Source organism: Neovison vison, chromosome 11, assembly GCF_020171115.1.
Source record: "Neovison vison isolate M4711 chromosome 11, ASM_NN_V1, whole genome shotgun sequence".
Taxonomy (NCBI): domain Eukaryota; kingdom Metazoa; phylum Chordata; class Mammalia; order Carnivora; family Mustelidae; genus Neogale; species Neogale vison.
In genome coordinates, this window is record NC_058101.1 from 177160001 (window position 1) to 177421653 (window position 261653).

At 43.6% G+C, this 261653-nt stretch overlaps 1 protein-coding gene and 1 pseudogene across 10 annotated transcripts; both read right to left on the reverse strand.

Moving 5' to 3' along the window:
* Positions 1–30109: 30109 nt before the first annotated feature.
* Positions 30110–145616, reverse strand: TACC1 (transforming acidic coiled-coil containing protein 1). Of its 10 annotated transcripts, XM_044225342.1 has the most exons (15): positions 145520–145598; positions 90167–90353; positions 89096–89211; positions 62257–63355; positions 59961–59996; positions 58616–58676; positions 55499–55706; positions 52940–52992; positions 44793–44918; positions 43153–43229; positions 41710–41753; positions 39702–39862; positions 38636–38742; positions 35967–36087; positions 30110–34902 (listed from the first exon to the last, which is right to left on the reverse strand). In XM_044225342.1, exons 2-15 carry the CDS (start codon positions 90325–90327, stop codon positions 34834–34836), a joined length of 2439 nt encoding a protein of 812 aa, XP_044081277.1. In that variant the 5' UTR covers positions 90328–90353; positions 145520–145598; the 3' UTR covers positions 30110–34833. The 10 variants fall into 10 exon arrangements, with proteins under 10 accessions (XP_044081277.1, XP_044081281.1, XP_044081276.1 ...); XM_044225346.1 differs by lacking the exon at positions 90167–90353 and having other exon boundaries at positions 145520–145616; XM_044225341.1 differs by lacking the exon at positions 145520–145598 and having other exon boundaries at positions 90167–90629.
* Positions 145617–243547: 97931 nt separating this feature from the next.
* Positions 243548–244073, reverse strand: LOC122919264 (annotated as a pseudogene).
* Between the last annotated feature and the right edge of the window lie 17580 nt (positions 244074–261653).

Here is a 261653-nt window from a genome sequence, read left to right on the forward strand (position 1 = left end):
GCTTCTGATACTTGGAGGAAGTCCAGAACTTCACTGGTATTCAAGAGAGTCACTCTCTGATGACAGGGTGCACAGAAGGGTTGGTGAGATCATTTTAATTTGTTACCATAAAATGCTGCTGTGGCTCCCCCATATTCAGAAGGTGAGAAGCAAGCATTACAGCAAAAGTCTGTTGAACGCAGCTTCTAATTACATGTCACTGAGTACGCCGGGAGTCAAATCATGGCCACTGAAATGGAACTGCGTATTCTCGAAATAGTTCAACCATGAGGTTTAGGGGCTGACTTATTTCTGGTTTCTCCAACTTAAGCCCTTGTTCATGACCCTGTAACTACCACCCAGTTGAGAGGAGATGGGCAGCATGGTGAGGGGCACAGAATTTGGACTAGGGCACCTCAGTAGGTAGAACATAGATAAAATGATGCCTATAATTTTTATTGTGCAAAGTTGTAAAGGACCTAGAAATCTAAGTACTATATTTTGAACAGAAATGCTAGTAAGAGAATGATATAAAGCAGAGATCTGCAAACTTCTCTACACTTACACCCCTAAAAAATGCTGAAGACCGTGCATCCCTTCACACATTTTAAGACGTCTGTAACTCTTCATCACAGGTTGGAGTGCTCACGGAGGATGTAGTCTGCAGATTGTTTTCATCAGATGTTTTAAAATAAAACTGTTATATCACCCTTTTTAATGCATCCAATAGGATCTAAGTACCATAATAAATTGACACCACTGTTCCTTTTTCAAGATGAACATGAAGTTCTTTAACAGAAATGCTCAATCATTCCCTTTCCTCCATGACTATATTTTCCTTCCACTTCCCTTAAAGATTTGTCTCCAAATGTCATATATCTTTATGACATCTTTTATTATTTGAAAATCTATCATTTGGGGATCTTTTACTGATTAATTTATCATATATTTTGAAACAAACATGCATGTGTAAATTGATTTTATAATTTCAAAGACTATCCTGTGACCGGAAGGTATTAAACCATTTCCTGAGACTAGGACATTATTATGATTATTGGTAACACAATGAATATGTATTTTATTGATCATTAAACAGAAAATAGAAAAGTGTTGGAAATTACCCTCCTAATGAGAATTATCTCTCCTAATAGAGGAGGATGGATTTTTACAGATATGTATTTGTATATATTTCCATTTACATGTAACTAGTTCAAATATCCATCCATTAATATTACTTACTGCAAGAATGAATAGGTTTGGGGCACCTGGGTGGCTCAGTGGGTTAAGCCTCTGCTTTCGGCTCAGGTCATGATCTCAGGGTCCAGGGATAGAGCCCTGTGACAGGCTCTCTGCTCAGCAGGGAGCCTGCTTCCCTCTATCTCCCTCTTCCTACTTGTGATCACTGTCTGTCAAATAAATAAATAAATTTTTTTTAATTAAAAAAAAGAATGAACAGGTTTAGCACCAATATTATCTTTATTTCTCATTTTTATGAATGTAAGCACTGAGATAACTTGTTTTGCATTACTAGGTAGATGGGGGCAAAAGGAGTTTTGTTATGACAATGTCCATCCAGGGCTGACGAGAAGGAAAGAAACTAGGGACATATTTCTGGGTTTATGGCTTCAGAGGTGCACCTGGAATGACTCAATCACTTACAAATACAAACCCTATATACAGATTTGTAGCTGGTCCACCTTTGCCGGAGAACTTGAGATTTGTTTTTCAGCAGTGCCAAACTGGCGATGTTATTCAATTCTTTGGACTCCTTCACATTAGAGGTCAGATACCATTTAGAGACCTTCCTTCAGAAATTACAGTGGAGGTTGTGCCTGCGTGAGGCAGAGAGCATGTGGGATCTGTCTGTACTTTCTGCTTCATTTTGCTGTGAACCTAAAACTTGCTCTAAAAAATAAAGTCTATTTTTTAAAATTATTTTAATGATCTATCCATGGTTGACTCCATTGGGTTTTCCTCCAAGTTTTATGGAAAACAAGACATTGGAAACCATCTAATTTGTATCTCACAAATTGGTATCTCAGTCGTAAAAGCTTTTGCTTTCTCAACACAAACACAAATATTTCTAATTGTTCCTTGTCTTGGCCCTAGAGGTTTTTACAATCTAGGACAACGGCCTTCTTTCCTTTTTTGAGAAGGGAGGAAGGGCTGGTGTGCCAGGAGGGTGGGAGCAGAGAAGACCCAGCGTGACACCCCACTCTCATTTTACCTCAGGTGGATCCAGACGCTGAATCGCTTGAAACCATCTACCCTGTGGGCACCCACCATTTACACACCACAGGAGTAAGGGGACTTAAGAACTACTTCTACTGCACCATAAAGTCAGCTTTGGGGGTATTGTTTTGCTTTTTATCTGAAATTCAGATTTAACTGGGTATCCTGTATCTATCCCTTTGGTAACCCTATCCAACCCAAATCATTCTCTTCAGGAAATGGCAAACATGAAGACCCGGCAAGTCTCCACAAAGCCCTCAACTGGGGAGCAAGTTTCTTTCATTTTTCCCTCTATCTACTTCTCAAACAGAGTTATTGTTTTCTCATCTCTCATCTTGGCGCCCATCTTTCTCTCCCCCGTCCCAGCCCCCGACCTTATTTCCATCCTTTGAACCCAAAGCAAAAATGTCAGCAGAAACAACAGCAATGACAACAATCATGAAAGCAGGAAAGCTTTTGGAGGAAACCAGGCCAGTGAAATGCATTTGAAAGGAGCAGACAGTGTGTGGGTACAGTGTGGGCAAAACATCTCTGTCCTGTCCTCTCAAAAGCAGAGGCTAAAAACAGGAGGGAGGGAGCAGTCTCTTCTTTCAGGACAGGAAACCACATATATAAAATTTGTGACGATTCTCCTTTCCAGTCTTGCCCATGGACTCATAATAAAAAATATTATTCGAGTCCAGTTGCATTTCCTATACTCTTTGGTGCTCTCCTGAGCTGTTTCTTAGGAAAAATACCAGCAAGCCTTCCCGTTTTTTCTTCCCCCTTCTGTTCCTATTTACTACCACTGCCTTCTCACCCTCCCCTCTCATCTCCCAAGCACCAAAAATAATTTGAATTTCAAACTTTTTTTTTTTCTTGGCCTTCCTGTGGGTGTGGGAGGACCTCCTTTGGGAATTGTTCTGGTTCTAGTCGGCTCCATCTGTAATTTGGCAAAATCTCTGTCTGTACCCCGCCCCCACTTCCTTTTCTTGATACATGGGAGTCCGGGTGTCCCCCACCCCACAAAGAACCTCCTCAATCTAATCCTTAGGGAACCAAATGACAGGAGCCCCCCAGGGAGGCCCAGTGGGTCTGCAGCCTTCACTTACCCGGCCTCTGGTTTTGGAAGGGCAAGATCTCTCTGCACAAAGGAGCCAGCTTCTCACCAGCCAGAGGAAGCCACCTCCTGCAGGCCGAGGGCTCCAAAAGACAAGGTGACTTCCAGGAGGAAGGCAAGATCTGTGCTTTTCGGTTCAGGAGACCCAAGGCAAGTTCCTGTTTCAAAGACAGAGTTTAAAAAACTGATTAAGTTCAGAGAGTTGTGTGTGTGTGCATGTGTGTGTGTCTCCCCAATTCACCCACGTGATCCCCTTGATTTTCCTCTGGGGGACAGCTGAACTGCCTTTTCAAAAAATCTCTCTGGACCTCCCCCCACCCCCGCCACCTTCCCCATCAGCTGTCATCATGGCCATTCCTGAGCTAGTGTCTCAATACTCTGGTGAATGTTTGTTACTGACAAAAAAAGAAAAGGGAAAAAAATGAGAGAAAGAAAAAGGACTTCACATCTAAGAATTTCCTGTGGTTTGGACAGTTTTAGTTCAAGGCTTTCATGATTTTTTTTCCCCTCACTTTTTCCATGCTGAAGACAGGGCTCAGAAATACAGCTGATGACCTGTAGAACTTGTTTTCTTTCTTAGGTCCTATAGGAGACACTCTCCTTGGAAGAGTTGGAAGTTGAAAGGGAGTTGGAAGGGAGCAGTAAAATAGTTAATGCCCGAGGCTGAAGACCCAATTAGGTGCAGGCAGATCTTTGGTGCTCCCCAGAGCCGCTGGGAGGGTGTACCCCTGGTTGCCTGGCCAAGAGGCACCAAAGACAGGTTTCACATCTCTGTCTTCATAGTTACTCGTATATTCCTCTATTTTGGCAATTTCCTTAGTGTAAAATAGGTATAATAATGCCTAACACAAAATGATAGTGTGAGGAATTAATAAAATGAGGGTGTCTAGTACAGTACCTGACATACGGTAGGTAGACTGAGAATTAATGTTTGTTGAGCATGAAGTGCACTTATCACATTCTATTCTGTTCATTCACTTATTTGTCTTATCACCAGACTCTGAATGTTTTACTCATTCTTACATCCCCTCTACCTATGAGAGTGCCTGTAATATAGTAGACACTCAATACATATTTTCTAATTAATTCATCAAGTAATTAATACCTGTTCCAACCCTCACCCTGGCCCCATTTTTTCTTGCTGGTCAAGCGTATACTCTTTGCCCTCTCCTATGTTTCCTGGACAAGGTTCTGGAACTCAAGATATGAACAAAAAATTGTCACACTTGAAATGGATGAAATGATAACAGTCCATTTCCTAGAAATACCAAAGGGAATTTTCTCAGCAACCACACTGAAGGGAAGAGATTAAGAAGCACAGATTCTGTGGGATATTATTATTTCGAAATCCACTGCAGAAAAATGATGTGTTCAAATTAAAGCCTGAGTCCAGGCTGCTATTTATATTCAAAGTATTTCAAAGAGCAGAAAACAGCAGACTCCCCAAGGCCCTTGAAAGAGGGAAGAACAGCATTCTGAAAGAAATAGAGGAAAGAAGGAAGGGAGAGAGGGAGGGAGGGAAGGAGGGAGAAGAAAGAAGGGAGGGAAGGAGGAAGGAAAAGTAGAAAGGGAGAGCGAGGAGGGAAGGAAAGAAGAAAGAGAAAATGGGACAGGGAGAAAAGGAGGAAAGCTAGAAGAGTGGATTTCACAGCAGACACATGGAAATCACAGTTAAGCATGGTCCACTGAACACAGAATTTTATTAAACCCTCACCAAAATGACAATAAATGGAGGAAAGGAACATAAAGGTTCAAGAACAAAGAGAATGGGAAAGCATCAACAAGCAAATATAAATTTTAAAACCTAAAGAAACACAAAAGCTGTGAGAAGTAGAAACTAGGCTACCATACCCGAAAAACCTAGACTTGCAGGAGTTGGAAGCCAACAAAAAATCAGCTCTTTGGCCATCTCCAAGCCCTCGACAGGCTGAGGACTTAGAGGATCAGGAACCTCTGAAAAGGGTGGCAGGGCAGGTGTTGGTTTGGGTGGGGCAGAAAACAGGAAGATTGGTTGAAAGTTTGTGTGAGGAGGAAGAAGACTGAGAAGTTAAACAAGACAGACTCAAGGCTTAGGCGCTAGGATCCACTGAGGACAGAAATAAATTTACTAACGAGGGGCAGATTCATTGAAACTTGTATTTTGAAGGGTAATTGCCACCACTTGTGCCCCAACTCCCTGATCCAACGTGGCTGGAAGAATGCTGGAAAAGGCTTACACCTCCCCAATTCCCACCCTCCCACCACAAGGCAGGAGTGTGGAGGAGTAATCTCATTGGGAAACTGTCAATCTCAAGAGAAAAACTCTACAGAATCTGTTATTTTTCTCACAGTGCAATGGCTTTGGTACAGCCCACCTGTCCTCAAACCTCCCACATATGCTCAACACTTTCAGATAGATTTTTAATGCCTCACTTGTAACTGTAAACCAACCATCAAGGACCATCAAATGTTTGAGGGAATCCTCCAACATCAAAGATAGACCTAGGATAGACCAAAACAACAAATGAGGAAAAACGGGGGGAAACTTGGAAGAAACAGAGATAATGCAGGGAGAGAGGAAAAAAAAATACTTTCATATTGAAGTAAAAAGAGATACTATGTTCTCTGATGCTTTTTAAAGAAAGAGAGAGAGAGCCCATCCAGAGAACAGAAAGACTCATGGACTTAACAAATATGAAAGGAAAAAATTCAATAGGAGAGTTGAAAAATAAATTGAGGAAATCTACCAGAAAGCAAAACAGAAAGACAAAAAAAAAAATTAGGAAGTATGAAAGATGAAAACAATTAGATACAAATACAAGAGGTTAATAGCTTCTTAATAAGAGTTGCAAAAGAGGGGCACCTGAGTGGCTCAGTGGGCTAAAGCTTCTGCCTTTGGCTCAGGTCATGATCTCAGGGTCCTGGGATCAAGCCCCGCATTGGGCTCTCTGCTTGGCAAGGAGCCTGCTTCCTCCTCTCTCTCTGCCTGCCTCTCTGCCTACTTCTGATCTCTGTCTGTCAAATAAATAAATAAAATCATTTTTTAAAAAAAGAGTTGCAAAAGAAAAAAAAAACAGAGAAATTAATTCATAATAGAATCCCAGAACTGAAGTACATTTGTTTCCAAATTATAAGGGCCAATGGGTACTCAACAGAGTGAATGAAAACATCACAGTGAAATTCCAGAACTTCAGGGATAAAGAGAAAATCCTAAAAGCTTTCAGAAAGAAAGAAACAGGTCATACTCAGAAAAGTCAAGGAACCAGAATGGCACCAGACTTCTGAACAGGAGTACTGGACAGTAATGGACGAAGACATCAAGACCTTTAAAAGGCCTTGAAAAACAAAAATGATTTACAACTGTGACTCTTATATTCAACCAAAGTAAAACTAAACATGAAGATAGAATAAAGGTATTTTTCAGGCATACGTTGTCTAAACAATTCACTTCCCATTCACCCATTCTCTAGAAAATACAAACCAGATTCCTGAAAAATAGAGGCCTAACCTATGAGGGAGGTAGAGGGGATTCTCAGGATGAAGATGAAGGGAAGTTTCAGGATAGTTGCTGTGCATCAATCCCAAGGAAAAAGCAGTCTCTGTCAGAGCTGGCAGACGGAGAAATACAGGATTGCTGGATCTGGAGACATCCAAATTAAAAAAAGAAAGAAACTAGGAGATCACCTGTTGTGTTTGAATGTCTTAGAAAGAATTTTATAATTCTATGAGAAAGTGGGAAGAAGAATTTATGACAGATACATAGAAAACCAATTAAACAACAATAAATTTGGTCATTATTAATGCCAGGAAAAACTAAAAGTTACACAGGAAAGAAAAAGTAATCACTATGTACTACACGACTCTTCTCTGAACAAAGTTTACATAAATACTAATGTGAACATTAATATTGATTTGATTAAAAACTGTTATGTAACTAGAAAGGGGAGGAGTAAGAGAGCTAAAATCTGATATTCCATAGTAAGATGTCCACAGAAAGAAAAATCAAGAACTCGCTACATAAGAATGATCTATGAAACGAAGATGGTAAAGAGCATAGAAACTTCTAGGCTAAAAGTCTAAGTGATTGCCTCTCAGGTAAGGGCAGCAAGTAAAGCAAGGCACTATTTTTTATGATAAGGCTTGTAGTACTATTTGATTTTTTAAATGGTGGCAACTTTTATTTCCATAATGATAACCTGAAAATTGAGGAAACAGACATTCTGAGTTCTGGTACTAGTTCCCTCCCATGCTATGGGATCTCTGTTTCCTGTATGTCAAACGAGGGGCTGATGACCTCTGTCTTTCCCTCTCCCATAATGGGGGGCAGAAATCAGAGCCCGTCAGTAGAGTCTCCCCAAACACTCTTATCCTCTGAACGCCTGACACTTGATGCCCCTCTCTTTTCCACAATAATTATATTTACTTACCCAGTAAACTGGAGATTCTGGGGCATCTTTATGCAGCTTGGAGAAGTTTCTACTACATTTTCTTTCATATCAGATGATCATCAGATGCAAAGAATAAGGGCAGTATTGGGAAATCTGGTCTCTCTTGTTTGATGACATCATGTCCAGCTCTCCGACACAGTCCTTGTATCCTAAATCTGATCAAGCATTTTTGGCCTTTCTCCCCAAACCAGTTGAAAACTTTCAGATGGTAAGGACCATAATTAATGGCTTTTCTGTTTGTTTGGTTGGGGTTTGTTTTCTCTTTTTTGTTTTCGCATTCCACATTGAGCATGATACTGGTTTGATAACTATCTGCTGAGCAAGCAGAGGGGGGTCTGCCCTGTCTTGGCGAGAGGTCCTGCAGTGCACGTGACTGGAAAGGGGACATATTTATTTTAAAAGAATATAAAAACAGCAGGATGACGGTGGGGGATTCTGGTCTAAGAGCCCGAGACGCTGCTTGAGTGGCTTTCTGTACCAACTCTGTTTCTATTTTCTGCGGGATGTTTTGTCCAGTTCTTGGATGCATCACTGGGTTAGGAACTAGAAAACACCAAGACTTTAGCTATACTTTGCCACTAATACACTGGGTGACCTTGAGAAAGTCGGATGTGGTCATTTGGCCTCATTTCTGCCCGCGTAGGATGAAAGGACTGGACCAGATGCTGCAGGCCCTTCTGGTGCTCACGCTGTAGGGACCAAGACTGTTTACAGTAGGCAGACACAGGGTTGGGACTGCTGGGGGCCCCCGTGCTGCCCTGAGGGAGGAGGACGGCCTGAATGGCAATGCCATTGTGGAATACGGCAGCACCAGGTGGCAGAGGGCTGAGCCAGGCGGCAGATGGGAAAAGGGAAGTGAAATAATGTGCGAGCGAACTGCAGGTGGGATTATTCATGAAGAAAAGAGCACCTCCACCCACTTCACCTCAGGTGACCCCAGGAAGAAGGTGCCATTGGCCTGCACGGTCCGTGCCCACGGTGACGCTCAGTAATTCCAGAAAATTGTGAGGATACTATTTCCATCAAAGGCGCTGATTTTGGGGGCGCCTGGGTGGCTCAGTGGGTTAAGCTGCTGCCTTCGGCTCAGGTCATGATCTCGGGGTCCTGGGATCGAGTCCCGCATCGGGCTCTCTGCTCAGCGGGGAGCTTGCTTCCCCCTCTCTCTCTCTCTGCCTGCCTCTCCGTCTACTTGTGATTTCTCTCTGTCAAATAAATAAATAAAATCTTTAAAAAAAAAAAAAGTCGCTGATTTTGAAGAGGCTTCGTGGTAACCACGTGGGGAAGAAAGCCAGTGAGGGTTTGGGGTGAGGGGGGGCAGGGAAATCTGGGGAGCAGTCGAGCAAACACACGTTATGGAGGACGGGCGACAGTGCTGTGTCTGCCCCCTGCACTCGCACACGACTGACTCACGGTTGAGAAGACCCCTCCCCACGCCACGGCTCTTCTCCGAAATGCTCCTTCTCCCTCCACCCCAACACCGGTTTCAGAGGCGGAGTCTCCATGTTCTTCGGCAGCTCTGCCTTCCCGGTGTAGTCATTGGGTCGCCGATGGATACTTCCTCTCACTTGAACGCATCACGGTGTCTCTCCCTCACCTGGCTCAGTTGATAAATCTGGGACGCACGTCGGGCCCATCAGTCAACTGAATGGGGATATTTCAGATCACAGCTGTGTGAGAAAAATCCAGATCCTTTTGTGTGTGTCAAAGCTTGGTGTGAGCCAGAGTATGGCTGGTGGAGAGAGTTGTTCTGAGAGAATGAAGCTCTTGGGAAGGAAAAAACAAAATAGTAAGAGTTCTAGGAGCTACGGAGCAAGTGGTTCCCTACAGCCCTAGGGGTAACTGACATCTGAAAAAGTAAAAGCCCCATTTGAGGTAAAAAACCCTCCTCTCACGGAGTTACCCCTTTCCCTTAAGGTACACTGAGTTGTTTCTGTTGCTTGGAACCAAGAGTCCCACCTAACACTCCAAATGTAGTTGAATATTTAAAAATCCAGACTTTCTCCTGTACTGGACTACTGCAGTTTTTAATTTTAAATATGTTCCTAGAATTAGTAAGAACTCATGATCTGAAATATAATTTCTACCAAATTTTGGAGTCAGTCAAATAACTTTGCTCAAAAAGAAATTAATGGGGGCACCTGGGTGGCTCAGTGGGTTAAAGCCTCTGCCTTCGGCTCAGGTCATGATCCCGGGGTCCTGGGATCGAGCCCCACATCGGGCTCTCTGCTCAGCAGGGAGCCTGCTTCCCTTCCTCTCTCTCTGTCTGTCTCTCTGCCTACTTGTGATCTCTGTCAAATAAATAAATAAAATCTTTTTAATTAATTAATTAATTAATGTTGGGGCACCTGTATGGCTCAGTCAATTAAGCGTCTGCCTTCAGCTCAGGTCATGGTCCCAGGGTCTGGGATCAAGCCCAGAGTCAGGCTCCCTGTTCAGTGGGGAGTCTGCTTCTCCCTCTTGCTCTTCCCGTTGGTGTTTATATTCTCTCTCGCTTTCTCTCTCTCCCTCACTAGAATAAATAAATAAAACCTTTTTAAAATTACTAATTAATGTTTGACTTTTCCGAACATTTGATCTGGACTCTTCAACAGTGAACCTTCCAGCAGTAGACTAATGCAGTCTGGCAAAAGTATGACGTGTTAAACAAGGCCATTGTCTTGCTGTCTATTTGACATAGTCCTGTTTTTCAAGTTCATTCTTCAAAATGAACATTTGACCTTAAATGCTTTTGATATGGCTGCTGTTTCTTTAGCTAAGCCTACCAGATACACCTGGGTTGTGGCCCATGGTGGGCACGGCGAAGAGACCACAGGGCTCTCATCACCTACACTGGAATCTCCAAGGTGTCTCAGCACAGAGTTCCAAGCGTCTCCGTGAGCTGACCGGAGGTGGTGAAAGAAGGAAAACTCCCTGCCCTTCCTGAGCTAGAAAGTATAAATACCAGCTTGCATTAAGGTCCTCGATAGAATCCATTCATGCACTTACGATTTCACTCAGAAAATATTCACTAAGTGCCTTTCCTAGGTGCTCAGGACACAGTGGTGAAGAAAACGGGGACTGGTTTTGTAGCGCTTAGACGAACAAGGAACGAGTGTCCTAAGTGTGGCGAGCACTAGGAGTAAAGTGGAACGAAGGAGCAGAGAGTAAGGAAGATCGAGGAACACTCAAAATAGAGGCGGTGACCTTGGAGCTGAGATCTGAGTGAGGTTGAGGAGTGAGCCATGAGAGATGTGGGGGAGGAGGGTTCCCAGTAAAGGGAACACAAGTCAGAGGCCCTGTGCAGCTCCGAGTTCTGCTTGTTCAAGGACGAGCAGGAAGGCCATTGCTGCTGGAGCAGAGTGTATGGGGGAACGTGGAGGAGACAAGGTTGGGAAGATCATATGAGGACATGGTAACCTATTATGACCAGTAGCATGGCACATCTGAAACAGTGAGCAGTTCATACTTAAGACAATGAGTTGACACGAAGAGTTTGTTTCTTCTGCTTATTTTGTCTTTTTTCAGTCATTTTCAGAAGTATAATTGGGCCCCATGGTAACTAGTCCCTTCTCCCACCTCTGTCCCTAGCCCCCTTGCTTCCCCTCCCCACAAGACTCTTATTTCTCCCTGTGCCTCCTTATCCCCTTCGCTTTGGCCATGCAGTGTGACTTCTGGATCCCCTGAGAGGGTTTGCTATTTTACCACCGTGTCTTTACTCATGATTCATCTCTCCTGAGCACAGTGCTTCTTACCGCATCATCTACTCATCTCTCAAGACAAACATCAAACGTCACCTCAACTGTGCAATCTTTCCTGATCGCCGCCTCCAAACAGAATGGACCATTCCCTCCTGTGGGTCCTCAGAGTGCCCTGGGCAAACTTCTAGCATACGCCGTTTATCACTTAATGGCACTTCTTAGTTTGTCTGCTTCTTTCCCTGTTTACATGTGAGCCTCTTTTACTCATATTTATTTCCTACCGCTTAGCATAGATCTTGGAATACTTTATTGTATAAAGAGAATGAGTTTCCCTCTGTTGTGCATATTTAAATTACACACGATAGTTCTGCCAAAGTAGTAGGAGCCCAGATGCTTACAGTCACACACATACAGTAAGAATGTTAATGAAAATGTCAGATGAGACTTAGAGCAGATCTACCTGACTTTGAGCTCTTCGTGCCTCTGCCATCAGCTGCATCCCAAGGTTGATTCTCATAGGGAAGGATGGAGCTGGGAAAGAGTTTGAGCAGGCACAAGTATCTAGGGAGTGCAGGCTGTTTTGAAACCTGTTTCTGTGTCAGGCACCTCTCGGCAGTGGCCACATCATCTGACAGGTCTGTAGCTCTCACTAAGTAACAGTTGGCACAAGGGACCCATTAGCTGGTGGGCACGGGACTGTTGGAGACTGAGCTCCTCGTTCCATAGCTCCCTGCGACATGATCAGCACCGTAGAGTGAACGCTGGGGAAAATAAAAAGCAAATAACTTGGTCCCTATGTTTGGGGGAAGGGAGAGCATGATTCTATCTATAGAAGGCATTAACTGATATTTGTCAATTGATGTGTTAATATGTGAGACGTAGCTAGCACGTTACAGAGGACAGTATCATCAAGAGCTGGATGGCATGTTCCAGACGGTCCTTGTTATGGATCTTTTCCAGGGTCTCTTGACCTTGAGGTTGAAGGCCAATATGTGGCTTCTATCAGCTTGTCTGCCTCTCATGCCCTGGGCCATATGCAGTGGAACGTAAAGAGAATCCAGAAATGCCTTTGCCAGGTGCTCCAAGTAGTTTCTCTGCTGCTTATTCCAAGTGCCTGCCGTGTCCTAAGAACACATTTGGAACGTGTGCCTGCCCTCCCTCTGCATCTCAGAGGAAGGTGACTCGAAACTGACCTGGAAGAGTGAAGGGGTGGCAGGTTTGCCGAGCCCTGGGAAATACATATGAGACGATGGTGGTCTGAGCCTGCCGCCGTCCAGGGTTGGAAGAACTGTTGTCACCAGCTACTTTTTTATGAGTTCTCATTTTAAAAAGTCACAACTGGACACCAAAGGCAAGTGTGCTCCTGGTGAAGAAGACCAATGGCAGTAAATTCTGCTGCTCCCCAGACACCTCCCGCTGCAGCAGCTGACCCAGCCGCTTGGCCAAGAAGACGTCATTGCCTGAGACAGGATCCCAAATAGCCTTCCTTAGAAGAGAGCAGCTGGTGGGAGCTCGGATGAGATGTAACCATTACCAGTTCCTGAAGCAAGATGTGAAACCCTGAACTACAAATGCTGACAGTTTATCCTTCCATAAATCCTAACTGTGCTGACTTCATTTGGCCTCAAGCAGCCAGCTACATGCAGCTCCTAGGGGAAGCAGGAGAGTTAGTATATGTTCTCACCTAACGGTACAAAGTTTCAGTTGACTTTTAATTTTTTTTTAAGCCTTTGCTGCCTTAACTTCCTGAGTCAGGGGTTGAATTTGATACATACAGTATGGCGTCTTTGGAGCAAGGGCCCAGGGCAGTTCATTGCACCTAAGAAACTGATACTAAATATCTATTGCTTAACGGACATACTGCGTTTTAGCTTTTTAGATCCCAGCAAGACATTTTGTATTGATTAAATATCACCTAACATTGAGTCCATATTCACAGAGCTCCATTGCACAGAAAAAGTCCTTCGTAGCTATTGTTAGCTAGCTTTTAACCTCTGAACCTCTGAGGACAGAGTTTTTTTGTATTCCCATTTGCTGGGAAGCTTCTTTAATTGAAATTTAATTGCTGGGAATCTTCTTTAATATTTACCAATATTAATATTAACATTAAATTTATATGCTTAAATTATATATAATAATATAATATATAATAGGATTAATATGGTAATATTTAATATTAATCTTTCGTTAATATTATTAACATTTATTTTCTGCCGAGGTAGAACCTGTGCCCTTGGAGTGAGAACTGAGGTCTCTACCTCTCCTCTGTGGATAGGAACTGGCACAATGTGTCAGACCTCTTGTGTGCCCAATGCGACACTCCGTCTCCAAGCAGGTTCCAAGGGAAGTGTGGGCAAGGGCACGTGGTGTTCCAAATCTGTCCTCTGAGCATCAGCTGTAAACACTCACTCTGGAACAAAGAACCTAAAGCTCGGTTTTAAAAAGTAAAGCAAAAACGTCAATAGCATTTGATGTCAATAAAATGTGTGGCCCCATCCTAATGAGCTCACTCGTTTTTTGACGAGCTGTTCATATTAACCACACTGCCCTGTGTAGCTTGGGTCTCTGCCTTCTGTCATAAGTTCAGCCGCAGTCTGTCTTTAGGTAAGTCACTCAAAAGGTTCCCTTAAAAGGAACCCAAAGATTCATTCACCGAAGACAGAATTAGACACACCTGGTGTAAAAATCACGTACCCCCCCCAATTCAGCTTTTGATAGTTAGCAGCTCACCACCCCCTCGTCCATATGTACCAGTTTTAGCGTGCCTGGTCGCCTGATGATTCATCCAAGCTGCTCTGGAAGTCAGCTCTGCTGGTGACAATAAGGCTGATCTGCTCTCTGTCCTCCCCTCTAGCTGGTGAACACGCCCCATATCATCTGGGCCACTGCTACCAGCACACTGGGGCCTTCTTAATTTAGGTGCAGGCGGCTGAGGCAACTGGCTCCCACACGGAGCTTTCCATCTCTCCATCACTAACCCCCACCCGATCGTTTCCATCTGCCACCAGAAGTGCACGAGCCCTCAAAGAGGGTAAGGACCTAAGGATCCCTCCCAGTCCTCAGGACCCTCAGCACCTCGACAAATGATCTTGCTCAATGGCTGCTTCGCCCAGGAGCCTCGACGCTAACCCATTTCCCAGCTCTGTCAGCGGAGTCTTGCTCTCACTTTCTGCTTCTCAGAGATTCTCCACGGCGAAGGTGCCAAAAACTCATCTTCTTTGAACTTTCAGTAATTCTGATGCTGATTATATTAACAGAGACTCCAAAACTTCTGGTAGTTCCAGATCTTGGGGTTCTTTTTCTGATTTGGGGGACAGATCTGTGTTCAGAGGCTCAGGCTATGCACCCTGAAGCCAAGAGTCCTTTGTGGGAATTGCCCTTCTCCTCTCCCTGCTCCACTCTCTATAGATTCTCACATTCTGGAGCAAAGCCAGGCTTTTTGCTTTTTTTTTTAACTGTAGATTTTCAAGCTAGCCCTAGCAGGTTTCCAGCTCTCTCTCCCTCCTCCCTCTTCTTTCGTTCCCCTCCTGGCCCCCATTCAATGACTAAAGCTCTCCAGGAGTATTTCTGGACCAGGATATCTACTGTGACCTTGTGACTGCACTAATCCTCTGGCTTGAGGCTGCTCTGCTCCAAGAATCACAAGGATGATTGTGGGTGGGAGTGGGGAGGAGGACAGTGCACTCTCCAGGAGTGCTGTTTATTTATAGAACAGGCCTTTCCCTTTCCCACCTTGAGTTCTCTGCTAATCCAGCAATCCCCATCTCCTCAAAAACTCCCTCCGGAAGGTAGGGGATGGGGGACCTGTGCTGCCAAGGTCAAGACCAGACTTCTTATAAGTCGGCACCAAAGGTCTGCCCCCACCCCCACTGCCACCTCCATGGGACAAACCCGAGGAGGCCCCAGTTCCTAGGAATGGTTGACCACCGAGCATTGTAACTTCCGCACAGCCCAGAGGGGCAGCCGGCTTCTCCTGCCTGGGCCACCTGACTCAGCAGCCCTGGGGAGCATGAGTCAAAATTCCCGGGAAAGTCTGGCCTCATTCTGGTGCTGTTTGAGGGCTGGTAGGCCTGGCGATCCCTTTGGGGTCTTTGAGGAGCAGCCTGGGAAGTTGCTGTTGGAGTAAGAGCGACGAAGGACAAAAGGGCTTGGTTTGTCTTGTGGGATGGGATCACTCCCATCTGGATTAAGGGGAAAGAAGAAAACCAGGACTCTGGGGAAAGAGTGAGAATGAAGGCCACCTGAGTAAACGGACAAGACCAACCTCGCCTCACCCCCATTTAACACATGACTTTAGGCTACTGTGGGTGACCGATGCTTCAAGTTCCAACTGAAGTGGACAGTAAATCACCCTGGGGGCAAGAACCGGAAGGCACAGAGCTGAGTGCAAAACTCGTGCTCAGTAAACCTCAGGGGATCTTATACAGATTCCTATTATGTGACTGTTACCAGTACTAGGAAAAGTTTTTGGAAGATGAGGAGGAAGAGGGGGAGGATGGCAAAATTCTACAGCGGGCAGGAAAACTGCGCCTTTTCTATTCACTCTTCCCTCTGCCCGGAGAGTACAGGGCACATAGTAATTTGCAAAACCATTTGCTACTTTTTTATTAAATAAATCATGATTATCATAGTTCCATATTTGTCACCTAGAACATGTAACCTGTTTGGCAGTGATCTGACCTGGGCCTTGAGCTTTTCTCTCTCTCTTAAAAAACCAAGAAGAGGATTTGCTGAGCTTGGTGGTCTGGTCTCCCGTGCAGCCCCGTGAAGTGTGTGCTACCGTGGGGTAGTGGTTTTCCCGAGTTGGCCTTGCCTCAGAGCCATCTGGAGAGCTCGTGATGACCTGGAAGCTGAGCCCTGGGGTCTTTGAGTCAGTAGCTAGGGGATGGGGCTCAAGAAGGCAGGTTCTGCTGCTCTCCTGAGATGGTGCTGCCACAGAGGGACCCCACTTTGAGAACCACTGCCATTAGGATGTGTTCAAAGCGTCTCAGGTTTCCTCACCTAGCACTTGAGGATTCAAGAACAGCCCTGGGAGTCTGTGGCGAGAACAGTGGAGAGGCCCTCTATAGGCTTCTCAGAGGGATCGCTGCGCCCTCTCTGCCCAGGATCCACCTTCTCTAGAATGTGGAAATTGCCAAAGTGGGACAAAGGTTGACGAGAAACCGTTTGGGGATTCCAATCTAATTTGCCTCCAGGCTCACCTCTACACCAAACTATTCTCGTCCAGCCCAGGTAACTTTTCTAAATCAGAAATCTGATCATCTCAGTCTCTCCTGACTTGAAAGACTTCCATGGTTCCCTAATTCCTCCAGCACGAGGTCCACACTCCAGGGTGCCTTAGCCTGGTTGGCAAACCTGTCATGGTTTGAGCCCTGCCTATCTCTTCCACTTGGTGTGCAGCCTCTCCCCAACTACCATGGTTCCTAGAGATGAGCTCTCTCACCCCGTACCTCTGCACAAGATTTTCCCGGTGCCCTCTCTGCTGGTTCCCCCCCGAAGGGCTCTCCCTTACTCCGCCTCCAAGCGAAGCATGCCCCCCCACCCCTCCTCCCTGTTCTTCCCTCCTGAGTAGGCACCCCTCCTTCAGAGCCCTCATTGCCAGAGCAGTTGTCCTAGAGCTTTGCTCTCTGACTTGTCCGGCCCGGTTATGGAGGGCCTAAGACTGGCCTCTCGAATCCCCAACATGGAGCGTTCTACTCTGGGTGGCAGAAGGAGCTCGGAGAAGTTTTGTTGAATGAATGCAACTGGCTAAGGACTCAGCACTAACAGACCATACACGGGAGCAGTAGTTACTTTAACCTTGGGCACTTTTTGATACAATGTGGGGGGGCACGTATTGCAGGTAAAGATAAGGGGAGGGAATGAAGATGGGGGCGGGGGACATAATTAGCAGCGTTGCCCTTAAATTATCCACAGTAAAATACACTCCACCAGCCTTTTTTTTTTTTTTTTTTCCCAATGCGCGGTGACAAAGGTGTGTTCAGAGGCAAGCAAACCAAGCTTTAGAGGTAGCATTGCAGGCAGAGGGGGAGGAAGTTGGAGGTTTTGTGGAAGGGGAAGTAAGAGCCTCCTGAAAGTATAGCGTCTGTAAGAGGGGCCTACCCGCCCTGGCCCTTACCTGCCCCCACCCCAGCAGCTGCCCTTGCTCTCAGGACCGGGGGCAGCCTCTTTCTCCTTCCCTTTAGATTTGATGGCCGTAGATGGTAAGGAGTGCCCAGAGCCTGAGGACATCTGGCTTCTCTCCGTGCACTTAGTGTATCAATCAACTTCATTTCTGAAGCTATTTTTATACTTATGAGGTTGACTTCAATAGCACAGGATCAAGTTTATAATAAAAGAAGTAGACTGGGAATCAGGAAACCTGGTTCCTCTTTCTCCTCCAGTGACCGGCTAGCTGCCTGCAGTTGGACTGTTGTATTTCCGCTTCCTTCCCTGCCGGGGGGTGCTTGCTGGGAGTGCCCACTCGGGTTTATTTATGACCCTCTCAAGCTGACCACAGAGCTGTTTTCCATTCCTGAGATTGTGCCTTCGAAAACTTGGACCCATTTTCTAAGTTCTTCCAGTGATATTACTCTTTGTGAACTCCAAGAGCCAAGAAAGTATGATAAACAAAAGCAACCCCAGAGGGAGTTTCTCAAGTTCCAAATGTTTGATCTCCAAATCTGGCTGAATTTATCAGCTGAAACCACCATTGACAGAATATTTCTGGCTGACCTTTCTGCCCTCTGCACCAGCCACCCCCATTCTGAATGATGAGCTTCTCAGCCCTTCTATTAGCCTCCGCACAGATACCTCCCCTGGGATAAGAGCCTGTGTTCTTCCTGGAACCAATTTAAACCCAACCGAGACATTAAAAAATACATTTAATAGTTGGAGAGGCTCCCTCTCCTTTTAGCTTCTGAGCTCATTCCCTCTGGGAACCAAGTGACATTTAGATTCCGGTGTGTAAGTTGTTTTTTCTTTAGATTCGTTATTGTGTAAACATTCCTCTGCAAATTATTTTCACATTGTAAGGCGACTTCTTTCAAGTGTCCAGTCAGACCGAGTCCTACTCTGTTCCCCTCACGACCCTCAGCTTGACTATCTCTCACTCACCAACTTCCCCATTTCTCAGCAACTCAAATTCAAACTAATTCTGCTGCTCGTTAAAATATTTCCCCAACTTTCTGGAATTTCCATTTCTCAAGGTTATCTCCCCTGGGCTGCAGCCAAAGCGAGGCCCACTAAGATGAGTGAAGGCAGCGGGTCAGGAAGGGCGAGCCATCGTTGTTCCATCCAGGCGGGGTCAGTGGGAGGGCCACAGCTGTCCTGAGAAGGTGACTCAGGACCAACAAGACAGGCTTAGGGTGAAGGCAGAGCATTAGCGCCAAGACCAAGAAACAGGGGGCTGGGGGGGCGCCTGGGTGGCTCAGTGGGTTAAGCCGCTGCCTTCGGCTCAGGTCATGATCTCGGGGTCCTGGGATCGAGTCCCGCATCGGGCTCTCTGCTCAGCAGGGAGCCTGCTTCCTCCTCTCTCTCTGTCTGCCTCTCTGCCTACTTGTGATCTCTGTCTGTCAAATAAATAAAAAAAAAAAAAAAAAAAAGAAACAGGGGGCTGGGGGGAGAGAGGGGTAGCTGTCTAAATGTGACCCTTACAGCAGGCTGGCAGTCACAGACAGAAAAGCAGGCAAATTACACCTCCTTCTACTAAGAACCCAACTCTCGTAACAGGCCCACAAGAGTAACTTCTCCACACGTCTTTCCTTCTAACGCCGCCGTCGAAAGCTTTGTCTGATTTCCTTGTACCCACTCTTCATCTCTCAGTTTTAAAATGTGTCCCCTTATCAGGGCTGTTATGCACAGCCACATGGGCTGGTCACGACTCTGGAGACTGCCATTCACAGAAACTACAATATAATCTTCAAAAGCACAAGCCATTTAACTTAGAGACAGCTTTTATTTTTCTTCTATTCGGTAAGAAAGGGAAAGTGGTTTCGTGGAAGGATACCTCAGTAGTCCTACCTCTGCCACAAGGTTACTGTGTGGCCTTGGACAGGTCACCGTGCCCTCCATGTCTCTTGACTCTAAAATAAGGGAGGGGGATGAGATCATCTCTGGGGTCTTGCCCTCAGGCAATACTCTTTTCTTATCAGCAGAAAGTGACATCATTTTGATCAGTAAGTTACACGATGGGGAGCTTTTGCTTAATCATTTTCCTTGATTTTTTTTTAAAGATTTTATTTATTTATTTGACAGACAGAGATCACAAGCAGGCAGACAGGCAGGCAGAGAGAGGGAGAAGAGGAAGCAGGTTCCCTGCAGAACACAGAGCCCGATGCGGGACTCGATCCCAGGACCCTGAGATCATGACCTGAGCCGAAGGCAGCGGCTTAACCCACTGAGCCACCCAGGTGCCCCTAATCATTTTCCTTTATTGCCACTGGCTTTTTAACATGCTCATCTGACCATAGGCATCTCCTCGAGACGCTGAGGATGTTGAAACCCGGTGAAGGTGGGCTCCCTGAGCCAATTCTCTTCCTCTACTTTTTGAGCTCGGATCTTTTCTGCACCATTAAAATCAGAGGCCCTCATTTGAGAAATTAACTGAGGTGGTCACTTGGGGTCATACAGCAGCTGTGGCCCTTCAGGGTCTCACTTTTGCAAAGAAATCAAAACAAAGTGAGGCAAGAAGGTTGACCAGATAACTTCTTAAGTTCAGGAAACAAAGCATTCCATTCTAAGTTTCTCCCCGTGGGGGCTGAATCACGGCGCCTCCTGGAGTTTGTTTCCTATCGAATCACAGCGTGGCCAACGTTTGCTGGCAAAGGTCATAAACCAGGACTGTGGAGAACACTGGAGAAACACTCGTTCGACCAGTCCTAGGGTAATTCCGTAATACCAAGTCCCAGAAAGGAGGTTCGGGAGAGAAGGTTTTCTTTAGTCGGCTGCATCCAACAAGGCTTTGTCCAGAGCTCTGACGTGGGGAGACAAGAGCGAAGACACTACTCCTGAACCTTGAAATCAATTTGTAATCAAACACTTGTGAAAAATTAGAAAATTCGAGCAGCACTTCTCAGTCCCTCAGTCTACGTTGCATGTAAATTCACTATTAATATTGAGGCCACTACCGTTTGGAAGTGATAGTTTTGAAAAATATAAATTAGAGTTGATTCAAGGTTGTCTTTTAATACTGAACTTCAAAAAAACAAGTCCACTGCAGGACTGCTCATTCTTTCTGAAGGAGAGAATTATTTTTGTTCAGGAAAATATCTTGTAGGGACCTTTAGATTGTAAAGGAGGGGACGGACGAAGAACCGAGCCTGAAGAGACAGAGCCAGTAGAGGAATTACTGAACTGTTCTGCTTTATAAAGAGGATGGAATCTAATCCCTCCTCCTTGCTGCACGTTGTTCTTGAAAATAGGGAAAATAGGCAAACCAAGAGGCTGAATGGTAGCATGGTCCTGGCCCCATGACTGAAAATGGGGGCTCTAGAGTTAGATCTTTTGGGCTCACATCTACAAAACCCACCATGATGCACCTTGCAATAAAGCAAATTTAGACAGAAGAGAATTGGCTTCCATCCTCTGCCCACCTCCCATTCTCTACCGGGGTTGGGCTAAGGTTCTTATCTCAATTGTGGTAAAATACATGTAACATAGAATTTCTTTTTTTTTTTTTAAAGATTTTATTTATTTATTTGACAGAGAGAGATCACAAGCAGGCAGAGAGGCAGGCAGAGAGAGAGAGGAGGAAGCAGGCTCCCCGCTGAGCAGAGAGCCCGACGCGGGACTCGATCCCAAGACCCCGAGATCACGACCCGAGCCGAAGGCAGCAGCTCAACCCACTGAGCCACCCAGGCGCTTTTAACATAGAATTTCTTATTCTTTTAAGATTTTATTTATTTATCTGAGAGGGAGAGAGAGTGCGGGTGACATGAGCACGTTGAAGGGGCAGAGAAAGAGAGAGAGAGAGAGGGAAGGGGAGAAGCAGGCTCCCTGCTGAGCAGCACTCCATCCCAGGACTCTGGGATCATGATTCATGACCTGAGCCCAAGGCAGATGCTTAACCGACTGAGCCACCCAGGCACCCTAGAATTGACTATTTTACTCATTTTTAAGGGCACAGTTCAGTAGCATTAAGGACATTTGCAGTGTTGTGCTGGCCTAAGGTTCTTATTTTCTCTGGGGGAGGGGAGAGTGTGAGGGAAGGGAGACACAGCCTCAAGAGACAGAAGGAATGTTTGGCATCCGTGGTGTTCTCACAGCCCATCTCCTTGGCACCATCTAACCAAGAGATTCCTGAAATTGCTACCACTATCCTGGGAAGTCCAGCTAACCATGGGGCCAGAGACTGACCCCACTGACTATTTAATCCAGAGCGGTCAGTCCCCAGTAGGTGGTTAGTGCCAGACTATAGGATGGAATCAGATAACGCAGCTGGACCGCTGGAATGCCAGGCCGGCAACTAGCAAAGCTCACCGCAGTCCTATCATTAAGCTCACAATAATGCAATCCTGCCTTTTAGGAACCGAAAAATAGGGGCCCCAAATATTCCTTATGGAGGGGTTTACTGCAGTAATAATAAGCATAATTAGCACTCAATCCATACAAGATATTACTGGGCATGTCTCATATTCAGATTTAAGCTGTTGCGTTCCTATTCCGCAGTAGATCTACATCCACAAGATTTTTTTTTTTAAGATTTTATTTATTTATTTGAGAGAGTGAGTGAGAGCACGAGGAAGGGGATGGGAGAATGCTAGAGGGAGAGGGAGAAGCAGACTCCCCACTGAGCAGGGAGCAGATACGGGGCTCCATCCTGGGACTCCAGGATCACGACCTGAGCCAAAGGCAGACGCCTCACTGACTGAGCCACCCAGGTGCCCCATCCCCTAAGAGGGGACTCCACTTCTCTCCTAGGACAGGACCTTTGTGACTCTGGCATGGAGAACAGTAGAACGAAGCTCCAAGAAAGAACACAGTGGATAGTCGCTAGATTGGTTGAATAGAACATAGGTTGGCAATTTTTTTTTAATTTTATTTTTTTGGAAACGACCAGATGGTTAATACCATAGGCTTTGCAGGTCAAACAGTCTCTGTCACACCTACTCTGCCCTGCTGTTGCGGTGTGAAAGTGTCACAGATGTTACATAAGAAAATGTGTGTGGGGGCACCTGGGTGGCTCAGTTGGTTGGGCAACTGCCTTCACCTCAGGTCATGATCCTGGAGTCCCCCAGTCAAGTCCCACATCAGGCTCCCTGCTCGGTGGGGAGTCTGCTTCTCCTTCTGACCCCTCCCCTCTCATTCTCTCTCTCTCTCTCTCTCTCAAATAAATAAAATCTTTAAAAAAAGAAAGTGTTCAAAAAAAAAAGAAAGAAAGAAAGAAAAAGAAAATGTGTGTGGCCCCTGCTGCAATAAAACTTGATCAACAGACACTGGAATTTGAATTTAATTTTCACTTGACATGAAGTATTCTTCTTTTGATTTTTTCGAACACGTAAAAATACAAAAACCATTCTTAGCTTGGAGAGTCATATGAAAACAGATAGTAGACTCAATCTCAGGAAACAAACTGAGGGTTGCTGGAGGAGAGGGGGGATGGGAGGGTTGGGGCGACTGGGTGATGGACATTGGGGAGGGTATGGGCTATGGTGAGTGCTGTGAGTTGTGTAAGACTGATGAATCACAGACCTGTACCCCTGAAACAAATAATGCATTATATGTTAATAAAAAATAAAAAAGAAAGAAAACAGGAAGTAGGGCAGATTGGGCCCCGGCCATCATTTGCTGACTCCTGAATTAGATAACAGGTACATTAAAGGTCAGAATTATGCCTTCTTCATATGACCTTTAACCTAGTCCTTCTCATGCAGTAGATGTTTGAGGGATATTGAATGAAGCAGCAACCAGTGAAAGGCAAAAGGGAGGCATTTTAGAAGAGCAACTTGCTAAATCATTTCAGAAAGATTCAATCTGTGTGATGACAGGCTGATGGCTGGCATGGCCAAGCCTGTCATGTGGGTGGGGCGGCAGGGACTGGTCCCAACTGCACCAACCAAGTCCTTTATCATAATCAGTCTTAACTGAAATCCTCAGCGAAGCCAATGGTTTTACACCCTGCCTGCAAACTGCCTTAAATCCTTTTTTAGAACAAAATGGAAACATAAATAAGTCTAAATAATATCTACTGATCAAAAAAATGTGACCAGAATCACATTATAGGATGCCTTCTCCAAGAAGCCAGAAAAACGGTCAGGTCATCTTATATTGGCATTGGTCAAGGTCAGAGACCAGCATTAGGAATTTTCCAGAATTAGGAAAATGGCAGATCGGTGTCCAAAAGCACAGATAGACCCAGAATCTGAGCCACCTACGGAAATAAAGTGGACCCAGTTGGAATCTCCAGCTGCTGCCTGCTTTGCCTCCTGTTGCACACGCCTCCCTCCCCCTCACTAATCTTGTCTCCCAGACAGAACAAAAGCATTTGCCTCCAGCCGAGTGAACCCTGTCCTCCCTGAAGTTCAGGGATCCGTGGACACTGAGGTACTAAATTTGGATGCACACAGGTACAGCTGTGTTTTTGTTCGTGACTTGATTTCATCTAGGGATCTGGCAAGTGTTCATGTGGATGGGGGACTCTCAAGCAAGAATGCCATAAAAAGCATTTTCAGTGCAGAACTAAGACCAAAAGAATTAGAACAGCTGTCAGGAGAACATATCTGGAATATGAAGGAAACCTGAACAGAGATTGGAAAAGAGCTCAAGTTCGAATGACACATTGAAAATGTTCGTATACCTGCACACATTCGTAGTTTTAAAAAGAACATAGATAGAGTCACAGAGCAAGCTCCAAGTCCAGAAGGAGTTCTGCGGTATTACAGCGGCTGCCCGGGGTCCCAGTGTGGAGGCCAGGCCCGGCACCCAGCTCTCTTCTCAACCCAACACACATGCTTTGAATGATGATGCAGGGAGAAGGAAAGAGGCCTTCCTCTCATCTATGGTGAATTATCATACCCAACTTTAAAAAAATTTATCAGGGTGCCTGGGTGGCTCAGTCTGTTAAGCGTCAGCCTCTTGGTTTTGGCTCAGGTGATGATTTCAGGGTCCTGAGATGGAGCCCTGCATCGGGGCTCTGTGCTCAGCAGGGAGTCTGCCGGAGATTCTCTTCACTCCCCCCTGCTCTCTCTCTCTCTCAAATAAATGTCTTTAAAAATGTATTAAGGTAACATATCTTATTGGAAAAGAGATTGCCCAGGAAACCACCCTCAGCTATAACCACAGTAGCGCTTAATTCTAAGATGGGGGTGAGCCAACAGCTCACAGTCCTTTCTTGTCCCCTTGTGGCACATACCACAAAAGTTCAATAAGGCTTGAAAAAGGAGGGGAAAACACTGGGGAAGAAAAGGGACAAGGAAATAGATAAAGCTTTCGAAACCCCATCAGCACTTCCCCAGGACTTGGCACATAGTAAATGCTCAGTAAATACTCAAATCTTGGAACACTGTTCACAGTGAGATAAGAAACAGGGAAGGGCAGATGCACAGAGCTAACCACAAACGAAGGAAGCAAAGTCTAGAGAATCCTAGCAACTGGCCTGTAAATCTAAAATTATTCTAAAATGTGTTTAAAATATTTAGAGAAGCTGCTGGTTATTTCAACAGATACTCCAGTAGACCAATTATTTCACCAGACCCCTGGAGTTCTCTGATTTCCACCTGTGTAACATTGCGGTGAAACCTTTTTTGCCTTTAGGTTTACTTCATTGGCTCAAACTCTTGGATTCAGCTTCACATTTTATCACACTTCTAAAAATGCATGGTAACTACATGATTTCGTCACTTTCTTCATTTAACACAAGTATCCTAACTGCTCGAGGTTACCCACTTGACGAATGGCGTTCGTGGTAACAATCACCAGCATCTAGGGAAGATTTTGGTAATTTACTGCGTATATACACATTTATCATTTAGAACTGAACTGCGCAAAGGGAGTTTAGGAAAAGAATCTGTCATCAAGGAGTAGTCTTGCTTCTTATAGATGAGGTTTCGTTTTTTCTAATGGGAGTGAGGTTAGCTTTTAGCGGTGGCGGTGGCAGCAAAGCTGAAATGGGGCTTTGAACCTAAGTAGCCCGCCCTCTGCTGCCACCGGGAGGAGGGAGCTTTCAGTTCGGTGGGGACCCGAGAAGAAAAGAATTTTGCTTTTTCTCTTGTAAAACACAAGTTTATCTTTTAGAGCACTTTTGGGCTCACAGGCTCTTATTCTTCATATGCTCTCCCCTAACTTCCTCTTTTGTCTTTCCCTCTCAACTGACCATTAGGAAGGAATTTTTATTATGTCCTGTTTTCTGAATGCAGCTTCATGTTCCTGTTCTAAAGTGTTGATTTCTTCAAGTTACTGTGAACTGTGGCTGTTGGTTACTAAGTGTCCTAACTCCGCAGTTTAAGAGATGGACGTTGCAACCGAAAGTTCTTTTTCTTCCCTGTAAAACACTGTGACTGATTCCACAACCATAACCTGCAGTCAGTGGCTTTCAAGCTTTTTATTTTTTAAGATTTTATTTATATATTTGACACAGAGAAAGAGAGCGAGAAAGGGAATACAAGCAGGGGGAGTGGGAAAGGAAGAAGCTTCCCACAGAGCAGGGAAAGTGTCACTGGCCTCGATCCTGTGAGCCAAGGGCAGACGCTTAACCACTGAGCCATCCAGGAGCCCCGCAAACCTCAGCTTTTTTTTTTTTTTTAACTTTTTAAAAACTAAGACATTTAAAATTGTGACCCAGTGCACACATGTACATGTGAGATAACAGTACCACAACCTGGTGATTCCCTTGACGGGTCGTTCTGACCACCAGCCCGTCTGCTCTCTTCCGTACCAGAGACTTCCAGATGGGTGCTGACCTGGTTTGAGTGGCGCCCCCCAGTGACCACTCACACACATTTCACAGTGATAGTCATACATTTGCTGCAGGAAACACTCGAATTAGACCTCTCATTTCGGCCGAAAACGGATGATGTTACAAAGACCAACTGAAAGGGAGAAAGAAAAAAAAAATGCGTCTGGAAAAATAAGGACTTCATAAAAGGCGAATTACACTAAGTGCCACCCTTTCGGGGGAATCTGAGGTATGAGCTTTATTGCACAGCACCTCCGGGTCTGAACAGGTCTGGCCGGACTCTTCCAAGATTTTAATAAAATATGGTGCTTATGCCTGAACACACCAGGTTAGCTTACTGTTTTGTCATTTTTGATGTCTAGAACAAAAAAAGGCAGAAGTCTACAAATGTCTTATGGTTGAATATTTGTGATTATGTAAGTTTGCACATCTTAAGAACTCAACATGTTTTGTCAAAGTAATTTATTCTCAGAAAGGCAGACAAGACAGGCTGGCCATCTCCGCAGGGTGTGCAACCAAAGGCCTGAGTCTGTGAGCATAAGGCCTTGGGACTGTTGGGCACATGTCAGCTTGAGTCATGGGAGTGTTGGGGACAGTGGCTGTCATGACACAATCGAGAGAGGCTTAGAGGATAAAGCCTGACCTCGTCCTCCAGACAAAACTGAGGCCTAGACTGGAGCAGTGAAAATGAGCACAAACCTGGATGCTGGCTTGGGGCCGGGCCCAGGCCTTTTCCCTTCCTATGTGACAATGGGCCGCCATTTGCCTCTCTGAATGCTGCAGCCACAGTGGACGCTGCAAAAGGCCACGGACCCACCGTCTTTTGGCAAGTCCACTCCTGTCAAGACATCCCAAGATAGGCCTTTCCAGAATTATTTTGAAAGGGAAACCGGGGGACCTTTTGCCTTACAGTCAGCACTTTGGACAGACCTGTAAAATCACAAATCCAAGGAAGGGATCTGCTGGCATTCTCAGTCCAAATGAAGGGGTTGGAGCCTGACCAAATGGAGTTGACTAGAACCCATGGCTCAGCCTTCCATGCCAAGCTCTCTGCAAAGCGAGAATGCCCGAGAGGTAGAATGGAGTTTTATTTTCCCTTTACGGTGCCTTTCCAACACAGTCACCAATTATGTAGCTCTGAGGTTTCATGCTCTCACGCTCTGGAACTGTGGAGATATCACGCAATGGCCTCTCTGCTCTCCACTGAAATATTCCCATGTGAGGTAAGAAAAGAGAAAGACAATTCATTTATTGAATAAAAAGTTGTCCTCCACACGCTCGAAGGACATGTTCCAAAGTGCCCCAAGATGGAGTGGCCTTAAGGGGAAGGGGTTTGAGATCAGACACCTGGGTTCACACGCCAGCTCCACCCTCCAGGCAACCAATTCGCGTTCGGTGTTTTTTAACCTCATTTTCCTCCATCAGTTAAAAAAAAAAAATTCCACTCACATGGAATTGCTCACATGACCAAAGGCACCTGGCACAGAGAGGACTCAAATGTCATTTACCATTTCTTTTAAAAAAACTAATTTAGTTGGTTCTGTTAGTTCTGTTCTAGTTAGTTCTGTTAACTGAATTATATCTTGTCTGTTCCTGCACATATGTTCCCTTGGAGACCTATACATTTTGGCAAAGGAAAACTCGAAATCAAAGACACCAAGGATCTCATGGCTGGTACAGGTCTGGGGGTCTTGGAATGGTCTGTGGCACAGAAACAGGGACGTTCAACCCATTTAACTGCTCGATCACCCTAACTTTGAGATCTGTCTTCAGCTAATCTTCCACACTTCTACTTCCTATTGATCTCAAATAAAAGAACAAAGTTAGGTTCACTCTTAAGTTTCCAAAGCTTTGTAATTTTGAGATGTCTCATCTCAGAACTAACAGCAAAATCACTGGACTCTAAGAGGGAGTCTCCATTTGAAACTCTGATGAACTCCAAGTTTTAAGTGATGATAATCACTGTCCCATTAAGGAGCTAAGGGCCAGGCGCCCCACACGCATTTCCATGGAGCCCTCCCAACCCCCTCCTGAGGTGGGAACTATTATCCCTCGTTAGGAACACTGAAGCAGATGAAACAACAGAAAGGCTGGATCTGAAGCCAGTAGTGCTGGGCTACACGGCCTGGCGCTCGGCAGGCTTTGTGTGTCCTCCCTCATCGCACTGTCCCTCCTCCTGGACCCCACCAGCACTCACTGCTTGCTACAGCACTGACAGCTCGATGCTATCTTGTCCTGCATGGGGGTTCGATTTATCTCGTGTTGAAACTGTAAGCACCACTGGGTCCCCATCCTCAAGCACACAACTTAATAACCTGTAAGTCACAACTGAGCAAAGACTTATAGATTGGGAATGGCTTTTTACTGGGAAAGAACTTTAATTAGCATACCATTGATATTTCAGCAACGTTTCCATCAAAGTTGAAAACAATTTCTTTCACGAAGCCTCAGAAACTCTGCACGTCTCACTTTAGATTCTGCAGATGCAGAAATATTTGTTAAGTGAATAAATGCATGTGGGAGAAAGTTACTCAGTTTTGACTGGTCCTTAAATGCCTACAAACTTGGAAAATGCCTATGGTATTATCCAAAGTTGAGACAACCTGGATATAAAGAGCTTGAAAAGGAAGGAGGATAAAGTAACAATTTTGCTGCCCCTTTTTGAGGGAGGGCAACAATGTTCACTAATATGCAAGCTATGCCTGCCATCTTGGCCACACTTGTCTCCCCGCCTCACTTTCTATAGCTGGAAAAGGACTTAAACAGATAGACTGTTTTTTTTTTTCAGTAACTGGCCGTAGCGAGAAATTAATTTCTCGTCCTGGCCTAGTACATACACACTTCTATCTGCAACAGATTTCGTGAATCACTGCTCATCGTTAACTTGTGCAACACTTTACCCCGTCAAGGTTTTTCTTAGGAAAATACTGCCTGCCACTCACTAAAATTATCACATAGTCCCCTATTTGCTAAGGTGTGAAAATCACCTTTGGTCTCATACTAAGAATAATACTTTAAGAGTAGGAAGGTACTTTCCATCATCTTCTTCCCAATAGTGCTTAGAAAGTGATGCGATTTCTCCCACCATGTGTACATAGCAATGATCAGTGCCACCTCCTCTGTCGTTTTCCAGGACTCCTGCTGGTTCAGGAGCACACTAGTGAGAAACACTGTTTTTAGGAACTTTGCAGGCTGCAGCGTCTTACGATGCGGCCAACGGTGCTCTGACTCTCCTTAGTGGGTCTCCCACCAAGCTGTGAAGTGGAGCCATAGCTACTCTTTTAACTGATCTTTTCCTGCAATAAAACTCATGAAGTCTCCTGCCCAGGCCCCTCTCCCCTTAAGCACAGAGGTGGCCAGGCCAGTACTGAAAAAGTTTTTCCTGGTGTTAACCTAGAAGAAACACAAAACGTGAACTCTTTTCTGTGGGCTCTTCTGCAATGTTTGCACAGTCTGGGCTTATCCTGTGTCTGTCACCAAGTCCGAGAGCTTGAACGGACTTAGATTCCCAGGACTTGAAAAATGCCAGGGCAGACATGCAGTCTCTAAGCAAAACCAAGAAGTACGCAATTAAAAACTTTGTTTGCACAGATGCGAAGGCATGGAAATTTATACGGCAAGGTCTGAATTCCGAAGTTTGTTTGTTTTAATTACACACCCAACCAAATGCATAAAATTTCACAAAATGAGTGTCATGAAAATGTCATCTGTTCTATTTTTAGCCTGAAATATGGAGCTCTGAAAAGCAGGGCTGTCATAAATTTTCACACTTGGGGATAAGATGACTTCTAACCAGGGGGAAAAACACTCCCACACCCAGATCTAACAGTGGTAAACAGTTTTTATTCAGGCAATGAAACATGGAAAAAATATATTAGTAATCATTATAATAATTTCATTTGTGTGAGTATAACTTTTACAAATATTTACCTGACATATAAAAGGGAAAGTACTGTGCATATAAAATTTATGTAGATGATTATTCCACACAACACAATCCTGATAGCAGTAGTCGGTGCAGCGTTCGCTCCTTGGGACGACAGGCTCCTCGCACGCAGCTCGGCGCCTGCGGGGACACGGCAGAAGCACGTGTGCGGCTGACATGGACTTGTTGGCACGTGAGTACAAATGGGCATCTACTGGCAAACACGCTTGCTAACAGCAACACTGAAAGGTTTACTGCTGCCTCTGAGGTTTAAAGGAATGCCTGGATCCCGCCCCCTGGGTGACCAGGACAGCGTGGAAGCCGCGCGCGTGGCCGGTGACCCGCAGGTGGCCCTGCATCTGGACTGGGTGCGGTCCCGGAGTTCACATCCGTCCACGTCCATGTGGAAATTACTGACAGAGCATCTGCTAACAATGGGACCGGGACGCACTCTGTGTATGTTTCAGATACCACTGAAAGGCAGAGGGGGACAAAGTGACACCTTCACGGCCCTACAGAGAAGAGTGGATACAGGGGAAGTTCGAGCCACACCTCAGCTCTGTGCCTGGCCTCCTCCACACGAGTTGGAACCATTACTTGGACTGCCACAGGCCAGCGTCACACGCGACACCTCCACTTTAGAACTATAACCAGAATATATATATATACGTAATAGCTGTAACCATATTATAGTTAATAAAGTCATTCCTTAGGAATCTTGTTTGTCCAAATCTAACTGCATGCTAAGAGGCACAGAAATGGGATCGCATTTGGACGAAGAACTACGGAAAGTGCAATCTTTAGTCTCCGGAATGCCGGCTCGGCCCGAGGGCGTGGGTCTTCCCTGGAAATGCTGCCATTGACATCATCTTCCAGGGAGACCCTTAGAGAGAAGTGTGTAGTGTATCAGTTCCTCTACCTGTACTAGGCGGGAGACTCAAGGTTTGAGAGATACATTGCTCTTTCAAAGCCACTGGAATGTGGAGGCCAGTCAAACCTTTTTGGAAGAAGTCTCCTCAAAATGCTACTTCTTTAAAATCTTTGAAGAAGATGACTTCTTAGACCTTTGGCTTGGCATTCTGGGATTTCCAGACTATATTTTATTCTTTAATAAGCAAATAATAATCTGTTATCTTTTAAATTCTTTAGACTATATACATCTTTACTTTAAAATCCTTTGCCTAAATCATTTACTCTTTCAACACTTAAGTTTCTCTCTTCCCAACAAGAGGATAAAATAAGAAACCCACATCGTCCGAGAGCAAGCTCGCACAGTCACAGACTACAGAGGAACGACAGTCGTGTATGACTTGGGAAACAGCTACCAGTTGTAGTGGAGAACCAGAGGAAATAAACAGGGAGCATTAGAGCTTCTGCCCCAGCAAAAAAGGGCGTGCTGAATCATCTCCGTCCACAGCACACCAGACTTACCAGTGCCAGCTCTTTAAAACTCTATTCTGAGCTGCAAAGCCACCACTGGGTCCTCTGTTACCTGCCTTGACTGAAAATGTGCTTCAATCTGGCTGCTTAGTCAGCCCAGGAATGTTCTGGGCACTTGATGCTCCCTGTGTATAAACAGTGCTAATGCAGGACTGCCTAAAAAACGTCCAAGTATTTGTGTGAGCGTTGCACAAAGTGTGGGACAGGAAGGAAGGGTAACTGGCTGGAAAGAAAATTCAGCCTGAGCTAGCCTCCAAAATGAAACGTAAATCTCCCCTTAGATTCCATATCATTCTGGAAGGCTGCCAGAGCCTCAGAGTTTTTCACCATCATGTGTTTCTGTACTTCCTAATTTGGGCTGGGTCTGAAGAAGCTAGATACCACGTGAGAAAAATGGGCTTCTCAATATTTCCAGAACAGTTTTACAGAACAAAAGGTTTGGACAGGTCACTGGGTTCCAGGAGCTTCTCCAAATAAAGTAAATCTCAGGAGGGCTGACCAACCAAGTGACAAACTGCTCGGTCTGTCTTGTACTAAATCTTCCCATTAAAATACTTTTAGATAAAGACTATCTATCTACACTTTGGCGAAGTCAAAAACTTGAGAAATAGCTCTGGGTTCAGAGTCTCAACAAGACTGATCACCTAATACCCCCAGACCTATCTGGGACAGCAGCTTCCTTTCACCTTCCCTTCCCACTCTTGTTAATGGGGTTTATTACCGCCCACCTAACAACTCAAGAGCCCTCACATGCTTTGAAGCAAAATTCTAGGCTATGTTCTTACTCTTTAGAATTTTGTAAGTTTTTTTTTCTCTTGCTTATTTTTAAAGAAAAACAAACATACTTCTTTCTGTGCAGGATATTCTCTTGATGTACCAGTGAAACAAGCTATATTTTTCTTCTTGTTGGAGAATATCCACCTATTAAGTGAGAAGGAAGAACATTCCCTTGTAATGGCCATTGGCTGAGAAGCCAGTGGCAAACTTGGCTTAACCAGGGCCCTTTCGTGGTCCTTGGACAGCAACCTCACTTACAGGGGTCTTTTTAGGGGGCATCTTCCACCAGCGTGCTAGGGAAGGATTGTCGTCACCTTGGTTTTAACACACAGCTACTTTTTTTTATATATATAAGAAGCCTAAATGGAGGACGATGGATTTAGAATGGAGACCACTATAAAAGCCTTTCATGCTTAAAACAGATCAATATAAAACAAATAAACATGGATATCTCAGCAAAACACAGCAGCAAAAAGGTTTGGCAACACTTCTTTCTGCAAAATGCAAAGTGAATTTCCCTAGTAGTGGAGGACTGAGAGACATCAGTTCCACCAACTGGAGACACTCGTACATCGTGGATACTGTGACTACAGTATCACACTCACACTGAAGCACAGTGACTGCTTTCAACGCCCAAATGATTGTCAAGTCATTTCTCCAACCACAGATCATTTCAGTTGTTCTTTTTTTGTACAAAATATTAAGACACTAGGCTTTAAAATACAGCCTAAGCACCAATTACGATAAATGCATATTGGCAAGACGTGACTTCTAGCTTTAAAAGACATTATGGACCTCCCTGGGGCTAACGATTACACCCATGTGAATAGTACACTGCTAAAGAAAAATGCATTTTTCAAGATCTATAGAGGTTCTCCACTAGGCACAATTCATTGCTGAAGTTGGATCATGCAAGAGTTTTTACAAGAAAGGTACGAAAACTTACATGTACTCAATATAGTGCATATCACCATGAAGACTTTCAGGGTGTAAGATTAAGACAAAAGAGTGCTTTCAAACACTGCACGGATTTGGTTCTGCCTACCAAATGGAAGGGAGTTCACTGGTGTTACATGGAAAATGTCCGTCTTAGGGCTAATAGTCCCATCACCCTGACCCATGTCCAGGAAGAACTTGAGGAATTTGGTCTTGTGGGTATGGTTTTGCTCCCTGCGCTCCTCTCCTCCAGGATCCAAATGCTCTTTGTTTAACAATATTCAAAATGTGCTGATTTTTGGAGTGGCTCACAGGATTTTTACAGCCCATTTTATTAAACACTCTATTAAGTTTGAAAGGATTTTTTGCCTTAAAAAAAAAAAAACAACAAACTGAAGAACAATGCATCGCACTTATAAAAACTCAATTGTTTCCTCACCTAACAATCACTAGTAGGGTTACAATTACCTTCGAACTCAATGAGATCGCCTAAGCCTTTTACAAGTAGATTCTCTTTGCATATTTCAAACAGAAAGATGATGAAGAGTAGATGCTGATTTTGTAGCAACAAACAGAAGCAGAGGAGATGGAACGGCTCTGGGACAGACTTGCCAAACCTTGGCTTGGAGGGAGTCCCACCAGCGCTACCCTTTGTGCAGTCTGGGGACCGACCCCAAAGGGGCCACACATGTCAGGGCTGAGGACTGTCCAAATACCAGGGCAACGAAACACTGTGGCAAAAAGTCTTCCCCAAATGTAAAACCCGAGTCTGGGGTCTTCGCACCTTCAATTCCCCAAATTCTGAGGTTGGCATTCTGGGCCACGACTCTTTCAAAACAGGGTTTTACATCTATGGAAATATACTCTTGTGTGGAGAAGCTCTTATTTGACTCTGCTTCAGAGGAAAAAACAGCAGCATATATATAAGGATATATGTGTGTGTGTACGTGTGTGTAGAAACAGGTACTAGTCCCTTCTTGTTTATAAACTAGAAGTAACAATAGGCCAAATTATTTCCTCCCTCAAATAAAACTACCAATGGTGAATGCTAAATTTAAAAGATGAAATAAATAGGTCACAAAAAAATTCAGACAGCTGGTGGACAGAAGGTGATCCCAAACAGGAGCCACAAAATCCCAAATTTAACGTGCTTGGAAAAGAAAAGACGACTTTTAAAAATGGACTAAAGATGGAGAAATCACGACCCCAAACTTAGTAGCCTGACCAAACCTGTCAGCAGACAATGCTCAGAAGCTATTCCTCCCGGGACCGTGCGATGCTCTAGGGCTCCTTCCAGGGCTGTTGTGTTGGCAGCAAAGCGGGACAGGCAGCAGTAGGCATGTGCTTTTTAAAGTTTTTTTTTTTTTTTTTTTTTCTCTGCAAAGGGACAATTATTCCTGGATAAGGCAAGATAACTGTGGTTAATAGAAAAGCAGCCAAATGCAGATCTGCTGAGCTAACGGGGGAACTCAGTCTGTCTTCCCCAGCTTTGCAATCAGCTCATCGCAGATTTTCGTTAGTTCCTCGATTTCTTGGTTCTGAAAGACAAACGACATGGTTATGTGGGCCACTCCACATCCTGAGATCAAGGCAATGACAACTAGTCCCAAGACTGGCTACGTTCTGCCTAGACATCCTAGCTTGGTGGTTCGTAACTTTTCTACATCAGAGACCCTTTAAAGAAAGGGACCCTTCTCCCCTGAAAAATGTTCATGAGTTCACAACGTCATGCTTCAGTTGAGCAGGAGATGAGGGTAACCACTGGCCCTCTGCAGCTTGCCCGGGAACCTTTTAGTTCTCAAATTTTCTTGTTATCACAGGAATCATCTGTAATATTTGTTATAAACACAGGTACCTGGGACCTCACTCAGCCCATCAGTACCTCCAGGGACCTGGGATTCTGGAGTCTGACTATGCCAAGGAACAATGTCTAGGGGTTAGCAGACCCCATGATAGAAACCCTTGCTTTAGCTAAAGGGATGCCATAGGCATGAGCACATAATTGAAGACACAGTAAGAAAAACACCAGAGGCACACAAAAAAATGAAGTCTAAGAATCAATGAATAGTGAGAAATAGGGACCTGATTTTTATCTTCCTGCAGCAGAATTTCTCAACCACGGCACCGCTGACATTTTGGGTTGGGTCAGTGTTTGTAGTAGGGACTGTCCTGTGCATTGTTACATGTTGAGGGGCGCCTGCTCTGACAACTTAACATGCCTCCAGACACTACCCGTGTCCCCGGGAGGGTAAAACTGCAGTGAAGGGGCAAGATGCCTTCGTGTATTATGCAAAAAAAAAAAAAAAAAGAAAGAAAGAAAAGAAAAGATAGCCCCAGAGCCTAAGAAGTGTCTGGTCCCCTAAACTTTAGTTAATGCAATTTCCTCTCTGCATCCTGCCTGGGGATGTTTCCGACTCATATGCTTGGGAATTAACGGTCTCCTTGTTTGTGTCCACCTGAATCAGTTCCCAGGGGAGCTGGATCAAAGTGTCTGGGCAAAAAGACAAGGCTTCTCTTTCATCCAAATCCACTACAAGCTAGCCTCTGCCAAGGAGGAAAACCAAGTGTCTCTCTGGTTGTCAGACCACACCCCTCTGCGTACCTTCTGCTGAAGGGCTCTTTCCAGGGACTCCACCTTCATCTGCTCCTTCCGGAGTCCGGCATGGAGAGCTGCGCTCTCAGCCTTTGCTTTTGTTCGAACCTGAGCAATCTCTTCATTGGCTCTGTTTGTGGTGTTTTGTTTGCAGAATAAAGGGACAAGAAGCACCTGGTTAGTCATCGCCATAGCTAAGGAGTCAAGATGCTAACCGCTGACATTTGTGAGACACAGACTAAAAGAAATGACAACACAAGGGAAACATCGGTGACTTAAACCATTCAATTTAAATTTATAAATATTCAATTGACACACAACTGCTAAGGACATTTCCAAGGTGCAAACCAGTGGTGGAATTAATCTGATAGGCCATAGTGAGTTCAAAATTTATGTCATTAGAAAATGGAATCATGTGACAGTTTCTACAGCAATCTTAGATTTTTTTTTTAACTTAGGACAATAGCAGGCAGGGTCATCTGTGGGACTGTCACAGCTAAGAGAGTCAGGACACTAACCACTGACATCTATGACACTAGAACTTAAAGTGACTTCATTAATGAGATACAAAAGAAATTTAAAAAACTATATGTCAATTGATAAATAGCCAATTAATTGACGACAGGATGCTAAGAATGCATTCGTCAGAAGCATGAAAATTTAAATGATAAACTTTTAAATTTATCAGCTTGGCAAATATTAACCAGGATGATCTTATTCTGTGATGGCCAAGGTGCCAGAAAACAGACTCACCAGCTGCTGGGGGAAATGAAAGCTGGTGCTGTCTTTGTGGAGGGGGATATGGTTGCAACTATTATAATGTAAAATGCATACATCTTCTGACCTGGCAATTCCCTTGAAGTAACATATCCACAGCAATACTCCCACTTTGCACAATTGTGTACACAAGGATGTTCACATTCCATTGTTTGCAATGGAAAAAGGTGTGAAACTATCTAAACGCCCATCGGTAAAGGAATGGGATAATCCTACAACCTAATAAAAATAACTAGATGGAACTGCATGTTTTGAGATAGAAAATGGTCATGACATACTATTAAGTGAAAAAGGAAATTTGTATTTTATGACTCCGATATTATGAAAAAAAAGTCTAAAGCCATTTTGGGTAGTATTTGAAAAGGCACAAAGAAAAAACTGGAAGGATACATTATAAACCTTTGGTAGCAGCACCTCTGGGAGCAAGAAGGAAAGAAGGGAACTTGAAATGATTTACAAACATGAAGAGAGAGAGGAAAATGTACAAGTAGGTATTACTTTTTAGCTAAAAAATAAAGTTGGAAGCATTCTTGAGACTATTCCTCAGGACAAATTCCAAATGTGCTGGACTTAAGGGTTAAAAAAAAATAAATGAAGTCATAAAAGTGTTAGAAGGAAAACATGGGAGAATATTTCATATTCAGCCCAGAGAAGATCTTTGTTACCACAACAGAAAATCCTGAGTAGAAGAAATGACTGACAAATTTCACTACAGAAAAATAAATTCCTGCACATCAAAAAACACTAGAAGGCAAGAGACAAATTAGAAAAATCATTTACAACTCATATCACAAAGGGCTGGCCTCCTTAGTGCATAAATGTAAATATATATATATATATATATAGACTGACAATAGAAAACTGGGCAAAGAATAGAATCATTCACGGTAAGGCTAGTATAGGTATAGACAGTTGCTAAAATATGTTCAATTTTACTCATAAGATAAACACAATCAAAACTACATTGAATAAAATAAATGCTCTATTTGCTTATCAAAAAAAGAAACCCCCAACTAAACTGAAGTACCACCTTTATCAATTGGATTTGCAGAAAACAAAAAATCTGGTCTGCTGGCTAAGCCATAGGGGGAAGAGAAGCTTTCGTACTTCACATAGGGATAAACTGATAAATGTCGAATGAGGGCAATTTGACAACACTTATCATAATTACAAATTTGTATATTCTTTGGCCCAGTAATTCCTTTTCCAGCATACAGAAAGCTCACCAAATGCATGCCAAGTGATAATAATCCAAGGTTCCTTATAGCAGCCCTGTTTGTAGTGGATGGGAAATAACCTGAGTGTCCCATAGGAGAGGGGTTTGGTTAAATGACACATTTCAACACTGGCACACCATATGGCTGTTAAGAAAAATATGGAAGCTCTTCATGGATTGCTATGGAAGGATTTCCAAAATGTACTGTTAAATGAAAAAAGCAAAGTATGCTGTCATTTGTATAGCAAAGGGAGAGTCTTACCACAGTAAAAAAAAAAAAAAAAAAAAAAAAGGTGATCACATGGTGTGTTGGAGGTGTTAGTTAAGGCTACTGTTGTGCGATATATAGAGCAAATCAACAGGTTGTACACCTTAAACTTGCACAACCATTTATGTTCATTATACCTCCATAATAAAGCTGGAGGAGGGGGAGGCCAGAGGAAAAGGGATGGGGTGAGAGAGAGATAATGTGTACCTTTTTATTCTTTTTAATGTTTGAACCATGTGAAGATTCTACCTATTCAAAAAATTAAATAATAAAACGCATGCACACACACACACACACACACACACACACACACCAATGCAACCTGGAGTTGCCAAACAAGGTTGAGGGCTTTTTTGGCCTTTTTCAGTCTTCCCACCACACCATGAACTGTGAAACAGATTTACTGCAAGCTCTCACTTGTCTAGTTTTTCTTCTGCGTGGATCTTCAGAGCCTGGTATCGCTGTTCCTCTTGTTTAACTCTGGCTAAGTAATCCTGAGCACATTTTTTCAAGGCTTCTTCATTCTGTTCCAAAGTGACAATTTAAAATAAAAGGAAATGGTCATTTTATTTTTCTCCTACTAGTGACAAATCATGTACCAGAGTTTCTTTTAAAAACGGAAAAGCTAATTAATTCAGATGCCTTTAGGTTATATTCCATGATGATTCAAAACAGGCACAACTAATTCTTACTGAAGAAATTTTAGATAATTTCTTCATGTATAAATTTTCAAAACATAGTAAGTTTCAGTTATACCAATACACCCAGTTTAGGGAGGCTGTCATTCAAAAGTGAATGGCAGGGGTGTCTGGCTGGCTTAGTCAGTAGACCACGTGACTCTTGACCTTGGGGTTGTGAATTCACAGCCCCATGTTAGCTATAGAGATTACTTAAAAAATAAATCTTATAAAAAGAAAGAGCTCAAAAGTGAATGTCAATCTCAGTCCCCTTTTAGGTAAGTTGGCCATTTTCATTTTTATTTTACTATGAAGAAAAAAAAGAATGTCACTGCTATAAATGTGTCTTATTGATGGCATGCAAGTAAGGTGAATCAATATGCCCACTTACATGTAAATTTAAAACATTACACTTATTTTCCTCTAGAATATGTAGCCTGAATTTCTCAGTGCAAATATTCCCTTTTCTTATTTAAATTATATTGGTAAATTATCAAAACAATTTCTAGAATTCTCCTAAGGTCTGAGGGTTCCACTTCTACTACACTCCATGCCACACTCTGGCTGTGGCCTGACCCAGGAGGGGAATGACCAAGACAGGCCACTTGGTGGGCCAGATGCCTGAACCACCACAGAAAGAGAAAAGGGGACAGAAAAACCAGCCTTCCCTGGAACAGAAGATACAAGGCCAATGAAATACAGACCCCAATCACCTATAGGCTAGCCACACGTTTGGCATATATGTTTAAAGTTCCATTACTGAGAAAATACACTACTAAGGAGGCAAGAGGAAAAGGACATGCTACCTTCTTGAACCCTTCCAGAACACCTTTCAGGTTCTCGTATCTCCTGAAGAGATCAGAAAGGGACCTTTCCACAGAGTTAAGGTCAGCCAGGGCCTGCTCCTTCTCCATGGTCAGTTGCTGGAAGCTTTTCTGAGAGGTCATAGTTGTCCTCTGCTCATCTTCTGTGAACCACAATCAAAGGTAAAGGCAGATTCACACAACAGATGGTTATCAGCTGCTCTCTGTGAGCTAAGCCATATTCTTGGTGGGGGGACTCAGCAGTGGACATAACAAAGTTCCTCTCAAGGACTTACGTTAGTGGCAGATTCAGATCGTGACAAGTGATGGGGGAAAACCAAAGCAGAAAAAGAGAGGTGGGATTTCTTTTTTCAAATAGAGTGGCTCTCTCAGAGGAAGGATTTGAACAGGGACGCAAAGAAGCTGAGGGTGGGAGCCATGCAGCTACCCAGGAGGAGAATATCCCAGCAGGGGAACAGGGGTGGCAAAGGCCATATGCTGGGGAGGCAGGACGTGATATGGACTGTAGAAAGTATGATTTCAGTGCTTAAGTAGAGAAAGATTCAGGTAGTCAGTCAGTCCTGACAATACTGGCTGCAGAGTTATCTCTAAATTCAATGCAGGAGCACCGACCATCATCATTTTGTAAAAGGTATCAGTGCGTTAGATACAGGGAAAAAGTACAACTTGCAGCAGAGTAAGGACTGCACCCAAAAGAAGACCCTATCCAGGAGTACTGTGATCTGGGTTGGCCACCAACCTTCTTGGGGCCAGGTCGGGGGGTTTTCACAAAATTCAGGCATTCGCTAGTCTCTACAATGAACCTAACCACGGCTGACGCTCATTACTTGTGGACTGTGTTTTTGTGAATTCATCTACTTGCTATAATTTATATGTAAACCCAAAACCAGTCCTTCTGCTACATTTCTGGTCATGGGCAAAGGGGCAGAAAATGTCAAGTCACTCGACGTGCACATTCTCGTCTAAGGCTAAACCAGCTGACATGCTGCCTCCTTGTTTCATACTGTAACAAGTGTCCTTTTCAGGCTATTTAGTATCATGATTTTGTATTTTTGTGCTTCCTGTGGGTGATTTTGTTGCCTAAAATGGTCCCTGAGTCTCCATGGTGCTGAGGTGCTGTCAAGGGCTTTGAAGAGCTAGAAGGCTGTGATGGAGAAAATACCTTCATGGGATCATCTTCATTCAGGCATGATCTATAGCACTGCGGGCCATGAGTTCAATGTTAATAAATCAGCATTAAATCAAATGTCTTTAAACAGAAATACACATGAGACAAAATTATGTACTGACAACGATGTTGTGACCTGAGGCCCACAGGAACCTCACCTGTACTTCCCCTAAAGCAACAGCTCAGTATTTGCTAATTCAGTGTTTGTGGCAACTTTGTATGACAGAACCACTGCAAACAGTGAGAATCAACTGAATCTAAAGGACAGACAAGTGGAAGCTTGTGTTCTGATTTGAAGATCATCTATGCAGGGACGCCTGGGTGGCTCAGTTGGTTAAGCCACCACCTTTGGCTCAGGTCATGATCCCAGCATCCTGAGATGGGGTCCCCTATTGGGCTTCTCCTGCTCTGCAGGGAGCCTGCTTCTCCCTCTCCCTCAGCCTCTCCCCCTGCTTGTGCTCTCCCTCTCTCTCTCTCTCTCGGTCAAAGAAATAAAGAAAATCTTAAAAAAAAAAAAAAAAAAGAAAAGAAAAAGAAAAAAGAAAGAAAAAAAATCATCTACAGAACCTATGGCTCACACCACAAAAAAAAAATGTCTGGGGTGCCTGGGTGGCTCAGTCAGCTAAGTGTCCGCCTCCTGGCTTTGGCTTAGGTCATGATCTCAGGGTCATGAGATTGAGCCCCAAGTCTGGCTTCCCAATCAGTGGGAGTCTGCTTGAAATTCTCTCTCTCCCTCTCCCTCTGTTCCCCCCCATCACGCGTATGCACATACTCGCTCTCAAATAATTAAATAAAATCTTTAAATAAAAAAAATGTTCTTACCAATCATTTGAGCAATGGTCTTTTCATATTCAGCCACAATTTTCCTTAAAAAAAAATTATCAGAAGAGAATTTGCAATGGAAATTTGAGAAATGCTGCTCTAAACAATTAAACACATTAACAAACACGTGAACATCATATAGGATGTTCAATGAATATCTGAGTGATGTTCAAATGAACAAATTTTATATAACCCAGTTATCTGCTTTGGGGCTTTTAATGTTAATGTAAGATTTGCTCATTATTGTTCAAAAAAAATCTTTCTGAAGATTTTATGTTAACAAGCCTTTCATTCTATTTATTTTATTCTATCTATAGAAAATGCCCTCAATTTCTTTTTGCACCTCATGTAAATGATCTCAAGGCAATACATTAATTCTGCCTAGACAAATGAATCTTTCACTAAATAAGGGGGTTCCCATTCTTGGGGTTTTTCCTAAAAGTCTGATCTGAGTTCAGGCTTTCCCGGTCCCCATCCACTCTTTTGGACAGTCAGTCACAAGTTCTATTTTACTGTCCTAGTTCCAAAAGTATTTCAACTATTCAAAGACTTTAAAGATCACCCTATCACATTAGCCTTTCTTTTTGGTGAAGTGCAATGAAGTTTCCCTGGCCCTATCCAGTGAGATAAGGGCTTTTCCTTTTGACTCCTCATTGAAAAATGATGGCTCCCCTGCCCGTCCCTGGTGGTGTCCATCACGTTGGTCCAAGTTTCTTCCAACGGCTGCTGTAAGCTAAGGGCAGAGGCTGTCCCTTCCTCTCCACTACACACAGAACGGGACCTCACACCCAGTAAATGCTCACAAAGCAAGTAATACAAGAGCTACAAATTCGACTGGGCATAATTAAAATGTTTCTTCATCATTCAAGTGCTGACTGTACGAGTATATAAATTATGCTTTTTTTTCTTTTTCCATACTATCTTTAGTTATTTCATGGCTTCTAACTCTCTTTTCTAGGGAATGAACAGCAAAAAATAAAAAAGATTTCAATTTAAGATCAACCAATTTTGTTTCCCCTTAACATGCTTTTTATAATCTATTCGGTAGTTATGAAATTTGAAGCCATCATGCATAACTGATTTTAAAAAAGCGTAACAAATTATATTGCCTCCATAACTGAATATGTCAATAAATTTTATTATTCTGTAGTTTAAGTGGATTTTTCACACAAATTGATGTCTCTTCAAAAGCTAAGAATCATGTGGGTTCTGCTTACTTGCAATGTTCTCGACAACCCACAAGAGGCTACAGTATTTGAATAACTGGTAAGCAACACTCTTGAAATGACATTGCCAATCACAAATTAAGGTGCAAATATCAATGCTGTCTAGTTCTCAACAGTTGGTTCTGTGATAAGCAAATACTGTCATTACTACACTTATATTAAATCTAACAAAGCATAATAAAGAGATCCAACCCCTCCCCCAAACCTCTAGTCTAACCTCATCTCCAAGACTTCTTGTCGGGTTTCTTCGTATTTTTTCTTCCATTCATTTGCTTCAATTTCCTTAGTGATTATCTAAATTATAATAGAGATAAAGCTTGGTTAACCTACTGAATCTACTACAGTTTGAATTTAAGATTGGAAACTGAAAACACACAACCAGATCCATCCTGAGACATTCAAGCTACACTGGGAATATCGACCCTCAACATCTGTGTATATTGCGCACAAGCATTTGGAAAAATGTCCTCTCTGCCCTATAGGATGGTGGAAATGTAGCCACCAAAGTAAAGGTGAACAGAACATCTCCCAGGAAAGTTCCAAGTGATAATCACCATCTCTAGGAATTTTACCCAGGTCCAGGGTCCAGGGTCTGCCTCCCAGCTCTGCAGAATCTTGATTCGGAGAGGACACCAAAAGAAGAGCCATCAGCCTGGCAGAGACTCACCTTAATCAAATACTAATTTTACTTAGGATAAGAAGCAGAACTATGACAGCATCAGAGCATGACCAGAACATTCTCCTTTACATAGATTTCTGAGCATTGGCAATAATGGAGTCGTAACTAGGAGCTCAGAAGTTCAAAGCCTCTAGCCAGATGCATCTGTACCTTACTGTAGGCAGGTTCTTGCTCCTCAGACCAGCACCCAAATCCCTGTTTGGGACGCCCTTACTAAATCATTACCTCAAACTCCATGAGCGTGGACAGAGCCTTGAGGGGCATCACTGTTCTTTTATTATACTTCTCCATGCTTCTTTCTTCCTAATTGATACATTCTTTATTTTGGTGCCTTTAATCAGAATCTCAATCACCTAGCAGCCTACCCATCTGCTTCAGGTGTCAAGGCACATTCTTGCTCTGCTCCATTAAGCAGGCATCATCCCATTGTTTCACTCTTGGGAGGAAGATGAGGTCATTTTTCTCATTGACAAGATTTTGGTAGGACCTCCTCACCACGGCTCCCAAGTTTTGACAATAGGATCAGCTGATATCCCTCCTTATCAACCTAATGCTATTTTGTGAGGTTCTTTCTTAACTAGTCTTATTGTATTATAAAAATAACATCGCTGCACTAAGGGAATTTAAAAAAAGGGGGGGTGAAATCATCAAGAGACACATAAGGCAAACACATAAAATACAGCACAGAAATATAATGCGAGAGGGTAGTAACTGACTAAGAGCACATGATTGTGTCTTATTTTTTTCTGATCACCCAGGAAAGGCCTCGCAGTAATCTATTTTGAACAGAGGCTGTTCAAGAGACATAGGAAAGGAGGAATTTAAGAGTGATCTGTTTAATTAAAGAATGGATCAAAGTGGGAAGCAATTTTATATTATTGCAAGTCTGTTAAACGAAGGCACTGATTTAGTTACATATGTGGGAAGAGTTGGCAGAATTCGACATTTAAAAAACTTCAAAAGGCTGAAAGATAAAGAAGCGTGGTTAGCTTTCTCCCTAGGACTACTGCACCAATGAGAGTTTTAAAGGGAGCCCTTTCTGTGAGCTACACAAGCTGAGGAAATAAGAACTTCCAGCTGGGGATAACACAAGCCAAACAGAGATGGGATCTCCCTGTGGGCGCATGGGTTTCACAAAGACAGGGAGTGATAAGTGGACAGAACACGAGGACTTTTACCTCTTCTCTGATGAGGGTGAGCACAGCTGTCTTATCTGATTCACTGAGGCAGATGCCATCCAGGGGGCTCTCTCCTCCACAGGCCACAGACACGGGGGCCTTCTCCAAAGAGGATTCCAACAGTCCCTGAGGGGGCAAGAAGTTACACTTAATACCTCCAGCTTCAGGTTCCCAGCCCCAAGCATCCTTCAATAACTTCCTCATTACTCAATTGATTACAATGTTTAAAAACATGTTTGAAGACAAAAACACAGCAGAGGAAGCTTTCAAGAAAAAAATAAAATAAAATAAAACCTAGTTACAGTACTACCTAAAGGAAAAAGTACTCAAATGAATATGGGTATGAGGGGAGCAAGTTAACTTCCATTTAACAGAGGGCCCAGTGAAGTTTTCTTCTTATCCAAAAAGGAGAAAGTGCAATTATCAGTGACCAGTCACCAAAGAATCACATGCATGAAAAGGAAAAATGTCTCATTTTTCAGGGGGCTTCTGGGGATGATGCATTCCATGTAACTTTCCCCCAAAAAAGTATCAACTTTCAAACACTGAAATAGTAACTTTTAAACATACTGATACTTTCCAGTACCTCTTTAGTCACTTTGGATGGAAATGTTTCTAAAATGGACTAGTAACTTTCAGGCCTCAGGAAGTAGAAATGGTGCACACATCTGAAGGCTGACTCCCCTGTCCCTAGCCCCGGAACGATTCAGGGCCACCAGAAACTTCAGTTGCTCTGCAGTGACGTCTGGTCCTGACCCAGCAATGCTGTCAGGCGGACAGCGTGAGTGGTCCCTGTACAAAGTGGCCACAGGTAAAGCCCAGATCTATGCCTGCACTTTCACTTTTTTGGATTCTTCCTGGCTGTTAAGTTTTCGATGTCCTCCTGATGCAGCAGCTTGCTTTTATGGTAAATTCAGGTTCCAGAAAGCCACAGTGGTGACTATTTTTTCACATGAACATGGACTTCATTCTCTGCTCTTTCATACAAGGCATTTTGGGGGCTACTTCCTCCCATCTGTGTAAGTAAACTTTTTTGCATAAATAGGAAAAAAGCTGTTCTAGTAACATCAAAAATGCCAACCCAAGTGACCTGTCAATAATCTTAACACTCTTAAGAGTCTGTACCACCAATCAGTTAGTGATTGATTATAATTAATCAGTTCTCTGGTGTCTTGTTTCAACCAAGACAGAACAGAAAGTCCAAAGCCAACTTAGACCAGCAGTTTAATTTTAAACTTTTCATGGTCACTACAACTCACTGTTTCCCTAGAAAATGCTTAAAAAATTCACACAGAATTTTTGCATTTAGCTTCATGTAGAGGGGCCCAATACAGAAGACCTTGGCTCAGGCCACAGAAACAGGAATGCGAAAGTCACAAGATGGCAGCCCCCGTTTCAAGCAGCATCTGCAGGAAAGCAGTCCACCCTGCTGACGGGAGTTCATGGTCCCCCCCCAAAACACTATCTTAGGGTAGATTCATCATTCATCGTTCAAAAGCCACTTGTGCGCTTTTTTTTTTTTTAAAGACTTTATTTATTTATTTGAGAGAGATTTCTTGAGAGAGATCACAAGCAGGCAGAGAGGCTGGCAGAGAGAGAGGAGGAAGCAGGCTCCCTGCTGAGCAGAGAGCCCGATGCGGGGCTTGATCCCAGGACTCCGAGTTCATGACCTGGGCCGAAGGCAGCGGCTTAACCCGCTGAGCCACCCAGGTGCCCACTTGTGCGCTTTTGAATCAAACAGGGCGCCTGATGATACCCACCATCCTGGTACTCATCCTCTCATGTCATCTCGTCGCCTTGAGTCTAGGCTGGACCTGGGGACTCACTTCTAAAGGGACTACGGTAAAAGCCATGGGATGTCACTTTTGAGATTAGTTTACGAAAAGACTCCAGCTTCCACATCATGAAGGACTCTCTGTGGAGAGGCCCATGTGGCAAGGAATTGATGTCTCTGAGACATGCTGACAGCATACTGAGTGAGCTTGGAAGTGGCTTCACCCCAAACTGAGCCTGGAGGTGACCACTGCTCTGGCCAATACTTTGACTGCAGCCTGCATAAGGTCAGAGGCACCCAGCAGAACCACCCCAGGATTCCAGAGCCAGAAAGGAGGGTATCAGAAATAGTCTTGTGGATAATGAATAAACCTCTAGACATCTGAATCAGCCCATTAACGTCCTGTGCCATGCTTCTCCTCAAGAAACGTTCTCATACTCTTGCTTCCCATGAGCAAGAGCCTATAGGGAGGTAATGCTCTAGGTCAAGCTGACACATTTGGTTCACTTTGTTGTTAAATTTCTGATTCTAAGTTAACACATTTTAAAATCACTCTTTTGTGTTTTTATTAGTTGAAACCAGAATCCACAAGTCAAATCAATTCTAGGAAACAGCCCTCCTGTGACCCTCAAGTTAGCAAGATTTTTATTTTGGGAAATAAGCAAAAAGAGTTTTCTTAGTAAGGAAAATATCAGTCTGTTCTAGAGGTTGGTAGCTCATTCATTTGTTGAGGGGATAAATGAGTTGTTTGCCCACTTGCTCAACAATTTAATGTCTGGAAGAGGCAGCATTCTGAGTGGAGGCAGGTGCTCAGACCTTAGATGAGGTCTAAGGTCCAGATGAGGTCTATCTGCAGCTTGTGGCCCTCCCTTGGTCACTCCCTTCCACCTGGCCATGTACTGCTCCCCTCATGGCTCAAAATGCAACAGTTCTTACAAGAAATTTATGGCCATAGCCTATTTTAGCCACCTTTTTCAAGAACCCTAGGATTTACCTTTTTACCTTCTTTAGTCCTTTATATTGCTTATCAAACAGCAGAGAAAGCCTACAGAATCTACCATCACAAAGAACTGACCAGACCATCTCATCCTGGGCCAGGCAATCTATTATGTTTAATAAAGATGCTAACCCAATCAATGAGTCCCAGTCTTCCAAGTGGTCTTGCTTCATGTCCCCTAATCCTGTTACCTGTTCCCAAAGCATTCACAATTGTGGGCCAAGAAAGACCTGTCTCCAGGGAGCCTGCTTCTGCTGCTGCCCCTGCTTGTGTGCTCTTGCTCTCTCTCTGTCAAATAAATAAATAAAAATCCTAAAAAAAAAAGAAAGAAAGAAAGACCTGTCTCTAGACAGTGGAACTTAATGCAGTCCTGGTTGCAGACAGACAGTGAGCACAGATACCACCAAGGAAACCTCTTTGCTCGTATCCTTGCAGTGGAAAAAAGAGCACCATTAGTCTCTCACAGCAAGCGGAGCTCATCCCATCTTTTGTCCTTGAACCCACTTGAGTAGCACCATGCCAGCCACAGCACTCTAACAGAGACATCCTTGGAAAAACCAAAAGAACTCAACTTTTAAGAAGTTTAAGCCTTCCTAAAAAAAAAAAAAAAAGGAAATTGATGGGCACCTAGGTGCCTCAGTTTAAGGCTCTGCCTTTGGCTCAAGTCATGATCTCAGGGTCCTGGGATGGAGCCCACATTGGGCTCTCTGCTCTAAGCTCCGCATCAGGAGCCTGCTTCTCCCTCTCTCTCTGCCTACTTGTGATCTCTTTCTCTCTCTGTTAAATAAATAAATGAAATCTTTTAAAAAAATAAACATAAAAATAAATTGACCCCAACGGAAAAATGCTGCAGACCAATAGCTGATACACAGGATGAGACTGTCCACGCACCACTGATTACTCTGGCCTTGATCCCTTTGCTGTGGCCGCCACCGACTGCTGGCAACAAGACTGCATCAGGAATGCACTTCCAAGAAACAGAGAGGCTTCAACAAGTGAATGCTAGATTAACCAGATTTCTTTTTCAACATTTTGAACACTGCCATTTCCTTATATGATGCTTATTCCACATTCTAGGAAGTAGAAATTCGTTGATTTTGGGAATTCCATTGGAATTACTTTTAAAAGATATGTTCTTCAGCAGCTGGCTCCAAAGACAAGTATTCCCCATTTTTCTTTCTTGTTCAGTCTCCCCTCCCCCCTTCCTGGCAGCATCACCCCACCTGACAGTGGCCTAGCACTTTGAGCTCCCGTTTGTGACATCAGCACTGCCTTTCACCCCATGAACACTGGGCCAATAGGTGCTCTCCTTTATGGATGAAGCAGCTGGGCAGCTGGAAGCTGAACCAGGCTGTTCACAATACTGGGGAAGCCACCTAGACCTGCAGCTGCACAGACTAAGGCTTGGTGCACTCGGCACAACCCGCTCCCATCATGCTTTTGCTATTTTTACAAATTGAAAATACAAGAAACCACTCCCTTAGTACTTACAAAACTTCTAAAGACACTGGTTTCCCCAAGCACATAAGCAGGCTCTCTTGGCAGCGGTGTGTGTAATGTCAGCCACTGGTGGGTGGGGACAGCAGGCATCCTTCCCACCCACAGATGAGGGAAGACAGGCAGAAGCCCATGAGCAGCTATGCTGGGATTAGACGACCTGGCTCCCAAAAGAGTGATTTTGTCCAGAAACAAACATCACTAATGTGTGAGGCCCTTGTAGGGGGACAATGCTCCCGAGACCCTATGTGCTTTATGTATATCTTCCTTCTGCCCATGTTTCCACAGCCGCCCCCTTCACCCATCTACCTTCACATTTGCTCTTCATGTCGTCTAGGGAATCACTATGGGTCTTGGCCTAACAGCAAGTCCTGAAAACAATTTACTAAGACATGCAATCTGCGTTAAAAAATGAAATAGAGTTTAAAAAATGAAATAGAGGGGGCGCATCTGTGTCTCAGTCAGTAAAAGTGTCTGTTTTTGGTTCAGGTCATGATCCCATGATCCTGGGATCGAGCCCTGAGTCAGGCTCCTGGCTCAGTGGGGAGTCTGCTTCTCCCTCTGCCCCTACCTCTTCCCCTGCTCATGCTATCTCAAATAAATAAATAAAATCTTTTTTAAAAAATGAAATAGAAAAGAAAAATATCAGAATGAATCACATAAAGAAAGGTAGAAGAGTGTTTTGTGCAATTTGTTTTATATATATATGCACATATGTTGTGATGTGTCATTCATATATACATATTAGTCAAGATGCAAAATATATTTTTACTGTGAATTAAGATAAAGGATGCTTCATTCAGAGCTTCAACTAATCGTACAGCTTCAACTATCCTGTGTCCTAAAGGCCCTCAAATTATTAAAGATTAAAATTATTAAAGGTTAAAATTATTAAAGATTCTATTTATTTGAGAGAGAGGGAAGGGCAGAGGCAAAGGGAGAGTGTCTAAAGCAGACTCCACTTTGAGCTTGGAGTCTAATGCAGAGCTTGATTTCACAACCCTGAGATCACAACCTGAACTGAAACCAAAAAATGAGAGGCTTAACCCACTGTAATACCCAGGAGCCCCCTGGGTTGGTTTTAATAGATTTGAAGGCTGGGGCACCTGGGTGGCTTAGTTAGTTAAGCCTTCGACTCTTGGTTTCAGCTCAGGTGGTGACTTTGGGCCCAGGGATTGTGGCTCATTTGGTTAAGCGTCTGACTTTGGATCAGGGCATGATCTCAAGGCCCTGGATTGAATCCCACCTGGGGCTCCCTGCTCAGCGGGGAGTCTGCTTGTCCCTCTGCCCCTCCCTCTGCTTATGCTCTCTCTCTCTCTCAAATAAAAAAATAAAATCTTTTAAAACAATGAATATCAATCAATCAATCTTTTAAAAAAATAATAAATAAAGCCAACCCAGGCATTTATTGAACTCATGCTATGTACTTAGAATAGCCTCCTAGAAATATGGACTTAGAAACTGGTCCAACCAGAAACTGGTCTCAAATCCACAGATCTAAAAATTAAGTTCTACAGTTCTGCTCCTCTTTCTGTATTCTTACTTTACTGATTCCTTGCTCAGCAGAATTTATTGTGGTAGGTGCTAAGGTAGCAGCAAACTGACAGTCATGGTCCCTATCTTCACCAAGCTTATAGTGTTGGGAGGAAGGAGGGGAGAACAAGAAGTGACTCCAAGCGGTAGGTTCACAGAACTGAAAGGAATTGTATATGGTAAGGCAAGAGTCAGATGTGTGAGGAAGAGAGGAGACAGTAGAGGCTGGGGAGAAAGGCAGAGTCCCAGTGCAGAAAGCCACATCAGCCACTAGAAGAATCTGAACTTATTCTAAAGACAAGGGAAGCCAACCAAGAGATTTAAGCAAAGAGTAACAAGATCAGTTTGGTATTTAAAACATTACCTTGGGTTATGTAAAAGGATGAGAGAACAGCCTGGAAACAGGGAGACTGGTTAGAAAACTACCACCATATTTAAAAAGACTGGGGGGGCCACAGGCTGGAGAAACGTCAGTGGGTTTATAATATATGGTTTTTGGACATCAAAACCACAGATTTTGCTTGTGGGAATAAGAGGTAGAGAGGAGCTCCTGGGCACCCCAGGTTTAAGGGGTGGCTTATCAGTAGCACTGACCACTCGGATATTCAAGAAAGGAACCTTGGGTGGCTTTCACCAACTCTCTCCCACCACCACTCCACCCCTGCTACCCCGCACACCTCCCAAGTCACCAAAGAGTGATGGTTCTACCTGATAAATCTCTCTCGGCCTCCACCCCATCCTTTGAACTCTTACCCATCGTGATGTTCCTTACTTAAAACCCCACAATAGTTTCTTACTGCTTCTTCCATGAATTCCAAACCTCCTGGCACCATATCAATGCCCCCTGATTATGTGGCCCTCAGCTACTCTATGTAGACTACCCGGCAATCACATGAGATGACTAACACTTGTACCTCCTTATAGAGCCCATGCTTCTCACTCCCTGCCTTTCTGCAGGCCAACTCTGCTGCCCAGAACACCCCTCACTGCTTTATCTTACAAACCCCACTCTCTCTTTACAATTAAGTTCAAATGGGGAACCTAAGACAACACTACCTTAACCAAGTGATCAGTTAATTCCACTAATTATGGAATAAGGGGGGATCCATAAAGTCACTTTTGATGGCTTTGTGCCCAAAATGCATAAACTGAATTTAATTATGAGAAACACTGGATGAACTCAAAATGAAGGATATTCTACAAAACACTAACCTGTATTCTTCAAAGGTGTCAAGTTCAGGAAAGACAAAGGAAGACTGAAGAACTATCACAGATTACAGGTGACTGAGAACCTGAGAACTAAACGCAACGTGGGGTCCTGGGCTGGATACTGCACCAGAAGAGGACATTACTGGGACAACCAACATAATTCAAATATGGCTTATAGCTTAGATAATACTGTACCCCAGTATTCACTGATTTTGAAAACTGTACTGTGATTATATAAAATGTTAACATTCAAAGAAGATGGGTGAAAGATTTACAGGAATTCTTTGTACTATTTCTGTAAGTCTAAAAGGCATAACATAATTTTGCTTTTAATGAGCTCAAATCCAGCTTCCCAGACACCTGCTACGCAGGTGGTCAGCCCTGGCTCCCGCAGCCTCCGCAACACATTAGATTATAACAGTCATACAGTATCGTTAGTTTTCATTTTGTATCCACTACCCATGCTATTCAAAAGAAATACAATGCAAGCCACTGGTAATTTTAAATGTTTCCGTAGCCATTTAAAAAGTAAAAAGAGGGGCGCCTGCATGGCTCAGTGGGTTAAAGTCTCTGCCTTCGGCTCAGGTCATGATCCCAGGATCCTGGGATCGAGCCTCGTATCGGGCTCTCTGCTCAGCAGGGAGCCGGCTTCCTCCTCTCTCTCTGCCTACCTGTGCGCTCTGTCTGTCAAATAAATAAATAAAATCTAAAAAAAAAAAGTAAAAAGATACACGAGTGAAATTGATTTAATAATACAGTTCAGTTAACCTAATATATGTAACATATGATCATCACAACATGTAATGAATATAAAACGTTCAGAACATTTTATTTTCCTTTTTTTTGGTCCTAAGTCTTTAAAGACTAGTCATACTTTACATTTACAAGACATCTCAATTCAGACTAGTTACTGGTCAGGTACTCAGTGGCCCCATGAGGCTGGTGGCTACTGGATAGATCTCGGGATAGACTATGAGCTCCTTGAGTGAAGAAACTTTTATTCGTATCTCAGTCCATCACCAAACAATGACTAGAAGTTATTTAAAGACTTAATGTGAGTTTTTAAATAAATACTAAAAGGAACAAAAAACAAACCTGAGCCCCACATTTCCCCAGCCCCCAACAGGAGTAACTTACGGTCATGGCAGATCCATCTTTTTCCATCTTCTGGCAGGTCTCCTTCTCTATGCCTACAACACAGAGAGTCATTTTTATAGTTATCCCAAGAAGTCAGTTCCTGTGTTTCCTGGTGAAAAGATTCTGGAGATCCCACTGCAGGCCCAGAGGGACATCTATGAACCCATGAACAGCATTTCCAGATTTTCAAAGGAGCACTGGCACTTTGTTGACGGATGTGTTGTCTGTATTAAAAGTCCGAAAAACTCAGAAGGGGTGTGTGCCGTTTGCCAGCCATACACAGGATCACCATCTTTAGGTGGAAAGAATAGCAAGGCTGCCCCCTTGTGTCCGTGAAAAGTTTTGTAAGTAAGTTGTTAATAACCACTGGACTATGTCAGAAAGAAGAAACCACAAAGTGAATGCTATTTTTATAAGCAGGTCTGAGTGAATTTAAATTCCAACACAGAAGGGTATCCTCAGACTAATTAATGTAGAAGATAAAACAATAAGCTCTAAATTCCAGTGCCTGAAAAACTAAATTCCTTCTCCTCCCCTTACACTTTCAAACTTGTCTCCAGTCTACCTTCCACTCTACAACCACCAAAGGCAACATTTAAGAAAAACAAAACAAAACAAAAAAACATGCTTTTTCTAATTAAAGGAATATGCACTCATTGAAGAAAAATTTAACATATGAAAAAGCACAGGATTTTAAAGCTACAATCCATGTAGCAACAATGAATTACTACTTTAGTGTACTATCAACAGTGAATTATTTACAACACAAATGTGACCATCACCCCTCTGCTTACAAACCTTCAGTGGCTCCCCTTTATCTACAGGATCAAGTCCAGATTCCTTAGTATGACCTCGTTTTCCCACTTGTCCTAAATTCAGACAACTGCTGAGCATTTACCAACATGGCAGGTTCCTTCCCACCCCTGGGAGAGAGTCTCCGTCCCTGGGGCACATCTATGTATGTATCTCGCAAGACCCGGCACAAAGGGGATTCTCCCCAGGAAGCAGACTCTGATTCCCGTTACAGGGCCAGAGCTCCCTTACCACCTCCGCAATGCCTACCACCCCTGCATGACCACAGTTTCTGCTTGCTCCCAAGACACAGCTCATCAGTCACTTAGGCTGAAGCACTAGCTGTTCACTAACTCCGAGGACAGCACTGTGGCTAATGAACCCCAGCTCTGGAAATTTCCATTGGAGGAATTTCCTCCTAGTGATGAAGAATATAATCCATCAAATATCTACGTGCTCCTATACCAGAGGAAATTCAAAGATGAATCACTCATAGTCCTTAACCTCAAGAAGTTCATCAAAGACACCAGCTATACTAAATACATGGAGCATGAGTGGTAAGAAGAAATGCGGTGGTAACATAAAGTATGTAGAAGCCAAGTCACAGTTTTGAAAGAATGGATGGAATTTTTATAGAAGATGGCAAAGAGAGGCATTTCAAATGTAGGAAATAATATAGGTACAAACGTGCTCAGGATGATCCCTGGGAATGGTGGCAGAACAGAAAGCAGCCTGGGAAGAAACATGGAACAGTGCCTGGCACGTTTACTCTACAGATGGGAGATGAGATGTGGGCAGTGAGGAGAGGCTGAGGGAAGAACTCTCGCAAAGTCTAGACTTCCACCTGCTTCCCTGGTGTAATGACATGTTGTGATTTTTAAAATTCTAAGTACAAAAGTCCTCAGGTCAAATTACATTGCTGAAAATCTGAGTTTTTAATAATGTTTACAGTAGTCAGGAACATGGTTCTAAACATCTCACAAGTCAAGTTTAAGGCCACAGATATAACTTGGGACCTGGACAAGGGCCTCAGCTCTAGAATGTTCTTACAAGTTCAACAGTAAGAAACTTCCGCATAGGTTAATCAAGTTAGTTCTTATTAGAACATTAAGGATTTTTCAGTATATTGATCAATTTCGTTCTACTGCATTGGTGAACAGGAAAATGTATAATACTCTAGTCATGAAAGGAATCTCTTTCCAAGTTAAGCACTGTGGTTGTAAGACTGTGAACCAGATTGTTGAGATTCAAATCCTTGTTCTACAATTTGCTAGTCAAGTGACTTTAGGTGGCTGACTTAACTTCTATGTCTCACCTTCCTTCTCTGGAAAATGGGGGGAAAAATAGTGACCAAGGAGTAACTAGTTAATAAATGTAAAGCACTTAGAACTTAGTGCCTCTACATGGGAAGGCACTATACGTGTTACTGTTATTTCTCTACGCTGAACCACCACCACCACAACATGGCTACAGGCCACTATATTTTGAGATGCGGTCCCAAACAATAAATTACTCAAAATGTAAATAGTCTCAAACATCAGTGTCTCCCGTGCATTCTGCCACACTCATCCCTAGGTCTCTGGCACTTCGACCAGACACTCTCCTGCGCCTCTTTTCTAAGTACAGAAGAAAAGCATAGATCAGCAACCTCCATCTATCCTCCAAGAGACCCAATTCTCTATAGTCTCTTTAAAGCGCCTCCTGCATTAGGCTTTCAGGCATTTCTAGGCTTAGGTACATTAGAAAGGTGAACATACACTTCCATACCTGCTTCTGAGGATGAAAACGCATGATTTATGGTAGACACAGGAACATTGGAACATTCAAAGTACTCCAGGTCTTCCTCTGGCTCACCTTTCACCTCGGCCCCAGCCGATTTCTGACCAGATGAAGTGGACGCCAGTTTCTCCTCATCAGTAGCATGGCCATCCCTATTAGAAATGTCTGAAATCTGGGAAATCACTGCTCCTTCATCCTAGGAAATGCAACAGATCAGGTGCTACCATTTAGGAGGATCAACAGTGGGAAAGGTGACATCTCAGCCACCATTCCACACCTGTGCCTGATTTAGACTTAACCACAGATTTTGCTACCAATCAAGGAGGAAGCTGGGGTCTCTCAATCATAGAATACTATGCTTTCGGGGCGCCTGGGTGGCTCAGTCGTTAAGCGTCTACCTTCAGCTCAGCATAGGTTAGTCTAATTAGTTCTTATTAGATCCCAGAGTCCTGGGATCGAGCCCCACATCGGACTCCCTGCTCAGCAGGAAGCCTGCTTCTCCCTCTCCCATTCCTCCTGCTTTTGTTCCCTCTCCTGCTGTTTCTCTCTCTGTCAAATAAATAAATAAAATCTTAAAAAAGAAAAAAAGAATACTATGCTTTTTCTAGAACCTAGCTTCTGTTATTCACACATGAGGTCTGAAAAATCAACCTTTTCCAGCCTAGATTTATAAGCAAGAGTTTTAAGTAGTCCATAGTGGTTTTCAAATATTTTGCTCATATACCCCCTGAATTGTTTTGGAATATCAATGTATCCCACTGTGTTTTCAGATGACAGACAAAAACTTTTCAGCATAAATATAAAAAATTGCAAAAGATGTAACACTTGCTATACTTTAAAAACTGGCCTTGCTTAATTCAATCTAGTTACTCGCGATTTGATGATGCTTTATCATCTATTTAAAATCAAACATGTACACACACTCTTTAATAGTTTTAGTAGTCAGAAATTTGCATCATTGCTTTTCTCTGAATTTTCATTTCCCTTCTACTTCCACCAAAAAATTATCCTTAAAAAAAGCATTCGTATGTTTGAAAGTCTTTTAAAGTTCTCCCTATAATTTTTCTCAGTTAAAAATTAAAAAAGGGACGCCTGGGTGGCTCAGTTGGTTAAGCAGCTGCCTTCGGCTCAGGTCATGATCCCAGTGTCCTGGGATCGAGTCCCACATCGGGCTCCTGGCTCAGCAGGGAGCCTGCTTCTCCCTCTGCCTCTGCCTGCCATTCTGTCTGCCTGTGCTTGCTCTCTTCCCCCCCTCTCTCTGATAAATAAATAAAATTTTAAAAAAATTAAAAAAAAACTTTTATGACCGTAAGTCTCTAAGTATTAACATTTCTTCTTCTGCAGAGTTTATCACTGTAATCAACTAAGGCATAATTTATCCTAAAATTATTACAACTTTTCATAAGTGCTATCAAATACAAAAATTTTTGCTAAAAACAAGTAACGATTACATTTTGTTGTACCAATTATTTAAAAACTTTGCAGTGTAGGGGTGCCTGGGTGGCTCAGTTGTTTAGGCTTCAGCTCAAGTCATGATCGTCAGAGCCCCACATCAGGCTCCCAGCTCAGTGGGAAGCCTGCTTCTCCCTCTCCCACTCCCCTTGCTTGTCTCTCTCTCTCTCTCTCTGTCAAATAAGTAAATATATAAAATCATAAATTTTTAAAAATTAAAAACTAAAAAAAACTTTTGCTGTGTGATACATGTTATTTTTCTGAATTAAACCAAAGGTAAAATTTTCACAGTTCTTATTGCCTGCTTTAGCTGCATTTGAAAGTGGATACTTTACATATTTGTAATGGGTGAAAAAATAAATGAGAAGGCAAATCATTTTTTCTTAATCTTTAGCCATGTACCAAGTTGCTGGTACAAACTATGTAAAATAAGTCAAATTTAAAATGCATTTTATTAACCAATTAATGTATTTCTATAATCACAGTTATGCTGAAATAACATTTTTAAAAGGGTCTCATCACAATCAAATGGATCTGGGTTTTTGTTTATTTTTTGTTTCCCAATTCATAGAGTCATGGACAAATATTTATTGTTAGAAAAAAAAAACAAGGATCCCTGTGAATTTTAATTGTTTTTCATTTTTGTAACTATAAATCAGTAAGAAGTCTTAGTTAAGCCTATTTATACAAATAAATGAGACATTAAAAAGTTTTGTAATAGAAATGTCTCTCAATTCTTGGAACCCCTTTCCAAATTATGTACCAAGAAATTCTATCCTCAAAAATTATTTTGAGGGGGGCTCCTGGGTGGCTCAGCTCCTTCAGCATCTGACTTTGCCTCAGGTCAAGGTCTCATGGTCCTGGCATAGAGCCCTGCTCCTGGGATCCTTGCTCAGTGGGGAGTCTGTTTGTCCCTCTGTCCCTACCCTGATTTGTACTCTCTCAAATAAAATCTTTAAGAAAAAAAAAATAATTGTTTTACTGAGATATAATTGACATATAAATTGTGTCAAAGATCATTTTTAATGATCTATCAGATCACAACTCAGATTTTCCTACTTTGCTGAAAGCAATGAATTGGGAAACTGTCTAACTTAAAAAAAATTATTATCCAGGGCGCCTGGGTGGCTCAGTCGGTTAAGCCTCTGCCTTCAGCTCAGGTCATGATTCAGGGTTCTGGGATCGAGTCCCACATCGGGCTCTCTGCTCGGCAGGGAACCTGCTTCCTCCTCTCTCTCTCAGCCTGCTTGTGATCTCTCTCTGTCAAATAAATAAAATCTTTAAAAAAAAATTATTAGCCAGTTATTAGAGTCAATCATTTTCTTAAAAGATGTACCAATATTTGAAATCTGCCCTTTGTTTTGTGTCCCAGATGTTTCATACCCAGTGAAAATGCACCTTAGTAAGATTTAGAATGAGAGGAAACTATCCAGAAGAAGTAGAAAAGGGGTTAATGTGAGGCGGCTCCCCTGTTCTCAGGAGCCTTCTCAGGTCACTTGAGCAAGTTAAGGATCTGGAAATTGGTTTCCTCAAAGTCAGATACTCAGACACCCACTGGAAACTCTTCATTAATCCCTCCAGCTCCCCCCAGGACACAATTCCAGTTTGTGGGACCCATGGTCTAAGAGACATTGGTGATGGTCAAAGACTCACCTGAGAACACCCATCCAAAGCAAGAGACTGTGTTTCATATTTCTTCACCTTACAGCCACTCCTGGAAAGGAAAAAAACAAAAAACAAAAAACAAAAACAGGCCATTTTGGAATCCCATTGACAACTTCCAAGCTATGAGATGGAGCAGATAAAGCAATGTGTGCAGAGAAGCCAAAGCATACAGCACCACACACGTTCTACATCTACACATTAGAGAGGGGAACACCTTTCACGTCTCTGAATCTTCTCCTGGGAGGCAGGGCAAGCAAGGAACTATAGCTCAGCTCATTCTTGGAAAAGACCTCCTCATGTGCTTCTGTGGGACATTTAATACCAGTACTCTGACCCCTACAGTTTCTGCTTACACACCACCAAGCCTTTCAGAGGTACCCTTAGCACCTAGAGACATTCCGTTCATCTGATCCTTACTCACTTCGCTTTGACATTCATTGGAAAAATTACCACACTGAACCAGATTCTTTAAAAAAGTTCTTTATTGCACTAAAAACCACAGATGTCTGATAAGACAGTTCCAGACCTGTGTGCTAACAGAGAAGAACTATGGTCAATGAAAAGTACAAAAATAAAAATATCTGTGTAAATGGTTACCATTCCTATTAAGCAGTAAGATGGAAAATGAATGTCAGGTATTTGTGCAAAGATTGGACGTGGGGAAAACGCCAACCACCTGTTATTTTTTAACTGGCACACAATTTATGACCTGAAGACTGGTTCCCATTCTGTTCTGTTTCAATGAACTTAAAATTTCTAACAAAAAAAGTCACTCTGAGAAAATAAATGAATAAATTTACAACTTTCTTTTTCTTCTTCTGGGGGGAGGGAAAGGGAGGAACACATAAAGCTTTCAGAATGTGCACGATCACCTAGTTTCTGGATTTTTTTTTTTTTAACTAATGATCTTACTAAATGCCACCCCTGCCACCAAACCACCAAACTGGAATTGCCTCTAAAATGTATCCCCTGCTCCAAGCCAGCAACCTTATCCTATCAAAAAAGTCAATTACTTCGAACAACAGCAGAGCAGTCCCTCAGACCACTGTCAGGATGATGGCCAAGCCAGCGCTCATTATCAAAGTGCCACATGAGGTGTGCCAAGCCAGGGAGCAAAGCTCTTGCACCTAAGGTGGAAGGCTGAGCTCCACTCCTTTAGGTACAAATTGCAAGGCTAAGCTGACTCATGAAGTGGCAAATGAAATGCAAAAAATCATCAGAAGGTCAAACTCAGAGACAAGCCAACATGCTATGGAGAGATGGTCTAGGGATGGTCTGGGGAGAGGAACTGCCACCAGTCCCAGGGACAAACAGAAACAGCAGGAGTACTTACAACAGAAAACAGAGAAATTTCACTTGTTCAGTAGTCCTGATGCACCAACAAAATTAGAGACAGAAAAGAGACAGACAGATGGAGAAAAAAATCATGTAAAGCCTGAAATATTTATTTGTAGTCAGGCAGATGTAAAGGCTGCAAAATTCTTTCTATGCGGTGGGATACAAATAAAAATGTCCTACTCAATGGATGTTATCATTGGTGAGCAAATGATTATCAGGAACCTCTGACAGATAAGAGGAGTAGAAACACTCAGAAATGCCTCATATTCGAAGTTATAGATGAAAAGTGAACTTCCAAATATTTATCAATATTTAAAACCCACATTTCACTACTGAGAACATTTACTCTTAAACATCTTGCCATCCAGATTAAAGGCAAGGGTGCATACAATAGTTGACAATGGATCAGATTATAACTACTGTAGATGTGTATCCCTAAGAAGCTTATGGTGACTTTACATAATTCATCTTATTTGAGTCATAAAATACCAGTTGTAGATGGTACAATGTCTCCACTTTACAGAAGATTCTGAGATGCTAATTGCATGCATCTTTTAAAAAGCCCCACAAGTAACCTGCTAGCAGAACTTCTAACTTTCCACTCGATCCTACTTCCACTGGCACACTCCAGCCTTTCCTACCGATGAAGGGATTTTCTAAAATAACCCCAGTTACACAAGAGGTAGAACATCTTCTCTTACAGAAAGAAAGAGTTCTGACTGTGTAAGAGTTAAAAAAAAAAAAAATCTATAAGGTATGGTAAATCAACAACCTCACTCACCAAGAACAGAACAGGAGGAAATGCTTCTGGGTGAAGGGGGCAGGACTTAAAAGGATACTTCTCGCTACTGTAAATCAGGTGTAGGATAAACTCCTCCCTTTTGTTTCAGATTTAATGTGATCTGACACGAATGCACTGGCTACGCAGCTTTGACATGCAACTGGAAGGGAGGTCCCCCGATGACTCCTTATCAACCTTGCTAGCCAGAAACCCCTCATATTTCATACATCCCACATTACGAAGCACCAAGGCAATGATGGGGCCAACAAATACCCAAAGCACTGAGTAGACAGCGGTAACTAACCTCAGTCACAGAGGAGACCCTGAGGTTGCCCAATCAATATTTCCCAGCAACCATTTAACTGCTCATATATCATCAAAGAACAGTTTAAGAACTACTACTGACAGTTCATTCACTTTAGACATTCTGGGGATGCCGAGGAACTGATTCTCATGGCTCAAGCTTCTTGGTCCTGATGCTTTCTGCTCTTTAAACTTTTCTAATACAATTCATCATGCCATCTAGCATGTTCCATCAGGCCACACTAATGCTTACCATTACTTCCCTGACTCATCTATGGTGACCGCTGGAAATAATGGTTCTTCTCATCCTCTCTTTTCACATTTCATCCTCCATGTCACTGGTCCTTCTCTATATCTCATTTTTAGTAAAGCGTCACAGGGTCACAAAGGCATATATTGTCATCAACTCAAGTTCTGAGAACAGATAACCTTGTAGCAAATTTAAACTGAAACTTTACACGGAATACATCTTGATCACTCCGAGAACTCCAAGGACCTTGCTAAAGTGGTTACAGAATGGTCCCAGAAAGCGGGGGAAGGGGAGGGAGACAACACACAACAAAAGACTAATTCAGTCAGATTGACATGAATGTTTAAAATGTTCTTGATTCTCATTGAACATTTACTGCCTTACTGATGGAGCCAGAAGCTAAACTTGGAGACATATGAATTCTTACCAACTTTTAGCGGTAGGTTTGTTTCCAACAAAAATCACAGCTTCCTGTTTAAAGTGAAAGACTTCTAGAAGACCTTTTGGGACCATTCTGCACATGTTACTGATAATAGACAGGTAATCTGGAGGCTTGGAATTTTTGTTTTATCCACAGAGAATCTGAAGGTGGTGGCTAGCACTGACCGTTGAATTCTGTAAAGTAATTCCTGACAGCCCAGATAGGATTTCTAAAAACCATCAATTCTCTACCTATCGTACGCTATTTTTTTTTTTTAAATAGGAGATAAGTACCCAAGGTGTGGAGCTGAATAAGCTGAGGGTTCAAAAACAAGGCAGACACCTGAAAAGGAAACCGCTGATATTTCTGACCATACACTGGACTTAAGCAAAATAGTGTGGACTGCTGCACAACGCTATGAGCTGTGTGTCTGCCCTGAGGCACCTCAAAGGTAACTTCCGTTGGCCAACCACAGCAGCGGGCTGCCAAACTCAGAGAGTACACAGAACACAACACCCACACCCGTTGTCACTCACGTTATTAAACGCGACTTTGCCTTCTTGGGTGATTCTAAGATTTCATTAGTAAGATTACCGGCGGGAGAACAAAAGTCACTGCTTGCTAATGTTGTAGTTGGTTTAAAGGGATCCATGGATTCATCAAAGTGGTAGGAGCCCTTAGAGGAGAGAGGGGGAGAGCTCTGCAGAGTAGAGTGGCCCCCAAAGGGAATGATGTTGTGGTGGTCCCACTGGCTGGGATCCAGCTTAGCTGATGCCTGGGAAGGAGGAGCACTGTGTACAGTGGGCTCTGCAAGTGGGTCCGCACCTTTGGCACCCACCGGCTTACTAACGCTATCTTTCTGTACCTTGGGAGGCAGTTTACTACCCAGTTTCCTGCCAAGCTTCCTTGGAAGGCCTTTCCTGGTCTCTACATTTTCCACGTCTTCTGTGAAATCAAACTCTAGTTTCAGAGGTGAGTTCCTTGACTCCTCTAACAACTCAACTCCTGAATCGTTGGTGTCACTGCAGGGAGCGCTTGCTGTTTCCTTAATATCAGGGGGAGATCTCTGGATCCTGGCACCTCCTAGCAAAGGATTTGTGTTCCCATCCATCTCATTGGGACAGAACTGATAGGATGCCTGGGGGAGAGACGTGCCTTCCAGGGCAGTATCAGTCTCTAAGAATTCGCCAATTGTCTTCTTCCTCAGAGAGACGGGTTTGGGTTTTCTCAGCCTGCTTCTGTTGGTAACAGGCTCTGGACAGGAGCTGCCAGCCTTTAGGTCAACCTCTGTGGAAGCCTCCAGTGCAACCCCCATGGTGCCTTCTGTCATTGCCTTTTCCAGGATGGCTTCTGGTACGCTGGAGGGCAAAGCCTCACCCAAGACCACAGTTACACAGCCATAAGTGGCCTTTGTTCCTAGAGCTGCTGGGATATCCGTGACATTCTTGTTTTCTATTGAAAATGGCCTCACTACTGAAATTTTGCTACTCTCATGTTCAGGTTCTTCTTTGAAATCCTTGGCATAAGAATCACCAGCCTGCTGTACTACCTCATTTTCAGAGGTTCTAGAGCAAGTCTCAGATGAACATTTTTCAACCACTTCTGCTACCAGCTGTTCATCAGCTTCTTGTGATTCTAAAACAAAACAAAAAAGCCATCTATTAAAGACTTATATTTTTGACATGGGTAAATAATCTCTACCAGCTGAATCCACAGAGACAAGCAATAAGTTCCTCTCTCTTTGCATTTATTTATTTATTTATTTTAAGATTTTATTTATTTGATAGGGAGAAACACAGAGAGAGAGGGAACACAAGCAGGGAGAGTGGGAGAGGGAGAACCAGCTTCCTGGGGGAGCAGGGAGCCCAATGCGTGGCTTGATCCCCGGACCCTGGAATCATGATGAGTCGAAGGCAGACGTTTAATGACTGAGCCACCCAGGCGCCCCATCCCTCTTTGCTTTTATGAAGTAAGGTCAGCGGAGCAGCCCTAAAGGGAACAGCCAGTGCTACACTCTAAAATCAATGTTCCTAGCCTCAATTGTATATGTGTTTTATCCCAGTTATATAAACAGTAATTATAGCAAATAGATCTATTGAAGAAAGAGCTAAATAGACTGAGAGACTATTCCATAGTTTAAAATAACTGGACTGGAATGGAAAGAATGTTAGATACTGCCAGCTAAGGTAGATGGGTCAGATCTGGCCCCTGACAGCTTCAGGGTCCAAATGCTACGCAGGAAGATTTTCATCTTTGGATGTCAAAAACAAGTACTCCCTCTTCCCCCAGAATGTTGTTTAAAGTACTGAACTGTTTAAAAATTAATGAAAAACCCACCATGGCCTACTCATGGCCTGGTCAGAGGAACTTCTTTGTGGACTTAAAAAACTAAAAGAATACGGGGCTCCTGGGTAGGTCAGTCAGCTGGGCATCTGCCTTTGGCTCTGGTCGTGATTCCAGAGTCCTGGGATCAAGCCCCATGCCTGGCTCCTTGCTCAGCAGGGAGTCTACTTCTCCCTTTCCTTCTCTCCTGCTACCTTTCTCTCAAATAAATAAATAAAAATGTGTGTGTTTAAAAAAACAAAACAACACAAAAACCACACACACACACACACATACACACAAAAACCCTTGAAATTAAAAAAAAAAACTAATTTGAAAAATCAGATAGATAAATAGCTTAAAAAACAAATAGTCCTGGGGTGCCTGGCTGGCTTAGTTGATAGGGCATGCATGGGACTCTCAATCCCAAGGTTGTGAGTTTAGGCCCATGCTGGGCATAGAGCTTATTCAAAAAAAGAAAAATCAACTGAATTTAATAAAACTTAAAAACATTGATGTTATTTAAAAATAACAACAAATAGCCCTTTTTTTGCTAAGACACAAATCATATAATAATAAAGTTATTTTCTTTAAAAGCTCTGTCACTAAGCTGGGCCAGGTATTCTCACAAAGCACTTGTGAATATAAATAAAGATCCTCTTTAACTTGGGTTTTATTAGAAGAAAAGCTGCAATTAGGAAGGTGTCCATGAGGGTATTTCTTTAAAGCACAAACTAAGAATGTGCTTTTCTGACTTAGATAACTGAAGTAACAACAGAATAGCAGGGGCAAAAACTGAATAAACTGATAGGATCATGGTATCTCATGATTTTAAGGAGAACTCTGAGGGGACCCTCTAATCCTACTTCCTAACCCCAATCCTAATCCAGGATCAAAAAAGCTGAATACCACGGGAAGAGTTTTTTAAAGCGCTCAGATATATTTTCACACAACTCCTTTATGATTGGAATTAGGTCGGCAGTGGCTCACAAACTCTTCTTCACATACGCTTCAGATATTCCACCAAGGTCCACTACGAGTTTGGTTTTCAAATAGACATTTAACTATTATTAATGCTGTACTTCTTAAGAAGCTTTCAACATGTGGTATCTGGGATTTGCTTTAACATACTTCAAAAGAATTTTTTAAAAAAATAGAAAGTAAAGAAGCACCTTGGTGGCTCAGTTGGTTAAGTATCACATCATGAGTTGTGACGTTAGGTTGTGAGATCGAGCCCCACACAGGGCTTTGTGCTGGGCATGGAACCTGCTTAGGGTTTTCTCTCGCCCTTCTCCTTCAGCCCCTAGGTAGCTTCAGGATAAGGGCTGGTCACAGGAAAGGCCAAGCCAGGATGATGGGGTTGGAACTTTCAGGCCCACGCCATCCTCTCCTCAGGGGAGGAGAGAAGCCGGAAGTGAAGTCTAATCACCAACAGCTAATGATTTAATCAAGCATACCCACAAAATAAAACCTACATAAAACCCCCTGAACAACAGGGTCTGGGGGGCTTCCAGGCTAATGACCTCCTCAAAGTGCTGGAAAGGTGGTACCAGAGAGCGAGGACATGGACACGCTGCACCTTCACCTCACTTTGTCCTTTGTACCCTGAGTTCTGTGAGTCATTTCTAAGCAAATCTCCAAGCCTAAAGAGGATGCTGTGAAAACCCCCAATTTAAAGCCAGTTCATTGGAAGTACTGAAACTTGATTTGCAACTGAAATTGCAAGTTGGGGGAGGGGGAGGCACACAGTCTTGTGGGAATGAGCATGTAATCTGTGGGGCCTGTGCAAACTATGGATAGTTAGGGCCAGGATTCACTGAACTACTGATGCCAAGTTGGTGTTGGAGAATCTGAGAACACACAAAACAAGAAATCTGTCTTGAAACAGTGAATATTCAACTGAGATAGCCACAAAGGCACCTGAGAGTTTTTTAAATGATGCTTTTAAACACTGCAGTATTTTATTTTTCCATCAAAAGACTGAAACTCATGAGGCACCACTTCACATACTTTTTCTAAATTTTACAACTGCAAAATTAAGAAATTTGACAAATTGTGAGATACTCTTAATAACTCAACTTTGAAACACAAATTTCCTTCTGCTCCTCTTTCAGGAGGAGCTTCTAGGACAGTTCAGCTAAAGTATATTTTCAGGTACTAAGTGTTTCAAAACTTCATTGGTCACTACTGACTTGTAAAAATCTCAATAATATATAACCCAAACACAAGTGAAATACACTGATTTAGACTCTAATTTAGTTATTTTGTATTTTTCGATTTCATAAATCCCATTATTTTAAAAACTGATGTTTTGAATCTTTACAACTATAATATATATCACTTCTCACAATCTAGTCTTTTAATAAATAGTTCTATTTCTTTTACCCAAGTGATACAAATAACAATGAGATGATCTTATCTAGGTGTAACCCACTGTTGGGTAACTGAGCACAGAGCAAATGCAACATGGAGAAGAACTGCAAGGGTCAAAATTCTGGGGCTTTGGTGACGGTAATGAATAGGAAGAGAAATACAGAATATTTGAGAAAGAAAATGGGGTAAAACTGGTAATGTTCAGTCCTTGGCTGGCCATAGGACTAAAGTTGATGAAGGTATCAAAGATGATTCGTTAAGTTTTTAACTTATGGAAAGACAGGATGTATTACCATTCACTGACATTCAAAAAGTACTAGTAGAAGACTCTGGGAGCTGTCGGAATGGGGCCAGGAGTTTGGCTTGGACACGCTGAGAACTGTTTGGGCCTTTGAAGTAGAGATGCTGTATAGGCAATAAGTTCAGAGAGATCTGGGATACAAATAATACTTGATACAATTGAAGACATGGAGGTAGAAGTGATTCCCTTAAAAGTCACATGGAGGGACACCTGGGTGGCTCAGTGGGTTAAAGGCTCTGCCTTCAGCTCAGGTCATGATCTCAGGGTCCTGGGATGGAGCCCCGCATCGGGCTCTCTGCTCAGCAGGATGCCTGCTTCCTTCTCTCTCTCTGCCTGCTTCTCTGCCTACATGTGGTCTCTGTCTGTCAAATAAATAAATAAAATCTTTAAAAGAAAAAAAAAAAAGTCACATGGAATACTACATAATTACAAGTTATTTCCATTTTACACTTTTTCATCGTTGACCTCAGCATATTTTAAATCTGAATTTCTAATTTATTTTTACTTGTTTTTATTTTTTTTTTAAGATATTTATTTATTTGGAAGAGAGAGAGGGAGAGACAGAGCATGGTGGGGAAGGGCAGAGGGAGAAGCAGGCTCCTGTTGAGCAGGCAGCCCGATGTGGGTCTCAGTCCTAGGACCCTGGGACCATGACCTGAGCCGAAAGCAGATGCTTAACTGATTCAGCCACCCAGGCACCTCAAAGCTGAATTTTTTATAGCCGGTATCTTTTATTTTTTAAAAAAGCACATCTAGAAGTGATTAATCCAATTTAAAATAAAACTTCAAGACAAAAACAATCTCATAGATACAGAGAGCAGATTGGTGGTTGCCAGAGGTGGAAGGTGAGTAAAATGAGTCAAAAGATACAAGCTTCCATTTATAAAATGCGTTAAGTCATGGGGTTATAATGTACGGTGTGGTGACTACAGTTAATAGCACGGTACGGCATATTTGAAAGCTGCTAAGAGAGATCTTAAAAGTTCTCATCATAAAAAAATAAACTTGAAACTATGTATGGTGACAGATGTTCACTGGACTTACTGTGGTGATCACTTTGCAAAATATAGAAATATTAAATCATTATGTTATACACCTGAAATTAAGGTCAATTATGTCCCAATTTTAAAAAACTGAGTTTTAACCATCGTTGTGAACTAAGAGTAGTATTATTAATAATGGCATCATAGTTTTATATAAAATTGTCCAAAAATGTTTTACGGATACATACTGAAACATGTATGACATGATTCCTGGAATTTGCTTTAAAGATATTTAAGCAACAAAAGAAAAAGGGAAAAAAAGGGAATATTGGAAGCAAGTTCGAGAAAATCTTGGTAATTGTTTTGATGAGGGAGCAGGAGGCTGGCTGAGGACAGAGCAGAAGCTGGCGCCTTGCACCCCCTCTTCACCCGCTCCCCTCCATATGTGTAGCATTCCTCAGGCACCCCTGACCGCCATAAAACGATAAATAGTTAACTTGCAGGGATTGCAATCCTGCAGAACAGGAATCTCCCTTGCTCTACAGATGTCCTAGAGGTCTAAACAGGGAGGTTACCTTATCAATAGCACAAATTTCCAGAGGCAAATAACTCTCATTTCCTGAAGCCCTAATGTCCCCCTCCCCACCATAAACTGGAGGAGACTGAGGTAGAAGGGAATGTAAATGATAGCAGGATCATAATACCCCACTAAGAATCTCCCAACTATCTTGATGTTAATGCCTGACCTAGAAACGACATTGATCAAGCCATAAGGGCAAGGCCTCCCCCCGGCACCTTGTAGGCCCTCCTTAACATGTGAAAACTCTGTTGAAACCTCCCATCCCTTCACCACCTCCCCCCAACCGTAAGGTATATAACATGCCTGCCCTCACAACCCGGGGCAGCAGCTCTTCCTGCCCACGGGTCCTGTCCCTGTGCTTTAATAAACCACCATTTCGCACCAAAGATGTCTCAAGAATTCTTTGTTGGTCATCGGCTCCGGACCTCAGCCCACCGAACCTCACCTAGGTTCTAGAACTTCATCAGTTTCATCTCGGCACTGGCAATATGGAAGTTCTACTTTTCTGTGTGATGTTGGGAGCTGATGACAATAAAAATCTGTTTCTTTTCTCTCCTAATGTCTTCTCCTTGCCATTGACTTGTAAATATTCACCATTAGTCTTCCTCATGGGATCCCTGGGTCTCCACACCCTCAGTCCTCTGTCCTTTCTACAGACTTGAGAACTGTGAGGGGAGGGCAAGGCTACAGACAGGAGAGTAGTGTGACCAATACCTGCCCACTTCTTGGAACCTCATCATCAACCCCACGCCTCCCAAAAGACCAAGGGGAAACCTCTAAGAGCCACCTTTCACCTACCTCTCTCCTAGCTTTTGGTTTCTGCCCTAATCTTCTCTATTAGAAAAGGGCAGGGCCTTTCCACTTTCCCCCACATTTGTGCACTCCTTCTAGACCACACCCCTTGTCCCCATCTCCACCAGCTGCTTTTGCCAATAAGAGGGAGCATACCTACCTCACAGAGTGAGGGAACAGGGCAGGCAGCCTGAAAGCTAGAGGAGGAGGAATGACAAAGCAGCAGGATCTCAATGTTAAAACAGAAGTTCCAAGGCTGCCTGGCCCAGCCCCATCCCTACAGCTCTAGGGATTAAGGAGCTTTATGGGCTGCATGACAGTAGGACTGCTAGGAAAGCAAAGCTCCTCATCTGAATTCAGCCTGAGCAGACAGGTGGAGGAACTCTGCCAAGACGACACCACGCAGGTGCCAGGCAATAACATGCCCAGTCATGCACCCAGTCACTGAGGACCCCACCTTGGTCCAGTATCTTCAGTACCCCCTAGAAAGTACTTCCAGGTGGGACACAGGAGGTGGAAAAGGACTGCTCACTGACTTACTAATAAATCAGTTTTGGGAGTCGCGAGAATGTCAAACAAGAAAACAAACCAAAGAACTCAAAAAGATATGTCTGAGTAAGCTCTGAACCTTACTGAATCTGAATCCGCCAAGTATCCCAGTACCAGCTGTGCCTACACACTTAGTGATGCCCGAAAACAAAACCTAAACTTCAAGTACCACAGCACAGGAGTACAATGCCTCTCCCAGCAGGCTCCGGTTCTCAATCTTCCATCAGTTAAGAGTTTCAGTCACAGCTGTCCATGCTTGCTTTTCATTCGGAAACATGGTTAGGTAACTGCCTGACCTCTATTCATCCTTCTATTCTTACAAAAACCCTGTATTCCTTAAAAATCTTCCTCCAGGGTGCTGAAATGCTCTCTCCCTGAAAAAGTCTGATGAGTCTGGACGATTCCAACAAGCACAGCATTGCCTGGCAGTTTCCTGAACACAGGCGGTTAGAGATTAGATCAGTAGATGAATGCAAAGCAAACAGAGGAAATCCAAAAATAGACCAACATTTCCACTTCTGCCACATTTGTTGCTGTTAACACAACCCTTCCTTTCAATTATCAGCCTCACCTAAATCTAAAAGGCTGTGTGAATCACCCAGAGGTGCTTTAAAGCAAGGACATTTTTATCCTTATTCAGGATATAGACTATTCTAATGTAAAAGATTTTCCCTCCATTTTCTAGTATTTTCAAAAGAAAAGGCACAGAATACCGAAATTCTGAAGACAAGGTAACAGTCTTCAGACATTGTGGTTTGCACTCCACATGTTGAAGATACACTGAGTTAGAAGACAAGTTTATGAAAAAGCTTGAAAGCCTCAGAAGAGGGGAAACGCTATTAAGACGAAGTGTTTTTGAAGCTGAGAAGCATATTCACTATGATACATGGAGAACCTACTCAGCTAAGTGCTTTCATAAGTAAGATCCCATTTAAGAGGAAACAGAACAGAACCATTTGGAAAACAGTGTATATTAAACACTTCTGGTTTGATATTATTCTCAAATATGCTTGCCTTCCCCCCCCCCCGATTTTAATTTTTTGGTGAAACACCGTTTGGAAGCTCTTTTTAGATCTGCCCATCAGTTCCTCTCCCTTAGCTACAGAAGGTCCCCTCTCTGCATTCCCAAATACCTGACGTGTAAAGTGAAGAAGCTGCCAAAATTTGAACAGGCCTCCTGTATCACACAGACATATACACTGGCCTCTTTCTAACCTCAAAATTCACTCTCTCACACCCAAGTTGAAGATAGAAGGTCTGACTCTAAGGCCTTAAAACAAAATCTGAGGACCAAAACATGACAATGAACGACCTTTATAGAAAGTCAGGAAGGGTTCTTAGATAGATTTTCAAACGGTCCACAAAGCCCCTGAAATGCAAAGAAAAATGACGTCAGAGCATTCTCCAGGGGAGAAAATCCAAAGCCTTCTTCACAGCCTGGCATTTAGGAATCACTGCTCTTGAAGACTGTTATTTCTGAACCACTTTTACAGTCCTCAAAAGTGCTCCTCTCATTACTTTATAGTCATAACTTTAATTTGCCTTCAATCACTACAGTGAGGTTTAAAAACTCTTCAGCTACTAAGGGAAAAAAGTCTTAACATCTAAGAATAAAGCTTGTCACCTCTGAGAATGTTGAAAAGGGATGTGTTGCAAGTGCTGGTCTAAGCACTTTAAAGTGTGGACTAAATCTTTGAGGGAACGTTCACTAAAACATAAATTCAAATAGGTTTTGCTTAAACCCAATTCAGTCCCCTTACTTCAATCACGTTGACATCAAGACTGGATGAGGAGACTTAAAGGGACATTAAGTCCTTCCCTGGATTGAAGGGACATTAAACATCAAGTGGGAGTGGGTGGGGGAAACGGTCTCGCCAGTACCCAGGTGTGGCAGGAAGGGAGACTGGGCAGATTATCCTGGAAAAGAGAATCAAACCCCAGGAACAAACTTGAGTAAATATTTTCTTTCTCTGGACAGTGGTCCTGGTTTTATTGTGCAGAGTGCAGCATAAAGTCAAGAGACCCCCAAAATTTGGCCTAAGTCTGCAGACTTACATGGAGCTCTTCTCTAATAACTGCTGAATATTATGAGAACATTGATTTGAAGGGGGATGCACACCACTAGCCTGCCCAGTGACCCTGGCCTCAGCTGGCGGCATTTGGAGGTCAGGTGTTATGAAGCCCCGGTAGACAACAGAGAAGCGGCCACCCACAAGGCCTGGTGTCCTGCAAGAAACAATGAAAGGGAAGAAAAAAGAGGAAGCAGCACTGACTACAGTGTCAGGCATGGTGACTGAGCATTTTACAAACAAAAACTTACACAATTAAAAGGAGGATTAAAGAGGACACACAGACAGAATCTCCTGTCTTAAGGAATCTCCGAATGGGAAGCAGCAAGCAGTTTTGGTGAGCAACCAGACCATAAATCCCCCTCCCCATTCCCCACTAAATAAAACAAAACAAAACAAAAACAACAACAAAAAAATCCACCATCCCTGGTGCTTTCCACAGAACCACTGAGATTAAGTTCTATATGATAATGGCTACAAGCAAGCAAGCATTTTTTTTTTTAAATGGCCAAAACTTTTTTGAAAAATATGCTCACTTTCACACAATTAATAAGCAGGATACCATTTTTCAACCCATCCAATTTGTAAAAATTAAAATATTGATAATTCCCAGTAGCAGCTGCTAGATAAGGGGGCCAATAGGCACGCTCATACATTTCGTGGGTAGGTCTATTGTGGGATCTTTCAGAGTATTTAGCAATACCTATCAGAATCCAAAGTGAATAGATTCTTCAATTCGTCAATGCCACTGCTAGGAATTTATTTTAATTATGCTCACAAAGAGGGCCATACATACATATGTACAAGGAAGAAAATATTCAATGAAGGGTTGGTTCCTACACATAGATTTTGGGCAATTACAAGGTATCACAAAGGACTGAAAGATCACTAAATATGCAACATTATACCAAAATACCATTGGGTGTTAAGTCAAAAAGTAGATCTGTATGTGCTAACAGAATAGGATCTCCAAGACACATTTATATGGAAAAAGAAAGGGGAAGGACAGTGTTTGAAGAAACAGTTAAATGGTTATTCAATTTAAACATATAAAGACATAAAACTTATATTTTGAAGCTTAGAATCCTTTTTTAAGCACAAAAATTTCTTCTTATACAAACTTAATCCCCTTTTACCCATTTCTCTTTTGTCTCCATTTCCCCAAAGGATTCCTATTTCCAACCCCAACTAGCTCCCCTATCCTTCTCCTCAAGACAGAAGTGTAGAATTCATTGTAAAAGGCTATTTTTGAAGTGTTCTGAAAAGTTTTTCTTAACTACAGTATTGTTGTAACTGCTTGACTCTCTAGATATATTACTTTATTTAATTCTCACAACAATCCTGTGACCTATTTTTTTAATCCCATCTCACAGATGAAGAAATCATGGCTCAGAATGGTTAACACACACACACACACACACACACACACACCCGTGCTCAAGGTTGCACAAAGGAAGGTGGAGGGAGAGAGGGGATGGCAGCTAAATTCTAGTTTGGAGCACAGGCAGGCCATGGCTCAATCATGTAGACAGTCCCCCAATTAATTCCAGAGCTATCCCCATTATCTAATTTCTCTTCATTCACGGAAAACTCCAAGTGGGATCATAAGTCACGGAAGAAAGGGTCCAGGATGGGGTTTCAAATGCTATGGTGCGACACATATATATTAATTATGCTGTCAAATCCACTGAGGGTGGGCATCTGAGAGTCAGGAAGCAGAGGAACAGTCTCTAGGAATAAAGTACGAGTGCTATGCATCTGAGTGCTCAGATGTGAGATGAAGAATTCATATGGCCATGTTGGGATACACATCTCAAATACAAGAAACTATTCCCACCTACTGCTCGAGTCTATCCTCACTGGATAGTTGTACAATCTCCCATGTTGTAATATATCTTATAATTGGGAAACCTCAATCTATACAACTATAGAGTAGAACCTCTGGTTACCAAGACCCTGGCCTGAATTTCTCTATTCGAGCCCAAAATGTGGGTCTTTGGTATTCAGGGCCACATAAAAGATATGCAGAGAATAACACAAACTTGGAAGGCCCAGCAATGACAGTGAAGTTTTATAAATGTACAACAGCAACTGACTATAAGCCGCAATACTAAGATATTCTAAAGATCCAAACCAGATGTTCAATGTCACCACTCCCTAATTAATTTAAACCATATGCTTCATCAGGACTTGAAGCCCTAAAATCAAATCACAAAATATTTTCTAAGATAATCATCTAACCAACTATGAATCAGCCCTCATGACCTGCAGCATACACTGTACTAGGCATAAAGAGACCACAAAATAAGTGCATGGGGCTGATAATCCAGTTAAGGAAACAAGAGCCACACTCAAAGCCCCTTCAGAGAACAATCACGTGCTGAACAGCGAGGAGAAAAACTACCACCTTCTCATATGGTCACCACATCACATGTTTTATACAGAAAACATTAGCGCTGCTGGACTTCTGACTTAGGGAGTCAGTTTCTCATATCACCAACTTCTCTTCCCTTTCTAAAGGAGTGATTCCTTCTTTGAATTTGCCTTCATACTCAGCAAAAGAAGAGAACTTTCTACAGCATTATATGAAATAATCATTTATTTTTAAAAGCTGACTAAGTTGTGTTTTAAGAGAACCCTTTTTGGGGCGGGGGAGGGAGGGAGCAGAAAGAGAGGGAGAGGGAGAATCTTATGTGTTCCATGTCCAGCACACTAGCCAGACATGGGGCCCAATCCACAACACTGAGATCATGACCTGAGCCAAAATCAAGAGGTGAACACTTAACCAACAGGCACCCCTAAGAGAACCTTCATTACTGACTTAGACACAAGCTGGGAGGAGGTGGGATGAACAAATACAGGGCATCTAAGATATGGATTACAGGAGTGCTTAGGAAATCAGCAACTGGACCAAGCTTCGCTTTTCCTCAGAGAGGAAAGTAAACAGCTGTTCTCAGTGCTGGCTCAGAGCAGAATGGGTCACAGCCCACAACTGATTTCCTAATGTGGCACTCATGTATTTGTTCTACCACTCCCCAGGGCACAGGCAGAAATAGGTCCCCAAATCACTTCAATTCCCCTTCAAACCCAAACTTAGTTCATATTCCTTTCGTAACAAGGGCAACAATCAATCCCCTGAAATGCAATGACAGAAGAGGAGCACAGTATAAACACTAAATTGCAGACAGTAGTACGGTTTTCCTAGAACTAAGAGTTTAGAACAAAAAAAAAAAAAAATACTTCACTTATCTGATCCTCAAAACATTACCCAAATGGATCCTCAAATCAACCCTGTGAAAAAGGCACAGCAGGGTTTATTAATTCCACTTAAAAATGAGACACTGTAGGTTAACAAGTTAGATAACTTAGATAATCTAAGTAGATCAATTCCTAGAAAGATGCTAATTATTGAATCTGACTTAAGAGGAAATGGAAAATCTGAATAGTTCTAAAACACAGATAGAGACTGAATTGGTAAATTAAAAACTCCCCCCACACACACACACAAAGACTTGGATCAGATTGGTGAATTCTACCAAATATTTAAAGAATTAATATCGGGTGCTTGGTTGGCTCAGTTGGTTAAGCGTCTGCCTTTGGCTCAGGTCATGATCTCAGGGTCCTGGGATCAAGCCCTGCATCAGGATCCCTGCTCAGCAGGGAATCTGCTTCTCCCTCTGCCCCTCTCCCAGCTCATGCTCTCTCTCTCAAATAAATAAAACCTTAAAAAAAATAAGAGTTAATATCAATTCTTCACAAACTCTTGTGAAAAATATGAGGGGAAAAGACTTCCTAATTCATTCTATCAGGCCAGTATTACCCTGAAAACCAAACCCAAAGCTATCATGAAAGAAAGAAACTACAGACCAATATCTCCTATTGAAAACAGAAGCAAAAATCCTCAACAAAATACTATCAAACTGAATCCACCAACACATAAGAAAGATTACGCATCATAAACAGTGGGATTTATCTGAGGAATGCAAGGTTGGTTTAACATCTGAAAATCATCTAGGGTAATATACCATAGCAACAGAATGGAAGACAATATATACAGAAAAAGAATTTGACAAAACCCAACATCCTTTCATGACCAAAAACACCAAACAAACTATGCATAGAAGGGAACTTCCTCAACTTGATAAAGAGCAGTCATGAAAATCTTTATCTTACTTAATGGTAAAAAGATTGATGCTTTCCCCTTAAGATCAAGAACAACACAAGAATATCAGCTTTTGCTATTTCTATTCAAAATTGTACGAGAAGTCCCAGCCAGGTCAGTTAGGTAAGGAAAAGAAATTAAGGGCATCTAGGTTGGAAAGGAAAAAGTAAAAACTGCCTCTGTTTGCAGATGAAATGTGCAACGATTATAACTAATAAATGAATTGAAGCAAATTTGCAAAATACAAGATCAATGTGCAAAAATCAATTGTATTTTTATACACATGCAATAAAAAAATCCAAAAAAGAAATTTAAAAAAAAAATTCTATTTATCATAGTATCAAAAAGAATAAAACACTTAAAAATAACAGAAGAAGGGCTAGACTTGTACTCTAAAAACTATAAAACATCATTTGAAGAAACTAAAAATATTAATAATAGAAAGACATCCTATATTCATGGATTGGAAAATTTGATACTGTTAACATGACAGTATTCCCCAAATTTATCTACAGATTGAATACAATCTATATGAAAACCCCAAATGGCTTCTTTGCAAAAATTAATAAGATGATCCTAAAATTCAACATGTGAAGAACCCAGAATAACTAAAGTAATCAAAAAAACAAAGTTGGAGGACTCTTATTTCCTGATTTAAAAACTTACTACAAAGCTACCATAATCAAGACAGTGTAGGATAAACACAAAGAAAGGTATATAGATCAATAAAACAATTAAAAGTTCGGAGTCTAAGCCTTACATCTATGATCAATTGACTTCTGACAAGGTTTGTACAAGGGCACAAAATTAATTCAAACAGTCTTTAACAAATGATGCTGGGACAACCGGCTGGACATCTACATGCAAAAGAAAGAAGCTGCACCATCTCCCCACAGCATATATAAAAATTAAGTCAGAATCAATCACAGACCTAAATGTAAGAGCTCAAACTATAAACTCTTAGAAGAAAATATAGTAATAAATCTTTGTGACTGTGGGTTAAAAGGCAAAGCGTTCTTGGACATTTTGTCAAGGGACAAAAGAAAAAGTAGGAAACCCAACTTCATCAAAATTAAAAACTTTTACACATCAAATGATGCCATCAAAAAAGTGAAAAGGGGCACCTGGGTGGCTTAGTGGGTTAAGCCTCTGTCCTCGGCTCAGGTCATGATCTCAGGGTCCTGGGATGAGCCCCATGTTGGGCTCTCTGCTCAGAAGGGAGCCTGCTTCCCCCTCTCTCTCTGCCTGCTGCTCTGCCTACTTGTAATCTGTGTCAAATAAAAATATAAAATCTTAAAAAAAAAAAAAAAAGTGAAACGAGGGGCTCCTGGGTGGCTTAGTCAGTTAAGTGACCAACTCTTATTTCAGCTCGGGTCCTGAGATCACTCAGTGTTGAGCATAGAGCCTGCTTAAGATTTTTCTCTCTTCCTCTCCTTCTACCCTCCACCCCCCAGAAAAGTGAAAAGACAACCTCCAGAATGGGAGGAAATATTTACAATCACATATCTAACAGGGGACTCTAAAGTACTCTTACAACTCAATATAAAAAGATAAATAACCCAGTTAAAAAGTAGGCAAAGAATCTGTATAAACATTTTGCTAAAGAAGATACACAAACAGCCAACGAGTACAGAAAAGATGCTCAACACTGTTAGATACTAGGGAAATGCAAATCAAAACCAGGAGATGTCACTTATCATACCTACTAAGATGGCTAAAATCAAACAGAGAGATAACAAGTGTTGCTGAGGATGTGGAGAAACTGAAACCCTCATACACTCTTGGTAGCAATGTAAAATGGTGCAGCCACTTTGGGGTAAAGTTTGACAGTTCCTCAAAGTGTTAGAAATAGAGTTAACATATGACCCAGCAATTCCACTAGATACATACCCAGGAGAAATGAAAACACATGTCCACACATAAACCTGAACAGGAAGTGTTCATAGCAGCATGAATCATAATAGCCCCAAAGTGGAAATAACCCTAACATCCATCAACTGAACAAAATGTGGCATATCCATGCAGGAGTACTAATAAAATAAAAATGAATGAATAAAATGACATAAAATGAATGAAATGAATAAAATGAATAAAATGAATGACAATAAAAATGAATGAAGTACTGATACATGCTACAACATGGACATGAACAGAGGCAATCACAAAAGACTACAGACTGTATAGTTCTAGTTCTATAAAAAGTCGAGAATAAGCAACTCTACTGATACACAAATTAGATTACCAGATGCCTAGGACTAGAAGGGTGGAATGGCAAAGGAATGTCAATGGGTTCAGAGATTCTTTGGGGGTGATGAAATGTCCTAAAAATTGGAGGGAGGCAATAGTTGTACAACTCTGTTAATATACTAAATACTAAACATCATTGAATCCTAGACCCTTAAAATGGGTGAACTGTATGGCATGTGAATTAGAGCTCAATAAAACTGTTAAAAAATAAAAAAGGGGGCGCCTGGGTGGCTCAGTGGGTTGAGCCGCTGCCTTCGGCTCGGGTCGTGATCTCAGGGTCCTGGGATCGAGTCCCGCATTGGGCTCTCTGCTCAGCAGGGAGCCTGCTTCCCTCTCTCTCTCTCTGCCTGCCTCTCCATCTGCTTGTGATTTCTCTCTGTCAAATAAATAAATAAAATCTTTAAAAAAATAAAATAAAATAAAATAAAAAAAAAAGGGATATGGCTCAAAGTCTCAGAGCGGGAGCACTGTCCTCCAATTCCTACTAAAATGTTCTACTACACCACAGACTTACATTTCAGAAAATGCTTTAAATAGTCTCTTATATATATCACTTGTAGGGACACGGATTTCAGAGAGGTGTAGGTCTCACCATCACATCAATTTGGGATTTTAAATTTCTCTTGAGGAAGCCTATAATGTGCTAGATAGCGTCTATTTATGGAAAAAGGTGGAAAAAATGACATCACTCCTCTCTCCTACAACAGATACAGAGAATTTAAGAACCAGCCTAGAGACAAGACAATGAGCAAGCTCTAAGTTTTGTTCTTGTTTGGGGAGGAGAAGTTGTTTTTTTCCAATGCTAATTTTTAACATTTGACTTCTTTCAAGATCTCCCTCACACATTCCCCTATTAAAACTATCTCTTTGCTGCTAAAACTCCTGGAGAAGCCAAGGAGGCCAAGAAGCCTGGGAAACAGAAGCCGGCTAGCTTCCTCCAAACTACGTTCAGTGGAGGTCTTAGGTCCTAGTCCCCACAGCAAACCAGAGCACCCAAAGCAGAGCTGATATTCCATCGGTGCCCCCCATGCGGGGCCAGTGTGTGACACATAAAAGACTTCCTTCTCAACTGATTATCTTTTACATACAGAAAAAGTACATGTAAGTAGTGGTAAAGCTGTGCAGCTCTAAACCAACAGCTGTAAAGGATTAACATTTGTTCTTCATTTGACCCTTTCCCTTTGAAGAGCTCTCCTCCCTCAAATGTATGGCTTGGTCCTGCCCTCCCACCCCCACCTCCCCTGTTTGAATCCAAGCTTTAGGAGGGAAATAAGTGTGATTCTGGCACTTGTGCCAACCCCTTCCTGCTAAAGTGGTCTGACCTGAGGAGACTGTTAATAAGGTACATATTAGCATTTAGGCATGTGTCCAAAATTCGAGGTTTTTTTTTTATTTCCCCAGCTTTACATCTGAATTCCCAGTCAGTCCCTCTGATTACCTCAAAGCTGAAATGTATTTTATATACGTACATTCTTAGCCACTTAGGCAAGGGGCACAAGCCTTAAAATGGAGTAGAAGTGGACACGATCTATATTGCCTGCGGGAGGGATAACAATACAAGCAGGCCTTTTCCAGGAACGCTGGGTAGAACTTCAGGGTATAGGCGGTAGAACTCACACTCCCCTGACAACCACTGGGGCCCCAGGTCACCCAGAAGCATGAGAATAAGGAGGGGATTCCAAGTGAGTGAGTCAAGGCAGGAAAATGCAGAACATCCTCTTAGCTATGCCATAATTTTAAGATGTCACTACTTAAAGCAAAAAAAATCGACACCCAACACCCTCTCCACACCCACACCCACCCCTGACCAAACCCAGACAGCAACAAATAAACTGTCCAAACTTCCTCTTCCCCACCCTCCAAGAAAAAAAATTTTTTTTTTTTAAATTACCAAGTAAAACACTACTCAGGAACTGCAGAAGGGGGCAGGGGCAAGTTTAGTAGTTTTTTGCAAGAGATAAGGCGCCAGATGCCATTTCTCCTGAGATAAACTTCTAACTCCTGATGAGGCTTACTGCAAAATATGACTCCATAGTTAAAGAATAATCTGGAAAGCCACTTAATAAGCTGAAAAAGCTTATACTAAGGATAAAGAAAATATTTCAAATTTCCAAACCAGCTTGTTATGCTGTTTTACTTAAAGAGATCCAAACTCTACTCGGAAGGCCAAGATCACAATTTCATGAGGGAGGGGCCCACCAAACCTGAGTGTCTGACCACCAGACAGCCAAACCTTCTTCCCAGAAACCCATCCAACAATGAACATATCTTCTCTTCTTGCTCCTGAGATGCCCTGGAGTTTCAGAGGCATCTGGATTTGTTCAAGGTTACATTTCAAATACATTAGAAATCCCCCACCACAGACAGAAACTGTGGAAGCCCCTCCCTGTAGGACTTTTCCTCCATCCTCAACTCCTGCAGCAGGAGGAGCAGAGAGAAAGAGCACGTGCTAACAGATGGGACTCCTCTGAGAGATGTGAAATTGTGTAACTTCACCCCATTGCTGCCAAACAACCAGAATGTACATCTCTTCAGAAATAATTACTGGAGAATTCAAAATACCAACTGCCTCTCTCACAAAGTAGCAACCGCCCACACAGGAGCTGGGGGCTGATGCAGGATAAAGGAAAAGAGAAATGAGCCTCCAGACAGAGCAACAGCAGCCGATTCACCAGGCACATCAGATGCCTCCACAACAGGTCAGGGACCCTGGTTGAAGACCATGTTATTTCTCTGGTCTCTTCTGCTCCTGCAGTCTAAGAAAAGGGGCAAAAGGAAGGGGTGGGTAAAGTAACCAAGAGGCCCCAGGGGAAGAGAATAATAAAAAAGTTTGAAGTCTTTGAAACCATACCCTTTGGAATAAGTTTTTTTTAAGAAATAGAAAACAGTCTTATGCTAGTCAGCCTCCAAGATGGCCCCCAGTGAGGGTGCCATTTACCAGGTGAGATGAATCCCATCTCCTGGCAATCATGCCATTGGACCGACCGGTGGAACCAAAAAGATATTGTGGAAATAACTGTGACTTCTGAGGCTAAGTCATAAAAGACATTACAATTCCCATCTTGCTCTTGGATCACTCACTCTGTGGCTAGTCAGCTGCCATGCCAGAATACTCAAGCAACCCCATAGACAGAGAGGTCCGTGCACAAGATAAAGAACCTGCCAGGCAGGAGTGAGCTACCTGAGGATAAGTTCTTCCAGCCCCAGTCAAGCTCTTAGATGACTACAGTCCCAGCCAATACTGTGCCTTCTCACAAGTAACCCTAAGCCAGACTGCCCAGCTAAGCTGCTCCCCAGATTTCAGGCATATGAAAACTACGTGAAATAATATTTATTGTTCTAAGCTGCTAATAAGTTTTGGAGTAATTTGTTATGCAGCAATGGATAACTAATACAGGCCTCTTAGAAACTCCTCTTTCTATCCGAAAATAGGTACAGAGTCCCAGGAGGCTGCAAACATCTCTGCATGTACCTCTTCTTAACCACACACAACTCACAGGTGGAGAGAGAAACCAAAAGCTACTAGAGAATATGTCCCCTTCCTCTTAATTTCTCACTGATGAGTTGAAGCGAAGCATTAAGGGTGCAAAATGTTTTCAACAGAGCTGCTTACCCAGTAACATTTTTTTTCTTTCCTGTTGCTGGCTCTGTGTCTAAATTTTGCTACTAACTCCTGATATTCAAAATTCCTGAAGTACATTTTTTTATTTCACGTATTATACGTGCCAAATTAATAAATGTGGAATATATATCCCCAATTGAACTTTTTTTTAAGTTACTTTCACTTAACAGGGTACTTTTGAAGGATGTTCTCTCCCCATCATACACTCTTGTCCTGGCAACATTTTAAGAACTTTTATTTCCTCTGATAAGTTTTCTCTTTAATCAGTTAAGAGAGAGAATCACAGATGCCCTGGGGAGATAAGCTGTATAATATGTCCCATAAAGCTCTCGAGGTGCAATCTTAAAAGTTGAATTTAAGACCCCACTCTACTATGAGCAGTAAAGACGCTAGCCTTGATTTCCCAATCTTTGGAATGGAGATCACATGCATCCTATCTCATAGCATCAATGTTCTAAATATCAAGTAAGATGCTGAAAAGAAAAAAAAAAAAAGCCTACTTGCTTCCAATCCACTAAATATCAGCTGACGCAGAAAGCCAGGTGGTCTGCTAGGGGAGAGTCTTATGGTAGGAAAGCTGGAGATCAACAATATACTGTTATATTTCTGGCAATGACACGGGAAAGAGTGAACCTGGACTGGTAGGAAAATATGTTTATCTGCCAAACAGAACTGCCAGGTTAAATCTTTTCATTTGTGAAATAATGAAATACCCACTTGGCCATTAACAATCTCACCCCTGGAGATCTGATCATGTTTGTGGAAACTCATAAAATTAGGTTCACATACAAGCAAAGGTGAGGGTGAGATCGAAACTTACAAGCAACAATCCCTTCCTAGACCCAATGCTAACAGTTTTCAGGCAGTTCGGCAACCTTCATTTATCACATCTCCACCAAAATGGCTGTTTTGTTCTAGGGTGATAAACCAGGATCTCCCCATCACTGACCTGAGGTTAGGAGATTGCAACGAACTGGTTTATGCTGCCAGGACTTCCTATGAAGGGTGTTACTCCCCACTTGAAAAAGACACTACAAGTACTCTTTCACCTAAATGTTTAAATGGCTTTAGACCACATCCATTTCTTTTTAAGTGGAGCATCTAATGGCAGCAACACCATTTTGGAAGGGTTGTCCTCAGCTGGACACGTACACCCGATACCTTCAACCACCACAAATTGTCAAAGTAAGCTATTTCGCTTTGTTTGATGCTCTGGTAAGCCCCAAAACGGGGAGTACAAGTCTGAAATGAGTTTAATTCTTACAACATTTCTCAAGAAGATCTTGAATTCACTGTTCATTTTTAAAGAAAAATACTTTGTAGTTATTAAAATGTTTACTTTCAGCAGGCAGACTTTTCCCCACCCCTGAGTTTTTTATTTTCCCCAAGAAAACTTTCTCTTTGGGTAGAGCACCACACAGAAGCTCCACATGGCTCATTACACTCATATAAATAAAGCAACAAAGAAACATGGCCCTGGTCCCTAAAAACATATCTGGGGGGAGAAACAAAGATTGTACCATGCTGCTGAAGTTTTCAAGCTTTAAACATCTTACAGGACTATAATATAAAAATTTAAATTCAACTGTGAAAGGGCCAATTACATCAAAAAATAAAAAATAAAAAGATTGGGATGGTTTCAGGTATTGTTGAAGGAGCCATGGGGTTGAACTATTAGACTAGGTAACATTAAGGTTCCTTATTAGTCCCATTATTTCTAGATTTCTAGGAAATTCTACTAAAGCCATCCCTTAGGGACAGGGAGAGGATGTTAAACTAAATTCTTAGGAGAGCCATACTCATGGATTCGACTAAAACACTTTAATAAATACTTAATGAAAAATGTCTGCATACTATTTTCTTATACATGTTACCCAAAGCCTTAGAATCAAAAACCTAAGGCTCACATTTTAACAAGATTTGCATTCTAGGTCTTAATATATGCATAGTCTGAAACAATCCAATAAATATACCATTTCAATCCTACAATATATACTAACAATATACCACACCACCCATCAAAGAAATTCTGAAACACCCAATTAAAACCATTAAATGAAATTAAAACCATTAAATTAAAACAATTAAGAAACACTTAAAGGGTAGAAATTTAAGATCTATGTATTTGTACTTATATTAAATGATTCCCAAACTCTCTTCATTCTTTCCTAATTTCCTTTATTCATAACTCCTTGGATCTTTTAGTTAATTGAAAATCAGGTACACTGACAGACCAATGACATCTGTTGTTTTGCAAGGGAGGCTAATAGCCAGCCAGCCTAAACCAGTCTTACCCTAAAGCCTTACCTGACCATACAGGCCCACGCTAACGGCACCTGGCACCATGCTTCATCATTAATTAATCATGGATAGCCTTGCCGCTTTCCTTTTATTTAAGATTGTATTTATTTATTTGACAGAGATAGCACCAGAGAGAGAACATAAGCAGGGGAGTGGGAAAGGAAGAAGCAGAATTTCCCATGAGCAGGGAACCTGATGGGGCTAGATCCCGGGACTCCGAGATCATGACCTAAGGTAGAATAGAAGCTCAACGACTGAGCCATCCAGACAACTGCCTTGCCGCTTTCTTTATAAAGTTATCCCAAATTACTTAGGCTTTAGATTTTTATCAAAATTATCTTAAGTGTGGATCTAGGTCAGCAAACATTTTTGTCAAGAGCCAAACAGTTAATATTTTAGGATTTTGCAGGCCATTCTCTGTTCCAAGTACTCAGCCTTGCTATTTCAGGGGCTCCTGGCTGGCTCAGTAGAGCATATGACTGAATCTCAGGATTGTGAGTTCGAGCCCCACAGTGGTTGTGGAGCCTACCTAAACACAAACAGAAACACCTTGCTAATTTAGTGTAAAAAGAGCCATAAGAGACAACACCTAAATGAGCAAGTGTGGCTGCATTCCCATAACACTTTATTTATGGGCCCTAAAATTTGAATTTCATATAATTTTCACACAGCCAATTTTTTTCAACCATTTAAAAATGTAAAAATAATTCTCAGCTCCCAGGCATAACAATAATTGGCCACAGCAGGAAGCAGGCCACATTTGGTCTATGAGCCACAGCCTGATTCCTGATCTAGACTACCAAAGTGTGTCAACAAACAACTTCACATTCCCCCCAGGCCTCCAGCAGTAAATACCAGCAGATTGATCCTGTTTATCTTCCCTTCTATTTCAGGAAAACTATCCTATGTCTTTGAAATACTGAGGCATCTAATTAACACATCAAACAGGATAGATTTAACTAGTTGTTCCAAGGGCATATGAGAGCGGCAGCACGAATTAAGATTTTCTTTCTCAAAAAAAGGTAAAAATCTATAAATGAAGGTCTATGTGTGGTAAGGCGACTTCTAGTAGCAGAGGACATTCACTTTTAAAATCTAAAACGATGGACAAAACCACAGTCCACCAAAAAAAGACGGGGGGGGGGGTCCGGCGGGGGAGGGTATGAACCTGAGATTGAACCTTCTTCAGAAATCCTCTCACAGGTGATGTCTCCTCACTGACACAACCCCAGACAAAGAGAAGGAACAGTAATAGCAGCTTAAACAGTCTTTGTTGGGGAGGAAGACAGATAGAAAACACAGAATTACCAGCCCAAATATTACAGCCACTACTCTAGTATTTTCAAGGAACCTCTTTGGTTCAAGTTTTAGTTTAGCAGTTAGTCTGAAACCAGCTTCTATCTGTGGCTTAAAAAAATCTCCGCAACGTCATCTACCTTTTAATATCTAGAATGGCCTGTAGCTCTGTCTCCAGAAGCATTATACAGAGTAAGTTCCCCCCAAAAAACTTCCAATAAAAAGAAAATCAGGGGCGCCTGAGTGGCTCAGTGGGTTAAAGCCTCTGCCTTCGGCTCAGGTCATGATCCCAGCGTCCTGGGATCAAGCCCCACATCCCACATCGGGTTCTCTTCTCAGCAGGGAGCCTGCTTCCTCCTCTCTCTCTGCCTGCCTCTCTGCCTAATTGTGATCTCTGTCAAATAAATAAATAAAATCTTAAAAAATAAAAAAAAAGAAAAACAAAATTAACTTCAAATAGACGTAGAAAATCAACTTCAAATGTTTCCGTGTGTTCAAAGAATCTGATGGAGTTTGGTGGGCCACAGGTATGGGATATAGGATACAGCCCATACATCGGAGGACCATTATATATAGAAAACCAGAATCTTTTACATATGTTAACTTCAATCCCTGACTAACAACTCATAAATCATCCCTCCAGAAGATACAGTCTTATATAAACTACCTACCACGTCCTGAAACCACAGAAATATGAAAGACTAACTTTATCAGGAGCCAAATGATTAACAATTTCAGGAGAAAGAGGACCATCCAAGCCTAGAAATTAAGACTTCAACATGAAATAAGTCTCTAGGAATTTTTGTCCACTAATACTGTTCCTGGTCAGACCTGTGCTTTGGTAGTATTTTTGTATTTACTGTGCATGTATAACAAGGCCATCAGCAAGACTCTGGCCTAAGTCTCCTTCTACAAGTTGGGCAGAAGTTCTCAAAGGCAGGATACTACCAGGCTAATATGCAATCATCCTATTACTTAAAGATCCTAAATTGAAAGTTTTCTTAATATGGAGTGGTAATTTCCCAGATTGTACACCCTCCCCCCACCTCCTGCCAAAGACATGGCCTTCAATCACCTTCAATCACAGAGCTTCCCTGGTTGAAGACTCTCTAAAAGAAAACCTTTTAGAGAGAGTAAGAAATAGAGAATGAGCTAGAAGCTACCAAAACATATTAAAAAAAAAAAAAAAAGAGTCAGTGGCACAGGAAGGACCAAACAATTGGGTCTCTATGGCTCTGGGGGCCTGAGCCATACAGGCCTCTATGCAATTAGCAAAGAATTTGTCAAGATGAATCAGACTACCAGCTGACAGAATGGTGAATGGTGAGGAAGGGGCCACCCAAGCTGAGGGCAATTCAAAGAGACTTTCAAATAGCTACTTAACTTGTCTGGTGAGCATTATTTAAATTTGATGAGAAAGCTTCAAAACAGTTCTTTCCAGCTTTCAAATCTCCTTCTGATCTGCCGATCTTAAGAGGGGAAAAGGGAAGCTATGAAGAAGCGCATCTTCTGTGCTGTAAAGTTCAGTGCCACACTCGAGTGCTCCAGTACATAAACTTGCCTGTTCCCATATAGTCTCTTCCAAAAACAATGGTGAAAAGCAACCGGGATGAGTTGAGGCTATGGCTAAATTTTCAGCAGGGGACGCAGTAGAAAGTTCCCCATTCAAAGCAAAATCAACTCACAAAAAGCAGGGATCATTTCACCTATAATTCCAGCTCCACAACGAAGTCTATCACAAAGCACCTGACTTCCCTAAGCAACCTGTGAGGAAGTCACGAAGCCATAAAATACGGTAACTGCTAGAAAAAAAGTCATCATTAGGTCAAAAACTAGTTAAGAGAATAACTGAAAGCTGGCTCTATCCACCATCGTACGATGATGGTGACAGTGACAGATAATGGAAAAGAGAAAGCACTCAACAAGGACATACGTGCTCGAGTCCCTTCTCCAGACAGCAGCTACTTACTCTTTGAAAAGGGATGTCAACGCATGATGTCTCTGCTCAAAGCCCTCTGTTGTGGGTTAAACTGTGTCCCTCAAAAAGATATGTTGAGGGGCTCCTGGGTGGCTCAGTTGGTTAACCGTCCAACTCCTGATTTCGGTTCAGGTCATAATCTCAGGGTGGTGAGATCAAGCCCTGTGTGGAGCTCTGTGCTGAGGTGGATCCTGCTTAAGATTCTCTCTCTCCCTCTGTCCCTTCCCGCCTAAAGCACTCGCTCTCTCTTTAAAAGGAAAAAAAAAAAAAAAAAAAAGATATGTTGAGTTCCTAACTCCCCATACCTGTGAATGTGAACTTATTTGGAAATAGTACCTTTGCAGATGTAATCAAGCTAAGATGAGGTCATACAGGATTAGGAGGGTCCCTATATCCACTGACTGGTGTCCTTAAAAGAATGTCATGTGAAGGCACAGAAACACAGAGCAAAAGCCTGTCATCTAATGGAGACAGAGACTGAAGTTATGCTGCCACAAGCCAAGGAACACCAAGAATTACTAGCAACCACCAGAAGCTAAAGGAGACAAGAAAGGATTCTTCCCTAGAACCTTTGGAAGGAACATGGCTCTGTGGCTCTGCTGACACCTTGATTTTGGACTTCCAGCCTCCAAATCTGTGAGAGAATACATTTCTGTCATTTTAAGCCATTACAAAATGTTTCAGACTTCCCTTTATCTGGCTAACTTCAGCTCCTACTGTTCCCTCCCTAGTCACTCCACTCAAGCCACACTAGCCTCCTTCCTGGTCCTCAAAACCCTCCCACCACCGGGCCTCGCCCCATCCCAGGATGGTCCTGCGTCAGGCCTTTGCAGATACCATTCACTCTGCAGAAAGGGTTCTCTCCCCAAGAATCTGCAAGGCTGTTTCCTCAATCTCCCCTCAGGGCTCTGCTCAAGTTCCCTTATTGGCAAGGCTCCGCCTATTTATCCTTCAGCATCTCTATCCCCACTCCATACACCCTATTCTCCTTCCACTGCTTTATTTTTCTCCATAACACTTAAGCTGACATAAATATCTTGCTTAACCTTTAAAAGGTCCATCTCCCTCCATAATGTTAGCTTAGTGACAGCAAGACATTTTCACTGCTGAATCACAGCGCACTCTATTAAGTGGATAAACAGATTCTATCAGGACAGGTGAAATTTTACTCGAAACTGGCTGAGTGACAAGAAAGGTTTCTACTAATTAAATGGAACAACAGAAGCTTTTGTAGACGAAGGGCAGGCTCAAGGTTGAGCTCTGAGGGGGCTAGGAGACAATCTCTGTGCCAGGTTTTTTTAGGTAGACTGAGAAGCTCACCACCATTCCTGTGTAGATGAGGGGAAAGGTGAACAATTTTAAAGATTCCTTTCTATCTAAATAAATCAACTCTTACCTATAAATTTTGTCCCCAGCCACACACACACCCCTGGAGAAAGTGATTTAGCTTCAGAAATAGCCAAAGCCAATTTAAACATACCTCCCTCCACCTCTGCATTACCACACATATTTTTGGTTTGGGGGAGGCTGGGGGGAAGGGTGCAGCAGGAATATCTGATAATGATAATTTTATCTTGCAAATATAAATATACAAACTACTTAAAAAGAAAGCCTCTGACCACCACATTCCTAAAAAGCAAACAAAAACATTTCAAAAAAGCCAGGAGCTTTAAAACTACTTTCCTAGTAAGTACTTAATCCAAAGCTTTTTAAAAAGCCCGAAGTTAACACTCCTCCTTTCCTCATTTACATCTTCAAAACTTTAAACAAAAGAGGCAGAAAATGAAAGTCTGTCTTTACCTTGGATTTTGGCCCCTGGTCCTGCCAATCCTAGGGATGAATCACAGGATTCCTTGAGAGGCGATCTGATTGGTGTTTCAGCTTCAGGGGTCTCAAAATTACCTTCAGAATCCGAGCTGCCAAGGGGGAAAAATGAGGAATTACCACTTTCAACGGTATTTCCGACACCCTTTACAGTCTACATATGGACAGAGTCCAGCATTTTTGCCTAACTTTACAACCCCACTAGTCCCAGCAGGGACTGGCCTGTGGCAGCTCACCATGGGGTTTTCTTGCTGGGCCCTTCTGGGCCTTTTGCCTGGCATCCTGTCTGCCTGATATTCCTCCATCCTCCGGAGCTTTTCTCCATCACGATTTATTTCCGAGGTCATCCTTTCTTCTGATATCCCCCCAAAAGCGCTTTTCAACAGACTCCTTTTCTAACAAGAACCCCTACTCATAGGCTTAAAAAATTAAGATTGCCCCCTCCTCCTAAAAATTAAGTCAGCTCTCGCCACGATCCCTTTTTCTCAGGCAGGCCTCTACCTGTCTGGAACTCACTCGGCCCCAAGCTGAGAACACGGTCACCTGCCTTCCTCAGTCACTCGGTGACAGCTCAGCAAAGACCACCATTTCTCACCAGCTGCCAGGGGCCTGTCATCACGCGACCTTCTTTACCAAGGCTGCATTTTCGGGACACACAGGGACACCAGCACGGCCTGGGAGCGACTTCTTCCCCACAGAGAGGGCCCCAAGTTCTACGGGTGTGATCAGTGACACTGTGTGTGTGTAGGGGCGGGGGCGCGGGGCTCAAAGCTTAAGAGAAAGTGACTGAAGCAGACCGGGATGCGGAAAGACTGCAGATGCAGGGTTAGGTTCTGAATCGAGCTCATACTGAAACGGGGGAAAGGGAACACCGGACAGAACATCCTGAACTTTCGAATGCACAGCGGGGCCCCTGCTACGGGTAGGGACGCAGCGTTGCGATGATAATGGTTACGCGGCTGAGCGACCACACACACGCACACAGAATGAGCCGCAGATGGATGGAGGGCAGCACGTCGGCATCTCGGCAGGGATGCGTGTACTTGCCTGAAACTCAAGGATTTGGTCTCGGCTTGCGAGTCCTCCTCCTCGGGGTCGCCCTCTGGCCCTCCGGCCTCGTCCTCTCCGGCGCCCCCGCCGCGCACCGCGGACCAGGTCCATTTCGCCCACTGCACTGGGGACAGGATCTGCCAAGGGCTGAACGCCATGAGCGCGGCTCCTCTGGCTCCAGCTCCTAGGAGTAGGGGAAGGGGGAGAGCCTTTTTTCCCTTTCAAAATGGAGGGAACGGGTGACAGACGCCTGTAAGCGTTTCCAGCGGAGGCGCGGATGTGGTTAAACGAGCGCCGTCGGGGGCCCGGGTGGAGCGCTTCCTCTCGGCCGGCAGGCAACGCCGCTTCCTCCTCGTCCTCCTCCTCGAACGGTGCGGCCGCGGCCACCCCCGCACCGGCGACTCCCGCGGGGAAGATGCCTCTCCTGGGGCCTCCTCAGGGCCCAGCCCGCGGCGCCGGGCGGCTCGGGTCTCGGGGTCTCTGGCTCCCGCCTCCCGGCCGGCGGGGCGCGCATCAGCTGCCGCGGGAGCCGCGCCCCAGGAGCCGCCCCCTTGGACCGTACTATTAGCGCGCGCGGGCGGGGGCGGCGGCAGCGCCGGGCCTTTGAAGTCCTCGGCGGGCCCGCCCGATCCCCCCGCCACGGCGCCACTCTGGTCGCGCCCGGACTGCGGGAAGGGGGCTGCGGGGCTGCGACTCTGGCGGGCAGAGCACCCAGGCGCCCCCAACAGCCCTGTCAGCTGCAGGAGCCGGGAAGATCCTTTTTCTGGGTCCGCGCACGCTGGACTTTTCCTCCTTCCCTTCTTATTTTTTCGTCTTGCTACTGTGACTTAATGGCGTTGTAACATCGAACCGCACAAAAGTGAAGCCCTGTATTTAAAAACACACGCGCGCGCGCGCACAGACACACACAAACTTTGAGGCCGCTGTTGTCTGAGGTTTCTCTCTCTCCCTGACATTGACAGCGTGGAAGATTTCAGCCTATTCACCTCCGACCCTGTCGCTCCCAGGATTTGGAAATTCCTCAGCAACGCTACAAGAGTAGCCAAGCGCTGGAACTGGAGATGTTTTGTCCCTCCCCACACCGCAGTCGTGGGCGCTCTGGGGCCAGGTCTCTGGTAAAGGGTGCTCAATTACCCTGTGAAATTATAGCCTGTCGGTTTCCCATTCTCCTTTTTTGAGGCTTTCTCTTCATAACTTCTAAGCCTCTGATTTCTGACTTCGTCTGCTGCTTCAGAAGTATGCCAGCAGGCCTTGTGAAGGCAGCCTTCAAAATAACAACCCTCTTTATGTTGGAAGGCTGAGGAACATGGCAGAGCTCTCCTCGCATTTTCTTCGTTTTCCATATAGGGATCGCTCGCCTCAGAATTTCCAGTGCACCAAGGAAGCCGGCTCCACAAACCACAAACACCAGGCTTCACCATCTCCTTGCCTGGATAGGGCATTTCTTGTACTATTGGAATTTCCCAGAGTTGCGGTGAAACTGTGAGGTGACTTCAGCTTCTCACAGAGAGAGCAGCTCCAGAATTTAGGAACAAAGTCATGCTGAAACTGCAGGAGGCCGCCCATCTCCCCTGAAAGGGGTTGGCACTGGTGAGGAGTCATGACTGTATCACACGTTCGATAACAAACACAGAAGCAAAAAGAAGGCAAGATAAGCCATGACAAGTCGTCTTACCATAACAGAAGGGCAGAGGTTTGCCTGAAGTCTAGATAAAAGGGTTGGGGGTGTCAGGATGCTTTAGAATTCACCCAGCTCCTTCCCAGAGAGAAACACAACTGTCATGAAAGTTCTAGAGGCAACAACAATGGGTAGCAAGCAGGAGTCTTTTTTTTTTTCTTTTTGCGTCCACATGAAATACATCACAATATTATCCAATTTTTTGTATTTTTAGGTTTATGGCTCACCATTTAAACATTCAGGTGGTAAGGTTCCCTAGATTCCTGGATTTCACACAAGTGTTCTGTAACCTGGAAATCATATTACCCAATATAAATCAGTAACTGGCATAACCTGGATCCTGTTCTTTCTTCTTCCTGAGTAGTTCTCAAATCTTTTCAATCCTCTGCATCCCCATTGTAGCTAACATATAGATCCCACACTGTCCATTTTTCATAAGTTTACTGTAAATGTCTTCCAACTGGTTCTACCTCTGAGGGTTTTCCCACCTGGGGTCACCCCACCTAACTGATAGGTGACTTGTGCTCTGGTCTTGCTGTTCCTGCTCCTCTTTACTCCCAGCCCTTTGTATTCCTTGTCATAAACAGTATAGAACTGGTTCTGAACTTTTGATGTAGCCCAGAATCATCTGGGGTGCTTCTTTAAAAATACTAATCCAGATTACCAGCAGGACTTGGTAATCTGTATTTTTACCAAGTATCTTGGGGAATTTTTTCCACGGGATAAATTTGGAAAACAATAACTAGCTTGGACTGACTAATTGCTGCTTCCGGAACAATTTCCCTTTTGCCTGCAGAGTTTTGCACATTCCCCTCCCCCTTATCCCCCACCTGTAGCTCCTGGACTTTGTCCAAACTTCCTTCATGACCCAGCTCAGGGGTCTGCTCTGGAAAAACGAGCTGATTTCTACCCCCATCTACCATCTCTATACCCCAAACGTTAATAGAAACCTTTATTGTGGCCCTTAGATGGTTTTGAAAGGGGGCACTATTAATAGTTATACCAGACAGCAGGCATAAACCAGGATGTCCCCAAGATGTAAAGTCACCCTACACTTCACACACGATATATAATGTATTTGTTTACATAGCTGTTCTCACTTCCGTACCATAAGTTTTTAAATTGCAGGGACCATTGGTTCATCTTTTCTCTTTGCCAAATTTTCAATGATAAAAACATAGTCTTTCTAAATTGCAGGGACCACATCATATTTGTGATTTATTTTTATTTCTCCAGACATTAGGACAGGGCCACATACTTAGTAGGTGGTTCAGTAAATGAACAGAAGAGGAATAATCTAGTTTAGTAGTAGATCTTATGAATTTGGCTAGGATGACATAAATTCCTAAAGCCTGACTCCTCCAGGGGAAATCAAGTTTTGGAACTAGCACAGAGTAGAACTTGGAGCAAGTAATGGCCCCAGTAAGATAAAGCTGGACCTATACAGCAATTTCTTGAAACTGGAGAAGCAAATGCCCAGGTTTCTGAACACTGCTTTTCGACAAGCTCCTGGACTTAATGTGAACAACAATAAAGGAAGTAAGTACTCAATAGTTTGCATTTATTTCATTGTTTAGAAGTTCAAGTAATGAGGCTAACTGACATATTGATTTTCCTGACATTCTGGGAAAGAATGGGAAATGTCTGAAAATAGATATCCTAACCAAAGTAAACCATTTTGCTGCTATGTCCACAGCATCACAGAGCAGAATGGCTGCAAACACATGACCACATAACCAAACGAGACATATTTGTTTTGGAAATGACCGAAAGCCCAGAAAGGGCCCCATCTGTTCTCTTCCCTCCTCTGCTTCTTGTCTTTCACAGAAGCTTTGGATCAACACACCCTGAAAATTTGAAATGTAACTCCTTTGAAACAGTCCTTAATTGTGGTGTAGCCAAACCAGGCACATCCTTTGCCTATAATGGATGTTCCAGAGGGATCTGCAAGATGGGTCTCTATAGTTAAAAAAAATAACAAGGGGCGCCTGGGTGGCTCAGTGGGTTAAAGTCTCTGCCTTCGGCTAAGGTCATGAACCCAGGGTGGGATCAAGCCCAGGCTCTCTGCTCGGCAGGGAGCCTGCTTCCCTTCCTCTCTCTCTGCCTACCTGTGATCTCTGTCTGTCAAATAAATAAATAAAATCTTTAAAAAATAATAACAAAATAAAATGAAAGAGTAAACAAACTCAAACAGGCAAACAACTAACCATTTCATAGCATAGCTATTCTAGTAAAGCCTGTAGGAATGGGTAGGCGTTGGGGGCAGATGTAGTTGGAGCCTAATTGGTATGGATCCCATTTACCTGGTAAAAAGTTTAACCCAAGTTGAACTTCATCCTGTAGTGGGGGGAGCAAACACCAGAACCTCCCTAGATAACGCAAGGCAGTGATGAGGCCGTGGCGATAGCTGTGCCATCTGGAGAAGCCTGCTGTGGCGAAGGGGCAGCCCTACCCAGTTCCTGATGCCCAGCATTGCCATTTAACCATCTTCCAAGAGAAACTCAGATTGTGGATTTCATAAGACATCTTCCAATGTTTAATGTTCTTACTAATTTAAATCGTTTTAAACCTTGAGGAGGCCAACATGGTGCTGGATCAAAACAAAGCCATCAGTGTGCCTGGTGGCCCAGGGAACCTAGATGGACAGAGGGGAGTCATCAGGCTTTGAGCAAGCAAGTAACATTTCCATTTAGAAAGAATATTCTGGTAACAACCTGGGGGATGGGAGGGGAAGAGTCAAGACTGGGAGACCCAGAGAACTGCATTTCCCTGCCCCAAACCACCTAGAGAAAGCAGATGGCCCCTGCTCCAGAGGGTAAAGAAGCAGAATCGGAATTTGTGTCCTTAGCTTTCACTCCACTTGTTCAGGAAGCATCAGAGCTGTAAGCAATCCAAGCATGATGCAAACACTTTTACAGGGGAAGGACAGGAAAACCTACTGCTAAGGCAACCGAGTTTCCAACAGCCAGTAAAACGAGAAAGCATCTGCTCTGAGATGATGGGAGTGGAGGAGGTAGGGGAGGAGGGGAGGGCCAGGATGGTAAGAGAGCATCGGGGCTGAGGTAGCCGCAGAGAAAACCGAAAGGTCAAGCAGGCAGGTAGACAAACCCGTCAATGTATCCGTCTTCTCTCACAATCTAGGAATCTGGTGAGCAAGAGATACATCAAATTCAACTAAGATTACATGCCAGGTGGATGATGTCACCAAAGTGGCTGGGCAGCTTTGAAGTAAGTAGGCAAAGTACTGGCCTGGAGAACAGCAACTCAGTCAATGTGCCTCAGTGGAACCCCTGCAGAACGCCCCCCACTCCCCAACCCTTCTTTTTGAGAGCCATCTGCTCATGGGATAAGGGTTCCAAGACATGGTGGGGAATTCCCCACACCCGGTTACTCCATCAACCTGATCCTTGAATGCTCTCTCCTTACTCACTAGAGGTCCTTGCAAGGTCCCCCAAGACATAATGACTTGACAGTACTTTATATCAATAAAGTTGCATCTGATCCTTATAGTCATTCTCTCCCGTAGTGGGGCAGGTCTTCTCATTCTCAGTTTGCAGGTGAGGTAGCTGAAGCAGAAAGGGCAACCATCTGCCTAATGTCTTACGGCTAACTGCCGCCGGAGCTGAATCTAGAAGGCTAGTCTGTCAGTACCTTTGGTGCACTATCACACTGTAAGAAAGCAGAATGTCCTTGCAGCCACTGGTAGCCTGCCATTCCGTCAGCTGGACACTCCTTCAATATACCACGGCTGCAGTCCCTGCTTCCTGCTCACCTGGCATGAAAGCCGCAGCCAAGAATACCTATCTCCCCTCCACCCCCAATGCCAGCAGGAGTCCTGCTTTCCAGACTGACCTCAGTCTAACCAGGCAACAACTGTGCTGATGTCTGCACAAGACAACATGGCAAACAAGAGCATCTGACATATTCAAATATGTTAACATTACATTCTGAAACTTGCGAGATCAGATTGTATTCTTACTTACAGGCTACAATCATCTGTAGAATTACAGTCTTTCCTCCACTACCCAAACACACCCAAATCAGAATTTATATGATGCATTTTCACTGAAAATTATACCACAAAGAGAACTTCCTTTCTAATTTTTTAAGAGAAGAGCCAGATTTATGTCCATGGTTAAAGCTCCAGAAAGATTAAAATTAAAAGATTTAGACTGCATCTTTAGAGACTTGGCCAAACTTCCCACCAAGGGCCTGCCCAGAGACCCTTGTCAAGGCTTTGCTTTGGTGAATAATTACTGTCAGGTCGACCCTCTGATCTATTCTGTTTTGTATCACAAAAGTAAAGTTTGACTTTCCCAGAAAGTATGCCATTCTGCCTAGGTCACAATCAAACTTATAGCAGAACTGCCATGAAGCAGAGTTATACTGTGTCAGCTTTCAGTGGAGGTGGGAAAAAAAAAATAAATCTATTCTGTGATGTTTACACTGACCTAGCGTCATTTAAGAAGCCGGTTCTTAAACTTCTTATGAAGTTCTCTCCCATCCCTGTCAGACAGCATGACTGTATGCTTATTGACTTTATGAGAAAGTTCAGTTTAGCTCTACCCTGGGATGTAGAAGTATTAGCGAAAGAGTTGTTGAGTATGAAGGACAGAAACAGAGACAGGTCAGTATGTTCATTCTAAGTGAGGAAAATAACCCTAATATTATTCCTAATTCTTCCCACCAACAACCACAAATCCAAAGTTTAAAACAAGCCAAAAATAAACACAAAAGATCCAATTAAACCATTGAACTATCTTTAAATTTAGAAATATTTTCTATTCCAGGAGATACAAGTGGTTTTTCTGGTTAAACAGCATTTTTGAAATTACAGAGCCTCTTAAATAGGTAGACCATCTTGTAAAATTATTGTTATTGATTTAGCACAACTTGTGCTCTATTTTTCTTAAAGATCTTTTTTTATTTATTTGAGAGAGAGAGCACACAAAGAGGTAGAGGGGCAGAGGGAGAGGAAGAAACAGACTCACTGCCAAAAAGGGAGCCCAGTGTGGGTCTAGATCCCAGGACACTGGGATCATGACATGAGCCAAAGGCAGATTTTTAACTGACTGAGCTACCCAGGCCGCCCCTGTATTCCTCTATTGATCTTATATTCCTTTTCAGCAGATTAGGCATTAAGAAAAGTGGGCCCTCTGAATCAGGCAGCTTAACATGTTAAGCCTCAGACAAGAAAACCATCTGGAACCCTTGCTCAATTGTTTACAAGTTTAAGTTTCTAATAATGAATATTATTCCAAATTTGAGAGATCTACATTACCTCATGGTAGATAGTAGGTAGACTCTAAGACTTGAGTTAAAGAGGATGAAGGAATTTAGGAAATTGAAAAAGAATACGACTACTTCTCCTGTAGCCATTTCATTCCCTCTCCTCTATCCTACCTCCAAAATAAGTCTCCCCAAATAATACACCTGGAACACTAGAGCAATACTGACCCCGTGACCCAGGTTTTCTGATATCACCTTGATAGCAAATATTCTACCCATTCTACTTGTAAATACATGTCGCCATTTTCAATTGATGAAATACTGTCACTAAGAAGTCGGACGATAACAGATGGGGATGACAGTTGGAAAGGACAGCAGAGATTGTGGGGTGGTTAGGGAGGAGGGCTTGTGGGAGGAGTATCCACCCAGAGAAAGAATAAAACCACAAATTCCAAAATAATTGGGATACCCACTCTACCTAAATCCGCACTTGGCGGGAATTTCATGACAGTAATTCTTTGTGACTGATAATCACAGTTTCTAAGAGAAAAAGATGGGAAAGTAAGTAGCAAACTCCGTGACATGGCATGCAGCCTTCTGCTACTTCCAGCCTTTATCTTTTTAGAGCAAAAGTTCAACTGCCATATTTGGGTTCTGAAACCACATGTGTGTGAAAAGTGAAGGAAAATATGTCCTTTTACTTCTCTGTTACCGTATGAAGTGGGGAGAAGGGAAACCTCTCTTTTTTAAGTATGTTAAAAAAATTTTTTAAACTCCAAATAGTAACACATTGCTCATTTGCATCCCTAATATAAGCTAACCAACTAGCTAAATAAACGAAAGGACATTAAAATGTTCCAAATTGGTAAAACTAAATATTTAAGATGGCAATACTACCCAATTAACTAATAAATCTAATGCAAAAAAAAAATCTAATGCAATTTCAATCAAAATTCCTAGGATTTTTTTTCTTGGGATTTGTCGATATTTTCCAAAAGTTTATTTAAAAAATAAACAGGTGAGCATATTTTAAATTCTTTTAAAAAAAGAGAGAGTCAAGAAGGGATTAGGTCCACACAATATTAAGACACATTGATGACAAAATAGGCATATCCTTGCTCTGTGAAACAGAATGGAAAGCCAAGAAAAAGACACAAAATATATGAATATATTATATGATAAAGATGATGTTGTAATACAGTGGGGAGGAGAAGATTATGTAATAAGTGGTTGGGGAATAAGTGGTTGGCAATGGAGAAAAAGATCAAGTTAGACCTCTACCCCAGAGTGTATACCAAGATAAATTCCAGATGGGTTAGAATGCTAAATAATAAAAATCAAACCACAGGGAGAAAACAACCCAGAAACAACAGAATCTGTCAAAGCTCCGTCAGAAGGATGACTGCCCAATCTTTCAAGTAATTAACGAAATCACACTCAAAATAAAGATTACAGATTTGGCTACAGAAGAAGAGTAAAGCTACTAAATGTTTGCCTTCAAATTAAAAGGCAAACGACAGGCTGGGGAAAATAATAGCAACCAAAAGCTAATATTGTTATTACCCAAGGAACTCGTGAAAATCATGAAGATCATCGAAACCCCAGCAGAAATTAGCAATTATAACTGCTTGCTATGTGTCAGACACTAATCTAAGTGCTCTTTACGTGAATTATCTCCTCTAATCCCTACATCTGGTCCCACAGAATTGGAGGGTATTATTATAAGGAAGGTATTAGTATGACCTTTAAAAAAAAAAGGTCAAGTTGACTACATTTTCAATGTCTAGAGTAGGGGCTTAGCAAAAGGGGTTTCAGAAGATTGTGACCTCTCTGAAATTATATGCAAAACTATGTGTGTGTGTGTGTGTGTGTGTGTATTTGCACCCATCTCTCCCCACCTCATCCCCATATACCATCAAGTTCCACTCCAGACAGCACAGTGCAGACACCGGTACTAGTGGGCAATCTGTGGGTCTAATCTAAGTGACACCCTCATTACAAGGAGGCATTTGCCTGGGGAGCCAAGGTGCCATCAAAAAGGAGATCTTCCCCAGGAACTGCCCACCGACACACCTGAGCGTCCTCAAGGACACACCAAAGTGGGCCAGGATATCAAAAGTGCACTTTATGTGGGAGGGGCAAAAGCATTTGTTTTAACATGTGTCTCTTTGGGGTGCTCTCCTTTTGGGGTACTTTCCTTTCAAGAAACCATGTTGATGAGGTACACCGGACTCCAGGAGTCCCCCCTGATCTGACAGTTACCTGCGGTCAGCCAGGGTTTATATGCAGAAAATTCTCCTTAGACACTGTTAGAAGGTCAGTAGAGGCCTTACGCTGGGTCCCAAGGTGGACGTCATTCACCTGCTTCTTTTCATCACAAAGGCATTTTGTCATCTCACATCATCACAAGAAAAAGGGTGAGTGCAGTACAATAAGACATTTTGAAAGACCGCATTCACATAACTTCCATTACAATATGGTATTATAATAACTTATTTTATGGTTAATTATCATTGCTAATGTCTTACTGCACCTAATTGATAAATTAAACCAAGTCATAGGTATGTATAGGAAAAAAAACATAGTATATATAGGGTTTGGTACTATCTGTGGTTTAGGAATCCACTGGGGTGAGTTTAGGCATCCACTGGGGGTTTATCTCTAGTGGGTAAAGGGGAACTCTGGTAGGTAAAGGAGAACTATGGTGCTAGGTGGGGGCATTTTCCCATCTGGGAAAAAGTGGGAACAGTGGTAGGGCTCCGTGGTGGTTGGTGTTGCCAAGGCCCAGTTCTGTGCAGCAGGAAGCTTAAGAATCCGGGGAGCTCTTTTTAAGAAAAATACAAAAGGACCTTGTGAATACAATGCGAGGGCCCTTCTGGAGACCCTGCAGGGGACCTACCCAAGTGAGGGGTCCTGAAGTTTAAGCTGCATTAAATCATTAAATCATAATTTAAGCTGCATTAAATCATGGTAAATTCAACTCTGCCCAGAGGGTGAAAGAAAGCCTCGTGTCTCTGGAGAGTACAGCAAAGCCTCAACTTGGTAAGTGAAAATATTCATCTATTGAAGGAAGGGATCACATTGCCCTCCTCTAGCTTCCAAAAGGCATTGAAAATTTTTAACTGTTGGAAGTTCGATAAAGGGGTCAAAAGTTATCTTCTATACAATGTGTGGAACCTAACTCATGGTTCTATTGCTTCTGTACAAGTGTAAATACACACACACACACACACATTTTAATTATGATAAAAAGTAAATCTGTAATACTCAGGGGAAAGGGAGTGGGGAGAGGGTAGTGGGGTTATGGACATTGGGGAGGGTATGTGCTATGGTGAGTGCTGTGAAGTGTGTAAACCTGATGATTCACAGACCTGTACCCCTGGGGCTAATAACACATTATATGTTAATTAAAAAAAAAAACCTGTAATACTTTTCTAGCATCATGCACCTTCTGCACCCTTATCCTTTGGACTTCCACAGCCATGCCAGCAGAGTCTAACTTCCTCCCACAGCCATTATTTCCTTATTTCTTCTGGTAAAAGAGCCCCCTGAGTTTCCACTGGGCACATGGCCACCAAGCAGAGGCCACATTTCCCTGCCCTTTCTGCAGGCAGGAGTGGTCTTGTGACTTAGTTCTGGCCTGGGAGAAGTGAGTCAGGTGGCAGGTATGACTTTGGGGTGATGTCCTTAAAAAGAAAACTGCTGTGCTTGCCCCGTGTTGTGGGCTGGTGCTGAACCAGCTTCTACTGTGTGGACGAGGACCACACTTGGGAGATGGCAGAACAGACGGACGGAGCCACGCCTGACCTCTAGATGGACATCTGGACCAGAGTGGCCTGCTGCCCTAGACCAACACACCTGAGACCTGTTATATAAAAGGAATAGAAGGCCATCTTTGTGCTACTCCCTACTGAGTCTCCTGGTGATAAGCAACCTCACCTCCTCCTTACAATACAACTTGTTTTGGGGTGTTTAGCATCTTCAGTTCCCTTAGATGGCCATGTGGGAAGAACCTGCCTTCAATATCATTCCACATCATTGTGAGAAAGATGACATTTGGGTTCTTTCCAAAATGCATCCTATATCACAGTGGTGTCTTTTTTCTTAAAGCCAGAAAATTGTCCAGCCGTGAGACTTGAGCCTGCCATGTGGATGAGGTGGTCGAACTACCCTGAAAACAAGACTGGGCCCACCCTTCCCTCTCCCATGATGATCTGAGTTGTAATACCACCTTTCTGGAAATTAGGGAGTCATGTCTTTAAACATGACAGGTGTGGATGAAAAGCTAAAGGGAAATGGAAGTCAACACTCGGTCTTCCAGGCAGAATGGATTTGGATATTGTATGAAGGATATAGTCTCTGCTTGAATTCTTCTTGAGTATTTCTTGGAAATGATATGACAAATCCAGCACTACTATATAATAAATATGAGTATTTTGCCAATTCAAAGGCTGAAATCATAACTGACCCACATTTTATAAAGAAATTAATCACTGTTGTTCTTTGGCTTGAATTCCAACCAGAGTTATTTCCGGTACTCAGCCATAAAATATTTTTTTAGAAACTGTTTTCATGTAGACTCATAGTCAGTCAGTCATTTTGTTGTATTATCTTACAGAAGTGCCATAAGTCTGGTCATCCTTACTGTTCTTCTCAGTACCTCATCATGTAAGATGTGGTAAGACTGTATGGATTTTCTACTTCCTTTTGCCAAGGCACAGATAACTACTGAGTAGAATGTATTTGCTTCAAATCATTTTCTGAACAGATAATAAGTCAGTGACTCTAAACCTAATCATCTGCCCAAGATCTCACAGAACTACAGAAATTTTTAGATGGAAAGGACCTTTGCCAAAGTCACTGAGCTAAATATCCTTGTTTCCAGATGGTCACCTGAGTCCCTGAGGCATTAGGGATTGCCCAAGGTACGGTCAAGGCACCAACGTTCGCATGACTGGGACTTACATCTTTCTGGCGGGAAGTATAAATTCTAGGCTTTCTCCCCAACTCTAACAGATATACACACTTGGTATGTGGAATAGAGATAAAACTCCTCGCCCCCCCCCCGCAACAATCACCTCATTTTATTTTTTTAAGTAGTTCCATGCCTAGCATCAAGCCCATCACGTCATCCTCAAAAGCAACTTGAACTGTTTTATAGAACAAAGAATTTCTTTTTTTTTTTTAAGATTTTATTTATTTATTTATCTGACAGAGAGAGACACAGTGAGAGAGAGAACATAAGCAGAGGGAGACAGAAAAGCAGGCTTCCCGCAGAGCAGGGAGCCCAATGCTCCATCCCAGGACCCTGGGATCATGACCTGAACCGAAAGCAGATGCTTAACGATTGAGCCACCCAGGTGCCCCAAGAATTTCTTTATACAAATAACATTGTGCTTTGTCTAAAAAGTATTTTAAATACCTTTAAGGGAAAATAATACATATGTTCATTATTTCATTCAATCATTCCAAAGAGTTTACAAATGACAAAATAAATCCAGTCCTTGTCCACATGAGCTTAGGCATTAGTGAGTTTAGGAAGCAAAGAAATAAATATGTAACTTACCAACTGTGGAGTGTGCTTTATCAGGACAGCACAGGGGCCAAGGTCAAGGCCAAGGCGGGTGGGGGGTTAGTGGAAATAAATCAGGGAGGGGACAGGCTGAGGCCCAAGGGATGGAAGTGTCAGGGTAACAGCGTCCTGGCAGATGAAAAAGGAGCCTCTGCTTCAGGTAAGTGTAGCCAAAGCAAAGCGAGTAAGGCTGAAATCATAACTGTTTCAGATATTGTTTCAGATATCTGAACTGTCCAGATATTGTTGGTGGAGCAGGAAAGGCACAGGTTTCCAGGGGGATGGTGGGGGGCCTGCTGGAACATGGTCTTTAAAAGGTGAGTTTTTGATGACACACAAAAAAACAAAGATGAAAGGAAAACTCACCCATAATTGTGCTTTTGATAAACTGCCACCGTTAAAATGTTGGTGAACAATATACCCTGTTCTTAGCTTTTTCAAGGCACATATGGCGTCAAATTATTTCTATTTTTCTAATTATTCTCTGTCATTCCCGACTAGAAGTGGCTCCATGAACACAAAGCATCTTGTCTACCTTGCTCTGTCTGCAGATAATACTTGATGACTGAATGAATAGACACAAACTTCCAAATACTCCTCTTAAAAATACACAAGCATGTACTTACAAGCATGGATAGACAGACAGGCAGACAGACAGATACTTTTACACACTGTGATTTAAATATCATACCACCCTGTGCTGGAGGTGAGGACTTAATCCCTAACTTCTCCACTTTTCAGCTGGAACTCTACTCCCCAGAGGAGGAAGTGGGGACTAGGTTATGAAACCAGTGCCCTTCCTGACCCCGTTGAGCCCATGTTCTGCTCTCTCCCTCAGTTGCAGCAGCAAGCCTTCCCTTGTCTACCAACATTTACATCATTTGTTCCCCATGGAAGGATCTTCAGGGGGTTTACTGTTCCTCATTATAAGTGCAACTGTGACAAACAACACCACACATGTATTTTTCACACAGAGACAATGATTTCTTAAAGAGTTAAAACCCTAGATATGGGACTGTAGTGTCAAAACACATTTTAATATTTGGATGAATATAGCAAAACAGCCCTCCAGAAAGGCTGCACTAATTTACCTTTTTAAATGACGGTGTATGAGATAGCCTTGTCCCTCAACCTTAACCAACAGTGCATCTGAAATAATGGCAGTTGGTTGGAAATGACATTGTTGGTTTTCTTTGAACACATTTGATTGCTAAAGGAAGTCTGAACATCCATTAATGTATTTATTGAACCAGTGGCTGACTCCCTTTCCTTCTTTCTTTGGTAAATGGAGTGTTTAAGTCCTTTGCCTTAAATCAGTAGTTCCTCCCGGTCCTGGGACCAGCAGCATCAGCACTGCCTGGGAATTAGCAGTGCAAATTCTCAAGACCCACTCTGAACCTGCCAAATTAGAAACTTGGGGGTAGGGGAGGGGGTAAAGGAGGTACAGCCTCTGTGTACTCTCCAGTGCAAAACAGCCACATTGCAGACCCTCCATCTCTACACAGGGTATAGGTCTCTAACTTCCAAACTAGAGACAAAAAGCTTTTTGATCAACAGCAAATTCCATATTTCCTCCACAAAATGGTATTTATGGCCTGAATTGCACTTACCATTTCCTTTCATTCGAAATATTCTGAACTACGTCAACAGGACCCGGGAGCCCACTGCACAACCAGTACCAACCTCACAACAGTACCCCGAGATGACACCTGTACTATCTGCCTAGACTCATGAACCCATTCTCTGAGCAAAAAAGTCCCATTTTCTTTGAGCACCCACTCCCTCCCACGCTCAGGGCCTGTGGTTTGGGTCTACCGCTCCTGACGCAGGAATGGAAGAGTGAGTCAGGCCTGACTAAACACCACATTCCACAGCCAGTCCCCTGACTGCCCTCCCCCACCACAGCCCACCCACATTTGGTTCTGCAAAAGGCACATGACCCAAGCCCATCCAACTTACGTCTCCTGAAAACCTCTCTAAACTTGGTCACCACTATCTCTCCTGTTTCCTGTATCAAACCTGGGCCCTCTGACAGGATTTGGAAGAAAATCCAGCAACCAAACGAAGGGAGACATGCTGAAAGCTGCCCACAGGAGCCACCTGTAGGAGAGATGGCCTTTACCATGGTAACTGCAGTGTATTCAGCAGGAATCCTAGAGTGATGTCAGCAGACAGTATGTGCACAAATGTGACTCTGCACTGGGATTAGCCAACTTGATGGGCATTTTCATTAGTCATTGGCCTCTTGGTTCAATAATCCCTTTATTTAAGAAGCTCTGTAAGCCTCAAGTAATGACAGCTGGTAGACATATTTCCCAGGCTGGTGGATGCCAGGAAAGGATATGAGGAGTCTGTGTGGTAACATTCTTCAGCCTCATTCCAGGGCTCCTGATACATCTGCTTGGTAAAAATTGGCCTCAGATGTTCCCAGGATTCATTCTCCCTCGCCAGCACCACCAAAGGCCACATTTAAAGAAACTCCCTAATGCTCAGATATTATTAAAGTGTCCTCATGCTGGAATCTGTCTCTTTTCCCTTGGGGTTTGATTTCCCCCCCCTCAAATAAGATATTCAGAATTATCTTTAGTATCTACACTTTAATAAAATTAACTCATTCAAAACCATCTACTGAGTGCCTCTCAGCATGGGCAAGGCAGGCCAAAGGAACTGCTTATTCTCTCTGAAATTGACACACAGAGCAGGGACATTATAAACAGCATAATGCAAGGCACTGATTTGTTTCACACATCCCCAGCCTCTGCCTGACGAAAGTGGAGGAAAGCTCAAGTATGACCAAAAAAGGAAACACCATGATTCAGCTTCCATAGAGGGTTTTCAAATGTGTGAAGGGGAAAAGTATGGGGGAGAGGAAGAAAAAAGGGAGGGAGGGAGGAAGGGAGGGAAACCTGAGCATGGTGACGTTACTGATGGCAAAAAAGGAATGTGAGCCCAAGTCCCTGCTCCCCTCAAGATTATTCTGCTCCTGGGGAGCAATTTTCATGCTGATAAATAATGTAGCATCAAAAAACCTCTCTGCTTTGTACAGAACATGAGAAATCTGGGATTTGATACTGTCAGCCAGAGTATTCATACATACTCTATTCAAGACACAGACAACCCTGAATACAGCTCTTCAGCTCAGCAAGGGAAACCACAGTCACCTGACATCTCTATGTCTGCGACTGTCACAGCTCTGGAAGGATGTGTGGGAAAATCAGCGCCAGCCACACAGGTCCATGTTTGTGTGTACACACACACATGCGCACACCCACACCCCACATACACATACCTCATACACACTGCACACATACAGTCACACACAGAGACCCACATGCATGCACACCATACACAGATACATACGACAGAATCACACACACACACACACAATTACTCCCACTCATTGTCACACACACACACCACACCCCCCCAGGAGGCGCTGTTCTTCAGTCCTCCCACCAGGGGGCGCCACCCACTATCAACACCTCCTCACACCCGTATGGTACACACACAGAGACACACACACATACAAACACACGGGCACACGTAGCCCCCCTCCACACGCATACACAGCCATAGGCACTTCTCATACACTTCAGTCCTGACACAAACCCCAGCCCCAGCCCCACTGACCATTCATTCATATAGGGATATGGAATCAATCAAATAAGACAATCATCAGGGGTATAAAAACAACTTCCACTTAAAAGAAAAAGACCATAAAACTGGGAAAGGACTGAAAAATGAGAAACACAAGGAGAAATTAAAAACTGTAGGCCTAGGGAAACAAAGACTGAGAAAAAGAGATATTGAAAGCGCCAGTCAAGTTTGGATTTGGTTTTGTTTGGGTTTTGGTCTCTGAAATACATTCTTCAAAAGCTGGGCTAACCCCACTTCTTAGAAGAACAGGCATCCTAGAATGTTTATAGCAGCAATGTCTACAACAGCCAAACTATGGAAAGAACCTAGATGTCCATCAACAGATGAATGGATAAAGAAGATGTGGTATATATATACAATGGAATACTGTGTAGCCATCAAAAGAAATGAAATCTGGCCATTTGCAACGACCTGGATGGAACTAGAGGGTATTATGCTGAGGGAATAAGTGAATCAGAAAGACAATTATCATATGATCTTCCTGATATGAGGAATGTGAGTGGGGAGGTTTGGGGGTAGGTAAGGAAAAAATCAAACAAGATGGGATCAGGAGGAGACAAACCGTAAGAGACTCTTAATCTCATGAAACAAACTGAGGGTTGCTGAGGGAAGGGTGGTGTAAGGAGAGGGTGGTTGGGTTATGGACCTTGGGGAGGATATGTGCTATGGTGAGTGCTGTGAAGTGTGTAAGCCTGACGATTCACAAACCTGTACCCCTGGGGCAAATAATACATTATATGTTAATAAAAATAATTAATTTTAAAAATAAAATAAAACACCAAAAAAAAAAAGAGGAGGAGGAGGAGAAGAATGGGCATCCTGCTGGGTGAGGGGAGCACTAGGGTCCCCTTTGCTCTCTGCAAATGAAACCTGCTCTACAGATTTGCCAGCCAGGAGCTACAGCAACCGCCAGGGGGCACCAGAAAGTTCTGTCACACATTCAATCAACAAACAGTTTTTATTTGTTTGTTTGTTTGTTTTTTAAGATTTTATTTATTTATTTCACAGGCAGAGATCATAAGTAGGCAGAGAGGCAGGCAGAGAGAGAGGAGGAAGCAAGCTCCCTGCTGAGCAGAGAGCCCAATGCGGGGCTCGATTCCAGGACTCTGGGATCACGACCTGAGCCGAAGGCAGAAGCTTTAACCCTCTGAGCCACCCAGGCGCCCCAACAAACAGTTTTTAAAGAGAGTTTCTTCAAGGTTTGTAGTTCCATGAATACAAAAAGTCACCATGAGTCCCCCCTCCCCGTGTCAAAAACAGGGTGTTTATCCTGCAATTCATCCCTTGCATACCAATGAACGATATATGAAGGAGAGGGAAGACTTCCAACTTCTCAGAAGCCACAAAAAAATAGGCTCAGAACCATGGGGTTTGGAGTGAAGAATGCACGCCCAGGAGAGTCAGGATCCCACCCAGCAGAAGGTAAAAGAAGTATGGAATAATTCAATTTCATCCTCCCTCAGTCCCTGTGTTCCTTTCTCTGACATGTACTATAAGTTGGTATCAGATGACTCTCATTTTATCCCACCCAGCAAAGGAGTCTCCTGAAGAAACCATCTCACCTCAGACCAGCCGCCGCCAAGAACTAAGCGGATGGTGGATGGCGCCCCCTGGTGGGAGGACTTGAGAACAGCGCCTTCTTCCTGGCAAGAAGCCGGTGAAAGAGGCCAGCTCCACACCTTCCTACCTCTCCCTCTCTTCCCTGCCGCTCCCCTCCCCCACGGCTGTTGTCAGCTACTTTTGAAATTTGGACACATCTCTTAGTCCTAATCTTGTCCTCAAGGGAACTTTCCAACAACCACTTCAGGTATCAACTGTAAAGGTGGCCCATGTTCTTCAGAACTTGACTTGTGTTCCCAAATGTCATCACTACCGGCCACTGGACTTGTACCAGGAACCGTGGCTTCACGCACGTGGAACCAGTGGATGCGTGGGTTTGCGAAGGCAAAGTAAGGAATGGGGGAAGGGACTGGACTCAGAAATGCTTAAAAGGTGATGTCTCTCAGGTAAAATGTCAGTCATCTTCCCATCACTACTTCATGCCTAAGCCTTCCTAGTTTTGTTTTCTCAAACCCCTATTTAAGAACAATTTTGATGTAGCCATAGAAACATAACATTTTGCAGTTGTTAGGAAAGCAAGACTCACAGACAAAAATAATTCTGCGGAGAAACCCAGGAAAAGCATTCTATCTGCTCTGTGTAAATGCAATAGAGTAAATGGGTATTTATCTACAGGATGGGCAGGACAGTGTTTCTCAAACATTTACTTTGCTGAAACTATGTTATCACCAGGGACCAAGCCATAAAAACTTACTTTCTAGCAGATAAACGGAAGCCTCTGCTGGTTAATGAGTTGCCTATGTGGCCAACTGACACTGGAAATGACTGGTAATTTTGTTTCTTCTGCTTCAGCGAGGTGCATTAGACTGAATCCCAGCTCCACAATTTACTGGCTCTTAACCTCCTCCAGGTTTCTTAACTTTGTCTAGGCCTCGGTTTATCTCACTGTAAAATTGAGATAATAATATCTACTTCATAGGGTATAGGAAAGGATTTTTTTTTCAAACATTTATTTATTTTAAAGACAGAGTACATGAAAGCAGGGGAAAGGGCAGAAGGAGAAAGAGAATCTCAAGCAGACTCCCCCTAAGCACAGACCCCAACATGGGGCTCGATCCCACGACCCTGAGATCACAACCCCATGACCCTGAGATCATGACCTGAGCTGAAACCAAGAGTTTCAGCTCAGGTCATGAAGTCAGGTCAAACCAAGACACTCAACTGACTGAACCACCCAGGTGCCCCAGGTCTAGGAAAGGGTTAAACAAGATAATGCATTTGCTTCAGGATCCCTGACACTCCTAACTTTTATATATTGTATATATGTGTATTTTCATTTGGAAAAAGTCAACATTTTTCATAGGTTTACGTGACATTTTATCATATTATCAAGGGATCTGTGATCCAAAGGAGTTTTAAGAGCTGGTGCTCGAGAGTACAGCATCTTTGTAAGATGCCTATGGGCTCTCATCCTTACCAGTGACATACCACGCTGTTGGGTTTTTACGGGGACTTATGGTAGGAGACAAATGTGTGAGTTAAATTAGAAACAGAACTAGCCTGCTTTCAGAAAATAGATATGACTCCAAAGTTTCTGAGCAATACCCCTAAATTTAAGCAAGTCAAATATGATTTCTTTTGCCTACAATTGTTATTAATAGCATTTGCAGCAGGCACACCACAAGATTGGTCAAAGCAAAATTGTACTATGTCCAGGCAAAATATATATATATATATATATATATATATATATATATATATTCTCCACAGTATCCTTAGCATTGAGAATTCTGAAAATGAAGAAATGTCAGTGTGAGAAATGCTCTTACTCTCTGGATTTACCAAGTCTCTACAGGTAGAAGAGCTGGCAGATAAAGGATGAGTAGAGAATAGTGGTTCATCATTTGCCATTCCTTATATAAACCCACAAGGACTTTATATCATATTACCATGAAATATAAAGTCTAGACTGTCCAAGGAAAGTGTGTGACAGCATGCAGATGACCTGAGAGGATCTGAAGGCACTACTGTCTCCAAACAGGAAGATAAACTTTTTAAAATGAAACCTTCAGGGGCGCCTGGGTGGCTCAGTGGGTTGAGCCTCTGCCTTCCGCTCAGGTCATGATCTCAGGGTCCTGGGATGGAGCCCCGCATAGGGCTCTCAGCTCAGCAAGGAGCCTGCTTCCCCTTCTCTCTCCTACCTCTCTGCCTACTTGTGATCTCCCTCTCTGTCAGATAAATAAATAAAATCTTAAAAAAAAATAACAAAATAAAATGAAACCTTCAAATGAACCACAGACTGACCTACATCAGTGTAAAATCTATGAAAAAAGCTCAATTGTGAATATTCTTTTTTCCCAAGTTCCACATATGCCCCCGCCTCCATTCCCAAAGTCATCTCCACTCTCCTCTGACTCTCTGGCAAATGTCTTGCCTCCCAAATTATGAATGAATACTCAGATTTTAAATATTTAAAAATGCGTTTCTCTGCTCATGTAAATTCCTACATAAATAATAAATAATATTCACAGGGCCTGAACACAAGAAGGTAGTCAGTTAATATTTGTTGAATGGATAAGAATGGAAAGAGAAAAACCAACAAGTGTTAAACGGAAGGAGCGAGAGGTTATAATACTCAATTAAAAAATATATTTTTTATTTTTATTTACTTATTTGAGAGAGAGAGATAGTGACAGAAGTAGCAAGAGAGAGCATAAGCAGGGAGAAGAGGGAGAAGCAGGCTCCCACTGAGCAGGAAGCCTGATGTGGGGCTCGATCCCAGGACTCTGGGATCATGACCTGAGCCAAAGGCAGATGCTTAACCGACTGAGCCACCCAGGCGCCCCTAATACTCAATTTTTAAAATGGTATTACAACCTGTGGGAAAGGAGGGATTATTTAATGCAGGTTTTCCTCAATTTACAACAGGGTTACGTCCTGAAGAACCCATTATAAGTTGAAAATATCATTAAGTCAAAAATGCATATGCCTAAACTATGGAACACCACAGCTTAGCCTAGTCAACCTTAAATGTGCTCCGAACACTCACATTAGCCTACAGTTGGGCAAAATCCCCCAACACAAAGCTTACTTCATAATAAAGCATTGAACATCTCCTGTGACTGACTGAACAGTGGACTGACGGAGAGAACCAGAAGGGTGGTCCGCATAGGCATAGTCTACCCTTGTGATCGTGGGGCTGATCGAGGCCTGGGGCTCCCTGACGCAACCCAGCATCATCACAGAGGATCATCTTGCCTAAGGCAAGCCTGGGAAAGCACCAAAACTCAAAACTCAAAGTATGGTTTCTACTGGACATATGTGACTTTTACACCACCATCAACTTGAAAAGTCCTAAGTCAAACCATAGTAAATCAGGGACTGTCTCTACTTAAGACTAGTACTGGAGTAACTGGCTAGCTTTTTTAAAAACAACAAACAACAAAAACATTAAAGCCTTACCTTCACTAATGAGTCTAGAAATTTCAGATAGAGTAAATGGTTTATTAAAAAGAAAACTACAAGAAGAAAATAGTTATCTCATCTTGGGATAGGGAAGAACTTACTAGGCATAAAAGCAGTGGAAGAAACCCTACAGGAAAACATGATAGGTTTATTTATATTAAAAAGTAACAGGACTACTAAACGTAATGTGGTATTCTGGATGGGGTTCTGCAATAGAAAAAAATTGTAAGTTCAGGCTGCATTCATTCATTCACGCATTTTATTTATTTATTTATTTATTTATTTTTAAGATTTTATTTATTTATTTGACAGATCAGAAGTAGGCAGCGAGGCAGACAGAAAGAGAGAGTGGGGGAAGCAGGGTCCCTGCTGAGCAGAGAGCCCGATGCGGGGCTCGATCCCAGGACCCTGGGATCATGACCTGAGCCGAAGGCAGAGGCTTTAACCCACTGAGCCACCCAGGCGCCCCTCATTCACTCATTTTAAAGATTTTGTTTATTTGTCAGAGAGAGAGAGCTCGAGCGAGCGCACAAGCAGGGGAAACATCAGGCCAAGGGAGAAGAAGGCCCCCTGGTGAGCAAGAAGCTTGACCCAAGACTCCATCCCAGGATCCTGGGATCATGACCTAAAAGGAAGGCAGACAGTTAAATGAATAATCACGAATTATGTCATCGTGAATTATGACATTTTCACACAATAAAAATAACTTATATAAAAAAAGAAAAAGGATATCAGATAAGAACTAAGTAAATCTGTATAAAGATAGATTTCAGTTAATATATCAACTATGGTTTCATGAATTATAACAAATACTATACTAATATGAGATACTGATAATAGGGAGTCTCTGTGTGAGATCTACAGGAACTCTCAGTAAGTCTGCTGAATTTTTCTGTAAATCTAAAACTGTTCTAAAATAAAAAGTTAATTTAGAAAATACCTTCCCCATGAGGCACCTGGGTGGTTCAGCTGGTTAAGCATCAGACTCTTGGTTTAAGGCTCAGGTCATGATCTCAGGGTTGTGAGACTCTGTGTTGGGCTTTGTGCTCAGCAGGGAGTATTTTCCAAGACTCTCTGGCTCTCTCTCTCTTTCTTCCCCCACCCCCACGCACGAGCGCATGCTCTCTCTCAAATAAATAAACAAACAAATCTTTTAAAATACCTCCCCTTCCAGGGGCGCCTGGGTGGCTCAGTGGGTTAAAGCCTCTGCCTTCGGCTCAGGTCATGATCTCAGGGTCCTGGAATGGAGCCCTGCATTGGGCTCTCTGCTCAGCGAGGAGCTTGCTTCCCTTCCTATCTCTCTGCCTGCCTCTCTGCCTACATGTGATCTTTGTCAAATAAATAAATAAAAATCTTTTAAAAAAGAAAAAAGATTTTAAAAAATCCTCCCCTTCAAAACAACAAAAAAATGGTGGACAAGGGTTATTAGATTTGTATGACATAACAGCTAGGCATATAAATCTCTGGATTCAGGCTGTCTAGGTTTAAATTTCAATTTTATCACTCATTAGCTGTGAGACCTCGGGCAAACTGTTAAATCTCTCATGTATAAAATAGGAATTTAAAATCGTACTTACTTTATAGGACTATTTTGAGAATCATGTAAGTCAATGTATGTTAAGACATTAACATTCTCCTAACACACAGCAAGCACTCAATAGATGTTAGCTGACCTCATCATATAAAGAACCCTCACAATTAAATATGAAAAAATTAGTATTTCAATACAAATTGGTTAATAGAAATAAATTAAAAATTACAGTTGGTTAATAATATATGGAAAAAAGTCCACTCTCACTGATAATGGACACAAAAATTAAATCAAGATTATATATATTTTTCTTATCAAACTGGCAAAGATTCAAAATGATAGTGCCTAGCATTGGAAAGGATGTTATACTGCTGAGGAGGGGGAAGGAGTGTAATCAATACTAGATTGGGGGCGATAATTTGACAATATACAGTAATATATATAACATATAACAAAACATTCAGAATGTTCACATTCTTTGATCCTATAATTAAACTTCTAGGAAAGTATCCTAAGTCATTAATCAAAGATGTACAATGAATTATAAGGATATTTACTAACTGTATTATTTACATGAGCAAGAACAGTTACCAACCTAAATGTCAACCATTTAGGAAAAAATTGAATAAACTATGGTACATGTAGATAATGTACCCTCTCAGGATAATGATACAGAGAAATATTAATAAAGTTAAGTCAAAAAATCAGAATATACAACACAGTGTAACCCCACTTTTGAAAAATATATTTACTGGGAAAAAAAGAGAGAGTTGTATGTACCAAGATATTAACAGTCATCTCTGAGTAATGAGATTATGAATTATTTATTTTCTTTATAGATTTTTGGGTCCGGTACATGTTACAACAAGGATGAACCTTGAGGACACGATGCTGAGTTAAGTAAGCCAGACACCAAAGAACAAATACTGTATGCTTCCAGTTATAGGAGGGACCCAGAATAGGCAATAGAGACAGAAAGCAGAATAAAGGTTACCAGTGGCTAGGAGAGGGGAGGATGAGGAGTTATTGCTTAATGGTTGCAGAGTTTCTGTCTGGGATGCCAAGAAAGGCCTGGAAAATGGGTGTTTGTGATGGTCACACAACACTGTGAACATACTTAATGCCACTTCATTTTAAGTGTACACTTAAAATGGTCAATTTTATGTTACGTGTATTTCACCATAAGAAAAAGAAAAAATCCCACGAGAGCCTGAGTGAGCTTCCTCAGAGGATGGGCCTCCACGTCCTGTGGCCATTTGAATGCGACCAGTTCATCTCCTGACCTTGGGTTAACAAATTCTTGCACCCTGCAGCCCACTGTCTACAAACCAACTCAGACATCACACCTCTTGGCTGGGCTCAGAGCCAAACTCGGGGCTGGATCCCCAAGATCACAAACTGAGCCGAACTCAAGAGTTGGATGCTTAACCAAATGAGCCACCCAGATGCCCCTTCTCTTCTTGATTTTTAGTACAAACACGTACCAGTTGGGAGAAGCTGTGGGGTGGAAGTGGGGGTGGGGCACAGTTGGTCACAGAATTGAAAAGAGGGAAGAAATTGTGGAACAAAACTATACCTGAACCTTCTTAGAGTTTCAATCCTTGATAGACCAACTACTTTATCTTTTAATGATTTTTCAGAAGATTTTTCTTCCCTTATTAACCTTGTTACTATCTGAATTACCCTCAGGGTCTAGAAGTTGTGATCACTAAATTCAACATATACACACAAACAATCCCCTTGTCTTTCCAATTCTGACCATTTCCTTTTGTGCTGGCCTCCCAGGGAATGGAGCCATTTAAACATGGGTATTTAAAAAATATCTATAGCAATTGGGAAATTAAATTTTTTTTTAAAGATTTTATTTATTTATTCGACGGAGAGAGATCACAAGTAGGCAGAGAGGCAGGCAGAGAGAGAGAGAGGAGGAAGCAGGCTCCCTGCCGAGCAGAGAGCCCAATGCAGGACTTGATCCCAGGACCCTGAGATCATGACCTGAGCTGTAGGCAGAGGCTTAACCCACTGAGCCACCGAGGCGCGCTGGGAACTTAAATATATTTAATGACAAGAAAAATTGCAATGGTTTTCAGAAATATTATTTCCCAAATTTACTTATTTTGAGTCCTGTGTGTCTAAAACCTCAAAGCCAGAGCTTCCTTTTCAGGTCAGGAACATCTGTCCCACAGTGACTTGCCCATCAAGAGGCATTTGAGTTTAATTGTTGCTGATTTTGCAATTCACTAGAACCTTGAAGAAACTGTAATTAATTCACATGATCAGGAAGGCCCATGGCAAAACCACTCCAGACCTTAGAAACTCCTCCTAACAATGTCACTGTCCTATCCCACGATGATGTCCAAATGCAAACAAAGATTGGTCTAGAAATTCAGTAAGGATTGACAGCAGGTGCATATCTTGCATTCCAGGCAGACAAGTTCAACAAGCTGTAGATGAATTAGTCACACGCTGGATTCCCTAATGAATAACAGGCTCTGTTTATGTCATTCTTCAAATCTCTCCACAAATCTGCCAAAACCAACCACCTAAGGAATCAGAGGTTTCAAACATCTCACCAAACGGCCATATTCCCAAACACACATCTGTCCTCTGGATAGTGCTCTTTCTGGAAAATGTAAATTAACTGAGAAAAAAAAAAAAAAGATTAACTCAAGAGAATTACGGTCTTGCTTCTTCTCTAAGAGGCCTTGCTGAACTAGGACACATGTCAACCTTCCCTTCAGAAAAGACCCTGCCTTCTTCAAAAATGTATATCCCAAAGAGCCCAGCATAGCCTCTGGTTTATAGGTGCATTTACATAGAAACATTATAATAACTCAGATAGGGACTCTTAGCAAGTACTATGTGCTGCACTGATATATACCACTTCAAAAAGTAGTTAACAGCTACTGGCATTTTACTTATTTAATTATTTATTTTTAAAAGATTTATTGGAGAGCGCATGCGTCCACACAAGGTGCGGGGGGTGGGGGCGGTTGTTGCAGAGGGAGAGAATCTCAAGCTGACTCTGGGCTTGACCTCACAACCCTGAGATCACCACCTGAGCCAAAATCAAGAGTGGCTCCTCAACAGACTGAATGACGCAGGTGCCCCACGATTACTGGCATGTTAAAGATGTAGAAATTCTGCCCCACAGAAGAATTAAGTGATTGTTTTCCGAGGCTTCCCAAACTAAGCTAGTAGGGGAGCTAGCTGGGATGCCCACCCAGGTCTGCCTAGCTTGACAGGTTCTGTTCCTAATCACCATATCGTGCAGCCTCCCTGAAGAAATGAAGTAAAATCTCCCCTGCTTCTTACCAAAGCCAGCAATTTTGTTTCCTTGGGTTTGGGGAAGGTAGACAGCTACAATTTTTAATTGTAATGAGCATAATCTTAAAATTGGGCATTTCTTCAGCCAGACTGTGCACAGGAACTCGGTAAAACAAACAAACAAAAGCCAGACATTTCTTTTCATGTACATCCATACTTCTTTATATTTCATGACAGAGTTCTGCTATGAGGGATTTATCTGGTTAATTTTAATACTTGATTAAATTATTCTGCAATATTAATGGTGACCATCCTGAAACATAATTTCTCCCTTGAAAGACAAAGGCCCCTAGTAATGCTTTCCTTCTGGGATTTTCATGTATTTATTTATTTTTTTAAGGAACAATAGATTTTGAAATTGCAACTGAAAAGGCTTGAGTAGGAGACTTCCTTGAGGTCAGTGTTATCCACGCCAGCCACATGTCCGGCAGGAAATCTGCGGCCGGGTGACATTAACAATGAATCCCCCACTCTCTCAGACCCTGTAGAGACTTGTGGCTTATACAGCTAAATAAGGCAGGGCTTGGATAAAGGGCATACTTTTAGCTTTTCATATTACAGGAATGGAGTCTATTTCTAGTCTTTGACCTGGTGCACACCAAGTGGTTTGCAGTGTGGTCTGCACAATCTGGGACCTAATAATCCTGTCACTGCCTACAAGAGTTTATGTGCTTCTTAATGTATTCAGTTGAGTAGAGAAGGACGTCTCTGGGCTGTATTCCCAGGTGAAGAGCAAAAATGGGTTTTATGTTGATCATATTTAGGCCAGCTTTGCTAAATATCTAAGGTCCACGTAAGAACCTCACTGAAAGAGAGATCTACTCTATCTATTGCTAAGCCACTGGCTAATCTAACAATTAAATTCCTTACCCTAGCCACTGAACCTTACAAGGAAAGCACTGAGTTCAACATGCTAGCAGTGAATGATTCCAATATTTACTTTCAAATTACACAGTAAACATGTTCACAAAGATTAAATAGTCAACTTTTATCCTTGGCTAAAACAATATATTGCTTAGAGATAAACTTAGAGATATTTATATTGCTTAGAGATAACTTGTCTTTCATATATACCTGATTTTATGTCATCTTCAGAACAGCATGTGAAGCAGACGTTGTTTTCACTCCCATTTTTACAAATAAGGAAACAGACACAGAGAAGTTAAGAAACAGATAATTGCTCCTAGATAATTCTAGGAGCAGAGCCTAGAATTAAACCCAGGACTCTATGCTTCCAGAACTCTTAACTTCATTTCAATGTTACACTGCTGCTTGTGTTCACTTTTTTTTTTTTTTTTAAGATTTTATTTATTTATTTGACAGAGAGAAATCACAAGTAGACAGAGAGGCAGGCAGAGAGAGAGAGGGAAGCAGGCTCCCTGCTGAGCAGAGAGCCCGATGCGGGACTCGATCCCAGGACCCTGAGATCAGGACCTGGGCCGAAGGCAGCGGCTTAACCCACTGAGCCACCCAGGCGCCCCATTGTGTTCGCTTTTTAAAAGGTTAAATTGACTTTGTCAATTTCCTCTTTGTAGGTACTAAGCATTGCTAATTCAGGTTTCTCCCTTATTCAGGAAGAATTAAAGAAAAAAAGTGAGATGTATTCTGCCAGCTGAGACAAAAGTTGGCTTCCTAAGATAGCCCTAACTCTCCTGTGGAAGGCAGCTGCAAGAGTTCTAGAGTCAGCCAACCTGAGCTAACCACTTTCTAGCTGTGTGACCTTGGACAAGTCACTTAATCTCTCCGCCCTTCCCTTTTCTCATCAGTAAAATGAGGGCAATGAGAGAAACTAACTGGATGTTCTTGGGGATTAAATAACAGAGTAAGTGTTTTGCACATTTTACACGCTGGATAATTCTCAGCTATCTATATGATTAATAAGCTTCCTGAACTAAGTTCGGTGACCATAAACATCAGGAGGCATAACTAACATGTCTGTCATATGGAAATTCAGAAAGCTACTTTGCCTCGGAAAGATCACCAAAAAGATAACCAAAGAATGACCAAAAAGCCCTCCCAGGGCCCAGGCTACACATGGGAAGCCTAAGTGTATCTTTCTCAAATGAAAAAACTTCATCATTGGCTGAATTAAAATACAGTATGGATTCCTCAACATGACCTCACCTCCAAGATACAGGCGCGTTCTAAAATTATTTTAAATTAAAAGCTTAATGACTGTTGGGTTCCCAAGGCGCTCTCAGTGCATCCTCTCTGGCGAGAAGCATGGCCACTTTTCCAACCCGGCAGCTAACTTGCTCTAAATCACGTTCTCTAAAAATGTTCCTTCTCAGCTTGCATTTCAGTTACTTGGTGTCCCCAATTGTTTTTGTCCCAGAACAAAAGCCTAATTGCTGCTGCTACAATACAGCCCTTTTTCTGAGATCATCATGAGCGAACAAGAGAGGGAGTTCTTAGGAGCAGCAAGCACTGCATCCGAATTCCTGGACTCCGAAGGCCCGCACTGACTGGCCAGGTCACCGGAGCCTTGAGTTCCTTTCTGATTATCTCCACCCCGCTGCAAATAGCTGTCTCGAGAATACTTCGGAACCCTTTAGGACACGTGTGTTTTCCTGCTTGGACGAATTCGGGAAAATTCGGGGTCCCCTTCTCCCACCCGCGCAGCGTGAACAGGCGCAGAGCAGCGGCCCCGCCTGGGCGCGACTGTGTCGCGGTGGGGTCGTGGCCGGGCGCCCCGGGACCCCGCAGGGCCAGCCTCGGGGCGGGACGTCCCACCAGGCCCACCCCGGAGCCCCCGGTTCCCGCGGGCGCGGGCGGGAGCCCCAGCTTCCCAACCCCGAAGGGGCAGGCGCCGTGCGCTTGCATCCCCGGCTGGCATGCAAACCCCCAACGGCGACCCCGGGGAGGGCTCGGGACTCACGCGCTCTCTCGGGCTGTCGGGGGCTTGTCCCCGGCCGGCTCGCGGCCCCGCGGGCTCTGAGAGTGCGCGCCTCCCATAGCTCGGAGCTCGGTGCCCTGGCTGCGCCCGCCCGTGCTTCCCGGAGCGCCGGCCGGACCGGACCCTGGGCGGGGAGGAGGCGGCAGGGCGGGGGAGGAAGGGTGGGGCGGTGGCGTGGTGGGGCTGTGAGGCGGGCGGGTGGCGAGGAGCGGGGCCTCAGGGTCCCCGCCGCGGGGAAAGCCGGCTAAAGGGCGTTGCTCGAGGCGCAGCGAACTTCGCCGCCAATTGCAGGGCTCGGCCTGCACGGCGACCGGGACTCCCGCCCCGGGAGATGCTGAGCGCCCCCGCGACGCTTCCGGGGGGGATGCGGGCCCCGCACTCCCAGCAGGGAAGTCCCTTGGCGGCGAACGAAGACAGGTGGAGGGGGCGGGAGGCCTGGGCGCACCTCGCGGGCTCCGGGGACCGCATGCCATCGGCGTCTGCCCGCCCGGCCCCGGGGCGGTCGGCGGCGCCGGGGGAGTCCCTGCTCCAGGCGAGGGGGTGGGGCGGCTCGGCAGGGAAGCACCAGTAGGGGGCGGGTGTGGGGGTGGGGGGTGGTGTGTGTGTGTGTGTGTGTGCGCGCGCGCGCGCGCAATTACTTCACCCTCCGCGAGTCTTTGTTTTCTTCATGTCTAAAATGAGGGGGTATGTTCATTTTTATCTCTAAAGTCCCTCTGGTTCTGACATTCAGTTTGGAATAACTTCTCTTCCAAACTCTGTCTTAGTGGAAAATGCCCCCATCGTCCCGTCGCACCTGTGATCCACTGATGATGTACCTAATAACTCCCTTTGCAGAGTATTTCATGCCCTCGCTCACCCACCCCCATCTCCTACATCCCTCCTCTCCAGCCATCTCTCCTCCGTCCCAGTGTTGTTTTTTTTTTTTTTTTAAAGATTTTATTTATTTATTTGACAGAGAGAGAGAGAGATCACAAGTAGGCAGAGAGACAGGCAGAGAGAGGGGAAGGGAAGCAGGCTCCCAGCTGAGCAGAGAGCCCGATGCGGGGCTTGATCCCAGGACCCTGAGATCATGACCCGAGCCAATGCAGAGGCTTTAACCCACTGAACCACGGCAGGTGCCCCCGTCCCAATGTTTTGTTCTGCTTGTTTTTCAACAAAGATTGGAATGCCCTTTTTTGCTAACACCTATTTAGCCTTCCAGACCAACTCAGACCTTCCTTTTGTAACACTATCCTGCATCCTGATAGTACATCTTTTTTGTTACTGCCTGTTTCTTCCATTAGAATATAAACTCTGCAAAGACAGGGAATTGTTTTGTTTCCCCTGTTCCCCCAACACTGCCTGGTGCATCATTGACACTAATAATTGTTGATAAATGCACGTTTATCGTTTTCCTCCCCAGTGTTCCCACACCATGTGTTAATTCCTCTAACACAGCACTTACCAATCTTATTTTGTAATTATTTCTTTACTTGCCTGTCTTTCCACTAGAATATGAGTTCTACAATTCTTGTCATAAACTCTATACACGCTTAGTACCTGGAACAGTGCCTGTATCCTGCCTTATACACAATATGAATGAATGGGACTGTGGCAAAGCACACAGAATGGTGTTCAATATTAACTTTGTTCTGGACTGGAAGATTTAGGCAATAAAGACGTATGTGCCTACATTTTAACGTTTCCAGAAAGGGTGGGAAAACTCATAAGGGAGACTTCTTTTTACAATGGATCCTTTTTTATGTCGAATTTTGGCTTCCTGTTTATACATTATCTTCACTCTAACCTAGCCAGGGGGTTTTGATGCTGCCGCATTGCAGGCATATACAGGCAGAGTATTTGGGAATGGGAAAATAAACATTAATTAGTAAAAGTGTAGTGAGACTGGGAATTGAGATCGTGTGGGAAGGATTTCAAATAGCTGAAGCAAAGTTGACTCTTGGCAGATGATTTAAAAAAAGCTTACATTCTCCACATGTTCTGTCTGGAATAGTTTGGCAATGTGATTGAAGTGCCATTGATAATGCAAACATAACCCAGTCAGAGCCATGGTCCCTTTCAGAGGAGCAGTGGATCCTTCCAAGGGGAAAACAGGAGGGGAAGGGAAGGAAGGGGAAATTTTCTTTCTACTGGATAGATAAGGTGGGCTGTTGGGGAAAGTTTTATTATTATTAGCAGAGAAAGGCACAGGGTAACATTACTAAACATCACTTTTGTTTAAAAGAAAAGGAAGAGTGAAGCCCACATCCCATTGTGATGCAGAGAAAGCAAGACAATGAAGCGGAAAAGAGTCTGCAAAATAATGAGAAAGTTTGTCTATAGGGGGCCAAAGAGCATCTCTGCGTAGATGATGTGTTTACTGGTTTTGCCGCCTTGATTGGAACAGAGATGGGCAGCTGGGGCTCCAGACCCAGGGGAGTGAAGACAGTGAAGGTGCAGTCTTATCTTTTGGGAAGTAAACTTAGGAAACTTCCCTGCTTTTCAGGGAAAATGCCCAGGATAGACCTGAGAGACCCAAAGAGCCCTCTTCCCCCCAGTGTATTATGACCAGCCCTACACATGGAAGCAAAGCCAAGTTCTGTTTCCCTATCTCTGAGCTGGCTGCAGATCTCCCACAGAGGAATAGGCTCTGGGATATCTACAAATCCTCTGCTTAATGTCTCTTGGTTTAAAATCCTTTTGGCTTTTTATATTTCAGTTGGAACGCAACATTTAAAAGTTCAGCATTGCTGGGACGCCTGGGTGGCGCAGTTGGTTAAACGACTGCCTCCGGCTCGGGGCGTGATCCTGGAGTCCCGGGATCGAGTCCCACATCAGGCTCCCAGCTCCATGGGGAGTCTGCTTCTCCCTCTGACCTTCTCCTCGCTCATGCTCTCTCTCACTGTCTCTCTCTCTCAAATAAATAAAATAAAATCTTAAAAAAAAATAAAATAAAATAAAAATAAAAGTTCAGCATTGCTAATGAAGAATTAGAAGGGTTACCATTGCAATCCGAGTCCTTCTCTCAGGAAAATTATTAAACAGATGGAAGTACTTCCTCTCCCTCTGTGTGGTTCTGCAGTTGTGCCCTCAAAGTCCTGCGATAAGTTGTGGATGACCGTGCTGTCATCTGACCCACTGACCAAGAGAGTAAGGCCAGTTCTGGGGCTCAGAACTATTCACACACAGCTGAGGAGTTGTCCTTCAAGGGGAGGGCAGGAGGATAACAGCTGGACACCACTTGCTGTTATATTTGATATGGAATAAAGGGAGAAGAGAGCCTTCTGACTGTTTTATGGTTTCCTGCAGTTTCTGCCTAAAACACCCAGAGACGGAGAAGAAAGGGAAGAGGAGAGGAGGGAGGCAGCCGGCATTTTGCAGCCCCTGGGCAGCAGGCTCCTAAACATGATGGCCAACTGGGATCAAAGGAGATCTATGGCCTGGAATGGAGTCTTGGAAGGGTAGTATTTGATGTCCAGTGTTAAGGTTTCCATTTTGCATTATAATTCAGTAGGCATTTCTTTAAACATTGAAAAAAGAGCAAAGAAAGAAAATTTAAGAAATGGAAATTTATGATTGCCCCCTATGTTGTGAAATACACTCATCAGTGTCAAACCCTACCCTTAGAATGCTGCTTAGGCTCCACAGAAGGATGAGAGCTAGCATTTAGTAGATACCGGGGGCTTTGCTTGGGGCTTGATGAAAGTAACTGCACTTAGTCCTCATAATACAGGGAAATGATAATAACAGTAGGTAACAGATTTTTGAGTACTTTTTATATGTCGGACTGTTTGAGTGCTTTCGATTTATTCACTCATTTAATGTCCATTACAATGTTTAAAGGCACTTTAGTATCCTCAGTTTACAAATGAGTAAAGTGAAGCAGGGGAAGGTTGAACATTCCCAAGACCACACAGCTACAAAACAGCAGGAGCTAGGCATAGAAGCCAGGTAGGTTAGCTCAGGAGTTATAACACAGAGCTTAGCCTCTACTGTATTTCCTTAATTTTTACACTGTGCACCCCATTTTAAGATGAAGAAACTGGAGTTTAGAGAGGTAAGTACTGTGTCCAGTATTTAAACCCAGTTCTGTCTTGATCACAAAGCCCATGTTCAACATGGATTTCCCTCCTCAGCAATCATGCCAAATGAGTGTTACCCTTCATAGTAGCCATCCTGGGAAATCACATGCTTATCTCAGAGCTGCACCACCTTTCCATTTTTGGAAGTTACTGAAATGCTAATTTATAAGCCAAAAGGATAAAATTAGGTTTACTCCATATTGTTAGTAAGGGCCACATAGTCTTTCTGCAAGAGTCACATATTTTTCTTTCTTTCTTTCTTTTTTTTAAAGATTTTATTTATTTATTTGACAGACAGAGATCACAAGTAGGCAGAGAGGCAGGCAGAGAGAGAAGGGGAAGCAGGATCCTCGCTGAGCAGAGATCATGATCATGACCTGAGCCAAAGGCAGAGGCTTAACCCACTGAGCCACCAAGGCGTCCCAAGAGCCACATATTTTTCTTGAAATTAGGTAGCGTAAGTGCTCCAACACTGTTCTCTTCTTTCTAGTTTTAGTTATTCTCGGTTGTCTTCTCATACAAACTTTAAAATAAATTTGTAAATTTCTTTAAAAAAAAAACCCACCTTGTCTGGATTTCCATAGGGATTACACTAAATCTATTGACTAATTTAAGGAGGACTGATAGTTTAACAACATTGAGGCTTCTAATCCATGAACTTGGTATAGCCCTGTTTATGGAGATCTTGAATTTCCCATAATGTTTTATACTTTTCAGCCTCTAGGTCTTGTACTTTGTTTGCTAAATTTATTCCTAAAGGTTTTTATGCTATTTTTAAGTTGTTGTTGTTGTTGTTGTTGTTTACAGATTCTATTTATTCATTTGAGAGAGAGAAAGAAAAAGCATGAGCGGTGGAGAGAGGCAGAATGAGAGGGAAAAACAAACACCCTGTTGAGCAGGGAGCCCCATGTGGGGCTTCATCCCAGGACTCTGGGATCATGACCTGAGCCAAAGGCAGATGCTTAACTGAAGGAGCCACCCAGGCACCCCTTTATGCTTTTTTTTTTTTTTCATTCCACAACAAGGAAAATGTTATTTAATTCCTTTATGCTATTTTAAATGGAGAAATAAAATTGATTATTGTATATTGTATCCTGCAACCTTGCTAAATTCATTATTATTTCTGATAGCTTTTTTGTGGATTCCTTAGGGTTTTCTGTATGTCAGTTGCAAATAAAGTTAGTTTTACTTCTTTCTTTATACTCTGTATACCAGTGCCTAGCTCTGACTAGGCACTTCCATGCAATATTAATAAAAGTGGTTAGAGCTAACATCTTGGCCTTTTCCCCATCTTAGGTAGAAAGCATTGAATTGTTCACATTGTAGCATGACACTAGCTGTCATCTTTTGTAGATTGCCTTAATCAATTTGGGAAGTTTGCTTTTATTTATAATTTGCCAAATTTTTTTAATGATAAAAGGTACTCAATTTCAAAAAATTATATTTCTGTACTTATTAAAATCATATTATTTTCCTCCTATATTCTCTTAATTTGTTGAATTACATTGATTGATTTTCAGATGTCAAGCCAAACTTGCATTGTCCCTTGATTGTGGCATATAATCTTTTGATATGCTCCTAGATTTGATTTGATAATACATTGTTGGGAATTTTTTTTTTTAAAGATTTTATTTATTTATTTGACAGAGATCACAAGTAGGCAGAGAGGCAGGCAGAGAGAGAGAGGAGGAAGCAGGCTCCCTGCAGAGCAGAGAGCCCGACGTGGGGCTCGATCCCAGGATGCTGGGATCATGACCTGAGCCGAAGGCAGAGGCTTTAACCCACTGAGCCACCCAGGCGCCCCAATTGTTGGGGATTTTTGCATCTATATTCATGAGGCATGTTGATCTGTAGTTTTCTTTCTTAACATGTCTTCATTTGATTTTGAAAGCAAGATAACAGTAAATCACAAAACACGTTGGAAAGTATTTCCTCCTCCTTTATTTTCTGGAAGAGTTTTTGTAGGATTGGTATTATTTCTTCTTTAAATGTTTCATAGAATTCATCAGTGAAACCATCTGACCCAGAAGTTTTTTGTCAGAATGTTAAATTCCAAATTTCCTTTCTTTGTCATAAGACTATTCAAGCATTCTGTTTCTTCTTGAGTCAGCTTTGTAATTTATATCTTTTCCAGAATGGGTCCATTTCACCTAAATGGTAACATTTAATGACAAAAGATGCTCAGATTACTAATAATGGAGTATTTGGAGCATCTGGGTAACACCTCAGTTGGTTGGGCATCTGACTCTTGGTTTTGGCTCAGGTCATGATCTCATGGGTAGTGAGATCATCCCTGAGTCAGACTATGTGCTCAGCTGGACTCTGCATGAAGATTCTCTCCTTTTGCCCCTCACCCCCAGATAAATAAATAAATCTTTAAAAATTAAAAAAATAATAATGATGGAGTGTTCTTCTTTTAATGTTTGAAGGATCTGTAATGGAGTCCTCTCTTTCATTACTGATATGGCAATTTCTTTCTTTTTTTCTTTCTTCCTTGGTCAGCTGCAATTGAGATTTATCAATTTTATTATTGTTTTTCAAATGACCAGCTTTTAGTTTTATTAATTTTTCCCTGTTCTCTATTTCATTGACTTCTGTCTTATCTTCATTATTTCCTTCCTTCTGATTGCTTTGTGTTTAATTTGCTCCTTTTTCTAATTTTTAAAGGTGGAAACTTAGATGGAAAGGTGAAAAATTGACTTAAGAGCATTCTTTTATCTCATAGGCATTCAGAGCTATGACTTATTTCCCTCTAGGTGCAAATTAACATATCCCGCAAACTTTTATTATTATTCAGTACAAAATATTTTCTAATTTCTTATCATTTCTTCTTTAACTTATTGAATATTTAAAGTGCTTCATTTCCAAATATTTATGATTTTCCCAGTTATCTTACTGTTCTTGTTTCTAATTTAATTTAATTTTGGTCAAAAAACAAATTTAAAATTTACTAACACTAGACTGTTTTTAAAAAAATTTACTGAGACTTGTTCATCATCCAGAATATGTCTATCCTGGTAAACATATCATGTACACTTGAAAAGAATATACATTTTTGCTGTTCTTGGGTGAATTGTTCTATAAATGTCAACTAGGTCAATGTGGTTGATAGTATTTTCTGTCTTTGCTGATTTTTGTTTGTTTACTCTATCAATTTCTGGGAGATATTACATTCTCCAGCTATGATTACATATTTCTTCCTTTAATTCTGTCAATTTTTGCTTCATATATTTTGAAGCTCTTACTGAGCACAGACAAATTTGTGATTTTTATGTCACCTTGACTAACTAAAACTTTCATTATTCTGAAGTGCCCTTCTTTATCTTTGGTAATACATTTTGTTTAGAAATCTCTTTTGTTTGATACTAATATAGCCCCTCCAGCCTTCTCATACTTACTATTTACATGATATATCATTTTCTAGCCATCTATTTTTTTAAATCTGTCTCAGTCTTTATATTTAAAGTATGTCTATTTGTTTTTTTAAATAGACTTTATTTTTTAAAGCAATTTTAGGTCCACAGTTAAACTGAGCAGGAAGTATAGAGAGTTCCCTTGTACCCCCTTGCCCCCAAACACACACACCGTCCCCAATATCAACATCCCACACCAGAGTGGTACATATGTTACAACCAAAACTGACATCATCGTCATCCAAAGCCCATAGTTTACAGTAGGATTCACACTTGGTATTGTACATTCCATGAGTTTTAACAAACATATAACAGCATGTATCCACCATTGTAGCATCATACAGAGTAGTTTCACTCCTCTAAAAACCTGCTGTGTTCTGCCTATTCATCCTACTACCCCTTTCCCTGGCAATGAGATATTTTTACTGTTTTTGTAATTTTGCCTTTTCTGGAACATCATAATAGGGTCGAACAGTATGTAGTCTTTCAGACTGGCTTGTCTTATTTAGTAATATGCATTTAAGGTTCCTCCATGTCTTTTTGATGGCTTGATAACTCTTTTCAGCCCTGAATAATATTCCTTGCCTGGAGGTACCACAGTTTATCCATTCCCTTACTAAAGGACATCTTGGTTACTCAGGGGATCTTTGGCAATTATGAATACAGTTGATATAAACATCATGTGAGGATTTTTCTTTGTATAAAAGTTTTTAACTAATCTGGGTAAATACCAAGGAATGTTTTTGCTGGATCACATCATTTATTTGTAAGGAACTACCAAACTATCTTCCAAAGGGGCTGGACCATTTTACACTCCTATTAGCAATGGACGAGAGCTCCTGTCGTTCCACATCCTCACCAGCATTTAGCGTCACCAGTGTTCTGAATTTTCGCCATTCTGATAGGCATGCAGTGGTATCTCTTTCTTTTAATTTGTAGACTCCTGATGACATATGATGTAGCACATCTTTCATATGTTTATTTGTCATCTATATATCCTTTTCACTGAGGTGTTACATTTGGCCTTTTCAATCCATTTAAGAAGAATCATCAATTTTAGTCTTTTGATTGGAGTGTTTAGGTTATTAACATTCAGTGTAATTATTGATATAGTTGGGTTGGGATCTATCATTTTACTTTGTTTTATTTTAGAGATTTTATTTATTTATTTGACAGAGAGACCACAAGCAAGGGGAGTGGCAGGCAGAGAGAGAAAGAGGCTCCCTGCTGAGCAGAGAGCCGAACTCAGAGCTTGATCCCAGGACCCTGGGATCATGACCTGAGCCAAAGGCAGGCACTTAGCCGACTGAGTCACCCAGGTGCACTGGTTCTATGATTTTATATTTTTGTTTCCTACTTTTCTCTTTGCTTCTCCATTTCCCATTTCTTGACTTTTTAAAAATACTACTTTAATATTTTATAAATTCTCCCATTTTTGTTTTATTGATGGCCTTTTAGCTATAATGCTTGCATTCTTATTTTAGCAGTTGACCTATAAATTACAAAATACATCCTTAACTTATCATAGCCCATTTAAAGTTAATAATGTACTTCTTCAGGCAAATTCTAGAGATGAAAAGTGCAAATTTCTGAAAAAAAGTTAACAGATGGACTTAACTACCAAATGGTATGTTAAATGAAAGAATAACAGACTTTAAGATAGATCAACCAAAATTACTCAAGCTCTTGCCACACCAGAATCTATTTCCATTTCCTCTTCAGTACCTTCTGGTAGTCACTTTATATATGATATCTAGGTTTTAGAGTTAGTTTCTGCAAGGATGGTCATAATACCCAGAATGGTCCATAATATCCAGCCATATATTTTTCTTATGGGATGGTAATTCTCAGCTTTATCACCCACCTTACTCATCACAGTAGTCCTGTGTGACTGAGTTTCAAAAATCAATTCCACCTCCACAGGATGAACACTCATCTAGAATACTAAAAATAATTTCCTATGTGCCCTGAAGACAATTTTAAGGGCATTGAGCAATGGAAGCATAATTGCACTAAATCTGTAATATCTTAAGGTGACAGAGACTAATATTCCCTCATATGTGTTCTTCTCTTCTCTCTTAGTAAAACAAACAAATAAAAAACAACCCTGACTTTTAGCCATTAAGAATAATAACTACATTTCCCAGTCTCCGTTGCATATAGGTATGGCCATGTAACTAAGTTTGGGTCAATTCGATAAAGAATAAAGTGCCAAGTTCAACTTACATGAAATATCATTAATGGGGGGTACTATGGGCTGAATGTTTGTGTCTCCCTCAAATTCATATGTTGAATAATCCCCAACAGTGATGATATTAGGAGATGGAAACTTTGGGGGGGTGCTTAACTCATGAGGTAGAGCCCTCATGAATGAGATTGGTGCCCTTATAAAAGAGGCTCCAGAGAGATTCCTTGTCCCTTCCACCATTTGAGGACAACAGCTAGAAAGCACTGGCTAATGACTCCAGAAGAGAGCCTCACCTTTTGCTGGCACCCTGCTTTTGGACTTTCAGCCTCCAAAACTATGAGGAATAAATGTATAAGCTACTCAGTCTATGATATTTTGTTATTTTGTTATAGCAGCCCAAAGAGACTAAGATAGGTGGTGAGCCCTTTTTGGCTCTTTCTTTTCCCTGCCGGCTGGAATGTATGTAGATGGGATAGCTTGGTTCATGTGGGCATACTTCCTGATGTTGAAAGAGCCTGAATTCCTAATACCACGGAGCCACTAAGTCTGCCCTACAGACCTTTTATACGAGAGAAAAAATAAACTTACATATTTCTTAGCCACGAATATTTCAGATTTCTGCCAAGCATATCCTAATTATATTCTGGTCATTAAATTATGGAGGAAAAAAAGTCCTATTACCTGTAGTCGAACCATCTGTACTGGAAAAACGGTAATGCTGAGTGACCCTACCAGCAATCATTCCACCTGCTTTCTAGATAAAGAGTGTGTGTAAATTAGGGGCATCTTGGTGGCTCAGTTGGTTAAGTATCCAACTCTTGGTTTCAGCTCAGGTTGTGATCTCAGGGTTGTGAGATCGAGGCCTGAGAATGGCTCAGTGCTCAGCGGGGTGTCTGCTTATCCCTCTCCCTCTGCTCCTCCCCCATCTCTTTTTCTCTCTCAAATAAATCAATAAAATCTTAATTAAAAAAAGAGTTTGTGGGGGCGCCTGGGTGACTCAGTGGATTAAAGCCTCTGCCTTTGGCTCAGGTCATGATCCTAAGGCTCTCTGCTCAGCAGGGAGCCTGCTTCCTCCTCTCTCTCTGCCTGCTTCTCTGCCTACTTGTGATCTCTGTCAAATAAATAAATAAAATCTTAAAAAAAAAAAAAGTTTGTGTAAATTAGCCCCTAAACCTAATGCTTTGTAGGGCTGAAGTGTAGCTTCTGCTAAATGTGTCCATAAAACCTGCCCCAGCCATCACTGCCACCCATGCAAATCTGTGCTTTATACCAAATAAACTTCCTCCAACCAAATGTTTCCATTCTCTTCCTCAATCCTGTTTCCATTCTCTTCCTCAATCCTGCCCTGAGAGATTCATTTATCTATGCATTCATTTATTCATTCACTCATTCATTCAACAAAAACATACAGACACCTACCTTGATGTCTATCTTACTCCGAATTCACCTTTGCAACAATGTTGCGGAAGGCATGAGTTGCCTGACACCTTCCTCCAGCCTCACAATGACCCTGTTGACCCTAATTCCGCCTCACATCATTGTTACGGCAAGGCCTAAACTCAACAAAAAAGTTAAAACTAAGACTGATTTCTAGAACAGAGCTGGAAAGGATCTCAGAGGTCATCTAGTTTCAGCTTCTTTTATTAATATGAGAGAACCGAGGCCCTGATACACTTGAGCTTGCCCAAGGTTACAGAGACAGTGCCAAACCTGCAACCAGCACTCAGATTTCCCCACCCTGCCCAGTCCTTTGTTCTTTCCTCGCTTCTTACTTCCTTCATTCACACTTAATCCAAATACAAAGATTACATATCTATTACTTTGATTAGAAAATATGAACGTTTCACTTCAAAAACCATCCCAGTTATACTCAGTGTCAAAGAAAGAAATTACCTTTGGTGATGTCTTTGAATTTATTCTCAGTTTACCCTGAAGAGTGAACATGCCAGCAACCCAGACCAGGACCTTTGCTCTGACTGGAGCCCTTGGGACTGAAGAAAATTAAGTCAGGTGAAAGTCACATGCTTATTTACAAGGTAGGTTTTCAGTGCAAGTTTCCAGCCAAATGCCTTTTGCCTAAGGCTAATTCTCAGAAATTCCTCTACAGTTCTCCCATTTTGTGTATCACAGTTCTCTTACACTTTGCACTAGCAAAGCTGACTTCTGACGCGCGCACACACACACACACACACACAGTCTTTGTTCCCTGATTCAAGGTGATTCAACTGTCATCCATAATAAGTGGGCAGTTTCCAGAATAAAGTTTGTGCTTCAGACCTGTGATTCTGCCCTCCTACTGCGGGAACAGCTGCCAAGTTCACAGTCTCAATCTGTATTCTCCAGGAGAACAATGAAAGCATTTAAAAAAAAAAAAGCAAAAATTAACTAAAAAAACACCTTCTTTTGTTTTTATTTCATTTACTTGTCATTTCTATTCCTACATAATAGTTCTGGGACTATGCCCTTTGTGTGCTTTCTACTGATTTTGTTTTAAAAGCAGGATATTTTTTTGTGTCCTGACATTGTCTTCAGAGACAGAACCTGCCTGTAATTCAAACATCCTGGACCCAGTAACCTTGAGCGTCTTAGAACATTAACTCTTGGTCCTTTTTTGGGTCTCAGCTAACTCAGGGGTAGAGACCTGGAGAAACCTTTTGGTATTTGTTTTTAAGTAATCTCTACATCTAACGTGGGCTCAAACTCACAACCCTGAGATCAAGAATCACATGCTTTACCGACTGAGGCAGCCAGGTGCCCCAACCTCTGGGTATTTAAACATGGCTTCCAACCCCACTGTCTAGTGCTGAGGGTTGGAGAGTAGGGTAAGTATACTGTATTTCTACTCTCTGACCCAGCAGGCTCCAACGTTAGTCATTGCACCAAGAAATGAAAAAGCAGATAGAAAAAAAAGGAAAGAAAGTTGGCAAGAGTCTTGAGGGTCTGGGTTCAAGGAAGTGCTTTAATTTGTGTGCATTAAATTTGGAATTAAAAATCAATATGATGGTTCATTGTACCAAAATAACAGCATAAATATTAAAAAAAAACTACTACTGTTTTCTGACTGGGCAAACCACCAGGATATATGGAGCCTAAAAATGCTGCAAAGCAGAAGCAAACATTCAAAGGAAATCTCTAAAGCGAGACAAAGTAAATATAAAATGTTCTTTGGCTTAGAAGTTGAGTGTCCTTCGAGGGCAAGTCGGGACCTTAATTATTTATCTTAGGACATTTGTGAGCCAGCCGGAGCTGCCAAGTTACAAGAATAAAACAGGCTTTTCACAAAAGAATACAAAGAAGCTTAAATGCAGGTAGAACAAAACTTCAGAGCCACCTTTTCCTCAAGCAGTCTCTGAGTCTTCCACCTTCCTACAGAGAAAGACCAGATCTACACTGCAATGATTCTGAACCTGTGGGTGAAAATCCAGGGCTCCCGTGGGAGTGAGGATGGAAGAATATAAAATAGGACCCCTGGCCAGATGTAGTATGTGCACTGATCAGCAGGGAGTGCTCTTGTTTATCTTTTTCTGTGCTCTGGGGAGGGGTGGTATCAGACCAGGATTTGCTTGGAATAGTCTCAGCTTTGAATTTTTCAACTTTCTTGCCTGGGCTCAAAAGTTTTTTTTTATCTGCATTCAACTCTGTGATCCACATGGCCATTGATACTATAACCATTTTCTTGAGCATTTGGGATCCAAAAGTATGGGTGGTACTAGTGGCTCTTCCCCATGAATAGTCCCCAGGAGGAAGGGACCAATCCTACCTCTAGGATGGAACACAGCATAAGAAATGCAAGAAGGGAAACAGAGGCTTGAGCAAGGTGGAATGAATGGGAGAAACATAATACTCAGATTGCGTGCATCAAAGCACGCTGAAGGAGTCATAGGGCCCAAGAGCTGAAAGGGGCCAGTGATCATCTGATTCCTAATCCCACCTGATTCAGGAATCTTCTGCTTGAGAATCATGACCAATGGTCAGCCAACCTCTGCTTGCAATTTTCAGAGATATTTTTGGCAGGCGAAGAATTGCAGCACTCAGATCCCTTTCCAAGAAAGGACTTAGCAACCCAGCTTCAAGGAACGTGGTTAGCTGATAACCTCCAGCTGTTAGTGCCTTCAGGGTCCGCCTCAGCTTTTCAGTCTTCTCTGGGTCCCAGAGAATGGCTGAGCAAAGTGGTAGTATAAAGACCTGACCACTTCTGCCCCAGATGGCACTCCTCTTAGTGAACAATGTTTGCTTTGGAGCTCCTCAGTGGCTTGGTGGAGACTTAGTCAGAACAGCAGTCTGAAGGCTCTCCTGCCCAATCTTGCTTTCTCTCCTGTCTGAGTGTTATACCTCAATAAACCTTAATACATGAAGCACGGTTTCATGTTTTTTGTTTTGTTTTGTTTTGTTTTGCTTTTTAGGGCATGAGCTATTCTTCTTCTTCTTTTTTTTTTTCAAATTAAGTAAACTTAATTAATGGGGCTCATTAATGGGGCTTGAACTCGTGACCTCAAAACTAAGAGTTGCATGCTCTACTGACTGAGCCAGCCAGGTGCCCTGGGCATAAGCTATTCTTTACAATACTGTAATGGCAGAAACATGACACTACACATTTGTCAAGACCCATAGAATTTTACAGCATCAAAGTGAACCTTCATGTATAAAAGAAAAATCACTTAGGAGGTCAGGAGATCCCAGGATGGAATGCAGACTGACAAAACAATCCAAATGTATTACAAATATACAAAACACCTTTACTTGAAGGTGTTGAGGGGGGAAAGGTGCTGACCTAAGTAACTTTGGAAACAAGTGGAGTCTGTAAGTCTAAAAGCCATCAAATACACAGAAGCACTGTATTCTGGCTGATAAAGTTGTTTCCCACAGGAGCACACATTCATAATTCTAATAACACTATACATGTATATTGTAATTGAACAATGAAGTAAATGGATGGCAGATGGTGGGAGCCAGGTTTCTCGGTTGAAGTGGGAAGTTACAGTTAAGCAAATGGAGGTCTAGAAAGAGCCATGTGGTAATAGATTAGAGTTAAAGATATCACTATGAATCCATGTTTTTTTCAATATAGATTCAGATGGTTACACATAGAAATATTTATAAATATGTGTATATATCCAAGTTAGTATACACACATGTATCTTGCTCTACCAGCCAAGAGGGTGTAAAAGCAAAAATCCGTCAGTAGTAACAAACAAACATAGTAGTAACAAACATACAAACATACATAGTAACAAACATACATACAAACATACAGAGATTGATTTTCAATTCCTTTCTCCAATAAAAGGAACCAGGACTACCTGTACTTGGAGAAATGGACTGGGGCAAGAAATATATAAGATGAGCATCTTATAGTGCCAGAAAGTAAAGAAGTGCTCAAGAAAGAAACAAACACACCACCAAAACCCACACTGATAGAGGTATAACATAGGGACAAAGAAACTAGCTGGAAGAGTTCCCGATGCCCAAAGCTGGAACAAGCTGAGATATGAAATTAACAAATTAGTGTAGGATTATAACCTGAAGTATGAAATAATTATGCATAAGTTTCCAGGTAAGTAAATGATTTAACAAATAAATAAATGAAGAGCAAATGTTCCCTAAAGAAAAATTTCTAATAACTTAGGTAGGTACTCCAATCTCAATGAGGCAATTCTCAACTTCCACTCCTTAGGCATGGGCAGCACGTAGTGACTTCCTTCCAAAGAGTGCCACATGGAAATAGGAAAAAAAGAGTCACTTTCCTTTTTTTTTTTTTTTTAAATATTTTATTTATTTATTTGACAGAGAGAGATCACAAGTAGGCAGAGTGAGAGAAAGGGAAGGAGGCTCCCCGCTGAGGAGAGAGCCTGATGTGGGGCTCCATCCCAGGACCCTGGGATCATGACCTGAGCCGAAGGCAGAGGCTTTAAACCACTGAGCGTCCCAGGCGCCTCAAGAGTCACTTTCTAGTGGAAAAATCTGACAAAGACTGCTTCAACCATGTGATCAAGGTAAACACCAGTAGTGGTAAATCACATTGATGGTACATATTTTTTTTTAAGATTTTATTTATTTAGTTGTCAGAGAGAGAGAGAGAGAGAACATGAGTGCATGAGCAGGAGGAGCAGCAAGCAGAGGGAGAAGCAGGCTTCCCGCTGAGGAAGGAGCTGATGGTGGACTCAACCCCAGGACTCTGGGATCATGACCTGAGCTGAATGAAGACGCTTAACCAACTGAGCCACCCAGGTGTCCCAGACAATAAGTATCCTTGATTTGATGCAAGGAAACAGTACTTTATTTCTGTGGTCTTCCACCTAAGAATCCACAACCACAGTGTAATAATGAGAACAACATAAAACAAATTCCACCTGAGACATTTTATAAAATATGGGAATAACAGTCCTCAAGACTTTCCGGGTTGTCAAAAACAATGAAAGTCTGAGAAACTGTCAAACTGAAAGTAACCAAAGGAATTATAACCACTAAATGCAATATGGCACCGTGGATGGGTTCCTGGAACAGAAAGTGGACATTAGGTAAAAACCAAAGAAATTAAATAAAGTATGGACTTGATTTAATAATAATGTATCAGTACTGGTTCATTAATTGTGACATATGTACACACAAATATTAAATGTTAATTACAGGGGATTCTGCAAGTGGGTTATAGTAAAGCACTCCATACTATCTTCATAATTTTTCTGTAAATCTAAAACTGTTGTAAAATGAAAAGGTTGTTTTTAAAAACTCTCCCTTATATTGTTAAAACTAACTTTCTTCTATTTAGCTAACGTCTGCCTGCCAAGCATCCTTACCACCTTGAGTGATGTTTGTTGATCCTCTTCCTAGATCCCTCCTACTCTAGATCAATCTCCATGTGGGTGCCTTTGTTGTCTTTCAGGACTCAACTCAAACATCACTACCTCAGTGAGGGGACTTCTAACTACCCAGTCTGGAAAAGTTATCTCCCAATCCCCACTCCATCCTCTTACCTTGTCTTGGTTTCTTCTGAAATTATTTTTATTTTTACGTATGATCTTATAACCATCCCCACCCACGAGGCCCAGAACCTCATTATTCTCCCACACAATCTTCTCAAGTACCTGGAAAACAGTCTGGAAATACAGTGACCACTCAAAAAGATCTACCAGTTGAATGAACAAATGAAAAAAAATGAACAAATGGGTCTATTTCTTCGACATGAAAGCTCTTTGAACATAGGGACTCGTGTTCCTTCCAAGTTTTCTTTACTTTAAGCTGGAAACCTCTAGATTCTTCACATTTCTCACTTAACATAGGCACCTGGTACCAGATGATGATACAGTAGTAATAAAACTATTTATTTATTTATATAGTGCTTTACTATGCTGTGCACTGTGTTAGCACTCTAAAAGTAGCTTCTCTTTTATTCACCCAAAATTTATGCTCCATAAATCAGGCATTGTTGGATGACTTCTGGAATGTCATTATTCCTCTTAAAAATGGTCCTAGATCTGGACTGTACGATGAAATGCATTCTGGACAAAGGAACTATTACCTTCTCTGATGTCTTTGTCTATCATCATGACCTATTTGGGGAACAGGTGTGCCTAAGCAGCAGTGAAGCCATGCTTTTACTGCTGTCCTCTAGCCAGTGTTCATGGCCAGTGGTTATCACATTGTCTGTGAGGAGATAAGGAGCTTGTAGTAGACTATAAACCAACCATATCACTAAGGACACTGTTCAGCTCAGCTGGTTTGTTTTTCACAGCAAGACCTTCTTAATGTAGGAAGCTGTGTGTTGGGTTTCATTCTGAGACCAGCTCTTCATCTTGTTGTGGACTGCCTCTCTGAGCAGCACTGATATCAGACACAATTCTCAGCATTGTTTTCTTATTCTGTGTTGTAATAGACTTGATATCTAGTTCATTCCTGCTGTCAACCAACTTCGAGCAAATGGAACTCCTCAGGGCAGAAATCCTACAAAGAATAGTCAAAGATTACCCAGAGAAGGGCAGTTGGTAAAAAGAGGTGAGGAGAGAGGAGAGGGTAGCATAGCGGAGAGGCTCTAAGACTGAGTCCCATGACCTCTATTTCAGTCCTGGATCTATCATTCACCAGCTGTGGGTAGGGAAATTCCCCTCTCCAGGTCTCATTTTCTTTATCTATGAAGGAAGGCTATGGAAGTAGGTAATTTCTTTCAGTTTTTGTGCTCTAGGTTTTAAATCCTTGAGTCAAACGACTTCCATGTACCGAATGTTCTTAGGCTAAGCCTTTCCACAACTTGCGTGTCCCCATCACATCTGCCGATGTTTTGTTTCCCACAACGTTTTGCCTGGACGCCACACCCGGCTTCAGAACAGAAATGTCACAGTGATATCCAGCAGCCAGACCCAAAGATAGGGGAATTAAGGTATAGGGGGTGAAAGGTATCTTCAGCAACATTTGTCTCCCAATGATTGACCAATGCTTTTATCAAAACATAGAGGTATCAATAAATGCATGCCATTAAAATTGTTGGGCTTGGAAGTTACTACTCTGTCCTAACAGCAAGTAAAAAGCTGAACAGACTGAAAAATCAACAACTCTTCTTGGATCTGTAGGAGAGGGAAGGACATCAGGCAAACCACTACACCCGAGACTGGAGACACAGACAGGTAAGTACAGAAAGTCATTGCTTACCAGAGCAGAGATTCATAAGCAGAACCACCATGGAAATCATCTGGATATCGACAAATCGATTCTGAAGTTTAAATGGAGATGTGGAAGACCCAGAATGGCCAATATGATTTTGAAGGACAGGAACAAAGATGTAGGACTGACACTCCCCAACTTCAAGAATGACTATAAATCTGCAATACTCAAAACAGTGTAGTTGGTGAAAGAATAGACAAATTAAGGGAACAGAACAGAGAGCACATATATAGACCCACCTACAAATAGACCCATATACATACAGTCAAAGGAGCAAAGGCAAGACAAGGGAGCAAAGATAGTCTTTTAACAAATGGTGCTGGAACAACTGGACCTTATACCTTGCCCAAAATTAACTCAAAATGGATCACAGACCTAAATGTAAAATGCAAAACTAGGGGCACCTGGGTGTTTCAGTTGGTTAAGCATCTGACTTCAGCTTAGGTCATGATCCCAGGGTCCTGGGATGGAGCCCCTGGTTGGGCTCCCTGTCCAGTGGGGAGTCTGGTTGTCCCTCTGCCCCTCCACCTGCTTGTTTTCTCTCTCACTCTTACTCACTCTCTTTCTCTCTCTCAAATAAACATAAAATAAAACGTTTTAAACAAAATTGTTTTGAAGGGATCCATCAGCACCTCTGTCTCTCTCTGTAGTAAGCTGAACAATGATCCCAAAGATAACAGGTCCCAACCCTGGAACCTGTAACTGACCTTAATTAGAAAAATATTATTTTTATTGGCAAAGGTAATTAAAGATTTTTAAACAGACAGATTATCTTGGATTATCTGGGTGGGCCGTAAATGCAATCACAGGAGTCCTTATCAAAGGGAGGAAGATTTCACACACAGAAGAACCAACAGGCAATGAGACCAAGGAGGTCAATACTGAAGTGATATGGCCATGATCTAGGAACAGTGGAAGCCCCCAGAAGCTGAAGAAGGCGAGGCACAGATTCTCTCCTACAGCCTTTGGAGGACGGTGGTGGCCCTGTTGACATCTCGATTTCTGCCCAATGACACTAATTCTGGACTTCTGGTCTCCAGACCGGTGAAAGAATACATTTCTGCTGTTTGAAGCCACTGAATGTGAGGTCATTTGCTGTAGCAGCTACAGGAAACTTACACACTGTCTTCCTAGATTTCACCTTCCTTTCAGATAGATTTTTCTGTCCATAACAAGTAAAGCCACCCATCTGCATCAGTCAGGACCCTCCCCCGCTTGAGAGCCTAATGAAGGGACTGTATACGAAGGACTGAGTAGACTTTGAGAGACCTCAAGAGAGGGTCCTCTCACAGAGTTGACCGTGGGGGAGACTCCGGCACTACCCCAAACCTCAATGGTTAGGGGGACAGAGCTGTGGGGGGAGAGAGGGCCGTCTGACAGGAGCCGTGGCCTGCAGTCAGGGGACACAGTCGGCCCACAGCAGAGGAGCATGGGGAATAAGCTCCTCATATCACTCTCTTCCCTTGCTCTGATCTCCTGCCAGTGGCCTCTGGTCCTAAATGCAAGGAAGCCATTTACGTCAGCCTCCTGGACACAGAGAAGAGTGGAGAAGAGTGGAAAGTGGATTTATAAGAGCAAATGGAACTATCTGGCACCCACATAGTATCAATTCCTTCTCAAGACTGTCCACATAACAGACTGGCTTTGTGAGACAGAAACAGAGGCTTTGTGGGACCCCCCGGCATCCTAGCTCTGTGGCTGTGGGCAAGTCCGTACTTCATGAGCCTTCTGTCTCCTCATCTGTAAAATGAAGGACTCAGACTAGGAAGTCTTTAAGATCCCTTTCAACTCTGATGCTCGGGATTCTAGAAGCTGACTAGATGCCTTACCAGGCTGAGGCTGACATGTGTCTAGAGTCCTGACAGCTGTTTACTTACTAAAATAGAAGCAGGCCTCTCTTTTCCATGACGCATCTCTGCATCTGTGCAAGGACGAGCAGTACATGCTGGTCATGGGCTGCTTCAAGGGAAGGAGCAGGCTGTGCTCTCTTAAAATGTGGACATGTCACAGGCATGCTGGAAAAGGGACCGTGAGTGGGCCCTGGACAGCCAATGGCATCATGGGAGGAGGCAGGCAGAAAGGCAAACCACTCACCCAATGGCCGGGACACGGTCAGTGGGTGCGTCTGCTCATTCCTCAAGAAAACTCCAGGGGCCCTCAGCAGCTGGCAGCAGCTGGTACGGCCCTCGGGCTGGCCCGGCCACTCACTGGCAGGCCCAGCAGAGGGGTGGCTGCCAGCAACCACACAGATGGTAATAATTAGCCAGAGAGTCCAACTATGGAAAGTTCCAAGGGTCCAGGAGAGCCCCACACTGAACAAAGAACATACACCAAGCCTTCCCCCTGCCGCCTTGAGACATTTTGTTCTGTAATATGCCTGCCTTTTCAACTACTCCTGTCTGCTTCTGTCTCTTTGCAACCTCTTTTTCAAAATGGAGGGAAGAGAATATCTTCATGGGCCCTTCAGGCCTGAAAGTGCTGGAGTAAACTACCCGCCCCTCCCCTCATCTCCCTATACCCTGGGTGGCCTGGGATAAACAACAGACTTCCTCCCTGCCCCCACCCCCACCCGTCATCATTAATTTGGACGTTCCATAACCCCACATGAGCACTGGTTTATAAGTGTGTCATTTAGGAGTGGGGGCGGGGGTCTAACAAGGACCTCTATCCTTAAATCCTTAAAAACCCTCCCCAAACTGCTGATTCCTAAATTCCATTGTCGTCTTGTTCCCAGCAAAACAGTTTGGATCTCGTTGTATGCACACCCACTCTTGGGAACTGTGATTTAAGGTTACTCAGTGAGTTAAGGGCCCCAGGGTCCTACTGGAGATGAGGCAAGAAGAGGAGCGAGCCTGTGAGAAACTGAGAAGGTGGGTGGAAGCGAGGCCACCAGGAAGGACCAAAGGACCCGGAGAGAGGGCCCTGGGCACTGAGGGATGGTATCACCCACTTCACACCACCCGGTAGAGCTGTCCCAGTTGAATCAGTGCTAAAAATGTCTTCTGAGAATTCAGTTAAACAGCTTCTTTATCAAGAACACAAGGGATAAGAAACAGCACAGAGGATAGTAGGGGAAGGGAGGGAAAAGTGAATGGGAAGTCATCAGAGAGGGAGACAAACCATGAGACACTCTCAACTCTAGGAAGTAAACTGAAGGCTGCTGGAGGGAAAGTGGGTGGGGGCATGGGGTAATTGAGTGATGGGCATAAAGGAGGCCACGTGATATGATGGGCACTGGGTGTTCTATGTAACTGATGAATTACTGAACACTATATCTGAAACCAATGATGTACTATATGTTGGTTAACGGAATTAAAAAAAAAAAAAAAAGCACACAAGAGAAGCTTGCACTGTGGCCCTCAGACCCTCAGAAGCCTTTCCAGTGCTGAGGTAGATTACAACAGTGGAATATAATTAGGGGATGCCTGGGGGTGGTCTTCCTCTTCCAAAATGCTTCCCCTATTCATTGCCACTGCAAAATCTATGTCTCCCACTAGAACCAAACCTGCAATTCCGTTCATTTATTCGTCGCTTCCCGGTGGTTTGCTAAAAGTCATGCACTGCTCAAAGGGAGCTCTGATGGACAAGAACTAGGATTTATTTTATTATTTTTTATTTTCTTTTTTAAAAGGTTTTATTTATTTATTTGACAGACAGAGATCACAAGCAGGCAGAGAGGCAGGCAGAGAGAGAGGAGGAAAGCAGGCTCCCTGCTGAGCAGAGAGCCCCATGTGGGGCTCGATCCCAGGACCCTGAGATCATGACTTGAGCCGAAGGCAGAGGCTTTAACCCACTGAGCCACGCAGGCGCCCCATATTTTATTTTATTTTTAAGATTTTATTTATTTATTTGTCAGAGAAGAGAGCACAAGCAGAGGGAGTGGTAGGCAGAGGGATAAGCAGACTCCATGCTGAGCAAGGAGCCCACTGCAAACTCAATCCCAGGACCCTGAGATCATAACGTGAGGGGAGGGCGGACGCTTAACCGACTAAGCCAGCCAGATGTCCCTGAACTAAGATTAATTTTAGACACAGGGTACTGAGGGTATGAGGTGCAGAGCAGGGCTCAGTGGGAAGCCGCAGCTGGGACTTTCTCTCTCTTGACAGAAAGCGACAGAGATCCTTGCAGAAGAGGAGGGAGGAATCCCTGGACCCAGGGCTCTGGGAGAGCATGGAGAGGGGTTAAGACGGCAATCCACTCCAGGTTTCCCCACACCGGGCCCGCCTGATGGAATGCTTGCTTAGATCCAGGCCCACCACGGCGCTCCCCCCATCTCTCACCCCAATATCAGTGCCCTTTGTATCTTCTGCCCGAGTTCTCCAAAATGCCCGAGTGCCGCTCTCAGACCTCCTGTTGTGGCCTTCCGCCCCCTCCATCCTCTTCCAAACATGGCACGTTTCAAACAGACAGAAATGGACTAAGTCAGGGAGATCTTCTAGAACCAAACTGTAAGCTTAAAGCACGAGTTAGTGCCGACCTTAGCGCTTACCAACCGTGTGTGTTTGTGTATATTTTTCCTCCTCTAGACCTTGCGTTCCTCATTTGTAAATGGGAGATAATAAGAGTCCTCACGCGATATGCAGTTTTGAGGATTAAACAAATGAGAAAATGCAGATGAAGCACTTAGCAATAAGGCCTGGCTCCTAGTAAGTGCTCAGTAAATGTCAATTATTAATTTATTTCTTGCCTGCTTTTGCTTCCAGTAAAGGCTGGCAAACTGATGTGCACAACTTTCAAAATCATTGTAAATTTAATAGAGGCTTAAGCCAGGCTCACAGATTTGTTCTTTGAAAAAGCCACAAAATTCTTTTGTAATTCATGATCTCCCTACTGGTTTTTTTAATCTGCTATATTTAGCTCTTAAATTTTGTATCTCAGCTTGAAATCCTAAAGTCATCCTTCCAAAAATACAAGTGGTTTCGCCAATGGCATTTACTTACTGAACAAACAAGCAAATTTGTTTTTGAAATAACAACAGGTCTTGGGGTGCCTGGGTGGCTCAGTGGGTTAAAGCCTCTGCCTTCGGCTCAGGTCATGACCCCAGGGTCCTGGGATCGAGCCCCGCATCGAGTTCTCTGTCCAGCAGGGAGCCTGCTTCCCTTCCTCTCTCTCTGCCTGCCTCTCTGCCTACTTGTGATCTCTGTCTGTCAAGTACCTCTTTAATCTCTGGGAGAACATCTCAGCTCTTTCTCAGAGGTCCGAAGCTATCTCTCAGGGACCCTGGTCCTTTCTCGTTGGGGTCCAGGAACAGCCCTCTCCCCCCGAGCTCACAGCTGAAATTGTTAGTGTCCCTTTTATAGTCTCGAACAGCAGTTAATTATTTCCAGACGGCTGCCCAACTACCTAAGGTTAACCCAAGAACCTCTTTTACATGAAATAACATAATTCGCTGAGTGTTCACTATGTGCCAGACATAGCTCTAAATGCTTTCTGTGAACTAAATCATTTTATCGTAATAATATCTCTGTGAGATAGATACTGTTATTATCATCCCTGTACATGGGATAGCATTGCTTGGGTAATTTGCCTATGATGACCTAGCTAGTACGTGGTAGAAATGGGATGTGAACCCAAGGAGTCTGGCTACAGAGCTGCTCTTTCCCAATTAACCATACCGCCTCTGAGAGAAGAAGTGAAGTTTATTGGTGATATCTCTTGAACAAAACTGACTCCACTCTTTCACAGAAGTACCCTTCCTTCCATGGAACATTCTGTCCTGACCCTGTCATTCTGTTCCCTCCAGTCTTTTCTCTGGGGCATCCTTTGCCGAAACTATGAACAAAACACACCACAAATATCCCTCTTACCTCTGTCAAACAGGGCTGCAAAAATATTCGAGGCAGTGTGGTTCAGACTCGGGATGGGGCTCCAGTCCCACTGTCAGTAGTAACTGGCCGGGTGCCCTTGAACAAGCTGGTTCGTGTCTCTACCTTTAGGTGCCTTATTAGCAGAGTGGGGGGCGTGCCCAACTGCCTTATAGGGCCTTTGTGGGAGATTACACGAGTTAATCCATGTGATGTGCTTGGCACAGTGCCTGGCTCAATCAGTAAGCTGTTGTCATTAAGGAAGACCCATAACAGCTCTTACAATTATTGATCATGCCGTCCATAACTGCGAGCAGGGTCGAGAAGGGCACATTCAGAAAAGACTCAGAGAGCAGCCAGGTTGCAATGCAAGCTCTCGGGAGCTCTGCGCCTTGAGGTCCCTGCACGTGAGGAGGCGCTGCCTGAGATGGAAGGGTTCATCTCCACACCTGGCTGGTGGGCTCCACTGGGTGTCCTGGGGGCAGGAGATGATTGTGAAGTAGGAGGGAATGGGAGGGCCAAGTGAGTGCTTAAGCTGGGAAGGCAGAAATCCCGCTGTGAACAAGGCCATTGCAGAAGCAGTCACTTTCACTCCAGACACGTTACTCGTTCCAGCTTAGTAGTTTTGAGAACGGTTTTCAAAAATTTCTTTCAACTGGGCACCCCAGCATATGTCAGTAAAGTCAGAGCTGCTTTGCTGGACGTGGGAAGAGGAGGCTCCTGGAGCACTCACACGCTCCTGGTTGAACTCCTCCCCCAAAAGGACCCTGGGTCGCTTCTAACAGCAATGATGTTTTCAGACCACGGTTTGAGAAGCATTTTGTTAGAGAAACGAATACATCTACTGCATGAACCTTCCCCTTAGGGAGCTTGGAGTCCAGTGAGCTGGCAGCTACAGTCTGGGACAGGCTGGCATGTAAACTCCTACGTCCCTCGTGGAAGGTGCAAATCCTAGCACGGCACTCTTGTTGGCTCCTACAGAACCTTGAGGCTTTCCAGTTGCACAAGATCTTTCTACATTGATACCAGACACTAGAGAGGTGGGGAAGAGCCTGTTTGCGTTGTTCAATAGCTTCAGTAAAATAATCTAAAACAAACTTACCTCTCACAACACTTCTATGAGGTGGGGTTATTACTATCCCGTTTTACAGATGAGGAGGCCGAGGACATTTAACTTGTCCAGAGCCACCCCACCAGGCACTGCTGGAACCAAGATTCAAACTCGCTCTGCCTGGTTTCAGAGCACCACTGGGGGGACTTGAGACCGAGGCTACCTCAGGGCCGGTCCCATCTCTGCCGTGGACTGGTTGTTTCTCCAACATCAACATCCTCATCTATAAATAACGATGATGACAATGACGCCTACCGCCCTTAGAATGATACCCCGGCACACAGCCAGTGCCCAGCATGACTGTGTTGCTGTCTTGGGATCACCTACTAGTAAGTTATGACTATTTGCTCAATGCCCCTCTCACTGATCTGGCCTGTGAAGACAACAGTGCAAGGCAATACACGTGTGGCTACGGATCTCTACGTGCGGTACAGATAAGTAAAAGGAGTAGGAGTTCAAGCTAAGGGCGTTTGAAATGCCTCATTTATGACAAATGAGGGACAAAGCCATGCTGAGTTCCCGGTGTCAGTCCAATGTCAGCACGTGCAGTGCCAAGGCCAACTTGCCAGCCACCGACTGCCGGCAGCACATCCCTAACAAATCCAGCGCCCCATGCAGCCTCCTGGCCAGACGGGTTTCCTCTGCCACTGTCACCTGGGTCTCCAACTGCACCTGGGCTCTGCCCAGAATCGCACAGCACTGGTGCTCCAGGGCCACCGGGGCATGTGCCACATCTGGAGGGGCAGCTCCAGAGTGTGCCCCTGGTGGTGGTGGGGAGGGAGGAGGACAGGGAGGGAGGAGGACAGAGCCCCGGGAACCAGCAGGACACTTGGTCCGGTCCTGGCATTTCCCGCACCTCTCCGTCAATCTCCCCAGAGCTGAATGTCCCTTGACATTCCAGGGACTCAAAAAGAAAAAACAAAAAATAACACTCCAGAATTCAGGGAACTGTCAGAATTCTGCCACAACACTTTCCATACCAGAACTCAAACAAAACGTGGGCTTCCGGGAGCCCAGGAGTTAAAGTTCAATGTGGAAACAGAGGGAAAAGAAATGTCTGACCTTATGCCTGAGCGTCCACCCACCCACGGCACACACCCATGGGCAAGAGAACGCCCTCAGCCCAAGGCTTAAAGGACAAGTGCCTCCTTTTGCTCAGTAAATGTCAAACGATCGCCAGAATGTCCAGTCCCCCGTGCCTACCTCTCAGGGAGGGGTCCCCAGGGTCGTTTCTCGAGGCCGTTTGCACCACCTGCTACCGCGGAGCCATCATCCCTCCTTGGGAAGCCGGCGCTGCTCAGGGAGGGGTTCCGCGGAAGGAAGGGGAGGGCAGGCACTGAGATCACCGTGGGAAGGGGATGGTCTTCGAACCAAGCACTTGGTCAGAGGGAAAAGGATGTTTTGTAATTTTTGGCTTGAATTTCCAGAGCCAGAACAGGAAATGTCCACTGGGGCTGGGAGCTCCAGGGAGAAATGTGCCGTGATCTCCCTTAGGAGGAGGACTTCCCTGGTCGCCCCGCCTGGAATTTAAAGCTCCGTCTGAATTCTGGTACCCCTTTCCCCCTTACTCTTTCCCTTAGCACATTTTTTTTTTTCTTAATGGAAAGTCAGCTTCGTTCCTAACATGCTGGAAACATTTTCCTCTGCCTAAACTTGGCTCAGGAACACTTTCTCCTTGTGAGAGAATTTCTCCTGTTACAAAGTTCAGTTTAAAAAAAGAAGAAGAAGAAGAAGGCTATTTGTTTTGTGAACAAAAGTTCGCGAAACATTTTTGATGGATTGTTTTTTTCATCTGAAGCTCTGGGTTTCAAGAAATATACACACCCATATACCTCTTGACTGTTTTCCCCTCCCTTGGAATGGAAAAACAACAATAATAACTGGTAAAAAGATTATAGTGAAAATGTCCTTAAACTGTGGGTCTAGGTCAGCCTCCTCTGTGCTCACATCTCTGCCCACAGCTCAGAGCGCAAGGAGTATGGTAAGAGGGTGAATGCTGGTCTCCAGGACCCGCTTTTAGTTCTAGGTCTTTCTATGATGGGGACACAGGAACTAGCTACCTTTCCCAAACAGGGTCCAGTTCCAAGCACACACAACGTCCTCAACCCCTCAGGGATGGGGCTGCAACATTGCTGGTGGTGATTCTTGGAGGCGGTGGGTGGAGGGTGCCTGGGCTGAGAAGCCGTCTAAAGTAAGATTTAGCTGTTGGTAATCGCCCGGAGGGTGGCATGTCTGTGCCTTGTCAAATGCCACCACAAATTGGGAACTTTTAGGGTACTTGTTGACCCTGGTCATAAAACTCGGTAGTTCTCACAGTGCTAATTGGGGATTAGTTCACAAACAGGAAATGAGGACATCCCCTCTGCTCTGCTTATTAAGAGAAGGTGAGTAATAAATTAATAGTGTAAGCCAGATAAGAACAAAATTTTTTTGCCAGTTTGTGAGGTTAGAAAATTTCAGATGTTTTAGAAGTCTCCTTCATTTACAAAGATTATACTGCATACATAATAGGCCGAGGCTAGCAATTTTTAGATTTTCGATTTAATGTATTGAGAACACATTTTTATCTAGGCTGTAAAGCAAGACTGATGTAGGTCAGTTGCTAGCTTGAGTTTTGCACCTAACCTTGAAAGTAATTGAAATGCATTCGTGTTCTGAAATTTAGAGATTCTGTCCTTTCAATATTGGTTTAGTGTGGAGATAATCCCAATCAACAAAATTTGACCCATCATTATTTAACTAGATGCCCAATTTTTTCTAACATACCTTAAGATAATAGTATATGTAATATACTATGCTCCTTCACTTGGTTTTTGTCCCCAAATGATCTCAAAAATCACACTCTGAAAAGACGTAAACAAATTGAGTCTATTTGGTATCTAAACAATAGACAAACTACGTCCTAAAAAGATTGATCATGCCCCCAAAATGAGAGCAAAAGTCTAATTCCCCAGATATGGAGTGTACTGCTTCATGGGTACCACTTGCCACAAGGACAGGGGAATGTTGCCAAGCAGAATTGGTGCGATGGTATTTTTAAAAAATACTTTATTTATTTGAAAGAGAAAGAGAGAGACAGAGAGAGCAGGGCACAGGGGCAGAGGGAGGGAGCAACTCAAGCTGACTCCGCACTGAGCCTGGACCCACACGTGGGGCTCAATCTCATGACACTGAGATCAGACCCAAGCCTAAACGAAGAGTCAGATATATAACCAACGGTGTCCCCAAAGCAACCCCAGTGGGGTGGCATTTCTAATTCTTATCCTGAGATCAAGAGTCACTAGATTAGTCAGACATCTCTTTCCACTTGCTAAACTAACTGATTTGATATGAATGTAGAGAGAGGCATAACAATTTTATGGGCAGCAAAAGACAGAGTTGAAGGTGAAATGAAAACCCAGTCTTTTCAAGGTTAAAAGGTTTCAAAGCTTGACAAGTTTTCACAAAAGGCCAGAGTCTGGATTGGTTTGTAGGTAAGGGACCATACTGAATTTAACCGGCTCCATAGCATTGGTCGGTTAAGTGCCGAGTGTGTGTGCCGCTCTACTGGAGGCCTTCTCAGATGGAAAATGATTTTAACACAACAACTCCATAAGGTATTGTTGCTCTCATTTTACAAAAGGGATCCTCGGGTCCTGAGATGTTTTTTTGCAACTATACTTGGCAGTGTCAAGATTGCTCATGATTTTTTTTTTTAAATTGTTCACGATTAAAGTTTTTTTGTTTTAAAAGATTTTATTTGTTTATTTGACAGACAGAGATCACAAGTAGGCAGAGAAGCAGGCAGAGAGAGAGGAGGAAGCAGGCTCCCTGCTGAGCAGAGAGCCCAATGCGGGGCTCAATCCCAGAACCCTGGGATCAGGACCTGAGCTGAAGGCAGAGGCTTTAACCCACTGAGCCACCCAGGCGCCCCACAATTTAAGTTTTTTGAAGATTCACTTTATTCATGCTGCCTGTCTAGTCCCGCAACTCCCTACCATGTTCCATGTTAGAACTGCAAATAACATTCACTTCTTCGTTCCAGTCAATGAATGTTTAATGAAAATTTATGTACGTAGGACTGGGGCAGGAGATGAAGACCTCAAACTCTGCCCTGGAGATGTTTGTAATCTGGTAGGGGGCAGAAAGGAACATCTCTGTATCATTGGACACAACAGTTCTACTCCTAGGTACATAGCCAAGAGAACTGAACATGTATGTCCACACAAAGACCTATACATGAATATTTCTAGTAGTCCTATGCATCTCAGCTGCTGATGGAAACAAGCCAAATGGTCATTAACTGATGAGTCAGTAAACAACACGGACATGGCCATAACAATACAATATCGGTCATGAGAAGAAATAAGTGCTGATACATGCTACAACATGGGTGAACTTAGAACGTGCTATGCTAAGGGAAAACAACAGGACACAAAACACCATCTATTATATGATTTTATTTATGTGAAATATCCAGAATGAGCAAATCTTCAGAGACAGAGAGGAAGTGGTTGCGGAGGGCTGGGGTCGTGGTGGAGTTGGGGTTGATAGTTAAAACCACAGGGTTTCTTTGGGGGTTGATGAAAAGGTTCTAAAACTGATGGTGGCAACAGGTGCACGACTTTGTGAATATACTAAAAACCATGAATCGTTACATTCTAAACAGGTGAGTTTACAGTACGTGAATGATATCTAAAGAAAGCTATTGTTAAAAAAAAAATACATGTGCCTAAAAAAAAAGAAAAAAGGAAATACATCTGTTTAGTCGACCCCAATTTGCAAAGTGCCATCTGTATTTCACATCCAGTTTCTTATTTCCTTGGCTAACTCACTTCGAGGTTTAGGAGACTCAAGGCAAGAATCCATTCTTACCAGAGCCAATTATTCTGCCTATTATGATTCTTTGACGTGCTTTCTTAGGAACTGATATCCACAAGCTCTTTCCATTCTGTTCTCTACCAAAACTCATATTCAGGCAAGGGTTTTAAAAGTGTAATTACTCTGAGATTTAGGAACTAATTACTGTAGGATTACTGTGTGTGCATTGAACTAATAAGTAAATGTTTGGTTGTCTTGGGCTATTGAAATAAATTCATTACGATTTTTCATCTCTCAAACACCCCTACTTATTCTGAGTACCCTGAAAGGTGCAGGAATTGAAATTATGGCAGAAGAAGCAAGCAAGCAAACAAATGTAGTTGGCAGCTCCAGGTGCTATCATGGGAAATACAGGTGCGATACGGACCCCAGGGGGGCAATGAGTGTGTGGTGTGGGGAATGGCTGGAGCAGCAGGTGTGGTAACAAGGTTCTTTCTCTCCAGAATTCCTGGCAAGTGGGTGAAAGAGGGCTCATTAGTTTTGTAGCTGTCGTTTTGTTTTACTTTTATAATTTTTTTCTTTAGTTTACTAAAGAAAGTGGAGAAAGCCCAGAGTGGAGCCCAAGGTGAGGCTTAAACTATGACCCTGAGATCAAGACCTGAGCTCAGATCAAGAGAGTTGGATGCTTCACTGACTGAGCCACCCAGGTGCCCCGTGTTGTTTTATTTTAATGGATGGGTTATGTAGGGGTAACATAGTAGTGGCTTTCTGGTCCCTGAGATAGGATTTACACTGATACAGAAGAGAAAGACAGTTCAGCTGCTCTTTAGAATCCTGGAGCAGCACAGTCAACTTCACGTCTCTGTGAGGGCCAGGTGTCATTGTTGCATCTGTCCAGTAGATGGAGGCATTGCTGTTCCAGAAAGAAAACTCTTTCCAAACTTGGTATAGGCGCTAAGCTCCAGTTGTGGCTGCCACTTGCTCCTTTCCATCAGGTGGCAGACAGGACAAAACAGCCCAGAATTATGCCAGAGAAAGAGCAGCCCTATCCTAATCTGGACTTCTTACCTTAGTACAGTGACCTTGGGCACGCTGCTTTTTCTCTCTGGACCTCACCTGCCTCATCCAAAAAGTGAGAATTTCCCAGATCCAGAATCTTTTGTCGACATTTCCAAACCCCGATACTCAGAAAACCAGAAGCATTTCATAACTCACTTGGCAGCAAGACCTGACCTAAACTGACCTGTAGTGATGCATTTTCCTACTCAGTGTGAATGTTCTTACATTTCCCTGCAAAAGGGTTTATATATTTCAATTACAAAATGTCCCCCCACCCACTGTGGATTTGATCTAATAAAAGGTACAATATGCAGAATTAGCTTCCTCAAATCTGAAAACAATCAGCGTTCTGCAGCACACCTGACTTTTGACTCAGAGCTCACAGACCTGTGATACTGATTGCAAGGGTGCTGTGGGGATGAAAGGACATGTCTAAAGCAGTGAGGCACAACACTGCGAAGAAGAGTCCTCCGGGGCTCGCCTCCCTTATGCCCCAGCCAGTCAGATGTGGGGTCTAGCAAATAAGAGAAAACTCAAGGAGAAAAACAAGGCAAAGAATCTCTATGATGCATTTGTATCACTCATTCCTATGACAAAGATACCTTTCAGCACCTCCTACGTGCTCGTTCTGAAAAGAGGACACACACATGCGTGTACAGAGACAAGGACGGTGGGTAAGGATGCCAGCAAGGGTGGCCAACTCAGTCACTGCCATGCAAACATTTCTATCATTACAGACTGATTCCTCTTCTATCTTTAAAAAGTCTTCTTTTAAAAGTCAAAGACTTCTGGGTCCCCCTTGTGTTACCTTAAAATCAGAGGATTTCTCGGGGCCAGAAAGGAATTTAGAGGTTAACACCTCAGCTATCCCATCAAAACCTTGCAGGCGTGGTTGATGGGCAACTAGAACGGGAAAGCTCTGATGGTAGCTGGCCAATAAGCCCCAATGAGACCTGGGGACGGGGTGTAAGAAGGTACGCTTGTAAATTTCTCCTACTTGGTTAGTTTCTCCTCTAGCTGTTATCAGTAATGCAAGCACTTCAACAGAAGCAGAACTTCTGTTCCAAATACAAGGTATTTTCTCCTTCCCCATACCCGCCTCTGGGCTTCTCGCCACCGTGCACCCGTTGCTCAAACCAAAGACCTGGACATCATTCTTTCCTAGCCCCATCTCTAACACTCAATCCATTAAAATCGGTCATCCCTGGTCTGACCACTTCTCATGGGGAGAACTCAGGTCAAAGTCGTTGTGGTCTTGCTGGAACTAAAGCTTCAGCTTTCTAATGGAGTGCCTGCCTCCATTCCTATGCTGCTGCCATTCTCTTTTATGGCACCTAGAACCAGCTTCTCCAGCTTAAACCCTTCAGTGGCTTCCCACTGTCACTAGAGGAGGATCTGAACAAGGCCCCTGCCTCCTTCTCCAACCTTACCTTACCTTCCAGGCTGCAGCCATGCTGGCCTTTCTGCCCCTCCAACATGCCAAACGTTCTGCTATTTCAGGGCCTTTGAACATGCGCCTGTCTCCTCCCCAAGATCTTCATACACAGGCCCAGCCCTAACATTAGTGGGGCCCGGGAGAAGGGTACAAATAAATGGGGACCCACACACCACTAAGAGCTGTTATGTAAGGTATGTTCTCTCCTCTTACCATGACAAATGCCTTCATAATGGCAAATTTGAAAAATATGTGTAAACGTATGGTTTTCATGACTGTAAATTAGCAAACTATAAAAGACAATTGAATTTAATTATTATTCTCATATTTGAGTGTTCTGTTGGCTGGCTGGTGATATTTAAATGAGTAACAAAATAGAGGCATACATTATTCATAATTTGTTATATATTTATTCCATAGAAATGCACTCTTTGTTTTCATTTAAGTGAAATCACTAATGTAATCATTTTTAAATAATTTGTGTTCTATTGAGATGAATAATATAAAAGATTTTTAAAATGTTATTGTTCTCAAAGTGTACAAAACTTGAATGTATTATCATTAAAAACGTAGCTGAAGGGGTGCCTGGGATCAAGCCTTGTAAAGGGCTCCCTGCTTTCCCCCTCCCCCTGCTTGTGTTTTCTCTCTTTCCCTTACTTTCTGTCAAATAAATAAATTAAATCTTTTAAAAAATGATAAAAAAAACACAGCTGAAGGTATATATAAAAAGTTAAAAATTAAAATGGTTTTCATAAGCTTTCAAAAAGTTCTCTTTTTCAAACATTCAAAATTATTTAAAAATAAACAAATGCATCTTATAATTAGTAAGTGTGAAATTTTAAAATTAGAATTATTTAAATAGAACTGAAGGATTTTTTGGAAAATTTACCCAATTACATTAAATATTCTTATTAAATATATGATTCTCCTTTTAGTGTTCGGGTAAAGAATTGGTATGCTTCAAGCATCTTGCTAGACAAACATATATAGGAATTTAAGAGAAATATGAATTATTCAACATTGTAAAACGTTCTTCCCAAACCGTGTGCAAAAGTTGCAAATACTACTGTAATCCATGAGCATCTCCAAACACAAAGAAGAGAAGAAAAAAAAAAGAGAGAGAGAGAGAGATGCTCAGAAACTCGGAAACAATTTTTTTTTTTAAGATTCTTAAAATTTATTTGAGAGAGAGAGAGAGAGACAACCTGAGTGGGAGGGGCAGAGGGAGAGGGACAAAGAGAATTTCAACCAGACTCCACGCTGAGCGCAGCGAGGCTCAGTGCCAGGATCCCCAGATCATGACCTGAGCTGAAACCAAGAGTCAGTCATCCAACCAACTGTGCCACCTAGGCACCCCTGGGAAAGAATTCCTTACGAAACAATCTATTGCACTGATGCTATCTGAGAAACAGGGCTTAACGAATTAATTTCTCTTTCTCTTACCTAAGCATCGGCATGCTTACTCTCTCTGAATTAGTTTGCATGTGGGGACGGAGCAGGAAAAGCATGTCCCTGGGGTCCCGCGTTAAGTAAAGAGAGTGATTTGGCTCCTCACAGCAGGAGACGCAGGGCAGGGGCCCTCACTGCCATACTCCAAGGGTAACGGTGTTCACAAGATCTCTTCCTTCTAGCTGGTCCCTGCTCCTAACCTGGGAAGTCCCCACAGCGTGAATGGGGCTGAGAGGTTAGGAGGTCTGCCCGTGTGAGAGCTGGGGCCTGAAGCCAGGCCTCCTAACCCTAGAATTAGGGTTCTTTCCTGTATACCGCTAGAGGGAAGAAGGGGCTTGGAGGGCTCGGCCCACCGCAGGGAACCAGAAGCCCCGCCGAGCCGCCCTGCGCATTTCTTCCCCGAGGGGGCAGTGGCTGCACACGCATGGGCGTCTGCGCGCGCCGGCCCGGCCCAGGAAGGTGGCGGTGAGCGCCCGCATCTTCATCTTCGCGCAGATCCGAAGCCCCGCGGGACCTGCCGATCGCACGGAGGCAGCAGTGCTGGCTCTGGAGATGTCAGCTCTGTGTGTGTTCCCGGAAAGGATGGATTCCTCGCGTCTTTGTCCCAGTCGAAAGTTAGAACTGAAAGCCAGCGCGTCTCTGTTGCTTTTTGCTTTCCAGATCCCTGATGGCCGCGGGTTCTCGATCCCCACGACGCTCACAGGTCGGACTGGAAACGCTCTGCTGGGGAGGGGCTGTCCTGGGCATCGTAGCACGTTTAACAGCGTCCTCGACGTCTGCACCCCGGTCGCCCGCAGGACTCCCACGTCTCCCTGCCCCCTCCCCCCCACGGCCGTGAAAATGTCTACTGACCTCACCAAATGCCCCCGGAGAAGGGAGCGGTGAAGTCACCCGATCACCCTGGTTTGAGAACCCCTGAGTCGTTATAAAACACAAACCCAGCCTGCCGGTGGGCTGGACACCAGGGGGTCCGGTTGTGAGCTGTGCTTGGGAGACGGCTGAGCGGGAATTCACAAACGTTCTCAGCCTAGGATCTCGCGATTTCCGTGGAAACTTTTCTTCCAACGACATTTAATTTTTTTTTTTTTTTATCATCTCCAAATGGCAAATCATTCTCAAATTAAGTGGTGTTTATCCTCCTGGCTACGAACTGTCAAAGGAGTGCCGGGGATTTGGGGGGTGGGGGTGGTGGTGGTTGTTTTGTCTGCACAGCTCTTAGTCCCCCGGGAGTCCTGTATCTGCCTTTTGCTGTGGCCGCTCCTCGCTTGGCCTCCCCTCCACCAGACAGGCTTCATAACTGGCAATCATCATATCGCGGGGCAAAGCGGTCGGCAGCCACCCCCGCACCCGGGAGTCAGACGCTGCGCGGAGCCTGTGCTCTCTGGAACCACGGCTTCTTTTGTTCTGTCAGGCAGACTGCCTTTCTGTCTCTTGGCTCTCCCCGAATGAAGAGAATCTTGAAACGTCGTGCGGCTGCAAATGGCTTCGTCTAAGCTAGAAGGGCCCGTAAACAGGAAGTCCACAGCAAAGGAGAAATAAAAGTGATCAATTATGCTGTTAGAACGATTGCAATGCCACCCCACCCCCACCCCCAGGCATCTTTGGGCAGAGCCGGGCAGCATGAATCGGGCTGTATACAGCTCCCCCCGCCCCCCCTCACCCGAGCCCACGGGCAGGGAGACCCGCAGGGAGCCAGTGAGGGCTGTGGGCACCGCACCACTCTGACAGCCAGAGATCTGCAGGAGAACCAGCCCAATGCGACCCACATGAGGCGGAAATGGTCACAGCCAAGTTGCAGAACTTACATGACAATTTTTGATCCTTTCCTGGCCTCGGATGAAAGGCTGCTCGTGGGAGCACCATGGCCCTGGCATCCCGTCCCATCTGGCCGCTTTCCTTGCACTCTGGACTTGCACGTTCAGAAAGAGACGACCCACCGTGTTCTTAGGGCACGAGGGAATTGAGACTCCAACTGTGCCTCAGAATCTGCTTTTGGGGACCCTGGCTGCTCTTCTCAGTTGCCACCTAGCCCCTCTGGCTTCTGTGCCCGGCATCTCGACCCGGTGCTTCCTCTCCAGAACCGAATCACTGCCTCTCCAGTGTAGACCCTGATCCGCCCTCCCAGGACTCTTTCCTGAAAGCAGCATCATAGAAAATTTGGGGGATGATAGAGAGACTTGTTTGATGTCAGTCTTAACCGGAAGGGATGCCTCCCAAAACTGAGAGAGAAAAAAGTGAAATGGAGAGATATCACGGGGCTGGTGTCTTATTTCACAAGGAAGATCAGATTGTGCAGACCGGGAGGTTTTGGGGGGGTGGGCAGAGGGAGGATGTAGGAGGTAGCAAACTAGTTTGAAGTCAAAGGTTAAGAAACATTTTAAAGCCAGTTTCTAAAGCTTCCTGGGGGAAGCAGGTATGCATATTGGTAGACCACTCTGATTAAAAAGTAACCCTCTCTTCAGTGGCTGTCCCTCAGGTCCCCTTACTCTGTCACAAGCTGTTCTGCAAATGCAAGCATGGAAAGGGCCAGGGTTGTCTCCCTACCAGCGGTTCCACTGTGGAGAGTGGGGACACTTTGAAGGAGTCCCCTGAGAAGTCTCATTTTCTGCATGAGGTGAACCAACAGGATGATGGCGGAGCTCTGCCCTCAGTGTTCCTGAACTAGGCTCATAAGCAAGTCGTTTTCCAACTGTTGACACCCTTGTGACCAGACCAGAGACTAGAGATCCTTACCAGGTGTGGAAAGGTGGTTGGTCTCCAGCTTCTGGTTCAGCAAAGGCCCCCCTTCCTGGAGACGCTCTTGCCATCTGGGCACTGGGCTGCTGTATCAGAACCTCTGTCAGGAAACACCCACTGTGGCTCTCTCTGCCCACTGTCCACGGACAGGCCCCAAGGAGGAGCTCATGAAACCCCCCCGCCCAGCCTCAGACTTCTCAGTTTTTTTTTTATTATTTTTTTTTTATTTTTTTAAAGATTTTATTTTATTTATTTGAGAGAGAGAGACAGTGAGAGAGAGCACGAGCGAGGAGAAGGTCAGAGAGCAAAGCAGACTCCCCATGGAGCTGGGAGCCTGATGTGGGACTCGATCCTGGGACTCCAGGATCACGCCCTGAGCTGAAGGCAGTCGTCCAACCAACTGCGCCACCCAGGCGTCCCTAGACTTCTCAGTTTGATCAGCCTCTGTGTGAGTGTCTGTCTTCTCCTTAAGCAGACCCAACAGGAATCAAGCAATCACAAACACATACCTTTGCCACAACTTGGACTTGGGTAGCAGGACACATATTCTGTTGTGGTGGGGAAGGTCTCTCAGTAGAGCCTCCATTTCCCAGATAAATAGGTACCACGACTTGACCCAGCCAGTCAGCATGGACAACAGATGAATGAGCGGACAAGAACGTCTGCCATGTGTCCAGGCTGTGTCAGGTCCTGTCGGTCATATTAAAGAGGCCAAAACAGTCCTGGCTTCTGGAAGGCTGTGTTCTAGTTCCACACACAAGACTAACAAACGTGCAAGGCTGAGACCCTAATAGAAGGCCCACAGTGAGATCGAGCTTGAGACTTCAGTAAAGAATACCTCACACTGCTGTTGAATTTGTCCTGCATCACCCTGTGACTTAGAAACCCCTCCAGAGTAGGAAGCACAACTTACTTTTCTTAGGGTCTCGTCACATACACACACACAGACACTCACACAGCTTCTAGAACAGTGCCGTATACACAGTTACCTTCCCATTATGCTGTTACTGAATGCTCCAGTTAAGTGTGATTGTGTAGAACAGAATATGATCGCAGCGGGGGTTTGTGTAAGGGAGCAATCTGGGTGGGCAAGAGGAGCTAGAGAGGGGAGACTTCACTGGAGATGCAAGAGGCAACTGACAGTAAAGTTGCTCTGGTTCTTTTTTTTTTTTTTTTTCCTTTTGAAAGTAATGATTAAAGATAACATTTAAAAATTATAAAAGTATACATATTCATTTTGGAAAATTTGTAAAAATAAAAACATTAAGCAGAATATTTAAATCACAGATAATTTGACTCCCAGACAGTGTAAACAGACAGGATATATAATTATAAACTTGTGACAAGCACTAGGAAGGCATGGATGCATAAAAGAAAAATGGAAGACCCGATCTAGAGTAGGGCGGTCTCTCTGCAGCTGGGACATTTATGCTGGGACTGAAGGGTGGGCAGGGGTTGGACAGGTGAAGAGATGAGCGAGAGCATAAGAGGCAGGTGTGTGTAAGGGAATATAGTTTTTAAAAAGGTAAATCAGGGGCCCCTGGGTGGCTCAGTTGATTAAGCATCTGCCTTCAACTCAGATCATGATCTCGGGGTCCTGGGATTGAGCCCTGAGTCGGGCTCCCTGCAGGGAGCCTGTTTCTTCCTCTCCCTCTGCCCTCTTCCCCCTACACATGCACATGTGTGCTCTCTCTCAAATAAGCAAATAAAATCTTGGGGCACCTAGGTGGCTCAGTCGTTAAGCATCTCCCTTTGGCTCAGGTCATGATCCCAGGGTCCTGGGATCGAATCCCACATCAGGCTCCCTGCTCAGTGGGAAGCCTGCTTCTTCCTCTTCCAATCCCCCTGCTTGTGTTCCCTCTCTTGCTGTGTCTCTCTCTGTCAAATGAATAAATAAAATCTTTTTAAAAAATTAAAAATACATAAAAAGGTAAATCAAACAAATACAAAATGAACATGTGCCAAAGATTATTTTTAACTCATTCATTAATGAGGGAGCCATTAAGATGTTACAACTGTTCCACAAGAGAATTCCAAGTATATAGACATAGATGTGCCAAACTGGGTGGAGAAAAACCAGCTGCCCTTCCCCTGGACGGAATTTACTGGCACATTTGCACTGCCCTCAGTTATCTACAGTTTCCAGAGTTGTAAACTAGCTCACAGAAAGTGAAAGAGGGAGATAGCCAGAACGGGGAAGCTAATCAGGACACCCACGAATTTTTTTCTCTCTTTTCAAAGACTTTCACAGTTTTTCCTGACATGTGCAAATGCCCTGGGGAAGAAAAGAGGTTACTAGAACTGAAAGAAGAGGAATGTTGCTGGGATGTAATGAGCAAGGAGGAGAGTGGGTTGAGATGGGGGTCATGGCGTACTTTCCAGTTTATAGCCTCCTTTTTTCATTTAACCATATAGGGTGAATGTTTCTCCATATCATCCAATATCCATCTGAAGCATGATTCTTTTTTTTCTTTTAGGTTTATTTATTTACTTAAGTAATCTTCACAACACAGGATGGGGCTCGAACTCATGACACTGAGATGAAGAGTAGCCAGCCAGGTGCCCTTAAAGCATGATTCTTTTTTTTTTTTTTTAAATCAAAGATTTTGTTTATTTATTTGTCAGAGAGAGTGTGTATATAAGCAAGCACAGGCAGACGGAGAAGCAGGCTCCCTGCCGAGCAAGGAGCCCAATGTGGGACTCTATCCCAGGACGCCGGGATCATGACCTGAGCCGAAGGTAGCAGCTTAACCAACTGAGCCACCCAGGCGTCCCCAAAGCATGATTCTTAATGGCAGCCCCATGTTCCCTGGCAGTGGACTCATCATAATGTATTTACCAACCATCATTCCTTGGCCACTTAAGTTGTTCTCACTTAATATTCTTGTGTGTGAATCTTTGTTCTCACATATCTCAGATTACTTCCTTAGAACAGATTTTTTTTTAAAAGATCATGTTGCTTTAAGATTTATTTATTTATTTTAGAGAGAGAGAGAGACAGAGAGAGAGAGAGAGACTGAGAGCCAATGAGGTGTGGGGCAGAACGAGAGGGAGAAGGGGAGAAGCAGACTCCCCATTAAGTTGGGGAGCCCAACCTGGGGCTTGATCCCAGGATCCTGAGATCACGATCTGAGCTGAAATCTAGAGTTGGATTCTTAACTGACTGAGCCACCCAGGCGCCCCTCAGTGGAATGTTTTAGGAAAATAGTGGGGCGAGGGGAGGTAGAAGCTCTGAGATGAGTTAGAAGGCCCACGTAACAAGGGGATGTGACGTGGGAGGAGACTGAAAAAGGGCAAGAGGAAGGAAGGGGAGACAGGGTCGGAGTGAGAGGCGTTTAGAAGCAGCAGCAAACAGGTCTGGGTGTGCAGAATGGAAATGGGGGAGGAGTAGGCTTTGGGCTTGCATTTGCCTTGGACACCTTTTGGAAATGGGCACGTTTGGAAGAGGAACTGATTTGAGGGCTGTGGGGGTGTGGAATAACCAGAGGAGCATTTGGGAGTACAGGGGCAGGGTCTGGGCTGGAAAGGCAAATCTGAGAGTCACAGAGAGATCTGCCGGTTGAAACCAGGAGCTAGAGGATGCCCAAGTGAAAGGAGCCCTGGCAGAACCCTCACAATCAGGGTGGGCTTGAGGACCCAGCAGCTAAGCAAGCAGGAAAGAAGAAGGTAGGGAAGACTGTGCGGGAGGCGAGTAACTAACAACATTAAATTTTGCCACGAGGTCACAAAGGATGAGGGCTGAGGAAGAAAACCATTGTGTTTGGGTTGAAGAAAGTCATCATGACCTTGACAAGAGAGGTTTCAATAGAATTGTGGGGGCGGAAGTCCGCGGTTAAGGGAATAGGAGATGGAGGCATTGAGTGTCGGCCACAATGTGGAGGATTTTGGCAACAAAAGGGATACGAAAGTCTGGAAATTAGCTAGAAAGGGGGAGAGTCCGGCATTATTGTGTGTGAGTATGTGTCTTGTTCATGTTCCAACCCAGCAGCTTCCGTCTGCCTTCCCACACCCCCCACAACAGTTTCCGCTGCTTATTTTTCAATCCTAAGTATTTTTTCAACCTCAGACGATATTATGTGGCTTCATGCGACAAGTACTTAGCATAGAGCCGGTGCATAGTAAGTGCTCACTAAGTTAGCTATTGTTACTAGTTTTATTAGGAGTCTTAGGAACAAAATATGCAAACAAAAAGGAAGGATGGCTCGTCGGGGAGGGGTCGAGTGAGGGTGAGGTTACGGAGGGGTCGCTGTCCTTAGCCGTGCAACCTTGGAAACATTAGAAGCCCTTTTTCTTTTTGTGGCCTTCATTCTAGATCTCTTGTTGGCTTAATTCAGACACTGTTTCTGTAGAAGATGGCCTAAAGGAGTCTGCCTTTGGTCAGTCTGTGTGTAGCTTTGCCACTCTTCTCAAGGATTTCTTCTGCGTTCGAATTCGTTGCTGTGGGCTCAGTCGGAGCTGTAGGTCTGGCCCTGCCCCCGGAACAGTGGCAGAGAACATCGGAGAACTCCCTAGGGGACAAGATTGGGGAAGAGAATGTGCAGAGGGGAAATAAGCCAACACCAAATGTGTGAGCAGGTTGCAGCGAGTACAAGTGAGGGACAGAAGAGCCCCCAAAGCCCACGTCTTCAGCAGTGAACTGAGCGATGTCATGGCTAGTCCTCAACAGGGAGGATCTGAGCCAGAGCTAAAGCCCAGAGAATTCGGTTTTCAGGTGAAGGTGTAGGAACAGTGTGGGCTGAGGAGCAATGAGGCCAGTCTGGCTTTCCTGTCAGCTTTCCTGTCATAGGCTGGCAGACTCAATCCACCCTGCGGCAGGGCTGTGGGGAGAAGCTACAGTTTCTTTATTTTGTCTGTAACTTTGTTGGTCTTCCTCCTCAGTCCTCCTCACCCACTGCTTAGAAGGCAGAAAAAGTTACTAACTGTCCAACTTAGGGTTGTTTTTTTTTTTTTTTAAGATTTTATTTATTTATTTGACAGAGAGAGATGCAGTGAGAGAGGGGACACAAGCAGGGGTAAGTGGGAAAGGGAGAAGAAAGCTTCCATCTGACCAGGGAGCCTGATGTAGGGCTTGATCCTAGGACCCTGGGATCATGACCTGAGCCAAAGGCAGATGCTTAATGACTGAGCCACCCAGGCACCCCCAACTTAGTTTAAAGCTTCCATAATTTCAACAGTCCCCTCTGAGTAGAATTCAGTCCTTGTGGATAAAAACACCCTCCGTCCTACATCTCACCCTAAGACAGCGTCTGAGTCACAGAGGAAAAGCCCGGTATGGCTCGAAAGAAGGAGGGCCTTAGAGGGCGTCCTCAGCATCCTGGGGGGTCCCTTGAACATTCCTGTGTCTTCCTGGTGGCTACTTGCTCCGAGGGCCTTCTCGGGGGAAGGGAGGGCTGCTCATTACGTGATCTGGCCTCTCTTGGCTTGACCAGCGCACTCCCAAATAAGTTGACTTGGCTCTCCTGTTGCCTGCCGCGTGCCCCTCAGAGGACAGTCTGTGACTGCCCTTTGCTTCCAGTGCCAAGATTCAGCTCTGCTGCCCTGGCTACGGGGCACCATCCCAGTGATAATAACTCTTGTCTTTCTCTCAGCAACATTGCTGGTTGCATTCCTTTTCAGTAGTAGAGGCCGTAGTGTTACAAAACTTGACCGTCTCACTGCTTGATTTTATAACTGGGCTAAGTGTCAGCCTGGGGGTAGGGGTGGGTGTGGCAGGGGAAACTTGCTCTTAAGGCTACCCACTGAATGAGACACGAGCCCCCGGAGCTCCCCCATGTGGAACGATGCTTCGGACCCAATCTTTCGAGCGGACCGGTTACACTGGTATTTGGGGGACACGGCTGGTTTCAGCCAGGCCTGCCAACCTGAGAGTCTTTTATTTCAAACCCTCTCAATTCTGTGCTCAATGAGTATGGAAAGTGTTGCATGTGGAAATTGCTTGGGCGACTGGCGGAAACATTGCCAAAAGAGAAACTTTCCAGTTCTTAGCTTTCAAAGTGTGCACTGTGCCACATGTCATGAGGTAATACAGAGTCTCTGAACAGGGGCGCCACAGCCAATGAAAGCCATGACGTGACCGTCACCAAATGCAGTTCTGGTCACTAATCAGAGGCAAAGCAATTGCTGAGAGAGAGAGCAAAAGACCAGGCATCGAAGAATCGAAGGGGCCCAAAATGGAGAGAAGCTGCCCCTGGGCCCCGAACTTCATTTTGTTTAGGAGGAGAAAACCTGCTCGAAAGCGTTCCTGAGGCAGCAGTGTTAACGTTAACAGATACCATCTGGAAATCAACAAAACTCAGATTTTGTTTTTTACAGATTGGCTCTGAAAACCAGTTCTAGCCAGGGACTCTCAAACCTCAGAAGTCTCCAATGGGGCACCAAGATATAAACAACCATTTAGCAAAATCCGCAGTCCCAGTGACAGATGAAGGCTGTCATCTGTCTTGTCCTCTTTATTGAAGTCAAGACATGAGGTCAGATGTGACCAAGAGTGTGGAGATGTGATAGTCTGCGGTGCTGCATTTTAAATAAGTTTTAATACGTGGAGCCCAGCCTCACAGGCAAGATTTACCTTCAAGACTTCATTCCCCTCCAAATATCTAGGGCCCTCATTCTGGCCGCCACAGATTTCTGTTCTTGAAAAAAAATGATTCACTAGTCTTTTTGTGGGGAGGTCAGATTTTATTTATTTATTTATTTATTTATTTGTCAGAGAGAGAGAGACAGAGAGTACAGAGAGGGAGAAGCAGGCTCCCCGCTGAGCAGGGAGTCTGATGCAGGACTCAATCCCAGGACCCTGGGATCATGATGCTAGTAAGGTGAAGGCAGCTGCTTTAACCAACAGAGCCAATCAGGCATCCCTTGGAGTCATTAATCTTTTCCTCAATTACCTTATTGTCTCGCCATATTGACATTTAATGGGGCTTTTAGGAGATACAGGTGTTCCTGCTTTTAGAACATTCACCTCATACCACCTTGCTTTTAGGAAAAAGACCTGTTCCCACCAAGTGAAAAAAATCCAGAGCATCTTTGCTTTTGTTAATGAAGGTGGAAAGTGAAATAATAAATAACATTGAGTGTGTGTTCTGCAGTAAGCCGTTAGAGGCAGTGCCCGCCTGAGCAAGGAGAGCCGCCCCACTCAGCGCCTTCCCCAGGGGTCACACTGAACATCTCAACATCAAGAAGCCAGAGTTCGAACTATGTCTATGAACATCTGGGCTTATCTTGATTTAATTTGTACATTCATTACCTAAATGTGTCCTCAGGTATCAGAAGAGCCCAAGATAGGTTCTTTTCAGGGTCTGGGAATGTTCAAATTTACCTACGGTGATTGGATTTTTTTGGGGGGGGGGTTGGATTTTATTTGTGATTTTTTTTTTTTTTTTTTTGCTTTACACCATTTCAGCTTACAAAAGTTTTCATAGGAACACTCTACTTTAAGATATGAGGGGAGGGGGAATACCTGTAACCTCTAAAAGAACTGTCTGAATTGTGGCCATTTCAGACAACAGCCTGGTGGGCTTGGAGGGGCGAGAGATAAATCTTGGGAGTCGGGACACCTCTCAAGTCACCACACGGCACAGTTGCCTGCGCATGCGCATTCCCTGGTCTGAGGCTGGAGGTAACTCCCTCTGGTGGGGCCTCTCATCACCTTGCATATCCTGGCTGTTGCGAGCAGGGATATCTGTGACAGTCTCCCACAAACGACCCTATGTTGTTGGTGGAGAGCAACGAGTGCAGGTTTCCCTGGGTAACTGGGCGAAAAACAGGCCTCGTGCATAACTCCCTGCCTGTGGGTGGCTACTTCCAAAGGAACATCCCGGGCAGAAGACCTCAGCTTCTCAGAGAGCCTCCATGCCTGGTTCCTCTCTCCGGGCCTGCCCTGAACTGGGATTCAGCAGGACCTCAGTTCCATGGCTGCCCAGATGCCCTTTGGAGCTTCCTGCTGCTTCCCATTGGGCTGTGGGTCATTCCTGTGCTAGGGAAGGTCACAGACTTGTTAATTGGACGGAAAGCAAAGACAGACAGGATACAAATTTTCCTAGAAGGACACCAGCAAGTGTGATGTCAGTACCATTTTCAACTTTTAGCGGTGATTATGGCCACCACCCTTTCCTGCTTCCTGAGGACAACAGTTCAATATGACTTCCTGCACAATTAAAGTGGACAGCTTAGATCGAGCCAAGGTTGGCGGGGGTGTGGGGTGTGGGGGGGTGTGGAGGCCTCAGACGGACAATACATGAACTTTTTTTCATTTGACACTCAGGGGGGTGCTCAGGCAAAACCACAACTGGGAGCACACATGATTTCCTGGTTTTATTTTTATTTGTAGGTGAGGTATATTTGCATGAAATTTTATTTTTGGCAAGCTCTTTTACATCCACAATCTCATTTGTGCCTTACCAGAATCATCTGAGGTAGGTGAGGTGGGGATTAATGTTTCCCTTTGATAAAAAGAGTATCTGAAGCTCAGCGAGCTTCCATAGGTAGTAGTGAAAAAGGAGGACTATTCCCAGGTTTCCTGACTCCTCGACCCTATTCCTATCGTATCAAATCACCATTCATTACAACCCAGACAGAGCTGTAGCTTGGCCAAATCCTATCAAATATGCTCAAATAGACCTGGGCTTTTATTTATTTGAGAGAGTGAAAGCACGAGAAAGAGCATGAGGGGAGGGGAGGGGCAGAGGGAGAAGCAGACTCCTGCTGAGCTGGGAGCCCGATGAGGAGATCCATCCCAGGACCATGGTGGGATCATGACCTGAACCACAGACGCTTAATTGACTGAGCCACCCAGGTGCTCCCTTAGAGGAAATGTTTTAAAAGACAGGAGGCAGAAGCTGCCAGTCTCTTAAGGCCTAGAGCAAGAAAATACCAATGTGTCACTTCCATCATATTCTACTGGTAAAAGCTATTCAGGAGTCCATTCAAGAGTCAAGGAAAAAGGCATAGAACCTATCTCTCAGTGAATGGTCTGTCAAAGAAATTATGGCCATCTTAATTTTAAAATTTCTTTCTCTTTTTTTTGTGACTGGCTTTGTAAATACGTATTCTGTCACTCAAGAATGGAAAACTTACATGTTCAGTTTCACAGCAAGAAAATATGGTTTTTAGGGACACCTGGGGGGCTCAGTCAGTTGAGAGGCTGGCTTTGGCTCAGGTCATGATCCTGGAGTCCTGGGATCGAGCCCCACATTGGGGGCCCTTGCTCAGTGGGCAATCTGCTTCTCTCTCTGCCTGTGGCTTCCCCCTGCTTGTGCTCTCTCTCTCTCTGACAAATAAATTAATAAAATCTTTTAAAAATATGGTTTTTAAAATTAGATGCCATTTTAAAAAGAAGTATCAGTTTAGCCTACTTTTTAAAATTTCTTATTGAAGTATCATTGACATAAAATATTACATTGGTTTCAGGTATACAACATAGTGATTCCACAATTACATACATACATTATGAATTGCTTATAAGTTTAGTTGCCATCTGTCACCTTATAAAATTATTACAATATTATTAGCTATATTTGTTATGCTACATTTTTCATCCTCATGACTTATTTTATAATTGGCTATTTAGGGTCTTCTGCGGTTCCATACAAACTTTAGAGTAAATGTTCTAGTTTTGGGAAAAATACTCTTCGTATTTTCATAGGGATTGCACTGAATCTGTAGATTGCTTTGGGAAGAATGGACATTTTAATAGTGTTCTTTCAATCCCAACACAGTGGATCTTTCTATTTATTTGTGTCATTTTCAATTTCTTTCATCAATGGCTCATAGTTTTCAGAGTACAAGTCTTTCACCTCCTCGGTTAAATTTATCCTTGGGTATTTTTGTGGCCATCTTTAATTCACCACATAATATGTGATCAAAAATGCCTGAAGGCCACTAATTTAGGAGAAGAGAATGCCTCCCAGCAGCTCCGCCCCCCAGCCTGGGGCTCAGCTTTCTCACATAAGGGATTCCTAGCCATCAGAAGCTCCTCCGCTCCCACTGTGCACCTCCTCAAAGCTCCTCCATCAGAGACAAGGCTCAGGCTTTTCTCTTAATGGCTTTTTTAATCCAAAAGCACAGACAGAAGAATATATGCAGGACAATGTGGGAGAAAATAGAGTTTAACCCTTACTGGCACCACTGCTTGGTCTTTTTGAATAAAATGGTTTGACTAATAGCTGAAATAACATGTTTATCTGTTTTGGTTCCGATGACCTTGTAAAAAATGTCTCTTTTATGAGAGCATACTCTAAACCAAAATATATTGAAAATTAACCTAAATATACTCAGAATGACTTTTATGACTCAAACGATATGATTGCAACAGTATTCTACCAGAAATTTCCCAGTGTACAGGCTGACACCTGCTTTGCCTTTCACATTAATCAAGTAAAATAATCACAAACAGAACTTTAAGATTTCTCCCATAACACATAACCTTAAGAGGGAAAACAAAGTGTGTTACTAAACAGTACAAACCCGTTTTTGTAAGGAAATATGTGTGAGAGAGACAAGAGTTAAATTTTTCACTATTGATGATCTTAACCGCTACTGTTAAAAAAGAAAGGATCCTGAGAAGAACACGTTGTTTTCCCAAGCATGGAGACGGGAGAGGCAGCAAATTAGAAAAAGTGAGATGATGAGAATTTGTTTCTCAGGAGAAAAGGAAGAGCTACATGGAGGCGCAGAGGCAGAGAGGGTGACTAGTTTAAAATTGTGAGTCGGGGATAATTTTGCTGTGTGGGCTGAGGGGACTTTCCTCCATGGTGTCATAAACCCTCTGGTAAAATAGCATGGACTGACAATTCTTTTTGGTGTCGGACTGTGTTCTTTGGGGGATGATTCCAGCTAACGTTGGCGTAAATGTGTTGAAGGTAATTGCAGGCCAAGAACAAGGGTAGCTGAAGCAAGTTCGAGGCACTCGTAAATAACATCTGAATAAGAAAAGTCCAAGATATATATTCATACTCCAAATCGTGATAGCGGATACCTGTGGGTAGTAGATTACGAAGGATATTTCTTTCATTCCTTCTTCATTTTTAAAAATGTTTAAAAAAGATTTTTTTTTATTTATTTGACACAGAGAGAGAGAGAGAGCACAAACGGGGAGCAGCAGAGGGAGAAGTAGACTCCCTGCTGAGCAGGGAGCCTGATGCAGGCCTCGATCCCAGGATCTTGAGATCATGACCTGAGCCAAAGGCAGACACTAAGACTAAGCTATCCAGGTACCCCATCATTTTTTGTATTTTTAAATTTTGCTATTAGTTGTGTTAAAAGGAAATTATTTTGAAACATATGTGGAGTTTGGAATCAGACATATCTGATAGAATCCAGTTCCACTTCTTAAATTTGTGATTCTGAACAAGTTCCTTGATTTTTTAAACCTCAGTCTCTTTAATGACATATCAGATAAAGGGCTAGTATCCAAAACCTATGAAGAACTTATCAAACTCTACCCAAAGAACAAATAATCCAATCAAGCAATGGGCAGAAGACATGAACAGACATTTCTTTTTTTTTTTTTTAAAGATTTTATTTATTTATTTGACAGAGAGAGATTACAAGTAGGCAGAGAGGCAGGCAGAGAGAGAGAGGAGGAAGCAGGCTCCCTGCCGAGCAGAGAGCCCGATGCGGGACTCGATCCCAGGACCCTGAGATCATGACCTGAGCCGAAGGCAGCGGCTTAACCCACTGAGCCACCCAGGCGCCCTGAACAGACATTTCTGCAAAGAGGACATCCAAATGGCCAACAGACACATGAAAAAGTGTTCAACATCACTCGACGTCAGGGAAATACAAGTCAAATCCACAATGAGATACCTCACACCAGTCAGAATGGCTAAAATAAACAAGTCAGGAAATGACGGATGTTGGCAAGGATAAGGAGAAAGGGGAACCCTCCTACACTGTTGGTGGGAATGCAAGCTGGTATAGCCACTCTGGAAAACAGCATGGAGGTTCCTCAAAACGTTGAAAATACAGCTACCCTATGACCCAGCAATCACAATACTGGCTGTTTATCCTAAAGATATAAATGTAGTGATCCGAAGGGGCACGTGCACCCCAATGTTTATAACAGCAATGTTCACAATAGCCAAACTATGGAAAGAGCCCAGATGTTCATCATCAGATGAATGGATAAAGAAGATGTGATAGACACACACACACACACACACACACACACACACACAGGAATATTATGCAGCCATCAAGAAATGACATCTTGCCACTTGCAATGATGTGGATGGAACTAGAGGGTGTTATGCAAGTCGAAATAAATCAGCCACAGAAAGATAATTATCATATGACATTGCTGACATGTGGAATTTGAGAAACAAGGCAGAAGATCATGGGGGAAGAGAGGAAGAAAATGAAACGGGATGAAACCAGAGAAGGAGATAAACCATAAAAGACTCTTAATCTCAGGAAACAAATTGAGGGTTGCTAGAGTGGAGGGGGGTGGGGATGGGGTGGGTGGGTGATGGACATTGGGGAGGGTATACGCTATGGTGAGTGCTGTGAATTGTTTAAGACTGATGAAACACAGACCTGTACCCCTGAAGCAAATAATACATTATATGTTAATTTTTAAAAACCTCAGTCTCCTCATTTGCATGAGAGATAATGTACTAAATTATGTGCATGAAGTTCTTCAGACAGTGTCTTAGAACTGAGCAGCCAGGGCACCTGGGTGGCTCTGTGGGTTAAGCCTCTGCCTTTGGCTCAGGTCATGATCTCAGGGTCCTGGGATCGAGGCCTGCATTGGGCTCTCTGCTCAGCGGGGAGCCTGCTTCCCCCTCTCTCTCTGCCTGCCTCTCTGTCTACTTGTGATCTCTGACTCTCTCTCTCTCTGTCAAATAAATAAGTAAATAAAGAAAATATTTAAAATAGAACTGAGCAGCCATATAATGGATGGTATAAATTATTATTGTTTAGCTGATAACTAACACTGGATGGTGATTCTCAGCTCCTGAAAATGACCAGCTTTTCCTGCTCACTGCCCAGAAGTTAAAGCAGCCCCTGACTACATGCCCATATCCTTGAGAGAACCGGCAGAGTAAATTCAACCGAGTTTTATCCCTACCACACAACATATTACCATCATGAAGAAAAGCCCTTCTGAATACCTACTGTCAGCAGGTCATTTAAGTTCTCTAGACTAGACACACGAAGTGTAGCCTTCATCTCAGAGCCTGGTCGATTTGGGCCACTAACGCCCCAGTGTCTCTATTCCTAATTAAAAACACTTCAAGGGTGGGCTATACTTAGGCCTGGGCCCACATGTTCTTAATTCCAGTGAAGAACACACATTACATTTCAGGACTTCTACACTCGCCAAAGTGTTCTGATGTGGGGTTTGAGTTCCTTGGCGCTGTCATGTGACTGGCTTTTTGATGTGGTTTCTGTTCCAGTAAGTTAAACTCTGGCATCTCTGAACTGGCACAGCCTGCCACGCTCAAGATGAGCTCTGAGTGCGGACGAAGGCTGAACCCGCAGGCCCGCGGCTGGATGGAATCACACACCGCCACGGGATTAATTAGCCGGAGGCCTTTCAGTGTGGTGGGGCCCCCACTTCGGATTTTTCTCGTGGCTGCTGTTCAGCCTGGCCATCTCAAACAGCGCTCCTCAAAATATTTTTGGTCTTTGACCTCTTCAGTTGGGAGAAAAAAAACCCTCTGAATTTGGCTTATTCCAGCTTGAAGTTCAGAAGCCAACTTTTTGGGATTTATGAAAACACCTCACTGTTCCAGGTGCCTGGCGCTTGTTTAGTCATTACATACATACATGCATACATAATTCATGGCGGAGCAAAGCATAAACATCGTGGTAAATATTACTAGCATGTTCGCCAATGTCTGCTCTCCTCTCTAGGCGCAGGGAAGGCTGGACTGCCCAGCCCTCTGTGGTTAGACAGTTATGCGGCTGGTTGAGGGCCACAGCATGTCAGCTGTGGTGACATGTCTCACTCTCTGGCCAAAGTGTGGAAGCGTTGGGGGCAGGTCAGAGGTCCAGCCTCTTTCTCCCTGGTGAGGAGACCAAAGGGGTCCTGTGTGTTAGGTGTTGCAGCTACAGAGGAGAGAACCTCCGTCAGCCTGGATCCTTGAGTGATGGCTGGAGCTGAATTTTTCCAGCACACACAACCCCACCCTGGACCTGTGAGGGACATACGCAAGAAATGAATCTTGTTTGTCTCCAATGTTGGCATTAATTTGTTATCTCAGCACAACCTAGCCTACTCTGACTAATGCAATTATCTAGTGAACATTAGTCGTACAGAGAGTGGTGTGTGGTTCTCCTGTCGGGAGAACCCCATCCCCACCCCCCTCCACTCTGGCCTGGTAGTAGGCCAAGTGTAAGATGGAGGACAAAAGGAAAGCAGCAGTTCAAATGAGCACGTTCAAGGGGCCTGGACTACACCGCAGTCTACTGGGGGATGCCTGGATGCAGTGCAAAACTTCCAGGTTGATGCTTAGTCTCTGGAGGTGCTTCTCTCAGGCACATCAGACTCCAGACCCAGGTCAGCCGAGCCTGGCTACCCAAGGATGCGTAAAGCACTCCCACTTGCAAGTGACCATGTACCTTGGCTTCATTGGTTCAGAGCCCTAGTTCCCTAGAAAATGAAAGATGCTTCATGGGTCACTGTAGGTGCACATGATGTTACACTATGATGAAAACTGATCAATGGTCTGTATGGTATTTTTGTTTTGGGGGTTTGGGGTTTTTTTGTTTGTTTGGTTGGTTTTTGTTTTGTTTTGTTTTGTTTGTTTTATTTTGCACAGACTCTGTTTGTTTCTGGGCTTTAAGCAAAATTATCCCCCATGGGAGTTAAGACACACATAACCACCACGTAAGGCTCACTGAAATGCACCATAAATGAAAGTTAACAACCATGGTGTGGGGCACCTGGCTGGCTCAGTGGGTTAAAGCCTCTGCCTTCAGCTCAAGTCATGATCTCAGGGTCCTAGGATTGAATCCTGCGTCAGGATCTCTGCTCGCTGGGGAGCCTGCTTCCCCCTCTCTCTCTCCTTGCCTCTCTGCTTACTTGTGATCTCTCTGTCAAATAAAAAAATAAAATATTAAAAAAAAACAACAAACAACCATGGTCTGAGGAGAGTCAGTGCTGTCCTTTCCATTTCTAAACTTGAAATTGCAGCTGCCCCATCCAAAGCCATGTCTGGTTGAGTCAACTGGACAGAGAAGAACCTGGAAAGGGAATGAGAAGTTTTCTTTCTTGTCATCATTGACGATATGGCTTCTAGTGAGCGGAAGTCAAACTTATCATCTCTCCTCTGCCCAACCAGCCTGAGGCAAGCTGGCTTTCGGTGGACAGCAGCAGAATGATGCGCATAACCTAATTCCTCATGGTGCCCAACTGCCTTCTTATTGGAACTGGAAGAAAGAAGGAATGATGTTGGATTAATCTTCTCATGACTCCCTTGGCAGGAATTGCTAAGTGTTTATACTTCTCTGTAAAGTTGTCTTTGTAGAAACCTACCTCTCTGAATTCACTGGGAATATAGAGCCAGGAATCTGGCAACGATGAGATGGAAGTGTTCCCTGGAACCCAATTTTTTCTTTTTCTTTTTTCCCCCTACTTTGCTACTTTGCTACTTAGCAGAACTTTCATGCTGAAGTCTCTCAGGGTTTCTAATTTTTACAAGGTAATTATTTTCAAAGTCAAAAAGGTGTAGTTTCCCTTACTGAAAACCTCCTGATGCCAGAGAAATGGGATCTTGTTACAAATTACTTAAGTCACTCTGCTTCCTCTGTCTAAATCCACTCTGCTGGGAAGGCTAGCTGGAAGACTGAAAACCACAGTTTCATTCCCAGGTACACTGCTCTAAAATAATTACATCAGATGTTATCGTGAGGAATCCATTTAAATGGAGATAAATCCCAAATGCAAATATATTTTTACTTTGAATATAATGCACCTAAAAAAAAGAAAATGCCTATACGGCTACATGCAAAAGAATGAAACTGGACCATTTTCTCACACAAAAATAAACTCAAAATGGATTAAGGACCTAAATGTGAAACCTAAAACCATAAAATTATAGAAGAGAGCATAGGCAGTACTTACTCTGACATTGGTCATAGCAACATTTTTCTAGATAGGTCTCCTGAGGCAAGGAAAGCAAAAACAAAAATAAAACACAAGGATTAGATCAAAATGAAAAGCTTCTGACAGCAAAGAAAACAATCAATAAAACTAAAGACAACTTATGTAATGGGGGAAGATATTTGCAAATGGCATATCCAATAAAGAGTTAGTATCCAAAACATATGAAGAACTTAGACAGCTCAATATAAAAAAAACCCTGAATAATCCAACTTAAAAATGGGAAGAGGAGGGCGCCTGGGTGGCTCAGTGGGTTAAAACCTCTGCCTTCGGCTCGGGTTGTGATCCCAGGGTCCTGGGATCAAGCCCCACATTGGGCTTTCTGCTCGGTAGGGAGCCTGCTTCCCTTCCTCTCTCTCTGCCTGCTTCTCTGCCTACCTGTGATCTCTGTCTGTCAAATAAAATCCTTAAAAAAGAAAAAAAAAGATATAAAAAAATGGGAAGAAGACATGAACAGATACTTCTTCAAAGAAGACATCCAGATGGCCAAGAAGCACATGAAAAGATGCCCTTCATCACTGATCATCAGGGAAATGCAAGTCAAAACCACAATGAACTATCACCTCGTACTTGTCAGAATGGCTAAAATAAAAAACATAAGAAACAAGAAATGTTGGCGAGGATGTGGAGAAAAAGGAACCCTCATGCACTGTTGGTGGGAATGCAAACTGGAGCGGCCACTGCGGAAACAATACGGAAGTTCCTCAAAAACTTAAAAATAGAACTACCATATGATCTGGTAATTTTATTACTGGGTATTTACCCATAGTAATTTTATTACTGGGTATTTACCAAGGCCATTACCCATAGAATCTGAAAATGCCAACTTGAGAAGATATAATCACCCCTATGTTTATCATAGCATTATTTACAATAACCAAACTACAGAAGTGGCTTGTGTTGATAGATGAATGGATAAAGAAGTAGTCTATACGCGCGTGTACACACACACACACACACCCCAAAACAAAACAAAACAAAACAAAAACCACACACAGAAATATTACCCAACCATGAAAAAGGATGAAATCTTGCCATTTGCAATGACGTGGTTAGAGCTAGGGAGTATAATGTTAAGCAAAATGTCAGAAAGACAAAGGCCATATGACTTCAGTCCTGTGTGGAATTTAAGAAACAAGACAAACGAACAAAGAAAAAGAGATCAACCAAAATAACAGACTCTGAGCTATAGAAAACACACTGCTGGTTACCAGAGGGGAGGTGGGTGGGGTTGGGTGAAACAGGCAAAGGAGATTAAAAGCACACTTATCAAGATGAGCACTGAGTAATGTATAGAGTTGTCAGATCACTATATTGTACACCTGAAACTAATATAACGCTGTATGTTAACTATACTGGATTAAAAAAAAAAAAGGCTGGAGAAGAAACTTATATATGATTATATGTGAACCACAAGAATGAACAGATTGTTTGCTTATAATTATATGCAGATAATATACATAAAATTCACTTTGGAAAAAAGAAAGAGCGAGCCTGTATTTTAGAACAGAGCCAGGTTTCTGACCTCCACCCAGACTAAATAAAGGATTTGGAGAGGTTGAATAGTGTCAGTCGAAAAATATTGGCAAGAGCCTATGCAGTGGTTCCCTACTTTTTGAAATCCATATCCACAGTATTAAAAGTATACTTTATGATTTCCAAATCTCACCTCAATACTCTGTGAAGTGAAAGAAAAAGTCCCAGATGCTGGGATGTATCACACTTATTTTCAGGCGCTCTGAGAGCGATTTATTCCCAGAGGCTGGTGCTAGAAAAATCCCCGGGGGGCTGGGAAGCAGGCAAAAAGCCCCTTGCTCAGAACCCCAAGACCTGAGCCAGACCTGAGGCCAGTTCCCTCAACTACTATTGCCATGGGCCAGGAGGACCAGGGCCTCTGTTGATCCTGTTGTAAATTGTACCTGGTGTGTAGAAAACATACCTTTATTTCACATCGGTCCCTGACTGAGGTAGAGCACCGTGGCTCTACTGAACCCATATTCAGGGCAGAAGTTAGGAGGCGTGTGCCATTTTTGCAAGCAACAGTTAGAATTTTCCATGCCTACATAGAGCTTAAAGTAAACCAAACAATTAAAACTGCACAAACAATGAAAGGAAAGGAGAGAGGAAGTTGTCTTTCACATATGCAGGGGGAAGGTGATGTCGACTTCACATCTCTGCTTCCTTCTGGTCCAAGGCCATTAGAACTAAGTTCTGGGAAGGAACACAAAGAGACTAAAGAAACAGACTCTTAACGAGCTCGCATAATGAATGGCTGTCCTCTCTGCTTGAATCATCACCACACCTGATTGAAGGGCGCACGAACTCTGCTCCCGCCCCGCCAGCCCCCGGGAAGCGGAGATTGATGGGCAGAGTGGGAACGCAAACCCTGGTCTTCGCAAGCAGTTTGAGGTCGAGTCCGAATTTGTTTCTGTCCTGCCTTTCAAAGCTTTGTTTTTATATGAACCATCCATATTAATGACTCAGCACTGCTGGGCTGGGGAAGGGGAGAGGGGGCGGGAGCCCTGGCGGAGATGCAATTCAGAACCGACGTTCTTGAGAAACAAGGAAGCTGGGGCTGTTCCTAAAAGGACTGATTAGAACTGGAATTCTGTTACCGGACTGCTCTACCTCCATCCCATCAAATCCCACCCCCGCGCTGTTGGTTACCTTAACCCGAATAAATAATAAATGTGTAAAGCTCAACAGAGATTCTATTCAGAGTTACTGCCACCCATTTCCAAAACCCAGGCCAATGCAAAGCAATCCAAGACCTCACCTCTCCTCCGGAGGCTACCCAACATCCTCCGCGAGGCAACTGAATCATGGAAGCTGTGCAAATAAGATTGGAATGGAATGCTAGTTCCAGACACGGTGAAAGCACTTGCAATGAATTGAGTATTTATTCTGTCACAGGTAAATGAAGCCTAGTTCTTGGACATACTAATGATGATCACAGCTAATTAATGGCTTTCCTTTGTAAAACATTCATAGCTTACAAAATAGTTTCACGTGAAGCAGCTTCTCTTTTGTCTACAGAATGGTATGGCCGGTGGGATGTGCTATCATTATTTACATTAAGTGAATAAGAAGCTGAGAGTTGGAGGCGGAGAGCGTTGTCTGGAGTAACCGAGCTAATGATGGTCTGGATGTGGTATTAGGACAAAGATTCCAGGTCCAACGCTTTTTCCAAACCATCCCCCTGTCTCTACTAAACAAGCAAACAAATAAAATCTTCCTCTTTCTTGAAAGCTTAGAAATTTATAAATTTAGTAATTACTATTTTGTTTGATGGAAATGAAAAGATAGCTGATGTTTGTTGACTTGTTACTCAGTCACTGTGTTGACTACCAAGTGCTTGACATAATTTTCCTCACTTATGAGGGAGGCATTATTGTCCCCATTTCTGTAGATGGGGAAACTGAGCACAGAGAAGTTTTTGTAATTTGTCCAAATCACACAGCTAGTAAGCGAGATTTGGAAACAGTCAGCATGACTCTGGTGCCTTAACTACAGTGTTGAGCAGGCTCCTATCCTCACGTCCACCCAGTGAGGGAGGCAGGGTTGTGACCTCTTTAACTAATGATCAAAGAACCATAGGTCCAGGTGCTACACACAGAATTACCTACATTGCCAAGATGTTCAGCATCGTTTGAGTCCTTGTTGATTCTAACAGCCGCAGGGCCAAGCTGGAACCAACAAACATAACTAAAAACCAATAGATCTAAAACAAACAACCAATCGAAACCAATCACTCTGCTCTTAGATTTGGTTCTTCTCCTGCCACTCTTCCACCCCACGAGAGCCCTCCTTTTCCATCAGCTAATTTTTTTTCATAACAGCACCACTTTTCCTCTTATTTCTGATCCTAAAAACAATAAAGTCCCTTCTCCCTCAGTTCTCATATGCAGTCAATTACCAGGGATCCTAGTTCCTGGTTGTGTGTGCATCTAGACCTTGCTTTTCCCTCTTCTGTCCTACCATCCCTACCATAGCCTGGTTAAATGACCAGATGATGGCTTCTCCAGTGTTAGGCACTTTTCACTGTAGAGTCCAACCTGTCCCCAACCATCCTAAAAGGACAGCTGTCCTTATCACTTTGCATGCTATGAAACCACAATGACACCCTGTTGTCTACACAGTCTAGCCTACTTTTCCAACCAACCCATTCTCTCTCCTTTTTTCTATTGTCAAGAAGTTTTCCTCAAAGTTCCCAACATTTGTGAGTCTCTTCATCTCTGTGCCTCTGTTGTTATTTTCCCTGTTGTGTTATTTATCTTCTCTCACGTTTATTCCAATCTAGGTATCTGTCCAGTCTTCTAGGAAAAGTTTTCAGAGTACCCTTCTTCTGGGACTCCTATTGTTCCTATAGAAGGTGCTCCAGAGTTTAGTGTTTGATGATGTTTTCTAATTGTCTTGGTACTAATTTCATTTTTCCCAGTAGACTGTCAGTTTCTAAGGTCAAGGATCTTCTCAGCTTGTTTCATGATCCTTGCTGGGTGTAACAGAGTACTGAACTCAGAGATGGAAATTGTTTGGTTGGCTGATTTTATTTGGTGGAGGTCATGGGCATCAGACCAGAAGGCAAACTAACACGGGTTGATCCAGTAGTTCTGATGAACAATCCAGCGGCCTCGCTGTAGGACGGCTACTTCTCCAGTACATGTTGCCAACATCAAATTCATTTGAAGTTCAGGATATTACAAGAAGGCCAATTCACTTTCTGTAGTGGAGTTGTCTGTTTGCCCACTTTCTTGAACAGCTGAGGAACCCACCTTCTCTGATTCCTTTCACAGGTCACAGTAACTTTTCTCTAAGAAGGTATGATAATGGAGGGGTGGGAGTGAGGGGAGAATGAGTTTTATCTGAGTGAAAGACCACAGCAAGCGGAAGCTGACTTATAATCTCCAAAATAATACATTACAGGGTGGAAAGTAGCTCAAGGCAGATGTTTTAAAATAATTCATGAAACAGTTTTGATCAGAAGAAAAGTTGCTGGATACAGCTAAGCACTGATCAGAATCAGTATGTTAAACGGCCATTCATCAAAGTTAAAGTTGCCCTAGGCAGATTTCTGAGAGACTAGTACTTTGGAAATATGATAATGATAATAATAAAGTTAGTATATATGTACACATTTGAAAAGTGTGTCATACTTTCTGAACTATGTTCTTCTGCACCATTAGGAATCAAACCCTTTGAGCTGGAAGGAGTTCTGAAGGTTATCTGGTTGAAACAGGGCTGACATTTTTTTGAATACTATTTATATACTTTTCTCTTATTTTGTCAGGGACATAAATCTATCTTCAGATTTCTACAGCATGAATTCAAAAAAAAAAAAAAAAAAGTGAATATTCAGGTTCTCACGACCTAAAGTGGGATTTTTGTAGGAAGAATGGCTGTAAACACCAGGCTTTATTGAGAGTATAATGGGATTCTCTAAATTTCTTTAGCTTCCATTTAGTATAGCAAGTACCAAGTCTAGAGATGGGACTCAGATCACAGAACTGTTTTGATGTATACAAGTACTGATTTTGTCTACAATGGGTGGGCAGGGAGGCTAGGTGGTGTAGGGTAAGAGGAGAATGATGAATTGTAGAGGTTGGAAGCTTGTCTATATCTGGTCTCAAAGGGCCATGAGAAGTAAAAGGGAGACAGGCACTGGAGAGACATTGCCCAGAGGGAAGATGTGTTAGTTAAAATCAACACAAGCCCTTTCCCCCATTTAAGACTGCTTGGAAACAAAGGCTCCCCACACCAATCTGGGAGTGGCTACCTCAGAGTAAACTCAGCCACACAGCATGGTTAGATAGTGGAAGGGCTAGAATTTAGCTTTCCCAAGCTACCCTCAGTTCCTGTGTGGTGTGGAAGGGACTCAGCATCTCCTGTGTGCCCTCTGGGGGGAGGGGTGGTGGTGAAGCACAGATCCTGCTTGGAATCTGGCTAGAAAACATACCAGAGAGGGCTGACCGCAGTGGGGAAAGATGGCACCATCGCCAAGTGATGTGAAAAAAACTACCTAGCCCTGACCTCACATCCAGACCGGGGGGTCCAAAACCCAAGGGAGAGGTAAAGGGGGCCACAGTCGGAAAAAAGGAGGCTGGGCTCTGACTCAGAGGAACCACAAACTACCTGGCCCATAGCCTTCAGCAGCAAACACTGGCCAAGTGCCGAGAATTAGGACAAGCTGGAGATCCGTGGTCACCAGTCCAGGGAACAGCCCAGATAAGCCACCCTACAGCAGACATGGGAGGATCCAGAGAATACCATGTGGCCCCAGGCCTTTCCCCCCCTCCACCCTTGAGACCACAAGAAGCCTAATCATGCACCCAGGCACCTGGGAGGGAAAGGAGAGAGAACTGTGAAACGTTGGTCATCTTGCTAAAACCAAAACAAAATAAGAACTATGTTATCTAAAGAAGACTGCTCCAGAGCCTGGGATGGAACTGAAATTGGAGGGTTGGAATAACTTGGTTTCCCACAGCACAGTGGGAGGGGGGCTCAGGGAACAAATGAGGGCATTTCCATAGTCTTCTACACTTGACTTGGAGAGTAAGATGAGTGCTTTAGCAGCTCTGCTTCCTCGCATGAACTTCTCCTTTCTGAGCAGGAAAAGGCTCATATGGACCAGGGAGCCAGGGAGGCAGATGTTACTATATTCATTCTGCACATGTAGAAACAATGGTCAAGCGATGACATGTCTTCTCCATGGTCAAAAGGCAACTGGGCAGCAAATCTACAGTAGTAGTTTGACCTCCTGATCCCAGCCCCACATTCCTCGTGGAGAACCCACGACACTGCAGGAGATGCCCAAGTAAATGGCTCAGTGGCACAATGATGAAAGGCATTCATGCTCCGAAGCACGCCTTCAGTTCCTGTGTTTGGGCCCCAGGCCTACCTTCTCGTCTTCGTTCAGGAGAATCCTGTGGCTGCTGATGTTTCTGGGGGCGTATTTACATCTGGGGGTGCTGTGGGGGCAGCACGATTCTATGTCCCTTTCATTATGCCAGTCTTTGAAATGGAACAGACCTGACAGGACATTGATTGAACAGTTTCTTTTCCTTTCTCTCTTGTTTTTCTTCCCAAGTATCACCTAAAATTGAAAACTTTATTGGCTGCAGTTTCTATCCATCTGCAAAAACATATTAGAAAGAGAAAGACGTTGGCAACTGACTTCAGGCTTTTCCCCCCAGAGTGTTACTTACCTGACTTTAACCAGATGCTGTGTATCAGCCTGTCTCTCTCCTCCACGCTCAGCGGGTAAAAGACAAAAATACGAGGAATGCTTGTTATGCTACGGACTCTCTCCCCCTCTCTTTCTCTTTCTTTCTTCCCTTTTTTTTTTTTTTTTTGGTATCCCAGGACCGGATATACAAGTTCCAGAAGAGGAATATACATCCCCAGAGTCTGAAATCAAATCTGGAATTCATATCCTCTGTAAATGTACTTTATTAAAAGCAGGAATCAAGAAAGGTTTTGGAATTATTATATTGGAGAGGTTGATTGTGTAGAGAGGACTTGGAATTAGGGATAATTTTAGACATGTTTTGCAAGCAGCCAACTCCATGGACGAATGAAAGAACTGGGCACTTTGGCATCAGTCCTATCCCAAAGACTTTAAAGCAGCCCTCGGACTGCATTTCTAAGTCAGAACAGAAAGCAGGAGATTGCATGAGAGCCCTGCCACCTATCTTTATTGCAATCAGGTGACCCGAAATTTCTGCAGGAGCATCTAGGTAAACACACCAGGCATCCTGCTGTCAGCTTGGGGTTAATCTCCATAAAATCTGGTTGCTGCCACGTAAGGATGTTTTGTGCAACTCCAGACAGGCTGCCAGGGCTGGAAGGCATGAGAGAGAGAGAGAGAGAGAGGAGAGAGAGAGAGAGTGTGTGTGTGTGTGTACGTAGTTGTGCTGTGTGTACAGCGGGTAAAGCCGCTGAAAGCATTGGTTGAGCTCCAGAATTAGAACCGGTTGGGGCTGCATGGGGAGGAAGACACGAGAGTCATTGGAACTACATGGGAACATGCCAGCAGCCTCTACTGCCGGCCGTTCCACGGGAGGGGGGCCATGAACTTGTCCGTTGTTCCCATAAGACCCAGACAGTTTTCTATCAGTGAACTGTCTCTGAACAATTTTCTCCCCTTGGTTTTGGCAGCACGTCCTTCTGAATACCAAGGCAGCTCACAGTATTTCTCTGATGAAAACCACCACTTCACAGGGGTCAGCCAACTCGACAGCGGGAGTAAAGTGATTATGGGATTCACATTCCGGTAATAAAGGAGGAGCTAAGCCCTCTGACCCATCAGAGAAAGGCAGGAGCCCTTTGTGAACCAGAAGAAACCCCTGGACTCTGAGAGGTCCCAGACGGACAGAGGGGTGTCAGCATCTCTCAGCAAACTTAAAGGAGAGCTATTGCTCAGAGGGACAGGGGCAGAATGGTGTTCCTGGTGGGGCCATGACTGGATTGGCACCACCCCGCAAATCCACCCCGGGTCCCCCATTCCTTCAGCCTTTGCATCCAGCATCTCTCCTGTTGCTTTATTTGAAAAGTTCCCTTTTTCAGAACACATGGGAGGAGCCACATTTGGATGGCTAAGGTCCTTGACTTTTCATGTTGGCTGCCTTTCGAAAAACTTTTGAGTTATTGTCTTAATTATAGCAGCCATAAAAGAGAATTTGAAATTACCCCTACAGCGGCTCCCAGGAGGAGCAGCAGTGGGATTATTTTCCCTGTGTTCTTCTGGAGAGAGCTGGATTCCTCCCCTAACCGTCCCCCCCTCCCTTCTTTCTCCCTCCGCAGGGTTCTGGCCTCCGGAGATGAGCGTGGGCCTGGTCTCGGTCCCCAGGGTTCTCTGCAGGAAGGGTGGCTGCTTGGATTCCAAGCTTCCTGCCTGGACCAGTGACGATTCTAACACCCCCTCAGGGAGGCGGTTTGTAATGTTTGTCCTGTAAACTCTTAGGTAACTGTTCTGTTCCAGCAGAGGAGGTCATGTGGCTTCGAGAGAAAAGATGTGTTTTTCTGTGGGTAGCTAAGGACACCGAGACATGGCCAGGCAACCTCGTGGACAGAAACCCCTCTCTGAACAGAGAGCACTGTTCGGGGAGCCAAGGGGAAATGACATTCATTGTCAAGTGCAAATCAGGGCGCTATAAACAGCCTCGGGCACTAGGCTGGTGGCACGTCCGTGTTCAGAAACTTCACTGTAGAAATATCTCCTTGCGGAAGGCACGAATCAGTGAACCGATACACGTTTCATGAGCGACTTTCCAGAATTCTAGGCCCCTCTGCCAGAATGTTCCAGGGCATTTGTTCTTCCACTAGTTAACTCGTGGCTGTGTTTTTCATTATTACTTCAGCTGTAGTTCTGAGTATCCCCCTCTCTCCAGTTCAGGTCATCCTGTTTGTCTCAAAAAGCCAAAAACTTTCCCAAAATGTACTGAGAGCAGCAGGTTCGAAGGGACTAGAAATGACTGAAGGTTGGGAGAAGGGGGCTCTGGGCCTGGACCCTCGGTGGGCTGCAGGCTTTTCCCTGTGGCGTTGCCTGCTGCCACGCCTCAGATGAAAACAGCCAACCACTCTGCTCGGATGTTTTTATTCTTGTTTTGTGTGTGTGTGTGTTTAATGGAGGTATAATTTACATACAGTGAAATATGCAAATCCTAAGCATTTATTTATATTTATATTTATATTTATCAAACAACTGTCGTCCAAATCAAGAATATAGACCTTCTCCAAGATCCTAGGGAATCTCCTTGTGCCTCTTCTGTTACTGTTACTGCATGTTTAAAGTCCCTCTATGAATATCTCGTGTTATCAAGCTCTCTCCTCACTTGGGAGTGTCTTGCCTCACTGCCTCTCTGGCTCTCCACCAGCTCATATGCCAATCTTTCCCTCCTCAAGACACCCTCCAGACAAACAGACCGCCAACAGCCAAGACAGCTGGGTGAGGGAGCTGGGGCAGATTCCATTGTCTTCTTTTGAAAAGTTATCAGCTGGAAGCTCAGAGAAGTCAAGCAGTTTGTTTCTGGCCACACAGCCGTAAAGAATGGTGCGATGGCTGGAACCCAGCTCCTGCCGGTTTGCTTTTGGTTCTCTTTTGCCTAGGCTTTACCTACTGCCCAGACATGGCCATTTTCAGAAGAGCACAAAGCTATGCCCCCCTGAAGTGAGACCTCATCACGATGAAGACCACACATGGGCCACAGGAGAGGGTGCGTGGAGCCCAGCCAGTTCCAATGAGGAACACACTGGTCCTCAAACTTTAGTATGCCCAAGAGTCATCTACAAAGTGGGTTGCACATGCCAATTCTCTGGCCTGGGGCAGGGCTCAGGGGTCTGCATTTTTGCCAGGCTTGCTCTCTCCTGCCCCACTCGGCCCAGGGAATCTGTGGGACCAAGTAAACGGCATGTGAGAGCTGCTCTCTCTATCTCTTCTGTAGCATTCAGCAGTTCCCATGTTCTACCCCTCTCCCACCTGTCCCTCCCTTCCTGGAGGAGTTCCCCCATCCTTACCTTCTTCCTTCCTGATCTTTGCCATCTGCCCAGTCCCTAGATTATTGGGTTCCTTTTGATCTCGATTCTGTTATTCAGCCTTTTCCCCCAATCTCTAGTTATTCCCTGAATTGGCCTTTAATCTCCAGAGAGCCTCAATGATTCTGGTGATTTAACCCAGTCCACGCACATGCTTACATCTGCAAACACAATCTCTGCTGAACACCATCTTTCAGCTCCATTGAATCAAGTCCAGACTCCTTCAAGGAGCACTTCAGACCTCTAGGTTCATCATGGGTCTTGCTTCCCTGAAAAACACCTTTTCCACGATCTCCCTGCATGCCTAGGTGAGACCTACTCCCTTTGCATGGAAAAACCCTCCCTTGGGCTCATCTGCTTCATGAACACCTGCTCTCCTTCAGGACTGAGCAGGAAACATCTCAGGCTCTTCCAGTACTGTCCCCATTGCCCCCGCACCTCCCCAACCCCTGGAGTGGATTGTTCCTTCTTTTTAGGCCATGTCTTCTCTCTCTAACCAAATCAGGAGTCATGTCTCCTCAGAGCCTGCATGGGGTCTGGGCCCACATAGTGGAGATGGAGGGCAGAGCTGCAATCCAGCATTTTCCTGGACAAAGGACTATGGCCAATCTTATGTCAGGGTTGTGTGCTAAAATAATATACCAGTGATGATATTGATTGTTTCCTATAAGCTAGGCACTGTTTTAAGTACCTTTTTTCCCACCTATTAGGCTTGTTTGTATAAGCTGTTTTTTTTCTGATGTTGATTATTTATTTTTTTTAAAGATTTTATTTGTTTATTTAACAGACAGAGATTACAAGTAGACAGAGAGGCAGGCAGAGAGAGAGAGAGAGGCAGGCTCCCTGCTGAGCAGAGAGCCCGATGCGGGACTCGATCCCAGGACCCTGGGATCATGACCCGAATCGAAGGCAGCGGCTTAACCCACTGAGCCACCCAGGCGCCCCTGATGTTGATTATTTAAAATGATCTCATGTCTGTAGAGTATAATGTCTCAGGTTTCAGAGGATGCAATGTACTTTTAATTGTAGCATCTAGGAGTCAATAAAAGCAATTGTCTCTGGTTGATGTGAAGGTTTCACCCCTATGGGAGACAAGCTATAAGCTGGATATCTATGATTCATTCATCTGAGTGGGATTTTTTTCTTCTTGTAGGTTTTTAGGAAAAAAAAATTATTTTTATTTATTTATTTGACAGAGAGAGACACAGTGAGAGAGGGAACACAAGCAGGGGAAGTGGGAGAGGGGAAAGCAGGCTTCCTACTGAGCAGGGAGTCTGATGTGGGGCTTGATCCCAGGACCCTGGAATCATGAGCTGAGCCGAAGGCAGATGCTTAAATGACTCAACCACCCAAAAACCCCATCTTGTTTTTTAAAAAATGCTAACTGAGTAACTTGAAGGGTGATTTTATTATGCCTGCCTATACCCAATATATCTGAAAATCTGAATAGAAGTCAGTGAGGGGGAAATGATTCAAAATGCACAAATGATTAGATACAAAGAAATTTATTTTAAAAAAAGCCACCTCTCTGGCCCATGTCTGTTCCTATCGAGAAATTTAAAATGCCACAAGAGCACGATTTCTCTACACAGAGGCTTTGCACTCCCCTAGATTTATGATGCAGGATATGGTTGAGGTGTCTCAGTGCAGAAGGGGGAGAGCTGCGACCAAAGCCTAGTGATCACTAGAATGTGCTGGCATTTCCCAGGAGACCGGCAGTTTAAAGCCACCAAAAGGTACTTCTTCATTCATTAATCTCTTCTTTAGGGTGGGAGTGGAGACAGGGAAATCTGCTCAAGATAAGCATGAAGTACAATACGACTTTGCCTTCTTATAAAGAGCCATCATTCACGTAAATTGCATCCTTCAAACTTTCAAGGGATTAAATGCTACAAGACAGACAGCATCTGGTTCGAACAGCAGCAAATCAAAGAGGGTAACAATACACTGCATGGTGAATAACAGGCAGGCTCCTATGTCCATGCGCGGCCAAGAGCAGAAGTAAAAAGAAACCTGTGAGGGGCACCCTCAGAAAGGGTACACCTGTAGATGTGTCCGGGAAGATAGTGATGACTGTGGGGATAATAAGGCCATTCTTCTAAGGTGACCCTCAGCGGCGGGCAGCTGCCCCCTTCCAGGGGCTGGAACACAGCTCTCCTTGACCCAGGGACCAGAAAAGAGAACAGTGAACAGAGATCCTCCCTTCTGAAAGCCACAGCCAGGGCCGTTAATTAATGCGCAGGCTCAAATTGGCTTCTTAAAGGGTTTCTTAAGAGAGCAGAAGGACAGGCTGCTTGGAAGTAGATAAAAAGTCGTTGAAGTTGGACTGCTTTGTCTTGGTCTCCTCTTTCTTCCCCTCCCCCCTCTCCATTCTCCTCCCCTCTCCATCTCAGGCTCTCATTACTCTCATGGCCTCTGCCCTTTGACCCTTCTGAGGAAGGATCAGATGCATGCCATTCACACCTCCATGTAAAGTTCATCCTCTGGCATCTCCCAGGTATTCTGCTGTAGCCATGCCCCTCCAAGAAAGGCTCTCTTCTGCTAAAGAATTTCAGATTGACAATACCGTGTGCTTTCCGGACTGGTAAGAAATTCAGATGCTGGAGGTTTTGAGCAAGACCTGCCTTGAGCATCTCAGGCCACCCTTCTCTGGAACTTTTCCCAAGTCCTACTGGACATATTACTATTTAAGGATAGTGTACCCAGAACGATCCTAGGTTTATTTATATATTAATCTTTTTTACAGTTAGTCTTAATTTCTATCAAAGTTATAGAGAAACCTTCTCAAACATGTCTGAAGTTTAGACTCATCTGGAAAAAAATGTTTTAAAATCTTGAAACCTAGACATCACTCCAGACCAGTTAAGTAAAAATGTCTTGGATGATGGCCCAAGTAGGGGGCTTGTGAGAAAGCCAAGTGACCCAGTGTGAGCTGCTGACAGAGGTCTGAGGGGGTCATCCTACAAGGTGTATTTAAAACCACCCCAAAGCAAACAGCAGCTGCCTCCTCCCCAAGCTTCACTTCCCTTATTTCCAACTTCCCAGAAATAATAAAATTCAACTATCTGAACTGATTCATCTGATATTTACCCTCATATTTCTTTTTCTTTCTTCCTTTTTAAAAAAGATTTTATTTATTTATTTGACACAGAGAGAGACAGTGAGAGAGGGAACACAAGCACCCGCGGGAAGTGGGACAGGGAGAAGCAGGCTTACTGCTAGGCAGGGAGCCCCTACTCGGGGCTCAATCCCAGGACCCTGAGATCATGACCCGAACCGAAGGCATCCGCTTAGTGACTGAGCCACACAGGCACCCCAACCCTGATATTTCTAAATTACATGATTATGTTGCCGCTGCTTCATTTTCCAGCATTGATCATTTCTTGACTTCCCACCATGGAAAATGGGATTTAACTCTTTTAATACCACTTGTGCCCACACCTCAAAAGCTCACACTGCCCAGCCCCCCACATCATCCCCAATACTGTTATAATTTGGTTGTATCAATATTCACCTTCTGATTATCTTCTCTGTTTGCTTAGTTTTTCTATGTACTTACCTATATAACTCAACCCCACATTCTCCCCAAATTGCTCTCTTCCCAGTCAGTAAAATGTTTTGAGGAAATCACTCCTGCTGCTCTGGGACCTTCAATCTAGACTGCCAATCTGTCAGATAGCTTCAAGGTGACCCTCCTCACCTTCAGCCCAGGGATTCCTGTCTCCTCTTGTGTTGGATCTATTGTCTTTATTGTCATCTTTTTTGGTTTTCTTTCTTATTTTTATGGAGTCTATCCACCAGGAGCTTCTGGGAGAAGAGCATATAGGAGCAAAGCTTTTGAGGCCTTAACCATCTGAAAATTCATTAGTGTCTCCTGGAGTCTGGCTGGAGATAGAATTTTAGGCTGGAAATAATTTTCCCTCAGAATGTGGAGGGCATTGCTCCGTTGTCTTCTAACTTTCTGGTTGCTATTGAGAAATTCAATGCCATTTTGACACTTGATAATTTGCATGAAATTTTTTCTCTCTCTTTCTCTCTTGGAAAGCTTGTTGGATCCTCTCCTTGATCCCAACACTCTGAAATTTCATGCAAATGTACTTGGTGTAGCTTCATTTTCTTCATCCACTGTGCTAGGTACTCAGTGAGCCATTTTAATCAAGAAAGGCAAGGCCCAGGGGCACCTGGGTGGCTCAGTGGGTTAAAGCCTCTGCCTTCGGCTCAGGTCATGATCCCAGGGTCCTGGGATCGAGCCCCACATCGGGCTCCCTGCTTAGCGGGGAGCCTGCTTCCCCCCTCTCTCTCTGCCTGCCTCTCTGCCTACTTGTAATCTCTGTCTGTCAAATAAATAAATAAATAAAATATTTAAAGTAGGCTCCATGCCTAGCTTGGAGCCTAATGCAGCACTTGATCTCACAACCATGAAATTGGGACCTGAGCTGAGATCAAGGTTTGGACACTTAACTAACTGAGCCACCGAGGCACCTCCATTTTTTGTCTTTCTGATACTAGACATTCTGACAAGGGTGAGGTGATGTCTCATTGTGGTTTTGATTTGCATTTCCGGCTCTCTCTTTTTAGACCTCTTGTTCAGACATTGAATCCCAAGGATTTGTCCTGTAATTTTCTCATTTTTTTCTCTTCTATTTTCCAATTCTTTGTCCTTTGGTTTTACTTCCTTGGTGATTTCATCTCTCACTTCCAACTATTATATTAAATCTTTCGTCTCTTTTATCAATATTTCTTTTAATTAATTTTTTTTTTAAGATTTTATTTACTTGACAGACAGAGATTACAAGTAGGCAAAGAGGCAAGCAGAGAGAGAGAGGGAAGCAGGCTCCCTGCCCAGCAGAGAGCCCGATGCGGGGCTAGATCCCAGGACCCTGGGATCATGACCTGAGTCGAAGGCAGAGGCTTCAACCCACTGAGCCACCCAGGTGCCCCAATATTACTTTTAATTTCTAAGGTCTGTTTTCAGAACATCCCATGTGTAGAGGCTTCTGTTGTTTCAAGAGTGCAGTATCTTAGGTCGTCAAGGACTTTGGAAATCCACAGTCAGCAGGGCAATGTGTGGTGCTACTTCCTACATGTAAAACCATCTTTGGGGCTCAGAGTTATACACCTAGGTAAAGTGAATAGTGGACCATCTTCAAGAGATGGACGAGAGGTGTTACCAGCAAAATATATGTACAAAAACAGTGCACAAACCCAGAAAGGGACTGTGCTGGAAGCTTCTCATCCCTGACTTGTTGTCCTTGAAGATTAGAGAATAATGGATAAGCCCTCTTTTGATTGCTTTCAAATAATATAGAAACATTTGTTCTAATTTATAATCCATTTGCTAAAGATGAAAGCTGTAGTGAACTAAATGTTTATAATAATCCTTTTTTTTTTTATAAACAACTTCTCATTTTACCAAGAGTGTTCACATTGACCCATTCAGTACTCATAAAGATTGAGCGGACAAGCAGATAATTTTTCCATTTAGCAAATGAGGAGAGTGATCTTTCCTCCATACATGCTGCCTCGCTAAGATTCCATGTGACTGGGGCGCCTGGATGGCTCAGTGGGTTAAGCCTCTGCCTTTGGCTAGGATCATGGTCTCGGGGTCCTGGGATCTAGCCCCACATTGGGCTCTCTGCTCAGTGGGGAGTCTGCTTCCCCCCAACCCCGCCTACTTGTGATCAATTTCTCTGTGTCAAATAAAATAAAAATAATTAAAAAAAAAGACTCCATGTGACTGTGTGATCACACTTTGCCATGAACAAAGATATAGCAAAATGGGGAAAACAGTGGAGTGGAAATTTAGAGACCAATATTTTAATCTGGACTCTACCACTAATCAATTAAGTAAACTTGGGCAATTTATTTCTTTTCCACTAACATTTTGGGGGCCCTTCCTACGTATTAGGTATTAAGCTAAGTGCTGGAGGTACTAAGGTGGGTAAGACACAATTCCTGTCTTTAAATTGCTTATAGTTTGTCTAAGAAGACAGATATAAACTATAATAAAAAGCAGTTTTTAAGAATCATTTATAGAAGTAATATATATGTCTTGAAAGATAATCAGAGAGCATGATGAATTATATCAAGAGGGGAAAGACAGTGAAGTTTTCCAAGAGAAGGTGAAAAAAATCATCTTGAAAAAAATTATGAGAGTAATACATTGTTTCAAGAAGATTCAAGCAAAATATGTGACAAAGAATGTGAGTAATCACTATAACTTCCTTCCCACCAAAAGATGTTTGATGTCGATTAGGAGATGATATTTGATTGATTTTTTTTAAAATATTCTTTTTTTAAAAAGATTATGTATTTATTTATTTGACAGAGAGAGAGAGGTGGTGAGAGAGCTCAAGCAGGATGAGCAGCAGAGGGAGAGGGAGAAGAAGATTCCCCGCTGAGCCCAGGACCCTGAGATCATGACCTGAGCTGAAGGCAGATGCTTAACCCACTGAGCCACCCAGGCACCCCTTGATCGATATTTTAAATGAGGCATGGCAGTTTGCCTGACACGAAAGGTCACAAAGGCTGAGGTTGGAAAGAGAATTCAAGGCAAAGGAAATATACAAAAAAGGGAAGGTAAAATCATGTGGCAGATTTGCGGCACAAGCTGTAGGAAGTTGTGTGTGCTCAGGAGGAAATGGTAAGAAATAAGGCAGGAGAGCAAAGCACCTATCAGAACACGAAGGATCTTCTCTACCATGCTAAGGACTTTGGACTGTGTTCTGCAGTAATTGGGGTGCATTTTAAGTTGGAAACCAGACAGGGTCAGGTCTATGCATTTTAAGTTGGGAAGCAGACAGGGTCAAGTCTGCATTAGGTGCATTAAGATGGGATGAGTCAAGACTGAAGTCAAGAGACCAATAAGGAAGTCTAGGTAAAGGCTCATTATTATGAGCCTGAACTAAGGTAGGAGCGTGAAGAGAGAAGAGGAGGGATAGATTTGAGAGACTTTTGGGAGGGAGTATTAATAAGAAACTGAAAGTGAGAATAAATGAAAAGATGGGTCTAGGATGGCTCTCTGGTTTCTGGCTTGAATAACTGAATCATTAATGACATTATTGACAAAGAGAAAGAATATAGGATGGAGGGCAGTTTTTTGGCGGGGTGGGGGAAGGGAGGATAATGCCTAGAAGACATCTTGGGGAATCTATCCAGGAGGCACTGGTTACAGAAGGCTGGCTATGTCCAGATCCCATGTGTCAATAATAGGTGACTTCTGACAGAGTATTGGCCAAGGCAGGGTTATCTGGACCAGGAAAAAAATGATTACTTTGTACAAAAGAAAACACTGAGTATTAGTATTAGTACTAGAGCAATAGTATTAAGCATCTGATCCAAGCAGTGAATATGAAATCATAAAAAGAAAGAAATCGAGGGGTCAGGAAGTTAGGGAATGAGAAATAGCGTGGGAGACAGAATATACATGTATAAAGGCAGAGTAGAGGGTGTGGGCTGCAAAGAGACAAATAGGACAGTTCTTAGTTTCATTACTGGTTCTGACTGAGGATCTGGGAACCCACCTTCTGGTTTAAACTGCCCTCCCTGGGTTTAGGTGTGGCCGGCCAGAGCTTTCTCAGTTTTGCCCAGCAGAAACACCAAGCCCATCTGAGAGAGGAGGGTCATTCCCTGTGTGATTCTTTCCTTCCCTCTGCACCAAGTGCTAGAGCTGGCTTCAGCTCCAGCTTGCAAGATGAAAGGAATAGGGAAGCTGGCAGAAGGGATAAGGTTTCTGAGTCAATGAAAAGACCAAAGAATTGAACTGGGGTTTGTATCAGGGTTGTTGTATGTCATTATCACAGGATGCTGGGCCCTCCTCAAGATGGAGTCTCTAGGCTTCAAAAGCAGTTATTCTTAATTTGAACCCAAGCAGATGGCCTCAATAGGTACATGCCTTACCAGTCATCTTCTGGCCAGAGAAATGGTCTTACTAACTGAATACCTTGTGGGGGTGGGCCAAGAACAGAGGCAGATATAAAAAGGGATCTGAGCCTTCAAAAGAAAGCTGGAAAAGGCAAGCTTTCTCCCCTACAGCTCCTAGAGGGAGGGAAATGTGGCTTTGCCAATACAAAGTGACACTGATTTTGGACTTCTGGCCTCTAGAATGTTGAGAAGATAAATTTCTGTTGTTCCAAGCCACCAGGTTGGTGTGAATTTGTTACAGCAGCCACAGAAAGCTTATACAATTGGTTGTGAAGATAGGGTCACAGAGTTCCACAGCACAAGAGGAGAGAGTTGTTTTGGGTGAGAATAAACATCAACTGGGAGCCACGTGATTGCTAAAGGTAGAGTGGAAGTGAATTGAAATAAACTCCCTAAGTGCCCACGGGTCCTAGGAACTGGTGAAGCATCTGAAGTGCGCTACCTCATTTAATTCTTATGGCCACCTCTTAAGACATGCTTCTTGCCCCATCTTTTTTTGTTGGTGAGAAGATTAAAGTGCAAAGTGATTAGGAGCCATGGTGATCAGGGAAATGAAATTTTGAAGTCCCATATCACTATCACCAAAGCTGGGTTTCTATCCACATCCAGAGGCCAAGGCTCCCATGGTTAATGGGTGCCTAGTGGACACTGAAAGGGATACAGAAGCTGGACTAGGGAGAAAGACTAGAAGTATTTATTTATTTATTTATTTATTTTAAAGATTTTATTTATTTGAGAGAGAAAGCATGAGCAGGCAGAGGGGCAGAGCAACAAGCAGACCCTCAGCTGAGTGCAGAGCCCAATGCAGGGCTCGATCCCAAGACCCTGAGATCATGACTTTAGTAGAAGTCAGATACGTAACCGACTGAGCTACCCAGGCACCCCAAGATATTATTAAGTATCTTTAAAAAACTACTCCTGAATCCAAGAAACCTGTGTGTTTTGAAATGGTGGGAAGGGAGTATTGTGTCCTTCACTTGAAGGTTTTATCAACAGGGCAAAGTCAGGCCAATTAGGACAAGGAAGCAGAGAAGGCACATTCTAGAAAAGAGAGATTTCTTGGCTGTGGAACTGGAAATCGCAGAGAGCACTGTGAAAGACATCAGAAAGGGAATCTTGGAGACTCTCTGATACAGCAAAATAACCATAGGACAGCATAGAATCTTCCCATATAAGCATTCAGAAATGTCTTATAAAATAAAACTCTTTAAATATATAATGACAACAACACAACGACTGTATTTAAAAATGCACAGAAGGCTTCAATAGACATTTCTCCAAAGAAGATATGCAAATGGTCAATAAGCCCATGAAAAGATGCTCAACTAGTTATTAGAGAAATGCAAACCAAAACCACAATGAGATACCACACCCATTAGGATGTCTGTATCAGAAGGCCACATAGGATGGCTGCTGTAAAAACAAAAACATAACATAAAAACAAAAACATAACAGAAAATAACATGTGTTGGCAGGGGTGTGGAAAAATTGGTAAAGCCACTGTGGGAAACTATGACAGCTCCTCAAAAAATTAAAAACAGAATTACCATATGATCAGCAATTCCACTTCCGTGTATATACCCAAAAGAATTAAAAGTAGGGTCTTGAAGAGATATTTGCACACCCATGTTCCTAACAGCACTATTCACAATAATCAAAAGGTGGAGGCAACCCAGCAGTCCATTGATGGATGAATGGATAAGCAAAATATGCTATATGCACACAATGGAATATTAATCAGTGTTAAAAATGAAGGAAATTTGTGAGGACCCTGGGTGGCTCAGTTGGTTAAGCATCTGACTCTTGATTTGGGCTCAGGTCATGATCTCAGGGTAGTGAGATAGAGTCTTGTATTGGGCTCCACACTGAATGTGGAGACTGCTTAAGATTCTCTCCCCCTCCCTCTGCCCCTCCCACCCTACTTGCTAGCACACTCATTCTTTCTCGAAAGAAAGAAAGAAAATTCTAACATATGCTACAACATGGATAAACCTTGAAGATATGCTAAACAAAATAAGCCAGTCACAAGAGGACAAATATTGTATGATTTCATTTATGTGAGACGAATTCATAGAGACAGATAGTAGGATGGTTGTTGCCAGGGATTGGTGGGAGAGGAATAAAGAGCTGTCTTATCTAATGAGCACAGAATTTCAGTTTTGCAAGATGAAAATAGTTCTGTGGATGGACGGTGGGGATGGTTGAGTGACATGAGTGTACTTAATGCTACTGAATGGTGGTACATTTAAAAATGGTTAAGATGGTAAATTTTATGTTATGTTTATTTTACCACAATTTAAAAAAAATAAAATTAAAATAAATAGGTAAAGCATGAATGAGCTGGACAGGTAGGAAAGGAAATCTCCAGGTGCTGAAGTGAAAAGAAATAGTCAAACCGCAGACTCTGGAATTTATGCTGCTGGGGTCAAGGGCAGATGATCTGATCTAACAAAGGCTAAGGGCTTAGCTGTTCACACCCATGCAGGACAGAATGATACCTCAAGCCTGGGTGAAGTGAGGGTTAGACAGTCCCCTACATAAAGCTCAGATGCTCTCAGAAAAGTCATCAACCCAGAAGGACATCAAAGAAGCTCATCTCTGCTCTGCCTCTAAATGGGAAAAAACAGTCCCCTATGAAAAATCAAAACCCCAGTCATGTGCCTCGCACAAGTTTAGAGCCCAAATATTTACTACCTGCCTCAGAAGGAAACCCCAAGCCAACAAATTAACATAAAATTGGTCTTTAGCCAATGATACCCCTAAGATAACTGGCAGAAGCAAATAAAAAACTACTGGAATTAAACTTCAACACTGCAGGCCACAGAGAATTCCTACAGAAAAGATAAAGCCCTGCCTACAATAAAAAATTATAAAAACAGAGAGAAACAATCTAGCATGTGTAAGAATCATCAGTCAAAATAAATAGTAGGGGTTAAACTCCTCAAAACTTTAGATAATAAATAAGTTATTGGATAGAGACTACAAAACTAGTATTTTTAAATGGTCTTAAAAGTCAAAGGATATGTCTACAAACAGTACAAGACACTATTTTAAAAATAAAAGAAAGATCATAAATGAGGCCATAGAAACTTCTAGAAATGAAAAATACTGTTACAGAAACTAAAAGATTCAGGGATACAATAAATAACAGATTAGATACACAGGAGAGAGAATTAGTGAAATGGAAAAGGGATCTGAGGAAATGGTCCAGAATGCTCCAGAGAGAGACAAAGAGATTAGATAGGTAAAAAACAGTTTAAAAGAAAAGATGAAAGAAAAGAGCCAATGTACGTCTCAGAGTGCCAGAAGAAGAAAATAGGAAGAAGAAGAAACAATACTTAAACTCTAATATCAGAGCTCCAAACATGGCCTTGCCAATTGCTGTCTTATTTTGGACAAAAAATTTAATCTCTTTCTGATCCAGTTTCCCTAATTGCAGAATGGCTGGTTATAGTACTGAGTTGTGAGAATTAAATGAGATGACATGTAGAACACAGCACAGAAAAAAAAACCTATAAGATATGTGGCTATTATTGATAATAATGGGAATTATCCCATGTTGGTAGAAGATTCAAACAACTGTTGAAAGAATCACAAGGAAGATAAATAAAAATAAATCCATACCTAGACACCCACACTAAACTGCAGAACAATAGAGATTAAAATCTTAAAGCAACAGAAAGGAGAGACATATGGCCTACAAGGGGACAATAATTAGACTTACAGCAAGGATCCTTCCCAATAGCAACAGAAGAGGCCAGAAGAGAAAGGAAAATGTCTTCAAGGTGCTGAGGGAAAATCACTGTCAACCTAAAATTCAATACCCAGATAAACTGTCATTTACGATCGAAGATGAAATAAAGGTATTTTTCAAAGTTAAAAAAAGAAAGAAAGAGTCGCCGGGGCGCCTGGGTGGCTCAGTGGGTTAAAGCCTCTGCCTTCGGCTCAGGTCTTGATCCCAGAGTCCTGGGATCGAGCCCCGCATCAGGCTCTCTGCTCAGCGGGGAGCCTGCTTCCTCCTCTCTCTCTGCCTACTTGTGATCTCTGTCAAATAAATAAACAAAATCTTTAAAAAATTTTAAAAAAAATTAAAAAAGAAAGAAAGAAAGAAAAAAGAAGGAAGCTGGTTCCAGAAGGAAGACATGGTATACAAGAAGCAGCAGTGAAAAAAGGGGGTGGGGGGTGGGGGGATGGAGAAGAGTTGGGTATGGGTCTGTGGGAGAGGAAAGGAAGCCCAGGAGTTTCTGTGATGGACGGCATGATGAATGCCATGGCGAACAGCAGAGAAACTGAAGTAAAGATTGCAGATTTATGGAGGAGAGATGCTAATTAAAATTTTGGTGAGGAGAAAGACACCTGACTGGCTCAGTTGATTAAGCATGGAACTCTTGGTTTTGGCTCAGGTCCTGATCTTAGGGCTGTGAGATAGAGCCCCAGGTGGAGTCTGCTTAAGACTCTCTCCCTCTGCCCCTGCTCCCACTCATGTGTGAGCACACAGGCTCCCTCCCCCTCTCTCTCTCTCTCAAATAAATAAATAATATAAATCTTAAAAAACAATTTGGTGAGGGGACATAGAAGCCATCCCAGGGGTTTTGAAGGAAATGAGTCACTTTTTGGGCCTCAGTTTCCTCTTCTGCAGCAGAGTTGGAGCTAATGGTCTCTGATGATCCTTCTCCTCAGACATTCTACAGTGTTGGATAAAGTGGGGGAGACATGAGGCCAGGGCTCTTGAGAATGGCAGGGCTAAGTGTATTGAGACTTCTGAAACTCTGAGGGCAGTCTCAGTCCAGCTCTGAAAACAATGTGGCAACTGATATTGGACATGGAACATTCCTCCCAGAAGGAGGGGAGAGAATGGGCCCAAGCATGGCATAGACATAAATGGAAGCAGTAGATGATAGGCAAAGTCCTAAAAGGCCACATCCTGCCTTCCATGCTGCCTTCCAAGGGCTCTGAGTTTGACAGAAATCCAAACATGTCTTGTCTTGTCTTGGGCACTTTCCCCTTTAATTTTCAAACTGATGTATATTTTAAGGGAAATTCAATCCATGTGGCTCTGAATTATGTACAACAAATTCCTCTAAGAGACACCATACTGGGAGTTTTTTTGTGAATTTAGAACAATTTTCACAAGATGCTCTTTTTTAACGGATTCTGTTTCAATCTCTCTCTCTCTACCCAAAGTCCACGATTTTGGTCAGATCCTAGGAACCTGCTGGATAAGGTCTCTGTGCTTTTCTTCCTCCTCTTCCTTGGCGGTCAAAGGCATCATATCCAGGCCAGGGAGCGTTAGGCTAAGCTCTGTCAACAAAATCGTTGTGCTCAATGCCAGCAGAACAGGTCCTCATTTCAGCTCTCAGGCACAATGGCTGCATTTGAAGCAGGGCTGGGAAACAGGACTCCAGTTTCCAAACCATGTTTCCTTAGGTGGCAAGAAGAACCCCACCCAACCTCCTTATACAGTGGCAAACCTCACAGCAGCCTGTTGGTGGTTCAGACTCTTCTGCTAAGCAGAGCCCAGTCCCACAGGCTCCAGGAGAGGAAGGGATTCAGCCAGGATGGGCAGCAGGGTATTTTCCTTCAAACATTCTCAAGTTCTGCTGGCTAAGAGCACATGGTCCCAGCTGACTCGGTGGCTTGAACAGTTCTGTGGTATACCTCACTTCCAGGAATCTCAGCCAGCCTCGGGTGGAGAGCCTTGTCACGTATTTACCCACAGACTAGTTCCAAGATGCAGAATCATGCCACTGGAAAGAATTTCCAAACTGTGACTTCAGGCCCCACGGTTTCTACATTTCCTTGACAACTGCTCATGATATAGGGATTTAAAACACATCTTCTCTCATATTTTCACATTCTTACTCATTTCACTTAGCTAACTTTGAGCAGGGACTTCAAAGACCGATCAAAGGAAAGAGTCAAATCGTGCCACTTACAAAACATCATCAGAGCTGAAAACTACCTGAGGGCTGCTTTTTTTCTACATTATAACGAACCCCTGCCCTTAAGCTTGGAATTACTCAAAGGAACTGCTTATGTGGCAAAATTTTAGGGGTGACCTTCCTTCTCTAACATCCTTGGTGACACCTGCCATTCCATTCCTAAATGTTATTAGCCATCTCGTCTGTGTTAGATTTGCTGGAGGAAGAAAAGAGAGGAATTCGGAACACACTTGTAAAAGGCATATACTCTTGGAAATCAAAGCGCGCCAAGTCCAAAATCCTTGATGTAAATGAGTTCATTAGAGCAGGAAGCCCAGCGAAACGATGTGGTTTAGCAGAAAGAACGCTGCGCTTGGAGTCCAAAAACAGATTGAATTCTCTCTGTACTGTCTTTCTCTGCCTTAATTCCCTCATCTCTAAATTGGTGATAACCATCCCTATCATTGTAAGGCAGTGATTAAGATTTAATACGTGTGTGTGTGTGTGTGTATCCATGAACATATTCTGTAATGACTCTATGAACATCAGGACACTTTGAGACTTTGAGGGCGGCGGCCACGAGAAAGGAGAAAGGAAAGAAATGGGGCCCCAGGATTACCACAGTGCTGGGTCGTAATGAACTTCCCAACAGGGAGCCTCTGACTCCACCCGGCAGCTCACTGCCCACTAGCCTTCGCCAGGATGAAGCTTAAGAATTGAAAAAGAGGGCGCCTGGGTGGCTCAGTGGTTACGCCGCTGCCTTCGGCTCAGGTCATGATCTCAGGGTCCTGGGATCGAGCCCCGCATCGGGCTCTCTGCTCAGCAGGGAGCCTGCTTCCTCCTCTCGCTCTGCCTGCTTGTGATCTCTCTTTGTCAAATAAATAAATAAAATCTTAAAAAAAAAAAAAAAGAATTGAAAAAGGTCTGAGCGCTTGCAGTTTGTTAGGGTCTTCCCTACACGCCCACTCCCCCAACATCCGGGACCTGTCTGACGCCCCCCCACATCCGGGACCTGTCTGACGCCCCCCCCCACATCCGGGACCTGTCTGACGCCCTCCCCCCACATCCGGGACCTGTCTGACGCAGCCTGTCCGTCGCAGCCCGTCGTTCTGCGGCGCCCCCACCTGCGGGTGCGGCTAGGTTCCGCCATCTTGGCTCTTCAGCGGGAGACTTGGAGGGTCGGCAGGACAGTTGGAAGCTCCCTGGTGGCATTTTAATGAAGACTGTTACACCTCAGGTGTAACTTTTACTGACTCCTAGGGAAGCCTGCTTACCTCTGCTTCGGGCACCCTTACTCTGGCTTCATAAAATATTGTTTATAAGGCCAAGTTCAAATAAAGTTAGTACAGCAGGGTGGTAGGGATGGGTTACACGACTCCAGCCTGTACACAAGCGGATTCACTGTCGCCCCTGGATCTGCAGGCTGGTGGATTGCCCCCAAGAGTTATTTTTCTATTCATTTGGGCAGATTTCCCCCCAAAGCAAGCTCTGGTGCTGCTAGGCCGTGGCCATAGGGAGAAACGTGGAGCTGACATGTGAGCCCCAAGCAGCAGCGGGGAAGCGGGGAGGCGGAGTTGTTTCACCTCCGGGCTTGGAAAAGCAGCCTGACTTTTGGGAGGGAGCCTAATTGATTCTACCGGTGGCGGCACTGTGCTGGAGACCCCTGGAAAGAATGATGTTTGGGCCAGGGCACCAGCGCCGAAGGCACACACACTTCCTTTAATTAACAGGAGCTCGATGCCAACAAACACACCGGCATATGGGAAGTGAGGGCGGCGAGCAGGCAAGCCTCCCGACTTCCTCAGGGAGTGCCCTGCCAGCCAGGATTATTCTCTGTTCTTGTTTCCTCACAAAAAACCCCCCTGTGCTTGGTGGAGAGGCCCGCCCCAGGGGCTGGCAGACCCCCAGCTTGTTCGCACCACCTGAGCGTGTCTCCAGGCCTCTCTGGCAGGGATATTTTTCCTGAGTGGCTCCTTTGAAGCCTTCAGGAAAGCCAGGGGATCTTTCTACTTCCTGATCTTAAATGGTCATCATCGTCTTTTTTTTAAATGCTTATTTTTATTTATTTTTTTAAAAAGATTGACAGAGAAGAGAGTACAGCGTGGGAAGGGGTGGTGGTGACAGGCAGAGGGAGAGGGAGAAGCAGACTCCCCACTGGGCAGGGAGCCACAGGAGTCTGGGATCATGACCTGAGCCAAAGGCAGACTCTTAACTGACTGAGCCACCCAGGTGCCCCTTAAATGGTCATCTTCTGTCTCCCTTTTTTGTGGGTTAGGTATTTCAGTTCTGTGGTTATTTCTACGATAAACTTCATCTTCTTGTCTCTGCAGATCTCCCGCAATCACAGCTACCCTCCCCTGCAGGGTCTGAAATGGTCTCTAGAGCCAGCGAAGCTCACCCATGTGAGGAGTGGGGCTGCCCTGTCTGTGGCTTTTTCCGCGCACTAGATCAGTGCTTCTCATTTCTAGAGCAGTCTTTCCTCAGATATTATGCTCTGTGAGTCTCTTTCAATGATTAGCAATTGCAGTCATGGTTTGAGAGAGATTCATTCAGGAAGTGGAATACACCAAGTTATGTGCCAGTTACTGTGCTGAGGCCTGAGGACTGCAGGTACCTGAGATCAGACTCGTCTCCAGGTAAGGAGCCAGAGGTAAGCGCTCTAGTCCCATGTCCATTGAGCTATGATTGTGGAAAGACCATCCTAACTGTGCACAGACCATCTGAAACAAAGCAGACTTGTTATAAATGCAGATTCCAAGGTCTCATCCCAGGACCTTCTAAACCAGAATCTCTGGGAGGGGGGGCCCAGGAAGATGTATTTTTTTAAAAAGATTTATTTATTTGTTTTAAAGATAGAGAGAGAGGGAGGGAGAGGTGGGGAGGGACAGAGGGAGAGGTAGAGAGAGTCTTAAGCAGACTCCATGCTGAGCGTGGAGGCTCAATCTCACCACACTGTGATCATGACCTGAGTGGAAAAAGTCGGATGCTCAGCCAACTGTGCCACCCAGATACCCCAGGAAGATATATTTTTAAGGAGTTTCTTAGATAATTCTTATTCACGCTAAATTTTGAGAGCCATCCAAAGCCAACTTTAGAGCCACTCTTGTAAAAGTACTTAGAATTTGATAGCATTTGAGGTTTCTAAAAGGTAATAGTCTTTATTTAAATTTTTATTTTCTTTGAAAGGAATTATCAAAGGATACCGTATTTTATACACACACACACACATATATCCATCTAGTTTTGTGAGGAAGTAGCTTATAAAACTTGGGTGACCCTTTTTAAAAATTAAAAACAATTTAAAAAAATGTTTTAGTATAGTCACCATGCTGTACATTACATCCGCAGGACTTACTTACCTGATAACTGGGAGTCTGTACCTTTTGACAGTCTTCACCCATTTTTCCTGCTCTCCTCCCATTTGGCGACCCTCTCTGTATCCGTGAGTTCAGTTTTGTTTTTTCAGTTTCTACATATAGGTGAGATCATATAGTATTTGTCTTTTTCTGTCTGGTTTATTTCACTTAGCATAATGCCTTCAAGGCCCATCCTTGTTGTTGCAAACAGCAAGATGTGCTTTGTTTTATGGCTGAACAATATTCCATTGTATATATACCCTGCATCTTCTTTATCGATCCATCTGTTGATGGACCACTTAGGTTTTTTCCACGTCTTGTCTCTTGTAAATAAGGCTGCAATGAACATGAGGGTACAGGTATCTTTTTGAGATGGTCATTTTATTTTCTTTGGATAAATACCCAGAAGTGGAATTGCTGGATCATATGGTAGTTCTATTTTTAATTTTTTGAGGAAATGCCATCCTGTTTTCTGTCCGTTGGCTGCACCAATTTACATGCCCACTAACAGTCACATGGATTTCCTTTTCTTCACATCCTCACCAACATTTGTTATTTCTCATCTTTTTGTCATGTTGGGATGACATTTGTGGTTTGGTTTTGTTTTTTGGCATTTGTGGGCTTTTTAAAAGATTTTCTTTATTTGTCAGAGAGAGCACAAGTAGGGGGAGTGGCAGGCAGAGGGAGAGCAGGGAGCCTGATGCAGGACTCAGTCCCAGGATCCTGAGATCATGACCCAAGCTGAAGACAGACACTTAAGTAACTGAGCCACCCAGGCACCCTAACATTTGTATTTTGAAGGATGAATAGGACATCTAAAGTAAGGGATGGGGAAAGAGATACCAAGCAGAAGGAATAAAGTAACAAAAGACCCATGAGGTAAAAAGGTGTGAGTGAGAAAGACCCGAGCACATGTAGGCAGGAAGACAGATTGAGGTCAGGCTGGGAAGGCTCTTACATGTCATTGTAACACACGTATGTTGACCTTCTGACCATCCAGCTTCCATTCGCCACTCCCACCCACAGGTTGGGCACTTGTCATAAACTAGACCCTGCTAGGAATACCAAAATTCTTTCTCCCAGAACTTTGAAGATAGAATGGAGAAAACCAGGAGGAAAAAAAAAAAAAAAGTTTAGAGAGCATTCATTCCAGCATTGTGCCTGGGCAAGATCTCTTCAATTCAATCCCATTTCCTTGAGTTAGCTACATTTGGTCTTATTGTTATCCCCAAAACATTTTCTGACATAAATATGAGAGTAATAAAGTAGGAGGTGGAGTCAATACTTCTTCTATCCCAGGAACTTACTTATGTACATTAGTTTATTTTCTTCTCCTTTCTATGATTTTGCAGACATAAAATTTATCTTGGGTGGGGCTGTCTTCACGTAATTTTTCTGCTCTTGGTCTTGGGGTTTCTAGAAGCAGAGGAGAGGTTCTATTCACCTGAGGCTTTGCAAATGGATTTTTCTTGACTCATAACCAACAAAAGATGTGGAAAACTTCCTTGCCAAGGAAGAAATATCTAAAAAATGACCTGTAGGGATGGATCTGGGATATTTCTATCAAGTCATGAGGGCACAAAGTGTATTTACTAATGTTGTAGAAGAGAAGGATGGAGAGGCCTGACCAATATTCAGGAGGATAGGCTTCCTTTTCACAAGGATTTCAGTAAACATTGGGGAGAGGGGACACCAAAGAGACCAAAAAAAGTTCACAAGGATCAAGAAGAAAATACTACCATATGAAGAGAAAGCAAGTCAGTCAAGGACAAGTTGAAAGAATGAGTGTGTGCTTGAACATGGAGGGAAAGATCGAGTCAGGGTCTATAAGAAATTGTTCAGTAAGTGGTGACACACACATACACATACACTGACAGGAAGATGGTTATAGTTAAGGAAGAGGGCAGTTTGGGGCACCTGCATGGCTCAGTCAGTTAGGCATCTGCCTTCAGCTCAGGTCATGATCCCAAGGTCCTGGGATCAGTCTCTGCTCCCAGCGGGGTGTCTGCTTCTCCCTCTGCTCCTCCACCTGCTTGTGTTCTTTCTCACTCATTCTTAAATAAATAAATAAAATATTTTTTTTTAAAAAGGGCAATTTAATACATAAATTCTCTCCCTCCAATCCTACTACCGCACATAAGAGATAATTACATGTTTATAAAGAATATACACTCTCATTCAGAAATCATTTGTGGCATGCCTACTGTGTGCCAGACTCTGTAGCAGGCAAGCCTTATTATCTCATTCCACAAAGAGGTAATTGAGCCTTAGAAACCTTGATAAGTGGTGGAAATAGCATTCAAGCCAAGCTCTTTATTATACCATGTGTAGAAAGCCTATTTTGGGCTATTTCAGTTTGTCAGTAATGGAACTAGAACTCTGCCCCCTTCAGTGCTCTGGAGTTTAGGTTACATCCTGTAGGAGACAGACATTGAATGTTTTTGAGCAGAGGTATTACCAGTAGGTCTTTGGGTAGATAACTCTTGGAAACTTATCTTGGAGAGAGAACTCTGATCACCAGTTATAAGGTGCCTATGATAATCCAGACAAGAAATGAGAAAGGTCCAAACCAAGGCAAGTGCACTGGAAAGGGAGGAAAGGAGAAGAGGCGGACAAACAGGAGGAGGTCCTCTGCAAGACCAGATGGCTGGACAAAACAATTCAGTCCCATGGCTTTAGAAAACCGAGTGGGTACTCCTGCCACTGGCCGAGGCAGAAAATGCTAGAAGACAGTAACTGCCATAAAGCAAAGTGTCTATGACACTAAACCACTGCTCTTCTCCCCCACCCCCCACCCCGCCTTGCTGTGGTCTACTGGGCTTTCCCAGCTTGGTTTTTGCTATCCTCCCAACAGTTTGACAAGCCCTGACATAGTCCAGGCACCCTGAGGACATCACATCTCTCAGCTTTGGCCAAAAGAAAACAGTGGGTTCATTAAGTGCTTTGCCTACAACAGGATTTCACCATAATGTCTGTGGGCGGCTTTATGTTTCCTGATCCAGACTATTCTCTGAACTGCAGAAGCCACTGAAATGCCTCTGGATGGGCATCTCATGCTCTCATGTCCACTACCATGGAGACTGGGAGTGGAGCGGGGGATGAGGTTCCTTTGCAGATTTTTTTCCAGCTGTGGCTTTCACAAACCTCATGGAAGACTGCAAGTCTTGTCTGATCAGCAGGCTGAAGACTTGAGCTCATACAGTACTTATTCAGTGGTACCGTTTGGTGTACCCACAGCCAGAGGACTCTTTGGCTGCTCCTGGAAACCCAGAGCAGTGGCAGAGACTGATTGAATTATTGGGAGGAGTTTTGACAGCCTTCAATTTGAAAGAGCCAGTACAAATTTGGTACCAGGAAGAAGAGCATTGCAGCGAGATGTCCTGGTTCTGCTGAGCCTTAACTAAGCACCCCCTGAGCTGAAGACAAGTACAGAGTTGGGTTGGCCCAGAAGGTAACGATGCTCAGTGGTAGCAGCTTAAAACAACAAATACATGGTTTTTTCCACATAGTTCCTATGGGTCAGGAATGTTGGAACAGCTTAGTTGGGTGGTTCTGGCTCAGCATCTCTCATGAGGTTGCAGTCAAACCATTGACAGGGGCTACAGTCATCCAAAGACTGGAATGAGGCTGGAAGATCCACTTCTAAGCTCATTCATATCAATCTTTGTAGAAAGTGTCAGTTCCATGTTAGAGTACTCCTCTTATTAAAAATGTTTTTATTTGCTAATTTGGATTTCCATAAAGAACAAAAGGGGTACAAGTAAAAAAATAAAAATAAAAATAAAAATTCTCTTTCCTACTCTATCCCCCAGATACCCTATTTCTCTGCCAAGGTACTGTGTGTTATCAGTGTCTTACATATTCTCCTGGATATGTATACATGACACACACACAAGCAAATACATACTAATGTAAGTGTTCTTTCTCTCTTCTGTTACTCAATTTGCTGTACCTTCATTTTTGTCACATAACAAAATACCTTGGCAATCTTTCAAATAGGTACATAAAGAGTATCTTCACTTTTTTTTTTTAGTATATGTGCTGCCAAAGCGAGCACAAGAGTATCTTCACTTTTTATGGCTGTATCATATTCCATTACAAAGATTATGCTATAATTTATTTAAATAGTCACTATTGATAGTTGTCTGGATTGTTTTCTATCTTTTGATATTAAAGCAGTGCTATAGTGTATAACCGTATGAACTTGTTATTACTTACATGCAGGAATAAATCCATAAGATTAAAAAAAAGAAGTGTCAGTTCCTTGCCATGTGGACCTCTCTACAGGGCTGCTCATGACATGGAAGCTGGCTTTGCCCAGTGCATATGACAGAGACAGAGACAGAGAGATTACAAGTGCAAAAGGAAGCCATGGTGTCTTTTAAACTCTAATCTCAGAGGTGGCATATCATTATGTCTGTCATATTCTTTTGGTCACACAGACAACCCTGGTACGATGGACAGAACCACCCAAGAGTGAATGTCAGAAGCCAGGGGTCAATAAGGTGTCACTAGGGTGGCCTCGGAGAATGGCTGCCACACTGAAAGTTCTGGTGAGCACTCCGTCCCGTAGTGCACCTGCTTCACAGCCAGAAGGAAAGCCAGCTCCACCCCTGAGACTTCCTCTCCATTTGGTTTTTGCCATCTTACTACAGTGTAGGAAAGCATGTGAATGTTGTTGCCTGCGTTTTGACCTCCAGCATTTCACCCCATTCCCATTCATGAACCCTTAACACAGCAGTCCTCTGGCCTTCTAGACTCAGACTTGCATTTAGATTCAATGCTCTACAGCTCAGCACAATTCATCATTGTCCCGATTGTTTCATGTGTCCTTAGATGGTTTCCCTAACTCCACTGTAGGCTCCTTTTGAGACGAGAACGTAGGTCTTCCTTTTATTTGTAAATAGCCATAGCAGCAAGCCCGATGCAGGACACATGGGACCTGTTTAATCAAGAGTAATTCGCTGAACTGATTGATTCGGATGCCCTTCTCAAAGCCTCCTTTTTATAGTCTGGGAAGTTGAGGAGTCAGCAAGGAAAACACTCGGTCAGATGAATCATCAGTCAAGTCCAGAGCAGACTCCATAGGCAGCTGCTCATCCCAGCTGGAGGAGGAAGCCTGGCTCTTAGTCCGAGGCTCGGAGGCTGCCGACTGCCTCAAGCTGGGGTTAATGATCATGCCTCTCACACTGATCTCTGGAATAACTCATGAGGCTGTTGGAGGCCTCATTTCTGCACAGCCTGGGCTGGTTGTGTGCAGTTTGCCAGGCAGGCACTAACAATTTCAGAGAAAATGGTCACTAACAAGCAGAACTTCCTTTTAAATCTCTCCATGATTTGTGACATGGCTCTGAACTGGCAGGCCGAGTGGAAGGGCCACTTGCTTCACATGATGTCATCAGCACACACCAATCAGTGCTATGGATCTGATTCTAGTCTGTTCCTTAGCACCAGATCATACGATCATACAGCAGTTGGTGATGTGGAAAGGAAGATGAATTCTGCCCCGTTGCTAGTGAGATCTATGCAGTGGTGCCAACTGAATGCACTCTGCGGTTGACATTGCTAAGTGGCAAGACCAATATCTCAGATTGCAATCACAGTGAGGAGAGCTCCCCACCACCTGCTCTTCACTTGCCCTGGGTTTACCTGGGGTTAATGGGTCCTTACTAAATATTTCATTATTCAGAATGGCCTTTGGAAACCAGTGCCTTTTGTTCTTTCAGTGAATTCACCTTAGTTCCTGAGTTGTCTGCACCTCAGCTTCTCCTCTCAGTGGTTTTGCATTTGTGGTAACTCTGGGAGAAAGCCTGTGAAAAATGCTTTGTTATATTACATTGCCCCCTGGCTCCAATGAATTGCTCCGTAAATCACGATATTGTTAAAGTGTCCTAGCAAAACTAAACCACATTCAAGGGCTCAGAGAGCACAAGGATATTAATCAGAGGCAAACATTGCAGAAGGGACATTTAAAAAAAAAAAAAAAGAAAAAGAAAGGGAAAAAACAGTTTTTAATGTGTGGAGTCTGGAGAAGAGCGTGCATTGGGACTGGGGCCAAAGCAGAGTATTTTTACTCCTTCATAAATACTCTGATAGGGGAATGCATTATCTCCGAACACTTTAAGCCCATTTAGTTTTATAGCAAAACAATATTGAACACCTGCTGCATCTTAATGATGTAGTTCAAGCAGTACGGGTGAGAATGGGAGGGGTGGGGGTGGGGCGCCATCCATCAGGAAGAACATTTAATCAGCTTCAGCTGGGACCCACAGCTTTCGTGGAGAGGATGACAGACACAAGCATCTCACAAATATCTTGATTGCACCTGTCCTTGACTATAGCCCAACAAAGGCAGTAAACCTAGCTCCTTGAGTCCTAGGCTGTAGGTGCACACCTCAGGGAGGGGAAGCAGTGGGTTTCTCGGATTACTGCCCAGGACAACTAGTCAGCAGACCAACAGCCTTTATTGAGAGCCTATAAACCACTCAGCACTAGGTACGATGGAAAAACACAAGTGAAAAAGGAGGGGGCAAATTCTACTATTCTGGAACTTAAGACGATGGAATATTGCTCAAAATAAATGGCCCTTGCTTATCTTTTTGCTGCTTGGATTTCTTGTGACAGCATTTGGTTTCTTCTTTGTCTTTTTTCCAGTTTTATTGGGATCTAATTGACATATCTCACCATGTAAGTTGAAGGAGTACAACGTGATGATTTTAAACCCAATACACTGTGAAATGTTTACCACAATAAGGGTAGTTGACACAGCTTTCACATCTCATCATTGCCATTTTGGTGGTGGTGTTATGGTGAGAACATTGAAAGCTCTACTGTCAGAGCAGCTTCCAATATACAGTCCAGTACTATGAACTATAGTCACCACGCAGTACTTTAGATCCCCAGAACTTATTCATCTTATAAATGAAAATCTGTGCCCTTTAGCCAACATCTCCTCACTTCCCTTAACCTTCAGCCTCTGACAACCACCTTCTACTCTCTGCTTCTTTGAGTTTAGATTTTTTTGAACTCTGCATGTAAGTGAGATTATATGTATATCTTTCTCTGTCTGATTTATTTCACTGGGCATCATGCCCTCAGGGTCCATCCATGATGTTACAAATAGCAGGCTCTCCTTTTTTTTTTAATGACTGAATAATATTCCATTATCACATAGTCATGTTATCACATGTTCTTTATCCATTCATCATGGATTCTTAGGTTGCTTCCAACATAGGTTGGCTTTTGTGCATTAAAGCTGCAGTGAATATGGGAGTACAGAAATTTCTTCAAGATAACGATTTCATTTCCTTTGGACTTAGACCCAGAAGTGGGATTACTGGATCATAGGGTATTTCTATTTTTAATTTTTCACAGTGGCTGCACCAATTTACACTCCCACCACCAGTGCACAAGTTTCCCTTTCCCCACATCCTTATCATCACTTCTCTCTTGTCGTCTTGATGATGGCCATTCTAACAGGTGTGAGATATTATTTCTTTGTGGTTTTGATTTGCATTTCAGGATTTGGGTTCTAATGGTATCTTACTTAAAGTAGGTAGCTTGTGTCCTGAAGCAATTTATCATCTAATGGTACGTGACAAGCACCAACAAATTACTATCCCCAAACATGTATTAAAGACAAACTTTTTAAATCTCAGACCTCCCAAACAGAAAATAATAAATGAGGAAAGGGGCAATTTTCCACTGATGAATTGCAAAGAAAACACTGCAGCAAAGGTCAACTTTTCAAATCCCTTCTTAACTCTTCACCCTCTTCCTCATTTCCCAAGCACACAAAGAAAATAAAGGTCATTTGAAATACCAGTGACCTTTAAATATTTTGGCATATAATGATAAGCAGACAGACTCTGGGGTCAGCAGGCCTGGCCTGAGTGTGAATCATGGCTCTCTGTGCCTCTAGTCAATTACATTAACTATCGAGGCCTCAGTTTCTTCACCTGCAAAATGAAAATAATAGCATTAACTTTATATAATTGTGAGAATGAACTAAGGCCATCCACATGGGGGCTCAGAATATTACCAGGTAGTAAGTGCTCAATAATTTTATTAGTATAATCATTATCATGTATACATATATCATTACCATATTATTTTTGTATATATACAGTCACACACACGCCACTCTTTATGTGCATGTATATGTGTATGGAGTTTCGAGCACTTATTGTTTAGACCTTCCATTTTTCAATGTGTTTAGGTACAGTCATAAAATGAATAGACAAATTATTTATAAGCTTCAGTAACTTTCCTATCTCTCTGCTTACTGGTATCTTTTGACTCTATAATTTTTCACAATGTACATAGGATAAACAAGATTCACCAGCTACAATACACTCTTTTTTTAAAAAAGGACATACTTCCCGTACTATTTTGATAATTTTTTTTAAACTTACAATGCATTATGAACATTTTAACCCATGTTAGCCTCCCAAAACACCATTTTTTTTTTTTTTGGTGCAAAATGGTGGTTTATTAAAGCACGGGGACAGGACCCGTGGGCCAAAACACCATTTTTAATGGCTGCCACATATGTCATTTCATGAGTGTACCCTAAAATATTTAACCGATCTCCTATAGGTTGTTTCAAAATTAGGTTGTTTCCAATATTTGATATTATATTCATTTTTTAAAAGATTTTATTTATTTGAGAGAGAGAGAGAACACAAGCAAGGGGTGCAACAGGCAGAGAGAGAAGCAGACATCCATTGAGCAAGGGGCCTCATAAGGGATTTGATCCCAGGACCCTAAGATCATGCCCTGAGCCAAAGGCAGGTGCTTAGTCAACTGAGCCAAAGGCAGATGCTTAATCAGCTGAGCCACCCAGGTGTCTCCAATATTTGATATTATAAATATTCAGTGAGAAGCCACCCTGTAGAGTTTTCTTACACACATTTTTGGTTGTTGCCTTAGGATGACTTCCCAGAACTAGAACCACTAAATCAAAACAAATGCAATTAAAACATTCTACAAAGAATATAAACACATTACAGAAAATAGGGCAAGGGAAAAAAAATACAATTCTACCACATTAATACAATTACTAATATAATTTGGGTGATTAAGATATTCTGATGTTTTCCTTTTTACTTAGAAGAATAGAAGCTTCAAGTGAAAGATGGACAGATGTTTATTATTTCTGCTCTCTTCTGAAACCCACTGAAGTGACAATAAAGAACTAAAAGAAAAGCATGAACCCACAATGAAAAAGAGAATGGAAGAGGAGATGACAACAGCCAAAAGATGGCATAAAAATTTTGAGAAATGAAAAGCAAACCAGATGAGTGATAACTGACTTAGTAGATCATAGGAAATGAAAATCCATGCCATGACTTAAAGCTGTGACTGGCTTTAAAAGAAGCAGCTAGAGGGGTGCCTGGATGGCTCAGTGGGTTAAAGCCTCTGCCTTCAGCTCAGGTCATGATCCCAGGGTTCTGGGATCAGCCCTGCATAAGGCTCTCTGCTCAGCAGGGAGCCTGCTTCCCTTCCTCGATCTCTGCCTGCCTCTCTGCCTACTTATGATCTCTGTCAAGTAAATAAATAAAATCTTAAAAAAAAAAAAAAAGAAAAAGAAAAAGAAGCAGCTCGACCATCCAGATCCTGCCTTGACCCTGAAAGGAGACAAGATTTACCCTCTATAGAGACTGAGCCAGATAGGTCTGGATCAGGCACATCAGACACTGTGGGAGTGGGGCAGGGAGGCGGCGGCTATGGTAAGGCATTTCAGTGAAAGTTGACATACCAACTGAATGCCCCCTTTCCTATTTCCATTCCCAGAGTGCTGAAAGCCAGGCTTACACACACTATCCCTCTTCCCAACCTCAGGGGACTGGAGAATTCTTCTACAAGCAATTTATAGATCCAAGAGAAAAGACTAAGAAAGGACCCCAAAGAGGTCAGTTCTCTGAATAAACTAAGGTGAAGTTCAATGACTGACAGGGCCCCCCCATGCCCCTGCCCCATGCAGAAAAGGATCACGAGACATTTGGCAAAAGCCACTAACATGAAACATGCCAAAACAAAAGTATCCAAAATGAGGAACTCAGAAAAAACAGGGCTGGAAGCAGAAGAAAATTTCTGGAAAAGAGATAATATTACACACATGTAATAAGAAAAAGAGGCTATAAAAAATTAGAAAGCAGGAAAATGCTCTAAGTCATTAAATATGGTTTTCTTTTGAAAGATAAAGTTGAAGAGAGATCTCAGAGAGTGGAACAACAACAAAAAGTTAAAGAAGATGTAAAGGATAGGAAATTTTGAGACAGAGGTAAGAGAGAAACCAAGAAAACAGATGGGAGGAAATTGCTCAAGAATTAATACTGGATCTGACCTAAAGGAAAGTGACACATAGTACAGTGAATAAGAAAAGGCATACCCAGCATACATCATTCTGAAATTTAATAACATCACAGATAAAAATAACATAACATTTCTAGAAAGAAATCTCAAAAGAAAAACAAATTACTTAAAAAGACACTCAGAAGAACAATGAAAAACAATGGAGGGCGCCTGGGTGGCTCAGTGGGTTAAGCCGCTGCCTTCGGCTCAGGTCATGATCTCAGGGTCCTGGGATCCAGCCCTGCATTGGGCTCTCTGCTCAGTGGGGAGCCTGCTTCCTCCTCTCTCTCTGCCTGCCTCTCTGCCTACTTGTGATCTCTCTCTGTCAAATACATAAATAAAATATTTTTTTAAAAATGGAGCAATTCTGAGGGAATGATTTTAAATCACAATTCTATACCCAGCCAAACTATACATAAAGCATAATTTTAAAAATAAAGTTTCAGATATTTGAAGTCTCAAGAAATGTATCTTCTTTGTTCAGGAAGCTACTGATGGACATGCTTTGCTAAAACCAGGAGAGTGAAGAAATGGCAATGAAAAAGCTGATTGCTGGGGCACCTGGGTGGCCACTGAGAGTAAGCCACTGCCTTTGGCTCAGGTCATGATCTCAGGGTCCTGGGATCCAGCCCCACATTAGGCTCTCTGCTCAGTAGGGAGCCTGCTTCCTCCTCTCTCTCTGCTGCCTCTCTGCCTGCTTATGATCTCTGTCTGTCAAATAAATAAATAAAATCTTAAAAAAAAAAGCTGATTGCTGGGGTGCCTGGGTGGGTCAGTTGGTTAAGCATCTGACTCTTGATTTTGGCTCAGGTCATGATCTCAGGGTGATATCAAGCTCTGACTTTATGCTGGGTGTGGAGCCTCCTTAGTATTATCTCTCTCTCCCTCTTCCTCTGCCCCTCCCCCATCTCTCTTCCTCTCTTTTCAAACAAGCAAGCAAAACTGACTGCAGTAACCTGGAGATCGGAAAATAATTTAGTGACTAATGAAGACATATGCTTATCTTTTCCCCTCACATAAGAGTCTAAAGTAAACATTCCAGGTCTGCAGAGCAACTCTGCTCCATTTAGTCCTTCAGAGAACCAGATTCCTTCTGTCTTGTTTCTCTGCCACCCTTCAGAGCATTGGTTCTTGAAATGTGATCTCCTGACTAACATCACTTGAGAACTCGTTAGATATGCCAATTCTCAGTCCTAACACCAAGTCTAATGGATCAGAAATTCTAGGGGTAGAACCGGAAATCTGTTTTAACAGGCCTTCCAGGTAATTGTGGTAAAGTTTGAAAACTACTTTAGGGCATTTTCCTTTTCTGTATCATCAAAGTTTGATGGCAGCTACTTCCATGTTCCAGGTCACCAGAGGGGGAAAGGTGTGGAGGTTTTTATGAGAAAGCCAGAAAGTGGCATATGTTGCTTCCACTTCCATTCATTTGGCAAAACCTGGTCATGTGGTAACCCTTAGCTTCAAAGGTGAGTTGGGAAACGTAGTCTTCAGCTGGGCAACCACATATTAGCTACAATTCTATTACTATGGAAGAAGGAAAGAATGAATTTAAGAAGAAAACTAGCAGTTTCTACCATTTATATAATCCAGGCAATATGAACTCCAACACTGAAGAGCAACAAAGAGATCCAGGGTGTTGTTGAATGGACAACTCAGAATGTTCCACTCACAGACTAGAACTGTGAGTCAGGCCACAGAGCAACCAGTCCAGATGGGAACAGGAACACAGCAGAAGTTCCAGGAGCATTCCCAAGGAAAATAACAAAACCAAGAGAATACCTGTATTTGAATCTCACAGGAGATTTTCAGATAAATTAATAATAGGTTCATAGAAAACTATACAGAATACAAAAAAAGAAAGAAAGAAAGAAAGAAAAATAAAGAAAGAAAAGTATTAATTATAGGGAAAATAGAAGGCTGGGTGAAGAAGGAAACAATTATAGGATTCTATGTGGCTTAGCTGGGAATAACGTTTACATAGTCATAATGTAAACACTTAATATTGATTTAACTAAAATGGTGATGTAACTATATTGGAAGAATGAGCAGAAAGTTTATGCAGACCAGTTTAATGATGATAAACATACAGCTGTGTTATATTATACTGTATATCAGAAATTATTCTAAGCTCATTATATATTCACCTTTTAATCTTTAATCACTCTCTGAAGTGGATTCTATTATCATCCATCTTACATATGAGGAACTGAGGCACATAGCAGTTAGGTAACTTGCTTCAGGTTCCACAATTAGTAAGAACTGAACTTGGGATTTAAACTCAGGTAATTTCTGTCCAGAGTCTATGTTCTCAGTTACTATTATGCTACATAGTCTTACTTCCTGTGGTAGGAAGTCAAAAGACAATACCTAAAATCAATCAGAGAAATCAGAGAAATACAGGATAAGCATGTTATTAATAAATAAGGACATAAGTACCAAGACAAAACAGATAAGCATTTAAAGTGAGTGCTTCCGGTCAGGGAGTAACTGGGAGTGGTCAAAGCATCACTGTTCTTCTTGTTATTGTTGTTATAAACCCAGTGGTAATGTTTGAATTTTTAAATCTTTTAAACATCACTGTCTTTTTTTATGATTTTATTTATTTATTTGAAAGAGAGAGAGTAAGAAAGAAAGCATGAGCAGGGGGAAGGACAGAGGGAGAAGCAGACTCTGCTGAGCAGGAAGCCCGATGTGGGGCTCAACCCAGGACCCCGGGATCATGACCTGAGCTGAAGGCAGATGCTCAACTGACTGAGCCACTCAGGTGCCCCTTAAAGATCACTTTGATGGGGTTGCCTGGGTGGCCCAGTTGGTTGTGTCCAGCTCTTGGTTTCAGTTCAGGTCGTGATCTCATGGGTTGTGGGATCGAGCCTGGCTTTGGACTCTTCACTCAGGGGTAGGGCCTGCTTGAAGATTCTCTCCATCTGCCCCTACCCCCGTCTCTCTAAAATAAATACATAAATTTTTAAAATAAAATAAACATCACTTTGACCAAAATAAAATTTTTAAAAAGAGAGATGACAGAAAGAATGTGCCTGCCTAAGTAAACTTAGAGAATGGAGAGAGACCCAGAAGAGAAGGTCAAGAGAACCCGAGTGGGTAATTATGCAAGGGAAACAACTGGGAAAGTTACAGAAAAAGAGAGAGAGGAATTTCTACAAGAAATGGAAAGGAAAGTGTGGTATTCTTGAAGAAGCGATAAGCCAAAAGTGAGGGAAACCAGAGAGAAGGAGAGGGGAAGAGCTCGAATGAGACTCGGCAGAGAAATCACTCCTGAACATTTGTCCTTGGAAGTTCTGGCGGTTGAATCCAGGGAAGCTACTGAGTTAGTCCTCCAGGGTCTTTATGCAGAGCTGTTTTGACCTCGGCGAACTTGAGACTCCTCCGTCTGCTAAAACAAACAGCTCTGGCCTTAAAACTGAAGGTAGAAGGAAGACGATCTGCAAAGCCAATACGGAGATGACTGGCCTTCCACCTGATTATGTGTCCACCTAAGCCAAACTAAAAACCAGTAATAAAACTTCACTTGTTTGTCTATTTTGTGGCCTTGGGGTAAGTCACTTAATTTCTCTGAGCCTCAGGTTTTCTGCCATGAAAAATTAATACACAACAAGCCCTGCATATGTATAATACATCATACCTTTCCGAGCTACTTTTCATTTTCCATTTCCCCAAGCTAATTTTCTTAGGAGATAAAGTGGAGGTTCAGGGAAATGAAGCGAGTAGCATATAATTATACAACTAGTTAATAGTGGGACACAAAGTTCTTTTTTGTTTGTAACCACTGTCTCAATTAAGAGTCACAGAAACTCTATGGGGGGAAAAAAAGCAATTTATAGAGAAGAAAACCATGATATATCTCACATCACCTGGCTGGTTGGCATCGGAACCAGGGCTGAAACCCAAAAGCATGGGTAGAGAGCAGGAGCTCTACCCAGTGCTAATTCCTCCCCTGACTTCGTGGGGACACAGGTACCCTCCTTCCCAGGAAGTCCAGATTCCACTGTCTCCTGTTTTCAAAGACATCCATTTGCCCAATTTTTTTTTTTCATTTAGAAAATGTGATCATAGAAATAATAACAGCTGAGATTTACTAAGGCACTATAACCGTGGTGATCCCGGTTCACCAATGCAGGACGAGAGGGAGACAGGGGCTAGGAGGGGAGAAAGCTGAGTCTGGCTTTGGCAGGAGGGCCCGTGGTTGCCCAGATCTCAGGTCACAGCTTCCCTCCCAGAGCAGCCCTGGGCTCCACTGACATCCTTGCTGATGGAGGGAAGATGTTAGGGTTCGAAGCCCATGGCCAAGAAAAAATTACTGGGAAGGTTTTGGTGCAAAAAGGTGGTTTTATGAAAGCACAGGGACAGGACCAGTGGGCAGAAAGGGCTGCACTGGGGTCATGAGGGGTGGCCCATTATAAACTTTCAAGTTGGGAGGGGTTTAGGGATAGGTTAAGTCTAGAAGGAATTTTGGAAGCAAGGATTCCAGGACTTTGAAAGGCTAGCTGTTGTTAAGAAAAGGTCATTTATTACCATATAATAAAGCTGTCTTCATGAGACCCTTCAGATGTATATCAGTGGCTTACATGCTTAGGGAATGATTACAAACATGTATCTTGGGGGTGGGGAGGCACGTAGAGATAAAGGAAGTTTCCAAAGGAATTGTTATACGTTAAAGTAGACTTACAGGAACTTGGGAGAGTGGACTAAGATTATATATTGTCCTTAGCAAAGTATTAACATGGAGGCAGCTGAGTCCCTGGAGGACTGTCACTTTGCCTTTTTCAAGGACTTGTCAATGGGATATAAGTAGTAAGGCGATTTAGTACTTTTTCTTCTGCTTTTGTTTCTCACATCACCTGCCTGCCATGCTCAGGGTGTGGGCCCTGGGCCCTTGCAGCCGGCAGAGAAACCCAGGCTCCCAGCTTCCTTCTAGGGCTCTGGGGGACAGGGGGGACGAGAGAGCCAGGCCTGGCCTTGGCCTTAGGCCCAGTTGGGCTCACTTTCACCTCCCTCCAGGTCGGCGTTCTGGCCTCCCACCTGGGGCCACTACAACGGCAAGAGGAAGGAACCCAGCTCCAGCCCGCCCAGGAGGCCCTGGGGGAGGCTAGGGAGACCGAGGAGGCCAGGAGGAGGCCAGGAGGAGGCCCGGGAGGCCTGGTCGGGGCCACCAAGCAAGCTACCCTGGGCAGGGCAGCTCCTTGCAGAGGCGCGCTCTGTGGAGGTCCGCCCTCCTGGAGGCTGCCCTCCCAGAGACCCTCTGCGAGGGAAAGAAAAACTAGAACCCCATGGCCAATGCCTTCCCGTGGAGGCCGAGCCTCCTCGTCCAAGGCCAGAAAAGCAAATATTTACCCTGGCTGCTGAGAGGCCGCGGATGCCGGGGGGCTGGGGCCCGCACCCCCTTCCCAGCCCAGCCTCGCCACGTCGCTCGCGCAAAGTCTGTGTGTCCCCGCCCCCACCGCCTTTTAACGGGGAACGCTGACAAGCCGAATACAGCGGGAATAACAGCCATTTGTTCTGGTTATCGCTGCCGGTATTGAAGCCAGATGTGTGTGTTGCTGACATTGACATGGTACATCTGGCTGGGTTTTTGGTTTCCATCGTGGAGTTTACCACATCCACCCTAGTCTGCTAGAAGAGAGGAGGCGAACATCTGGAAGTCATTGCAGCTGTCACGCTTCAAGGGGATCCTGTACCACAGAGAGGAGAATTCAATACGTAACTGAGCAAAATTATCCAGCTCGTCTTGTCAGTCCAGATTTCGAACACATGCAGGAAAATGGCAACCGTGTTAGGGTGCCCTCCCTCTCTCCCTGTGATGCCCGCAGACGCTAAGAACCCTAGGGTCCTTCACCACCCACCCCAGGCGCCGGGGTTGTCGCTATGGTAAGACTCGGGCTGCGTTCATCGCTGCGTGCCTGAATCTTTTGTTCGTCCTGGGTAGGCTGGGCTAAGATGGCTCTTTTTCTTTTCTTTTGATCTCAGTTTGCTGGAAGTTTTAAATGAAATATTGCTTAGTCCTTCCATTTCTGCTTACAACCCCTTTTCTCATGGCATTCAATGCTCTAGCCCTACCCTACCTATTCAATTTCATCTCCATTCCTTTCCCAAGTCAAATATTACTTCCTGTTAAAGCTGAAATAAGTTATGCTTATTCTGACCCCAACCTTGCCTTTTGCCTGGAACCTTCTTTTTTTCCCGTTCTCTTCGTACTAACCCCAAACTTCTTAACCCTTCAAGGTCTATTTCATTAGTTTTCATCAATGAAACCCTTCGTGACCACTCAAGGCTCCAATGATCTTTCCTTCTGTGTGTTTTCATTAAGGATAAGCCTAGGGAGAGGAAATACTGGTTTGCATTTTTCTTAGATCTCCTTCAGCAGCTAGCACTGGATGCTGAAGAACAGTAAGCCCTCCATAAACACCTGTCAAATAAAAGCATGAATCAGAGTTTTCTTATCACCTGTCCTTTCCACTTAATTTCCTTGCCTTCAATTATCCTTTCATGACAAGAGTCAATGTCTGTATATAATGTGTCTTGAACTTTTTGGAAAGATGGCTGCAAAAATCTAGTAAATGAGAGATAATAATACCTGAAGAAATCAATCAAGTGGAGACTCCATTAAAGTGGAATTCTGCCTGCTAGTGTGCATTGATAACTGATTTTTAAAAGTGAAGTGCATTGGAAAGAAAGAACAAAGAGTACAAGTCGGGAGATGTGAATCTTATTCCCAAGTTTGCCCCTGACTTGCTTAGTGAACTTGGGTTGTCATTTACCTCTTCTTTATGCCTCCAGTTTCTCTGTAAAAACGGTGGGTTGTGGCCAGTATCCTCTTCCTGGTAATGGGCAGAGCTGGGCCACTTTCCTGAGAAGAGATAGAGTCTTAACAAAGCAACTTTTTTCAACCGTTGTTGGATGTGTCCTGGAGTTAGAAAGCAATGAACTCCACCATTCAGTGTTTCACCTGCCCAGCGCCACACCCACATGGGTGCATGAATGACATGGAGGAAGAGCAGAGTAAGGAAGGGAGGCAAGCTTGAGTAGGAGCAAGATTTAGCCCTTGTGAGTGTCCAACATTTTCTAACTCAAGCCATTGCAGCAAGTATTGGGAAAGACTAGGCATCCCAGCCATAGAGAGTCTCGTGGGTTTTGTCCTTCTTTGTGCCTTGCTAAGGACCCAAAATTCACTGCTGGGGCCTTGCTATCTGGCATGGATAATAATTTAGGAGAATAAGTAGGATCTAGAAATAAAGGGAATGGATGGGAGGAGGGGACTATGAAAGAAGAAAGAAACCATGCCTCCCTGGTAGGGCCACCCAGCCAAGGAGTATGTTTAACTTCCATGTTAAGAAAGGCCATGTTCCAGGATAAAAAGGGGATGGGAATCAGCAGACCCAGGGTTTCAGTGGACCTCGGCCGCTCTGCTCTGTGGGTTGGCAGGTGCATTTTCCTCTCTGACACTCATCTGTAGAATGAAGCACTTGGGTTAATTGATCTCTAAGGTCTGTTAGCTCTTACATTATATAATTCATTTAGAAACCACTAGCCCAAAGCTGCATATCACTTCTAACTAACTTGTAAATCCCAGTGCTACTCTATCCTGAACTCATGGGGCTCTGCGACACCCTCATAGAAGGGAACTCTAGGCATTAAATTCCTGAAATCCTTTTGCCCCATTCCTTCAAAAGGAAGAAGAAATTTTCTCCCCTCCTTCCAGAGAGAAATCTGTTGTAATTGGAAGATTAATTGCAGATTAATGGTCAGAAAATCTTCCTCAAATGAAAAGGATACTTAATTAAGTTTCATTAAATCATAACTCCTGGCTTTTGTGTTTGGCCTCTTGCTATTGAGTCCAGAATTGAATAATTCTTCCATCCCTGGGGCTGTCGAATTAAAAGTGCATAAGCTCTAGGGGATAATCTGCTCACCTCCACTTTATCTTCAGCTACCCCCCTTCCTGTCTGAACACTGAGGAAAAAAAATCATCACCAGGCATGTCCGACTCCTTCAGGAGAGAGGATGGCCACTCCTAATTTGTCTTAGTTTATGGGCAACTTGACAATTTGACTAACTACTAAAGATCCAGGACTATATCATCCTCTCATAAAAAGCTAATAAAAAAGGCTATTAATGCAGTCCATTAGCTAGCTGAAAATGAAAGGTTATGCAATCATTGTCTTAGCTGAGAGGAACTAAGCTTTCCAGAAAGAGTTCACTCTCCATCCAGAGAGGCATTGAGAGCAAAGTTCATGTCCCTCTGCTCCCATTTGCTGGCTTGGATATTTGAGCATCTTGCCCCTTTCTTCCCTCCCTGAACTATTTCTCCCTGAACTATTCTTCTGTCTCAAGTGGACCTCTTGCTTTCTGTATAAAATACCTCTCACCAGATTCACTCCCTCTCCACCGTCCTCTCACATTGCTCTGCTGTGCTCTCCTGAGGGTGAAGCTCCAGAAACCTCCATTCTCAATGGGAAACAAAGTGCTCCGCACTGCAGCCTAACCACTCGGGTGCCCTTACATTCATCACGTAATTTGAGGGGTTCCAGGAAGAGCTTCCCTTCTCAAAATAAAACAACAACAACAACAAAACATGCTCTCCTTGATTCTGCTGTTAGATTCGTTGGTAGCCTTGAAAGAACCTTGACTGGACTTGTGGGTCCCCTATCTTCTTCTGTGTAAAGGGCTCTCTCCCTTGTCTAAAATCCTAGCAATCACGTGGCTTCTCTGGTACTTTTCATCCAGTGACTTCTCTGTGACCTTGGGCAGATCACCTTTCCCCTCTGGGCTGCAGCTTCTCCCTTTGCTGGAGGACTAAGAGAAGTATAACCCTAACTTGCAGTGGGAAAATCTGACTAGGCCCAAGGATGAGCTCTGACTGGAAGGACTGGTAGAAGAGCAAAGTCTGAGTGGTCTTTCATTTGATTCCAGCTCTGACCACATAGGATCCAACCACCCTGAGATACATCATCTTTGTGCAGCTTCTCTTTCTACACGTGTGTATTGAAGGGATGGTGCCCGGAGCGTGTTGTTTTCCGGCCCCACCCACTGGCAGAGCACTGTCCAGAGCATGAAAATTAATATGTAATTGATTTAATCTTGTACTCACCTTACTTTTGATATGACTCAAGGTACCTCTAAAGAAGGATACAGTTTTGCATCAATTTAAATGGACTTCATCTGAAGGAATCAGAAGGAATTGATGGTTTCCAGAACAGAATGTTCTGCTGATGATATTTTAACAAATTTGGCCCTTGTTTCTCTGGCAGTCAAGGTGTAAGGGATCATAGGAATGGATTGTTCAAGTGGGTTCAATAAATGTTTTTTTCATTGACTCAACCACCCCTTATTGGGAAGGCAAAATACGGATAGAGAAGTCCTAGAAGAAAGGAGAACAAGGTAGGTGGCTAGAAAGGTTTTCCACAAAGGGAGAGCCCTAAAAACAAGCTTCAACCTTGTTGCCAAGAGGGGGCCCTTCCCAGAAATTCCCATGCTGCACGCAGACCACCAGTACAACTCCAGGACATGAGGCCTGCCGGTAACTCTGCAGGCTACTGGAGGCACGCCCAGCTGCTTCCTGGTAGTGCTTTCATTCCAGGAGGGAAGCTCCATGCTGATCTGTAGGCCAGACATTTCTTTGAGGAGAAGGTAGTATTTTCCCTTTTACCCAAACACACACTTCTGGAAGAGAAAAAACAAAAACAAAAACAAAACCCCAACTCTCTACCTGTAGACTCTTAGGCCTGAGTGCTCGCTAGCTGCGGAACTGGCCCAGAGAACCCCTCATTACATAAAGCTTCTGCACCTGACTCAGGGATGAATCTGTCAGTCGTTGCCCCTCAGAGTCCCAAAGCGTGTCCTTGGGATTCATTGTCAAGTCCAAGTTCAGCCCCAGTTGCACTGGCATGAGAGGTCTCTCTGTTTGATCTCTGAAATTCTCTGGGTTTCCCAACAGATGGGGAAGTTCTCTTGATCCTTACGCCTCCTCAGCTCCTACATGCCCGCCCACCTCCTCCTTCTCTGCTGTTCCAGCCCTTTCTCAGATTCAGGCCTTTTTCTACTACAGGATTCTCAAAATTATTTCTGCTTGCTCCAGCGGTGGGGGGCTAAGCAGGTAAATCTCCCCAACTCAGCAGCCTGGCATCCTGACTCCACTCCACCAAGTCCTATCTTATTTGGAAACCTAATTGCCCTGCTCTTTTTTTTATAGAGATTTTTTTTTTTAGATTTTATTTATTTATTTGTCAGAGAGAGAGAGCACAGGCAGACAGAGTCAGAGGGAGAAGCAGGCTCCCTGCCGAGCAAGGAGCCCGATGCGGGACTCGATCCCACGACGATGGGATCATGACCTGAACTGAAGGCAGCTGCTTAACCAACTGAGCCATCCAGGCGTCCCTCTAATGATTTTTTAAAATTTATTTTTATTTGACAGAGATCACAAGTAGGCAGAGAGGCAGGCAGAGAGAGAGGGAGGAGGAAGCACGCTCCCCACTGAGCAGAGAGCCCAATGCGGGGCTTGATTCCAGGACCCTGGGATCATGACCTGAGCCAAAGGCAGAGGCTTTAACCCACTGAGCCACCCAGGAGCCCCCTAATAGCCCTGCTCTTGAGACGAACAGAAATTTCTGAGCTCACTGGGTCCCACCTCTTGCTCCTGGACAGGTGACTATCTGAATCTTACCAAGACGTGTATTCCCCCGGGGACTCCTGACAGTGCTGCGCTCTAATCCCTCTTGCGGGTGAGGAGTTCCTCCTTACAACTGGAGTGTTGCCTGCCCTCCTTGAGGCCCCCGTTGTCATCTCATTCACTGTGTCCGGGACAAATGACAGATGAGAGCTTTCTTTCTGTCCTTTGCCTTCTCTTCAGCAGAGAAAGTTTCTCCAGAAATAAAACTCTGACGGTTCTACTCCTTCCTTCCCACCTGCCTCCTCTAAGCACCCTCTAAATCAGACCCGTGGCTCCGGGGGGAGTAATATCCTTTCTCTCGCAGCTGGTCTGAGTTTGGCCGTCTGGGGGACTGGGCTTAGAACAGCTTGGAGTTAGCACGGAGGCGAATGAAGCTTTAAATCTCCAGCACTTAACAGCTTCTCTGCAGCCTCAGAGGTAACCGCCTGTGCCTGCTTCCTCTCGTCTCTCCATATATCGACGTAATCTCTGTTCACTGGAGCCTGACTCTAGCTCTCTGTCTGCACGGCTCTGGTTGTGCTGAAAGAAGAAAGTTTGGGGAAGAAAAATTAATAGACACAGGCCCATAAAAATAACAGGCTCTCTGGAGCACTCATGAAGAAATAATTAAAGAGATTAAACTTGGGGAGTGGGAAGAGAGGGGCAGAGGATTTAGCGAGCCACTACTAAGGCCTCTGACTCCTACCTTTCAAAGAGGCCTTGGCTCAGTGGGGAGGGATCTGGGTGCCTTTTTCTTCATTCCGGTGGGTTGGATCCCTAGCTGAATGTTGTTTTATCACTAAGCTCTTTCAAGGCTGGGTCGGGGCCTTGTAGTTCTTTGTATTCCCCAATCTGAACCTCCAACAGTGCCCAACCCTCGTGAGAAAAGGAAATTTAATATTTACTGAGGATTCTTCGTATGCCAGATACCATGTCGGGTAGTTTGCGTCCGTCCGTGCTGATGATCAGCAGAGTGTATTTCGAAATTCGGAAGCGAGTGCAGTCTCTTTCCTGTGGCCGGGGATCAATCCCAAATAACTACTACCTCAAAAGCTTGTGATTCTGGGGCCAAAAACCAGCTTCTTACCCCTTACCCTGGCTGCCTCCTTCCTCTCCTCCCTTCAAATGGTAGACACTTTTGCTATGATGGCAAGGGAAGGAGGGAGGCTGGTACGTAGAGATCATTTAAATAGCTCAAAAGGTGGAGGTCAGGGAGCAGCAGTGGCCTAGGACAGTGGGGGACTGGGGGATGAAGGGAGCTCCTCCCCCGCCTCGGGGCATGTCTGTTCCTTCTGCCTCATTCCTTTGGACTTAAATAAACATCCCCCAAAGAGGCACAGTCTTCATCTGCTCTTTCTTTGCATGGATGCTCTATTATCCTTGCTTTCTAACTTCTCAACATTTTGAGGATAAATATGTATGAGGTTATGACTAACAATAGGAATTATATATTTGGTTTTCTTCTCTGTCTCTGGCACAGAGTTCTTAAACCCTGGGAATTGCCTAAGTGATGAGAGCTGAAAAGTGTCTTTTGTTATATTAATGAAGTAATTTTTGGAAAGCCCCTAGGTCACCTAAGAATGATGCTGGTAGCCAAAGGAGCCACTCGTGTGATTAGAGAGTTGGAACTTTTGGTGTCATTCCTGCCCACATACACCCGGAGGTTGAGTTCAAACACCAATGGCCAGTGTTTTAATCAATCAGCCTAGTGATGAAGCCTTTATAAAAACTCAAAAGAACAGGGTTCAGAGAGTTTCTGAGCTGGTGAACAGCTGGGCATGGGAATGGAATGGCAGGCCAGGGAAGACCCAGAAGCTGCATGACTTTCCCCATACCTTTCTCTTCCGTCTTTTCCCTCTGGCTATTCCTGAGTTGTATCCTTCTACAAATCACTGATAACCTAGCAAGTAAGATATTTCTCTGGGTCCTGGACTTGCCATTGGCATCTGAAGGGGGATGCAGCAGGAGAAGGGAGGTCCTGTAGGACTGCAGGGTGTCTGATAGAGAGTGTCAGAATTAAGTTAAATCGTAGGATCCCCCAGCTGGTGTCTGAGAATTTCTCTGTGTAGGGAAAAGAACCCCACACGCTGGAATTGGGTGCAGCATCACAATATTAAAAGAGAAGGTTCAGAACACAGGTACGTTCCCCAGGGAAGGCGAGCCTAGTGCACACCAGAATAGCCATTGGCGGCAAGAGCACAAAGCAGAGAAATGAGACCGTTTGGATTCACCTCTGTCACACACAATGTTTCACTGCCCTCAAAACCTCCTGTGCTCCCCCTCTTCATCCCTCCTCCCACCCCAACACTTGGCAACCACTGATCTATTTACTCTCTCCAGTTCTGCCCTTTCCAGAATGTCACAGAGTTGGATGCCTACAGCCCATAGCCTTTCAGATTGGCTTCTTTCATTTAGCGATATCCACTTGAGTTTCTTTTGTGTCTTGCTGTGGCTTGGTAGCTAATGTCTCTTTATCACTCAATCTATTTTTTTTTATCAAATCATAACACATAAACATTAAAACCCAGTGAATTTTTTACAAAGTGAGTCCTCAAATCAATTATGACAATTACCAGCAGCCCAGCGCCCTAGTTTCCCCTCCCAGCTTTTATCACGCCCCCTAAAAATTATCACTATGCTGACCTCTAACGTCATAAATAGTTTAGCCAGTCTTGGAAGCTCAAATAAATGGAATCATCCATCACATACTCTTTCGTCTCTGATTTTTTTTTCCTTTGATATTTAGGTTCACCTGATATCTTAGTAATTTGTTCTTTTCAAATTGCTTTGCATAAATATGCCACAGTTCATTTATCCATTTCATTGTTGGTGAGCGATTGTGTTATTTCCAGTTTGGGGCTATTACAAATGTTGCTGCTATAAATATTCTTATACAGGTCTTTTTGGTGAACATATGCTCACATTTCATTTGGGTATATACCTGAGTGGAATTTATGGGCCATAGGGTATCTCCATTTTTTAACTCGAGTAGTAATGCCCGTTTGCCAAAGTACTTGTATCAATTTACACCCCCACAGCTTCTCACCCTCACCAATACCAATATTCTCAATATCTTATTTTTAGCCATTTTAGCCACCTGGAGGTTTGAATTTGCATTTCCCTGGTGACTAAGGAGGCTGAGTACAGTCTCAGGTCAGGTTCCTTGAGAACGACCAGGATGGAGATTTATATGCAGTGAGTTGATTAGAGAATAATACCTTGATGAGAGTGAAGGCGGCAGGACTGACATCCCGTGGCAATGGGCATCAGCTGATCCTGTGGGCGGCTCTGGAGCTGGCCAGACCCTTCCAAGCTGTCCTGCCCTGAGGCAAGGGGCCAGGAGTACCCAGTACCCAGCACTGACCAATCACTGGATGTGGGCTGTCCCTGGGAAGGAGTATGACTTTGGGTAGAAGTTCTCTTTTGCCAAGGGCAATGCCCAGAGAGGGACAAAGCTGAGAGCGGTACTCCCAGAAGCTGGGGGATGAGTGCTTGAGTCCTAAAAGGGGATCTGGGCTGGGTCAACGGATGGTGTAATCAGCTCGGTGTCTGACTCTTGGTTTCAGCTCAGGTCCTGATTTCAGGCTGTGGGATGGAGCCCCACATCTGGCTCCATGCTGAGCTTGAGTTTCTCTCTCCCTCTGCTCTTCCCCGTCCCCCACCCCTCTCTAAAATAAATAAACCTTTTTAAAAAGTGAGTAGTACTCTGGGGTGCACACTTTCGCCTCTCCTGCAAGCAATTTTTCATAAGCTTATTGGCTACTTAGAGATCCTCTCTTGTGAATTAGCCATACTGGTCATTTGCCAAATTCTTCTTTTCTTGGGCCATCTTTCTTTATCTTTCTTTTTCTTACTGAATTGTCAAAATTGTATATTTTGAAGATAAATCCGTTGTCAGATGTATGTAATACAAGAACATTAACTTATCACTCTTTTAATGGTATTTTTTAAAGAATGGAAATTCTTAATTTTAACAAAGTTTCCTCCTTTTTGACAAGGGTTTCTGGTGTTCTGTTTCTAAAATCTTTCCATATCCTGAGGTCACAAAAATGTTCATACATGTTATCTTCTAGAAGCTTTATTGTTCTACCCTTCACATTTGTCTCTGGTCTGTCCGGAATTGGTTTTTGTGTCTAATGTGTGGTAGGAATCTAATTTATTTTTTCCAGTTGGACATATAATGAATCTAGTACCATCAATTATCATCATCATTACCATTCTCCCACAATATTTCAGGGATACCTTCACCATAAGCCAGGTGACTGCATGTATTTTGGTCTATTTCTGAATCCTCTTCTGTTCTATTGGTCTGTGTATCTATCTTTTAATAATTATTGTAGATCTATAATGAGTCTTTATATCTGATAATACAACTCATCCAGCCTTTCTTCAAGATTGTTTTTGATGTGTAAACAATCAAACAATTTTTTTAAATTTTATTTATTTATTTGACAGAGAGAGATCACAAGTAGGAAGAGAGGCAGGCAGAGAGAGAGGAGGAAGCAGGCTCCCTGCTGAGCAGAGAGCCCGATGCGGGACTCGATCCCAGCACCCTGAGATCATGACCTGAGCCGAAGGCAGTGGCTTAACCCACTGAGCCACCCAGGTGCCCCAACAATCAAACAATTTTAACCCTTCCATTTCCACATAGATTTTGGAATAAGCTTGTCAGTTTCCACCAACAACACAACTCTGTCTGGATTTCTACAGGAATTATGTTGAGTTTATTGATAAATTTTGGGAGAACTGACTCTGTACAGGACAGAGTTTTCCAATCCCTGAACGTGGTATATTCTATAGTGGTATATTCTATAGTATGTTTAACTACCTTTTCTTTAATATCTCTCAGTAATGTTTTTTAATTCTTTTTTTTTTTTTTTTTTTATTTGAGAGAGAGAGACAGTGAGAGAGAGCACGAGCGAGGAGAAGGTCAGAGAGCGAAGCAGACTCCCCATGGAGCTGGGAGCCTGATGTGGGACTCGATCCCGGGACTCCAGGATCACGCCCTGAGCTGAAGGCAGTCGTCCAACCAACTGCGCCACCCAGGCGTCCCATGTTTTTTAATTCTTAATGAACAGTTCTTGCATATCTTTTGTTAGATTTTATTCCCAAATATTTTAGTTTTTATCTGATTATAAATGGTATCATTTAAAAATTTCATTTACTAAGTGATTTACAATTGATTTTTGCATGTTGCTCTTATATCCAGTGACCTTGCTGAACTCACTTATTAATTCCAAGTCTACCTGAGGGTTCTTTCAGATTTCCCAAGTATATGGAATTTGTGAGCAATGACAGTTTCATTTTTTTCCTCTTCAATCTTTTTTACTTTTGGTTTTTCTTTATTTCCTTTAAAAGTGAGAATTAAAAGAAGCATCTATAAAACATTTAATATGAATATATAGTTCCAGGTTAATTGAATAAATAAATGAATGAATGTATGAACGGTCTATGCTTAGGCAAAAACCCATTATTTATCAGTATATAATTCATTTATCCATATGGATTCCTAAACTGGAGTAAGGATGGGTCAGAATAAAAAGAACAGGACATAGGGGAAGAGATTAAAAAGCCAGATAAGGGACACCTGGCTGACTCAGACAGCAGAGCATGTGACTCTTGATCTCACGGTTATGAGTTCAAGCCCCACATTGGGTGTAGAGATTATTTTTAAAAAATTTGAAAAATAATAAAAATAAAAAGCAAGATGGAAGGTCATACCATCCATTCATTTAAACAAATATTTATTAACTCCTAGTGCCAAACTTTCTTCTTAGGCAGAATTTGCCTCTCAGGATATTTACGTGTGACCAACTAAAAAATGATTTGTCTTTGAAGGAAAGGGGGCAGGGGCCTGGATCCTGAGCATGTCAATGTGCTTTAACAGGGTTTGACTACCTCAGAAGTCAGTGGGACACTGGCCCCAAGGCTTTCAGGAGTCTCTGGCCTTGAGACTGACTTGGCCTTATATAACTTCCTGAAACTCTACCTCTTTGGAATTTGCTGGAATGTCAGTGAGGGTGGCTCCAATCCCCAGATGGGAGCTCTTTCTTTTCTGCCTCCAGTGGTTCTGGAGGCTGGAATTCAGAGTTCACCCACCCAGAACAGACCTCAGATGCTCTGGTCAGTGTTATATAGAAAAAGAGGAGGCCACTGGAATGGAAATAGTTAACAAATGAGCAAACGCTGCATGGTCTCCTCTTCCTGTGTTGAGATCTTCTAACTCTGGGTGAGCTCTCTAAGGTCCTAGGTCCTACCATTCCTACCGGGAGACACTCCTACTCTCAAGGAGAGGCTTAACCACTAGCCCCAGAGATGTCTTCTCCGTTTCTGACTCATAAAACATTCCTGGTAGCAAGACCTGATTAATCAGGTTTTACGAGGCCCCGACTATGACATTCATTAACTTTGAACTCCACCCACATTTAAGAATTCCTTTTTTGTTGATTATTTACAAAGCACTTTCATTCACCTGGTCTTCTCAAATCACAATCCCAATAAACAGATGAGGAAATAAGGTCTGGAAAGGCCCAGTGGCCTTCCAAACGTCCCACCTCTCGTGAACAGGAAGAATAGGCCTTCTGACTCTAAACACAGAGTTCATCACAGTGGGAAGGTGGGAGGACAAGAAGATAAACCTGGCAGGCATGCTTCCAAATGGCGAGACTTCCTTGCCCCCAATGGAGATCCCCTCCAGCTGCGAATAAAGCCTTTCTTTCTTTTTTTAATTTATTCATTTGACAGAGATCACAAGTAGGCAGAGAGGCAGGCAGAGACAGAGAGGAGGAAGCAGGCCCCCTGCTGAGCAGAGAGCCCGATGTGGGGCTCGATCCCAGGACCCCGAGATCACGATCTGAGTCGAAGGCAGAGGCTCAACCCACTGAGCCACCCAGGTGCCCCATAAAGCCACTTTCTAAGGCTCTTGTTCTTCCTAAGGGGACAGAATCTCAACCTCCAGCCAGGGCTCTTAGCATTTCTATTTCTTCTGCTCTTCCACCAGATAGTTGGAAGCCAAGGGTGTGAAACCTGGAGGCGTTTCAGTGCTGTGGTTCTCATCCTGCTGAGGAACGGCAGTCTGCTTCACCTCCTAGGCTGGATATGGAACCAGTTGCCAAGGCAAGCCCAGAGCTAAGCACCCCTTCCCAGCTGCCAGCAGAACTCAGGGCACCCTTTGCCCAGGGTGCGAGGCAGTCTGTCTGCACTGAAGCATCCGGCTTGAACTAATGAGCTGTTGGCGTGGATGGCCAATTATTTCAGCTCTTTAAAAAACCTGCCAAACTCTCTTTTTTCGCCATGGCATTCCCTTAATGGTCCAGGCCCAAAATCAAATCCTCTGTGTAGAGGGCAGGGCCCTGCCCTAGGACACGCCCCCTCTCTTTCATTGCCTTAGGCAATGGGCCCAGGGATACAGTGGTGCCGGGATGTTTTCCCCTGGAGCCTAACTCAGACAAGCCTTGGCCACCTCCCCTCCCCACATGTCGGAGGCCAGCGTCCTCAGGAGGGGTTTGGAGGGCTTGCTCCATTCCAGGAGGCCTCAGAGTATTCCTGGACCAGAACAAAGGCCGAAGTCTGCCACCCGTGTCCTGGAGTACTCAGAGCTCCAGGCTCCAGAGCAGCCTAAACTGACCAGGGGGCCTGGAGACCTTCAGGATGGGTGTGTCCCTGGCACAACTCCAGCTCCTTCTGGATTTACACTCTGTTCTGTTCTCCTGGAACCCACCAACGGGTTCCCTTGTGGCTCTTTGCCCAGCCATAAGCTGCTCCACTCTCAAGAGAGAGTCTGAGAAGCCCTTGTATCCGACCTAAAGGACTCCTATCAAAAGGGACATCACTCTGAATGGGATGCCCAGGAGAAACGTTTGTTCCATAACTGCACATTCTCCAAAATGGCATCATTTTATAGGTTTTGTAGTTAACAACTAGACATGGTGGCTCTGAGGAGGACACTGAGCCTGTGCTCAATGAAGCCCTGTGAGGCATGCCTGTGCGAGGCAGAGGTGTTGGGCCAGGGTAGCCCCTCTTACCAAGAGTGCTCTCCACAGGCCTGACCCCCGGCTCTGACCCTGCCTGGCTCCTCCCCACTTGCTGGCGTGCACACAGCACAACCGACCTACCTTGAGGGATGGAGAGGAATGGAAAGGGGCCCCTCTCTGCTTCCTGGGAAAAGCCACGGTGCCCCTTTTCTTTAGAATGAGGCAATGGGATAGTGAGAGCTACCCGCCAGGAGCACACGGTCAAAGAGCCCAAGGAATTGTGGCTCTTCTCCCACAACCTGCTTTCTTCTTCCCTTTCTCCATCCCAGCTCACGCCCACCCCCTTCCTTGTTTGCCTCGGCTGCTTTCTCCCCTCTTCCCTTTTCTGCTTTCTCTCCTCCCCCCCCCACTTTTTCCTTCTGCTCCTCCTCCTCTTCCACACAGAGCATTTCTCTGGCAGTTGTCTTCATCCTGGGGAGTTCTCAGAGCTGAGCCAAGCAAGATCCCTCCCAGAGCCCAGCCTGACTTCTCCTCGCTGCATTGGGTTGCCCACACCTTGCACATGGCAGGGCCCAGGGGCCCAGGGCCTACAGCAGGCCAGGCTGGGCCATTCTCTTTCTCTGCTCTCAACAGAGGCTTCAGACACGGGGAAGAATAAGCTGCAGGTGCGGAGCCATTCCTGCCGAGGCAGCCTGGCTTTCTCCAGATCTGGCTGTCGGTGGAGGGAAGGAGGCTGAGGGAGCTCGGCTGTGGGCCTTGTCCTGAGCGGCAGAAATGAGGGAGGAGGGCAGGGGCAGTCCTGAGCCACGGGGAAGAGCCTCTGTGAATCACTCTCTGTCTCTGTGACTCACACAAGCTCTTCCAAGCCTCTGTTGGCTCCTTTGGAAAATGACGTTTCTGTTGAGAGAGTACACTCAGCATAGCGAGGCAGTGAGCTTTTCCTGACAGCAGCCATGGTGCAGCCCGTGAAGTATCAGGTGACAATCCTTCCCACAGGGAGCTCTCCTTCTAGAAGGGGAGGGAACACAGCAATTCAAGGTAGAAAGGGAAATCAGGAAGGCGTGATAAACAACTCTGGGGGGTGGGGAGAATGAGGGAGAAACTCCCTGTCCTCTGGTCACTGAGGGGAGGACTTCGGTGCGCCACAGTGAAAGACAGCATTCCTTGTGGAGGAAACAGAAGGTCCAGAAATGGGAAAGTTGGGGGCTCATTCAGGGAGGAGATTTGTGCACCGGATCACAACCCCCTTGCTTCCTCAAGGACACCCTTGCAGCAATTTCCCCTTCCTCTCCTGCTTTATTAATGTGTTTCCTTCACTGTGTCATTCCTGCCTACATACCAACATACTATTATTTCATCTGCCTTAAGACAAAACAGATAAACCTCCTCGACCCCACTGCTCTGCTCCCCTTTGGAACAAAGCCCCCAGTTCTCCTGCTCTCAATCTATTCATTCAGGCTTCATCCCTGCCATCCCAATGAGACTAGTCTTGCCAAGGTCACCAATGGCCCTGACATTGTCCAATCCAATGTTTATCTTTCTTGACCCTCAAAGACATCTGACATAGTTACCCCCTTCACCTTGAGGTACTTACTTTACTTGGCTTCCAAGCACCACCCACTCCTGGTTTTTGTCCTACCTCATTAGATGTTCCTTGTCATCAGCCTTTTCTACTTCCTCCCCAACTCTCTGACCTCCCTCTGTTGAAGTACTCTAGGGCTCTGACTTGGACCACCTTGCCCTTGTTTTGTTTTTGGTTTTTGGTTTTTGTGTAGCTAGTGTCCTTTGTAACACTGAAAATATTTTAACTGTGATAAAAACATATATAGCATGAAATTTGCCATCTTAGTCATTTTTAAGCATATAGTTAAGTATATTCACACTCACATTATCATAAAAACAATCTCTAGAACTCTTTAAAACTCTATACCCCTTGAACAACAACTCTCATTCCCCTCTCTACCAAGCTCCTGGCAACCCAGCATTCCACTTTCTGTCTCTTCAGATTGAACTAATTTAGGTACTTCATATAAAATATACAGTATTTGTCTTTTTGTGACTGGCTTATTTTACTTTATTTACTTTGTATAATGTCCTGTAGGTTCATCCACATCGTAACATATAACTGGATCTCCTTCCCTTTTTTAGGCTGAGTCATATTCCACTATATGTGTATTCCGCATTTTATTTATCCCTTCACTCATCGAAGGACACTTGGGTTGTTTCCCTTTTCTATTGGAAATAATGCTACTATGAACATGGGTGTGCAACTAGCTCTTCCAGACCCTACTTTCAGTTCGTTTGGGTGTATTTCCTGAAGTGGGGTTGCTGATCATACAGGTGTACCTTGTCACTTTTCTCTCCACACCATTGTGATCTCATCCAGTCTCATGACTCAAAACGTGTTTGCTGATGGCTTCCAAATTTACCTCTCCAGCTCAGACCTCTCCCCTGAACTCTTGACTTAAATACCCAACAGTGTACTTCTATCCCCATCAGGATATCCAATAGGCATGGAGAACTTCTGTCCCCAAACCTAATCTTCTACAAGTCTTCTCCATATTGTTTAATGGCAATTCAAGTCTCCTATCTCTTCCATCAAAAACCTTCTTGACTCATGTTCTCCCTCACATATCATGTCCTATTGGCTCTCCTTCAAAATAAATTCAGATTCTGACCATTACCTCGATTGCTACTGTCACGGTCTAAGCCATCATCATTTCTCACCTGGATTACGCGCCGGCAATGACCTGCTAACAGGTCTCCCTGCTCCCAATCTGCCCCTCTTCTAAGTCTGTTCTCCAGGCAACAACCAAAATGACCTTCTTTAAAGATTTTTAAGTCGAATTACATCCCCCTATCCTTTAAACCCTCCAATGGCTCCCACCCCCCTCAGGGAAAAGCCAAAGGGCTTTAATGACCAACAAACTCGAAATGATCTGGCTCCCATTAGCCTTGTGAGCTCATCTCTTACTAGCCGCCCCTTGGGTATTAGTTATCTAAGACTGCGTAATAAATTACCCCCAAACTTAGTGGCTTAAGAGAGGAGACATGTATTATCTCACAGTTTCCAGTCAGGAGGCAGGATGTGGCAGAGGTGCATCCGAAGGCTCTGAGTCTCTCACAGGGCTGCAATCAAAGTATTGCCCAGAACCGTGGTCATCTCAAGGCTCACCTGGGGGCGAATCTGCTTCCAAGCTCACTCTCACTCACCTTGTTGTGGGCAGGACTGAGGGCCTCAGCGGCTCACTGGCTGTTGGCCTCGGGCCTCCCTCTCTTCTGTGTCAGGCGGGCCTCTCCATAGGCAGCTCACAACATGGCGGGTACAAGCGAAGGAGACAATAGGAGGAGGCGCGCAAAGCAGAAGCCAGAATCTTGGTAACCTATTCCCAGAAATGACAGCCCATCTGTTTCGCTGTATTATGTTTGTTGGAAGCAAATCGCTGGGTCCAGCCCACACTCAAGGGCAGTGGATTATACAAAAGCACGGGTCCCAGGAGGCAGAGATCGGGGGAGCCACTGTGAAAGGCTGTGCACCACACCCTGCTTCTTCATCCACACCGGCCTCCTTGCTCTTCAAACACAGGAGACAGGCCTTTGTCCCAGCTGGTCCTCAGCCCGGAACACGCCTCCCTCATGGCTCACTCACCTCCCTCAAGTCTTGGCTCCGACATCACCTCTCCAGTGAGGCTTTGTCTGACGGCCCAATTTCAAAAACACTTCGCCACAGCCCCTCTTCCCTCTTCCCGCTTTATTTTTTCTCCACAGCACTTACCACCTTCTGACACCCTCTACTTGGATGTTTGTTTGTCTGCCTCCCTTAGAATACAAGCTCCTGAGGGCAGGCGATTTTGTCCACGTGTTTCACTGTCATCTCCCCAGTACCTAGAACAATGCCTGGCATATATATAGTAGGTGCTCAATAAATGCATGAATCCTATAGGCCTATGATTTTCCAACTTCTCAGCATATAGCCGTCTCCAAAAAATATTGTAGGGGACTCCAGTACATCAGACACAGAAGAGCAAAGCGGCTCTGCTGGACCTAGGCAGTAGGGACACACATCCGCCCACCCCCACAGAGGGCTCACAGGCCCCCAGACTTCCCTCGGAGTACTGTGCAGAGTTAGGTTCAAAGCTAAGAAGGAAAGAGCTCGCTGCTCCTGCCCCTCGAAGGGTGTGGTTCCTGGGTCCTGCTAGAAACCAGCCCTTTGTTTGAAGCCACAGGGAAGGAGCCACAGGGAAGAACCCCTGCAGCCTTACTCCTGTTCCTGCCACAGACCCCACTGAGCTCCGTGTGTGCACCTAGCTCTCGCAGATTCCAAACTTTGTTCTATTTCTGGCCTCTGAAAAGTTAGAGAACTTTTAGAGACTCCCAGAGAGTCATTGCTGGAAAACACCTTACCACAACTTTCTGCCCCATGGTTTGCAATCATCAATACACTCAAAAAACATTAAGTACCTGCCGTTTACAAGCCAGGCACTGTAGGTAGCCCTGAAAAATAGTACCTTAATTCCAGTAACACGTGGGGAGATGCCCAGCTCAAAATTCCCTCTGTTTGAACACCTCCAGATCTGGGGGCCCCCTGCCCCCCCAGGCTGCACGTTACCCCGGCCAATGACACCAGCAGCAACACTCTGCTGCTTTTTATTGCATCCTACCTCTGTTTTCATATAACTCCCACTTTTGGCCTTAATTTTCTCCTCTGGCTGCAGACCAGATAAATCTATCTCTCTTCCAAATGATAGCTTTTAAGTACTTGAAAACAGTAATCAAGTCCCACAGAGAGCTCTCCAAGACTTGTGGCCACTTTAGGGGGGACTGTGTTTTGCGGCTGCCCCTAATGAGCTGGGATCTTGGAGCCAGGCAGCGCTGGGTAGCTCTGGATCACGTAGAGGGCCGCAATGCTGGGAACTCCCTCTCTGAGTGGAGTCGGCTGCATGCTGCCCCCACCCCAGCAGGAGGGAATTCCAAAGCGCCTTTGAGGGAGGGGTAAAGGGCGCAAACTGGAGTCAAGCCCTGGGCTTGGGTTTTCTGCTCCTGCCAGCTCCCCTTCCTAGAGGGGTGTCTCGTCCTTTGGATACAGCGCTTTGTTTTTATTTTTACGTTTTTAAATTTAAATTCAATTAGCCAACATATAGTACATCATTAGTTTCTGATGCACTGTTCAATGATTCATCTGTTACCTATAACACCCAGTGCTCATTATACCCCGTGCATCCTTAATGTCCATCACCGGTTACCCCAGCCCTCCCCCCACCTCCCCTCACTTTGGCCTGCTCATCTGTTTTCAAAGCAGCCCAACTCAGGTTCTCTGCGGCCCTGGGACACAATGAGGATGAGGAAGGAGCCAGTGACTTGGGAAAGCAAAGCTGTGGGTGGGGGGGAGGATGGCAGCAACAAGGAATTAAACAATTTCTTTGAGTGTCCTTTGTTTCAACAAAATGTAGTTTTCCAAGTAATTGTTTGCCTGATGCAATAGGGCCTGCTGGGCCTCAGGGTGTAAATCTTCCCGACAAGGGGTCAGTTTTCTGCTTTTTCCTGCAAGGCTGGGGCCTAGCAATTTCTGTGGGCCAGCCCAGCAGGTCTTGAATTCATTAGTTTGGGCCACTTGGCTGAGTTGTCTCCAGCCCCACTGCCAGAGCTGGGGGCTGCTTGGCAGAATCCTGTCTGCCCTTTCACGCAGGAGGCCAGGAGTGCCTAGGAGAGGAGAAGAGGAAGAGCAGGGGTGTGAAGGAGGAAAAGGAGAGAGAGCTGGCAGTGCAGAAAGGTGGCAGGGGGGGGAGGGAACGGAAAGGAATAGAGGAGAAGGGAGGAAAAGTGAGAGAACCTTAACTATTTGCTGGCTAGCTGCAAAGCCTGAGAAAAAAAGAAAAGAAGCTTTAGAAAATTGTCTCTGTCTCAGAAAAGGGGCCAGGACATGGGAGTGACATGTGGGACCTACCTGCATGGAAGCATGTTCCTGAAAAACACCTTGAGTCCTGGCTGCAGAGAGAGGAGGGGGAATAAAAGGCCCATTTTTGAGTGTCTGAAAAGCCCTGCCTCTCTCCCCCTTCTCTTCCCCCCACCCCACATATTCCCATTTAAAATATAAAGACATAAAAGCATTCTTGTGCTTCCTTTTCCCTCTTCTAGTTCATTCACCCTTCACCCCCGCAATTCCCCCCACCCAGCTCAAATTCCATCCCAACCCTGCTTCTTTGACACTCCCCAGAACCTGAGTAAATGGGACTCTCCATGTCCACCAACCACTGCCCCTTTCTCAGCATCACCCTATCTCCTTCCCCATAGAGCTCCTGATTAAATGACATTCTTAGGGACATCCAGGCCTCTTAAATGAACAGAGAAGACCAAAGGTCTGTCCCTCCAAGTTCACCAGAAGGTCAGCCTGTTGCAGACCAAGTACATCAGGGTCTGGATTAAGCACCGACCACAGGACATCACAGACTCCGCCAACCAATCCACATCTACCCTCTATTGACTTCCAAAAGAGAAACGTCTCTTCTGGTCCACCCAGGCCCCTAATCCACCACCCCACGTGAAAGCTTTGGGCAGAACTATCCAGCTGGTCCTGGTTCCTTCACAGCCCTCCTGCCAGCTTTGTAAAACCTAGTACCTTAACCATGTCTTGTCTGCCTAGTAAAACGTGCCTCAGGGAAGAATCTTTAACCTCCAGTATTTGTACTTATGTGTGAATTTAAAACCCTGTGTTAGGTTAACCTAGAGAGATTTGCCTTTCAGTCTTCCCTAATTGCAGGATTAAAGGCTTTAAAATTGCTGCAGGCAGCACCCACCCAGGGAAAGGTGTTTAAGGGGCAAAGGGCTCTTTCCCTGTTCCCTGATGTAGACTATAGACTTTTTTCCCCTCTGAGACCAGCCTAGAGCCCAGTCCCCAGAAGCCAAGTTAAGAGGCTTCTGGGCCACACTTCTGGGGTAGAAAAAGAGCTAGGAGATGCCCCCAGCAGTGAGCGAGGGCGGTTGTGAGATCTCCCCCTCTGACCCCTCCCCCCCAAGGTCTGGAGAGACAGAACTCAGTGTGCTCATTACAACCAGGTTAACCTGGACACATTTCTGCCTGGACACAGAATCCCGGGCTGGAGCTCCTGGGAGCGCTGGGATTGTGGGGTTCTCTGTGGGTCCAGCCCATGGTTTCGACTGGTGCTGGAAACAAGAAGCCCCACCTCTTCGTTCTAGGGCTCGGGCTCAGGACAGCAGCACGGCCTGGGCTGGAATAGCAGGAGGGTGTTTGTCTTGGTCTCTGATGTGTATCTTGCCTGAGAGTTCTTCCGAGAATGATGTTATCGCAGCAGCATCATCCCACCCCCCCCCCCCGCACAGTGTCCAGATGTGCAGGGCTCTGCGCTGATCGGCTGAAGCTGGATCATGCCGCGGAGTCCGAAGCTTTCTCTGCAGCCGGTTATGCGCTCGCACTGTCGTGCTCTACGGCCCGCCGCCTCTCCTCGCGGAGCCGGTCTAGGCAAAGCAAACGTCTCTCCTCTAAAAAGCTGCAGAGGTCTTTGGGGGATCTTGTGCAGGCTAAACCAGCACCCTGATTTGCTTTGGTTGGTGGTCTCTGCCACAGAGCTAATGAGCTGCAAATACTCCCCTTCAAAAGGAAGGGCTGAGCCTTTGAAGCCTGCAGGGACCCGCCCAGAATACGGAGGCCTCCAGCCGCAGGCGGCACTTCGCAGCAAGGTCCTGGAGAGCAACTCGTTGAGAATCAGAGGGTGTCCCACCACCCTCCCCTCTGGGACTCACGCAGCCCGGGCCTCCCCCGTGCAAAAGGGGAACCGTTTTTGCTTAGCACCCTGCATTTTGGGAGCGACACAAAGAGCATAATGAGGACCATTTGTTGAGTAATTAAATATATGCCAGCCCCTGCACAAAGCACCATACATGTTTCATTTTCGCTGTTTTTCTCAGACCTTAACCATACAGAAATGGGAGCACAGAGATGGTCTGTCATTAGACCAAAGTCATACAGCCAGGAGGTGGCAATCCAGGACTTGACCCTAAGTCCAGCTGACTTCCAAGACCATACATCTCAACATATGGTTAATTGGTTTTATTTCTATAAAACCCTAGAAAAGAGCCTTGATCTACATGTGTCTGGGACCCATGTGCTTAAGACCAGATAGAAATTGGTCTGCATCCAAAAGAAATCATGCTATCGGGCCAGTGATCTTCTCTGAGAGAACACGGAAAAAAGTCTTCTCATCTAGATCTTTTCTTCCCCCGTCTTCAGCCAAGGCATCTGTTTGGTGGGAAGATTTCTGAGTATACATACTGTCAACTTCTAGTGAAATTCCAAACAGTAAGGAGTGTGGGTGGCATTTGGACAGCCAGAGAGGATTTCAGCTTCCTAATGATTTCTGAGAACTAGCTGTCGGTCACGGGCTTGTTCCCGGAGCAAGAGCGGCCCATGTTAGTACTGAAGGCAGACAGTTCAGCAGAAGTAAAGAAAAGCAAATTCTAGAAGCAGATTGAGAGCAACAGGAACCTATCAAGACTGTATTGAGGATTTACCTAATGCTCAAAGCTCACAGCAATGTGTGACCATTAAGTGTGTGTGTGTGCGTGTGTGTGTGTGTGTGTGTGTGTGTGTGTAGGGCAGGGGGTGTTGGGAAAGGGGAAAACCTGAGAAATATAAGACCCCCGAGGCTTTTGCAACCTGACTGAGAAGGAAAGACCAATATCATATATAAAATCACAGCCAAAAGGGTTTGTGTTACAGCGCATGCACGTGCTAAATTATTCAGAACAGACCAATAGGAGGCTAGATCAGCAGGACTTAGACTGGTAAGAAGGGGCTTCATGGGGTTTGAAGAAAACTAGAGCTGCTCTTGCAGGCTGAGGAAGATGTAATCAGGTGCTAGGATGAGAGGGCATTCCTGCTGAGGAGCATACATATGAAGACTATAAATAAAAACTCAAATCAAGCCTGCATTGTACTTTAAAATCACAAGCTGTTAGGGCTCACAGGGTCTTCGGAGGCCACGTAGTTAAGCCCTCCCCTTTGCAGACAAAAAAACAGAGGCCAAGAGAAATCAAGTTGCAGTGGATGAACCCTGTAAACTCCTTGGGCTTTAGTGGATATTGGTCTCCATGGAAGTGGGATTGCTTTGTAGACAAAATCTCAGTTAACCCAATGACATCCTTGGGAACCAGCCAGAGATGGAGATAGTGGCCAGAGCCTGGTGGTGATTTGATCCCTCGTATCATAGTGAGCTGGAAACTAACCAGGTCCCCCACGTGTGCTCCGTCAGACTCTCCAGCTGCAAAGCAATTGGAAAGGAGCACTGTTTGAAAGGTGGCGGTTGGGGAGACACCTCAGCCTCCCAACTGGCCTCTTGGCACCCACTCTTGCTCCTTTCAAAGGGTTCAGCACATGGCAACCAGGGATAATTGTATACAATGAAATTCACCCACTTTAAGTGTAAAGTCTGATGAAAATTGAGTAACCGGACACAGTCCTGTAAACATGACCACTCTCAAGACAGAGATGTTTCCAGCACCATAAAAACTTCTCTCCTGCAATCACCACTGTTGATACTTTCCCCTCGACACCCAACACTCACCCCAGGAATCCACTGATCTGTTTTCTGTCCCTATAGTTTCACCTTTTCTAAAGTTCCAGAGAAATGGAATGAAGCAGTATGTAGTCTTTTCTTTTGACGTCCTTCGCTTCCTGTCATGTTTCTGAGATCCCTCCATGTTGCATGGGTTCATGTTTCATCTTTCTTGGTGCTGAGTAGCACATAGGTACTCCACAGTCTGCTTACCCACTTGCCAGTAGATGGACGTTGGATGTCTTCCCAGTTTTTTTTTTTTAAATTTTTAAAGATTGTATTTATTTATTTGACAGAGATCACAAGTAGGCAGAGAGGCAGGCAGAAAGAGTGAGAGGGAAGCAGGCTCCCTGCAGAGCAGAGAGCCCGATGCGGAACTCAATCCCAGGACCCTGAGATCATGACCCGAGCCGAAGGCAGCGGCTTAAACTACTGAGCCACCCAGGCACCCCAATGTCTTCCCCAGTTTTAATGATTTTTGCATAGAGCTTCTGTGAGCATTCAGGTACAAGTCTTTGTACTTATCCGGGAGTGTGATTGCCAGGTCATAGGGTGATTATTAATTAATTAATTATCTATCTATCTATTTATTTATTTTCATTGCATTGCCACACTGTTTTCTGAAGTGGCTGTACAATTTTGCATTCTCTCTGACAATGTGGAAGAGTTCTAGTGGTTCCACACCCTCCCCAGCACTTGGTTTCATCGGTGTTTCTCACGTGATCCATTTTAGTGGGCGTGCAGGAGTATCTCGCTGGGGTTACATCATAACTGGTGATGCATCTTTTTACATATTTGCTGGCCCTTCTTACATCTTCTTTTGAAAATGATGTATTCCAGTTGTCCATGTTTTACTGGTTGCTTGTTTTCTTATTGAATTTTAAGAGTTCTATGTATATTCTGAGTACAAATGTATTCTGTATATTCTGAATATAAATCCTATTCATAAGGATGCTTTGCAAATATTTTTTCTCAGTGACCTGCTTTTTGTTTTCTTACTTGTGTCTTTTGAAAAGCAAAAGGTTTTAATTTCATTTTTTAAAAAGATTTTATTTTTAAATAATCTCTACACCCAATGTGGGGTTCAAACTCAAGACCCTAAGATCAAGACACTCTACCAACTGAGCCAATCAAGTGCCCCAAAAGCTAATTTTATCAACTGATGTGTACTTTCTGGATCTTTGTGAAATATTTACTTAACCTAATGCAACAAAGATTTTCTTTTATGTTTCCTTCTAGTTGTCACTTCATGTTTAGCTCTGTGATTCATTTTGAGTCAATATTTCCACACGGCTTAAGATAAGGAGCAACGTTCAGTTTTTAAAATACAGATATTTGGTGATCCCAGCACCATATGTTAAAAAGACTATTTTTTCCAAGTGCCTTGCCTTGCCACCTTTGTCAAAAATCAATTGAAGATCTTTAAGCTGTGGAACTATTCTTCATGATACTTAGCATTGAGTACCACTTGTCAAAACCTACAGAATGTACAACACCAAGAGTGAAACCTAACGTAAACTATGGGCTTTGGGTGACAATGTTGAGATCAATGTAGGTTTATCGGTTATAACAAATGTACCTCTCTGGTATGGGATGTTGATAGTAGATTAGGCTGTGTATGTGTCGGAGTAGGACATGTATGGGGACGTTTTTTACTATCTAATCACTTTTCCTACAAACCTAAAATTGCTCTACAAAATAAAAGCTATTTGTTAAAAAGAGAAAAGGTACTCTTTTATTTTATTTAAGATTTATTTATTTATTAGAGAAAGAGAGAGAGCATGAGCGAGAGGGGCAAAGGGAGAGGGAGAGAGAATCCCAAGCAGAACCTGCTCTGAGCTAGGGAGTGCACCGCGGGACTGGATCCCAGGACCCCAAGATCATGACCTGAAACAAAACCAAGAGTTGGACACTTAACCAACCAAGGGCCACCCAGGCACACCTAGTCTACTTTTTTTTTTTTTTAACAAATCAATTGACGATATATAAGTGTGGGTCTCTTTCTGTCTTTCTCGTCTGTTCCATTGATCTATATTTATTTCAATACCACACATCTTGATCACTGTAAGTTATGACAAGTTTAAAATCAGATAATGTAGGTCATCCAGCTTTGTCCCTTTTCAAAATTATTTTGGCTCTTCTATGCATTTTTTCTTTTTCATATAAATTTCAGCATCAGCATGTCAATTTCTTCAAAAATACCTTCTAGGATTTTCATTAAGATTGCACTGACTCTATAGGTTAGTTTGGGGAGAATTGCCATCTGAATCATATCGAATATTCCAATGCTTTATCATGTAATCCATTAACATGGAATCTACTTAATTAAGTCTTCCTTTGTGATGTTTTCTAATTTTCGGCATACAGATTTTACACATCTCTTATTAAATCTACCTCTAAGTATTTTTCATGCTATTGCAAATGGAGATTTTTAAAAAAGTATTTTCTAAATGTTCATTGCTAGCATATAAAAATAAGATTGGGGGGCGCCTGGGTGGCTCAGTGGGTTAAGCCGCTGCCTTCGGCTCAGGTCATGATCTCAGAGTCCTGGGATCGAGTCCCGCATCGGGCTCTCTGCTCAGAGGGGAGCCTGCTTCCTCCTCTCTCTCTCTCTCTCTGCCTGCCTCTCTGCCTACTTGTGATCTCTCTCTGTCAAATAAATAAATAAAATCTTTAAAAAAAATAAAAAATAAAAAATAAAATAAAAATAAGATTGGGGTGCCAGGGTGGCTCAATCAGTTAATCTTCTGACTCTTGATTTCAGCTCAGGTCTTGATCTTGGGGTCATGAATTTGGGCCGCTGTATTGGGTTCCACGATGGGTGTGGAGTTTTCTTTAAAAAAAAAAAAAGATTAATTTCTGTATATTAACCTTATATCCTAAGATACTGCTACGTTTATTAATTCTAGCAGCTCTTTTGTAGAATCTTTGGGATTTTCCCCACGTGCAATTATGTTATCTGCAAATATAGACAGTTTTACTTCTTCCTGCCCAATATATATGCATTTATTTCTTTTCATTGTCTTTTTACATTGGCTACAAACCCCGGTACAATGCTGAATACGAGTGTTGAGAGAAAGTATCTTTGCCTTCTTCCTCATCTAAGGGAGAAATCACTGGACCTTTCGCCTAAGCATAAAATGTAAGTTTTAGAAGATCTCTTTAATTAGGTTGAGAAAGTTCCCTCCTATTCTGAATTTGCTGAGTGTTTTGTTGTTGTTGTTTGTTTTTATGGAAGCATGTCTAATTTAACAAAAGCTTTTCTGCATCTACTGAAAGGATCATACGCTTTCCTCCTTTATTCTGTTAATTTGTTGAGTTATATTGATTGATTTTGAAATGTTAAGCCAGTCTTGCATTCCTTGAATAAATCCTACTTGGTCATGATCTATTACCTTTTTTATATGTCACTGGTTTCTATTTGCTAATATTTTATGAAGGATTGTTATGTCTCTATTCATGAGGGATATTGGCCTCTAGTTCTTTTTTGTAATGTCTTTATCTGGTTTTGGAATCAGGGTTATACCAGCCTCATAAAATAAGTTGGGAACTGTTCCCTTCTCCTCTATTTTCTTAAAGAATTTTTGTGAGCCTAGTACGATTTTTTCCCCCTTAAATGTTTAATAGAATTCACCAGTGAAGCCATCTGGACCTGAAGTTATCTTTGTGGATAAAGTTTTAACTATGAATTCAATTTCTCTATTTTATATAGGTCTATTAAAGTTTTCTACTTCTTTCTAAATCACCTTTGGCAATTTTGGTCTTTCAAGGAATGTGTCCATTTCTTATAGGTAGTCATACCTATTGGCTCAAAGTTGTCTACAACATACCTTTATCATTCTTTTCATGACCCCAGGGTCTATAGTAATGTTTTCTCTTTCATTTCTCAAATTATTAATTTGTGCCTTCTCCGTTTTTGTCTTAATCTATCTGATGAGAACCCTACCAATTTTACTGATCATTTCAAACAACCAGGTTTTTATTTTTATTTTCTTCATTGTCTGTTCATTTTCTATTTCATTAAGTTCTGGTCTTTATTATTTCCTTCTTTCTATTTACATTGGATTTAATTTCTCATTTTCTAACATCTAAAGTAATAAACTTAAGTAATTGATTTTAGCGAACCTTTTTCCAATATAAGCATTAAACCTATAAATTTCCCTCTCTGCACTGCTCTAGGTCCATCCCATAATTTTTTAAACAAGTTTTTAATTTTGGAATATTTTTAGATTTACAGAAAAGTTGTGAATATAGCACAGAGTTTCCATACACCCTTCACCCTGTTCCTCCTATTGCTGACACTTCACATTCTTATGGTACATGTCATAATTCAGTTTATTACTATAAACTGAATCAATACTTCTTTTGGATTTTATAAGTTTTTCCTTAACATCCTTTTCATTTTCAGAATCCTATCCAGATGTTCCAATCTATTTAGTCATTGGTCTCTTTAGGGTCTTCTTGACTGTGACAGTTTCTCAGATTCTTTGTGGTTGGTGACCTTGGCTGTTTTGAGGAATCCTGGAGATTCCCAGTTTGTCTTTCTCTGGTTAGACTGGTATAATGGGTTTTGAGGAGAAAGACCATGAAGGTGACGTGCCATTCTCATCATATCATGTGAAGGGTATGTTTCAGCATGGCTTATCAATGACAATGTTAATCTTGATCAGTTTTTCCACTGTCAAGTTTTTCCACTGTAAAGTTATTTTCTCATCTTCCTCTCTGCTCCCCCTGCCCCGCCATCCCTTTCTATACTTTACAGCTCATACTCAAAGGGGTGGGCAGTAGCATTCACTTAATTTATCTGGAATTCTTCTCCCACATTTGTTTATTCAGTCATTGATTTATACCAATACAGATCCATGGATATTCATTTTATATTTTGGGTTATAATCCAATATTGCATTATTGGTCTTGTAACTCAAACTGTCCCAACTTTGGTCATGGGAGCTTTTTTAGGCTGCTCCTGTAACCCTTCAATATGCCCCTATCCTCTTGATTTTTGAGCATTTCCTTACTCTCTGGCACAAGACATTCTAGGTTTATCTTGTATATTTCCTATTGTGGTCCTACAATCAGCACTGCTTTAGCAACATCCCACAGATTTTGATGTGTGTATTTTCATTATCATTTAATTCAAAATATCTTCTAATTTCCACTATGACTTCTTTAAATGATGGATTAATTAGAAGTGTGGTACACAATTTCCAAATATGTGGAGTTTTCTTAATTATCTTATTGATTTCTAATTTAATTCCACCATAATCAGAGAACATATTCTCTATGATGTTGATCTTTTTTTGTTTTTTGGTTGTTAAATGATCCTTTACTGAAAGATTTTCCTTTGTAGTTCTTAACTAGCTGGACATTCTACTGTACCACTATTGATGTCATCCATGATGTCATGAGGGTGGCAGCCATCAACATTGCGGCCCACAGACGGGGCAGTCCTCAGAATGTCTTTAATGGTTCCAGAGAGTTCTCTGGTAAAGATTAGTGCCATATCCATCAGACAATGTTGACAATCTCATCAAAAGTGACATTTCCACTGTGCTTAATATTTTTCTGCTTCCTTCTGTCTCTTTGTGGTTCCTTAAGGGCTTTGTTAATCAGGGCAGAGGCAGAAGGCACCACTTCAGTCTGGGCTTTCTGTTCTGAATGGTCAGTTTCATTGTAATCTTCAACCATTCCAATGTCATCACCAAACTTTTTTGGAGATAGATCCAAGGGGCTTATGTTGGGGGCCAGGGTAGACGTGGCACTGACTTCCCCACCAGGGCACCTCAGGTATATTATTTGATCTGGTTGGAGTTCAACTTAGGTGGCATGGTGGAGGCAGCTGGTGTTAGATGAACCCAGATTTGGGAGGACCAAAGACAGTTGCACCCTCACCTCCTCCCAGGCAAAAGCCAAAAAGCCATGATGTCAGTCTTTAAATTTAAGACTTGCTTTATGGCCCAATTGTCCTGGTAAACACACCATGTGTCCTTGAAAAAAATATGTGTTTTTTTGTCATCATTCAGTGTAATATTCTATAAAAAACAACTCAACCAGGGGCGCCTGGGTGGCTCAGTGGGTTAAGCCGCTGCCTTCGGCTCAGGTCATGATCTCAGGGTCCTGGGATCGAGTCCTGCATCGGGCTCTCTGCTCAGCAGGGAGCCTGCTTCCCTCTCTCTCTCTCTATCTCTCTCTACCAGCCTCTCCATCTACTTGTGATTTCTCTCTGTCAAATAAATAAATAAAATCTTTAAAATAAAAAAAAAAAAAACTCAACCAAAGTGATTGACACTGTTGTTCAAAATCGCAGTTCTTTTTTCTCTTTTCTTTTGGGGGGGTTCTCATTTTATCAATTGCTGGGGAGAGATGATAAAATCACCAATGATTGTGGAATTTTCTATTTCTCCTTTCAATGCCATCAATTTTGTTTCATATATTTTGAAGCTTTGTTATTAGGCATATACATATTTACAAGTAAAGTCATTGTGAAATGACCCTTTTTATCATTGTGAAATGTTTCTCTCTGCCTCTAAAAATACTCTGTTTTGAATTCTCCTTTTTCTGATATTAATATAGCCACTTCAGCTCTCCTATACTTAGTGTTCACATTATATTTTTTCACCCATTTACCTTCAACATATCTGTGTCTTTATATTAAGTGTGTCTCCATAAGAGACACACTTTTTAACTTTTTAAGTATGTCTAACTTTAACTTTTCAAGAGAACATATAGTTGGATCTTGTTTTCTTCAGTATGACAATCTCTGCCTTTTAAATGGAGTATTTTAATTTGTTTACTTTCAACATATCTGTGTCTTTATATTAAGTGTGTCTCTTGTAGACAACATGTAGTTGGATCTTGTTTTCTTCAATAGGACAAGCTCTACCTTTTAAATGGAGTATCTTAATCCATTAGTATTTAACGTAATTATTGGTATAGTTGGATTTGGAGCCACCATTTAGATTTATTATATTTTTCCTCTGGTTTTTGTTGTTTTCTTTTGTTTTACTGCTCCTCCATTCCTGTTTTTTTAATTGTTTCAATATTTTTTAAGATTTAAGTTTAATTATCCTGTTGGCTTTTTAGTTTTCCTTCTTTGCATTATTTTTAGTGGCTACCCTAGAAATTATAATATACATCCCTACTTTTTTAAAAAATGCTTTAGTAAGCATGGTTGTATTTCACACAATTTACAAAAACCTTGCAAGGGGTACCTAGATAGCTTAGTCAGGTGACCAATTCATGGTTTCAGCTCAGTTCATGATCTTGGGGTCATAGGGTTGGGCTCTAGACTTGGTGCAGAGTCTGCTTGGGATTATCTCCCTCTCCCTCTCTCCCTTTGCTCCTCCTCCTGCTCATGTGCTCTCCCCACCTCTCACATATATAAATAAAAATCTTTAAAAAAAAAAAACTTCATTTAGGTGTTGATCCATATTCCTTCACCCTATCTTATCCTTTTTTTTTTTTTAAGATTTTATTTATTTATTTATTTATTTGTCAGAGAGTGAGAGAGAGAGAGAGCATGTGCACACAAGCAGGTAGACTGGCAGGCAGAGGCGGAGAGAGAAGAAGTCTTCCTGCCAAGCAAGGAGTCCAATGTGGGACTCAGATCCCAGGACCCTGAGATCATAACCTGAGTGGAAGGCAGAGGCTTAACCCACTGAGGCACCCAGGTCCCCCATGATGTGTTGTTTTTTTTTAATGTTTTAATTTTTTAATTTTTTGCTCTCTGTTCTCCACCTTGGATAATTTCTATTGCTCCATTTTCAAGTTCACTTACTATTTCCATTGTCATCTCCACTGGCTATCAAGTCCATTCATTTCTGATATTGTATTTTTCAGTACTGAAGTTTCCATTTAAAATTTTTTTTCTTTTTCTAACCACTTAGGTTTTTCAAAAAATAATTTTTCTCTCGCTACTAAGATTTCCTACCTTTTCATTCATCATAAGCATATTTTCTTTTACTTCATTGAAGATAGTTATGGTTGCCATTTTTAAATCCCTCTGTGCTGGTTCCAATATCTAGGTCATCTCAGGGTCACGTTCACATTTTCTTTTCTCTCAAGAATGTGTTCCAAATTCATGGATTTTTGTAAGTCAGATAAATTTGGATTGTATCCTGGTCATTGTAAATGTTTATGGAAAAAATTCTAGTTTTTTCCCCCTCTGATAAAAACCACTAACTCTTTCTCTTGCATAGCAGCTCCTGTGTTCCTGTGTCTGTTCAAATGTTTTTTCTTTATCGGAATCACTATCAGTTTGTTCTGTAAACGCCTATACAAGGGGTCACAGGGAGATATGGATAGTCAGAATTTGGGATCCTCTTTGGTTCTTTCCCGTCTGTGATTCCTCCACTCTCTTCAGCAGACACAATTTCTCTGGCTTCAATTTCCTGGTTTCCCAGGAAATTGGGAAACCTCTGAAATCTCTCTGGTTTCCCAGCCCAGAGAGGTTCCAGTTTTTCCACAAGCACCCTGTCACCTCCAGCAATCTTATCACCACATTGTCGCCAGGGGAAAAGCCACAAAAATGAGAACTTACTTTGAAAAAAAACTCCCCTCCTCTGACAATGTACTTCCATGAAGAGTCTGTCTGCTACTGTTGATTTTCTGTTACCTCACATAGCTACAGTTTTTGCTACTTGTCCAGATTTTTAGTTGGTTTTTATAGGAGAGACAGTCTAGTAAGATCTTACTCTATCATTACTAGAAGCAGAAACCCCAGGATATTTTAAAGAGCAAATACCATGTCACTCCTTTGCTGAAATCTTATAAACATCTTATCATTGCCCAGGACTAAGTCCAAAGTCCTTAGTGTGACCTTCAGTGAGTCTCCTGAGCAGAAAACAGAAGGCACCCTCAACTGGAATTTAAAGACAGTTTAATAAAGAGAAGGTTTACAAAAGTTAAAGGAAGAAAAAGGGAGATTAAGGTACTTGGGACTAGCAACAGTGGGAAGTCATTGTGACTGGTAGGCTTTAATGCACAGAGTGAACAAAGGGTGTTACCAAAACTAATCAAACTGGGGCCATGGAAGTACGGCCACCAACAGGAACTACTGTTATAAGATACAACAGTTGCCAGAACCTCAGCACCCAAACAGGGGTAGAGTAGGAGAAATGTCATGCCTTCTCTCCTCTATGATCTCTGATCTCCTACTCGTGCTTCTGTCGTGCAGACCCAACTAGAAGCCAGAGAGCTACATAGCCCAGATGATGCAGTTTTTAGTGTTCAGCCTCTGGGGATAACAGAGCACAACAGAAAAGAACCTACTCTAGCCCATTCTTGCTCCTACTGTTTCCTCCAACACAGTCATACTAGACATCTTTCAGTTCCTCAAATAACTCTCTTCCACCCTTTGTCACACGATGTTCCCTCTATGAATGTTCTTCCCCCACTACCCCAACCCATCCTCGTTGCCAACTTCACTGCTGTTCAGTCTCCTGTTGTCAGCTTACTCCTAAATTCTTCAAGGAGATCTTTTATGACTCCCTAGACTACATAATGACCTCTCTTTGTATATTCCTAAAGCTCCCCGTACTCCTCTCTTACAACATCAAGCTCATTAGTGACTAATTAGTTGTGTGTTATAATTTAATTATTTCTCTAACATCTGCCTTCTTTAAGAAACTGTGGGCTCAAGGAGAGCAGGAGGTTTTTCTCTTTTGCTCACCAGTTTATCTGCAGAGCTAGCACAGGATCTGGCCCACGTGGTGCTCAATCAGCATATGTGGACTGAGTAATCAACATGTCTGCCTCTTGCTAGAATATGAGTGAGCCGACTATGTACTATTCATTTCTGAATCCACATCTCTTAGCACAGTGCCTACTATATAGTATGTCTTCAATAAATGTGATTGCATATATAAATAAGTAAATAAGACCATTTATTTACATTTTAATCCTATACCACATTTCAAAATAATGAGTCCTGTTAACTGAATGCTCAGTGCGAAAAGAACTCCTAGACTTCATTTGTCCTAAAATTGCCTTTTTCAAGCTTTGGGGGCTGTTGTCCTTCTCCCAGTTTTCTGATTTTTGGATTAGTCCGCGTCTACCTCTCTACAATGTTTTTGCTTCTCCTATCTCACACACATTTGATTTTCCAGACAAAAAGAGCCTCATCTCTGTAGTCTCTTGGCACTTAGTCAGACTTCAGCCTCCTAGAATACTTTGCTCCTTTCTTCTAGAATTTCCGAAGCTCTGCCATGTATTAATGATCAGTGAAGATCAGAAATGCCCATAGCACTGTGTTCAACTTCTAGGTTCTTGCATCACAGAAGGATGGGGCTTTCTCTTTCTTTCCAGTCTTTGTCATGATGAGCAGGTCAATCAAATCTTTGGAGAGTCGGTTTCTTCATCTATAAAATAGAAACAATATCTTTTGTGTCAATTACACATCATTGAGTAACAAACCATATAAGAGCTTAGTGGTTTAAAACAACCATTTTATGTGCTCATGATGATTCTGCAAGTTAGCCATTAGGTTGGATTCAGTTGGTGGTTCTTCTGTTCTTCCTGGAGTCACTCACGTAGCTGCAATCAGCTGGCAGATCAGCTAGAGGCTGGTTGTGTAGGGCCTCAACTGAGACAATCTCTCTCTGTGACACGAAGTCCTGTCCTCCACTGACAAGTCCTGGCTTATTCACATGATAGTAGAAGAGTTCCCAGCAACAAAAGTAGGCAAAACCCCCCATCAGCTTGAAGTCTCTGTTTGTACTACTTTTATTAGTATTCCATCTGCTGAAGCAAGTCATAAGACCAAGCCCAGAATCACTGTCAAAGGGTCTACACAAAGACATGGATATAGGAAGAACGATTCAGTGGGGACCATTATTGTAAGAATCTACCACACTTGTTTCCTTCAGAGAGATAAGTAAGGATCAAATGAGATGGTACTGGCATGCAACAATGTCCAATGCATGTTATTATTTTATCAATGTATGTAATTCCATAATTTTAATTTTATTTGTTTATCTGAGGGAGACTTTCTTTTTAAAAATTTTTTTTAAAGATTTTGTTTATTTATTTGAGAGGAATGGAGAGAGAGCAATTGAAGGCACAAGAGCAGAAGGAGGGAGAAGCAGACTTCCTGCTGAGCAAGGAGCCTGATGTGAGGCTCTATTTCAGGACACTGGGATCATGACCTAGCTGATGGCAGCCACTCAGCCAACTAAGCCACACAGGCAACACAGAAATAAACACACAAGGAGAACACCAGGCAAAGACAAAGGCAGAGATTAGAATTATGATGCCACAAGCCAAAGAACATCTGGGGCTCCCAGAAACTGGAAGAGGCAGGGAAGAATCCACCCCTGGAGTGTTTGGGGGGAACATGGCCTCCTCAGCACCTTGATTTTGGACTTCTGGCCTCCAGAACTGTGAGACCAAAAAGTCCCTGTTTTTAAGACACCCAGTTTGTGGTACTTTGTTACCACTGCCCTGGGAAACTAATACAGAGGGTAAATATCTTTAACCCCATCAGCTTCATCTAAAGAAGCATGAGATAGAATGAACCAAGAGTCTCTGAGAATCAAAAGTGCAGGCCACTCATCTTCTGCTGAACTTGAACAAGTGGCTAAACCTCTCTGGGCCTTAGTTTCCATGTGAATGTTCCCAATGAATGTTCAGAGAGAGGGTTGCAGCAGATTTATGTTTGTAAAAGTTCGTACCATGGTAAGGTTCTTGGGGTAATTTTACATGGGTACAAGGGGAAACTTTTTTTTTTTTTTAAGAAAACTGTTTTGTTTTTTGGGTTTTGGTTTTTGGTTTTGTTTAGGTTTATTTATTTATTTGAGAGAGAGGAAGGGAGTGAGTTGGGAGGGGCAGAGGGAGAGAGGGAATCCCAAGCAGGCTCCTGGCTAAGGGTGAAGCTTGATGCAGGGCTCAGTCTCATGACACTGAGATCATGACCTGAGCTGAAATCAAGGGTCAGACACAACAGACTGAGCCACCCAGGCGTCCCAAGGGGATACATTTTATTCTTTTAATGGTGAATATTAATTATGGTTATCTTAAATGCATGCAAGTAAGGCTGCTTTTCCATTTATGTTGGTAATTTAAAAACATGCAGGATTTTAAAGTCCCAATTTAAATAAAGCTATGAGTAAATAATAGAACAGTTGGCATATGTATTTGTCAAAAACTGTGAAAGTGGTGTGTGAAAGACTGACATTTGGGGAAACACTGAATTATATATTCTCAAAGGAAGCTTCCAGATGGAAAATGGTAGGATTTTGTGGATTCATAAAAATACCCACAAGAGTAGAGCACAGATGAGATTCTAGAGGAAGATAGGTGGGCAGTTAATGGAGAAATGAGAGAGGCATGGACATTTCTGAAAAGAACCCAAGTGGGGCAAAGGGCCCCTTGGTTCTCTTGAGAAGCATCTTCTGATTCAGGACCTGTTTACTCCCTCCCATCATATATCCTTACCCCAAAGCCACCATCTCACTGGGATGTCTTACCCTTTTTAAGTTTTTGTGACTAGAAGTCCCAGGGCCTGAGACACAAACTACCTCCTCATTCAAGACGCAAATGGTAACAACTATCAAGTTGAGAATCTGGAGAACCTTACAGTTGAACTTGGCTCTGTGTTGTCCTCTGTTTCTCTACTCAAACATAAAATGGGGTCACATTTGACTACAAGTGGCTGCTGGCAGCTGAAGAAAGGGCAAGGAGCACAAAGAGGCATGAGTCATAGCCTTGTAGGAGGCCCTTAGTGCTGGAAGAGACCTTGGAAATCATCTAGCCTTTAGTGTATCCCCATTGGATGTCACCCAGTCCCTACTGAACAGCACCATTGACACAATATCCATTCCCTTGTCAAATGGCACTTAGGGTTAGAAGTGTTCTTCTCTGTGATAGTCTGCTGTCTCCCTCCTTATTACTTAGGTTAGGGGTTCTTAGAGTAGGAAGGACCCTCAAGCAATCACCTAGTTCGTCTCTTTTATCAGAGCTTGGGTTATTTTCCACAGTTTTTGCAGGAGACAATGGAACCCAGAGAGGTTAATGGCAGAGAGGAGGCTCCCCTTTTCCAATTCAGTAATGTTCCATTATGCCACAGTGTTTCATGTACTGCCCAAAAACCCTAGCTCCAAAGACAATCACACTGGGGGCTGGGGCTTCAACATGAATTTTGGGCGGACACAATTTAGTTTTCATAGCAGTAAGACATTGGTGATAACCCACTCAAGCCATTTATCCAGGGAACTGTGGCCCTAAAATGCTGAGGAAACATCTTGCCCATTTGCCTCCTGACAAGCCCTCACATAAGGGCTGCCACACTGGAATGGAGCTGGGCTCCAACCAAACAGCATATATATATCTAGTAGCTCATTTCTTCCTGCTGGAGCCTCATCTCCAAATTTCAAGACCAAAGACCCTCCCTCCAATTTACCCGGTGGTCTGGTAGGCCCTGGAAAAAGGCCACAGCGGCCATATATTGGAAGAACTTGCCATCTTTCCAAGAACCCATCCATCAATCCTGTACTTTCTGAGCCCATCCCAGGATGCAACTGGGCAGTGCTCTCTAAGTGATGACAACAAGCTGGTAAGACACAGCTAATTTTCATGAAACTATTAGAGAAAAATTAAGTGCTAACAAAGTGTGTGGGACTAACTCCAGGCTATCAAGAGTTCCAAGAAGCGAGGAGTCAGGGGAGTGGGAAAAGTTTTCATGAAAGTCATGGGACTCCAGTCAGGTCTAGAAGGATTCATGGGACTTGGGCAGAAGGAGGAAGGAGGTACTGCCAGTCATGGCAAGGGTTGGGGGCTGGTGACAGTGTGTTATGAACAAAGGACTGACTCCAGGTCAACCCTGGGAATGGGATTGGGAGGGTGGTGAGGGGTCCAGCTTTAGTGCTGAGGATGGGTGAGAAAAACACTGGGAGAGATCATCTCTTTTGCCAAGTTAAATTCTTTCATTCTTTCCTCCCTCTCTCCCAATCCCCCATCAGCTGGAGCAGAAAGGCCTAGAGTTTTTCTAATAGGAGGCTTCCCAAGCACGTTTGTCAACAGCAAACCTTATTTTTTTTTTTTAAATCCCATTAGACCAGGCAGCTCCTTACATTTTCTTACTGTCCTTCTTACCCAGGATTTTCCTCCACCAGCAGCCAGTTGGGGGGAGGGGAGCAGCTCCAACTTACTAACTTGAGCAGAGCCCAAGTTCTTGGGGTCTGAGGTGCAGTGGGGTAAAGGGTTTGGCCAGTAGGTCTTTCCCTCTTGGATTTGACAAGAAATGGGCAGGTCATAGGCAGCTGTGCTGAGTATTTATGTTACGCAAAAGGCCGAGTCAGCCCTCCTTCCTGCCAAGGTCAGCAAGCTGCATTCCCGGCGGTTTGGGTGTGTGGGTGTCTTCAGGACTAGCAGGAAAGTCAGCCAAGAGCCCAGGCCTTACTTAGTTTGTGCAGACCCACCGAGCCTGGGGAGCTTCGGTTCTCCAAATGCAGTACCAGGTACCCTTTGGATCTCTTCTTTCACCCCTGACCTTCCACTCTCTTTCCACCAGGCATTTTGTTCACCAGTGAATGGGACTTGGGAGAGGGTCTTGGAGACCCAGACCCTCAGTTAGGGTGGGGGGGGTGTTGTGAAGAGGACAGGAGGCCCCATGGGGCAGACCCACGGCAGTGATACATTTGCTGACAGAACTTCAGCCAAAGCTCCTGGGGGACGTTGCCTCCCCACCCTCCACCATGGCCATCCACCACGGCCCTCATCAGCCTCACGCACACACATTCTCATTTTATACTGTTGAAGTTAGACCTAAATGGACAGCACCGAAGGTCAGAACCATGCAGAAAGAGGACAATCTGATTGCTGAATATAGAAAAGAAGCAGGGTTGTTCCGACTGCTCCCTTTAGGAATTACTAGACAAGTTGGGGAATTAAGGATTTCTAAAGCGCAGATAAACCTCCTGTTTTATTTAAAATGTGCAAGGCAGCTATTTCCTTGTGTCCTGGGCTTCCTTTCTGCCTCCATAAATCATACCAGTCCCTTGATGCAGCTCCGGGTCCAGCTACTCTGGCATCCATCTCTCATGAGCCGCAGAGGTTGATGCTAATTCATGGTCTGCCTGGTACTCAGCTGGGTCTCTCTGAATGAGCTCCCATTTACGGGTCCCTTGGAGAAGCCCAGATGGGGATTCTACCACCCTGAATTTCCCTTGGTCCCTGAATACCTCAACCAACCCAATTCATTGTGAAGACAAGAGATACACGTTACAAATACATAAGAGCAGTACAAATAGCAAGGAGAGTGCCAAGAGAAGGACCAGAGCCATCCAAGAGGCCATCTGATATTTTCCTTTAAGGATCTGTTAGAATCAGGATGCCTGGGTGGCTCAGTTGGTTGAATGTCCAACTTGTTTTCAACTCACGTCATGATCTTAGGTTCATGGGATCGAGCCCCATATTGGGCTCAGCGGGGAGCCTGTTTGTTCCTCTCCCTCTGTTCCTGCCCTCACTTGTGCGTGTGCTCTCTCTCGCTCTCTCCCATAAATAAATAAAATCTTTAAAAAAATAAATAAATGAAGCTCTGTTAGGATCAAAGCTCAGGGCCTGCCCCAAAGCTCAACCTGGCTCAGGTCCTCTGCAGCCCACTTCGAAGGCAAGCCAGACATCCCTGAGCTGGGTGTCCCCGCAGGTGGCATTCAAGAGTGTGACCAGCGGGTGGGGCCTGGAAGGCAGAGTCTGGGGCTGAGCTCTTTGTAAGTGAGACCCAGGAGTCCCAGTTTAATTAGAATTCCTGCCTAGGATGAAGGCTGACGGCTGCCAGCCCAGGCCTTGAGCCATTGGTCACGGCCCATAAAGGCCACACACGAGTCATGAAGCCAGGGCAGGGTCTGCTTCCCTTGTAGGGGAACTTTAGAAGTTTCTGTGATCCCCGTCTGCAACTCTGTGCTCCCCAGGACTCCATCAAAAGACTCTTCTCTGCAAACCACATGCGTAATGACACCTGATGAGGACCTGGGCCTTTCTCGTCCACTCAGTGGGGTCTCCGTTCTCTCCCCACATCTTCCAAGAGGCCATGCCTGTTGCCAGCACGCTCCCACCCCTGCCTTTGATCCCAGCTGCAGGGACTGCCATTCAAAGTTCCATGGGTCCAGGACGGCTGCATGGTTGGCACAAGGACCAAGCCACCCTGCTCCATAGTTTGAGAAGACTGACATCAGACACACACTTTTAAAACTGTGAAATAGGCTATAAACTTCATACCAGGTTTTCTAACGATGGAGTTGGTGGTGGCAGCTGCTCTGCTCTGCTCCCCAGCGGCTCCCGTGGAGACCATGAACGTGAGCAGGGGCAAGGCTGAGGCTCTGCGTGGTTCCAGCCTCTGGGCGGCTGTGGCCCCAAATGAGAAAGCATTTGCCTGCCCTCCAGGCTGCAGAGTGTGACACTGAACAATCAAACACCCACAACAAACGTCCCAGGAGTTGCCTTGGATTCCACCTTCAAGGCTTCATCCTTTCAACATTCTGGATCCTGCTAAAAAGTTTCCCGGAGAGGGGTAGTCCTTTAACAGATCCTCGATCATTTACACTTTAGTGTGAACGAGGGATCTGGGACCAGATTAATTTAGAAAATTAGGGGGCAGGGGTCTAGGGCATCAGGGCTCCGAGGGGGAGGAAGGTCGTGAACTGAGCCCAACACCAACTAGATCCTTTTGAGTCTGGGGAACTTCCACTCCCTCACCGATGGCAATGTGGTGAGGGCATGTCATTGAGGCCAACAAGCTGAGGTTTAACTCCTAGAGCTGCCACTTACAAGCCACTCACGAGCTTCCCTAACTCTAATGAGCTTGGGCAAGTTACTTCACCACTTTGTGCCTCAGTTGCCTCAGCTTTAAAAGAAAGAGACCCGTGGCACCATCCCCCATGTTGTTGCAAGGATTAAGTCAGTCAACACATGTGTAAAGCCTTTTGAGAACAGAGTCCAACACAGAAGCTATAAGCAAGCAACATACACATGTTGCAATTACCATCTACAAAACAAGGGAGGAAGAAGGGCGGTCTTGGCATTCTGTCAGTAGGGTGTGTGGCACTCCTGAAGGCAGGCTTTGAGAATGAACTTGGAAAGTGACTACCTCTTGGTGCCTGCCACCGCCCCCCCCCACAAAGGCTCTTGGAATGGGTGAGCAGGTTAAAGTTCAAAGAAATACTCTGAGAGGTGATCCCAGGGGCCCTGAACTCTCCATCCCTCTACCTCTAAAACCTGGGTTACTACCAACTTTCTGTCTTGCACGCAAATGGGATGCTGCGCTAATAAATCAATTCCCGGCCATTAAGAGCCTGTAATAATCCTTTCACTCGGCCCTTCCAGCCTGTTGTACTCGGCACCTAATTAACTAATAGCCAAGATTTGGGGCTTCTTTCTCCCGGGAGCCTCCTCACTGAACCCCCATAGTAGCTTCCTTGTTGCCCGTCGTTGTCCTGTTCATAAAGCCTGTCTCCCAAGGTGGACTGGCCCAGCCAAGAGACAGTCGTGCAACTAGAATGGGAGATGAGGGATTAGTAAACACACGTAATTTAAGTAACTAAGCCATCAATCATTATTCAAACAAATGACCTCCTGTAAGGTCTGATTTTAATGCTTCTGTTAAGAAACTCAATAAATCATAATGTTAATCTATGAGGGAGCCTCTCAGCTCACTCACTCCCTCTCCTCACTTACAGATTTTCAAAATATTCATGTTCTCCAAGATTCAGCCCTAATTCAACCATTGGCGATTCATCTTTTTCACAAAATTGTTTACTGAACACCTACTGCATGTTAGGCCCTGGGCTAGGCATGGAGGGTTCAAATAGGAACTGAGAACAGAGGTCTCCAAAAAGGGTGCACACACACCTGGAGAGGGGCACTGGGTGAGTGAGGGGTCAGTAAGAAAATATTATAAGTTCTGCTGCTATTTAATTTTAAGCTCGCTTTCTGTTAATGAAAGTCTTTAGGATGACTAATAACAGTAGTATGATTTTAAAATAAATATCCAAACATCAAGGATACTACTTAAAATTTTTTAGCTGGTGAAATGCCTGATCAAAAAAGTTTCGAGATGACAGGTATAGTGCGGTGGTTCTCAAAAAGATCCATGGGCAGTGGGGAAGAGAATCAGAATCCCTTGCAGAAAAGCTTTTCAAAATACATTTGTCTGTCCTCCTGCCCAGAACCATCATAAGTTCAAGAGAAGACAAGATGGAAACGTGTTATCATTCTTTAAACCTCCAGGGATTTCTGGTACTGATCTTACCCCCACTATGAAGCCCAGAAGAGAAGGGCGCATTCTCTGACTTCTTCCAGCAAGATCTCCTTAACCCCCTTCCCCCGCCTACACTGCCAATGTCCTGGGGTCTCCAGATCTAAGCATAAGCTTGGTGTTACCCTTCACCCTGCTGGTTTTTAACTAATGCTGCTTCTTTTCAGAAGGGTGGGATGAGGGCTGGGGACACTGTAGCCAAGGCAAGAAGATGGGAGAGCCGGTCCCCACACAGCACTTCCAGTAGACTGCCTTAAGTTATTCATATCACAGGGGCGCCTGGTTGGCTCAGTGGGTTAAGCCGCTGCCTTCGGCTCAGGTCATGATCTCAGGGAGCCTACTTCCCTCTCTCTCTCTCTGCCTGCCTCTCCATCTACTTGTGATTTCTCTCTGTCAAATAAATAAATAAAATCTTAAAAAAAAAAAGTTATTCATCTCATAGATGTGGGTGAAGGAGGACCCCTGTCCTCCTGTTGCCTCTCTTGTCCCCCGAGGAACTTAACACTGAGAGAAATTACAGCCTTAGCCTGACCAGAAGACTGATTTAGGACGGGAAAGAGAAGTTACAGAGGGATGGATAGATGGTTGTGAAATAAACACTTAAGCTAAATGTGTCATCTACGAACTGCCAGGCCCACCCTGGCCTGTCAGCTCGGTCTGCCTGCCTCTCTCAGGGAGGGAACCTAAGCTGCTCTTTGTCCAGAGCTGGCCTATAACAGGACCAGAACTGGACATTTAACTCCAGGGCATCCCGCCCACAGGCCGGCTGGCCACCCTCGAGGCAGCCTGAAGTACAGAATTCAGCCTATCTGACTGGCTTCCTTCACATGCAAGGTATACAAAGGGGGAAGGTTGGGAAGCTTGACAGAAGTGAGACCCACACAGAGAAGGGAGCACACCACCACAGGGAGGCCACATGCCCAAGGGAGCATTGTGGGGAGCCACTTCTTAGAGCCTCCAGGCAACTACAGCTCTCTTCCGAGGCAGCATGAGCCCAGTGGTTCTCTAGGTGGCTCCTTGCAAACAAACCACAGAGCCAAGCAAAGCCAGACCTTAGCTAAATTGACTTCTTTCCAGATGGTTCCTCCAGATATGGAATGGGGGGGCAGATGTGTGGACAAGGCCACTCCACATCCCATCACCTCAGAGTAGAGCCAACCTGGCCTGTTCTGCCCCCCACAGGACATCAGTATCTGTCTCCATGGTTGTCAGAGTAACCCAGATAAGAGAGAAGTCTAGGGTTCAGCAAACCATTAGCCCCACTCCCTGAAAAGCAGGCAGCCCCTCAGAGATGAATATGGGGAAGGCATGGGTGGAAAACTGATCGCACTGGCGACCTTTCCTCTCCTCATCTACTAGAACCAAGGCTTTCCCCATCTCCACACCCATCTCAGGCTTCACCCTGGATTGTGACCCTTCCTACATTCCTACATTCAGTGCTGCCCTGATTCACAGTAGTGGGATTTCCTCACTAAAAACATACTGACTGAGAGATTCCAATTTCCCCTCAGAGATGGTCTGAGACCCAGCCCTTGCTGGACGTCACCTAGGTAAGCATCATACTGAGGCACCTAGATCTTGGGAAACTGTCTCTGTCTTCCCATGCCTTCTTCTTAGGAAGACATCTGCTCTCTCACCCTAGAGAACCAGAAGCAGTCGGTCTCATGTCCTAGGCCACTTGGACTCCTTTGGTAAAGCGAAGGGTCTGGACTAAATGAAGGAACAAGATGTTGAACGGGATTCTTCTGAGTTTTCCAGGTCCTAACATGAGGACAAGAAAGGCAAACTACAATTAGGACCTCACAGTCTATGCTCAAGTTTACCAATCAGGTCACATAGGATGGACTGAGAGAAGCTTAAACCAAGCTGCCCACCACCAACCTAGTCTGTATAAGAAGGGTCCAAGGACAAGAAGCAGGGCTATTGGACTTCAGAGGAAGGAGAAGGACTCCAAGAGAACCACTCATCAAAGTTAGAGATGTCTGAGAGAAGGAAAGACCATCGTCTCATCCCCCCCACTAGATAATGGCTGAGTTACAGAAACTCTGCAGAGAGAACATTCTGGGAGCCTAGCAGCAGGGTGCAATGGCATTTTGGTTCCCTGCCACCTACAGAGACCAAAAGAGGGTGCTTGGTATTCCTTTATATTTGGAAACACTTGTGAGCAGACACTCTAGTAGTTTCCAAGGGCTGCCGTAACCAAAAACCCCAGACAGAGTGGCTTCAAACAGCAGGTATTTGTTGTCTCACAGTTCTGGAGATCAGAAGCCCAAAATCAAGGTGCTGGCAGGGCCATGCTATCTCTGAAACCTAGAGGGGAGAATCGTTCCTTGGCTCTGCCTAGCTTCCGGTGGTGTGTCAGCATTCCTCAGTCTTCCTTGCCTTGTAGCTCTAGCGCTTCGGTCTCTTCCTCTGTCACCGAGTGGTTCTCTCCCTGTGTGTGTGCCTTCACATGCTTATCTTCTTGTAAGGACATCAGTCAGATCAGATTAAGGGTCCATGTGATTCCAGTATGACTTTGTCTTAACTAATGACATCTGCAATGACCCTATTTCCAAACACAGTGGCATTCCGAGGTACTGGAGATCAGCATTCGACATATCTTTGAGGGGGAGCACAAATCAACTCATAACAGATACTGTGGTGTACTGATTTTGGACCAGATATTTCTGAAAGTGGGAGAGTGGGAGGCTCACTGGGCTGGGCAGTGTCCGCTGGACTTGAAGAGACTGTACCCTAGGGTGCCTAAAAGGAAGATGGGTAACTCCCATCTATCTATTCTAGTGCTATATGGCTTCCGGAGGATATGAAGGAAACCCAGGGATTCCTGTGGTTGTGCATGAAGGAACATGTGGTTAGTGGAGAGACAGGAACCAGGGGCTCCAGGGCAGCCACAGAGCTGAATAATAGGACATCGAAATGAGAAGTGGGGCATGCTCCACTGGACTGCCCAAAGGGAAATTCTGCCACCCTCCTGAAAAATATTCCACACTGTAAAGGGAGCCATAGGCCTGGAACACCTCCCCACATTGACACAGGGCTGCTAGGGTAAGGAGATTTCCACCTCCTCTACCCCTCCTTCCTGCCCCCCAACCTCTTCAAGGAGAAAGAAAAGAAGGAAGTGGGACGCCTGTGTGGCTCAGTTGGTTAAGCCACTACCTTCGGCTCAGGTCATGATCCCAGGGTCCTGGAATCGAGTCCCCCATATCGGGCTCCTTGCTCAGCAGGGAGCCTGCTTCTCTCTCTACCTCTGCCTGTTCGTGTGCTCTCTCTCTCGCTCTCTCGCTCTCTGACAAATAAATAAATAAAATCTTTAAAAAAAGAAAAGAATGAAGAGTCTTAGAAACAGACTACACCCTGGCCCCTGCTCTCTAAGCAGCTGGGAGCCAACACTCTCGCCAGCCCAGAAGCAGGGAGGAGATAAGGACTGCGTTATGCTTAAGATTGAAGTTTTGAAAAGTAAACAAGATTGAGTCTTAAACACTGGCTCGAGAATGTGCAAATGACTCAAGGTGACAGGAAAGATGGCACCCTCCCAAGAAGTCAGGAAGGGATGTGCTAACCAACAGGACGTAAGGTCTACACTGTGTCAGTAAGAGCAGTGATGGGGTAAAAATCGTGCCATTTCAAGATGACACTTCAACAGAAGTTCCTCCATCTACCAGCTACAGTGAGTTTCTCTGAACCTGATTTGTAAAAGTGTCACATACAGTCTGTTGCTCCCACTAGGTAGACCGTGCCCTTCATCATGCGCTTGGGACCTGACTTCAGACAGCCGTCTTCCTGCAAAAGACATGTGCCAAAGTGAGAGCAGGTCCCAGCCCTCATCACTCCAAAGCCAGACACCAACTGACACTGGAGCAGCACCAAGAGGTCTTCGTTGGCGTCTATCCTCAGAGGATCTCAATACCTCTCTCCTCAGATTGTTTGTAAGTGTCAGAAATCAAGAAACTTTATCCAAGGATGCATGGCTAAGTAAGGGCTGCTGGGATACCAAGAAGCCAGCTCTACCATGTATTTCACGGAACCAAGATTTATTTTTTCTCTTTTGCTTTAGAGTAGGCTCCATGCCTATTGTGGGGCTCAAACTCAGGACCCTAAAGTCAAAAGTCATATGTTCCTCTGACTGAGCCAGCCAGGCACCCCCGGAACCAAGGTTTTTGGAATGACACAGACCAGGGAGGAAAAAAATGCTGTGGGAAGATGACTTCTTGAGCTTGTTACTCCTCCAGGGCATGAAGAAGGCATTCTGATAGATGCTGCAGTAAGGAAATGCGTTGGGAGAAGGAATAGAAGGAGTTTGCTTACTACTAGCAGCCAGCAAGAGCAAAATAAAAATTGCAGGAGTATGTGGTCAAATGATTCAATTAGAATCAATTCATCAAATATTTATGAAGAACCCAGTGGTGTTAGGCATAGTGTTTGGCAGAGTTGAGAATACAAAGATGAGCAGGGCAGGGTCTCTGCTCTCAAGTTTGAAATCCAGAACAAGATCCTAGAAAAAGTCTGTAAGTAACTAAGAAACAGGGAAGGCTTTACTATATCTAAAAGATAAAAATTAATGGCATGGGATTTTCAACGAAGGAGAAATCTGCTTGAGAGAATCAGGAAATGCTTAAGGAAGCAGATGGTATTTGGACAATGGATAACAAGATTTTTTTTTTTCATTCAAGACACATTTATTGAGTGCCTACTGTTAGCAGATGCTGAGCTAGGCATTGGACATTCAGAAATAAAGCATGATCCTTGCTCTTATAAAAAGCATTCTATTTTGAGATGTTTAAAACAATGATACTTCCATTCTCTTAAATCATGTTGCCTCTGGCTTCTCATTTAAAGGCTTTTTATTTTTGAAAGAAGTCAAAGATTTATTTTTTAATTGGTGATACATACACACATTTTTATAAATTCCAAAAGAATAATGCTTAATGGTGAGAAATTCTAAACTTTCCCTCTAAGATCAGGTACAAGGCTTGGATGTCCCCTGTCACCACTCCTTTTCAACACTGTAATGGGAAGTTCTAGCCAATGCAATAAGATAAGAAAAGGAAACAAAAGGTATGTACATGGGAAGGAAGAAATAAAATGGCCTCTGTTCACAAATAACATGATTTTCTATTAAAAAATCTACAAGAGTGTCATTTGGCTGGCTCAGTAGGAAGAGCATGTGACTTTTGACCTTGGGGTCATGAGTTCAAACCCCACATTGAGT

Coding starts and splice junctions, on each gene's coding strand:
- TACC1 (XM_044225342.1), bottom strand. CDS start 90,327: ATGGCGTTCAGCCCTTGGCAGATCCTGTCCCCAGTGCAGTGGGCGAAA. Junction 89,212..90,166: donor ACCAAATCCTTGAGTTTCAG/GCAAGTACACGC, acceptor CCCCCTTGGCAG/CTCGGATTCTGAAGGTAATT. Junction 44,919..52,939: donor AAGATGGATCTGCCATGACC/GTAAGTTACTCC, acceptor TTGCCCCCTCAG/GGACTGTTGGAATCCTCTTT.